General features: G+C 31.9%; 7 protein-coding genes across 24 annotated transcripts; 5 read left to right on the forward strand and 2 right to left on the reverse strand.

Annotated features, from left to right (window-relative positions):
• Positions 1–3,860: 3,860 nt before the first annotated feature.
• LOC143049231 (uncharacterized) lies at positions 3,861–5,246 on the reverse strand. Its single transcript, XM_076222939.1, has one exon. The coding sequence runs from the start codon at positions 4,851–4,853 to the stop codon at positions 4,128–4,130; it is 726 nt and encodes a 241-aa protein (XP_076079054.1). The 5' UTR covers positions 4,854–5,246; the 3' UTR covers positions 3,861–4,127.
• Positions 5,247–18,038: 12,792 nt separating this feature from the next.
• LOC143047830 (cytoplasmic tRNA 2-thiolation protein 1-like) lies at positions 18,039–52,231 on the forward strand. Its single transcript, XM_076221109.1, has 15 exons — positions 18,039–18,191; positions 29,241–29,364; positions 30,032–30,150; positions 34,586–34,642; positions 35,243–35,300; positions 36,060–36,137; positions 37,460–37,501; positions 38,264–38,313; positions 39,236–39,300; positions 39,929–39,994; positions 48,520–48,578; positions 49,139–49,198; positions 49,901–49,988; positions 51,351–51,387; positions 52,009–52,231. The coding sequence occupies exons 1-15, from the start codon at positions 18,135–18,137 to the stop codon at positions 52,189–52,191; spliced, it is 1,143 nt and encodes a 380-aa protein (XP_076077224.1). The 5' UTR covers positions 18,039–18,134; the 3' UTR covers positions 52,192–52,231.
• A 2,651-nt stretch (positions 52,232–54,882) lies between these two features.
• LOC143047831 (tRNA (uracil-5-)-methyltransferase homolog B-like) lies at positions 54,883–77,784 on the forward strand. 2 transcript variants are annotated; one of them, XM_076221111.1, is made up of 13 exons: positions 54,883–55,037; positions 57,323–57,424; positions 58,718–58,772; positions 59,052–59,204; positions 60,243–60,342; positions 62,619–62,689; positions 64,989–65,135; positions 66,080–66,174; positions 67,561–67,775; positions 68,424–68,525; positions 69,269–69,388; positions 76,402–76,501; positions 77,352–77,784. In XM_076221111.1, exons 1-13 carry the CDS (start codon positions 54,988–54,990, stop codon positions 77,470–77,472), a joined length of 1,431 nt encoding a protein of 476 aa, XP_076077226.1. In that variant the 5' UTR covers positions 54,883–54,987; the 3' UTR covers positions 77,473–77,784. The 2 variants fall into 2 exon arrangements, with proteins under 2 accessions (XP_076077226.1, XP_076077227.1); XM_076221112.1 differs by having other exon boundaries at positions 77,272–77,398.
• Positions 77,785–81,264: 3,480 nt separating this feature from the next.
• On the reverse strand, positions 81,265–151,105 carry LOC143047832 (uncharacterized). The gene is made up of 20 exons (XM_076221113.1): positions 150,996–151,105; positions 146,920–147,044; positions 143,266–143,325; positions 140,936–142,474; positions 138,350–139,099; positions 129,961–130,074; positions 128,795–128,978; positions 128,322–128,370; positions 126,817–126,942; positions 125,321–125,458; positions 124,378–124,975; positions 105,186–105,254; positions 104,446–104,478; positions 102,798–102,944; positions 102,230–102,378; positions 100,799–100,867; positions 100,182–100,196; positions 94,353–94,438; positions 92,566–92,700; positions 81,265–91,376 (listed from the first exon to the last, which is right to left on the reverse strand). Exons 1-20 carry the CDS (start codon positions 151,075–151,077, stop codon positions 89,485–89,487), a joined length of 6,360 nt encoding a protein of 2,119 aa, XP_076077228.1. The 5' UTR covers positions 151,078–151,105; the 3' UTR covers positions 81,265–89,484.
• LOC143047833 (tryptophan--tRNA ligase, mitochondrial-like) lies at positions 111,136–137,089 on the forward strand. Its single transcript, XM_076221114.1, has 7 exons — positions 111,136–111,252; positions 116,831–116,997; positions 117,902–117,983; positions 121,896–121,976; positions 130,551–130,633; positions 133,870–133,988; positions 134,564–137,089. The coding sequence occupies exons 1-7, from the start codon at positions 111,151–111,153 to the stop codon at positions 135,010–135,012; spliced, it is 1,083 nt and encodes a 360-aa protein (XP_076077229.1). The 5' UTR covers positions 111,136–111,150; the 3' UTR covers positions 135,013–137,089.
• Positions 151,106–182,299: 31,194 nt separating the features above from the next.
• LOC143047834 (CUGBP Elav-like family member 1) lies at positions 182,300–247,588 on the forward strand. 16 transcript variants are annotated; one of them, XM_076221115.1, is made up of 18 exons: positions 182,300–182,451; positions 189,930–190,112; positions 197,785–197,867; positions 208,384–208,477; positions 213,010–213,138; positions 217,029–217,108; positions 218,491–218,628; positions 222,769–222,826; positions 224,396–224,467; positions 226,245–226,346; positions 229,268–229,330; positions 230,403–230,471; positions 232,699–232,728; positions 234,102–234,314; positions 236,237–236,311; positions 237,161–237,304; positions 238,270–238,410; positions 241,250–247,588. In XM_076221115.1, exons 2-17 carry the CDS (start codon positions 189,935–189,937, stop codon positions 238,395–238,397), a joined length of 1,656 nt encoding a protein of 551 aa, XP_076077230.1. In that variant the 5' UTR covers positions 182,300–182,451; positions 189,930–189,934; the 3' UTR covers positions 238,398–238,410; positions 241,250–247,588. The 16 variants fall into 16 exon arrangements, with proteins under 16 accessions (XP_076077230.1, XP_076077233.1, XP_076077235.1 ...); XM_076221118.1 differs by having other exon boundaries at positions 236,237–236,296; XM_076221120.1 differs by having other exon boundaries at positions 234,102–234,284.
• Positions 247,589–277,949: 30,361 nt separating this feature from the next.
• LOC143047837 (serine/arginine-rich splicing factor 2-like) lies at positions 277,950–280,846 on the forward strand. 2 transcript variants are annotated; one of them, XM_076221133.1, is made up of 2 exons: positions 277,950–278,509; positions 279,263–279,760. In XM_076221133.1, the coding sequence occupies exons 1-2, from the start codon at positions 278,076–278,078 to the stop codon at positions 279,264–279,266; spliced, it is 438 nt and encodes a 145-aa protein (XP_076077248.1). In that variant the 5' UTR covers positions 277,950–278,075; the 3' UTR covers positions 279,267–279,760. The 2 variants fall into 2 exon arrangements, with proteins under 2 accessions (XP_076077248.1, XP_076077247.1); XM_076221132.1 differs by lacking the exon at positions 279,263–279,760 and adding an exon at positions 280,289–280,846 and having other exon boundaries at positions 277,956–278,509.
• Positions 280,847–281,950: the final 1,104 nt, after the last annotated feature.

Here is a 281,950-nt window from a genome sequence, read left to right on the forward strand (position 1 = left end):
TATAATCATATGAATAAAGCTTACAATAGCTAAAAGCGAGGTAAACGATCTTGACAAAGCGGCCAATAATATCAGATTGAAGATCTTTGACAGATATAAAATGTCTAGTAAGTTGAAATATAAAGTATTGTACCAATTGTAAATAGTCCAGTAAATTGTAAATATTAAGACAATAGCTAGAGTCGACAAGTTAATCATGCCCCTTTGGCTTTATATTGCATCATCTCTCAAATGGTTCTTATGCATATCCAGTGGTAAATGTTATAAGTCGGTAACTTACAAATTACTGCTAGAGAAGTTTATACATTTTAATGTTGTGTCGTTGTTCTCTTATAACATTTTAATGTCGTGTCGTTGTTCTCTGATAACATTTTAAAGTCGTGTCGTTGTTCTCTTATATTTAATGCGATTCCCTCAGTTTTAGTTTGTTACCCCGATTTTGTTTTTTGTCCATGGATTTATGAGTTTTGAACAGCGGTATACTACTGTTGCCTTTATTTACTGCTGTTTAAAACATGGAAATTATGGCATATGGACCATCCATAGAGAAACTATGGGGAATATAACGAAATGTTGCTAAACTTCATGACTGGTAGTTGTAGACTTTGTTAAGTAGTATTCCAATAATAACAGGTTTTATTTTGTTTTCCTTCATAAATTCTTATTTCGTGCTGTTTAGTCTTATCTGTTGAGGTCAATATTTTTTTATTTTTGTTTTTACTTTAGTTACCTCAGAAAACTTCTACTATCATGTTTTGCATATCAAAATTGAAGTGATTTTATGTTATACCGGCTATGTTCCTCCCCCATTTGTGATCAAATTGTTTGTCCTTTCGCTCAGATCTCTAAGATTGTTTTCTTTTTTTTCTTCAGGCTTGTGTTGACCTTTTCAAATTTTATATTTTCATTTTATTGCTAGAGAAGTTTATACATTTTAATGTTGTTAAAAGCTAAAAGCGAGGTAAACGATCTTGACAAAGCGGGTAATAATATCAGATTGAGGATCTTTGACAGATATAAAATGTCTAGTAAGTTGAAATATAAAGTATTGTACCAATTGTCAATAGTCCAGTAAATTGTAAATATTAAGACAATAGCTAGAGTCGACAAGTTAATCATGCCCCTTTGGCTTTATATTGCATCATCTCTCAAATGGTTCTGATGCATATCCAGTGGTAAATGTTATAAGTCGGTAACTTACAAATTACTGCTAGAGAAGTTTATACATTTTAATGTTGTGTCGTTGTTCTCTTATAACATTTTAATGTCGTGTCGTTGTTCTCTTATAACATTTTAATGTCGTGACTTATTTTTACGTTTTCTATCTAATGATTTTTGAGAATTTGTGTTAATTCGTACTTTGTTTATGTTTGTGTTCTCATTTTGTCTTTTCCAATATGGCGCACTCGTTCATTTTTCCTTGAGTTAACTTAACTAGAGTATCACTTCCTTTTTTTCAAATTTGTATCAAATATATATAGGTCTCCAAAATTTATATGACGGCCTCACGTATCTAGTTTCAAATATGTTTCTCTGTATTGTGTTATTTGATCTTATGTATCTATATTTATTTATTATGGAAATAATAAAGAATCTTTCAAACTATCTTATCAACTCAAAAACAAATTCACAGATATTGTTTTAAGTTCCTGATACAGTACATAATTTCCCGACGGAAAGTGTTTAATTCAAGTAAACAGCAAATATGTATTTCTGTAATTATATTGTGTATAAGTCGTTCTCTTCCAGATTTTGAGATGCCAAATGTCTTCTTCAGTTGAGAGTTATAACGTCGTAAGTGTTAGTACCTATTGTGTGTTTATGTTGAATGTATTTTACTTTTTAGTTTATGATACTTTCAATACATACAAGTGAGAGGTTAAGCTAGCTATTAAACCATGATTAACCTACCATTTTCTAGAAAAGAGAATGCTTGTACTAAGTCAGGAATATGACAGTTGTTATCCATCCGTTGTTTAAACTTGATTTTGCCAATTGGATACGGACTTTCCGCTTTGAATTTTCCTCGGAGTTCGGTGCTTTTTTATTTTACCTTTTTAGAACTTAAATTTGACCACGGAAACTATTGACTAATAACGAATTTGTAAAATAAATTAAATTTAATTATGAATATCGTTAATTTCAATCAGTCCATCAGTATCCCATAATATCCAATTAACAATATCAGGAAATTACTGTTTCTTTTGCAAATTGTTGTTGATTTTTTGAAATTTTATTGATTTATTGGCCTGTATATTTTACTAATTTGATTTCATAATCTTGTTAAAATGTTTTTAACTGTTAGAATCTGCTGGTGTTTGATTGCAATTGTCTCGCCATTGTGACTTGTTGGTCATGTATAGTCACAGGAAGCACTAAAACAATTCAACGTCCGTGTAATTTATTTACCAATATCCAAACATGTTCTTGCGAATATTCTGCCTTAAGTTCGGTTGGATTCAAAACACAGAAAAAGTTCTAGTAATCAGCTTTTCAATGATATATGCAAATATATTGTACAACAATTATGTGTAAAATTGTAAGCAAACTGTTTTACATGAATCGTTTTTAAAAGCAGAAACTTGAAGCACTTTTAAAGGTGAAATTAATGTGTAAAAGAATGAAATGACCATTTAAAATGGTATTTGAACAAACGAAAAACACTGAAATATGGAAGAATAATTTATTAATTAATTTCAAAATATTATTTCAATCGTCAAATTGTACAGTGTACATAGTAGTATATAAGTAATTTCCTTTTGTAAAGAAAGGTTTTAATCAAATAAACATATCATGTAAAGAAGTTGAGAATTGTCTTTTTACAATTATAAAGAAAAACAAAGATACAAAGTCTGGCATACAGTCCGAATTATATGAGTCTTTTTTTGGAAGTCTCAGGAACAATATTACGTAAAACTAAAAATAAGATAAACTAAAGACAACTAAAACGTGCCTTAAACTAACTAAAAAGTCGATGGTCGTAACTTTTCGCCATTATTCATCTTCCCCTTATATATATATATATATATATAGAGAGAGAGAGAGAGAGAGAGATTAATAATGAAGTTGCAATTTATTGTAAGTATGCTCTAATATATACAATAACGAACAATAGTTACATCATTTTTATTTAAATGAAAAGTTTATTCATTTTTTAATTACTCTGTTCTCTATAAACAAAAATCTCAAAATTTGTGTTTAAAATTCACATTTTTAATTGTAAGTTTTGTTAAGAGAAATTAATTAAATTTCTAAGTGCATTTTTCTTTTATAAATATACATTTTTACCAGCTCTTTCATTAATTGACAATGTTAACAATCCTGAAAATGATATTAGAAAAAAGAAATTCGTTAAGTATAAAACAACCGACGTTCATTCTTATTTGAAATAATTTTAAAAGCTTATTTGATATGTAACTTATTTATTTATATTTTTACCAGCTCTTTCATTAATTGACAATGTTAACAATCCTGAAAATGATATTAGAAAAAAGAAATTTGTTAAATATAAAACAACCGACGTTCATTGTTATTTGAAATAATTTTAACAGCTTATTTAATATGTAACTTATTTATTTATTTGCAGGCCAGTTATCAATGTATAGCATATATTGTAGAGTTTGTTCATTAATAATTTTCGAAAATAAATTTTATATAATAAATAATAATATGGTAACCTTAGCCAAATCATATAGATGAGATGATTTGCCTTTACATTTTTTCTTTCATGATGAAAATATGGAAATCTAGGAAATTTGTCCTCACTTAATTATATAGATTAATACATTAAAAATCATAATACTGTTTTAGTTGCAAATACATAAGGCACTATATTACAATTAAGTTAAATCTAATGTTGTCCAGTTCAAGCTTGGTGATAACTATCCATCTGTATGTGTCTGTCCTTTGTTTTAAACTCAAAACATAGTTGATGTCTAAGTAACATAATGCTAATTTTTAAACTAGACTTAGTTTATTATTATGCCTTGAATATTATTCTAGGGTCAAATGTCTGCATAATGTCTTCCTGGTGTGTATTCTAATGACTAAATTGTGTTGTCACAGTCTTCTTGCACATGATACAGCATCGAAATACTTGAATAAAATCACAAACACAAATATATTATTCATTTATGAAAAGTTGGCGCTGTTGGCAAGGACGGTGGATATTTAGGATATGATATTCTCATCGAGTCAATCATGCAGTTACTGCACGCACAAGGGACAGGCCATCGTGACGTAAACATATGTCTTTCATGTGGAGATACTAATGAGGTCATGTGCGATGAGTTGTCCTTTGACACAACAGTGTGCATTGTTTCTAAATCACGACAATGAACGTGTGAAGGTCCTGATACTGTAGGCACATTGGAAACGGAAGGTAATGATGGAGAAAATTGTGGCGCGTGCGGAGGTTGCAGATGAGCCGGTGGTGCACGTGTCCGTATTGGATGTGTTTGGTAAACGTCGCTGACGAGTTTCTTCATTTCATCTAGGGAACTGTTTAGCATTAGAATATAGTTCTTTGCTAGCAACAATGTAGCTATTTTCGAAAGTTTTCTCACTGATGGACCATTTGCATACGGCATTACTTCTCTTAAACCATCTAAAGCAGAATTCAAATCATGCATACGGCGTCTTTCTCTTGAATTTATCTTAAGTCTTAGATCTTGCAATTCCGCTTCGTCCACACATTCTGCCATTTTCCTTTTCAGATTACTTAATCCTTTCTCGATTCCCTTTTTACATCTAGTCGAAGTTGAGTAACAAGATTCTTGTGAACTGTCACTTTCATCACCATCAACATTTACCATTTGTTCAACACAGTGTTTTAAATTTACTCTTGTTTCCATGATGCAATAATTAAAAGTCCCTCTTTTTTTTTGTTAAATATCTGTCTATTTGACAAAATCCGGAATCTACTTCTATCAATTTGCGAAAGTTTTGTTGTAGTGAGGTTGCAAGGCTGTTTTATATGGTAGAATCATCCATGCGTTATGGAGTGTGAATTAAAAGATTGGCAGTCGAGTCTCTCCACTCAGTTGACTGGGCGGGGAAGATGTCCTCTATTGTCTTGTGAAGTATCCGAAGGCGCCCAGAAACTTTGACAATATGGCTTAGTATTTTCCATATTTGTAACCACTGGCTCTATTCACGTTAAAAACTATAATTTTAATAGAATTGTTAAACACTTCAATTTTATGTAAATAATTAAATTATGTGGTTTTTCTTTTTTCCTATTTGCTTTATTTTGTAACTTTAACAAATGTCCTGTTAACAGTGATCTTACTGAGTTCAATTGTCAACCCTTCTTATATCTGAGATTAAATCAAGTTTATTTGCATATGTATGTGGTACTTCTAATTGAAAAGATGTCTAGCTTTATTTTTTTCTATTTTCTATTCTTTTGATTTTTTTATTTTTCGATTTGATTTTTTTTCTTAGTTTCAATATATTGATGTGTAACACTTGCTGCTGCAAATGCTACGCATGTTACATTAGGTAAATTAATTATCTTACTGGCATAAAAAATTACAGAAAATGATATTTTAAGAAAACACGGTTTCTTTAAAATATTTAGTTGAAATGTATGATTAAGAAGAGTCGTAATATATTCGTTGAATCACATGTATAATTTAATTTATTATTTTGACAAGGACGATGTTCGTATCAGTGCCAAGACTGAAATAAAATGATGCTGTATTAAGCAGTTGCATCAGAATTGCTTTTCTGAATTTATCTAATCCGAAACACTTAAAGCTAAAGGATGTATAAAGTTTTGAAACCGAGAGGAGCTGTATTACAAAAAGGAAATATCTATATGTCGCCTGTATCATTCTTTTGTACAATCTAACGATGATGTTATGCTCTTCTACCAAGTTATTTGAAAATAGAAAATCTATAAATGAGGGGTCGGTCAGTTATTTTTATTAAAGTTGGTCAATTCAGCAGCATTCTTTATTGTATCTGAGTTTCTCAACTATATAGACTCTGAACTATCTTTATGTCAACAGCTCTTGCGTTATAGCTAAGATGAAACTTGTTTTAGTTTCGTAAAAGCGAATTAGAAAGGCTTTCATGACATATTTAGTACAAAATCTGAATCTGAAATTATGTGGTTTTAAAAAAATTTGCTCAAATTAAATATATATTCGTATTGTTGCTTACATGAAAAAAAAGGAATTTAGTCTAAATCTTAATGGCCCTCCGTAAAAAAAAACTGAAATAGCTTTTCGAGATTTGTTTTCTGTATCTTTAATCCTATCTTTCTTTGGCTTTTATCATTATATAATATAATGAGTTTATAGCAATAATATATGAGTTAACTTTTTAATATAAAAAAAGCTGGAATAATTTTTATAATCAACAATATCAGAAGAAAGCAATAACACGAACAAAGGAAAAATATGTAAAAGTATTAGAGATTATGTAAAAAATGGTAACAAATAACGTTCTAGAACCGAAATGAAGATATATTTTTTTAGTTAGAATTCAGAGGACTGAAATCATCGTACTTTGATCTATAAGGATGAGCAGGGTTTTTTTTTTTTATTTTACTAATAGTCATATTGATATGGGTTTTTTTTTTTTTTTTTTTTTTTTTTGTTGAAAGTATATCAGAGATGTAAAAATAAGTTAGAACTTTTTTAAGAATATGAAAATGATATCAATTTTTAAATAAATGAATGAAACGGTTACTTAATATAATACGGTGCAAATAAAAGAATCCTTAAAGAAAATCAAAATACCGATTGGATTTGTTTAACATTTGTGAGTTTTGTTGTTCTCATGGAGGCGAATCCAGAAGAGGCTTCAAACGCATCAAAATTAAAAAGTTGTATTTGCAATTAGTGTACACAGCACGTTTTGTTTTGATGCTTTGATTTATTATGTTTGTCGGGTATACTCGATAACTAACACTTGAAGGTCCGTGTATATCAAAAGTTTGGAAGCAATTTTAAAAACCAAATTGGCCGTTAAAGTTATGCGCAACTTTATAGGAATAGAGGGGGATCTAGTTGTTAGTAAATTTTCTTTGTTAAAAAAAACTACAAAAAAATGAATTAAAATGTGTCAAATAATTTTCATTCATTTACTTTCTTGAAGATAGTAATTTCTTTTATTTATTAAATTCTGTATCTAATCGTTAAAATGTACGTGATCCTCTTTCTATATAAAAATAAAAGTAAAATCACAAAATCACCGAACTCGGAGGAAAACTCAAAACGGAAATTTCTTAAGCAAATGTCAAAATCAAAAGCTCTTTTGCTAATGCAGATGCGTTTATAAACTAATGTGATCTTACACCAACTTTAAAGATATACTTTAGTAAAACACGATAGTGTTCATGTTATTGATATGATATTCCTTATGTTACATTTAAACTATTGAAATACAGTAATATCTCATTATAATCGTGACTGTGGTATTTAGTAGAAAAATGTATTTTCGATACAAACTATCGTACAATTCTTTTTTTTTTTTATTTTAATCCGTGTACACCCTTTATTTAACAATATTGTTCTTCATATTCTCTCCATTTGACTCTCAAAATTAGCATAACTGTTTTAAATATAAAAAGGTAATTAAATATATTGATACTATAAAATTACTTAACAAGATTTATACCTCACATATACGCCTTTCAAAAAGGCGTTAGACCAATCGCCCTGTTTTTTTATACTTTGAGATTTTCTCAAAATGTGTGAAATTTGCTATATTGTTGAACAGCATCGCATTGCATAACATTTCAATTTTGATGAAAGATATTCATTGAACTTGATGATATATTTTTTTATCACATTTTCATACTTTGAGATTTTCTCAAAATGTGTGAAATTTGCCATCTTGTGGAACAGCATCACATTGCATAACATTTCAATTTTGATGAAAGGTATTTATTGAACTTGCTGACATATTTTTTTTTTTATCACACATCAGTTTGAATATAATAGAATTTTATGCAATGCCATACAAGTGTGAGGTTTAGCTAACTATAAAACCAGGTTTGATTCACTATTTTCTACATAAGGAAATACTTTGACAAAGTCAGGAATATAACAGTTGTTATCTTTTCTTTTGATGTAGTTGAGCTTTAAATTTGATTTTGCCTTTTGATAAAGGGCTTTCCGATTGAATTTTCCTTTGAGTTCGGTGTTTTTATTATTTTACATTTTTTAATTATACTGTAGGACTGGTTTTTTTTTTTTTTGTTGTTGTTAATTTTCCTTAACTTTCTATTTCGGTAAAACGTGAAATTGACCTTCAACAATCAATCCTTGACTCACAGCGAACAGCAAGTTATGAAGGGCCCAAAATTGACTTGTGTGAAACCATTCAAACAGAAAACCCAACGGTCTAATCTATATAAAAAAAAAGGAGAAACGAGAAACACTTATGACAGTTCAATGAAGTAGTGAAAGCAAGTATAGGCAGCAGTACGGCTTTCAACAATGAGAAAAATCCATACCGTATAGTCGACTATATAAGGGTATAAAAAAATTCAGTTAAGAAAACTAATGGCATAATTTATAGCAAACAATTTACTTAAAACAGATATGACAGACATGAACCTACGACAAAGACTGGGTTTACTATGAGTGTAAAATATAAATACACGTTTGGTCTTTTTTAACTAAAAGTGTAATTTTATGCGTCCATCTACAAACTGTTGACATATCCTTGTAGTAATACAATGAACATACCCAAAATCAGATCAGCGATCATATTAAATATTGTATTAGGCAAACAGAAACTGTTTAACATTTTAAACATAGAAAATTAGGGGGTCAAATTATGGGTAACCAAGGACTCATGTACAAAACGTATAATATTATTCCACAAATGTTAACAAAACTGCAAAGAATGATAAATGCGATCAGTTCACCACACAAGCTTAGGAAATAACACAAATACACAGTCTAAAAAATCAATGCTTTTTCGAATTCCATTATTAGACGTTTGCTATAAAACATTTTGAAATGAACACACCAATTGTATACAATTTATTATTATTTTGAAATTATAAAATTTTAGTTCCCACGTAGTGATACAAACCTTGTACTTTTGAATTGTAAAGGATGCGGCAGTTACAGGATACAATATTTTGGGGTATGCACGTTTCTTCTGAAGCATAATCAATAAAAGCGCGTAGAAAACGCTAAAGCGTTATTTGCATACTCTGCAGTTTACTCAAAGAAAAGAAAAATACTTCACAAATAAAAACAATAAAAGAAAAACTAATTATACACAAACGAAAGCCAAAGCATACAATGATAAAACAAAACAAAACAACAACAAATATATCAGCTATTATGAAACCTTTTACATATTAATTATACTACCAAAAAATATCCACAAAAAAAATAAAGCAGTAAAAAAAGCCATGTTTTGTATGTAAACGTCCAAACAGAACATTTTGTCTTTTTTCGCTCCAGAATTTCGCTTAAATATTAATATTAAAACATTATATTTAATCCTTTTAATGCATATTGATTCATATCAAATGCATAGTTTTTATAAACATGTTTTATTATAAAAAATACTATCGTCTTAACATCTTTTAGAGCTTATTGTTTTCAAATGCATGGTTCAATTTGTTTATATATTTTGATACAATAAGAACGCCTTGCATAATTACGGAAATTTCTCAGTTATGGGTTATGTGCGTTTCTATTCAAGCTAATGTTATATAACGGATATATTCCTTATTTCGTCTAATTATTACATGTACAGAAGGATTCCATATATATTCACATACTGTCAAAGCACTGTTTTCCTATATGCATATTAAAATGTTTAAATAACCAGCAAAGGTAATCTAAAAGTAATTTTACGGTAAAAAAAAAAATACCCATGTTGCAAAGTTTTCTACATTCTGTGCATTTTAGCATATCATGAGCCAGAAATATATACAAAAGTGGTAAAAGTAAATCATGTCATTGGAAACAAATAAAAAAATGAATAAAAATAAATGAAATTTGGTAAAAAAAAAAAAGTGATCTCCCCCAACGTTTTCTTTCTCAAAACTTTAAACGTTGAGCTTTTGGCATAGAGGAGAGCTAGTGAAGTGTTTTTCGATATACTCGTGCTGTGCGCACGAAAATCATATGATAAGTTATTTTAATCTGCTACATGTTTGATTGCCAACCTCTGGTATAATATCAAAATTGAAACAATTGATTCAATCGAACTTTGAAAAATAAAATTAAATGCTAAGATCGATAATTTTTGCATGAAACATTTTCAATAATCTTTGAAATAACAACCAGTAATTTGCTCAGCCCCTTCGTTTGCATATAAAGATTTTACATCTTTCAAAGCAATTAATCAACATTAAATATAAATTAATCTATCAAACATTAATATGGTCATGATGGTTGATTTGAGTATGAAATTGCCTCCTTTTTGATAACTAAAACAAAAATTACACGAGTTACAGACTTTTATACCCTTTCTTAATGCAGAGCGGCTATCGCAGACATCTGGTCTGGTTTAGCGAATAAAACCTGTTAAGATTGTTAATATCTGTCCACCAGTTGTTTTCATCTGATTTCCGGACGATTGAATAAACTGAGCATTAATTTTGTTGTTTTGTTCGTCATAAATAACAGAGAAACTATATTAATGAACAAATATATATTTTAAAATTAGTTTCCATACTTTCTTATCTGCGTTGAAAAAGACGCACAATTTAAAGACACTGTTGATATGAAACGTTTTTTATGCTATTCACATACTATAATGTTTGGATAAGGATGTTGATTCGGCGCCTCAAAACAAGTTTATTCACCCTTTACCCTTGAAAATACCTTAGAGAAAATTTTAGTTTGTTTTGCGTAGCTTTGTTAGTTTGTGTCTTCGTATTGTTTTGTAAGTCTGTGTTTTCGTATATTGTTTTATACACCGGTATTTTCGTATTGTTTTCTGGGTCTGTGTTCTCGTATTGTTTTCTGGGTCTGTGTTCTCGTATTGTTTTGCAAGTTTGTGTTTTCGTATAGTTTCATAAAACCTCTGTTTTCGATTTGTGTTGCATGTATGTGTTTTCTCATTGATTTACAAGGCAGTGTTTTTGTATTGTATTGTAAGTTATGTTTAGCATTGATTTGTAAGTCTAAATTGAACATTACAAACATCGCCTTTTGTTCATATGCACATATTGTATGCATAATTTTGCTATTTTGTATGAATGTTGTATAATTCAACCATGTTCGTCAGAGGTTGGCGGTCAAAGAGGTAGCAGATTAAAATAACTTATGATATAATGTTCGTGAGCACAGCACGGGTTTATTAAAGAACACATCACGTCAAGCCCCCTCGATGCCAAAAGCTCAACGTTCAAGGTGAGAAAATAAATCGTTGGGGAGATTTTTTTTATAAACAAATTTCATTTCTTTTTATTTATTTTTTATTTGTTTCCAATGACATGATTTATTCTTAACACTTTTGTATATATTACTGGCTCAAGATATGCTATAATGCACACAATGTAGAAAACTTTACAATATGAGTATTTTTTACCGTTTTACATTTAGATGACCTTTGCTGGATTTTTAAAACATTTTAATATGCATGGGAAAACTGTGTTAACAGCATATGTATACATGGAATCATTTTTTACATGTTATAATAAGACGATATAAGGACTTTATTCGTTATACAACATTAGCTAAAATAGAAACGAAGATAACCGAAAATTGGGAAATTCCTTAATTATGCCAGGCGTCCTTATTGTATCAAAATATATAAAATAGAACCTTGCACTTAAAAACAATTAAGCTAGACCAAAATTGTAAGACAATAATATTTTTATAATAAAACATGTGAATAAAACCTACGCATTAGTTTTGATATGCATTGATGTACATAAAAAGATTAATTAATGTTTTAATATTAATATTTAAGCGAAATTCTGGAGAGAAAAACATCAAATGAACTGTTTACTTACACATGGCCTGTTTTTCTGCTTTATTTTGTTGCTTTTTTATGTTTGTTGTTTTTGTGTATAATTAATATAAATTTCTAAAAGGTTTTATATTAGTTGATTTTTTTGTTTTTTGTTTTTGTTTTAAGCATTGTTTGTTTTTGCTTTCGTTTGTGTATAAAAAGTTTTTCTTTTATTGTTTTTATTTGTGTTGTGAATTACTTTTCTTTCAATAAACTGTAGTGCATGCATATAACGCTTAAACGTCTTCTATGCGCTTTGCTTGATTATTCTTCAGTAGAAACGCGCATACATGAACATGTAATAGCTAGTATCCTAGCTGTTACTGCCGCATCCTTCATAATTTAAAAGTACATTGTTGTATTACTACGTTTCAACTTAAATTTTATAATTTCAAAATAATATAAATTGTATACAACTGGTGTGTTAATTTCAAATAATTTTGAGAGCAAACTACTTATTATGGAATGCCATAAAAACCCTCAATATTCTATTCCTTCGTTAGTAAATTTATAAGAATTGAACATGTATCAAATTATGTTCAACCGTCTATTCTGTCCATAATACTTCCATGATTCAATAAAACAAGTATTGTATTTTTTTCAATTGCAATTTCAAAAAGGAAGGACAACTTTTTCTACATTGATTACATTGTACTAAGAAACACTGGGTTTTCCTTTCGACATGGACAATAAATCAGTCAAACGACAGAGTATCCGGATGGTCAGATTTGGGGTGGAGAACTTTAATCACCTCATAGAAAATAATCTAGATGTATGGCTAATTGATTTTTAGAAATCACACCACTTGAATTGACTGTTGACCAGCTAGACAAATAATGTCGCCGAGTGAGACCCTTTATTATGCAGGACAACTGTTCTAATGACCCTAGTGCATTGTAATGCACTCTAAAAACTCTATTTTATGAGAAAATATTAGTTCTCATGCCGAATATAAATTTAACTGATGCACAAAAGTCTTGAAATTTGCCACATAAAAGGTCATTTTCCGTTGATTAGTTCTATGGCCAAACCGGTATAGAATTACGGAATAAATACTTTAATGTGAATTAGAGAATGTTAAAGTCGTGCTGTTTTATAACATGGTCGACATATTTGTCCGCCTTGACAGGTAGCATTAGGATACGGAAAACTCTACATGTCCAAATCCTGCAGTTTCATAGCTTTACCAAGTAAAAGATTTATTTCCAATTTGAAATAATGTGTACGACGTTAAATTTTATTGTTACAAGTAGAATAAATATTTTTGTAAAGAGAAAATTGCATGGAGCTGATTTATGTTCAAGACAACAATATGCGTTCTGGCTGTCGCCCATTCAATGCACAGCGGTGCCAACCATCTTGAAATCATAGCATAGAAATGTTTGACTGGGACAATGATGAATATTAAATGTTTTATTGTCTGTATTCATTTCGGAATATATGATTTATCAATTTCAACAATGAACTATTACCATGTTTTGATATATTTTATAAAGTGGCAATAAACCTTGCTTCTGAAGTGTTGCAATTATGAAATCTTTAGTGTTAATAATACTGATCTTTTGAAACTTTCCAGTAAAGTTTTGTGGCTATTCTTTCATAGTTTTTCCATCAAAAAGAGCATTTGTCAAGTTTGTATTTTACTGCAGCAAGTTTGTAATTTATTATAATATATTTACGATAAATCACTGGTTATTCATAACATACTTCAAATTGACTTTAAATCTCTGTTGAGCATAGTTGAATTGTTCAACATACAAAATAGCGAAAAAATGCATCCAATTTGTGCATATGAATAAAAGGTGATTTTGGTATACTTCAGTGCGAAAGCAATTCAATGACAAAAATAGCGAAATACAACTATAGGATAACATCAAGTCTTAGACAATATACAATTGTCTATACAATATGCCAAGCTTTATAAAGCAGTCTACAATTTACAAAGAAACTATAAAAAATCTGCCATGAACACATAATTATCTTTAAGATCTATAAAAAAATAATTATCATTAAGCTAGCACATAAAACCAACACTGATGAGGTTAAACTATGTTTGTTTGTTTGTTGTTTTCTTTTTTAATCTCAACCCTCTCCTTTCAAATCTCGACTAGTAGTCACCACAGCGGTTAAATGTGTATAGAAATACGGTAAATAATCCGCCAATCATCCAGTCCCTAATGTAAGACCTAAATATGGTATTTATTAATGATGTGTTCTCGTCCTACACATGCACGAAAGATTTGTCACTGCACGATAAACAAAGTACTTTATTAAAATAATGTGGCTGTGTTAACTTTGGTGCAGGTACAGAATCTTCTTCTAAGGAATGAACTTAAGCCTTACTAAATCTTTATGATAGACTTATCCATCTCCTATATTTTTGTCATCAGTATTTTTGATGATTCCCATACCAAAAACACTGACTTTTCAATTTCAATTTATAAGGAACGAACATTCCCCACGCTATACTCCTCATAAACCAGTAACAGGGTTTCAATAAATGTTTCATGACATAATACTATTGTGCAGTGCACTTCTATTTTACTTTTTAGTTATAATTTCAGTCAAACTTTGCAGGTTCCTCAGGCCATATTGCCTATATGCATCTCCTATTCAGCTTTGAGATCGGAATGAATTTTGGTACTTTTTACTGAAACATAGAAGAAGGTTTTGCATTGAAAATTATTACTTATTTTACGCTTCCATATAAAACATGTTCTGAATCTTCTTTGTGGTGTCAGGTGGGTATAGGAAGCACGTGTTCTAATTTGCGAGATATTCCCTCAGTACTTATAGTTCTATTCTGGAGTTATAATTCAATTATTTTCTTTTTAATGTATACCTGCCTTTAATTTTGCTGAAAGGTATACATTTTTTTTTTTGTATTTTAGTTGCTTACTTTTTTTTTAGATATAAGAAGTGTGATTTGATATCGTTTTTTTTTTTACGATCGGTCTCTCCGTCTCATATTTCTGTTTTTGATTTTGTTTGCTGGGTTATCCATGCGTATAAGACTGTCTTGGTCTTGCATATTTTGGAAAAGACATGCATAAATATGTTGGTTTGAACTGCTTTCAATGCCTTCCTTGAATATATTTCAGGGATTGTCTAGGTGTATCTTTTCCAGGCCGTCTTTTTTTTATTTTGTTGTTGAGCAAATATATTTTGATATTGTTGTTGAGCAAATTTATATTTTCATATAATAGTTGTTGAGCGAATTTATATTTTCTTATACGTAGACCCATTTTGCTTCTCTCTGCTGTGGAGGCTGTTTTCTTTTTGTGTTTATCATTAGATTGGCGCTCATATCCCCATGTACATATCATGGTCTAAAGTTCCTAACATAAAATATGTTCCTTTTAATATTCTATTGTATAAAAATAAGGAGATATGGTATGATCGCCAATGAGGCAACTATCCACCAATGTGCAAGTGGACGAAATCATGCAATTATAATCAAATGTACAGCTTTCAATAGTGAGAAAACCACATACCGTATAGTCAACTATAAATATGAAACAATTCAACTGAAGAAACTGACGGCTTATTTATAAGAAAACAATTTATGAAAATCATATATGATAGACATGAACCAAAGACAATCAATAAACTACATGCTCCTAACTTGGGACTGGCACACAAAGAATGAGTGTGCATAGCGCAGTTAGACATGTTTGAAGGAGCCAACCTGTGACAGTATATATGTAATAAGTAGATCCCGTGCTCTTTTATTTCTAGTTGGTTCTATGATAGATAAAGTAAATTCATTTTGATCAAGAACATCTGCAAGTTGGTAGTTTTATTCTGCATGTTATAAACCATTTCGAATTTGATCCTGATGTGACTAGTATTGAATGCTGATGGTAGCTATTATAGTTACATATTCTACAGAAGTTATTAGTTAGATTTACTGTATTTTAAATAGTAAATACCGATAAGTTCAATCACCTAAACTCGTTACTAACAGTATATTTCCTTTTGGTGCCGATAACCCTGTTATTCTATTACACAAGATTCTTGTGGTGTGTGGTTGTTTTTATCAGGAAAATAGATAGTGCTAGATATAAACTGTTCCCTGTTTTTATTTAATGTTTCAACCAATAGTTGCTTTGTGATTGCAAGTATCGTCAAGCTTCCTGTGTGTGCGCAGTCTTTTAATTCGGATAAAAATGTAAACTGATTTCATGTAGTTGACTCTAGCAACTTGTCTGCTCTTGAAGAAGCATTAACTAACTTGATGAAATCGGACCACTATAAAACTATAGGTTCTGTAGAGCCTGTGTGTCACTCACTTTGGTCTATGTGCATATCAAACCAAAGGACACTCTCCAACATTGTGTGGACGAGAATAGACTTCATGACAAAAATCAATTTTTTGTTATTGACCTTTAAGTTTGTTTAGTTTTTCTCTACCTTCGTTAGTTTTTGCTCAAAACATAAAATAGGGTAAACAAAATCCTCATTTAAGGACAATCACTCGGCCTATGAAGAGTGGCAGTCTTACTAACTATATCGGCTAAATTTGACTTGCTGATCATTTGTTTTTTTTTAATTTAAAGTGCTTATTCAGCTATCATTCAAGGATAACGGGGGGGAGGGAGGTTTCACCTTAATATCATAGTTTTCATGAGGGGGGAAGGTTTCACCTTAATGTCATAGCTTTCATGGTAATAGGCAAAAATTAAAAAAATGGTATAATTTGTAATGTATGGGCAATAACACCTATAAGAATTTGTCTTACGATTTTGATGTATGAGAACGAATAATTGGTAGAGCTAATGTATCTGAATATTTTTTATCCTTTAATATTTTCTGTATAACCTTTCAAAAAATAATAGACAAAACTTGCATTTTCCCCCATGATCAGTCCTTTTTTAGCCATGTCGGCCATGTTCATTGCCGGGTCCATGTACCATTTTTGTCATGTTGTCTTATTTGTAGGTCTTACTTTGCTGAACTTTATTGTTGTTTACATTTTATCTCTATCTATAATAATATTCAAGAAATAATACCAGAAAACTAAAATTTCCTTAAAATTACCACAATCAGGGGCAGTAACCCTACCACGGGTTGTCTGATTTGTCTGCAACTTTTAGGACAGATAGATCTTAACTTGATACTCATATTTACCTTGTCACATTTGCTCTTAATGCTTTAGTTACAGAGATATTAGCCAAAATCTGCATTTTACACCTATGCTCTATTTTTAGCAATGTCGGCCATGTTTGTTGGAAGGCGGGGTCATCGGACACATTTTTACACTAGATACCCCAATGATGATTGTGGCCAAGTGTGGTTAAATTTATCTGAGTAGTTTCAGAGGAAAAGATTGCCAAAAAACGTTAAGACTTGATTGACTATAAAGAGCATTTTAAAACTCCTTAAGGGGTGATTAACAATATTGGTCATTCTGACTTATTTGAAGATCTTACTTTGCTGTACATTATTGCTGTTTAGACGTTTTATAATTTGGATAAATGGTTGTCATGGTTATAATAATTTGGATAAATGGTTGTCATGGTTATAATTAAATCAATTATGAGAATTTGACTGAGTCTAATCGGTGAACAATTTTTTGAGAATTCATATTGTTTTTATGCTTTTAGTCTGTTATATTTTATGATCTTCAAGTGATTTGCTGATTCCCCCGTTTCAATGCACATAGAGGCGCTTCCCACATGAACATAAATTGCATGTTTTTTTTTCATTTTTATTTGGTAGTATTTGTATGATGGTGCATGATTTTGTATGTCATAGTCGGTTAAAGAGCTCACTAGAGGTCATGTTTTGCTTGTTATTATGTATATATATGCCGACTCTAATTAAAACTTGCTTGCTTGCTTGCTTGCTTGCTTGCTTGCTTGCTTGATTGATTGATTGATTGATTGATTGATTGACAGCTAGTAGTGCCCTTTAAATTGAAAAAAAATAGCTATCCATCTGTTCATTATTAATTTTAATTTAGATTTTTTGACAATAACAATTAATCAATGTCTAATGTATATTGTTTCAATGCATATGTAGTACTATTTTGTATTAGCAAAAATAAAACAGCAAATCAGATTATCAGTGGGCCTCTTGTAATTTGGTGTAGAGTGCGCTCCCCTTATACCACTCTTCAAATAAAAGTGTCAACAAAGTGTTGCACAATATTTTGTTGATTTTCCAAGCTGTGAACATTGTTTACGATGCCAATATCTTGCTCCATTTGTGATGGAAAAGCTATTCTTAAAAGACCGAAGACGGTAATTTTTCCAGTACTAAATACGATCAATTATAATCATAAAATTCAATGATTACCTACACGGCTACAGGTTTCATGTCCTGATTACAACTTCGACACGTGTGTAAAATGATATCATAGTAATTTTGATATTTTTGTTTACACACAATGTGACACATTTTAACTGTACAATGCTCTGTAAAAAAATAATAATGTGGTTATGTTATGTTCAAGTATATTGGTATTTTTTTCAGAGAGTATCTAGTAAAATGTGATCACTTGCAGCATAATTTGTTTGGGAAACTTCACTTGACCAGTTGACCTGGGGAATCATTTTTGTAACTGAACCATTGTTTCCATCCCCCCCCCCCCAACATTTCGTTTTTAATTTAATAAACAGTAGAAAAATAAATTAAAAAAAATTTAAAAAAAACAACAAAAAAAACGGGAAATTTTCATTGTACTAATGAACTCAAAATCGTTCAATTTTTTTGATGTCATGTTTTGAATTCCCGCATCTGCGTAGAAATCTTCAATGTACTTCCTTTTTCCAGTCTCGTTTGTATGAAACTTTGAGTAAATTATATATTAATCAGTCTAGTATAAAATAGGAAGGAACACAATACCAATTTCGTTTTTAAAAATTCCTTGATATGAAAAAACGTTACCTGATGATAGCGTTTCTTTGTTTACATTGCATATGACGTCATAACTTAAATAACGTGACAACTAAAATCCCTAACAACAGAACCAAAATCGGAAACGTTACGGTATTTCCGTCTCTTTTTTTTAACAAATATTTAAGTTACAAAAAAGTAATTCATACAGACTTCGTCCCCATTCACTGGTAATGCCTGCCTCATATTATTTACATATATACCATTTCGTACCTACAAATGTAGTGGAATATTGTCAATTATTACTTGCATATATATATACATGTACATTGTATATACCATTTCTCACTTCTTAAGAGTGAACATTATGAATGCATTGCCATTTTGTGTACCTCATGTTAGATTTATATGAATGCCATTGTATATCTTGGAAGAGTTATATATTTTTAATTTCTCATTGATGTGCGCCATGTCACACATTTACACTAGAATGCTGTATTCTGTTGACACTGGATTGTCTCCCTTATGAAAATTAAAGTCTATCATGTACAATTTTTTAGTCTGGTAAACAACTCGCATGTACTTTAAAAATATATACTTATAGGTGGCAACTATATTTTACACATTTAGACAAAAAATTTAAAATATATACGTTTGTCAATTAACAAGAAAAGTAAAAACAACTATTGTTGAAGGCCGTACGGTGACCTATAGTTGTTAATGTCTGTGTCATTTTGGTCTTTTGTGGATAGTTGTCTCATTGGCAATAATACCACATCTTCTTTTTTATATTAATAATGTTTCTTAATCAAAACGGTGGTAGCTGTGTTTAATATTTGTAGACCTTAGAGATATTATACTATATTTTATGAAAATAAAACATTTTTGACCAATTAGAGTTGACCGGACAGATTTCACACTCGCCGATACACGCTTACCATATATATTTAACTGGTGGAAAACAAGTGAAATAGATACATATATAATTATTAAATCTATGAGATCAAGAAATATATGATATGTAAATATATAAACTTTACATATTAAAATTGCCTATATACATGTATGCTTTGAACATATTGAACTGATTGCCACAAGTGTTAATATCTCTTTTATTTTACCATATCTGCTCATGAAATTAAGGAATCTTGGAGAAAAAATAAATATATTATATGAAAATTTAAACTTTATATTAAAAAAAAATGTATTTCTTCAAAAAAAAATTACCAGATGGATTTCACATTCGCCTGATGTATGCTTTAAATACATTGAACTGATTGACACAAGTGTTAATATCTCTTCTTTTTTAATGATAATCAAACCAATCATCAGTCTTGATAAGAAAGAGAAATTGTAGGTCTATTTGGCCAATACTAGGTACAAAATGTTTTTTATTGTGGGTACGAAATGGTAATTTTGAGTATTGAATGGCAGATATGGTACAAAATGACTTGCTACCATCTAGGGTACCATTGATGCCTGAAATTTCCCTAAAGTAGTCCAAGCCTACATGTAGATAAAAGTTTTGATGCTCTAAAATTATTAATTTGTATTGTTGAAACCAGAGAAATTGATAATACATGTAAAACCTTTAATGAAGAGATATATACAACATGAATAATGTTTATTATATATTATGGAAGGAAAGTGTATTTTCTTATATGAAGTACTGTAAAGAGAATTAAAAAAATCACATTTTAAAGATATGAGAAGATGTGGTATGAGTGCCAATGAAACAGCTCTCCATCCAAGTCACAATTTGTAAAAGTAAACCATTGTAGGAAAAGTAAAGCCTTTATCATGGATCTGAAAACAGCAAGCAAGCTATGCACACTTACATGACTTATATGTATACGTTCTTGAGCACATTTAGATCAATTTTCTAACATTGCAAAATTTGTTGAATTTGATAAATAGACAATAGACAATATTTATTAGGGAGCTACCATTTGATTTTTATGGGGGGGGGGGGGGAAGGGGGGGCTAGGATGAAATTTGAAAAATATAGGCAGGACAGGAGTTTTGAGTAAAAAAAAAGGCAGGATGAGACACTTTGCAAAAAAAAAAGGCAGGATGACAATTTAGGTAAAAAAAGTCAGGATAAACTAATAAAAAAAAGGCAGGACCGAATAGAGTGAAAAATAAAAAGGCAGGACATAGATTACAACTAAAAAAAAAATGCAGGACAAAATTTTTCATCCTAGCCCCCCCATAAAAATCAAATGGTAGCTCCCTTAGCACAAACACATTTACATTAAATGATTATGGCATACAAAATTAAGACAATAAATTGACAATAGTTAAATTGATTATAATTATATTAGATTGACGGTGGTATTCACAGTGAAGAAGAAAAAGACTATAAATATCAACAGTTAACACATTATTAATGTTCATGAACAATTAAAAAAAACACAAACAAAAATTATGTTGCATATTAAAAGAAATACAAGTTATACAGATGTTCTCAATAAAAAAACAATCATTTACATACTTTATGGTGATTTTTATAATGACTGGTAGACTGCTATTTAAAAGTGCAGTCAAATGCTTCAGTGTTATAGCGGATTTAATATAATTGAAATTTAAGATTTTTATTAATATTTTGTATATAGGTATCCCTCAATGATTTATAGCATGGACAGATTGAAAAGAAATGGTATTCATCCTCGATTTCTTGTCTGTTACAGGATAAGCAAATGCGTTTACTTCTTTCAATGTTGGTATAATGCCCTCTTTCAATTGCTAGGGAATGGGCACTTAGTTTAAATTTACTGAAAACTGATCGGTGATATGGGGGCCTTTTTCTAATTCTTTTAGTATGACAAAAGAAATTTAATTTTTCACATTTATTGATAGAGCAATTCATAATTTGATAAGCCTGGTCATAGTTTCTTTGTTGGATAGTATTTGATTGAACCATTATGCAAATTTAGTTGTTCAAATAATGAAATTCAAATACAAACTGGACAGTCTTGTACATAAGCTATTTGTAAAAAATAATTTATTTTTGGCAATGTCATAATGATTATTTTATTATCATCATCCACTAGTGGTGTTACTTAGACTGCAATAATTTCTTCAATCCTATATATATATATTACATGTATTAAGGAATTATAAACAGAGAACACAAAACAAGACAATGGACCTAGTCTTGTAGAATGTATCTTTTCCAGTTTATGCATTAACATCATTAACAATTGCTTGTGTGTTTGGTAGTGGTATAGGGAGAGATGAAGGAAATTAAAGATTAACCAAAGTGAACATTATTTTAACCTATTAGGCTGTTTATGAATTTTGATTTGGAAAATCATGCAAACTTTTCAATCCAGTTTCCAACTCATCTAAAAAAAGAAAAATCTGCACTATCAATCTGTCAAAAAAAGGAATACCCGCTTGAGAAAAAAATAAAAGTTGTTCAAAAGTCCAAATCCGACAAAAATCAATTACAAAAATGGTCTTAAGTTTCATTCCCAATTTTGTGTCAGCATGTGCAATGGTGGTGTCCAGATGCCAGGATACTTCACTCAGAGTCAAACAGGACTCAATGATATTGGTTTGGTGAGAATTTCTCAGGTTAAGTGGCAATTTTCTAACTTTTTACTCCCTGGGACTTTTCAGTTTTGAATAAGGGTAAACAATGTTGAAAAGATGCTTGATCTGAACATGAAAAAATGACTTGGATAAAGAATTAAAATGATTATGATTAAGGAACTTCAGACAGATCTCTATTATGCTGTCAGTATAATTCTATGTGTCCTTATTTAAACGAGATGGTAAACAAGCTTTTCAATCTGTATCATGTTTTCTAGAATAATTGATGCAAAATCAAGTTACAGATTGTTGAAGAAATACTCAGCCATCTCTACAATTGATGGTGCATTACACAGATTTTTTTTCATAAATAGCAAAACAATTATGTGTTGGGAAATATTAAAATTTTTCTGAATATTTGTTTATTCTCAGGGGACAAATAAAAATATAGAAATCGGCCAAATTTAAAAGTAAAAATACATTGTCTCATATTGAAACATTTATATGTTAAATATGAAGCAATATTACTAGTATTCCTGCCCCTGACTCCAGTCACTTGTTCATGTTGTGTATGAATTAATTCTGGTCAGATATTTAGACTCATAACAATGTTTGATACATTGAGAAACTGAACATGATAAACTTTACATCATTCACTGTAATTATAATATTAATAAAGAATGTTTTGAAAAGATTCACTATTAAAGAAAACAAAAGGACTGCAGCTGTCAAGATGAATACAAAAAATAAAGTACTGTTTTCTGTAACATATTTCCTGCTATTTTATTGGATTTTTATCCAAGTACTTGTACACTGTTTACCCCCTCCACCTTTTAATATCCACATTTTATTTGGTTTACGTTTGAACATATTGATATTGACCACACTTAAAGAAAATCTTAATTCGGTAATTTAATTTCAAGTTCATTTTGTTGAAATCTCAATTCACAATCAGATGGAAATTTATACACAGAGAATATTCTATTTAAATTAACAATTTTCTTGTGACAACATAATCTTTATGCATTGTTTTTTCTAACTTTGGTCTCTTTTTATTTGTATGTCTGAAAGAAAAAAATCCATTATTTACCTATTGTTGAAATTGAATTTTATTTAAATGATGAATTTTCTCAAAGTTCTCTTATTTCTAGTTAAGACATTTTATTGTATTTGTCATTGTAAAACCCCCTTTTTTATCTTCTGAATTTAGATTAGGCACAGCCCATCTTGTCGCTGACTGGTCTTTTGTATATTTAAGAACATAAAATATGTCTTTTCCGTGTAAAACTAACCGCCAAACATTGTTTAAATGTGTCTTTTCTATTAAATTGATGTTTTAGACCTGTTATTAGTGACAACAGAAAGCTACTTTTTTACAGCTAATTTAATTCTTTTCTACCTATCGTTTACATTTGCCTTGTTTGGTGTCAAGAGTGATTCTCACACCTGCCCTTGTCCTGTCACCTGATAACATTACAGACGCAAGCACTTAATTAACAAAGATTCTCCTGTTTCACCCTCCAACCCTGCCCCTTGGTTATCCAATCCGAGCATCTTCATTTAGACTATTTCTTCTGACAACACTAATTTTTCTTTGAAGATTTTTAACACTGAACTAAGGGTCAGATTTAAATCTTCTTCGGTGGCAATATGTAAATGTTGACAATGTCCCATCGAGAAAATTAGCACTCATCAACAGCTATCGGTGTAAAGTTTATAAAACATCAAATAGATCGTTGAAGGAAGAGATACCTGAGGGAAACAGATTTAGTTTTTATACAATTTGACAAATTTTGTATGGACTTCATAGTCATCCGTAAAATCACAAATTAGTTAAACCCACTTGTCCAGTGGGTAATGGAAAACTTATTGAAAATTCTGTTTCTTTTTAAAATTAGCTAAACAACTTTTGTTACTTGAATTTTAATTAAGTGGTTTGTTCAGGTAACTTAAATTTCTACTTTTTTTTGTTGAGAATGTTTTTCAGAAGGACAGAATATCATCTGATCATATTGTTACATTTGACAGCTGTGCAGATGTAGTTTTAATCTGTGACTCAAATGAATTGATACATTTTACATCTATGAGGTACTTTGCTCTGGTAAAGCACTGGTCAGTCATTGTCAGTTGACTGATAAAAAGCTTAGGAAAGAAAGGAATTATTGATGTTTTTGAAGGTTTCAAATTCTGAAGCTAGATTTCACCCTAATATAAAAAAAGGATATAAGGTACAATTGCCAACAAGACAACTTTTTATATTGTCAACTGTCCAAATGATTGTGGTATTAATCATGTTAATTTGGCAACTATACATACTATAGGTCACAGTACTACAAATGATATCTATTTTAAAATCTGTACTGAACAGTGCTATATATATAGCTAGAATTCCTGCAATAATGAAAATAGTTATCAGCATCTAATAATAATCAAATAGTATTTTGAGCATGATGTGAGTGTTATGAAAACTTTTTTCATAATGTTTAGGTGTTGTTACAGCTAGTGCATATTTCTAGTTTTGAAATAAATAATTAAGAGTATAAATGTATTATACAGAGGCGGATTTAGAGTTTTTTTCAGGGTGCCTGGGTCCCCCCTTTTGTGGGAAAAGTTGGGTTGGTTATATAGGGAATCATTGAAGCATGACAAGATCGAGCCCCCACTTAGGCAGTCAGTGGGCCCCCTTTATGGAAATTTCTGGATCCGCCCCTGTTATACATTGTACTGATTTGAGTGAAATGTCTAAGTAAATGAAGTATGTGTATCTGAAATGCCTACCATCTGCTGTGTTCTATACCTTGGATGGACAGTTGTTTCATTGACACTCATACCACATCTTCTTATATCTATCTATTTGACTTGGATGGAGAGTTGTCTCATTGGCACTCATACCACATCTTCTTATATCTATCTATACCTTGGATGGAGAGTTGTCTCATTTACACTCATACCACATCTTCTTATATCTATCTATACCTTAGATGGAGAGTTGTCTCATTTACACTCATACCACATCTTCTTATATCTATCTATACCTTGGATGGAGAGTTGTCTCATTGGCACTCATACCACATCTTCTTATATCTATCTATTTGACTTGGATGGAGAGTTGTCTCATTGGCACTCATACTACATCTTCTTATATCTATCTATACCTTGGATGGAGAGTTGTCTCATTTACACTCATACCACATCTTCTTATATCTATCTATACCTTGGATGGAGAGTTGTCTGATTTACACTCATACCACATCTTCTTATATCTATCTATACCTTGGATGGAGAGTTGTCTCATTTACACTCATACCACATCTTCTTAAATCTATCTATACCTTGGATGGAGAGTTGTCTCATTGGCACTCATACCACATCTTCTTATATCTATCTATTTAACTTGGATGGAGAGTTGTCTTATTGGCACTCATACCACATCTTCTTACATCTATCTATACCTTGGATGGAGAGTTGTCTCATTGGCACTCATACCACATCTTCTTATATCTATCTATTTGACTTGGATGGAGAGTTCTCTCATTGGCACTCATACCACATCTTCTTATATCTATCTATACCTATATCACTTCCTATTATCTGTACACCTGTATTTGTAAAGTAGAAATAAAATGAATTAAAATGAGGATAAGCTGAAATATCACACATAATCCAAAGTTAAACAAATGATCATTCATCAGGATTGCAATTACATATATTAAATACATATGGGCTTGTTTGTAAAATTACATTACACATATTGATATTATTTTTTAAACATCTGGGTTAAAATTCTATCCTAACATGCCTAAGCGATCATGTTGATGAAGCGTTCGTGAATTGTAGTGTTTGACCTCTGAGTACTCTTTTACATATTTTATTTACAAATTACCTAATCTTGAAAGTTAATTCTGTTTAAAAGGAAACTATCAATTTGTGGTTTAGATTTTGTTTCAATCAGTTTTGCATATTTCATTTAAAAATAAAGAAAGATGTGTATTGTATTATAAGGTTTTGTTGAGAGTTCAACCCAGTAGTACAATGTAAGGAGGCAGTGACGAATTGACTGCAGAGAACATTGTTATAGTATACCTGGAAGCTACTGGATAACTTGCTGAGTTATTGTCCAAGTTTTAAATCACATCTCTTTGAAGTTTGAAGCGTGTTATGTTTTTACCAAGTTAACGAGTAGGGTGCTGTCGACAAAGATGAAATTCTTGCATAAAATTATAGCTACTAATGGGCAGCTATCCAAAACTTTGACATATGTTTGAAATATCTTAGGGACACGGCAAAACTCTTGTCACTAATTCTATGCACGTGTTTTGCCGTTGGTTAAAACACATGAAGGAAGAATAATTCAAAGTTAATTGGATGTGTAGTCTGAAGAAGACTTAGTTCAACAGAAAACATGGTTAACATCATCTTTTTTTACACACTTCATCTTTAAAATGTTTTTAACATGCCCTCCAGCATATTTAAGAGCAAGGATTCAAATTGACGAAGAATACTTAATATTATCCTTGCATTGCTGTAAGGGACGACATCAAAAGTTCAATGAAGGATACAAAACTTAATTCAAATAGTTTTTTCACTGACCCCCCTACCCCCCTATTAACTTAATTTGGGAAAAATTGATTGACCCATATGGATATATGTAAAAATCAATGTCGGATAACCAAATCTTGCAGCAGTTCAATCCCCCCACCCCCAAACTATTTGAATTAAGTTTTTTATCTTACATTGATCTTTTGATGTCGTCCCTAACCATGGTAACTGATTACTTTTCAATGTTTTAATATGTTTTGCATTTGCTTTTTCAACAACAAAAGAAGAATTATTCAGCATTTATATGCAAATCATTGCAAATGAAAATGAACAAAATCTGTATTTGATATTAACCACCAAAATAATGATTAAAATTCATAAAACCAGCTTCTAAAAGAACTTTTTCTGTACTGAAGTTTTGTCCCTTTATAACATTATATTCAAGCAAGGGCATCATTTGTGTCCAATTGGCACATTCTCCATTTAATTTCATTACAATGAAATAATTTTTTCTGTAGATGTTGTTTCATTCATATTTAGAAAAAAAAAAGAAAAAGGATGAACATAGTTTCCATTAGTGAGACATCAACCACACAATAATACCTGAGATATTGAGGTACTTGACAAGAGATCAATTGAGGAAACTGTTGCCCTCTTTTAAAACTAGCAAGATTTATTCATGGAATTCTAATAATTGCAAACACACGTTTTAAGTATTTGTCATGTTGGGATGCTGTCTAATTAACCTATTTTCTTTAGTCATATCCATATTCATATATACTGTAAATTTGCTGAAGAAATTATTGTGTGCAATTATTATTGTGATTTTGTCATTTTAGGCTAAAATGCGGTTGTTATGAGGGGTACATGTATTACATATTGGCAATAGATATTGATTTTTATCTCCCCAACTGTCACTGTAGAGAGCATTGATTAAGTGTTACCGTGTTTATCGATATGTAGGTCCCAAAATTGGGATTCCAACCTCTATTAGTTCATGTAGTTAATGTTGGCCTCAACCATTAATGAATACCAGTATTGACTTCAGAAGGATAACACAAGAAATTTGGAATTTAAAAATAATATAGGTTAATTTAGTATTTGGTATAAAAAGAATAAATATTAATAACACCACTGAGGATTATTTCACTTTTAAGATTGGAAGCCAAAGTACATATAACATTGATAATAAAATATTCTTGCAAAATTTCAGTCATTAGTTATGAAATATCTCTAAGAATTATTGTGACTAGGGAAATTTGTGTCTTGCTATGAAAATATAAAAAAATTACCCTAATTCCATTTGAATTCCATATTAATTTATGCAAATGACTTGTTTGTTGAAATGGTCAATTTATGACGGACAAGTGATCTATGGGTAAGATTTCCATTCAGGACAAAGTTTTACACTTGACCCATGGTCATTAGATATGACCCCTGCTTGTGGACATCTGCAATAGGGTTTGAACACAAAACACTGGTCATTTAGATAATGGTGATAATGATTGGTGAAGTTGACAATAGGATGTCCCCATTAATTTGTCTGTTATTGTCCGTTACGGCACCCGTACCGAGTCATGTGAACAAATGAAGTGGAAACGTTATTGGAAGTTAATCACAGATTTTAATAAGTTTCCTGTCCGCATTTCAATACCCCCTTGGATATGCTGTTTATAGCTTTGTAAAATTGGCATATAAGAAAATAGGATCACTAAAAGCAATAATTAGATGAATTCAGAGGAAAATCAAATAATATTAAGAGGTAGTGAGTGGTTTGTAATGGTTTATTTCAATTTCGTAGTAGGAATATTTTCTTTTCCATATGTTATGTAAATGAGAATTTGATTTTGATTTTGCTACCTTGGCTTACATGCCTTATTTCAGAAGCAGTCTGCAGTTTGATATATTTTGTTTCTGAAAGTAAATTACCCTTATATTCATGTACAGTATGTGAAGTAAAAGGAAGATATCGAAGTACACACAAAAGTCTAAAATAACAATTTTGATGTCAACTAAAAACTATTGTGGGCATCTATTGTTGTGATTGTTGATCAATGTAAAAAATTTTACCTCAGTTAATATGTATATAAAAAAAAGATGTAAAAAAAAATGCATGCATATAAATGGCTTGTATGATTAAAATGAAAGTTCTAATTATTTGACATGATTATTAAAAGTGATACATGTACTAATTCAATTTCAGTCCTCATTTTGCCATATTTATAAATACATCACAGAAAGTATAAAAAAATATTTGTAAATTGATGTTGTAAAATTTTACATCAAATCATTTTCTATCATCATTAGCATGGTATAGAAACAAAGAAGACACAGACTAATTTATGAAGAAATATTGAATGTTTGATCTTTTTTTCTAGGGAGATGCATTATGCAAAGAATGTTTTTATTATGCATTTGAAGAGGAGATTCACAAGACCATTATTGATGCTAAATTATTTACCTCAGGGGAAACTGTAGCTATTGGTGCCTCTGGAGGGAAAGGTTAGTCTCTCACATTGATTGCCAAAAATAACTATCACATCCTTTAACATGTTAAAGAGCTAGTCTGCCCAAAAAAACATTTAAAATCTGAAATATTGTCCAAATGGCCAGTAGGATCTTTGAAATATTTCACAGATTCCAGTTATTAGTCATATTTATATATAGGTTCTGACTTGAGTAAGTTACATTTATACAGGTTTCTGACTGGAGTAAGTTATATTTATATAGGTTTCTGACTCGAGTAAGTTATATTTATAGGTTTCTGACTCAAGTTAGTTATATTTATAGAGGTTTTTGACTCGAGTAAGTTACATTTATATAGGTTTCTGACTCAAGTAAGTTATATTTATATAGGTTTCTGACTCAAGTAAGTTTTGGTTTAGGCACAATTCATAATTACAGAAATTATATAATTTTGATTAAGAGAAAATATATCATTTAATTAACTTTGTCATAGAAACATTGTGAATTTGAACAACTGATACATGGATGAACATCACAAACTGTGCTCTGAAAATTTAAGGTTTTCTACACCAATAAACTGTATGAAATAAAAAAATATACAAACCAATAGCATGTATATATAGGCAATTACATACAAAAAAAAAAAAAAAAACCAACTTCTGAATAGAGCAAAAGTTATTTAATTTTTTTTTTTTTTTTTCAGATTCTACAGTATTGGCTTACACAATGAAAGAACTGAACCAGAGGTATAATTATGGTCTGGACCTAGTCCTGTTATCTGTGGATGAGGGTATAACTGGATATAGGGATGATTCACTAGAGGTAAAAAAAAAAAAAGCATCCTGTTTTATACAGGATAAAACTATACATTTTCTCAAATTTATTGAAAATTTATTTGTACAAGGCTTAGAAAAAAAATACAGAACTGCCGAGCATTACTGACCAATATCTAACCACGTACAAATAAAATTCATAAAGTCTGTAACTGTGCAACATTTGAAACTGTTCTTAATAAAATATTTTGATAAAAAATCAGCAACAAAAGTTTCATGAGGACAATGTGAAAATCTGCAAACCTGTATCCTTTTGAGATAAAACTCTACAGAAAAAAACATTATTTACATCAAAAACAAGACTATATAAAATCAGTTACTGTATGAAGCCAAAGCTTTTTTGGTCAATGCATTTTGTCTTTGAAAATTGAGGAGTTGCAGTATAAAAGTTATTCTCAGAGCGAATGCTTACTGGTAATCTTCAGTATCAATTTGGTATAAATATAACAATCCTAGAAAGAACAATACACCTACAAATCTTTCAAACAGTGCACTGCATCACCAAGTATTTTCTTACTTTTGCAATAGCTGTCTTATACTTTTAAGGGATTGGGAAATCGTATAAGAAATAAAACATTTCTAGACTTAAAATATAAATACTTGGGATTCATAATTATTCATACAATACCAATTTATCTTAAATTTGATTTTGTGAGTAATTTTAAAGTACAAAGTTCAAATTTTCTATAGGTTTGTACATGTATACAGACTCTTGATAACCCCCCAACAGGGCTCACGCTACCAGGCGACTTGGGCGAAGAAGTCGCCTTCCCGACCGTCACTTCGCTTTCCCCGACCCCCAAAAGCGAAAACAAGTCGCCCTGTTCTTGACGATAGTCGCTTTCAGTCGCTTCCGTCATCGCACATTTTCAATTTTTACCAAGTTGATAAAACATCAATTTTTTACTGATAATTAAAGAAATTCAGACATAAACGATTCATTATCTTTAGAAAAGAGGTTGAAGCATTGTCTTCGCAGTGTGTAGCAGGTTATTTGATAAAAATACAACTTTTTATCACTTCGTGCATTTCCGCACCTTGCGCAAGTTCCGGTGCTTGTTACTCAAAAAAGTAAATCAACCTAAATTTCGGCGGCAAAATAAGTTTGTTACTGTGAAAGTACTTTTATTCGTGGGGTACCAATTTTCGTGGTTTTCGTGGATGACTTTATCCACGAATTTAAGTGTCCAACGAAATAAAACAACCATTGTCCAAATCAAGACATGGAAAGATCCCCATCGGTAGATTTGACCACTGATATGATCTAGAGAATATATTGAATAACACCAAATCTGAGAATACTTTAATAGCAGTCACAGAACTACAACCGCATGCAGGATTATACCCATTTCATCTTTAATAACCTAAACTGTACAACTTTTGATCCTTTAATTCTCATAAAAAATATTTTTGATCGATGAAAGTCAGATTTCCGGTATTGATATGTTAGTATGATAAAGTGTTCATTTTATATCCTCATAGTTCTCGTACATATGGAAAATAATAATTTCATGCTGGGCTTGATTTTGATAAGAATTATTTGACAATTCAAGATACGTTAATAGCATTTGTTTATGTTACTATTTTCAATAGGTGACATGTTTATGGCCTAATTAACACCTTTGATGGTCTTTAATCTGTTGATCACTTTATCATGGGTTAATAAGTGTTATCACTACGATTTACACGGGTCAATGTTTACTTTGCAATTTCCTTCAATCCAGACTATTTGTAACCTTCGTTTCTAAAGGTTTAATTTTTCAATTTTTTTTTTAGAAAACTAAAATCCACGAATTTAAAAACCCACGAACATGTAAATACTGCTCAATCCACGAAAATTGATACCCACGAATTAAAGTACTTTCACAGTACTTCATTTAAACGTGATAAAAGTTGCATCCAGTAAATGTTTAATCCATTTATTGCATTAAAACCGTCATGTTCCTTTCCAAATAACTTGTCAAACATCGTTTATTTTTGTAAATTTTCTTGCATTCGTCCGCCATTGACCGATTTCTAAACTACGGATCTGAACCGGACCAGCTATGACCGAAATCCGTACTTTTACAATAATTACTACGGACGCACGGATGGAACAGCTGACAGATGAATATTGATCCCAAAGGGAAAAATTACGCATTCCACACGCATTAAGAGACTTTTGGTTACATCTAATAATAATAATAATAATAATAATCTTTATTTCAAGAGGGTATGCTCAATTAGTACAAACACTATTCTCCCTTGAGGCCCTCACACTCCACTCACAATGCAATTCACACAATTTCTTCATAACAAAGAAAAACATTAGAAAACATAAATCAAAGTTGATACATAGTCATTTAAATATTTCCTGGATTTTCAAGTAAAAACTTAAAGCAGTTTGTTTTAAAAGTATTTATGTTTGACATGTGTCTTAGTGCTTCTGGTAGTTTATTCCATAAAGTTGGGCCAGAATATGAAAAAGATCTTCTAAATGTGTTTGTTCTTGCCTTTGGTATATTAAGTAATTGGGTAGTATTTGATCTAAGTTGCATTCCATTTTTATTTGAAACATAGGAGATTTTGTTAGACAAATATTCTGGAACAGATCCATATAAACATCTATGAACATATAAGGCCTTGTGGTAAATCACACGATCAGTAAATCGAAGCCATGATAACTTTTTAAACATTGTATTAGATGGGGTATCATAAGGAAGTTCAAGAATAATTCTAGCTGCTCGTTTTTGAAGTTTATCTAATCTATTTGTATTTTGGTCACTGGTGTTTCCCCAAATTGTACAACAGTAATCCAAAATAGGGAGAATATAACCATTAAAGTATAACTTTCTTGTTTCAAGGGGTAGGGATTTCTTTATCCTAGACAAAAGATTTAGCCTTGTACTGATTTTTGTGCACAAAGTGTCAATTTGGGCTGTCCACTCAAGATTTTCATCAATAAAAACCCCAAGGAGCTTTTCACAATTAACATCTCTAATTTGTGAGTTACCAACACTCAAATTCAGAACATGGTCTGTTTTTGCTAGTTTCTGTCTAGAACCAATAACCATAGATGTAGTTTTTGTTGGATTTATATACATCTTATTTCCCTTGCACCATTCTTCAATTCTTTCTAAATCATTTGTAATGCTGTCCTGGATGGTATTGAGACTACGACCTGTGCAGTGAATGGTAGTATCATCTGCATAGAGGTCTGCTTGAGATGAGGTTATATGAAGGGGCAAATCATTAATGAACAATAAAAATAAAAGGGGGCCTAATATGGAGCCCTGAGGTACTCCAGTTTTTATTTCTAGTGCCCTTGACTTAATTGTCCCATTTTCCACTTGTTGGAATCTATGAGATAGATATGATTTAAACCAGTTACATGATAAATTTGAAATTTTGTAGCACTGCAGTTTTTGAAGAAGGATAACGTGATCTACCAGATCAAATGCTTTTTTAAAATCTAGGAAGATAATACCTATAATTTCTCCATCATCAATTGCTTTCAACCACTGATCAATAAGTTTTAGTAAAGCAGTATGACAAGAGTGGTGGCTTCTAAATCCAGACTGACTTGCATGAAGGAGCTTATATTTTAATAGGTATCGGTATAGGTGTTTGCAGACATGCTTTTCAAAAATCTTTGACATAGTAGGCAAAATAGATATTGGTCTATAGTTGTCGACAGTATCTTTAGGACCCTTTTTATGGCTTGGCATGACACGGGCATTTTTGTGTATCTAATTCATTGGTGTATATAATTCCCTATATTTTTTATGGATTGTTTCAAACTATTGATTAAAGTTGCTTAACTCTGAGACTATTATACTAATATCAATATATTATGGCCCAGCTAAATAACTTTTATATTTTTTTTATGAGAAACACTGAATTTCATACACAAGATATTTTTTAACTAAATTGTAATTGATATATTATAATTTCTTTACATTTTTTAAAATATTTTTTTTTTTAGTGCTAGATATTTAGTTGGTAGGTTCTCACAAGAACCTTAGTAAAACTTAAACAACTTTTAATTTCAAATGTTACTTTAATTGTAATTTTTTACTCATATGAATTGAACAACATAAAAAGAACATTATTTACATATGGCCCTTTATACTATTGTAAAATCCAAACATTGTAGCGCACCGCGCGAATGAGCACTTCTCTTTCAAATCTCACCACTTCTCCCTATCAGTTTCAAAAAGAGAAGTCACTTCTCCCTATAATTCTTAAGTAGTGTGAGCCCTGCCCCCCAAAATCAAAAATCCATGAAAATACTATTCTTCAATACACAAAACTTGTTACCGAGAAAAATTAATGAATTTGAAGTATGAGTTAATGAAATATGTTGTCACGTTATATAAATGATAAATCAGTAGATGATCAAACAAAATAGATATTAACAGACCTCCATTTCCTTATAATTTCAGACAGTAAAGAGAAACCAGATACAGTATGACCTACCATTAAAGATTGTATCATACGAGGTGAAAGTTGTTGGGAGTCAAAGTAGAATGACAAAAAGTCACAAGTTACTCACAATATGTTGCAAAAGTTATTTAAAAACATTTTAAGAGGTGATATCTAATATCATGTAAAAAAATCCTCAGATTTCCATTCTATACAGAAAAAGGAAGATGTGATATGATTGTCAATAAGATAAATACCCACTAGAGACACAAAGATTAAACAACTAAAGGTCATAATATGGCCTTCAAACAATTTACAAAACCCATTCTGTAAACGCCCTCACACGATAAAACGTAACACACAAATCAAAGAAAAGCAAATATGATAGAAAGCAACAAAATAAGACAAGCACTGAAATAATGGCTCCTGACTTTGGACAGACATATTTAAAATGTTTCATATACAAGGTTAAATATAATTATTTTTGATATTTACAAGATTCCAGATATGAATATTGAAACATAGAATCAGAATGTTTGCAAAACCAAAAGAAGAGTCCCTTACAATAATATAAAATAACTCAATCAATAAAATTCTGTGCTGAATAAATACTTATGAAGCACAACAAATCATACAATTAAAAAACAAAATTTGACAAATTCTTGATTATTTTACAGGATTTATATGGATGGTCTATGGATTCAATAGTTAAACAAATAGGACTGAAAAATAACTGTAAGTTGTCATTCATATTTTAAACAAAAATAAAAATAAAAAATGTTGGAATATTGTGAGAGGGGAGATAATCACTATCAGAAAAATACAAAGTATTGCATAAGGGAAAAGACCTTATAAATGAATTTATGTACACAACATTCTTGCCTCTCTCTAAAGTTGTAAATATATATATTCAGTATACATGTATATGAAATTGATCCAAGATTTAATTATGCATATACAATGTATAATATTATTGTATGTGTGAGTTTTTGTGAGACAATATATGAGAACATTTATGCCAATACTTGATTATAGACTATATGTTAGGCCTACATAAACAAGATTTATAGAACTATATGGATAGGCTTTCTTGTGTTTTGATGGAAAATTTCCATCCAGCAAGTGCTAAACTTTGTGTCATTTCATTCATTAAAACAAATGAAAATATGTAACTCTTTGTGTACTTTAAAGCAATTTCTGTCTGTTCAAGAAAACTCAAAACTTAGTACTGTAGATTCAGAAATTATTGCGATGTTTTTATTTTTGCGGAAAATGCGTATGGGCTATAAACACAATAATTAAAACCCATTTTGATTTTTTTATGTGAATAAAACAGGATTTTTCTAAATATCGCAAAAATTAAATTGCATTTTATGCTGAAATGACAAAATCGCAATAATAAATGCATGCAATAATTTATGAATTGACAGTATTCAGGAAATATAATAGACTAATCATAACATTAGATTATGTTTATTAATTGGATACTTGCAGGTACATTCTGTGGAGTATTTAGAAGGCAGGCATTAGACAGAGGAGCAATGATGATGAAAGTAGATAAAATTGTAACAGGTATTTATATTCAATTACAAACGAAAGTGAACCAACGCCTGGTGAGTCTGTAGTACGGTAGAGTCCATAAAGTGGATACCTCGGGTATGCAGGGTCGTTATGATAAAAAACATAAAATGTAGAAAGTCTTATAACAACAACACTTTAGGGACTGCTGCAGAAATTTATTGATCGACATGTTTCGGTGCCTAGGGCACCGTCATCAGGATAAAAACAATGCATAAAATCATACTGAAGTACAAAATCGGGTTGTAAAAATTTAAACATCACAATGTTACAATGGTAAGTAACGTTATTAATAGCAACTGAAAGTGAAAGTGAAAGTTCATTGTAAGTATGTAAGTAAACTATAAAAAGAAACTAAAATAAAATGTTTTTGTTGTGAAAATGTTTGTTAAAATTATTCTGCCAAAAAGTTGTCAGGCTGTGTATAGACAGTATAGGTTGTGTGGTCTGAATGTTCATTTAACTTTCTTCCCCAAAATAGACGACATTTTACCAGCAATTCCGTACCATTTCGACTGGCTTCCCTTGGCCAGAGGTACTGCTTCCAATCGCGTCAGGAATGCTGTAAAATGTTTTGGTCGCCGAGAGTTAAGGACAAAGTATAAATATCACTAGTCTATGCTGAATTTTAACTATGTGTTCGTTCATCAAACTATCGGGAATGGCCAGTAATCTGTAAAAGTGGTTGTATCTTGAGGGTTGTATGTTTGATTAACATATTTTTCGGGAGCATCAGATTGAATTTGAAGAATACGAAGTCGGGTGCATTTAATTTCAAATGAATTCTGTAAAAGAGAAATAATTTCCTATCACTGTTCTTTTCCTCCTTAAGACTCGTTTTTTGGTTAGAATGGTCCATTATTACGTATAATTCATTATTATTTGTGGGATACCATAATACCAATTTTCGTGGAATATGTAAATCACAAAGGAGTAGGTTCCCAAAGGGTTAAAATTGGCCCTAAATATTTTGATGTTTTAATGCGGCAACATAATACTACAAATTTTACATAGAAATAGTTATGGTATTACATTTTTTTACTATTAATACATAGCTACTGTAGATCTATAAAACCTATGATTGGTTAGGAACTGTTTTCAAGTTAATAAAAGATGTTTGGTAAATGCCAATCAGGTGTTGTGACTTTGGAATAATTATGGAATCCATAATTAGCTTAAGATACTAACAGATCTTGAGAGTTTTTGCTTTTATTTGTTGAATTGAAGGTGTTTATATTTTGTTATATTTGCAGAATCCTAATTTTCTGAAATAATACAATAATGACCTCATGTTAAAAAGCCATTTTGTTTTGTAGGACACAATGCAGATGATATAGCTGAAACTGTTATAATGAATGGTAAGTATTTAACAAGCAAATAATTATTAAAAATAGTCTCAATTAGTATTTGTCCTTGGGTGCTGTCTGTCATATTGACAAAGGACTATAGCGGAGGGGGCATACAGTTTTACTCTTTTTCTGTCTGTCTGTACATCCATCCGTACTTACAATCATATGTCCCAAAATTGGTTTCTGTTCTCTAACTTTGCCCCAACCAATTGTTATGAAACTGATACACATATCTTATTACCACAAATACAGATCAAGTTTCAAATTTGGTGGCATCACTTTTACTGTTCAAGAGTAATGCCCCTTTTCAAATGGAAAAATTGCTGAATTTTAGTTTTCTGTTCTCTAATGTTAGTTTGCCTCAACCAAATATTATGAAACTTATACACAATGCTCATTACCAAATGTTATGAAACTTATACACAATGCTTAATACAACAAAACTCTGATCCAGTTTGAATGTTGGTGCTTTACTCTTACCGTTCTAGATTACTTCCCCTTTTCAAATGGAAAAATTGCTGAAATATTTGTTTCTGATCTCATTAGTTTGCCTCAACCAAATTTTATGAAACTTATGCACATTGCTAATTACCACAAAAAAAATATCTTGAACAAATTTTTGTAGTGTTACTTTTACAGTTCATGACTTATGTCCCTTGATAACGTTATATGCATTTGCTGAAGTGAAAGTCTTCTGAATAGGTCAAACGTGTCTAATGCAAAGGCTATGTGTAAATAATCCATTCTAAACTAAACTTCTTATTATTTCAGTTTTACGAGGAGATATAGGAAGACTACGTAGATGTACAGCTATAACAACAGTAGGTTAAATAACATCTACCTCTTATATGTCACATTCATTTCCATGACCAGAAAAAGTCTTTTACTATTAACTGATTTCTGACATATAAATGTTTTATGAGTAAACTGGCTTTCTGCATCCTTAGACTGTCAAGTCATAGTGGCAGCTTGACCATTTCAAACATCCGTCTGTATTCGAATGTGCACACTTCAACACTATACATAGAAATTTATTAATTTTATCATCTATACAAAGTAATTAAGCTGTGATTTGGAAATAATTCAAACTAAGATATTCAACCTGCTGCTCAAAGTAGTGATATATTAGATAAAACACCGTAATTCCAGGTATCAATAGACAAATACATTGACGAGCATCAGAAAAGATGGAATGTTGCTTTCAATTCTTAAACAGTATACTTATATAGTAAGTAAAACTAAGAATGGAAATGGGGAATGTGTCAAAGAGACAACAACCCCACCATAGAGCAAACTACAGACGAAGGCCACCAATGTGTCTAGTCCAGAAAACATGATTATTACTGAAATGATAATATCAGCCATTTTGGAGCACAAGGATTTTGTAAGATGTTTGTTCTTCTTATTCAAAAATGTCTTTAGATAAATTCTGCTCCACATAAGTACAAAGATAAAGTGAATCTAAATTCAGATGACAATGCACAAACAAGACAATTCAAAAGCAACAAGACATACAACAAACCCTAATGTCTGAAGCTGTGACGAAACAACCATGTATTACAGTCAAATCTACACTTGTGTATAAAGAATTACTGTCTTATTTGACCATAATCCTTTCAACTGATTTTACAGTATAAATGAATCAATAATATAGGATACATTGTTATTTACCTGTCATAGAAAACAATTGTTTTATCATGTACATATTTGACATTTTCTCTAATCAACTTCTTTTCTTTACAGGGAACTGATGGAGCTCTACCAAGATGTAAACCATTTAAATATACTTATGAAAAAGAAATTGTTATGTAAGTCAAGTTTGTAATTTATACTTTAGTATACTACAAATTATTTTGCTTTGTTTATTTTGAAGTAGTAAAAATTGACAAAAAAAATGTTTAAATGTTGTTATGATAAAAATGCACAAAAGTAGTTAATTTTACACCACATATAGGAATTATATGGAAATACCCCCTTTTTGTAAATAGTCCGATACATTGTATTCTCAATGATAAAAATATGCATTAGTTCCTAAAAAAAACAAGTCCTGAATTATTTCCTTGCTTTCCTGTCATACACAAGTTGACTTATGATCTAATTTTTTTTGTCAATTCTAGCAATTAAATTATTTTGAGTTAAAAATATAAAACATTGAATGTAATCTGGTTACAATTTCTAAAATTTACCCTTGTACAAAATGTTATATTTTTTTTAGTCCCATCCTATAAAAAGTTCAAAATTTATTAAAAATTTATTACTTTTAAAGTTGATTATGAAATGTTTTATACATGAATATTTTAGTTCAAAATTCAAGATAAGTCCATTAGAAAAAAAACGTTTAGTAGCTTCTATGGTAAAATTTTCATTGTGACTCATGGGATGTAAAAAGTTGACAGCTATAGTTACCTTTTATATAAAGTAAATTTCTGTTTTCAGGTATGCATATTTCAAGAAATTAGATTATTTTTCAACAGAATGTATATACTCTCCAAATGCTTACAGGTAAAGTATTAACACGCTTTTATATTCAATCATTTCAAACTTGTAATAGTTTCCTAATCAATTATCGTGAATGGTAGTAAATTTTTCTTTAGTTGTGTTAACAAGTTCTACCTATAAGCCTTTCAAAAATATATAATTGTTGAATTAAGTTTTCCCACGAAATACAAAAGAATAAGTACCATACTCAAAAAAATAATGATGAATCAACTACAAAGATTTCCAAAATGGAAGTAACTAGCTTATTCAGAGAAGGGGGGACAACTCTATGATTCTTATTCATTTAAAAGGACAATTAAGATTGGAAATTTTGTAAGGTGATTATAGACTATAGATCAACTGAAAGGATGTTAATTCTAAAACTTACATGACAGGCGGATTTTGGTTAATCAATAAATTTACCATATGAAAAATCATGATTGTTTTCTAAGCCAATTTGATACATCAATCCAGTGAAAAATGATAATGCTCAAATACTTCTTAAAAAATTGTATAAACTCATTTGTTTTTAATGCCTTGATGTCATTTTTATACGACCGCAAAAATTGAAAATTTTTTGGTCGTATATTGGTATCACGTTGGCGTCGTCGTCCGTAGTCGTCGTCGTCTGAAGACATTTGGTTTTCGCACTCTTACTTTAGTAAAAGTAAATAGAAATCTATGAAATTTAAACACAAGGTTTATGACCATAAAAGGAAGGTTGGGATTGATTTTGGGTGTTTTGGTCCCAACAGTTTAGGAATTAGGGGCCAAAAAGGGCCCAAATAAGCATTTTTCTTGGTTTTCACACAATAACTTTAGAATAAGTAAACAGAAATCTATGAAAATTTAACATAAGGTCTATGACTACAAAAGGAAGGTTTGGATTGATTTTGGGAGTTTTGGTCCCAACGAATTAGGGGCCAAAAGGGTCCAAAATTAAACTTTGTTTGATTTCATCAAAAATTGAACTATTGGGGTTCTTTGATATACCGAATCTAACCGTGTATTTAGATTCTTAATTTTTGGTCCCGTTTTCAAATTGGTCTACATTAAGGTCCAAAGGGTCCAAAATTAAACTTAGTTTGATTTTAACAAAAATTGAATTCTTGGGGTTCTTTGATATGCTGAATCTAAACATGTACTTAGTTTTTATACGACCGCAAAATTTGAAAAATTTTTCATCGTATATTGCTATCACGTTGGCGTCGTCGTCTGCGTCGTTGTCGTCGTCCGAATACTTTGAGTTTTCGCAAAAGTGAATGGAAATCTATGAAATTTTAACACAAGGTTTATGACCACAAAAGGAAGGTTGGTATTGATTTTGGGAGTTTTGGTCCCAACATTTTAGGAATTAGGGGCCAAAAAGGGCCCAAATAAGCATTTTCTTGGTTTTCGCACTATAACTTTAGTAAAAGTAAATAGAAATCTATGAAATTTAAACACAAGGTTTATGACCATAAAAGGAAGGTTGGGATTGATTTTGGGTGTTTTGGTCCCAACAGTTTAGGAATTAGGGGCCAAAAAGGGCCCAAATAAGCATTTTTCTTGGTTTTCGCACAATAACTTTAGAATAAGTAAACAGAAATCTATGAAAATTTAACATAAGGTCTATGACTACAAAAGGAAGGTTTGGATTGATTTTGGGAGTTTTGGTCCCAACGAATTAGGGGCCAAAAGGGTCCAAAATTAAACTTTGTTTGATTTCATCAAAAATTGAACTATTGGGGTTCTTTGATATACCGAATCTAACCGTGTATTTAGATTCTTAATTTTTGGTCCCGTTTTCAAATTGGTCTACATTAAGGTCCAAAGGGTCCAAAATTAAACTTAGTTTGATTTTAACAAAAATTGAATTCTTGGGGTTCTTTGATATGCTGAATCTAAACATGTACTTAGTTTTTATACGACCGCAAAATTTGAAAAATTTTTCGTCGTATATTGCTATCACGTTGGCGTCGTCGTCTGCGTCGTCGTCTGCGTCGTCGTCGTCGTCCGAATACTTTTAGTTTTCGCAAAAGTGAATGGAAATCTATGAAATTTTAACACAAGGTTTATGACCACAAAAGGAAGGTTGGTATTGATTTTGGCAGTTTTGGTCCCAACATTTTAGGAATTAGGGGCCAAAAAGGGCCCAAATAAGCATTTTCTTGGTTTTCGCACTATAACTTTAGTTTAAGTTAATAGAAATCTATGAAATTTTGACACAAGGTTTATGACCACAAAAGAACGGTTGGGATTGATTTTGGGAGTTTTGGTTTCAACAGTTTAGGAATTAGGGGCCAAAAAAGGGCCCAAATAAGCATTATTCTTGGTTTTCGCACAATAACTTTAGTTTAAGTAAATAGAAATCAATGAAATTTAAACACAATGTTAATGACTACAAAAGGAAGGTTGGTATTGATTTTGGGAGTTTAGGTCCCAACAGTTTAGGAATTAGGGGCCAAAAAGGGACCCAAATAAGCATTTTTCTTGGTTTTCGCACCATAACGTTAGTATAAGTAAATAGAAATCTATGAAATTTAAACACAAGGTTTATGACCATAAAAGGAAGGTTGGTATTGATTTTGGGAGTTTTGGTCCCAACAGAATAAGGGGCCCAAAGGGTCCAAAATTAAACTTTGTTTGATTTCATCAAAAATTGAACTATTGGGGTTCTTTGATATGCCGAATCTAACTGTCATGACTGTGTATGTAGATTCTTAACTTTTGGTCCCGTTTTCAAATTGGTCTACATTAAGGTCCAAAGGGTCCAAAATTAAACTTAGTTTGATTTTGACAAAAAATGAATCAGTTAGGTTCTTTGATATGCTGAATCTAAAAATGTACTTAAATTCTTGATTATTGGCCCAGTTTTCAAGTTGGTCCAAATCGGGGTCCAAAATTAAACTTTGTTTGATTTCATCAAAAATTGAATAAATGGGGTTCTTTGATGTACCAAATCTAACTGTGTATGTAGATTCTTCATTTTTGGTCCTGTTTTCAAATTGGTCTACACTAAAGTCCAAAGGGTCCAAAATTAAACTTAGTCTGATTTTAACAAAAATTGAAATCTTGGGGTTCTTTGATATGCTGAATCCAAAAATGTACTTAGATTTTTTATTATGGGGCCCAGTTTTCAAGTTGGTCCAAATCAGGATCTAAAATTATTATATTAAGTATTGTGCAATAGCAAGTCTTTTCTATTGCACAGTATTGCGCAATGGCAAGAAATATCTAATTGCACAATATTGTGAAATAGCAAATTTTTTTTTAATTAGAGTTATCTTTCTTTGTCCAGAATAGTAAGCAAGAAATATCTAATTGCAAAATATTGTGCAATAGCAAGATTTTTTTTTTAATTGGAGTTATCTTTCTTTGTCCAGAATCAACTTAAATCTTTGTTATATACAATATACAATGTATATTCACTTTTTACTACCAACTGATAAATTAAAATAATCTTTACCATTCAGTGATAACAAGCAGTTTTTTTACATCTTAATATTTTATGATGTATTTAAATGAGTAGTTATTGTTGCAAACTCCATGAGAAATTTTAATTGAGATTAGTTTTGGAATAAGGGAAAGGGGGATGTGATTAAAAAAATTGGGTTCAATTTTTCTCATTTGAAATTTCATAAATAAAAAAGAAAATTTCTTCAAACATTTTTTTGAGAGGATTAATATTCAACAGCATAGTGAATTGCTCTAAGAGAAAACAAAAATTTTAAGTTCATTAGAACACATTCATTCTGTGTCAGAAACCTATGCTGTGTCAACTATTTAATCACAATCCAAATTTAGAGCTGAATCCAGCTTGAATGTTGTGTCCATACTTGCCCCAACCGTTCAGGGTTCAACCTCTGCGGTCGTATAAAGCTACGCCCTGCGGAGCATCTGGTTTGATTATGGGCCCAGTTTTCAAGTTGGTCCAAATCGGGGTCCAAAATTAAACTTTGTTTGATTTCAACAAAAATTCAATATATGGGGTTCTTCAATATGCTGAATCTAACCATGTATTTAGATTTTTAATATTTAGGACTGGTTATCAAATTGGTCCACATTGAGGTCTAAAGGGTCCAAAATTGAACTTTATTTGATTTCATCAAAAATTGAATTCTTGGGGTTCTTTGATATGATGAATCTAACCATGTATTTAGATTAAGGAATAAGGTGCAAAAAAGGGGGCAAAAGGGTTTCCAGGTTAATGGACAATTACTTAAGTACAAAACATAATTTAAAAGCAATGTAAGGTTGGTAATTGAAACTCTTTTTAATAGCTCACCTAAACTGCTCTTAAATTATGTATATTGGAAATTTGCCAAAAACTTTGCTATTAATAAATTCCATTGGAAATTTGCCAAAAACTTTAGTTTAATGAACTTCATTGGAAATTTGCCAATATAAAATCATGCATTGGAGTTATCTTTCTTTGTCCAGAATAGTAGTCAATTCAACTTAAATCATGACTGTATGACATTTTATATTTTATGATGTATTTAAATGAGTAGTAATTGTTGAAAACTCCATTAGAAATTTGAATTGAGATCATTTTTGGAATAAGGGAAATTAGTACTGCAACTGACATCGAAAAAGACGCTTAGTTAACGAGTTTAATGGTCCGGAATAACACACGGCTGCAAATTGTTTTAAATGATAGAATGATATCTATATTTTAATTTCCGTCGGGTCGTAAAAAGTTTCTATGGTCAGATTTTTGTATTTTATCCCTTTAATGGGAGTACTCCTCAATTTACGGTTTTGGGTAGTTACCTTAAAATCCAAAAATATATTTTTTGGTTAAATTTCCCGCTATTTTCGTAAATATTTTCTATGCACATATCATCAAGGATCATCGGAATGATGAAGACATAAATATTATACCATCTCCAAGTAAAACTTTCAAACTTAAAGTTGGCTGTTTTTTAGATAGAAATTTAACGCGTTTTTCTTTATAAACGAGAAAACATATGATTCAAAAACAGTATTTGACATTTGAGAGGACACAACATATTATTGCGATACTGCATGCAAATTTTGTTGGGCAAATTCCAAACAATTTTGTCAAAAACTCAAAAATAAAAACATCATTTGTACCTTTTTTAATTACGAAAATTTCCTATCCGTCAATCAGCTCCACCATTTATTTTTTCATTCACAATCAATATGATAGTTTCGATGTGATTATGTAGATTTTGTAGAAGAAGTTAATTTATTTTTGAGTGATTTGAATATATATAGTAGTTCTTTCGTGTATTTTCTGTAAATAAGTTATATTTTTGTTAATAAAATTTTGACTTTCTATAAAAGTTAACCAAATCCTTCGGATAAGAGGTTTTTCCGGATAGTGACTATAGTTGACATTGTGTGAAAATACATTGTATGTCAATATTTAACCTCAGAGCAATTAATATGCATGCAAGTGGTCGGGGGAAAAGTACTATTGAAGTTTCGCAGAGATTTGGTGTGTGACAAGGTAATGCTAAAACCAACTTCGCTTGATATTCTGCTTTCCGTGGGCGAATCATCAGTGATGTTATGAGACTTGCACCAGAAGGCAAAATTGGTGCGTCTTTAAATTAAATTGATTGATTGATTGTTGGTTGCTTAAAGTCCAGTGGCAAATATTTCATGCATGTTCAGGACGAGAACAAGCTAACAATAAAAACAATAGTTAGGTTTTGTCATAATAGAGGCCATTCGGGATGATGATCGGGAAAATTTAGACTACCACTGGAAAATGATGGGATATTGGATTGGGACAGAAATTTTCCATTGCAACATGCCACCTACGGACCCCTTAAAGAGTTGATGCAAAGGTTTTTAACGTGCAAAGAACGTGACACTCCCTGTACACGAGGCAGCGGATTTAACGTCCCCATTCTGACCGGACGTGACTGCGAACTTGATACATCCCGCACAGCCAAACGGACGCCCAACTTCGTTTTACTGCCGGTCGGGGGAAGACCAAGTGACCATATTTCGTTTCCCCAGTCACCCTTGGGGAACTTTAAATTAGAAACAACAGGTTTTTGTGTAAAAGTAAAACCTTTAAAAAAAACAGAAAACTACGCAAAACTGAGTCCTCTAAACGTGTTAACAGTCTTTTAAGTTGTGCTTATTAATGTGAGTAATCATTTATCCATGCATCACCAAGTACTTATTGAAGTCAACACCTGTGCAATTAAGTAAAACAGTCACTGAAAAAAAAGAAATTTGAACTTGCTGTCAGTTTATTAATAACGATTGTTAGTGATGTGATTTGTTTTTCCATAAGAAAAAGCCTTTCTCATGTAGCACATCCTCTATATATACCGATCAATTTTACCCAAGATTGTCTCTGATGCTTACCAAACTGCCAAACTCCAGAATTAACTAGATATTGTGACACCTTACAATTCAGACACAGTGGGGCCAAGGGATATGAATTATAGAGTTTAGCTCTGAACTCAATTTAGGGGATGCCATATCTGCTGCAGGAAAATTGAAGTCTATATTAAGATTTTCAGAATTACACCAAGGTGTGTCTGAAAATATCAAGGATACATTAAAAGAAGAACAATCACTTCATCCTGCCACCAGTGGTCTTATGAGCTATGTCCTCATTTTGGTATTTCTATGGAAATGATGCCCGCATAGCTTGTTAATAGATATAGGAAGATGTGGTATGAGTGCCAATGATACAACACACCATCCAAGTCACAATTTATAAAAGTAAACCATTATAGGTCACGGTCCGGTCTTCAACACAGAGCCTAGGCTCAAAAGTTCATTTGATAGTTAATCGATGAAAAATAACACAAAGGCGCTTCTGAACCGTATATTGTCCCTAAAGATAACAAAAATTCGTAAATGTATGGCTATTACAAAATCAATCGTTTCTGTAGCAACATTCGCCCCTTTACATTTGGGACTGGCAGTGCAGATACATCATGCATATGCATATGGGAATATGGGTCACGAACATTGATCGAAACTTTGTACTCACATTTCTTTGTGTTTCCTATGCAAAGGGAAGACTATATCTGACGAGTTTGACCAAATCATGACGGTATTTACGCTCCAGATAGCATTTGTACTAATAAAAACTGTGTTTGCTTTGAACAAACTCTGTCCTGCGCCGAACTTGTTCTTATAAAAAAGGGAAGTGTCTTGTAATGCTAATACGCGTACTGAATCCGCATATGATGACTAAGAGATTGATTCATGTCCCTATTTTATGAATACTTGAGCTATTGTGTGTCGCTTTTAAAAGTTATATAAGGATCATGACTGAATTTGAATTACAACATTAGAAAATTGGCATTGCATTGTATAATTTTTCATCCTTCCCTTAAAAAATCAATGAGTTAACTTTTTTACCAGGATTATCCTACTAAAAAAATGTTCATGCACCAAACTGACTTCGTTTTACACTCAATTTTTTTTTAAACCTCGCATTCGCCTCGGGTGACTATAGTATATTTTGTGTTATTACTGCTCTGTCCAGACTTTGCAAATACACAATATGTATTTATCTATAACTAGATACTAATTTTCACAAAATACACAACCTTTAAGATGCAAAATTAAAAACACTGTTTCAGCGCTTGAATTTTGTTTTTTTCAAAGATAGAAAAAATATTGATATAATTTGATAAACTGGTGTTTTATACTTTAGAAAATAACTTGTAATATACTATAGTGAAATACTATACACAATATGAAAGTTTATGGATGTGAAAAGGTCAAGGCCACTTCTTCTTTTGCTATGTCTTAAATGGAAAAAAATCAGAAGGTTCCAAATCAACGCCATTTTGTAATGGCAACTCTTCATATAATTAGTCAAATTTGTTGTTTTAACATCGTTTATAGCATATGCTTATGATTGAATCGTTTTTGTAGCATTCTATTGAATAAATATCAGAATATTTCTCCTTTTTGTTCTTGTGTTTGAAATATTGATATTTTTAGGTCTGACCTTTGACCTCAATTTCACAAAATTGTGACCACTCTGGATTTTTACGACCCAACTTTTCTTATTGTACACGTTGTCCTCTTTCCATCGATATATAATTTAGGTGTGTGTTCTTCCGGACCATTAAAGTTTAAAAAAATGAACTCTGGTTGCAGTACTAAATGGGGAGGTGAAAAAAAATTGGTGGGGTTCAATTTTTCTTATTTCAGATTTCAGAAATGAAAAAGAAAATTTCTTCAAATATCAAAGGATTAATATTCAACAGCATAGTGAATTGCTCAAAAGAAAAAAAAAACATTTTAAGTTCATTAGACCACATTCATTCTGTGTCAGAAACCTATGCTGTGTCAACTATTTAATCACAATCCAAATTCAGAGCTGTATCCAGTTTGATTGTTGTGTCCATACTAGCCCCAACCGTTCAGGGTTAGACTTCTGCGGTCGTATAAAGCTGCGCCCTGCGGAGCATCTGGTTGAACAAATATAAACATGTACAAAAAAATCTTATTCTTAGGAGTACAGTCAAGATATTGTTATTGATAGATATTGTCAAAAAGTTTTGTCTTATATATAAATTAATCATTTAAATCATGCTGAAATTTATTTCCAGAGGTTTTGCCAGAGCATATATTAAAGATGTTGAGAAAATACGACCCAGTGCCATAATAGGTAATGTAAATATAAAAGTCTGAAGCAGTTAGCACCCCATTTGACAGACAACAGAGATAAAAATGTGCCATTGTTGTGTTTATGTTATTTTATATTCCGTAATAAGCTCTTAAGAGCTTATGTTTTTATTGTTATATGTGAACCGAATCAAAATAAACTTTCGTATTTTTATTGGTATGATTAGCAGACACCTCTTATGTAAAAAGAAATTAGTCCTGAGTGTTAATATGAGGACTTCAGGTCAGTCAGTGCATTAAACAAGTTAGACAAACTGTTTCATTTTATATAATACAACTTACAGAGGAAGTTAGTGCTGTGTGTTACATTATTTATCTTCATGCTAAACCACAGGCCAAGAAGCCCAGGCTTGTAAAAAGATCTGGCCTGTAAAAATCATATCTACAGGCCAACAGAATCCAACTTAAATTTTCCAAAATTTGAGGGTCCGGCCTGTAAATTCAAAACTTTATTGGGAAGAATTTATATACTGTTACCAATTGTGTTTAAAATACTGTATGCACATAAGGAATATATTTTTTTTTTTTTTTGTAATTTTACAGATATAATACATTCTGGAGAAAGTTTATCAGTAAAGAAAGATGTTAGATTGCCTGTTCAAGGTAAGATACAATATATATAAGGTGAGGTAGAGTACTGTGGATTCATTTGTTTTTGTCAGTTCCATTTTTTATGGATTGAGGAAAACTTGCATTTTTGTGGATATTAAATTTCATGGTTTTGACAGTCTACATTCCTTTAGAAATCTATAATTCGTTGAACATTAATGTTTTGTGGTTCCCCTGTTCCCAAGAAATTCACAAGCATTGGTATACAACAAATACAACTGAATCCACAGTAAATTAACTTGGTGTTTTGTGAACCAGCTAAGAAATTCAATTTCTGTTCCTTTATGTTGGTGTTTTGTGAACCAGCTAAGGCATTCAATTTCTGTTTTTTTTATGTTGTGCAGTCTTGTTAATTACAACTGGACCAAGCCCGTAACTTCCAAAACAGAGGAGTTTTTCATTAGCACCAGTTCTTAACTCATTCCAAAGATCATAATTTACTGAGACTTGTACAATATGTGGAAAAGACCCAATTTCATAGTCTCATTGACTTATTTCTTGTTTGGATAATCAAAGTTGGAAATCTCTAGAAAAATCTACGAACGTGATGTAAAGAAAATGTATTTATACATAAATGTTCACATTTCTGCAAACACTTGCTGTTGCACATGTTCAACAACACTGGTCTCATTTTGCTTTTGTTTGTGCTCAAAGATAAATTGTTATGTTATTAAAATCATAAATTTGATTCCTTAGGTACATGTGAGAGATGTGGTTACATGTCTAGTAACCCTGTGTGTAAAGCATGTGTATTGTTAGAGGGATTAAACAGGGGATTACCAAGGTAAGACATTTTAGTCATATTACATCTATATTTATCGGACCACAGATAAATTATCACGCCGTCACGTGGTGACCCCCTATGAGACTGTAGGGGGTTAGTAAGTTTCATAGGGGGTTCATGACGCGCTAATGGTGACGTCATCTATTGCTGTTGTTGTGTTTCATTGTTTATTTTTCAACAAAACGCAGCAGAAAAAGTCCAGCGTCCGATAAATTCGTTATACGGTTAACTACTGACCCCCTACGGATCCATAGAGGGTGAATAAAATTCATAGGGGATTCGGCCTCCGGCCTCACCCCCTATGGATTTTACTAACCCTCTATGGATCCGTATGGGGTCAGTAGCGAACCATATAACTTATAATAGTGATTTACATTACATCATTTACTTTACCCATAATTTGAAAGACATATCCATTGGGCATCTTTTAAAGCTTAGAAAAGAGTAAAATTTATAGACTATGCAAAGGGGGCCTTTTCTGTTAAAGAGGAGCTTATACTTATAAATAAACTACCTAATATATGGATCGATTTTATCATTTAAAAAATATGTTGTATCTGATTCTTAAAGCATCAAATTGCAGTATGTAGATAGATATAAGAAGATGTGGTATGAGTGCCAATAACATAACCCCCATCAAAGTCACAATTTATAAAAGTAAACCATTATAGGTCAAAGTACCGTCTTCAACACAGAGCCTTGGTTCACAACAAAAAGCAAGCTATAAAGAGCTTCAAAAATGACTAGTGTAAAACCACACAAAAGGGGAAAACCAACAGTCTAATCTTTATAAAAAAAGAGAAATGAGAAACACGTATGAACCATATCAACAAACGACAACTACTGAACATCAGGTATCTGACTTGGGACAGTTGCTAACATTTGAAGCTGGTTGGAAGTACTAACCTTCACCTTTAACTGAAACACTGTATTTTATCTGTTTCCACCATAATTAATGTTTCAATTTTATGGTTAAACAAGCAATATATATTTATAATTACAATTTGATATTGTGTCATAGATGCCCTGTTTATTATGAAATAAGTTATATTATCACTATTTTGTGCATTTTTCTTTTGATCTTTTTTTGTGATAATTTTCATATCATGCTTCTCGCTTGAGATGGAAAAATTATCGCTAGAAACTAAGGAGGCCACATGGCATTGCTAACGAAATTGACATGAAATTGACAACGTCGTCATAGGTAAAATAGCGATAAACAGATTATCATTGGTCATCAACGATAATCTATAATTCTTCTGTCTCCATGATACAATATTTTTTGTATCATGATTTAAAAATAATGAAATGAGAATTTCTATTGCGATGTTGTTAATCTTAATGAGTTCTTCTTTTTTCCAGACTAGGTATAGGTAAAACACATAAAGAAAGAAGGAAGGTATGTAGATTTATAACTTGGTAATTGATTTTCATTTTTTCATGGCATTGAAAACAAAATTCAATAAAAGATAAGGCCATTCTTTAGGACAATCAGAAGATTGTTTAACTAACCAATGTTATGGGTGTTTACATTAACCTGTCTGTCACATTTAATTTGATTATATTTGATATCATACACTCTAATGGTTGAAGACAGCAATAACTCTGATAAACCTTCATAGGATGTTATAAAAGTTGGACATAAACAACTTCTTAATCAAGAAATAACATCTGAAGATATATATTTTTTTCTAACACATTAACTGATAAATCAACTTAGTCTTTGGAAGTAAATATTACACTTTTACTCTGATAGCACCAATTGCAGGCAAGCCATGGAGTTTCATGGAACCCTTCACAATTCTTTATGTATTACATTCAAATATCAACAGAATTTACAAAAAGCAAGGAATATGAATCTGAGAATTCTATCAAGAGGAATGAAAATTTTGAAAAACAAAAAAATGAAAGGCTTACATAAAATTTACGAAAAAACATGTCTGTATTCAGTATTCATATTTAAACATAATTAAAAAAAATTAATATAATGTTATTTTAAGGAATATTTGATCTTTTTCAGGCTGATGAAGCTGAAAAAGCAAAGAAAGCAGCAGAAAATTTGAATTCAGAAGATGAGAAATCATGTGATAATTCAAGTGACCAATCAAATAATAGAACTTGTGGTTCAAGTTGTCAGTGTTCTACAGATATTAGTAAATTAACTCTGAACTCAAAGCCTGATGTATCAAAGTTGGATTTTTGATGAAGTTTGTTTTAATCTAAAAATAAACTGTGATATTATATTTTCTTTTTATGCCTGATTAATAATACAAATTAAGTGACACACATGAAACAACATTTATATTATCTCCACATTGAAACGACAACTAATCTGGAACTCTCCTATTTATCATGAAATAAGCAAAGAAAAATATCATAAAAACTTCCCACTTTCATTCATCTCAAATAGACCCTGACCCAACATCACATCACAAAACAAACCAAAGAAATCTGGAGGTCTTCAACAGTAGTCAAGAGTACACAATGTTTAATTTTCATTTCGTATTTAACAACTATGGATTCATTGCTGGTCATTAATTTACTAATTTCTTGCCAGTTTGGGTATGAGTGTTCTGATGACATATGAAGTCTACAGCCGTACAAATATAGAAATAAGAAAATGTGCTATGACTGCCAATGAGACAACTCTCCACAAGAGAGACCAAATGATACAACATAGTAAAAGAAAAAGAAAAACTCACATAATTGAATATGCAGGCAGCTTTCACAAGCAGAAACCCTAGTATACAGGTTTACACTATACAGGCATGGAGACACATTCTACTGCATCCACACAGCATGCTACAAAATATTGTAAAGCCAAAATGGAAAGTGATTGTTGTATGACATCAATAGTTCAAGCGAGGCAGATTCTCTGGTCAACAGGGATAGATTTCAAAGTAGTAATAAGGTTTACGGTCTTCAACGAAAATGTATTGACAATTTTTATCTTATAGTATCTGAATCACTGAAAAGGATGTCTCAATAAGAAATCTTTAAAAAAAAAAAATCAAACAGTATTTGTTAGATTTATTTTAAATCTTATGAATTAAAGCATTACAATAAACAGTAAAAGCATGTCTAAATCCTCAATTTACATTATTTGAGAGCCACTGATTAGTCTTTTGTAAACAAAAAGCAGGGGTGCAAAGTTTTAATTCTGGTATCTATGATGAGTTTATTTACAACCACTGGGTCAATCCACTGCTGGTGGAGGTTTTTTCTCCTAGAGGGTATTACCAGCCCAGTAGTCAGCACTTCTGTGTTGACATGAATTATTGATAAGATAACAAAAGAACCCCAAAAGTAATTCCGGATGAATGATCAATTTCTGTAAAAAATTTAATATGTAGATATTTTTAGCTCACCTGGCCCTGGTGTACTAAATTTTAATCCTGGTATCTATGATAAGTTTATTCTGAAGCTTTTCAATTAATGCATCATGATATTTTCTTTTTATTAAACAATTGTCTTTTAAATCATCATATCCTAAATAATGACTCTTACTAATCTAACACCTGATGTTTGTAGGCTAAAAAATAAATATGTCTTTTTTATAACAAAATGCCAATCTTGATTCTCCACATAAAAGATTGGGAATACAGATGCTACAACAACCAATGGAAAACAAATAATGGTCGCAAAAATCATCTAAGGTATTGTGAAGAGGAAATAATTCCCCTAAGAGATATGAAATCAGGAATCCCTTGTAAAGGATTAAGTTTTACCCTTGTTCGTCTGAACGTACGTACTGTTAAGTCCCAAAGTTAGTTTCTGTTCTCTAACTTTAGTTTGCCTCAACCAAATGTTATGAAACTTATACACAATGCTTATTACCACTAAATACAGATCAAGTTTTAGTTTTGGTGGACTTACTTTTACCGTTCTAGACCATGTAGAGTTATGCCATTTACAAGTGGAAAAAATGCTAAAAAAAAGATCAAAAATATCTATCTAGTAATTTTTTTTTTAAATTGGAGTTATCTTTCTTTGTCCAGAATGGTAGTTAAATCAACTAAAACCAATGCTTTATACATTGCAATATTCATTTTTACTACCAACAGATAAATAAAAGCAATCTTTACCATTCATTGCTTAAAAGCACTTTGATTACTATTCAAGGGTTATGCCCTTTCACAAATGGAAAATTGCTGAATTTTTCATTTCTGTTCTCTTAACTTAAGTTTGTCTCAAGTAAAATTTAATGAAATGTATATATAATGCTAAGTACCACTAAACTCTGTTTTAGTTCAAATTATGGCAGCTTCACTTTTACAGTTCTTGAGTATATGCTAGCAGGGGCATCATCTGTGTTCCTTTGGACACATTCCCCATTTATTTTTCTCTTGTCTAGAGATAATTATTTCATTAATTTAAATTCAAGACACTTTAGTGAGCAAGCTCACATATCATTCATGCCTATATAAAGGGATACAGCTTATGTGACCTGGTGGTGGCATAGTTTTTATCCTGATTACTTTTAAGGTTTGTTACTATCCTTTATATATAAATTTAGTTTGTATTTTGGCTTTCATTAATTTAGATCTAATTATGCTGACATCCATCTTTGTTTAGTAACTTAAAAATCAACAGGGATCTTTGTCTTATTATATGTGACCCCATATCCAAGGAAGTTTGCAATCAAAAGTATTTTATTTAGTCCCCTGGATCAACTTTCGTGGATAAATTTCAGTCTAATTTTAGTATACATATAAAAAATAAGATGTGCTATGATTGCTTATAATTAACGGGGTAAACAAACAGTTTTCTGACATTAATTTGCCTTTTCTAGACTTTTGTGAGGTTCTTTATTGTGCGTTGTTATATGAAAGTAAATTTGTTGTGTAGTGATTCCTTCAAGATTCTTCTGAAGAACAATCTTATAGAACATGCGTAGGAATTATCTCCCCTACAATATGTCTGCGCCCAGTAATCAAATAATTTTACACAAAGTTTGTTGTTTGAGCAGCTTCCCTTGAATAAAAATTAAAAAAACAAGATGATACGGGATAGAAATTTGTTTTCTCATAATTTAATCAGTGGTCCCAGGTTAGTATCAAATCAGTTTTACAATCATACATATATTTTATAATTTAAAGTTTTCTGGTTTGGCTGCCTCTGTCATCTGGTCATATCTGTGGGCATAAGGTTTCATCTCATAGATTGTAGGTCAGCCAGAAAATTATGACGTCTGTTTCCAATTAAGAGTGCAAAAAAAAAAAATGCACACATATCCATGATTAGATAATTTCAGATCTGATATCTGGTGTGTTATAACCATCCAAAGACATTGAAATAGAGAGCATGCTTGCATTCAATAAAAATACAGTTAACAATGGTTAATATGAGGCAGGCATTACCTGTAAATGGGGACGAAGTCTGTATGAATTATTTTGGTTCTGTTGTTAGGGATTTAGTTGTGACGTTATTTAAATTATGACGTCATATGCAATGTAAACAAAGAAACGCTATCATCAGGTAACGTTTTTTCATATCAAGGAATTATTAAAAATGAAATTGGTATTGCGCTTTCCTTCCTATTTTATACTAGACTGATAAATATATATTTTACTCAAAGTTTCATACAAACGAGACCGGAAAAAGGAAGTACATTGTACATTTCTGCGAAGGTCCGGGATTTCAAAACACGACAAAAAAAATTTGAACGATTTTGAGTTCATTAGTATAATGAAAAATTCGGGAAATTTTCCCGTATTTTTTTTTATTGAATTTCTACTGTTATTGGGGACTCCGTCCCCATAATATAAGAAAAGAAGATGTGGTATGATTGCCCATGAGAGTATAACTCTTCACAAGAGACCAAAATGACACAGATATTAAACAACTATAGTTTACCGTACAGCCTTCAACAAGTGCAAAGCCCATTCTGCATAGTCAGCTATAAAAGGCCCCGAAATCACAATGTAAATCAATTCAAAGAGAAAACTAACTGCCTATATACTTACAAAAAATGAACAAAAAACAAATATGAAACACATCAACAAAAGCCAGGTGTCATCCCTTATGGATTTAGCAGTCAGGGGACTTACTTAAATGAATGATTTCTGAAAGATGAAACCTTGAACTTTACAGGAAAAATACTCCAACTGCTGGGAAAAATCTGTTAAGAAAGTATCAGTTCATTATGTAAAGCCATTATTATAGCATTTTTTTTTACTAAAATAGAATTTTCAGCTAAATGATAGCATCAAAGGCATAAACCTTGCTACTTAAAAGAAGCAAAAAGTTCATTTTTTTTTCAATTTTACTAATTATAAGATATTATTTAAACATATGCGTTTAAAATTTTGCAAAAACTACAAAATCCCAATTTGTGACAAAACTTTGAATTTGCTACTTAAATAAGTGATTTAAAAATCACTTATTTCAATAAGTCCCCTGACTGTTTAGCATCTTGAGCAATTTCTGATTTGGCCACCCACTGTAGAGATTAGATATCATATGATGTATTTTTTTTTCAATTTTGATTTTTGTGATCCATCAAAGCAAAAATAAAGTAACACCAATAAATAAGAGGTCAAAGAATGTTCGATCTCGGGTAAACAAATAGCTAACCTTCAAAGAAGACCAAATAAAATCCACCACTTATCATGCTTATATATATACCATGAATACCTAGTACATAAAAAGATAACTCACAAAATATGATTGCAACTAAAAATAAAATTTAACATAACGAAACATCTGCCTAAAAATTCAAAAGAAAATTTTGCACAGGCAAATTATGTACATCATGTACATATTACAAACATAACATATGAAAAAACATTGCAGAGTAAGTGAGACAGGCTTTGGATTGTTGGTATTTCATAGAAAATTGGAAACTAGACCTTACAATTGAACAACTTGGTAGCACCACCTAAAGCACACACCAACAAACCTATTTCCATATACATCAAAAGTATGAGAAAGGCTGATTCTGGTGCAGCTGCGTTTAACACAGAAGACTTGCTCAAAATGAACACCAAAGATATGGCAAACGTTCTAAATGGGCAATATGTGTAATGCATTCAGGACTAGTACTGAATCATTTGTAAAACCTATACCAGTAATAGTATATATATATATATATATATCATCATATGCACAAATAAAAGAAATTTATATCAGAAAAAGGCCACTAAAAAATTGCTCCATAGCATCAGTCTGTACAAGGCCACCTATGTGCCAAGGTATTACGTTTCAGTTAGTAATAAACTATGGGTTATACAATTATATCTGTGTCTACAAAAAAGGAATAATTACATTGTCATTTGAAAAGAAGTAACTCCAAAATTTAACAAGTTGAAATATTCTAAAATTCCTTATTTTAGGTTAAAACAGATTGTTCGACACATGACAAAGATCTTTAGATTTGCACAGAACAATCGACCAGGGTACATGAAATCATTTACATATGAAAACCAGTACCTGAGGTGAGTTTAATATATAAAGAGTAATCAGGAAGTTTATGCTAATTCGCAAACTTAAGTTGAATATTTGTAGTAATTAAACTCCGTTTGGTGAACCAATGCCTACAGGTGTGAATCATTTTGATAGAGTCCCTAAATTTGAAGACCATTTGAAGTGTTGCTGTCAATTTGGAGTATTATTTGTAGTAATTGTTGATACATTAGTTGACTCAAAAACAAATTATAAACTGTATAAGATAATTGTGTTTTCCAACTAACATCATACTTGCATTGTACATGTTTGCTATTGTAAGTGTATACTCTTAACTCTTTACAGGTAAATTATTTTTAGAAATGGGAAAATTATGTTTTGCTGCACACATACATCAGACATTGGTCATAATACATATCCTTTCCTTTCCGTGGAACAAGTTGATGTATTGCCATTGTAAGCATGGATATACACCTTTTGTAAGCAGCTCTAAATATTGGTGTATTTTGCAGCACACATACCTTTTATGTCTGTACTAAGTCAGGGATATGACAGTTGTTATCCATTTGTTTGATGAGCTTTGATCTTGCCATTTGATTATGGACTTTCTGTTTTGAATTTTCCACTGAGTTCAGTATTGTGATTTTACTTTTTATGCATTTTTATTGATGGGACATATTATGGTATACAAATGTCCGGCGTCTGTCCGTCTGCCTGTCAGGCGTAAACATGTCACACCGTAACTTGAGCTGTATATTTTTTGGTGATGATTCAAAATTTTATTTTTGAGTTATTAAGTATTTTGTAAAATAAGGATTATGGGATATTTACATGTCGCACCTTATCTCAAGAGCAATTTATGATTATTGCTTAAAACTTGACACACTTCTTAGTTACATTAATCTAAAGATCTGTATACTTTTTGGTTTTGATTCATAATTATATTTTGGAGATAATGAGTTTTATGTAAAAAAAAAATTGGGTTGGGTTGGGGGCGGGGGTGGGGGGGGGTCACATGTCACGCCGTATACTTCTTAGTTATATGAATCTAGAGATCTGTATACTTATTGTTGGAGATCCAAAATTTTCTTTAGAGTTATTGTTCTTTTTTGTTAAAAAAGGTTGGTTTTCACATGTCACACTGTATCTCAGAAGCTATTTATGATTATTGCATAAAACTACACACAAGACAAAGAGCGTATCATGCGCTCATGGCACAGATGTTTTTTCAATATGTCATTCTTGTCATGATGTATGGACTAGTATGGAAAGTTAACAGAGTGATACAGACACAATTAAGTATTATTATTTTACTTTTGTTTTAGGTTAGCAGATGTTGTGGAGCCATTATGGCAAAGGTCTTATGAAAGTCAACTATCCGTAAGTATGTTGAATGAAATGACCATGGTTAAATGAAAAGTGCTTTTATAATAGATCTTGATAGTTCTTGATGAATGGAAAGGAATATGGGGGTCAATGAGACAGTAACCCAACAACAAAATAAGCCAAAAGACATTGAGAATTTTAAACTTTTCACAAATCTAAAATCCCTAGTTGAAAGGAAACATTGTGGATATAATCTGAATCACTTCATTTCTAAATTTCTTCAATATTTTAGAATCACAAAATTTAATAATGTAGTTTTCATTTTTCATTTAGATGAAAAAACACCTAGTGGAGAAATGTATGAGGAAAGTTTTCCATATCCTTAAAGATCATAAAGGTTTGAAGATTGAAGATCACCCATTCCTACAGACAATGAAGACAGAGTATGGAGAAAAAATGTGTCCCGTAGAAGACACTATACCATCGGTAAAAATAAAATTATATACCTTTTGTACATATTGAACCAATGGCTGTAAGTTGTAAAACCTGACTTTTTTCCAAAATAGGAAAAACTTCCTGGATATGAGCCCTCACATGCAAAACCATATTGACTCTCTTGTGGTTACAGGAATTATTGAAAAGTGAGGGAAAAAACAATCAAATAAGGAACAAACAACAATATTAAAATGAAAAGTAAACTAACTGATTAAATTAATTGTCTTTATCATGTTTATTACATTATTTATTCTATTTCCTTGTTTTCATTTCATAGGCTTAATATGTGATTAATAGATCATTAAATGGTATTTTCCATATCGTCCCTAGTAACATAAATATATATCCCTTACCACATATCGGAACTTTGGACTAAAGTCCTCAGACCTTAACATGCTTATGGGAGTCTAGGGTTGACACTGATGTGGAATATGTCATGTATCAATCTATAATTATTTAAAATATTGTAGCAACTGTTTAATTTCTAAAAACAAAAGGCATACTGTAAATTCAGAAATTATTGTGTGCATTTATTGTTGCGATTTTGTCATTTTAGACAAAATGCAATTTTATTTTTTGTGATATTGAGAAAAATCCTGTCTAATTCATATAAAAATTTCAAATGCGAGATTATAATATTGTGAATATAACCCTGTCTCATTTTTCACAATTATTTAAACATCGCAATAATTTCTGAATTTACAGTAAAACAATAATAAATCAATACTTTAACCACTCAAAATGAAGCACCATGACTTTGATATGGTCTGTTTAAGATACACTTTGGTATTTTACACATGATAGAAAAGGAGTCAATAACCCCTTATAAAATAGTTTTTCCTCATAACTTTGGAAAACATTGTATACAACAATTTCTGAAATTGCAATAACAAATCTCTCATTTTTGCAACAACCCAACAATTGCAACAAATTGCAGACAAAAAATTGTTGAATTGACAATATTTAAATCATTGAATTAATGTTAACTGGCTGTAAGAAATGTTGTTGAAATTATTTTATTCATTTTAGCCAGTAATAAAGGGATATAGATATAAAAACACATGTAATCTTGGACCTGACATTAAAGGAGACAGAAGGACACTGGGATTGTATGTTGGTAGAAGTTTTGGTAAGTAACAAATGACTTACAATATTTACTATTGATGTAAATAATACTGACATCTATGTTATAACACTTTACCTTTACTTTTTAACATTTAGAATGATTTTAAGTTATAGATTATAATTATAAGTTGATTCATACACAATTCATGCAGTTTACTGTTTCAAAAACAGAATATTCGAGTGATAATTTCAGATCAAAAATGAAAATAACACAATTCATTGTATGCCAACCACATACCTGCCAACTTTTGAAAATGGCCATGGGGGTTTTTGTGCGCGGCACCATTTTTGTGGGTAGAATTTTTCGCGGCATTTTTTCGTGTGATGATTTGGCTCCTAAAAGTGGCTGACATACTTCTTTTTTGGGGGTTGATAGTTGAAGATGCTGTTATAACCCATCCTTTTTAAAATTGTTTGATTGTTGTATTCTTTCTGTTGAGATAAACACCAGTAATATGACTTTATGTTTGTCTGATACATTGTCAAGAAATAAAAAAAAGTAATAATTTTAATAATTTAATAACAAAAAAACAACAATATATTATATAGATCAATATCACAAGTTGTAATGTCAAACAGTCAAACACAAAAGGTAGATGTTCTGTGTGTTGAATGACTTCTGAAGAGCAGTACTAGATTGTTTGGAGACATCATTAAGGCCACTGTGGTCAACTTTAAAGTCTCTGTTGCAAACTTTACAAAAGGCATGTGACAATCCTAATGTTGATTTAGACAACCAGCTCCTGTAATTGACATCATTCTCCCATTTCTCTAAGTATTTTCACGAAGCAACACGCTTTTTCTTCTTAGGCGGTGACAGAACCATTTTGCAAGTGATAACTCGCCCATCATATTTCCAATTTTTATAAATTTAACACCAAGCTAAAAAAACCAACTCAAAATACCTAACAATCTTCGATTCTTTGATTGTTTACTATGCCGACATTAATCAACTGTGAAAGTTGGCAGGTATGCAACCACAACATTTTGGTGTTCACTTTTAAATCTAAAGGCAGAAACATTTTTTGTACAACCTATATGATACATGAAATGTTCTTTTGTTTATTATCTTTTGTAACTTTACTTGACTGTCTATTCTGTTTGGGTGAGTTAATTTGTCTATAGCAATGACAAACATTGTATGATTGTATGATCTATAATGTTTCAAAATAAATTTTGCATAATGATGAGGAAAAAAGCAAAAACAACTTACTGTAATGAACTGTATACATTGGTTAAGTTATTAATATAAGATAGGAGCTTCAGTGGCCAAGTTCTCAAGTAGTCCAACTACTATATCATTTGCCAGTCAACACTGAGCTTGTGAGTTCAAATCCTGCAGGGGGCAGTTGCACTCGACTTCAATTCTATTTGACTAAGTTTGTCAGTTTTTTTACCCAAGGTCTGTGGTTCTCTCTGGGCAATCTCTGCTGCCTCCATCAATTAAAACTGACACCCACGAAATAGCATAATAGTGTTGAAAGTGGCATTAAACTGACCACCACGAAATAGCATAATAGTGTTGAAAGTGGCATTAAACACCAATCAATCTATCAATAATGCAAGATATAATACACCTCTCTACAGTAAGATATAATACACCACTCTACAGTAAGATATAATACACCTCTCTACAGTAAGATATAATACACCACTCTACATACACCACTCTACAGTAAGATATAATACACCTCTCTACAGTAAGATATAATACACCACTCTACAGTAAGATATAATACACCTCTCTACAGTAAGATATAATACACCACTCTACAGTAAGATATAATACACCTCTCTACAGTAAGATATAATACACCACTCTACAGTAAGATATAATACACCACTCTACAGTAAGATATAATACACCACTCTACAGTAAGATATAATACACCTCTCTACAGTAAGATATAATACACCTCTCTACAGTAAGATATAATACACCACTCTACAGTAAGATATAATACACCACTCTACAGTAAGATATAATACACCACTCTACAGTAAGATATAATACACCACTCTACAGTAAGATATAATACACCACTCTACAGTAAGATATAATACACCTCTCTACAGTAAGATATAATACACCACTCTACAGTAAGATATAATACACCACTCTACAGTAAGATATAATACACCACTCTACAGTAAGATATAATACACCACTCTACAGTAAGATATAATACACCACTCTACAGTATCAATTGTTTTTAACCCCTGCAGGGTATGGCTTGTATCAGGGTTGGTACTTAATTATTATTTTGTTTTATTTTAAAGATAAAACACTGACCTGTGTACAGCCATACTTTCTAAGTATATTATCGGACAGACATAAAGAAATTTTCAAGGTAGTACTTTAGTTTACTTTTTCAACTTGAACTGTTCTTAAATTATTGAAATGCACAAACAAATCTTACATATGAATGGTTGTGTATCTTTTTTGTTATGTCCCAAATGTAGCGGTGGGGGCATTTAGTTTTACCTTTGTCTGTCTGTACATACATGGCGTCACTTTTACCGTCTTGAGTTATGCCCCTTTATAAACATAAAAACTGCTGATTTTTAGCTCACCTGGCCTAAAAGGCCATGTGAGCTTTTCTCATCACTTGGCGTCCGTCGTCGTCGTCGTCGTCGTTAACAATTTTTCAAACATCTTCTCCTCTGAAACTACTGAATGGATTTGAATGAAACTTAGCATGATTGTTCCTTAGTATATCCTGCACAAAATGTGCGCTTCGATTTTTGATCCGTCAAAAAACATGGCCGCCGTTACTTAAAATAGAACATAGGGGTCTAATGCAGTTTTTGGCTTCTATCTCAAAAACGAAAGCATTTAGAGCAAATCTGACATGGGGTAAAAATTTTTATTAGGTCAAGATCTATCAGCCCTGAAATTTTCAGATGAATCAAACAAACCATTGTTGGGTTGCTGCCACTTATTTGGTAATTTTAAGGAAATTTTGCAGTTTTTGGTCATTATCTTGAAAATTATTATAGATAAAGATAAACTGTACACAGCAAAAATGATCAGCAAAGTAAGATCTACAAATAAGTTAATATGACCAAAATTGTCGATTGACCCCTTAAGGGGTTATTGTCCTTTAATGACAATTTTTCACCTTTTGTTCATCATATTTGCTAACTTTAAAAAATCTTCTCCTCTGAAACTACTGAATGGATTTGGATGAAACTTAGCATGATTGTTCTTTAGATTATCCTGCACAAAGTGTGTGCTTAGATTTTAGATCCGTCAAAAAACATGGCCACCGTTACTTAAAATAGAACATAGGGGTCAAATGCAGTTTTTGGCTTATATCTCAAAAACGAAAGCATTTAGAGCAAATCTGACATGGGGTAAAAATGTTCATTAGGTCAAGATCTATCAGCCCTGAAATTTTCAGATGAATCAAACAAACCATTGTTGGGTTGCTGCCACTTAATTGGTAATTTTAAGGAAATTTTGCAGTTTTTGGTCATTATCTTGAATATTATTATAGATAAAGATAAACTGTAAACAGCAAAAATGATCAGCAAAAGTAAGATCTACAAATAAGTCAATTTGACCAAAATTGTCAATTGACCTCTTAAGGAGTTATTGCCCTTTAAAAACTTTTTTCACAATTTGTTCATCATGTTGACTTACTTTAAAAAATCTTCTCCTTTGAAACTGCTGTATCAATTTCAGCCAAACTTAGGCTAAATGAGTTTCAGAGTATCTAGTATAAATTTTATTTTTCATTTCCTTGTATGTCAAGAAACATAGCTCCTATGGCTAAAATAGAACATAGGAGAAATTGATTTTTTTTTTGGCTTTTGAAGAGAATAGGACGATTTCAAGAACATTTAAATAAATTGAAAAGCCAAAATAATCATTGATGAGAGATTAAACCAAAAAAATTCAGGTGAGCGATTCAGGCTCTTGAGAGCCTCTTGTTTTGTTTCTGCCATAACAAAATGTTATGAAACTTATACACAATGCTAATTACCACAAAATATAGATCAAGTTTGAATTTAGATAGTGTCACTCTCACCTTTCTAGAGTTATGCCTGTTTACAAATGGAAATATTGCTGAATTTTTCGTTTCTTTTTTCTAATTTAAGTTAGCCTCAACGTAATGTTATGAGACTTATACACAATACGTATTACCACAAAACTCTGATCAAGTACAAATTTGGGTAGCATCACTTTTACTGTTCTACAGCTATGTACAGGTCTATATAACTTTAAATGATATGCAAGTGGGGGTATCATTTGTGTCCCAGGGCCACACTTCTCATTTATTTGCTTTAGATTGTAGATAGAACTCTTTACTTCAGAGTTGAACAAAAATTACACTGTTTATTATTTATTACACAATATTGGTTATAATCTAATATTTTGGGTGAAAATAAATATTAGTTAGGAGTTTTGTCTGTTTATATACTTTTGATGTAGGCTATTGATTTCTGAGACAGTAGATTTGGCTTCAAACAGCGTTGAATTGTGAGAACACCTTGGGATGTTCATATCAGTCCATCATGCATCAATTACTAGGACTGCAAAGTGGATAGAAGTTGAATTTCTGAATCTGCTGTTAACATGGTAAAAAATACAAGTCATCAAGATAAAAAGATAATTTAAAATGTGTGTAAATGATTATTTTACAGGTAGCACAAGAATTCCTATATCAATCATCCTATGAACCAAAATTCAAGGTAGAACCTCACGGTAATTGGAAATCTGTTGTTGTTCGATCAACCACGACTGGTCAAGATATGGTGATATTTCTTTTTCATCCACAGAGGAATTCCAAGGTTTGTTGTAATGTTAATTAGCCATTATAAACTATCTATGTCATTCTTATATATCTTGTTTTTTCAGACTATTATGATTTTGAGAAGTGATATATCTTACTGATTAATGAATGTCTTAACTGTTTAATGTGGATTCATTTATTGTTGAGCCTTCAACTTTTGTCGAAAAAAGCGAGACATAGAGATCCTACATTTCGGCGGCCGCGTCCACAAAATTCTATCTGTAGTTAAAGTTTTTGAAATTTAATAACTTTCTTAAACTATCCTTGGTTTCTTTCAAACTTGGACAGAAGCTTGTTCATAAGATAGTATCCAGAAGGATATTTTGTAAAAAAAAAAAAGTTTTTCTGTATGTTACTTATGTATGGACTTAATTTTTTTCCAGCTAACATAACATACAGTCTAACGTTCTTAAAACATTTATTAGATTCATAAAGTAGGCAAAACACTGGGTTCCGCTGAACCCTTAATACAATTTTTTTTTGTGGATACCAATTTTGAGGAACATGGTGTCCTATGGATCATATATGCTCTTCAACTTTGTATTGTTCAGCGTCACTGATGAGTCTTATGTAGACGAAACACGCGTCTGGCGTACTAAATTATAATTCTGGTACTTTATGAAACATATATATTCTGTCTTACATATGTGACACTTTAATAAACTATTTACTTACATAAGTTTAGTATATTCTCTGATAATGTTTATGTTAATATTATACTGTAATAGAGTTGAGTTAAAAATTTGAGTCACTATGTTCATGGAATTATCAGAAGCACAAAATTTAATCTATGATAAAATCCATTTTTTTAATTTATTTATCGGGTAAAAATGCAAAATAACAAAATTTAAAAACCCAGAAAGCAAGGAATTATCTGAAAAACACAAATTCAACAGTCATGAATAAGAGTACTTCACAAATAATGATTTTACCTTTTAGTAGGAATTTATTGATGGTGCCAAAGAAGAGATTTTGCAGTATTTTGTACATGGTCCAGGAAACCAATTAAACATTGATTCAATATATTTTCAGTCTAGGTAACTATTTTGTAAACTTGTTTAAATATCTTTTACAATACAAATACATATCAAATATGTTGAAATACAATGTACATCACAACACCATTTTGAAAAAGCAGACTTAAATTTTAGCTACAAACCAAATGATTATTTTATGCCAAATTCAGTACAGACTTTCATACGTCCTTCTGAATTATGAAACTTTGTATATTGATGATGCGTTTGGAAAACAGGAGAAGTTTATCTTAAACTAAATTGAAAAAATCCAAGTTAAGACAAAACAGGAAATGGTATCAAAACTAGTTTTGGACAGGACTTTTTCTGTATATAATAATCATGATATGAAAAGTAACCTCTAGTGTATAATGTAATACTTCTCATTTAGTATATAAATGGTCCGAGTACACAGTTATCGTCCTTTGATTTTCGTTGTCCACGAATATAGTCCTTAGTGTGGACAGTGTGTTACTTGCCATTTTTTGTTATACCCCTTCCAAATTTATTTCTCCATGTTTTATGCCTCATATAGCAAGTTGGGGGGTGAAATGACACTGTAAAAAAATTTGGGTCATAAATATTAATGTAAAGTAGTGATTAGGTCCAGCTGAAAAAGGTAAAAAATTAGCACTTCGGAAGTTGTCAAAAGATTTCAAGACCCCCTTAACATAAGATTGTCCATATTTTGAGTTAGAGCTGATGAAGTTTTCTATAATTTTGATATAATTTGTCCCAAAAGTAGTACAACACACTGTAAAAATATTATTGAGAAAGCGCAGGTGGGATTTTTTTAATTTTCATTTATTGTCTAAAAGAAATGCACTACGAAATAACTGTGTACTCGGACCAAATGAGGGCAGGAATGGGGTACACAACATGATGAATGATGGTAAAATGATTGTTACAGCAGATTTCATTGAGTGTGTATCAAAAGGTAATATTGTTGGTTAGCTTGCTTGTTAGCTGAACCGTGAAGTCATTGTTAGGTCAGGTAAACTACCCTCCTTTAAGAGTAGACTAGTCCGGCAGATAACCAATCTATCTGTCTGTTAACAGGCTACCTCGAAAGAAGGGTAGTATACCTGACCTGATAATGAATTCACAGTTCAGCTAACAAGCAAGCTAACCTAAGATACTACCTTTGGCTACATACTCAATGAAATCTGCTGTAAAATAACATACACTTTAACACTTACTACATTAGACACTAACAGTAGCTACAAAATGAAATTTGACAAATAATGATAAAAATGTAAGGCTCATTTGATTTCATTTGAAAATGGATATTTGATGCTTGACAATAAAGGGCATTCCTACCCTCATATTATATGTCATGTATGTATAGACAGATCACAAAGATATTTTTTTAAATTGTACATATTATCAAACACATGTTATTTCTTTCAGCCACAGGAGGTTTCCTACTAATGATGACTTCCCTCATGAGCTGTTACATGGTATTCCTGTTCTCACAGAAGATCTTATGGGGTCAAAGTTCCAGATATCTCCCACATCCTTCTTTCAAGGAAACATACCTTGTGCAGAAGTTTTATATTCTAAAGTTTTAGATTTAGGAGAAGTTGGTCCTCAGACAACTGTTCTTGATATATGCTGTGGAACAGGTATTTATATAATTAGATTTGTGTTGGAAAGTTATATTATGATTGGTTGATTCATTAATAATTCAAATACAGTGGCGGATCCAGAAATTTTCATAAGTGGGGGCCCACTGACTGACCTAAGAGGGGGCCCGCTCCAGTCACGCTTCAGTGATTCCCTATATAAGCAACCAAATTTTATCCCAAAAAGGGGGGCCCGAGCCCCCTGGGCCCCCCCTAAATCCGCCTCTGAAATACCAGAAAAATTGTTTTACTATGCAATTTTTTTCTCAATCAAGCCATTTAAATGTTTTATGGGATAACTGGATTCCTACATCCTTAAATAGATAAGATTATTTTGACTACTAGTCATTTTCATGCATCTGTCTGTATTCTTGTTAAACTCAGTCTCTACCTACAGAAATATATATTTATATGATAATTTATCCCAGTTGTCAATTAAAATTTGCATTACGGAATTTATCACCATATTAAAAAAGCTATTCATCCTGTTTATCGTCGTAATAACATAGATTTTGTGCCAAACAAACTCACAAAAAAATGTAATACAATGTTGTATAAAAGCAAAAACATGTACTTTTAAGAAAGAATAATGATCTGAATTAAGCATAATTATTGTATAAACATTCTTTGATTATTTATTTTTAACAGGCACTATAGGTATATTAGCAGCCAGAAGAGCCAAACAAGTATATGGAGTAGACATTACATCACAGGCTGTGGAAGACGCTAAATCTAATGCTATCTACAATGGTATTTATATATTGATTACCCATGGGAAGTTGTGATATAAAATATAATATTAGTTCAATAGTTACAGTCCTGTTTTATATGAAAGTTTTTTTTTAGTATGTCATATTTTAGTTTTGTGTTCTCTATCGAGTGCTTTGGCTTTTGTTTATTTATGTCCTCAAGTTTATATATGCACAGTCAAAAGATTGAAAGCCTGTTATATAAAATTAGGAGTGATTAATTAATTCATGGTTATTTCATATATAGTTTCAATTGCAATTTTTTGATTGAGTAGCAGAATACTGTTAAGTGACTAATTTGTTATAAGCTAAAATAAGGGGTTTTATCAAAGTCAATAAATGAATTCAAAGATATAAATGAGACATGCACATACATTGACAAAAAGACAAAATATATGGGTATTTTGTATAAAAAGAGAAAATTTAATATTTAGTAAAAAATAATGAAAAATTAAATATTGATATCTTGCATCCCTGTAGAAAAGCGCAAAACTGAAATAGCAGAACATTTTCATATGTATTGTAATACTATAAATTAGGCAAAGTTAAGCTTTAAAATAAATACTTGTTATTCACTCTCTTTAAAAAAAAAGATCATCCAATTACATGATTATTTAAGATATCATTTCGTTATAGTGTCGATGGGTGCCTATAATATTATCATATTTCTTTTTATCCCTATTGCATTTTAATATCATAGGGGAAACCTTTACCATCTATAATTTTAAAAATACCTTTTTACAGGTCTTAGTAATACAGAATTTATATGTAACAAAGCACATCGAATGTTGAGAGAGTTGGTCCAAAGTAATAAACTTGGAGAAGATGTTGTTGCTATTTTAAACCCAGGAAGAGCTGGAGCTAGTTAGTATATCTAGTCAAGAAGGTTAAATTTCAATATAATGAAATAATGCCACAACAATATGTTAAAATTGAGAATGGAAATGGGGAATGTGTCAAAAAGACAACAACCCGACCATAGAACAGACAGCAGCAGAAGGTTACCAATAGGTCTTCAGTGCAGCGAGAAACTCCCGCACCCAGAGGCATCCTTAAGGGCATACGATACAGTTTTGATCCCGAATTTAAATTTTGATGAAAATTTGCATGTAGGCCATTTTTTACCCGATTGAAATATATATGTAATCAAAAAATATACCTTCATGTACTACTTTTTGAGCAAATTGAGGTTCAAATTTCAGATATTTCTTCAAAATACGGATTTGTGGACGTATTTTTCCTTTCGATAGAATTATATAACTTTTTTGTTTTAAAAGATAAACACAATCTGTTTTTTGTTAAATTATTTGTTATATTGATTGTTGAGAATATTATGCAAACGTTAACGTTATGTTTCCCGTATTTACGTCTTATGTTTATGACGTTACTTTTGTACCTTTGTGTGGGCGCCTTCGATATAGAGTTTGAGCATAAAAAGTAACACAACGCAAAGTATCGAGTTTTATTCGTTTATTACAATACATTTTGGTGCCGTGACGCCATGGAAAGTAAACTGAAAGCGGTGAGAGCAGGCCATAAAAGTGCTGTAACAAGACTTTTGAGAAAAACGGAAGAAGAGCAGGATTTGGAGATAGAAGAAAGTACAGAATTATTAGAAACACTTTCGCAAAAACAGAAGATTATTAGTGCTTTGGATGAAGAAATTCTTAATTTAACAAAGGATGAGGATGTTGAAGATGAAATACTACAGACAGATGAGTATAAATTCTTTCTGAATACTAAAATTAGACACATACGTAAAAAATACTCAAATTCACCAACTTCGAATATAACCACCTTGCCTAATCAATCAACGGAAAATACGAATCAGCATAGTTCAGTAGAAAATACGTTTAGCTCTGTTCAACAACAAATGTACCATGTTCCGCCCAACGTTACACAAAATCACCAACTTCCGAAACTCACCTTACCTACATTTACAGGAGAAACACTCATGTGGCAAACTTTTTGGGACTCGTTCGAATCATCTGTACACTATAATCCCTCACTCACTGACATACAGAAGTTCACATATTTGAAATCGCAACTTGGTAATGAAGCCGCTCGATGTATTAATGGACTACCGCTCACAAATAATAATTATACGGAAGCTATAAAATTGTTAAAAGAACGTTTTGGTCAGCCACACAAAATCACGAATGCCTACATGCAAGCCCTGTTAGACCTTCCCGCACCACAATACAACCTTATTAGCCTCCGTAATTATTACGACAAACAAGAAGCATATATAAGAGGCCTAGAATCGTTAGGCAGATCGGGAGATTCATATGGCGCACTGCTCATCCCAATCATCTTGAATAAGCTACCGTCATCTGTAAGACAAAACTTAGCCAGAGAAAACGGGACCGATAATTGGGAATTAAAAGGATTAAGATATGGGATATTGAAAGAAATCACAATTTTAGAAGCCGGAGAGAAACGCACCGATGTATTTATTGACACCTTACCGTCTACAGCGTCATTTTTTACTATCGCCAATAATAGAGACTACACGCAAATACAAGATAGATTTGAAACCGAAGAAGTAAATGCAAATTTACCGTCTATAGCGTCATTATTGACAAGCGCCGATACGAGAGATTACCCGCGAACACAAGATAGATTAGATTACCGCCAAAACACAAACATTCGTCAGAAACCTTGTATTTATTGCAACGATATGCACGACCCCGCAAAATGCTTAAAGGTTCCAGATTATGAACACCGGATAACAATTATTAAACACAAGCACTTATGCTTTAATTGCTTGGGATCGCACCGCGCATGTGAATGTAGATCTCAATTTCGTTGCAGATTCTGTAACAAGAATCACCATACTAGTATATGTACCCAAAATACCGACAGATCGTACTTTGATAAAACCGCTAATGTAAGTAGATATGATACGTCAGTTAACGCCGTAGTCAACAATGAAAGTGTTGCCACTGCCACAAGTTTTCATTCGTCCACGATGCAATCCCGTTCTAGCATATTATTGAAAACCGCCGTAGCACCCGTTTGGAGTGAACATCAAGGAATGAACACGAATATATTGTTCGATGAAGGAGCACAGCGTTCTTTCGTGACCGAGGAATTAGCTTCAAAACTAGACATAAAGGCAGAAGGTACCGAATTGATCAATCTTTCTACATTTGGAAATACAAGCACTAGAGTCCAACACTTACCGAAAGCAATTATATACGTTGAGCCAATAGAAGGAGAGAAAATACCCATTGAAGTTTTAGTAGTTCCAACTATAGCAAATCCGATCACAAATTATAGTGCAAATAAAACCCGAGATTGCAAACATTTAAAAGGATTAAGATTAGCGCACCGGATCACGAACGACAACAATTTTAGAATATCTTTACTGATAGGAGCTGATTTTTACTGGGATTTTGTAGAGGATACCGTTATTAGAGGAATAGGTCCGACAGCTGTTAAGTCTAAACTTGGTTACCTGTTGTCTGGTCCGACATCACCAGATGTGAATCGTAAATCGGGACTAGTAGGAATGTTCAACATTTTGACAAATCCTAAACCGGAAGAGTTTAAAATAGAGTCACTAGGAGAAGTCGACACAAAACATGAAGATGAAAATATGTACCGAAAATCGTCAGTAGAATTTCATGAAAATAAATACGTACCGAAGTTGCCATGGAAACATGACCATGAGACCTTACCAATAAATGTTATTACAAAACAGAGAACTGATCACGTTATAGAGTTTCATGAAAATAGAAGGGACAACAGAATCAACATCCGTGTCGGAGATATTGTACAAGTTTATGACGAAAAACCACGAACTCGGTGGAAAAAAGCAATTTTCCCAGATCGTCAAACTTTATCCGCTAGAGATCAACAAAGAGGACCTACCAAATACAGCAGATGAGACGAATGAAGTTGATACCAGAAGAACAGTGCCTATACCAGTATGCGAAAAACATCTTAAAACTTATACAAATTCTTAAACATTAATTTTGTGTTCGATTTGAAAATCGTTATAGAGACTGTTAATTTTCAATTTTGTCATAGTGATTTCAAGAGACAGTAATTGCCCATCATATTTTTTCGTTTCATATATGGACATTTAAAGAAATATTTGAATTTCATACAAAGATATACTTTTGCGGCCCCCCAGTATGTTGAGAATATTATGCAAACGTTAACGTTATGTTTCCCGTATTTACGTCTTATGTTTATGACGTTACTTTTGTACCTTTGTGTGGGCGCCTTCGATATAGAGTTTGAGCATAAAAAGTAACACAACGCAAAGTATCGAGTTTTATTCGTTTATTACAATACATTTTGATTGCATAAATTTTAACATTTTTGTTACAAATAACTCAAATTTATCAAATGTACATGAATGTAGGAAAAAACTGTCTTTTTTTTATGTATATTAATCAAATTAAAAAAAATTGCACTATTTACGTTTTTATGAAAATATGTACACATAATCTTCTTACGATGTCAAACCAAATGCCATTTTAAAAAAGAGGGGTCCATGAACTTGTTTTCAAGTGAAATCAGTTTGAATGATAAAAATCAGTCGAAAAATGCATCTTTTCTTGATAAGTCACTGTTTGACATCGAGAAAATAACAATTTACGTTAGCAACATCATTACCGTCCCTGTAATTGTATTGTATGCCCTTAAGCTGGCCCCTAAACAAATATTTATACTAGTTCAGTGATAATGGCCGTCATACTAAACTCCAAATTATACCCAAGAAACTAAAATTAACCAGGTGCTCCGCAGGGCGCAGCTTTATACGACCACAGAGGTCGAACCCTGAACAGTTGGGGCAAGTATGGACAAAACATTCAAGCGTGATACAGCTCTGAATTTGGATTGTGATCAAATTTTTGACATTACATGGCTTTTTTTACACAAAACAAATGTCAAGATTTTACAAATCAATTAAAGATTTCTTCTTCAAACTTCTTATTTAAATCTAAAATTAAATAGTTGACACAGCATAGGTTTCTGACACAGAATGAATGTGGTCTAATGAACTTAAAAAATTTTTTTTGCCTTTGAGCAATTCACTATGCTGTTAAATATTAATCCTCTCAAAAAAATGTTTGAAGAAATTTTCTTTTTATTTATGAAATCTGAAATGAGAAAAATTTACCCCCCCTTTTTTTTTCACATCCCCGTTTCCCTTTTTCCAAAACTGATATCAATTCAAATTTCTAATGGAGTTTGCAACAATAACTACTCTTTTAAATACATCATAAAATGTAAAATAAAGTGCTTGTTATCACTGAATGGTAAAGATTGGTTGGTAGTAAAAGTGAATATACATTGTTTATTGTATAAAACAATAAAAAAAAACTTCATCAGCAACATTTTATATTGGCAAATTTCCAATGAATTTATTTACATAAAGTTATTGGCAAATAAAAATAGAAAATGACATCATAGTCATGTCTGGCAAATGTCCAACATACATTATCTAAAAACATTTTAGATAAGATAAGGAAAAAAAGCTTCATCAGCAACATTTTATATTGGCAAATTTCCAATGAAGTTATTTACATAAAGTTATTGGCAAATAAAAATAGAAAATGACATCATAGTCATGTCTGGCAAATTTCCAACATATATTATCAACTACTATTCTATACAAAGAAAGATAACTCCAATTGAAAATTAATTGCTATTGCACAATATTGTGCAATTAGATATTTCTTGCTATTGTGCAATACTGTGCAATTGAAAATTTCTTGCTATTGCACAATACTTGATATGGAATCCTGATTTGGACCAACTTGAAAACTGGGCCCATAATCAAAAATCAAAGTACATGTTTAGATAAAGCATATCAAATAAGCCCAAGAATTTAATTTTTGTTAAAATCAAACTTAGTTTAATTTTGGACCCTTTGGACCTTAATGTAGACCAATTTGAAAACTGGACCAAAAATTAAGAATCTACATACACAGTTAGATTTGGCATATCAAAGAACCCATTTATTCAATTTTTGATGAAATCAAACAAAGTTTAATTTTGGACCCCCATTTGGACCAACTTGAAAACTAGGCCAATAATCAAAAATCTAAGTACATTTTTAAATTCAGCATATCAAAGAACCCCAAGGATTCAATTTTTGTTAAAATCAAACTAAGTTTAATTTTGGACCCTTTGGACCTTAATGTAGACCAATTTGAAAACGGGACCAAAAATTAAGAATCTACATACATAGTTAGATTCGGCATATCAAAGAACCCCAATTATTCAATTTTTGATGAAATCACACAAAGTTCAATTTTGGACCCTTTGGGCCCCTTATTCCTAAACTGTTGGGACCAAAACTCCCAAAATCAAACCCAACCTCCCTTTTATGGTCATTAACCTTTGTGTTTAAATTTCATAGATTTCTATTTACTTATACTAAAGTTATGGTGCAAAAACCAAAAATAATGCTTATTTGGGCCCCTTTTTGGCCCTTAATTCATAAACTGTTGTGACCTCAACTCCAAAAATCAATCCCAACCTTCCTTTTGTGGTCATAAACCTTGTGTTTAAATTTCATTGATTTCTATTTACTTATACTAAAGTTATTGTGCGAAAACCAAGAATAATGCTTATTTGGGCCCTTTTTTGGCCCTTAATTCCTAAACTGTTGGAACCAAAACTCCCAAAATCAATCCCAACCGTCCTTTAGTGGTCATAAACCTTGTGTCAAAATTTCATAGATTTCTATTCACTTAAACTAAAGTTATAGTGCGAAAACCAAGAAAATGCTTATTTGGACCCTTTTTGGCCCCTAATTCCTAAAATGTTGGGACCAAAACTCCCAAAATTAATCCCAACCTTCCTTTTGTGGTCATAAACCTTGTGTTAAAATTTCATTGATTTCTATTCACTTTTACTAAAGTTAGAGTGCAAAAACTAAAAGTATTCGGACGACGACGACAACGTCGACGCCAACGTGATAGCAATATACGACCAAAAAATTAAAATTTTTGCGGTCGTATAAAAATTGTTGCATATGATTGTTATAAATAGTCAGGAAGAGCTACAGTTAGAAGTTACATTTCATTTCATAGTCAATTACTGTAAATTCAGAAATTAATGAATGCATTTATTACAGTAATGCAAATCCTTGAACACCTTCAAAATGCAAAATCTAATTAATGGAGTGAAGAAAATTTATGATGGAAAAATGAAATTATTTTATTGAGAAACCTGATAATGTTGCAATATAGCATTTAGAATAAAAACAACACAATCATTTCTGAATTAACAGTAGATTATAACATGTTGCATTTGATAGTTATAATACCCCAGCTGTTTGAATTAGGGGGTGAGGGACAGAGGGAATATTTAGTGATCATGTCATCTCAAGCATCTCTCTGTCTAAAAAAAGTAAATGCATCACCTAAACCAAATGAAAAGATTTTCTAAGTCTTCCATATTTTAAGACATTATGCCCCATCCTCTATTTTATTATTGAGTTGAATGGTTTTGATTTTTCCATTGTGAAACATAGTCTTTGCCATATCTATATATTAAAAAGAAGATGTGGTATGACTACCAATGAGACAACTCTTCAAAAGAGATCAAATGACACAGAAATTAACAGCTATAGATCACCTTACAGCTTGCAACATTGAGCAAAGCCCATACAGTATAGTCAGCTATAAAAAGCCCAGAAATGACACATGTTAAACAATTAAAAAAAGGAAAACTAACGACCAAATTAATGTACAAAAAAATGAACGAAAAACAAATATGTAACAGTAACACATATGTATCTATACATATGATATCAAGCAATTAACAATTCTCATTTGTGAAACCTATAAATCTTTAATTTTTGTTTATACTGAAAAGATGACTTTTTTTTCATGTTTATGTCGTTGTAGATAAGAAACTGATAGAATCTATACGAAATTGTCAGAAGATAAACAAAGTTATTTATATATCATGTAAACCTGTTGGGAATGTCCTTTCAAATTTTATCAAGTAAGTATTTTTTATCCTGTTAAATAGATATAAGAAGATGTGGTATCAGTGCCAATGAGACAACCCTCCATCCAAGTCATGTTTTTTATTTTTATATAAAAATAAGGAGATGTGGTATGATAGCCAATGAGAAAACTATCAACCAAAGTTCAAATGAAGTGGATGTAAACAATTATAGGTAAATGTACATGCTTTTCATATTTTACCCAATAACACATGTTAAAAAAGGAATCATAATTTTGCATTAATTAATTAAGAAAGTACCTGATGCATGTGCAAAGACTTGTCAAAAACAGCCAATATTTATATGTAACAAACATATTCTTCTTTCCAATAAAATCAATAAGTAGCTTACAGTTTACATTTTTTAACACATTTTTGAAATTCTATATTTTGGGGCTAAAAAGGGTCTTGCCAGGGCTATTCTATTACACAACTTATCCTTGGAAGATCGTCTATAAACCATTTAAAAAAACATCCTGTCTACTTAGTAAATTAGTTATGTTACTGCATAACTCAACAGTTCTAATAAAACTTTCAGTAAATAATTTTAAAAACTAAAATGAACAAAAATATGAATTTATATATGTCAGATATGAAAATCAAGATTATTTTTTTTCAGTTTGATTCTTAAATGAGATATTATTTGGAAACCCATTTAGACCAATAACATTCATTGTTATATATTTTTCAGTTTGGTTGTCCCACCAAATGAGATATTCTATCTAAAGCCATTCAGACTTAAAATATTCATCTTTTATTTTTTTCAGTTTGATTGTCCCAACAAATGAGACATTCTATGGAAAGCCATTCAGACTAATACCATTGCAATCATAATTATATTTTTCAGTTTGATTGTCCCATCAAATGAGATATTCTATGGAAAGCCATTCAGACCAGTAGTGACTGTGCCAGTCGATATGTTTCCTCAGACTAACCATTGTGAAATTATTGTTTTGTTTGAAAGATAATAAACAAACAAAAAAGTGTCTTTTTTTCTTTGCCCTATATTGGTACATTTTACAGCAAATTTACTATACTGAGGGCAGCGGTTCTTGCATGTACTCAAGCTTGTCTAAAAACTGTGTACTGATATCTTTGTCTAATAATGTGAATGATTCCATGTGGTTTAGATGTAAAGGTATCATAGATTGTAATTTTGATAGCTTGGAAAATATATGACTGTTTTATCATTTTTGTAGGAAATATATGTAGGAATTATCGCAAACATCAATATATGAATAAAAGATAAGGGGAGGGGTTAACCCTCCCAGACATCTGTACCTAGACTTGAATGTTGAAATCCGCCTCCCTCATGTATTTTCTGCATTAACAAGTTTATTTTATACGAACGCAAAAATTAAAAAAAATTTGGGTTTTATATTGGTATCACGTTGTCGTCATCGTCTTCGTCGTCATAAGCGTCGTCCGAAGACGGATGATTTCCGAATAATAATTTCAGTATAAGTAAATAGAAATAAATAAAATTTTAAGACAAGGTTTATAACCACTAAAGGAAGGTTGGGATTAATTTTGGTGGTTTTGGTCCCAACAGTTTAGGAATTAGGGGCCAAAAAGGGGCACAAATAAGCATTTTTCTTGGTTTTCGCACAATAACTTCAGTAAAAGTTAATAGAAATCTATGAAATTTAAACACAAGGTTTATGACCACAAAAGGAAGGTTTACAGTTTAGGAATTGAGGGCCAAAAGGGTTCAAAATTAAACTTTGTTTGATTTCATCAAAAATTTAATTTTTTGGGTTATTTGATTTGCTGAATCTAACTCTGTATTTAGATTCTTAATTATTGGTCCCGTTTTCAAATTGGTCTACATTAAGGTTCTAAGGGTCCAAAATTAATCTAGTTACTTAGATTTTTGATTTTGAGCCTAGTTTTCAAGTTGGTCCAAATCGGGGTCCAAAATTAAGCTTTGTTCGATTTGGACAAAAATTGAATATATGGGGTTCTTTGATATGCTGGATCTAACCATGTATTTACATTTTTGATATTTGGGCCCTTTATCAAATTGGTCCACATTGAGTTCTAAAGAGTCCAAAATTGAACTTTATTTGATTTCATCAAAAATTGAATTCTTGGGGTTCTTTGATATGCTGAATCTAACCATGTATTTAGATTTTGGATATAGGACCATAATAGGTAATGTCCAATTTAAATTATTTAAGTTCTTAGACCACATTCATTCTGTATCAGAAACCTATTCTGTGTCAACTATTTAATCACAATCCAAATTCAGAGCTGTATCAAGCTTGAATGTTGTGTCCATACTTGCCCAACTGTTCAGGGTTTTGACATATGCAGTTGTATAAAGCTTGGCCCTGCGGAGCATCTGGTTAGTTCCTGTGTTTGTGACCTGAAGGATGCTTACCCCAAAATCTATTGGGATCTTCCTCTAATTATGTGAATTGTTATATTAAGTTGGATACACGTCCAAGGAAAGTTCTCAAATAGAAACTAGATATCATTGAGATGGGAGCCATCTCTGTGGGCCCAGCTGTGAATAATGTGCATTAAAAAATTGTATCTTTACCATAAGACATGGGTTTGTCAACTGAAATCAGTTTTTGACCTTGACCTTTGACCTAGGAAGTTGTAAATAAATTATGACACACCCTTTGGTGTTGGTTTATAAACATGTCAAGTATAAACTTTGAAATGATAACGGTTCTCAAGATATAGAGCGGACACGATCTTTACCATAGGACATGGGGTTGTCAACTGAAACCAAAGTTTTTGACCTTGAACTTTGCCCTAGGCAGTCGTTCATAAATTATGACACACCCTCTGGTGTTGGTTCATATACATGTCAAGTATAAACTTTGAAATCATAACGGTTCTCAAGATATAGAGCGGACACGATCTTCACCACAGGACACAGGGTTGTCAACTGAAACCAAAGTTTTTTTACCTTGACCTTTGACCTAGGAAGTTGTACATACATCATGACACGCCCTCTGGTGGTGGTTAATAAACATGTAAAGTATAAAGTATGAAATCATAATGGTTCTCTAGATATGGAGCGGACACAAAGTGTTACGGACGGACAGACGGACGGACGGACGGACGGACGGACAGACTGATCACTATAGGGCGACCCGCCTTTGGCGGGGCCCTAATTATGAAAGATGTTTTGGGACACAACAAATAATCTCAACTGATCTGTAAGTGTTAAATGTTCCACAAGCCCTGATTTATAATTTAACTCACTTATAAGTCAAACCCCAGCTCTATATCTACAGGCATAAGGTAAAAAGTGCAGACAACTTATCATGGGAATTGTCACCAGAGACAAAGTAATGTGGCTTACCTTTTACAAGACTTAAAAATAGGTACATGTGGCTAAGCAACAAAGCATTAATACTAATTAAAAGAAAAAACTTGTGGGCTTAAGATCACATCCATTATTTTATTGATTTTGTATTTACATTGTGACATAGATCAAATTTATTCATTAAGTGTATATTCACTTGTTCTTATACAACTGCAAAAAAAAATTGTGGTTTATGTCTTGAGTGAGTTCAGCCATTTCAATTGATATTTTATAGTGTGTCTCTATGTTTTGGTGTTACACTATTGTTTAAGGTAAGGTTGAAGGTTGATACCTTTTATAACATTTAATCCCCTTGCATTTTTTTGCACCTTTCCTAAGTCAGGAACCTAATGTTCAGTAGTTGTCATTTGTTGATGGGGTTTAAGTGTTTCTTGTTTTTCAGTTTTTATATCGATTAGACCATTGGTTTTCCTGTTTGAATGGTTTTACACTTGTCATTTTTGGGGCGTTTTATAATAAAGCTCCTTGTTGAAGATCGCACTTTGACCTATAATGGTTTACCTTTACAAATTGTGACTTAGATGTAGAGTTGTTTCATTGGCACTAGTACCACATCTTCATTCTATCAAGAGTCAAAACAATTTGTCCTCGGTCAATATATTTTTTACATGTCAATGTATCTCATACGCTCATAAGAAGGTAATTATACATTTGTTATTGTATAATATCAAATTTGTGCAATGCTATTATTTTTAAAGTATTTTTAAACTTCCTTTAATAAAGGTTTACCCTTAAAAAATCTTCTTACTTTAGGTGAGTACAATTGTTATGTTTCCAAATGTTAGTTCTTTCAATCCTGAGGGTGAAAAAGTGCAACTGATTTCAGAAGAGAATGTGTTTCTGAATCCCTAATATTATTTCATTGTATAATATGTTTAATGTTGATTTATCTGAATAAATATTGTTTAAACTAAGAGAATGTGTGTACATTTCATTACAAATTTTTGAGATTATAAGTGTTATATAGTCGGTGATTGTATATCATATATATTTATACAGTAAATACAGCAGTTGATAGAGGCAAATTGAAGACATTTATACCTCATTCTGTCATCATTTTTTTTTTTTGATTTAAGATTAAGTTTGGTTTCTGGTGGATAGTTGTCTCATTTGCGATCATTCAAATCCCCTATATATTTTTTTTTAATTGGGACGTGCAAATATTAATGATGCAACTATTAAATCCAATTCCTGTAAGTTCAAAAATTATTACGATGTTTTTATTATTGTGAAAAAAGCGATGGGGTTATGTTTGCAATAATTTAAACTCATATTTTGAAATTTTTATATGAATTACAGGATTTTTCTCAATACCGCAAAATTAAATTCGCATTTTAGTCCAAAATAACCAAATGCAATAATAAATGTAGGCAATTATTTCTGAATTTACAGTAGTTATTAATCAACTAAATCATGGATTGAAAATGCTTTATTATGCATATTTTTTAGGTAAAACAAATAATGCAACAAAATTTTGTTCTTGGCAACAATTCATAACTGGCTCTACAAAGAAATACTGCAGCTTATCGGTTATCAGGTGCAGTTTTATTGAAGATTAAAAGGTGGCAGTAAATTCCCTTTCAAGATACTTAAAAACTAGAGGCTCTCAAGAGCCTGTATCTCTCACCTGAATCTACCTGGGTTTTTGAATTCATATAAAAAAAGATAAAATTTGGCTACAAAGTAACAACACTTGGCCAGAACCTCATTAGGAAAGGAACATTTATGCTATGTTTGGTTTCATTCAATTCAGTGGATCTCTAAAAGAAGAAATTTGTATGTATTTCCCATAGCGTCCTATGTTAAACTAAGTCCCCCCACTGGCAACCATCTTGGATGTTGGATTGGCGAGAAAGTAACAACACTTGGACAGCATCTCATTAGGAACATTCATGCTATGTTTGGTTTCATTCCATTCAGTTTCAGTTGTTCTCTAAAAGAGGACATTTGTATGTATCTCCCATAGGGTCATATGTTAAACCAAGTCCCCTGCTGGTGGCCATCTTGGATGTTGGATCAGCTACAAAGTAACAACACTTAGTCAGCATCTCATAAGGAACATTCATGCTAGTCTGACTTCATTCCATTCAGTGGTTCTCTAAAAGAAGACATTTGTATGTATTTCCCTTAGGGCCCTATGTAAAACTAACTCCCCCGCTGGTGGCCATCTTGGATGATGGATCGGCTACAAAGTAACAACACTTGCTCAGCACCTAATAAGGCACATTCGTACTAGGTTTGGTTTCATTCCATTCAGTGGTTCTCTAAAAGAAGTCATTTGTATGCATTTCCCATAGGGTCAAATGTTAAACTAAGTCCCCTGCTGGCGGCCATCTTGGATGATGGATCGGCTACAAAGTAACAACACTTGGTCAGCACATCATAAGGAACATTCATGCCATGTTTGGTTTCATTCCATTCAGTGGTTCTCTAAAAGAAGTCATTTGTATGCATTTCCCATAGGGTCCTATGTTAAACTAAGTCCCCCGCTGGCGGCCATCTTGGATGATGGATCGGCTACAAAGTAATAACACTTGGTCAGCACCTCATAAGGAACATTCATGCCATGTTTGGTTTCATTCCATTCAGTGATCCTCTAGAAGAAGTCATTTGTATGCATTTCCCATAGGGTCCTATGTTAAACTAAGTCCCCCCGTTGGCGGCCATATTGGATGATGGATCGGCTACAAAGTAACAACACTTGGTCAGCACCCCATAAGGAACATTCATGCCATGTTTGGTTTCATTCCATTCAGTGATCCTCTAGAAGAAGTCATTTGTATGCATTTCCCATAGGGTCCTATGTTAAACTAAGTCCCCCACTGGCGGCCATCTTGGATGATGGATCGGCTACAAAGTAACAACACTTGGTCAGCACCTCATAAGGAACATTCATGCCATGTTTGGTTTTATTCCATTCAGTGGTTCTCTAGAAGAAGTTCAAAATGTAAAATGTTAACGACGACGACGATGGACGACGACGACGGATGACTACAACGGACGACAGACGACGGACGCCAAGTGATGAGAAAAGCTCACTTGGCCCTTCGGGCCAGGTGAGCTAAAAAATGTTATCATATAAAAAAATAACCTAAATTGCTTAATGCTATATTTATATCAGTGCTTTCCCCCAGATATTTCATTTAGCATCCTGGTAAACAGGGGAAATCGAAAAACCTTCTGGTTTCTAAAAATTATAGCATCACATCCAGAACATAATCTATAAGAAAACCTCTTCAGATAGCGTCACATTTAAGATTATAGCATCACATTACCATGATGCTAAAAGATCCTGGGGAGAACACTGTAAATTATATCATTAAAAACTACCTAATTGCTTAACACTATTTATATACATGTATATATATATATATTTAAAGCAAATTTACAGATCTAACATTGTTGGGTTGATGTTTAGACGAGTTGTATATTTATAATATAATATATAGAATACTGACCATTAAAATTAATCGAAGGAGTACATGTAATATGCTTATAAACATAAAAGTTCTTTAAAAACTTAAAAGTAAGAACAAAATCTATACATAAACTTTTAAAGCTGAATTAGGCCAACCTTAAAAATATGTTTGTTTGCAGTTTTCCGACTGTACCTTCAGACTGAAGGGTCGGTAGGTAGGAAAAATATTTTATTTTATCAGCCAAAATACAGTTTAAATAAGCAGTTACACTAAACCAAGTTTCTTGTGAAGAAAAAAAAACATTTTAAAACAACAAACACTGGACATGCTGAAAACCAACATCAAATGAACAGTCATTTTGCAGTTTTCCGACTGTACCTTCAGACTGAAGGGTCGGTAGGTAGGAAAAATATTTTATTTTATCAGCCAAAATACAGTTTAAACAAGCAGTTACACTAAACCAAGTTTCTGGTGAAGAAAAAAAAACATTTTAAAACAACAAACACTGGACATGCTGAAAACCAACATCAAATGAACAGTCATTTTCAGATAAAAAACTTTTTAACCAAAACTGAAACTTTAACATAGTGTCATTATCCAATTTATGACATAAAATATGGTATAATTATTAAATACTGGAACACTTATAAACAAAGAATGTCATTATGACTAGAACTGTTTTAAAGAAATATATTCAGACATGTATGCTTCTTGACTAGAATGTTTTCATGAGTAGAGTATTTTCATCAGAAAAATGTAGATATTAAAGATTTATAAGACAATGTTTTAAAGAGTGTATTTTTAATAAAAAAAAATAACCATTGAATCTTCCTCAATTGAAAAAAAGGCAACTTCAAAAAAAAGTATTAAGACATTCGACTGTTTTCATGTTTCTAACAATATTTAATTATATGTGATAAGGTTATATTTTTGCCAGGCTTTAATGAAAACCAAAGAATCTGAAGTTTGGGGTGAAATCCATAGCACCCCATTAAAAGTAAATGGTCTGTACCCAAATGTTTTTAATGCATAAAAAAAAATGGCAGCATAGCTCCTAAGTACATGTTTTAATTGAATTCACACAGGCCACACAGTTTGGGTATATTTTATATTGTAAGAAAGAGAATAATTGCAATGAGTGGGGCAGCCCCCTTATTCTAAAGGAGCATACTCATTGCAATCGAAGATAGATTTAATATAGAGAGAGTATATTTATTTTTCAAGCTAACCATTCATTTTCTCTACATCTTTGTGTAGTTAGGGTTGCTTCTTATTGATTTGGCATGATCTATATCCATTAACATTTCAAATGAGCCCATTTCTCCGTACAGGCGTGTTTACAGATATCCATGAAGATTTAGGTCACGGAGGAGTGGTTTCATCTTTGTCGTCTTCACAACGATTTGTAGAAAATATGCCATACTTCAAGCTGCTGTCGAATTATTTAACCACTGAAATTGGTTCCATAAAGTCAGGCTCCACAGATTCTGTACCCGATTTGTTTGAGACAGAATGGTTATCGTGTCAGTTATGAATATCCGCTGCATCATCGTCAATGATATCATCACACATCATTACATGTGCCTGAATCTGTATAAACAGTTTACTAATAAACTTTTTTGTTTGTTATTTGTCTTAAAATTGACATGAGACGACTGCGTAAAGTACTCCTCCGTGACTTCATGGATACCTGTAAACAATTTCCATGTGCTTTATCATTAAATGGTCACATGAACGCTTGACGGGAAGCTAAGAAAAACCGAACTTGAAATGCGTAATTGACCCAGACTTTAAATCATTTCCGGAAAGGACCCAAAGTTCCGGATCGCGTCAATAGAAGTATTAAAAAAAATTTCTCCAAATTTAAAGCAATAAAATTTTCACAGTCGGGAGGATTTTCAAGGGTCGGTCGGTAAACTGCAAACAAACAATATTTTAATTTAAGCCTTATGAATGACCATAATGGTGAAATGTGGTGCTAATCATATAAAAAAAGTATCTGTTAGAATTGAAAGATCTAAATATTAACATAATTTCAAATTTCACTCTTGGAATCATCAAATAAGTGTAAATTTTCTCTGCCAAAATTAATAATAAATGCAAGTAATTCCTGAGAACAAAACATTAACTGAGGCAAGGAAAAGAAGGTACCCAAACCTAGAACATGAAAAAATCTGATACTGTAAATTCAAAAATTATTGCGTACATTTTTGTGATTTTGTCATTTTAGACTTAAATGCGATTTTTAAATTTTTACGATTTTGAGAAAAATCCTGTTTAATTCATATGATATATTTCAAAATGCGAGTTTAAATTATTGCATTTACTACTCTGTCGCATTTTTCGCAATAATAAAAACCTCCTAATAATTTCTGAATTTACAGTTTTTTGGAAAGGAATGTTTACAAGCAAATAAGGCAATTTCTAAGAAATTGGGCAAATGCTTGAAAATATAAAGCATTTGGTTTTGGATTAGAATTAGAATATAATAAAACAAATTCTTAAAAGAGTCAAGTTAGCTCTCTTGTTCTTCACCTCTTCCCTTGAAATGACTTGAAGTGAAACAAGAAGTTTAAATGAGATTGTAAAGCTTTCATATAATATTTGATTTGAAATGAATAAAGTTATATACTGTAGTTGCTAAATTCAAAAGGCCCCACATTTTCTGCTATAGAAACACATTCAATTAATATACACACTTTACATACTTTAACAAATAAACAGCTGCGTCATGAGCGCATGATACGCCTGTCATTTAAGCAATAATCATAAATTGTTTTTAAAATACAGTGCGACATGTGAAAATCCTCCCCTTTTTTTACAAAAAACTCAATATATCTGAAATAAAATTTTGAATCAAAACCAAAAAGTATACAGATCTTTAGATTAATATAACTAAGAAGTGTGCAAAGTTTTAAGCAATAATCATAAATCGTTTATGAGAAACGGCGCGACATGTAAAAAATACTCCCCCTTTTTTTTTACAAAATACTTAATAACTCAAATATAAAATTTTGAAACATCACCAAAAAGTATACATATATTGAGATGAATATAACTGAGAAGTGTGTAAAGTTTTAATCAATTATCATAAATTGTTTTTGAGATACGACGCAACATGGAAAAAAAACACACCCCTGTTTTAGTAACAAAGTCCCATAACTCAAAAAGTTTTAATCTTATTTTCATCAAAAAGTATACAGATCATTTGACCATCATAAGAAACAACAATATTAAGTTTCATGAAATTTGGATAAGTCGTTCTCAAGTTACAGTGCGACATGTTTACGCCGGACGCCAGACATTTGTATACCATAATACATCCCGTCAAAATTTTGACAGGCGTATAAAAATTAGAACAAGGAAAGTCAGACTGAAAATACATTGGATACATAATTGTATAATGTATCCTAAAAACACAAACATTTTGACAGTTCTCAATGCTACAGTAGAGATGACATACTATAAAGTCATAAAATAATGCAAAAATACAAGATGAAAATCATTTTCAAATTGGTAGTTCAACCTCATATTTAGATTTGTGCAAACAAAAGGTACAATACAGATCAAAAGGATCTATACTGCTGAAATAATCACATAAAATTCTTAATTCACAGTTAATGTAATTTAGTACAAGAATTCAAGTAGTTACTATTTTTGTGCAAATGAGACATTCACTATTATGAAAAAAATATCCTTTAGCACATTACTTTCAATATCCACAACAATTAAAGCTCACCTAATTCAGTAATTGTAAACTACCGGTACATGGAATAATACTTTCACATAGTGCAAATCACTAAAACAATAGTCCACAAGGAATGATATTTAAAGACAAAACCAAGCCACAGAAAAATTAATGTTTCTACAATATACATGATATATGCAAAGCTCGTTTTGAACATTTTATGTTGAAGGCCTAGGTCACACCTGAAAATAAGTCCACTCAACATTTCTATCCATTAGGTCATCTATTAACAATGGATTTCAATACAAGACTCTTCTTCACTCATCTCTATTATACTTTTTTATATGTTTTACAATTAATTACTATTTTATAAAAATATATAGCAGTTCACAGTACAGTTGTAACTTTAAAATAACATCACAGGCACACATGCATTTCTCTTTATTTCAACAGAATCATTCGGACACCAGTTATGATTAAAAAAGATGAATCAAAGTTTAAAAGTACAATGTAATTTCAATATTTCAATTGTTTTCAAAACTTCAGACAAGAAATCATTCAAGGAAATAAAAAATAACATATAATATATGTGCAAAAAAAACAACAACAACTATATAACAGATGTTTTCAACATAATTTCAAAAGCACAAGAGTAGTTAAAGAAACCCTTTTTATTTAACATACCTAGAAAGAAATATACATATAGGTTTACTAACCAACTCTATCCATGTGCATGTATAACTCATCTGACAACTAGTACAATCTTAACATTAATACTGATGAAAATTAAATGTCCCTCTTATTTCTACTGGAATTGGAAAATCTTCTACCAAATGATATTCTTAATGGTTAAACCTCTTGCATTAACACGTCCAAAGGAGAAGGTGCACAAAGGGTTAAAATCGCCCCTAAATTTTTAATGTTTTTTTAATTGGGCCAAACGATAACAAATTTCAAATATAAATACTTATGATAAGACTATTAAGACTAAAATATACTTTTTTGGCCCCTTCCTTTAACTTTTTTGGAGCTTTGACCCCTTAAATATGCATTATTTGTATTTTAGGTCATTTTTGGTCAAATTTGTCAAAAGTTTTAACAGTTTTTGGCATAATTAACCTTGGCCGCCATCCACGATCCAAAAAGTTTTTATATTGATGAATTCTATATCACATTGGGAATCTTTTACAAAACATTTTGGATCGTAGGTGGCGGCCAAATTTTTCTTAAAGCTTTTAGGTCTGAAAATTGCCCAAAATCATCAAAATTTGACAAAATGTTCAAAATGGGCCTAATTTGGAATGTATTATGTACTTTTATGGAAGGAACTGATTTATTGAGCATTAAGACTTTTGAACTAGACCTATTTATGAACCCATTTGTGAACTTTTTGGTGTTTTATGATAAAGTTGATTTTTTATGCCATTTGGGCCATAAGTGAACCTCGTCCTTTGTTTCTAAGTGAACAAATACTGTGGAATATTGTTTCTTCTGGTATGCAAAATTCCAAGGACTTTGATTTGTAAAGGTTAATCATCAATGGAGCTAAACAACATACCAATGTTTTATATATATAAATTATAGGCTGGTAATAAGCAAAATTAGTTTTAAACCATGAAATAAAGTATCCCTGATTGTAATACAATGGGAGATTTGGTGTGCTGTAAAACCTGAATAAGTAACCACCATACAAAAGTGTACATTTTAAAACACTCAATTCTTTGTCTGGGAATACCTGATTAGCAATAACATATTTGTTGTATATGGAGTATTTACCTGTATATCGAACATGTGCATGTTAATACACTGGTGTTCCACCCAAGTAAAAAGGCATATAGGACCCAAGGACTGTTCTAGATAAAATGTACATGGTGTCTTTAACCACACTTTTTCAGATGCCAGTATATCGAACATGTGCATGTTAATACACTGGTGTTCCGACCAAGTAAAAAGGCATATAGGACCCAAGGACTGTTCTAGATAAAATGTACATGGTGTCTTTAAACACACTTTTTCAGATGCCAGTATATCGAACATGTGCATGTTAATACACTGGTGTTCCACCCAAGTAAAAAGGCATATAGGACCCAAGGACTGTTCTAGATAAAATGTACATGGTGTCTTTAAACACACTTTTTCAGATGCCAAACCCATGGAACTTTAACCATACATCTTTTATTTGTCTTTAGGCTAAAGTAGATTCAAGCCCCAACCACCAATACATTTCAAACATCTAAAAGACAACAGAAAACTTTTCTGTCTTATTCACCAAGTATTTGGAATTTCAATATTCCAGCACATATATCACAAACAGAAATAATACCTGATATATCAGGTAAGACTTTCTTTTAATTGATTGCATCACAGTAAATAATTAAACTATTAACAATTAAAATATTCTTTAAACAGCAACAACTTCTAAAACTTAAAAATTGGTACATGTATCATTATTTTTTATATCCTCAGTATGTAATATAAATGTGTACATTTTATATGTATAATAGTCTATATAATGTTTACAAAAAATCTAATCATCAATGACAATGATAGGATCAGCCTCCTTTTGATCATCTATATTAGTTGTATTTTTCTTTGCATTATTAGATGTGTTCGCAGCCTCATTTTCATCATCTTCGTCACTATCTAATGATATAAATACTGGTTCTTCATTCTTAACAACAACATAATCCATTGATGCTTCTTGTTTGACTGAATTTTTATTGATATCATTATCGTTTGTTGAAGAAGTAGGCTCATGTTGTCCAAAAGATGAATCGCCAAATGGTGCCATTGACTGGTTTGAAAAATTCATAGTTATGCCATCATTAATACTAAGTCCTGTCGTAATCACATTTTTTCCTGAAAATCCTGAAGTATTTTCTTCTTTTACTTTAATCCTTTCTTGAGTATTTTGAGACGTAGGTTCGTTTGAATGAGTTTTTGACATACATGTATTTGATTGAGCTGGCATTGCCTCTTGGACATTTGGATATGGCGTTGTGTCTGTAAGTTGTGAATTGTTTTGACTGTATGAATCAATCATGGTTGAAATATCTGTCGCTGGCCTAGATGAGCCTAAATTTTGTTCGAGCTGTTCTAACCTGGATGAATCTGAAGTGGCAGTGGAAGAGGAGGTATTTATTAGTGTTGCATTTTGTGGTGGCAATGTTGATGTGATTGAGTTATATGATGATGAGAATGGTACCCTGTTGTACTGAGGTGGCGGTACACGACGAACACTACTGCTAATAGTATAGGGAGGTGGAGGAGATCTCATACAACTAGTTCCCTGTGCTATATTAGAAAGGGGAAACAATGGACTCAATTGTCCAGCATTAAACTGAGGTCTCCCAGCACTAGAAGTTGGTACTTTGGTAGACTGAATATTTGAAGCACCAATTGGCATACCAAATGTTGGCATGTTCAGTTGTATGCCTAAAGCACTAGTACTCAAATGACCTGGTATGATATCAACATTTAAACCAGTAGTTTGTAATGATTCATTCAGTAGTCTTTGCTCCTCCTCTGCCTTTTGCACAAACCTGTCTTCATAGGGAACACATACACCATTTTCAACATTGTCAATTTCAACAACTGGTGACGACAAGTTTTCGTTTTCATCAGCTCGATATAAACAAACTGGTATAGGCACTTCTGGATCAGTTGATTGTCTATGTTTTTTATGTGGAATGAGTTCATCCTCATCATCTTCATCACTTGTTCTAGATTTCACACTTTTCCCCTCCTTATGAGACAGATGTCGTCTGCGAGATTGCCCTCTACCTGAGTAATGAGATTTTGGATCTTGAGGTTTGTGTTTATCTTTGATTCTTTTATCAAGTACTGATATTTCTTTTTTATCAAGTACAGACATAACATCGACTATGGGTATAGAACAAGGTGAAATTGAATCCTTCTTTTTGTCAATGCTTTTTTTCTTTTCTGATTCTTTTTTGCACAAAGTCTTTCCTTTTAGTTCATACGTGCTAAATTTCCAAGTTTTATTACTTGCTGGAGGTGAACTTAATGCTTTCTTACTACCTGCTAGCGATACTGATGGAGATTTTATTAGTGATGTGTATTGAACTTGCTCAGGGGTTTGGCACATTTTTTTCTGAACCTTCTGTTCTTGCACCAGTTCTGGTGATTGGCTGCGTCTTTGAGGAGTGTTCTGCCTCAATGCTACTTTCCAATTTCTAACACTACCGGTAGGTGTGTTTCCTTTATCTCCCGAACGTGGTGATCTATTTTTATTATTTGTTCCTCTTCTTCCACCTCTACCTTTCCCGACACCTCCCCTTCTGACCTGTTTTACACGTCCTCCATCAGATTTGGACGGCTTTTCCTCACCTTCACTATCTGAGCTACTGTATCTGTATGCATCTGTAGAATCTAAGGTTGTGTCTTTTACATAAACTTCTACAATGAATAAATAAATTATATAATTTTTTTTATCAATTAACATTTATCAATTAACAAATTTTCCTGAAAATTGATCTTTTTGTAGATCTGTATGACTTTATACTTATAATTAAAATATCATTCTGATAATGAACGACTCCTTTACTGGTAAATTTAGCTCATGTTCCAAAAATAGTGTCACTCATCTTGGTCTATTACTCTATGTGCATATTAAACAAAGGAAACACAGATGGATTCATGCAGAGATGCAAACAGTTTTTTTTCCCTGTCAGACATAATGAAATGTGGCCTACAGGGTACCAAGTTTTGCCAGACCCATCACATTTCTGCCAGACCTATATTTTCACTCAAAATAATCCAAGGTTGTAATATTATGGGGGCAGCAACCCAACAACCAGTTGTCAAATTCATCTGAAAATTTCAGGGCAGATAGATATTGACTAGATGAACAATTTAACCCCTTAGATTTGCTCTAAATGCTTTGGTTTCAGAGTTATAAGCCAAAATCTACATTTAACTCCTATGTTCTATTTTTAGCCATGGCAGCCATCTTGGTTGGTTGCTCGGTCACCGCACACACTTTTTAAACTAGATACCCTTATAATGATTGTGGCTAAGTTTGGTTAAATTGGGCCCAGTAGTTTCAGAGGAGAAGATTTTTGTAAAAGTTAATGACGACGGACCCTGACAGACGCTGACCGCCAAGTGATGAAAAAAGCTCACTTGGGCCCGGTGAGCTAAAAATGAATAAAAATTAAAATCTATCATGTATTTCTGGTAAGTTGGGAGTAAATTTCTTACTGTTTGTGCATTTTCCCCCCAATACTAACAGATGACAGTTAGAACTCAAGACTTTAATTAGTTTATTCCTGTTTTGACTTCTATATATGTTTATAGATGAGATGAAATCAATCCGACTTGTTCAGGTCAGTTTATGTTTTTCATTACTTTTCCATGATCTGGTATATTTTATTCAAATTGCCACCTTTGGTCTATGATCTTGCAATTTTGACTGTCTGACATGACAATCAGAAATCATTGAAGCAAAACAGTAACCGATTACGTTAACTTATTGATTGTTCACAGGTTTTGACCAGAACCTCGCCCTTCCCCAGTTTCTCAGCCTCATACAAAAAAGTTTATATTTTTCTGACATTGACATAATATTGTATATTTATTGACTTACCACCCCATCTCCCATGTCCTTCCTTGCCACACAGTTTTAACTTTTGTATCCATACTAACAATTTGGCAAAATCTTGTCTTTTTAAAGATGCTCTTGCTAATAATTTTAAAACCTCAGTCTTTGCATCTGTGAGATCTGCAGGAGAAAGAAAACTTACCTATACATGAGTTATGAACCAGTTTCTGGTACTGTACTAATTCATAAATTTTAAGTGCATACTGTGGATTACTTATTTTCGTGGATACCAATTTTTGAGGATTGAGGAAAATTTGCATATTCGGCAAAATTTAATTTAGTGAATTTGGCAATGTCTGCATACATACCATTAGGAAATTTGGAAAATTTCACCTGTACCCAAGAAATCCACAACCAGGTGCTCCGCAGGGCGCAGCTTTATACAACCGCAGTGGTTGAACCCTGAACAGTTTGGGCAAATTTGGTCACAATATTCAAGCTTGATACTGTCTGCATTTGGATGGTGATCAAATTTTTGACATAATATAGGTTTTGGTCACATTATAAATGTGGTCAAAGATCTAACAAAGCTATTGCACAATACTGTGCAATTGAACATTTCTTCTTTAAACTTTTGAAAACCAGCAGTATAAGTAGGTAACCAAGTAATCAAACATATATTATATAACAGTATTCCTTAAATTTTAATTGCATTATCTCCCTTACACTGCTTTTAAATTGTCTAAATTGTCCTTTAAACAGAAAAACCCTTGTTTTCCGCCTTTTTTGCCCCTAATGGCTTAATGATTTGAGCCATAACCCCCCATAACCATCCCTTTGCAGTATGGAAACTTGTGGTATAATTTCAAGTTATTGATTGAAAACAAGAAAATTGCTTATTTGGGCCCCTTTTTTGACCCTCCACTAATTGAAACCCCCCTATACACTATAATTCAATATATGTGACTGTTTATATTAACATTAAAAAGCTTATGGATAAAAGAACTAAATGTACATCATCCAAATGGCATCAATAAGAAATACTAAAATTTTTGTTTTTCACTCATTTTTTAGGAGTGATATCTCTAAGAAGCCACTTCTCCCACTTTCTCAGCATTTCAGACAGTTGGGTTACAAACTTGATGACTTTAATCGCATGAAAATGCTAGTGATTGAACAGAACATTCACTGGAGTGATGCCCAGCGACAGGTTTGGGAAAGCTTTTGGATAAAGGAACTAAATGTACATCATCCAAACGGCATCAATAAAAAATACTAGCAGTTTTGTTTTCAATCATTTTTTAATGTTAATATATACAGTCACTTATATTGAATTATAGTGTTTTGTTTATATTATGAGATTCAGGATTTTGGATTTAAATCAATAGACCAAAACTTACCTGTATTATTACTGATCTAATTTTACACCTAATATCAGTATTGTTAAAACTTTTGACACTGACGAAGGCCATTTGTTGAGCCGAAATATTTGTCAACACAATTTAATAACAACATTTTCGTATAATAACATCTTATATCAGTACCGTTGTGCAAATTTTTAGACTGATATAATTTTTTCCTTATCTGCATAGTATTGTCTATTCTAGACGATACGGTACATAGTTAATTTGCTGGTTGGTCCTTTTTATAGACTTATATATATATATATATATATATATATATATATATATATCCTTCTATGTAGAGTTAGTTTCTGCTTTACATTTGCATGACTTTGGATGTATCATGACACAAAGATGACAACTATGTACTATCTTTTTTTGCTTGGTTGCTCTCAGTAATGTTTGCCCTGGAACTCATTTTATTCTAACCTGTGATTGATGATGCTACTGCTGCTGAAGTAAATGTTTTACGTAGTTTCATAGGTGAATCTGGTCTTTGCTCTACACCTAATGACCTAGAAATGTAAATAAAATATTAGTATAACATTGTTCAAAGTCATTTTATACTTATAAATTATAATATAAATTTTTTAGTACAGGTATAAGCATGTCAAAAGTCTTGTAAGAGTTGTCTCCCATTTGGTCCCTTTTCAGACACTCTTGAAAATAAACTGTTATCACAGAGATATGTCTCGCCTTTTTGTAATTTTGATTATGCAATTGTTGAAATCAAAATAGCAATACTTTATCATCTTACACAAGTTATGTAAATATTCAAAGTCAATGAACCATGACTGAGTTACATGGCTAAACAATCTCCATGTAAATGAGATGTGCCAATGCTAATACAAATGCATACCAAACACCATTGACTTTTTATAAGTCTTTCCCAAACCTAAATAAAAACATTAACTTGTAAACTATGTAAAAGTTTTAAAATCAATGAACCATGAAAAGGGGGTGGGGCTTTATAATCTCCATGGAAACAATACTTGCAAATGCAAATAAATTTGCACACCAAATATCATTGACTTAACATTAGCAGTTCATCTTAAACTGATCTAATCACAAACTAATACATGTAAACTAAGATAAGTTCCAAAGTCATTAGACCATGACTTAGGGGCGAGGCCAAATATTCTCCATGGAAATGAGATGCGCCAATGCTTATACAACTGAATACTAATTAGCATTGGCCTATTACCAATGGTTCACCTTGAACTGACCTACTCAAAAACTAATACATGATTACTTAGCAAAATTTTCAAAGTCAATAGACCATGACTAAAGGGGCGGAGCCAAATTATTTCTATGGAAATGAGATATGTCAATGCTTTTTAACCCCGCCACATTATTTATGTATGTGCCTGTCCCAAGTCAGGAGCCTGTAATTCAGTGGTTGTCGTTTCTTTATGTGTTATATATTTGTTTTTCGTTCAATTTTTTTTTTTTTTTTTATATAAATAAGGCCGTTAGTTTTCTCGTTTGAATTGTTTTACATTGTCTTATCAGGGCCTTTTATAGCTGACTATGCAGTATGGGCTTTGTTCATTTTTGAAGGCCATACGGTGACCTATAGTTGTTAATGTCTGTGTTATTTTGGTTTCTTGTGGACAGTTGTCTCATTGGCAATCATACCACATCTTCTTTTTTATATTATACAACTGCATACCAAATATCAATGCCCTACCACTTGTGTTCCCCATAAACTGACATAATCACAAACTAATACATGTAAAATAAGCAAAAGTTTCAAAGTCAATAGACCATGACTGAGGGGGCAGGGCCAAATAATCTCCCATGGAAATGAGATGTGCCAATGCTTATACAACTGCATACCAAATATGATTGACCTACCACTTGTGGTTCACCATAAACTAGACCTAATAACAAACTAAAACATTGTTGACGCTGTCGCCAACGCAGGAAACAGCATACATATGCCTCCCTTTTTGACTCCATCAAGGCAAGACAAAAACTAAATATAAATTTATAATTGGACACCAGTTGTGTCTCTTTCCAGTCATTATAGTACTGGTTTACATGCAAAAAGAATAGGGTGCTTTAAAATTTGTATTGAACAGTATGAATTCAGAACATTTTTTTCTCATTTAAACCTTTTAATACAAATCTGAAAAGGTTTGTTTTATTCACATAATCAAAACAACTGTTACCTTACACCTAAAGATTGGCAATATGATCTATTTTCTTCAACATAGCTGAAATAATTGGAGGTTTATAAAGAATACATTTTAAAAGTATTATTCAATTTCAATGTGTCATATTAAAGTTTAAATACCATAAAAATGAACAGAAAATATTGAGGTTTGAGGTTTTTCTTAAATAATTTTTTTTTCACTCACACAAGATTTTTCTTGAAGGATGATAAAAATATGACCACAATAAATTTTAATTTCTATTGATTAAACTTTCACTCAATATTTATCAAAATTTAAAACAAAGTTATTAATTTAAATTGTGAAAAAATAATATCTATGACCAGAGAAAATCGTTACTACACTACACACACCATGTATATATGTGATTAGCATCATTTAAGCAATAGACGATTAGATGTTATTTGATATCTGTAATAAAACCGTGAGTATGAAATATTCAAGTGTTAGAAACTATCTGTAGAATAAATATACTAGTATTTGTCACTTGTAACCTTGAAGTACATCTCATAACATTTTGGTTGAATGAGTTTGAAGAAAAAAATGTTTTAGACTTTTTTTTTTTACCAGAAAAAATTATCCCTAATTTCGAATTAATTTTATATTTTAGAGAACCTGATCTCAACATACAATAAGCCTGAAGCTGTAAAGCAAGCTTTACATATCACAACTGGATTCAAATGCAAATTTTAGTTTAATTTACCCCAGTGACCACCATTTTCCTATACATTACACATCTATTGTTAAAATTATTATAAACTGTGAAGTATTGTTTAAAAGTTTATTTTAATCAAAGCCTAACAATGTACATTGTACATATGGGTCATAGAAACAAATCTATTTTTAGAACAGTTTATTTTCGTATCCCAGGTAAAGGAAAGTCTGAATGCAAATAAACTAAAACTAAATGTGTTTATAATCTTTATTTAAAGAAACAAAATAAAATAACGCATATGACACTAGAGTAGACATAAAATTTTTATTAGAATAAATCAACATTCAGTATATTGTATGTGGATTACAGACGTTCATCTTTCTTCAGGGATTTCTTTTTTTACTGATCTGTTCTATGATAGTATCGATGTTAAATTTTGACTCTGTCATTTGGCATTTCGGATATAAGCATACTCCGCTTTATTGCATAATTTTGTCTGACAAATAGGCTATGCAAATAACCGGAATCTACTGTATATATAATGTATAAGAGAAGTGATGTGACAAGCATAAGCCTTTCAAAAAGGGCTAGTCCACTCTTAGCTGATGAAAATGGAAAGTGCTCTCGCTTTGTAGATCAATTCATTTACTAGAATAGCCACGTGCATCAATCAATAAATTTTACCACACACGTGAGGTCACACATTATGAAGTAGTATATATCGTTTAACGTTGTTGTTTACGAAACTCCAAAAGATTCGACTATTTATAGATAAAAGTTACCTGTGTACCAATATCATGAACATGCATGATTAATGACCAGGCAAAATCTAATTGCTAAAATAGAGAGGACAAATCTGATACTCTACAGGATTGAAGGACATTAACTAGGTTTGGATTGTCCTAACCAATCAATAAACTTTGATTATTCACGTCTCGTAATATCTTCCAATCAGGTAGCAAGAAAAATTCACGCACTGATTGTCCATTGTTCAATTCTTAATATGAACTCCTAGGAGTCGATAATGAAAGATCACTAGTATATAAAGAAACATAGATCCCTAAAAGAAAACTGCAGTGCTGAAATAGTGTTATATATTCTGTAGATGTATTCAAACTTTTACAGCCAATTTCTAATATAGAACATATAGGAATAGTTGAAACCGAAAAATAGATTGCAGAATTGATGTATATCAGAAATTTTATTTTAGTGGAGGATGCCGGAGTGCCTTGAGAAAACCAGTGACCTTTGATAGAACTGACAATCCTAGTCAATTAAGGTTGTAGTCAAGTGCACCTCCACGAGCAGGGTTCAATCACAACTCACAACTTCAGTTCATTTTTTTTTATTTCTAATTTTCCAATTATTCTCACATAAAGTTACAATATTTTTAATCTAGAGGGTGGACACTGAAAGTTTTTTTGTGTGTAAAAGAAAATTAATTTGTCCATTTCAAAAGAAATCAAGAGTAAAATTATTTTTATTAAATTTCAATATGTTTAAATTTCTTTCTTGTACATAACAAGCCAACAAGCAATTTATTTTTGTGAGAAAAAAAAACAATTAGAAAATAAATCACAGTGAGTGAATATCATGAATATGTAAAACTTTGATCTTTCCTATTCAAATAGATCAAATATTTTTGAAATTAAATAACCGTGAAGTGGACTAGCAAGGACAAACAAGCTAGAAAAAAAGAATCGGCGAAGATAAATAGAGAATATCATATGGCTTTTTCAATATCGCATCCGTATCAACCCGAGACACCAATATAATCCCAAAAGCTCTGCTCGAGGGATTATATTGGTTGAGGGTTGATACGGTGTGTGATATTGAAAAAGTCATATCATATACACTTTATTATATACATATACCTCAAGTAGATGTTTTTTTATGCAACATGACGTCATACAGATAAGGAGATTTGAAATGAAGTCATACAGATTATAGGGTTGACATGACGTCATACAGCTTAGGGATTTGATAACATAAAGCCTTTGCAACAGTGACTGCAATCGATGACGTGACGTCATACAGATTAAAGGTGTGATAAAGCTTTTGCAACCATGCTGATATCGATATCATCACGGGTGGCTGATACAGCACGCTTGCCATTGATTGTATTACACATACAATTTATCTGTATTTACTTCTAAGTATATAATAAGTTGGTTTATAGCAGGGCTTCCAAAAAATATTTGAGCCAGCTGGACATTTTATATCTGATCCCGATTTTAATCCCTAAGACTAAGTCACAAAAGGCAATTTAAATAAATTATAGTAATCAGATGGCCATCCCAATGATTGACATTTAGATTAAAAAAAAACGTTATTAAACTTTACTTTGATATGAATTTGATGTTCTGATGTAAACTGTTAAATTGACAGTGCATCATTCAAAGTGTGCACATCAGCGTGCTCATATCTGCCTTAGACTCTTTATTTGTGCAAAATGATGTTGTCAAAAACTTTACTTTCCTTTTTAAACCGGATGTTGACATGACAATGGTAAAACATGGACCATATACGCATACGTAAAATCTGTGTACGTTTTGTTTCAAAGCATGACTGAGTGAAGAAGCTCTTTCCACGTTATTTCTTGAACAAAATACTTCAAATGAATTTTAGATACAGGTTTCAATGATAATTTTAGCATTTTTTAAGAAATGTAGGATGCATAATTAAACTTCCCACCTGTGCACATGCGCACATGTGTTCTAGTTCATACTACGTAGTTCTGACGATTTTTCATTTAAAACCTTTTTAAATTTTTCATCAAATCATGTTTATAAATGTATTTCTTATAATTTTAATCTGTTAGACTAAATCAATTAGATACGAACCGCTGAAATGTTAAAAAATGATTCTTAACAGACTGATCAATTTATACGATGTCCGGTACTGAAAATAGTTTACCTGTCACCTGAACAGGTAGATTTCAGGGTTCACCGATTTCAGCTGTCCAACAACTAATTAGCCTTGATAAAAATTAGAAAGTATTGAAGTAGGGGTTGTTTTGATAGTAATTAATCATCATGTCACTTTTATGACCGGAAATGTGTGGCTGTTAAAGGCAAAATATTGGGTCAAAAAGATCGTGAATTATGTAAAAATGACCGAAAAAGCCTTGATATATAAAAAGTAAAAGACCGTTTCATGCTTTTCCCAGCCGGACTTTTACCGGACATTATACAGTTGTCCGGAATATATGACCGTTTTGGAAGCCTTGGTTTATAGTATCAACAATCCTTATCACTCAAGTTTGGATAAAATATTTTGGTTATTAGCAGATTTTAATTCCCTCAAGGAATCAAATAAGCATAAATGTTGATGCCTAGTGATAGACTAATATATGTGCTAAACAGTACAACAATGATATACTTCAAGCATACAATTAGAACATTTATTCTACAACATTTAACTTACCACTTCTTAGAATCACTGTAGATTCAACCATGCATAGAAGAACAGAAAGAAAAAATTAGCATAGAAAAATACTTACTGAGATCATAATTAAATATCACATTCCTTTTACCCTGTAGAGCCTTATATCAAAAGAAATTTCTAACAATTTGATGTTTTGAATAGAATTTTTAGGCATCTGACACAAAAAAAAAGTCTTATTATACACCTGGAAAAAAAACATGCATTCTTTATAGTAAGAGAACTATGATGTCCTCTTCAGGTTATTTCTTTGAACCCTTACTGATTACTTTATTTCATTCATATTTTATTTTTGTACCTTAAAAGCCCAAAACTAATTTCACTCCTTTAAGAGACTTATATCTTTTTTTAATAATCAGGAATGGTTTTCATTTTAGTGGTTTTAACAAAATTACCTCAATACATGCAATTATGCTGTGTAAAAACAGATATATGCTACATCACAATTTTAATAAACTTGCAAACAACTTAATTAAAGCTATATATGTTCATCTATTTCAACATTTGCATTTGTGTTACCTGTGGCATCTCCCGTACCGTAGCCAGGTTGTAGAAATATTTATGAAATATTCTAAATAATATGTCTCAATATATATTACCTGATTTCCTTCTGTGATATCAAATGCCTTGTTCTGTTCCTGTCCTTGCTTCTCTCATCTTGTTCAACTCTAAAGATAAAACAAAACATATATATCTCTAATAGAATATGTGTATCTACTATGCATGTAGAAAGAAACCTTTTAATTACTAGCTAAAATACAACATGCCTCTTACTGAACGGTCGATATAACAACAGGATATCTTACAAGTCAATGTGTTAATTGTTTCCCTTAATGATAACGGATGTTAACTTTGACTCAAGTTGTAATCATGACCTACATTTAACAGATGATAGTAACGTTCATTCAAGTTGTAATCATGACCTACATTTTAACAGAGGATGGTTACTTTGATTAAAGCTGTAATCATGACCTACATTCGATCAGAGGTTCTCAACTTTGATTCAAGTTGTAATCATGACCTACATTTTAACTGAGGATGCACACTTTGATTCAAATTGTAGTAGTGACCTACATCTTAACAGAGGATGCTGACTTTAATTCAAGTTTTTGTCATGACCTACATTTTATCAAAGGATGATAAATTTAATTCAAGTTGTAATCATGCATGACCTACATTTTATCTGAGAATGGTAACGTTGACTGAAGTTGTAATCATGACCTACATTTTATCAAAGGATGGTAACTTTGATTCAAGTTGTAATCATGACCTACATTTGATCAGAGGTTGTTAACTTTGATACAAGTTGTAATCATGGCCTACATTTTAACTGAGGATGCACACTTTGATTCAAATTGTAGTAGTGACCTACATCTTAACAGAGGATGCTGACTTTAATTCAAGTTGTTGTCATGACCTACATTTTATCAAAGGATGATAAATTTGATTCAAGTTGTAATTATGACCTACATTTTAACTGAGAATGCTAAATTTGATTCAAGTTGTAATCATGACCTACATTTTAACAGAGAATGCTGACTTTGATTCAAGTTGTAATCATGACCTACATTTTAACAGAGAATGCTAACTTTGATTCAAGTTGTAATCATGACCTACATTTTAACAGAGAATGCTGACTTTGATTCAAGTTGTAATCATGACCTACATTTTAACAAAGAATGCTAACTTTGATTCAAGTTGTAATCATGACCTTCATTTTAACAGAGGATGCCAACTTCAATTAAAGTTGTAATGAAGACCTACATTTTAACAGAGGATGTTCACTTTGATTCAAGTTGTAGTAGTGACCTATATTTATCAGAAGATGTTAAGTTTGATTCAAGTTATAATCATGACCTATATTTTATCAGAAGATGGTTACTTTGATCCAAGTTGTAGTCAAGGCCTACATTTTATCAGAAAATGCAAATTTTGATTCAAGTTGTAGTCATGGCCTACATTTTTACAGAGCTAATCTTTAATTCAAGTTGTAATCATGACCTACATTTTATCAGAGGATGGTAACTTACCTTGCTTTTACATAAGACAGGAGTACTTTTGATCTACATATATTGTTGGACATCTGACGAGGATCTGCTCTAGTCATGTGATAAAGAAGTGGATAAAATTCCTTCTTCACCGATCGTATCTCTTTCGCTGCGTCATAATTTACTGTAACCTGAAGTAAAGTTATAAATAAGTATTGTAAGATATGCAAATCATTACAACAATAATATTTACATAGGGCCTTCATACGTTTGGCCTGTTGACAAATTCAATTCAATTTTTTTTAATCAAATATTTGTCAATATAAACATAACCAATGGTGCTATTGCACACAAATTTCAAAGAAAAAGTTAGATCAAATTATGCAGATCACAATTTTTTACCAGGAATGGGTAATTACTGACTATTTTTAAATTTAAAGTTATCCAAAAAAATAATTATTAATTCTGTCTACCTTAAAGTGTTTTCCTCTTACTTAATTTTCGTTAAAAACAATATTTCAGCCAATCTAATCTAAAATAACTAAGTTATTTATCAGGATTTTTTTTTGTCAATTGAGCAAAAAAGAGACTAATCTTTAAGAAACCCAACCTCTACACTAGTATCTAGAGGCCATGTTGTTCCTTTAATAAACTTTGGTATCCCAGAGTCCCTCTTATCCATTTTAGAAAACATCTCATCTTCTGATTCTGAGGAGTCTTGCTTGCTTCCATCGCTGCTGTTCGTATCTTTTCCCTGCTGCAAAATATAAAATTAAATATTTTTAAATCAATTTAAGCATAAGGGTGACATGGTATTCTTTTATAAACACCAACCCAGCATTTTTATTTACTTTGTACAGGGGTTAAAAAATTAAGTTACAGCTCACTAGCCCAGGACTTAGTTGGTAGCAGGATTTACTAGTCCTGTTGATAGAACTGCTAGCCCAGCAAATCAAACCTGGTAGCCCGAACTTCCAACAAATGTTTGAGTCAGCTTGCTATTTTCTTCTGATTCAAATTTCAATCATGTAAGACTTAGTCACAAAGGCAATCATCGTTAAAATGTTGGCATCATCACAATGCCTGAATAATCGACACTGAAACGTAAATTGTTAAATTGACAGTCCACATACGAAATGTTAAAAATAAGTGAACTAAAATCTGCCTTTAACTCTTTATTAATACAATATCACGCTGTCAGAACTGTTCTTTCTTTTTTGCAAAAAGCATTTTTCCTATAACCGGATGTTGACTTGTCAAAGGTAAAACACGGACCAAAGATGGACACAAAACTCTGTGTACGCTGTCAAAGTTGTCTATTCAGTTTATGTAGTTCTTTCCACATTATTCTTCTTGAAAATACTTGAAATAAAAGTTTAGATAAAGGTATCTATGATAATGTTCACATTTTTGAAGAAATGGGATGCAAAATTAAATCTCGCACCTGCGCTCATGCTCACATGTGTATCAGTTTCAACAACGTGGTTCTATCAAATTTTCATTTCTCTTTTTTTTTTACTTTTTTTTAATTGATCATTAATTTAGAATTTTATGTTAATATGTATTTCTGAAAGACTAAATCATTCTTACAAGTAACAGTTCACACCAACCAATGCATCATACCCCGAGTAATGTACAATACGCTAAGTACGGATAAATCGATAATGATAGTACAGGAATTGCAATCAATACATGATACCGGTCCACCCAGAGTCATTTGTTCTTTTTTTAAAAACATACAAAATCAGTTCGAATTCTTGGAATCCAGGATGACGTAATTGAATTTGATTGGCTAAGATAGAATAGAGATGAAGGGATTTTCCATTTTTTATTTTGGAAACCCCAAGATGTTTTTGTTACTAGTCCGTCGGGCATATTTGGTTAGAAGTTTTGATTGCCCGAGGTGCAAATGCTCTAGTCCCGGGCGTCGGGCTAGTGGATTTCTTAACCCCTGTTTGTATTGTAATTTAGTTAGATTTGTCAGTAAAGCGAATTCTTAACATGTTTCAATCAGATGTTGTTTTTTAGTTTTTGGTTAATTGTCAAATGATTGTAAGTGTTTCATGGAATGGGATATATATTTTTTGTGTAACATTGTCAGTAGTTGTTTATGACATATCCTTGATAGCTTTGTCCTTTGGTTGATAGTTGTTTCATTGGCACTCATACTATATATATCTCCTTAGTTTTGTATTATACAACAATGTGACCACCTCTTCTATCTTGTGCTAGAGAAGGTTAAGATCATTTTTACATACTGTTTTCTTTGCTTCATCTGTTTTCTTTACTTCCTAAAATAGAAAGATACAAAAAAAAAAAATCAAAACTAGTTAATTTTGATTTAAAAACAATTAGATTAGGACATTACAAAAGGCCTACTTACATTTTTTGTCAAGAAAAAAATTAGTTTAGAATTCCTGGCCTCCTTACTCTAAGAATTGGACTTTCTGTTAATTTAACGAACAAATTCCAAAATACTCTGTCTATAGTCCAAAGCATCTTTTAAATCTTTCTATAAAAACTACTGTATGTTTTGTTTTTTTTTCTTTTATTTCGTTACCATTTTAACATCCTTAATTCCTAATAAGGATTTTGAGTATAATAAAAGTTGATTGATAAATTTTTTTTTACATTCTCTCAAGTATTTATTTTAAAGCTAAAAACAATTGGCTTTTCTGAAATGGTATTTTGGAATAACTATAAAAAAAATATTGTTATAAGTAATGAAATATCATCCTGTAATATAATCTAATAATAAATAAATACTATCACATTTTCTTTTTTCATTTTACTTTGTCATGATTCATTAACTTGTTGATTAGTTGTTAATATGCAGATTGAAGAACAGAAGAGATTACAATAGGTGTCAAAGAAAGGCAAAAAAAGATCTACATAAAATAGTAAAGATCATAAAGATATTTGACACTGTTTTTCAAGTCAGTTCTTAATAAATTAATCAAGTAACTAGTACATAAAGAAAGAAAATAAAATAGTGTACCTTTTTCTTTTTGTCATCTTCTCTGTTGATAACCGATGTTTTTGTTCTTGCCATCACTTCTGTCTTTCCCTGGAAACAAGGTCAATCTATAATTATTTTCAAGATAATAGGTAAATAAATATAATTAGATTTTTTTTAAAGGGCAATAACTCCAATAAGGACTTGTCAACAGTCATGTTGATTTCTTGATAGATCATGTCATATATATCATTAGGTCATTTAAATTTATGGTTAACAAGTATTGAAAATTCTTCCTTCCTTTAATTACATTTTTCAGGATAAATGGCAAAAAATGAGAAAAAATATTCTCCATTTAAGTCAATGTAAAAAGTCTCAATCTTGATGTAAATGAGCAGTTGGTAGATCTTGTCATTTCAAATATTTCTGCAGTCAATTTTCTGTTATTTCAATTTTCAAAATATTGGACAAAACTTTCTCTCCTTCAGTCATTGTCAGTTCATTTTTAGTCATGTTGGTTGGTAGGCATGGCCATTGGACATATGTACAGCTCAAACTTAACTAGACACCCCATGATGATATTGGCAAAGATAGTTCCAACAAGCTCAGGTATGCAGGTGTTTTAGGATTGAGGATTTTTGTCCAATTGAACAGACAATGTACATTTACATTTGTAGGAGGACTAGTGACATTGGACACCAAGTGATGAGGAAGGCGTAATTGACCTTTTAGGTCAGGTGGGCTAAGAAAATATTCAAACATTTTAATACTACTTAGAAAATCAAAGTACAGATTAAGTTGTAAGAATTAGAAAAGATGTAGTACAAATGTACAGAATGTATCATGTACTTGACTTTATTCAGACAATAACTTAAATATGCATGTGTAGATTTGAATATTCTGGAAGTGGGTAATTATTGAAGCAAATTACAAGAATGTATCCATGGTATACAGATGCCCCACTTGCACTATCATGTTCTACTATATGTATGTTCAGTGGACTATGAAATTGGGGTAGAAAATCTTATTTGGCATTTAAATTAGAAAGATCTTATCATAAAGAACATGTGTAATGTACTAAGCTGCAAGTCGATTGGACTTCAACTTCATCAAAAACTAGCTTGACCAAAAACTTAAACCTGAAGCGGGACAGACAGATAAACCGACAAACAGATGCATAGACCAGAAAACATAATGCCCCTCTACTATTGTAGGTAGGACAAAAAATAAATGGGAAACATTCATGGGACACTGATAATGCCCCAGCTTGCATATAATGTTACAAAGGTACATACATGCAACTCTAGAAGGGTAAAAGTGAGGCTACCCAAATTTGTACTTGATCTAAGTTTATTAATATTGGTAATGATCGTTGTGTATAATATTCATTACATTTCGTTACGCCTCACTAAAGCTAGAGAATGGAAACCAATTTTGAGAAGACGTTCATATAGACAGACAGACAAGGGTGAACCTTAATTATGAATTCAAATTTTTTGCTTTCCTCTGAAATTCCTTTTGTGACGACATAAAAAAAGGCAACCATGTCTGATGACATCATGTAGAAAGAACATATCTTTTTGCAAGTTGTTTGAAAAGAAGGATTAAAATCATCTGCATATCATGTAGAAATCATTAGAGAAACAGATTCCGTCATCAAATCTTGACAGTTCATATCAAACATTTAAAACACTTGGCAAGCCTCGCACGTTTTAAATTTGAAAATTTAACTGTCCTGAATGGATAAATATTGTATCACAGTGGTAGAATCTATATACATGTACATGTACATCACAGCTGGGCTCATATCAAAGATGTTGAGGGCGGATATATATTGCCAGTGGTATGTGTTCTAAATAGTGATTGTCCACTAGTCACCTTGTATGTACATTACTTCCACCCCAAAAACATCTAAGATAGTACATGAGCTAGCTCATGTGATTCAATAATGTTTTTCTATTTGTCAATTAATCTGTTTCTGTATGTGTACTTTGAAGATACCAATTCTGGACTTCATGTGCCAATTCTGCTTACATACATGTACATGTATGTGTACATGTATATACATTTTGTACTAGATAAATTATATTTTCCTGCATAAAGATTGAGGAATTATTATAATTATATGATTTTTTTTTATTAATTTGTTGATTAATTGTTTATTATGTATGATTACTGCTAATTGGACCTAATTGGTATTTACACACAGCTAAATCTGGTATTATTGTTTTCAGTTGGACAATCATGATTGTTGTTTTAACTTACTTTTATGTACATGTAAATACTGCATGTGCTTAGCTTGGTATGAGTAAAAACAATGCACTAACAAAAATATGATTAAGATTTATGAAGGGGGAGGGGGTAGGACCTTTATCAGGACTCTGGGATCGTCGGGTTGTTTTAAGCTCACGATTTAGCGATTGATCCTTTCAGGATCTATGCACTCTTTTTTTTTTGAATTTCGGGATGTCAGGATTTAAATTTCTTTAACCGGATTGATCCTTCAGGATCCGGGACCTCTTTTTTTTTCGAATTTGGAATGCTGGGATTTAAATTTCTTTAAATTCAGGACCTGGGGATTTCATGTTTTTAAGCCCGCGGGTTTCAGGGATCAGGACCCCTCATGCCCCCCCCCCCCCCCTCTTAATTTATTCAACACAAAAAAAATTGTCAGAATGTCACTTTATTTCAAAGAAAACAAATTAAATATTTATAGCATTACACTTTCAGTACCAAAACAGGATTAGGATTTATTTAACAAAAAGTCAGAATCTTACTTTATTTTGAAACAATGAAAAAAAATTATAGCAATACGTTCACTAACCGAAAAATGATTAAGATTTCTTAAAAACTAGATAACAATATTGTTAAAGACAAGTTTTAATATACAAATCCTTGACAAAACCAATAAAAAGGGGTGTGAACGTGTAGGGTGTGAATAGACTTTGGGAGCGAACCTGTAGGGTGTGAAAGGGAAAGGAGGCGAATGAGAATGGGTGAGAACATGTTTTAGCGAGAAGGTGTTTTAGAGCGAACGGACCCCGGCGGGCCTGGATTCTACTTGGCCTTTAGCTGCGAAAAACGTTGCTCTTTAGGTCCTTTTGGTGATTGGCAAAAAAAATTCAAAGGACAATAGAGCTACGTTATCGCAGCTGCATGTACTTGGCCTTTGGTTTAGTGCTGAAACAACTTGGATCTCAATGACTCAGCCTAGAGTAAATATATATACTGCAAGGTGCTCCTACGCTGAACACTTATATAATGCTATATTCATTATACAAATTATTTGACATGTCTGAGCTGAGGACAACTTTTTGTAAAAATTATAGTGTTCACAAGAGACAGTAGTCCTAATAATTATGACGTCTGCCAAGTCTATTTTATTTTTTTTTCTGGGACGTCCTAGAAAAAAAATTAAAATAGCCTTGCCAGACGTCATAATTATTTGGACTAAAGAGACAGCTAATTTCAGCCATTTGGGGATAAAGACAACGCAAAATTATTAGAAAGATTACCTGAGCTTTTATGCTTCTGCAAACATAGTCAAAATAATATTCTAGCGTACTTGTTGAAAGTTTGTGGTTTTTGCAAGTTTACAAAACGGTGAATGCCGGGAGGGTCTAAAACGCGGAAATGGAAAACGCGGAAATGAAAAATGAGTGTATTATAACTAATATCTTTAGAACCGCTAAAGCTAAATTAATAAATAAAACTGATTTTGAAAGCTAATATAATAGTCTATAAGACAAAATTAAAAAAATATATATTTGTTTATGCCTTTTTACCGAAAAGTTGACCGGAAGGCTTTCTTAGTGCGACTCTGGCAACACACTTTTGAACATTAAAACTTAAATTCACGAAAAAGCATATAACCCGGTCAAAGTCTGTAAATTGACTCTTAAAGACATTTAAATGACAAATAATATGATATAAAGCAAAAAATAAATATATTACTATAAAAGGACAAAAAGTTGACCGGAAGAACCCCTTGTACACAAATATTGAAATGAAATTTTCAACTTTGAATTAAAATTCACAAAAATATAAAAAGCCCGGTCAAAGTCCGTAAATTGACTCTTAAAGACATTTAAATGACAAATAATATGATATAAAGCAAAAGATAAATATATTACTATAAAAGGACAAAAAGTTGACCGGAAGAACCCCTTGTACACAAATATTGAAATGAAATTTTCAACTTTGAATTAAAATTCACAAAAATATAAAAAGCCCGGTCAAAGTCCGTAAATTGACTCTTAGAGACATTTAAATGACAAATAATATTATATAAAGAAAAAAATAAATGTATTACTATAAAAGGGCAAAAAGTTGACCGGAAGACCCCCTTGTACACAAATATTGAAGTGAAATTTTCAACTTTGTATTAAAATTCACAAAAATATAAAAAGCCCGGTCAAAGTCCGTAAATTGACTCTAAAAGACATTTAAATGACAAATAATATTATATAAAGAAAAAAATAAATGTATTACTATAAAAGGACAAAAAGTTGACCGGAAGACCCCCTTGTACACAAATATTGAAGTGAAATTTTCAACTTTGAATTAAATTCACAAAAATATAAAAAGCCCGGTCAAAGTCTGTTAATTGATTCTTAAAGAAATTTAAATGTCAAACAATATGATATAAAGAACAAAATAAATATATTACTATAAAAGGGCAAAAAGTTGACCGGAAGTCACCCTTGTATACAAATGATGAAGTGAAATTTTCATAAAATTCATAAAAATATCTAAAGCCCGGTCAAAATTCTGAAAATGATTCTGAAAGACAATTCATTGACAAATAAAATGATATAGAAATATAAATACATACCTCAAATTAGCAAAAAAAAAATGTTTCTCGGAAGCCTATCTTGTGTGTAAAATAATAAATAAAAAATTCAAATTCAAACTAAAATTTACGTAAAAATACATAAAGGGGGCTGAACTAATGCTAGAATTTATAAAAAAAAAAAGTAAATAATAAATAATATGTAATACAATTAATGAGCAAAACATTCAAATAAGATAGGAAAGTCTAGACCGACATTCTCTTTAATGCTTTTAATGCTAATTTAAATATTAAATTTTATAAAGATTTTCAACCTTATACACTATATCATATAAGGTAATGATTATTAATTATTCTATTTTATTGCATTATTAAAGTATGAATTATTATATTAATTGATTAATAATTAGTTTTTTTCGCTCGCTTAATAGTATATAAGGAATGTCGGCGTGTGGACTAATTATGTTGTCACAAGTGAGCACGTGTCACCTTTACTGAATATTTTTTAGTGCTTTTTTAAAATTATTTTCTAACTTTTTCATATATTTCTTAGTGCTTAATTTGTCAACGTCATGGCTAAACATGTTTTGATTGCAGGTCATTCTCAAGTTAAATATTTTGATCAGTATTTAAAGTTGTCTAATGTAGATGTTGTTTCTTTTTCAGGATACCGCATAGAACAGATGTGGGGTGTCATAGGGCATATTTTTTATCCTTGAACGTTTAAATGTCTTTAAGAGACAATTTACAGACTTTGACCGGGCTTTTTATATTTTTGTGAATTTTAATTCAAAGTTGAAAATTTCACTTCAATATTTGTGTAAAAGGGGGTCTTCCGGTCAACTTTTTGTCCTTTTATAGTAATATATTTATTTTTTTCTTTATTTGTCATTTAAATGTCTATAAGAGTCAATTTACAGACTTTGACCGGGTTATATGCCTTTTTCGTGAATTTAAGTTTTAATGTTCAAAAATGAGTTGCCAGAGTCGCACTAAGAAAGCCTTCCGGTCAACTTTTCGGTAAAAAAGCATGATCAAATATATATTTTTTTAATTTTATCTTATAGACTATTGTATTAGCTTTCAAAATCAGTTTTATTTATTAATTTAGCTTTAGCAGTTCCAAAGATATTAGTTATAATACACTCATTTTTCATTTCCGCGTTTTCCATTTCCGCGTTTTAGACCTTCCCGTGAATGCCCGAGAACTTCCGAATGGAAACCAAGATGTCTGCCCACATCAGAAATAGAAAGTTGATGCACTTAGCTAAACGCCTTTATAGTTCTCCAGCAGTTTCAGAAACATCTGTAAATTTGGTAAATTGATGGAAACTAATTTGTTTATAGTTCAAAGTTTAAAAAGTGACAATTTTTGCGTCTACATTTCTTTGGTTATAAAAAACTTATTAAATCCTGGGAAGGGAGATAACTATTTCTTGCTCACTTTTGTAGCTCATCTGGCCCGAATGTCCAGTATGAGCTTTTGCCTTCACTTGGCGTCCGTCGTCTGTAGTTTTGTTAAATTTTGCAAAGATTATCTCCTCTGTAACTACAATCAAACAGAAAAAAAATGTTCAAAAACAAATTGTATATTGACATCCAATCTGTCAGTGTCAAAAGACTTCTTATTGAGGAGTTGTTGCCTATGTAGTGGGTCTCATTGGGGTCTTAGCATGACGTGGGATTGCTGATTTTTTCGTAAGCGTGACACATGAAAGTCATTGTGCCGTGAAAACAGGAAATCAAGTCTAGCGGGACACAGGAAATATCATTAAAAACATAATCAAAACTGTCAGACAACACCTTCATGACCTTATTGAACTTGTTGCCCATTAAAAAGGATAAATGACAGTTTTTCCTAATTATTTTTAAAGTTTAATTTATAATCTCGAAAAACTATGATAGATTGATAGTAACTCAAAATAGCAACAATGGTTTACAAGACCAGATTTTTGTACAAAACATGTTTTAAGTCATAACATGATCAAAATTGTTAGTTCAACTCTTTATAACAATTTAAAAATAATGTGTGGTTCCAGTTACCGTACCTGCCCTACTTTTAAGGCTTAGTAACTTATAGCCATCCCTAAAGATATTTTGGTAATTTTTATACGACCCCAAAAAAATTTGCGGTTCGTATAATGGTATGATGTCGTCGTCTGCGTCGTCGTCGTCCGAAGACACTTTGGTTTCCGGATAATGACTAGTTTAAGTGAATAGATCTTAATGAAATTTTTTCAGAAGGTTCAATACCACAAAAGGAAGGTTGGGATTTATTTTGGGGATGATGGTCCGAACCGTTTAGGAATTAGGGTCCCAAAAGGGGCCAAAACAAGCATTTTTTTCTAGTTTCAGGATAACAACTTGTTTACCAGTATTTCAATTGCTCTGAAAGTATACTGCAATATTTAAAATCACAAGTAGAAGGTTTGGATTCATTTAAGGGGTTATGGGGCCAAAGTTAAGGAATTGAGGGCCAAAAAGGGGCCAAAACAAGCATTTTTCTAGTTTCCAGACAATACCTTGTGTGTAATTACATGGATCTCTCTGAAATTGTACCACAATGTACCATATAACAAAGGGGAGGCTGGGATTAAGTTTTGGGTTAATTGCCCAAAATATGTAGGAATTAAGGGCCAAAAAAGGGCCAAAAAGAAGCATGTTTCTAGTTTCCAAACAATCATGACAATAACCTGTGTTTAAGTGTATGGATCTCTCTGAAATCGTACTACAATGTACCATATAACAAAGGGGAGGCTGGGATTAAGTTTTGGGTTAATTGCCCAAAATATGTAGGAATTAAGGGCCAAAAAAGGGCCAAAAAGAAGCATGTTTCTAGTTTCCAAACAATCATGACAATAACTTGTGTTTAAGTGTATGGATCTCTCTGAAATCGTACTACAAGGTTCAATATTACAAAGGAAAGCATGGGATTGAGTTGAAGGGTTATTGCTCCAAGGCGGGGTTTCAATAAATTGGGGGTGGGGGGGATCTCAGTTTACCATTTTTTTAAGGGATTTTTTTTTTTTTTTTCCAACATTTTTCAAATTTCAAATTTTGAAAAGTTTCAATAAGAAATATTCAATTGCACAGTATTGTGCAATAGATGTGTTAGATCTTGAACCACATTAATTTTGTGGCAAAAACCTATATTTTTTCATAAATTTGATCACAATCAAAATTCAGACGGTATCAAGCTTGATTATTGTGACCAAATTTGCCCCAACTGTTCAGGGTTCGACCACTGGGGTCTTATAAAGCTGAGCCCTACGGAGCACCTGGTTCATTAAGCACTACAGGAAAATATATATTGACGGGACTTGACACTTCCTAATTAAAGCCAATTTATCGTTATCTCATTGTTACTTGTATGTAATAATTGACATGAGTGGAAAAAGACTCTTTATGTCCAGTGTAAATATGTACTCGCTATATAATATCTGAATAATTTTTGATAATATCAATAACATGTCATTCAAAGTAAATAGTAAGTAATAAGTGAGCCAGTGTTTAGAACTTGTAATCTGTTACTTCAAACTTGTCTCCTTCACAGAATTGACTTTGTTTCAACAAAAAGGTGGGGAACACTTTAAAATAACACGCTACATGGGTTATTCAGTGTGCCCCACATTTTTTATGGTATTTCTTCAAAGATAAAAAAAATATTACATTCATGCCTTAAATATCTGAAAACAGTTGACAGTCTGAATCAAGGGATCCAATACCACAGTGTAGATACTATTCTGTACGCTTTCCGGAAGTCGCGATTTTCGAAGCGAGAACTTTTTGGATCACATTTTAAATTTGTCGGATATACTATATTAAACGGTAAGATGTTCATCTGTACATTGCTTAATGATTCATTCAGCTGACATCGATACTCACAAATGGTTTATAATTAAATTTAGCACATTCATTATTCGTATCTTTGCCTTAATTAGGAGATTTTCAAGTGCATCACTAAGGAAAATCAGTTGGTGAACCTAAAAACAATCTTTTTGCACTCTTACTGTACAAATTAACGTAAAATCCAGACTTAATTTACTAGATAAAGTGTATTTTAAGTGGTGGTAAAAGTTTCAGCCAGATCTTTGAAGCCAGAAATAAGAAAATTACACTTGTTTGAATTTCTCACTGTACGATCAGTCTCGCTTGTATATTTTGAAACTGTATGATCAGTCGTTATTTCACTGTATTCTAGTAGTGATTTCAAAGTTATTTACGATACATTAGAAGATGGCATTTTTCTAAATAATACAAATATATTTTTATAAATTCACATCCTGTAAACTTTTCAAACATGTTTTAGCTTGATAGGGTGTACTCGACTTACTACATTAAGTATAAGGATGTTTGAATGTGGCTGAAATAAGAAAAAGGTTTGTTTGTTTATAGAAATTTCAGAAATGTCCTCCGTTTTACTTAAAATTGTACAAACACACAGATTTAATAGTTACTATATAAAAATGCATGAATTTACAAACATTCGAGGCCGTACTGTAGCCTATAATTGATCACAGTTCCTTCACTTTGTTTTGGATGTAGATCTGTCTCTTTCACACTCAATTGTACACCACTTTGTGAGGCGATGGTTTATAGTAATAATGAAGTCCGTCTTTCCGTTCGTCCGTTGGACCGGTACAACATGTTTCGCCGGTTTTGCAAGCGCATCTCCACATACACCACTTAATATACATTGGTGTTTCCAGACATTTTTAAATGGAGAGGGGGTCCAATCCAGGAGAAAAGAGGATTCCAAATATATGTTCCCATACAAATGCATTGAAAGTTAAAAAAAAGAGTTTCAAACCGCCGGATCCCAATTTTCTTGAATCCGTCACTGGTATAACTATTAATTATTTTTTTCTCGGATTCCGTATCATAAATATAAAAAATATAAAAAAGAAGATGCGGTATGATTGCCAATGAGACAACCGTTCACAAGAGATCAAAATGACACAGATATTTACAAATGTAGGTCACCGTATGGCCTTCAACAATAAGCAAAGCCAATACCACAGAGTCGGCTATAAAAAGGCCCGAAATGACAATGTAAAACAATTCAAACGAGAAAATTAACGGCCTTATTTATATAAAAAAAGGAATGTATTTCTGATTTTATTAAGAATATTTTATGGGGTCTCTTTATACAAGATACGGACTTGAATATTGCATTATATGGGGGCTCCCATCAGATATTTCCAACCGTGACCTCCAAAACCAATTGTTAAACTTTTCTAAAATTGCTCCATTTGTAATCTATTAATGTATGTATGGACCTTCTATTTCGAATATTTTGTAAAAATATTTTTGATGTTTCTCTATCGTAAATACGGACTTTGTCATAACCTTATATTGGGCGTACCTATTTTATATCCACAACTTCCTTCAGACACTTGTCATAACTTAATGAATCTTTTTTTTTCAGATTCCTTATCATTTAATTCAATTGTGTACCTCTTATTTTGGTTTTTCGAAAAATCATTAGTTTTTTATTTCCATGATATGGACTTTTCCATTACCTTATTGGGTGGTACTCGCTTACTATACGCAACTTTCAAAAACTTACCATATACTAGTATTAATAAAACTTTCTCATATTCGTTCTTAAATGATGCCCCTGTGCACCTATAATTAAGTTTTTCTGGTGGTTTATTTTTTTCCAAAACATGGACTATAGAAGTGGCGGGGTATAATTTCGTTAATTCTTTCCTCAATACCTAAAGTTTTTTAACAAAGCTTTCTCTATCTATTTTTTGTCATTTTAAAAGAGACAGGCTTGATGTATGTAATCACCAACTGATAAACGGTAGACGGTGTAAATAGTCTTTAAAAATGTAATAGTTAAACAGATGACTGCAACGACACACTAATACAGTCCACAAGCGAATCATGTATTGCTTTTTAGGCATTTGATTTTAAGTAAGACTGACGGAACAAAAATTAATTTGCCGTCTACAAAAATCATCAGAAATATATTTGTATTGTCTGATGAAAGAAATTACACGTTATAGTTCCATGGACACAATCATAATATCACATAGACACGTATATACCTTCAAATTGCCGTTGTTTTTCAGTCAAGGTCGTTAAAAACTTCCATTTGTTGCTGTTTTTTTCTTCAAAATCACGACTGGTCATACAGACAAAAAATCTGAAATCGCTACTAGAATACAGTCAGTTTTAGACTGATCGTACAGTAATTTATTTTGGGTTCCTCAAGGAAAGCATATTTTTTTATTTGAAATACGAACATTCTACTTAAATACGGTAGGAATATTGAAACAGTATATATTTTACTGTAAACTGATGCAAATATTCGCAATAAAAGATTATCTGCTTTGTACTACGAGAGCAAAATTGTCAATCGATTTCACTTTTTTCTATGAAGTTGGTGTGATGCACGCGAATATTTTATATTCTACTGCATGTTTTTGTTACAGTTACTCATATTTATGATGTTATACATACATTTAAGATGTGCAAAGCACTTTATAGATATAGGAGTAAACAAATGATGAGAAAAAGCACCAAAACAAAACCGTTCTGTTAGCCAGTTTGAAATCCTCGCTTCGAAAATCGCGACTTCCGGATAGCGTACAGAATAGTATCTACACTGTGAATACAAATTAAAACGTTTATGTAAATAAAAACATGGATCATATTTTTTATTTTTTTCATTATTTTACATGATTCAGGTCGTTAGATTTCTCGTTTGAATTGTTTCACATTTGTCATTTTGGAGCTTTTATAGCTGACTATCGGTATGAGTATTGCTTATTTCTGATGCCATTTAATGACTTATAGTTGTTTATTTCTGTGTCATTTTGTCTGTTTTTATAATTGTTATATGGACAATACATTCAAATTTTGACATTTTTTTTCTATTTTACAGAAGGCAAGAGTTTTATCTGGAATTCAACCAACAGGGATACCTCATATTGGAAACTATCTTGGAGCCATTAAAAACTGGGTCCAATTGCAGGACCAATTTGATGATGTTTTATATACTATTGTAGATCTGCATGCACTCACAGTGCCAAATGATCCAAAGACATTAAGGTAATTGCATGTTGTTGTCATGGATAAATAATAAGTGACAATCATAAAAATAAACAAAACACTACAAACAGCATCATTTGTTTTTGTATCCAATATATATTTCAAAGTATTCATGGTATTTAGATATCATAATTTTGATTATTTGGCAATTTTTTTATAATGTCATGTCCTTTATAGTGATATTTTATGATATTTAATTTAACATATATCTATCAGATGTAATCAATAAATCACTTTGGTTTCATCTTAACAGGGTCAAAAAGTGAGGGATAGGTTGGTGGCTTCAAAAATGTATTACTTTGCAATGAGGTCAGTTTATGGGGAATTGCTAGTGGTAGGTTAATGATATTTGATATTCAGTTGTATTTGTACTGGCATATCTCATTTCAATGGAATTTGGTTCGACCCTGTACCTTCAATCATTGGTCATTGACTTGAAATATTTTGCATAACTTACATGTAAGGGTATTTTTATTTTAATTTCAACATATGCACTTTACTATAGATCAAAATGATAAAAAGGTGAGACATGTCTCTGTGTCAACATTTTATTTATAAAAAGTTATAGCCAGATAGCTATAGGGGAATGGGAATGCTACATACCAGTATTTATATGTATGATTATATTGCAGTTGTGATGAGGAATTCTATCAATAAATAATTTTAGCATGTTAGAGAAGAAAACTTTCTTGTTTTCCAATATTTTTAGCAATGATTGGGGAGGGGAGTAGTTTTTGCATGTAACAATTCATGCATTTTTGAATTGATTTGATTGGCTTTCTGATATGTGTTCAGTGAGTGATGAGTATTTTTCCTTCAGCAGTACCACTTTTGATCTCATTTAAATACAGACATCATAGTTAATAGATATTCACTCAACAATTGTATTTATTTCAAATTTTAGAGAAAACATCTACAAGATGGCAGCTTCTTTACTGGCTTGTGGTATTGACACTAATAAAAGTATATTATTTCAACAATCACAGGTAAGAGAAACTTATTGGTCTTCCCTCAACCCATATCACTCTTACTGGATCAGCTCTTCATAAAATACCATATCAAGACATTTCTTTAAGCCAAATATGTTGAACTGGCCTTAATATCTACAACTCAGACTTATCCCTTACATTATTATTATATATATAAAACTGACTTTAAAATAATAAGTTTGACCAGAACTTATCAAGTTCTCTTTTAATTTGTCATTGAAACAAAGAAAAAGTACTGTTCTAATATTGTTTAGAGAAAACACACACATGAAACATATACATTCAATAAATCAATATTCAGTATATTGCTATTGTAAAAATATTAGCTGCAGCTTTTTATAACTTGTTTGAAAAAAAAGTTTCTGGCAAAACCTAAACCCCACAGTTTTTTCAACAGACTTGGTTTTGTATTCTTCATGTGACATGTTATAAAGGTGTAATACCACCATTGATTTTCCCCTATTAGTCTTTGTTAAATTTGCACTTTTCAAAAAATTGTGCAGAATTTATCTTTGTTTCAAATAAAGAAATACTTGGCATGAGTAAAGTTTTATCCTGTCCAGTTCTATAGAAAAAGTTTCACATAACATTTCATTGCATATAAGAAAATAACCATCATTGTAAGTTAACCAATCAAATTTCTCCCCTTATTCTATCTATGTACAAGGTTTAGTCACCATGTAACCTCAAGATTACAAAATTTTCTATAGAAATCACAAATAAAAAATAATGGTGTTTTGAAATACCCAAGACATATGTTTATGACACAGAAATAGTTTTACTGCAATAAAATGTAGGATTAATTACCTACAATGGTCAAATTCAAGGGAATATTTTTTTAGACCTACTTTCGTATGCAACCGGATGTGACGTACCATGATTTGGTGGTATTACACCTAAAGAAGACCTTTTTGTTCAATAAACTGAATGTGACTTTTTCCCTTTGTAATACTGGTTATTTCAAGCATTTCTGTCAAGTTTTGTCATAATCAGTTCAATAGTTTGAGAAAAATCTAGTATATTGAAAGACGACATCTACAGCGATTCAAGCAAATTTTTTTCGACAAATCCAAACCAAGCCGCATCAAGATAGAATAGACTGTGGACCAATAAATGATCAAATATCTATCTTATCTGCCTACAAACAGTTGAAAATGATACACAAGATGATTTTAGGAACATAAAATACCACTAATAAACCTCTTTGTCTTCTTTATAAGGTCTCTTTGGGTCAATTTATACCTCTCATTTCCTCAAAATTTCAACTTTTCAGGCCAATAAATAAAAATATTGGGGTAACTTTCAATCATTTATGGTGGAAATGTTATAAGAAATGAGTAATTGAAGCATTTTAGCAGAATAAACAATCCATATAAAAGTTTACTGTCTCCATGAAGGTTTCAATAAGTCCTTACGTAAAAATTAAATTTACGCCGCGTTCCAAAGAGGGACATAAAAGGCTTCTCTTTTAGTGAATAACTTGTCGTTACAACATTAAAAATAATTTCATCTACTTATAACTATATATTTATTTAAGTATTACCTAGGAAAATGTTATATCATAGCAAAATATAAGAAATAAGGAGAAAAAGCCCACCCCCCCTCCAAAAAAATAAATATATGCACTTAGTATGGCTTGTTCTGTCAACTGAATATTCATGGTACAGTCCTATTTCAAGACAATTTTCTCATAAAATGTGTTTTGGAGACTCAATCCACTCAGAATATTTCATTTTTTGTATTATTTCACTTATATAGCAAGAAATTTTAACACATGAGATTACTCACAAGGCCATAGGTGCATGTACAGCTTCCCATATTAGGTGTAATACCACCATTGATTTTCCCCTATTAGTCTTTGTTAAATTTGCACTTTTCAAAAAATTGTGCAGAATTTATCTTTGTTTCAAATAAAGAAATACTTGGCATGAGTAAAGTTTTATCCTGTCCAGTTCTATAGAAAAAGTTTCACATAACATTTCATTGCATATAAGAAAATAACCATCATTGTAAGTTAACCAATCAAATTTCTCCCCTTATTCTATCTATGTACAAGGTTTAGTCACCATGTAACCTCAAGATTACAAAATTTTCTATAGAAATCACAAATAAAAAATAATGGTGTTTTGAAATACCCAAGACATATGTTTATGACACAGAAATAGTTTTACTGCAATAAAATGTAGGATTAATTACCTACAATGGTCAAATTCAAGGGAATATTTTTTTAGACCTACTTTCGTATGCAACCGGATGTGACGTACCATGATTTGGTGGTATTACACCTAAAGAAGACCTTTTTGTTCAATAAACTGAATGTGACTTTTTCCCTTTGTAATACTGGTTATTTCAAGCATTTCTGTCAAGTTTTGTCATAATCAGTTCAATAGTTTGAGAAAAATCTAGTATATTGAAAGACGACATCTACAGCGATTCAAGCAAATTTTTTTCGACAAATCCAAACCAAGCCGCATCAAGATAGAATAGACTGTGGACCAATAAATGATCAAATATCTATCTTATCTGCCTACAAACAGTTGAAAATGATACACAAGATGATTTTAGGAACATAAAATACCACTAATAAACCTCTTTGTCTTCTTTATAAGGTCTCTTTGGGTCAATTTATACCTCTCATTTCCTCAAAATTTCAACTTTTCAGGCCAATAAATAAAAATATTGGGGTAACTTTCAATCATTTATGGTGGAAATGTTATAAGAAATGAGTAATTGAAGCATTTTAGCAGAATAAACAATCCATATAAAAGTTTACTGTCTCCATGAAGGTTTCAATAAGTCCTTACGTAAAAATTAAATTTACGCCGCGTTCCAAAGAGGGACATAAAAGGCTTCTCTTTTAGTGAATAACTTGTCGTTACAACATTAAAAATAATTTCATCTACTTATAACTATATATTTATTTAAGTATTACCTAGGAAAATGTTATATCATAGCAAAATATAAGAAATAAGGAGAAAAAGCCCACCCCCCCTCCAAAAAAATAAATATATGCACTTAGTATGGCTTGTTCTGTCAACTGAATATTCATGGTACAGTCCTATTTCAAGACAATTTTCTCATAAAATGTGTTTTGGAGACTCAATCCACTCAGAATATTTCATTTTTTGTATTATTTCACTTATATAGCAAGAAATTTTAACACATGAGATTACTCACAAGGCCATAGGTGCATGTACAGCTTCCCATATTAGGTGTAATACCACCATTGATTTTCCCCTATTAGTCTTTGTTAAATTTGCACTTTTCAAAAAATTGTGCAGAATTTATCTTTGTTTCAAATAAAGAAATACTTGGCATGAGTAAAGTTTTATCCTGTCCAGTTCTATAGAAAAAGTTTCACATAACATTTCATTGCATATAAGAAAATAACCATCATTGTAAGTTAACCAATCAAATTTCTCCCCTTATTCTATCTATGTACAAGGTTTAGTCACCATGTAACCTCAAGATTACAAAATTTTCTATAGAAATCACAAATAAAAAATAATGGTGTTTTGAAATACCCAAGACATATGTTTATGACACAGAAATAGTTTTACTGCAATAAAATGTAGGATTAATTACCTACAATGGTCAAATTCAAGGGAATATTTTTTTAGACCTACTTTCGTATGCAACCGGATGTGACGTACCATGATTTGGTGGTATTACACCTAAATTTAAATTTAACTAAACTTTGATTTTTACTGTTTGCCTTTTACATGTTTAACAAGAAATAATATTTTGCTCAAAATACAAATGTATGTTGGGAAGATTTCAAGGTTTACGGAATATACCATTAATATTCAACATGTTCAATGTCATATTCTACCAGAGAGAAAATAGCACATGAATTGCCAGATTATCAACTTGTTATGGTTTGAATAACTTTTATATTTTCCCTTAAAGGTACCTCATCACACAGATTTAGCATGGTTGCTAGGGTGTATATGTACATTACCAAGGCTACAGCATCTACCACAATGGAAGGTAATTAGAAACTCATCATAGATACCAGGCTTGAAATTATATATTTACGCCAGACTCGCGTTTTGTCTACAAAAGACTCAGTGACGCTAGAATAATAAAATGTTAAAAAGTCCAAACATAGTACGAAGTTGAAGAGCATTGAGGACCAAAAATTCCTAACAGTTTTGCCAAATACAGAAACTTATTGATATTCTTCCTTTCTTTCAAGAAAGTGATATATATATATATATATATATATAATTTGTCTAAACATCAGCCCAACAATGTTAGATGTGTAAATTTGCTTTCTCAAATTTTTTGGTTCTCCCCTTGCCAGGATTCAAAATTCATGCTACTGAGATATCTTGGCACCAGATTTTGATTGATTGGTTGGAAGCCAGCATATTTTTTTTACATATTCTAACATTTTTTTCTCATTTCAAATGAATGTGCCTGTTTTTCACCACTGCCGGTGAATATGCCTCAAATACCATGGTATTTACCATTTTGAATATTCCTTTTTTAACCTCACAATTATCTTCCCGTCACAATTTTGCAGATATGACATTACATTAAGAAAGAGAGCTAACATGTATTAGTACATTTATTATAAATTCCCGTGGTTCTATGATAATGTCAACTTATCTCAAAATTATGCATAAGCAGGTTTATGAATTACAGCTTACAAGTAAAAATAAAGGTTTAATTTCACCTGTACAGAGAGCTTCAATCCAAATCCATTCGGTGTTATTAAACAGATATATCATATTATGGAGTGGTATTTTTGAAAAACAACAATCTTGGAATCGCCTGTCAGCTCAGGAAATTTCACAGTCTCTTGACTGGTATATTTTGTAAATACCCCTCCATAACATGATATATCTGTTCAAAAACGACAAAATCGCAATAATTTCTGAATTTACAGTACCATGAGTACTGTGAACACACAGCAGTCTTATCTTTATAAAATGAAATTAGTAATTTTGAAGTCTCATCAAGTTAAAAGTTATTACTTCATATTTCAATATAAATAAACATCACTGTTTTGTTATGCTTACTGATAAAGTTTGGAAGACTTAATTTTCAATGGTCAATGATCATGATGATGTGCAGGGGAAATTGATTCAGACAGTGTTATATATAGATTCTACCATCATCGAGTGTAATACAATATTTATCTACTCGAGACAGTTTAATTTTTAAATATAAAACGCGAGGCTGGCCGAGCATTTTAAATATTTAAAATTTAACTGTTTAGAGTGGATAAATATCAAATTACACAAGATTTGGTGGTGGAATCTGTTTGTCTAATGATTTTCAAACAATACGCAGGCAAACTTATTGCTTCTTTGCAACTGATCTGCAAAAAGATGCGTTCTTTCTATGTGATGTCATCAGGAATGGTCGCCTTTTTTCATGCCGTCACAATAGGAAATTCAGAAGAAAAAAAAATCGACATCATAATCGGATTTTAACCAATGAAGAACTGAGATCAAACGAACCACACGTTTATTAAATTTGTTTATACAATGGGTTCAGAAAGGGATAAACTGACGAAGAATTAGAGAAACATCATTTATCTAATATGCATTAACTGATAAATTGATGAACTGACTTAAAATAAGAGTGCATTTATAAAAATAAAAATGAGAATGGAAATGGGGAATTTGTCAAAGAGACAACAACCCAACCCAAGAGCAGAAAAAGCCTCCAATGGGTTTTCAACACAGCGAGAAATCCCGCTGCTGGAGGCATGCTTCAGCTGGCCCCTTAACAAAAATGTGTACTAGTTCAGTGATCATGGTTATAAAGTGACAGGGCTAAATATGACATAATGTTTTGTGAGATCTCGACCCTCCCTCTATACCTTTAGCCAATGTAGCAAAAAGTGTGTCACAGTTGATAATAAATTGCTACGACGAGTGCAGCTGGATACCATTGCAGAGAGGTAACCTTGAACTGTTCAAGCAAAAATGGACATAATATTCACACTTGATACATGTCCAGATTTGGATTGTAATTAAATATTTGACACATAATAGGTTTCTGACTCAAAATAACTGTAGAATTGGTTATATGATTTGAATTTATACTTTATAATTTTTTGCGGTTGTATAAAAAGGTACAATGTAGATGAGTTTTGCTGTGACAACTTTTTAAAGTCCCTGGTTTGCATGAAAAAAAGCTTTTTACTCTACAATTTTGGCTGAGCAATTTTCAGTCAATTATAAAGCTATTTAGCTATTGACTAATAAGGATTTTTGGTAAAATGTCACTTTTTAAATAAGTCAGCTTTTTAAACATTTAGGGATAACCTTTATCATGTAAGAAAACTAGAAATGAAGTTTTCTGACAATTTGAAATATTCTAATGCTGTGATTTGACTTGAAACCATTTTAATTCTAATTATACCATGGCATACCTTTTGAGAACGCAATGACATTTTGATGTTGGATGTTATCTCCTTCTCACAAGTCTTAGTACAGTCAATAGCAACAAGTTTTTTGTCAGCAGCAATGGTTTTGACAGCAATGTTAGTTTTGTAAACATCATTGGTTTTGTCAGCAACTTTGATTTTGTCAGCAACTTTGGTTTTGTCAGCAACTTTGGTTTTGTCAGCAACAAGTGTTTTGTCACCAACAAGTGTTTTGCAAGCAACAACGTTTTTGTCAGCAACAAGTGTTTTGTCAGTGACAAGTGTTTTAACAGCAACAATGGTTTGATCAGCAATAAGTGTTTTGTCAGCAACTTTGGTTTTGCCAGCAACAAGTGTTTTGACAGCAACAATGTTTTTGTCAGCAATAAGTGTTTTGTCAGCAACACTGGTTTTGTCAGCAATAAGTGTTTTGTCAGCAACAATGGTTTTGTCAGCAACACTGGTTTTGTCAGCAATAAGTGTTTTGTCAGCAACAATGGTTTTGTCAGCAACACTGGTTTTGTCAGCAATAAGTGTTTTGTCAGCAACAACGGTTTTGTCAGCAACATTGAATTGGAATGTACCTTCTTTTGACAATGCTTCTCTGAAAAATAATCATAAATTAATAATTTGGATTTTCATTTAAAAATCATTCCAGCTAACAAACGCATGTTTTAATAGAGGTCTTAGTTTTTTGGTCTGTGGGATGGTTCTATAATTAAGCTTCAAATACTGCTAAATTATGTTTGTTTTGAATATGTTTGTTTGTGCATGTGCAACAAACTATGCATTTCGTAACCACATCATTGGCTTTCAGACTTTTTACCTCTAAGGTTTTCTTTACCAATATTAACACAGAGCTTTGAAATTAACAATTTTTATGTGAGACTTTAAAGTTGTGAATAAGTGTTCTTGGGTTGTTAATGTCCACCTACTCTATTTTACTTACCTGAAGCTTAGATAGGTCCCTCCTACATTGAGGAGTATATTACTTATGATATATCCTCCTGCTTGTTGTCCTTGTAATAATTGATATTCTTCACCTAACACTGTTGATCCTCCAAGTTTGTTTGTGTCAAATGGTCCACTTAAATATATCAAGTAAAATTGGACCTTCAGGTTTGAGAAATATTATATTCAATGTTTGTTTGTGTCAAATGGTCCACTAAAATATATCAATTAAAGTAAAATTGGACCTTGGTTTAAGAAATATTATATTCAATGTTTGTTTGTGTCAAATGGTGCACTAAAATATATCAATTAAAGTAAAACTGGACCTTGGTTTAAGAAATATTATATTCAACGTTTGTTTGTGTCAAATGGTGCACTAAAATATATCAATTAAAATAAAACTGGACCTTGGTTCGAGAAATATTATATTCAATGTTTGTTTGTGTCAAATGGTCCACTAAAATATATCAATTAAAGTAAAATTGGACCTTGGTTCGAGAAATAATATATTCAATGTTTGTTTGTGTCAAATGGTGTACTAAAATATATCAATTAAAGTAAAATTGGACCTTGGTTCGAGAAATATTATATTCAATGTTTGTTTGTGTCAAATGGTCCACTAAAATATATCAATTAAAGTAAAATTGGACCTTGGTTTGAGAAATAATATATTCAATGTTTGTTTGTGTCAAATGGTGTACTAAAATATATTAATTAAAGTAAAACTGGACCTTGGTTTAAGAAATATTATATTCAATGTTTGTTTGTGTCAAATGGTGCACTAAAATATATCAATTAAAGTAAAACTGGACCTTGGTTCGAGAAATATTATATTCAATGTTCAAAATAAGTCTGATAACTTGGTGGCCATTTTAATCATAGTTACCACAGTAACCAAATTTTAAGAGTCTTCCTAGTGCTATATGGAAATTTGTATGATAATAAGATTTACTTTGGACCAAGTCAGGTTGTAACAAATATTTAGCATTGAATTATATTCTAAACTTACAATTTCCTTGATGTATACCCACAAACTTCTTTTGCAGTGTAAAAGTATTACGGGTTTCTATCAACCATGACAAATATGTCTAGAGCCAAAAATCAGTTTCACAAATAAACTTATGACTAAGATTGATCATAAGTCATGAACAATTCATTATATTAATGATCAATCTTGAAATTTTTTATGAAACTGACTCCAGATCCTGTAAACCAGTGGTTGTGGTTAGCTTCTGTCTGCCATAACTGTGTGATGAAGTTTTTTGTTGTTTTTTTTTTGTAGCATTAAACAAATGTTATTTTTTTCTTTTACATTATCATTATGCTAGGACCTGTTATAACTTACTATATGTTACTACTAAAGGCCACACAGTACCATATAGTGGTTTACAATCTTGTCCTACAGTTTATGGTTGATAGTTGTCTAATTGGCAATCCAATACCATCTTCTTATATTTATATTTATACATAAGTCAAATTAATTTAAATTCTTACATAAAATTCAACTCTGCACACAAATCCTTTACTTTCTTAATCACAGCATTTGACTGTTCTTCCTTGCAATGGCCACCAAGGTCAGAGAGTAAAATAATTCTTCTTTTTATAATCTCAGACCGGTTTCTGCAATGTGTATTTAATACAATAAGTTCAGTAGAATTTACAAAAAAAAAAAAGCTTACAAAATTAGAAACCATAAAATTTTCTACTCTGCAAATAATACTTAATCATTTTTTGTAAATAAGTCTTGAAAAGAACTATATTTCAACTTTGACAAGTAACACTTTATTTGGGTGACAAGTATCACTTTATTTGGGTGACAAGTATCACTTTATAAGGGTAATTAGGATTTGATTTTTACTAATAAAAAATTGTGGTATTCAAGATACCAGATGTTATTGTCTACCCTGTTTAAATATGAAATGGTACATGTCCTGAGCTGTTAAAACTAGAGGCTCTAAAGAGCCTGTGTCACTCAATCACCTGTATTTACTGATGATTTGGAAATCATGTAAAATAAGGTTAAAATCATAATTTATAGTATAAGATATATATCTAAGATAATAGCAAAAAACTGCAAAATTTTCATAAAATTACTAAATCTGATGAACATTTTTGCCACAAGTCAGATTTGCTCTAAATGCTTCTTTTTCAGAGACATAAACCTAAAACTGCATTTTACCCTATGTACTATTTTTAGCCATGTCTGCCATCTTGTTTCGTGGGCAGGGTTATTAGACACATTTTTCAAACTACATACTCATATGATGATTGTGGACAAGTTTGGTTACATTTGTCTTAGTAGTTTCAGAGAAGATTTTTGTAAAAGATTACAAAAATTAAAGAAAAATTGGTAAAACTGACTATAAAGGGCAATAACTCCTGAAGGGGTCAACTGACCTTTTTGTCATGTTGACTTATTTGTAGATCTTACTTTGCTGAACATTATTGCTGGTTACAGTTTATCTCTATCTATAATAATATTTAATATTTTATGGAAGATACTGACATACATATGCACATGTACAGCACTAACAGTTAGGTTTATGTATTAGAAATCCAGGAATAGGAGATGATAAAACATTTTGTGGCCAATTTTTAATTTTATTTTCTAACTGTTGAGTGCTACCAAAGAACGTCTCGTCCTTTTTCTAAAAAAAGTTCAACGGAAGGTACCAAGAACTTGTTGATAAATATTCTGTATCAACTTCACAAATAATACATGATGGTCTTGATGTATAGATTCTGCGTACTTATAAAGTGTTATATTGTTCTTTCATTAAATTTTGTCTTTGTTTTATTATTAATTTTACTTTTACTGTTGGATTGTTCAATGTGTTTGTATTTTTTTAAATTTTTGCTGGTGTGTTTTGTATATGCAACTTTTTTGTGTTTCTTTGGTTCTTATAACATGACTCTGTACTTTAAAAGATCTTGTCAGTATTTTATTGCTCTATTATATGTCATTATGTTATATTTCTATTATAAATCAGAATACTTACTTTGTGGCATCCTTCAGATGATTCAATGCCACTATTAAAGCATCTAAAACTGTTTTCTGTTAAGTTTTTTTTTAAAGTCAAACACAGTTGTAAGCTTATGAATTATATTTTTGAATATCATGACAAACACCTTTTATTGTAACATTCATATTTTTTATAAAAATTTAATCAAAATCTTTAAAACACTGCCATATTGAAAATCATTGCAATATTTAATCAAATGTCTTAAATGTAGAACATCACTATAATCTTGCTTATGCTTATTCCCATAAACACAACATGAGTCTCTTTAATCGTTAGATTCATGACAAAAAGTTTTGAAATACAAATTAAATTGTCGCACAGTTTGACTGAAAAGTGTTAATGCTTAAATATACACCACCTATAGTGATTTGTTTGCCTTTAAAGTCTTTAAGAAGTTACTGACATGGTCAAATAAATGCATTCATATGATAAACATGGTATAAGGATACAGTCAGCAGAAATTGATGTAGGCTCTATGGAGTTCTGCACTAAATCCAAAAGTTCAAGGTTCACTGCATTTAAGCGGTTAATAATTGTGACATTCTGGTAATGTACATCATCTGCAAATGGGTGGACTGTTGCAGGGGTACCAAATAATATCAAACTTATTTCAGAATTACACCTGGATATTCTCTGTAAAGAATTAAGAATCTATTTACATTAATTTTGGATAACTTTGCTTTTATTTATTTCACACCAAAACATCAAGAGAAAGGTACCTGGATACATATATGTTGTTTAGAACAAATTTAAGTGTTGGTATGCAATTGACCTACATCTATATATTGTGTATATAATAAACAGAACACCTTACCAGTATTTTAATGAATACAAAGCAAACAAGTTATCAAGATAAGTTTACTGTCTTATTTTTATGCCCTGCCTATGGTCCAGCTATGATGGTAGAGGGACATTTTTTTTTCTGTTTGTTTGTTCATGCATGCTTTCATTCCTCCGTTTGTCCCGCTTCAGATTAAAGTTTTTGGTCAAGGTAGTTTTTGATGAAGTTGAAGTCCAATCAATTTGAAACTTAGTACACATGTTCCCTATGCAAATAAGAGTTTTCACCCCAATTTTACGGTCCACTGAACATAGAAAATGATAGTGCGAGTTGGGCATCCATGTACTAGAAACACATTCTTGTTATGTTCTTTCTTGCATTTAGCACATTGGTATTAATGTAATATACTAGATTGTATATGTTGTATAGTTGATGTTATTCTATAGTTTCCAGTAAATAGATGGTACTGTTGTTTATCATAGTTGCTTTTATTAAATTCCTCACAAGAACTAATCATTACAAATTTAAGTTTTGTAAATGATTTAAAAGTGTGCAGTTTTAAACACCATTTGTCAAATCAAACCTTGATCATGCATTAAGGCTATGGATTTACACTATTGAGTTTTGTGACTGAAAATTAACTGTTAGTGACAGCTCTTGGGATGTCATAAACTGCTGTGTAAATTTAAGTGATAAAGTTATGACTGTTGCAGTTGTCCAAAGCTCTTTGATGACACAAATAAAAGACACTTTGTCAATGTCTATTATTTTTTAACCCTCCATTCCTTCCCTTCTCCTATTTTATAGTTGATATAAGTATTTAATGTAACTTACCTTTTGCTGAAGTAATTTTGAAACAATGTCTTTTGAGATCTGCAGAAATGTGTGACCACTTTTTAAGTGTGTCTTCATTGATGGTCCAATGTCCATCACTATTGCTATGGCTTCCTAAAATTTCAAATTTCACTGAAATTAATCTGGTTTAGTATGAATTTGAATTCAAATGCTCCCATAACAAATTCCTAGAGTTGGTAAATATATTATGATTTGTTCATAGATGTCTTATAATTAGAAGTTTACACCTGGCATATTGCAATTTTCAATGACCTTACATCCATCCTTAAAGTTTTCAAAATAGATCAGTTTCTCTAAGAAATCATTGAGAATATAATTACAATATTTGCCACTGAATGATAAACAACAACAACTATTCGATTAATCAGAGGATAAAAAAGAATCAGCATCACAAAACAATACAATAGGTCAACACAGCTTAAATATATGTAGGGATTATTGCCCTCTTTTGACAATGTTTAGGATTTTTTGCTTTTATAGAAGATACAGAGAAACTGATGTATGTGCCACTAACACAATGTAATTATGTAATTGAATCATGTACGACTGATTGATACTATTTTTTACAGGAGAAGTCTAAAACATCAGAAAATCCTGGTATTGGTTTGTTTACATATCCCATTCTACAAGCAGCTGATATACTTATATACAGGTAAGTAAGTTTGCTATTCATTAAGATGTAGCACTCTTAACTGGAGGAGGGTAATAATCAAAGTCTTGGATAGCACCTGTGGAAAGATTGGAAGAGTAGTTTGAATAATTTCAAATTAAGGTATGGTGGGGACAAAAGAGCATTAATAAAACAGTATTGCTGAAAATTGTATTAACATCAGGTCTCTAGCAGGAATAAAAGCGCTTTTCCAGTATGAAGATAAAATGAGCTCAAATTAAATAATATGGGCCTCTGAATTTGCACAATTTCATTTAAACTGCAGTTTATTTCTTATCCAAATAATGTTGCCTGTTTTAAACATGTTTGAAAAAAATTGCATATATATCAAAAATTGTTGCAGTAAATGTTACCAATTTCTTGTATTAAGACATAAGTTCTAGACCAACAACTAAGGACTTTAAAGTGTCAACAAAAATAATCTTAAAATGTTGTTCTGGGCATTTTGTTAGTTGAAACATAGGTATATGACATTGAAGATTAAAAGTTATAGAGTGCCTTTTGATCAATTTATAAAGTATTTTTTTTCAGCATTTTTTTAATCATTTATCTTTCAGACATAATTTACAGAATCACTTTAAGTAATGTAGATCAAAAGTAATAGGCAATAAATAAATCTATCATCCTTATATCAAACATCTAATATATACATTTGTGTATTCAATTATGAGGTCAAATATTTATGAAATCAGATGTATATTGGGTCTGTATAATTATGTAACACTGAGGTTGTTAAGTAATGTGGTCAATTTGATTGACAGTTTAGGAGGTGGGGCATTGTAATTCAAGGTCCACCTTGTCCCTGATTGTTTAGTGATAATGACAGTTGTCAATCATACTAGTAGTGTATCAATACTCAATTACCTACAGAGATGGGTCTGATTATACTTTCAATGTAATTGATTAAATTACAATTACTTTGGCATTTGTACAATTAAATTAAATTAACGATTACATCATTTCTGAAAGTATCTGATTAAATTACTGATTACATTGGCAAAGTAATCATGATTACATCTGATTACAATTAACTTTAAAAAAAAAACCCACATTTTAAATGATGTGAATGAATAAACGTTTAATATAACAAAATTAGCATTTTTGCAAAAGAATTTTATGTTATGTTATAAAATAATAACATTAAACGTTTCTGTTTAATAAACTACAAAAATTTGCAGAATATTTACATGTCATTGGTTATGACCCATTACACTTAATCATTATTGATCTCTGAATTATTTTTACTTAAAGATTTATAAAGAGTTTGGTGTTTGTCATCAAACCTCTCCATGTATCATGTGTATTTCAAGGTTCAGTTTCTGTAAGTGAAAATATGGATGAAATAAAATTACCAATTAAAAACTATGTAAAATGTTACTAGAATTGCTTTATCAAATTGTTAACAAAATATAAGTACCAAAAATCATTGCATTTTACATGTCCAGTCCAAAAACATACAATTTTTTTTTAATTTGAACTACATATGTGGCCCCTTTCAATTAGTTTGTGCTAATTAGATAACTTTTCACATGTCTGATTTATCATTTATCATATATATTACCATGATTTCCCTACAGCTATACACAATTGGTAATTGCAATAGAAACAAACCTTAATTGGTCACCTACCTGTCATTTCAAAGTGGACAAAGATCACAATATTAACAAAAGATTATAATTCAGGGGTTAAAGAAAAGTATTACTTGAAATTAACAGTTATTATCAAATATATAATAATAATAATTTATATATATGTATATACATCTTTGAATTGTGATTTTTTTACTTAGGCTAATAATGATGACTTTTCAATACTGTAACAGTTTTTTTACTGATATTTACAATTAAATATGAATAACAAAAAGGTTAATTTATTGATTTTGTTCATTGTAATCAGAATCAAAAAGTTATCAGGATTACAGCGTATTTTGAAAAGTAATTGATTAAATTAAATTACATGTAATCAGATTTTTGGCTGATTAATGATTACAATGATAACTTGAAAAATTGTAATCAATTACAGCTGATTAACGATTACAATTACAATTACCCCATGTCTGATTACCTAATCAAAATGTTTTAAAAAAAGCCTGCACATCAACACACCTTAATTACATACATTCTTGAATAAACTACTCCAAAAATATACCCATTTTTCACAGTTTATATGTGTATTATGTGCTCATACATGAGAACTATAGGGAACTGTATTTCAGTGTGAGTTAATACATGCAGTAATAGTAGCTTTCCTGTTGTTAGGGAGGCCAGTGCCTAAGGAAAGATTTAGAACAAGTTCCAATCTTTCCAAAAACACATTTTAAGTCATAAGGAAGACCACTCATTTATTTGAATTTCTACCCATATTTGGGCTGTAAATATACCTGTAGTGTATATTACGGATTACAAATGTGTCGAGGTCTTTGATTGGATAACAACTCAGAGATGTCAGTGTATATTCTGGAAACTGCTGGGGTATATATTCCGTTTTTTTATCCCTATTTGTACCTCAATAATGTAATTGCAATTGCTTTTTTCTGTGACGTAATGCATCATAGAAAAACATGTCAGAGGCTCATTAAGGGTTAAAAATTATGAGTTGCCTTAAATTCCACGTTTTTAATGTAAAAACACTTCAAGTAAACAACAAGTATTGATAAATGTTTTGATGCGTTGTTATAAAATATTGACCACACAAAAAAAATATATTACAAAATGCTTCACATATTCGTACGCCTATGCAGGAAATGTATGATTTGGCTATGTTAATTGCATGGTCGAATGTTCTGAAAACACATCAAGTCACGGGTAATCTGTAATGTAATCGTAATTCAAGTTTCAGACAGGGTATATGATGTGACATTCCCGGCTTTGGGCTTATATATCACCTTTGCCTCCAGCTCAGGGGATATAGACCCAAAGCCAGGAATGTCGCATCATATACCCTGTCTGAAACCCGAATAACATATAATATATACACTTGTAACTCATGTTTCTATATGTAAAATGTTTTAAAAACTTATGTAATTAGCAAATAGACAAATAGTAGAATTTTAGTCATGTTAATTTTTTGATTTTCTGTGGTGGCTATAAAATTAATTATAGAAACAAGTCATATTCCTATTTTATAATAACTTTGAATGCAGCTACACTGAAATATAAAAATAAAAATTTAAATGACATCTATGAAAAAATAAATGAATCCACTTTGTCTTATTCCAGGGCAACACATGTTCCAGTAGGAGAAGATCAGATTCATCATTTAGAGCTAACACGTGATCTAGCAAAGATATTCAACAATAAATTCAATTTTAACTTTCCTCGTCCAAAGGATATCATGGGTAAGAATGAAAAGATGGAAAATGTTTATTCAAAACAGTAAACATAGACATTAGTTGGACTTAAAATCCTACCAATTATATCAGCAGTTCTGGTGGGTAGTGGCATGATTGGCAGTTATACCACATCTCTCTATTCTTGTACATTATAATCATATAAGGTATCCTTTAAAATGTATGAAGCCATCTTAAATGTTTTAGGTTTGCTAATTTCTCCCAAGATCTTGAAGAAGATGATAGGATAAACTCTTCATTATACCCATGTTAATTATAAACAGATGGTTACTACAATGTGATTAAAAAGAACCTTTAAGTTCCAATTATTAGTGTAAGAAATTAACAAAAGAGATTTTTCATGAACTTATGTAAATCTGAATGATAAGTATTGTTTCTCTTAAAATATAAAACCAAAATTACCCTTGGTATACACACGAGAACTAAAACTAGGGAATTTATATACATTCTCGGATAGGTGAACACGAAAAGGGATATAATCAATTTATAAGTCAAATGATTGTTAAGACATCAGTATCATTGGTTATCATAATAATTAGTTAAAATGTTGAATGTCATTTCAGGTGAAGGCCCAAGAATAAAAAGTCTTAGAAATCCATCAGCAAAAATGAGCAAATCAGATATCAATCCTAAAAGTAGAATTGATATTACTGACACACCAGATCAAATAGTGGATAAAATAGGAAAATCGCATACAGATTCAATGCCAGGAATATCATATGATCCAGAGAGTAGACCAGGAATTTCTAATTTGTTACAAATACATGCTGCTTTTACTAATGAAACAGTTGAAAATGTGTGTGAACAGTGCAAGTCATTAAATAAAGTACAGTATAAAACAAAGTTATCTGACATTATAGTGGAGAGTTTAGGACCAATAAGACAAGAAACAGAAAGATTACTAAGTGACAGACATTACTTAGATACAATACTAGGAAAAGGGAAAGAAAAAGCTGCTATAATAACAGAAAACACTTGGAAGGAAGTACAAAAAAGTGTAGGATTGTTATAGCATTAAATATATATACTTAAGTTTTGATATCTACCATTGTCTTAGTACATCAGGATTTTGTTTTCAATTCTAAAATGCATATATAAATGTCTTTAAGGTAGCACTACAGTCAGATTTTTCTCACTCCAACCAACGGTCTTTAAAGATTAATTTATCCAAAACTACTCAATGAATTTTTAAAATCTTGAACCCATTTTAAAAATGAAATATATCTCCTTCTTAATCTGTAGATAAATTTATTTTTGGTATGATTAATCTCAAAATATAGCTCATTAATTTCCAAAAAAGTGGTTTTCCAACTTGGATGAAAATGGCACATTCATGCAGGTCAAATGGCAGTAACAATTTGTTTTCATCACTTTTATCAACCATTCACAAACTACGAAACTGTGTCTCAGATTTTTCAAATATGCCCCCAGTAAGAAGACATATTGATTTAACTGCTGGGTGCCAAACCTTTCATCTCTGGACACCTATACATTCATTTAGAAACAAATTATCCAAAAACTGGGATACAGAGTTGTAGATAATACTCCCTTTAATCACATATATCAAGTCAAACGAAAAGGGGTACCCATAAAGTTTCTATTTAATTTTTTGTTAACAATTCTCATGAAAAATTGTTCTGAGAAATGATCTAAAAACTGAATTTCCCCCTTAAAACCCCTATAAATGCTACATAAATACAAAAATTCCACTGAGAACACCCCAGACTATTAATTTATCAATAGAACCACACACTTTGTGTCTTTGATTCTCTTATACTGTAAATTTTGCATTATGTGTAAAATTTACCAATACTTACTTGGAATTTGGCGGTAGTTTGATGTCACAGATTTGACCAACATCTGTGATGTAGTGATTAAATAAAGACAAAGCTCCGCCTTTGTCCAGACAATCTAAGATAAGAGTATAACACGAATGGCCAGCTGCATATAATCAATATTTAACATTATTATTATTATCACTATAAAGAATAATTTCTTTTGTATTTTAAAAAGAAATATTATATGAAATTAGCTAGAACATTAAAATTATGCAATAAAAGACATTTTCAGAAAAAATATCAAGACCATACCCTTCCTGAAAATAGACTGTTTCACATGATTTTTGAGTTTTATGAAATCAATAAATTTCACATAAACTTAAAATTGGTTAAAATGCCTAAAATTCTAACAGATGATTCAGAGACATAGTCTTCTTGTTTGTAGTAAAAACATTAAAAGTTTGTCAGAGGCTTTCAGAAAAAAGTAAACAAGAAATACTGAACTCAGAGGAAAATCATTCGGAAAGTTCATAATCACATGGCAAAATCAAATAACAAAACACATCAAAAACGAATGGACAAGAACTGCCATATTCCTGACTTGGTACAGGCATTTTCAAATGTAGAAAATGGTGGATTGAACTTGGTTTTATAGCTAGCTAAACCTCTCACTTTCAAAGATACTTTCACAGTCTTAATCATATATATAGTTTATAATCCTGGTACTTTTGATAACTATTTTTTCATTTTGGTTAAATTTTTTCCCTTTAGATTTTCTCCTTTTCATATCTTTCCCTTTTCTCTGTTTACTTCCATGTAATATAAATTACTTTTGTTACAACACACATGATACAATGAGATAAGACCACACTATCTATCTTGTGGTCAGAGATTAACATCTGGACACTGGTATCAACAGATGATTGACATATTAGCCCCTCCTAAATGGCTATATTTTTAGATTAATTACCATGTGCTTTCATTTACATAAGTTCATTATCAAATTACTCACTGTTGTGTTGTGATAATGACTGGGATTTCTTTAAATTGTGCAGAATAATATTTACTTAAAAATTATGTGATAAAAAAAAACTACTTCAAATATCACTGTTAGACTTTCACTTACATAGTGCTATCTTAAATGATACAATTTTTTCATTGAACTGGTTTACATATTATTATGCCATGTGTGTGTTGTAGTTTGTTATTGCATTAACTTGTTTCAATTGAAGAAATCATGAATGCTTTAGGTATAAACTGTTATATATGTATGTGTTTGGTTCATTATTTACTGCTTGTGACAAATCAAGGGATACTTTTGTGCTTTTTTATATATGATTGTTTGTTTTGAAATTGTTACTCAGTGATGACTGCTGTACCCATATTTTTACTATTATTTATTATGTCTGTTTTGTCCATGCATCGTTGTTAATTTAACGGAATTTGATGCAACTGTCATAAAGGTGAGAGGTTTAGCGCTATAAAACCAGGTTCAATTCACCATTTTCTACATTTGAAAATGCCTGTACCAAGTCAGGAATATGACAGTTGTTGTGCATTCGTTTGATGTGTTTGGTCATTTGATTTTGCCATTTGATTAGGGACTATACGATTGAATTTTCCTCAGAGTTCAGTATTTTTTGTGATTTTACTTTTTTCTTTACTATTATTCTGCCATTAATAAATAAGTTTCCTTTTTCACTTAACTACTGACACCTGTACACCTTACAATCATTTCATACACTTAACACAATTGACCTGATGCCTACAGTACTTAAAAAACGGACCAAAACAAAAAAAAATAAAATTGATCAATTAACCGTTCTGCATATATAGTATTTGAAAAATGGACATTATCATGTAACACGAACCTTGATCACTGATCCATAAAATCATGCAGAGGCCAGGTAACCCATGTCTCACGGACACGCAGCCATTGCAAAGAACCCCTAACTGGTTATCTGATTACTCATAAAAAGTGAGACATTCACGTGACAAAATTTTTAAGCAGTCGCTGAACCATAAAAATAAGTCCAGGACATTTCACATATATCAGACAGAAACTTCGTAACATAAGTTATCTGCAGACAAGGAATAAAGCATCCAGGTCTTCTACTTTTTTAAATAAAAACTTAACACTAATCGTATATGCCCAGCCGCCTGATAATAACTGTCTCAAAGGCAAGACAAATTCATCATCATTAGCACGTAAAATAAACATACATCACTAAACAATAAGTGTTGATATTTCAGTCAATTCTCACACTCGTGTATTGTAGTCAATTCAGCACTGATCACTTATTTTTCAGACAATTCAGCATGTTGGTGAATTATACAGGTTTATAACTACTGAAAAGTCTGAAATTAGACTGAACAGATCTTAAGTGATCTGATCAGTACGGAATTTACTGCAGTGCATACGTCTTGGTAATTTATTGTTGGGTCTATTAAGATTTACTCACATCAAAACGACCGTTTCAATTTAAAATTCGTTTACTATTAAAATTTATGAATCCTTTTTCTTTGATACATTTTGATGCAGATTTTAAACGTGAATTTGGATAATCTTACCTTTTGATGATTTTGGTTAATTATTGATAAACTTTGATCCATTTGAAAACTTCTAACCATTGGTTGCTTCGATGGCTGTTGGGTTAATTTGTTTTGCGGGATATCTGTTGATTTGCTGTATTTCTGAACTGAATTTGGAGACTCACGTGAATGGTTTGTATTGTTTTGCGTGAGCATAGTCCTTATTGTACTTTTGGTTAATTTCTTTGGGCCTAATAAACTATCAGAGTGTTTTTCTTGATTAGAAGAAAAACATAACGAACTTGACAACACTTCTTTCATGCGATCACGTTGGTGCCGACTTAATATCCACGTTTTTAAATCCTGTTTAACATTGGTCATTGAAGTAGTCTCTATATTTTTTACTTGTGACGGTACTCCATCATTGGAATGATCCAGGACCATAATATTTTGAATTTGTAGAGAATCTTTTGAAGTGTTCGATGAAGCGCTGGTAAATAACTGTCTATTGCCATCTCCAGTTGATGTTTCTAGTTGTGATAGAGGTTCTTTAGTTAATTGTTCTTGAGGTTGATTCGTTTTTGTAATCATATTTTCTGCAGAAGATGATGGTATTTCTGAACTCAACTCTTTTTGTGGTCTGATGAACGAATATATTGTTTCTGTTAATGATAGTGGCGATTTATAATTCAGATTCGTTGAAGCTTGTGACACTGGGAGAGATGGTCTTCCAAACATTTCGTGATATCTTTGGTTTCCTACTGCAACATAATTTGGATTTTGATGCATCTGAAAAAATCAAATGAATTCTTACTTGCAATCCAAAATAAGATGTTCAAAATAAAGTTAAGTATGCAGTTTTCATAAAGTTTTATAATTGTTTTTTGTTTGTGTCATTTTAACTCAAGAACCAAATGTCTAAATTCTGTTTATATATGACAATCATCTGAACAATATTTTCAACTTATGTAAGTTCTGAAGAGTAGATCAGAAGAGAAAACAGGTGCAATAATTGGACTGTGACCTGATAGGTAACAGATAAAACTTAGTAGTGCAATAGAACGCCTACGTACCCCTAAGTAGTTTCTCCTAATTAATCTTAGGCAGACCCTGGTCTTTTTCTATTCAGACTATACATACTAGACACCCCTATATCTTGATAGGCATGACGGCATAGTTATAAATCATGCATTACATACCAAAACGAACACCCCGGCCGACTGGACTACTTTTATCCTAGGCGAGAGACGTTCAATTGGACATTTCTATTCCACAGATAGCCATTAAAGTCGGCCGTTGGACCAAGAAATAGATACTGAGTGGTTTAAAACTAACCAAGTACTCGAAAAATTGTTCATTCCAGTGTGTTCATCTTCATGGGCACCTGAGATCACCCCCAGTTTTTGGTGGGGTTTGTGTTGATTAGTCTTCTATGTGTACTATTATTTGTCTGTTTATCATTTGTTCATTTTTAGCCATGGCGTTGTTACTTTATATTCGATCTATGAGTTTGAATATCTCTCTGGGATCTTTTTCCGCTCCTTTTTTCAACTTAAAGGGATCTTTCTTTTAGGATCCAATAAACTCATCACTGATACCAGGATTGAAATTTTGTATTTACACCAGACTCATCAGTGACACTCGAATCAAAAAAGGTAAAAGACGAAGTGGAAGAGCATTGAGGACCAAAAATTCATAAACGTTTGGCCAAATACAGCTAGGGTACTCTATTCCTGAGGTAGAAAAGCAGTAATATTTAAAAAATTCTAAGTTTTGTAAACAGTTAATTTATAACAATGACCATATCAATGATAACTAAAGTCAACAAAAAGTGCTTACTAACGCGCTGGTGATATCCTCGGGTAATGAACACTCCACCAGCAGTGGCATCGACCCAGTGGTTGCAAATAAACTCATCATATATACCAGGATTGATATTTTTTTTTACACCAGACGCGCGTTTCGTCTACAATAGACTCATCAGTGACGATCGAATCAAAAAAGTTAAAATGGCCAAATAAAGTACGAAAATGAAGAGCATTGAGGACCAAAAATTCCTAAAAGTTTTGCCAAATACAATTAAAGTACTCTTATCTTGAGGTAAAAAAGCCTTATCATTTCAAAACGAAAATTCTAAGATTTGTAAACAGTTAATTTATAATAATAACCATATCAATGACAATTCAAGTAGTTGGTCCGCTTTCTTTAAAGGGACACTAGCTGTTAAATTCATGTTCACCGATTTGACTAATATTCTCATATGTTGACATTCTTTTTCTTTAAATTGAAGTTCACATGAATACGAATTCAATGAGGTCGAATTATTCACTTGCAAGTGAATAATTCATCATCAATGTACGTTTCTTAGCTTATTTTGACAAAATTGAAAAATACTCCCTTATTATTTCCGCATTCTTTAAAGGGACACTAGCTGTTAAATTCATGTTCACTAATTTGACTCAAATTCTCACATGTAGACATTATATTTCTTGAAATTGAAGTTCACATGAAAACGGATTCAATGAGGTCGAATAATTCATCATCAATTTTTCTTAGCTTATTTTGACAAAATTGAAAAATACTCCCTTATCATTTCTTTAATTAGTTGTTTAGATTTAGACATACCTGATGCGTTGCTCCTACTGGTGAAGTCAACTGTGTTTCTTTGATTGACGGTTGTTTACTTAGCCTTTCTTTTGTGATAACACTACCTAACAACTGTTGCAACACAGACTGATGGTGGGCTTCCGGTTCTGTAGACTTATGATAAGTGGATGGAATCAACAATTGGAAGTTCGGAATGGACATAATTGGTGTTGACAGTGTAGGAATCGATGTTGTCCCCGATGACTTTTGAAGTTTTGGTTTTGAAAATAACGGCGAGGTTATCGTAGTAGAAACTGACTCAAGGGAAAAGGATGTTGTTTTTACTTTTGTTTCTTGTTTTTGCTTTGACGCTGTTACTTTAAAATAACGGTCTCCTACCTGTATAGTAGTCGAAACTGCTGTATTAGCACTTGCACTGTTTGGAAAAGATGGTACTGGGAATATCTTTTCTAATATTTTTATTTCGTTCGAACGCACATTTAGTGACGTTTGAGAATTGAAATTGTTTCCTGAAGAAGATTCTGTCATCCTTTCCTGTTTTACAGTTACGTTTTGATAAATTGATGAGATACAGTCATCCAGTTTTGACTGAGTTTTCTGTTTTCGAGTGTGAATTCTCTCTGTTGAGTCAGTAATATGCAAACAATTCGAACTTCTAGGTAAGGCTTTGTTAGGTTCGACGGTAGATTTGATATTGTTTGTTACAGCCTGTTGGTATAATAATCTTTCACCGGATGTGGTGTTACTGTGTGTTATTGGGACATTTAAAGTTTCTTTATCAGAAGTCTTTACAATACAAAACCTCGAAGATGTGGATGGAATTACTGTTGGATCAGGTTCTGAGCAAAATGGGGATATCACAGTGTTAGGAAATTGTAAATTAGAATTGCTTTTACTTTTTACCGAAGATTCATTTCCTGAAGCTGGAAATTCGGTTGCTATAAAAGATGTCATCGAATTAAGTAAACTACGTACATTTAGTCTTGTAAGTGCATCTAAACATCGATTATCTAATTGGGAATCGTGGTTGGATAACGGTAGAGAATGTGTCATTAATGGAGTAAGTTGGTAAGTAGACTCTTGTGGTGATGTCACCTTCTGATTGCTTGTTTGTTGGTGTAATTTTACAATTTCCTGGGATACCAGTTGTTTGGATGTTCTTTTTGGTTTCGATTTACAATTTACTGAATAATCAGGAAATAGTTTTTCTTGGGTTTTTGAAGGTTCACATAAATTTATAGCTTTAGACACTGGATATGCATCTTTTGGACCGTGACTGGAAAACTCATATGTTAGATTCAATTTATCTGTACAATTTAATGACAATGTGTTTGAAGTCGCTAGGGTTTCTTCATGCAATGGCTGTCCTGAAAATTCATATGTAGATTGTGAGTCATTTTGGTCATCTTTAGATGATGAATCCTTCGTCTGTGTCAAGGAAAGTGAACTGATTGCGATCGGAACTGCAGTATTGGTGCATTCGTCTTCACCCGACTCCAAGGACTCAGTCGATTCAGTCGGGAAAGGAGATATAGAACCATTTGAATGAGGTGAATACTGTTAAAAACGAAATGAAAGAATGCATAAGTTATGTTGTAAGTATGTCCATATTACATAATTTCTAACTAAATCTGTAATGTATTTTAGTTTCTTTGTCTCCAAAGTTTAAGCTTTATGCAGAATAAAATTATATGACTTTCATCCAAGTTAGATGATCATAGCCATACATTGAAGGCAAGTGATATTGATATTCAAATCTGATACATCCAGAAAAAAGAAGATACTATGGATCAGGTAAACAAAATAAAATTCGGGAATTCGATTAACGTTTTAAAAAAAGTAACTACACCAGATGCGTCTTCTACTATGCTAAAGCCTTTAGTATTGTTTGACAATATTATAAGCCATTTGATATTATTTGCAAACAATATCAGACGCAAATAATTAACAAAAATAATTGTAAAATTAATCCTTGATTCTATTGATCAGAGATAAACAAAACAATAGTGAATTGCCGGTCATTTCCTAAAGTAAAAGGGGAAAGGAAATAAGGAGTTACAGGCAGAAAAAGAAGTTATATAAAAAGAAATTTCGTCCAGTTTCTAAATTTATATTTTGACTTCTTACACGATTTATGCATATAACAATAGAAGGACAGTACCGTGTAATAAATATACAATTCATCAATTGATAAACTAATGTGACAGTTGTTGCCCTTGCTTTTGGTGTACATGTATTTGAGCTTTTGATTTTGACATTTGATTAGGGATTTTCCGTTTTGAATTTCTTAGAGTTTAGTATTTTTGTGATTTTACTTTCTACAATAAGAATATTTCAAAACAACTTACAGGATTTTCATGTTCTGTGACCTCTAGATCTAAATCAACAGCTACTTCTCTTTCTGGTAACTAGAAATAAATTAATGAGTTTAAGAAAAAATAAACAATCTTATCTTATCGGATTGTTTTGCTTCATAGATATTTTGATCTGAGCGTCACTGATGAGTCTTATGTAGACGAAACACGCGTCTGGAGTATTAAATTATAATCCTGGTACCTTTGATAACTATTTTAACCACTGGGTCGATGCCACTACTGGTGGACGTGTCTTGTCCCTGAAGGTATCGCCAGCCCAGTAGTCAGCACTTCGGTGTTGACATGAATATCAATTATATGAAAATTTTAATGAATTTCCTGTTTACAATGTAAAATTATGAATTTTTCGAAATGCTAAGGATATTTTTATTCCAGGCATGGATTACCATTTGGCATTTCTTTATGGAATTTTGGGTCCTTAATGCTCTTTTACTTTGTACTTGTTTGACTTCATAACTATTTTGATTTTCACATCACTGATGAGTCTTATGTAGACGAAACCACAGGCACTTGTCTCAGAAAAAAATTCCTATATACCTTAATATAACACATAGGTATATAGGAATTTTTTCTGAGACAAGTGACTGTGGACGAAACGCGCGTCTGGCATATTGAATTATAAGCCTGGTACCTAAAATAAAAGAGGGACGAAAGATACCAAAGGGACAGTCAAAACTCATAAATCGAAAATAAACTGACAACGCCATGGCTAAAAATGAAAAATACAAACGGAAAAAATAGTTATTATCATTATCATAATATCGTCATTTCGAATTGATGTTTTGAAACCAATTTCACGAAATGGGGCTTTTGAGTTGATTCTCATCGCAAATCATGATAAAGCTTATGCCAATTGTTTTCCTCTAGCCTTGTTCATCGAATCTACTAGTTGAAAATAATGTGTCATCAAGATGCGAATCTAGATACCAGACCAAATGCTTCACTTTTATTTGGACAAATATAGGAACACGTATACAATTACAAAAGGGCAATTAAAATCAGAAGAAAGACAAATGTTAAATAATCAAAGATATACTGCACAGGAATCTAAAGCTTGCACCTACTGACCAAAAAACAGGGTATGAACTCATGCACTTCTAAAGGTAACGACTTTTTCAGGTCGTGTGGAAGTATGGTGATGAGTCACAATTAATAATAGCCATAAAAGACGAAATTAGAACTGGATTGCGTCAACTAAAAGTTGACCACGTCTAAGTTAGTTGTAACAAAGGTATTAAGCACCTACCCCCTACCAACGGCATCCCGAAAGGAATCGTAATTCCACAAATTGTGTATCTACAAGGAGACCCATTCTTTATATGTGTTGATTCTGCTGGAATGTTGCTTCATAAATATACAAGTTTACAATGTGAAAAATAAAGACATCTCTTTCGTCTGAAAAAAAACATGCTCTCAACTAACTTCACAATATCTTATTTGGTGTTGTTTAATTGTTTCTAACTGAACGATGGCATTACAATGGGGCTAAACTTAACACTCTTTTTAGTGACTTGAACTTTTGTTCGTTTGAACGAACGTAAAGTAAAACTAAATTCCTCATTATCATGCTTTCTGTAATTCATTGGAAAACGCTCTGACAAGATAGATGAGTTAAAATTTTCAATTTTGAACTTTCATTGATAAATTAAAATTGCAAGACTAGCATGATCATGTCTATGTCACTGAAACTAGAGCTAAGTATAACACAAATATAGCTTGGCCTTTCCTAGACCCATAGCCTACTTCTAAAATAGTGTCCATTGATACGTTCATGTACACGAAGGAGCTGAATCAGATAAAAGAGTCGACAATTCTCTGTTGCTACGATATTCAAGATCTTGCGAATGACATTGGAACTTACATGACCGTGTGTTGCTGCACACCAGTGTGCTATACAAATAGTTTCCAAGATAGCAAAACTCAACTACAGGTGAAACAACACCTCTGTCATCTTTTCATCAATTGGGATATTTCTATTAATCCCAATATATAATTTTATTATCACTGAGTTCTTCAAATGCATTTAATGTCGGATTTGTGTGTATATTTATTTCCTTTATGTTCTGTTATCTTCTTTTTTGTTGAATATAAACTCATCATAGATACCAGGATTAAATTTTGTATATACGCCAGACAGGCGTTTCGTCTACAAAAGACTCATAAGTGACGCTCGAACCCAAAAACGTTAAAAAGGCCAAATAACGTATGAATTTGAAGAGCATTGAGGACCAAAATTCCTAAAAGTTTTGTCAAATACATCTAAGGTAATCTATTCCTGAGGTAGAAAAGTCTAAGTATTTAAATGATCGTCAACGTTTTATGTCTTAATGACTATAAAATTGAGAATGGAAATGGGGAATGTGTCAAAGAGACAACAACCCGACCAAATAAAAAACAACAGCAGAAGGTCACCAACAGGTCTTCAATGTAGCGAGAATTCCCGCACCCGGAGGCGTCCTTCAGCTGGCCCCTAAACAAATATATACTAGTTCAGTGATAATGAACGCCATACTAATTTCCAAATTGTACACAAGAAACTAAAATTAAAATAATACAAGACTAACAAAGGCCAGAGGCTCCTGACTTGGGACAGGCGCAAAAATGCGGCGGGGTTAAACATGTTTGTGAGATCTCAACCCTCCCCCTATACCTCTAACCAATGTAGAAAAGTAAACGCATAACAATACGTACATTAAAATTCAGTTCAAGAGAAGTCCGAGTCTGATGTCAGAAGATGTAACCAAAGAAAATAAACAAAATGACAATAATACATAAATAACAACAGACTACTAGCAGTTAACTGACATGCCAGCTCCAGACTTCAATTAAACTGACTGAAAGATTATGATTTCATCATATGTACATCAGGCACAATCCTTCCCGTTAGGGGTTTAGTATCATACCATCATAACATATATGAGAAGAACATAACCCGTGTCATGCCAACAACTGTTTTTAAAAATAAATGTGTTTAGTTCCGACGCAAAGACCTTATCAGTGACTCAATATTAACGCCAAAATATGCAATCTTTAATGACTTGACAACAGTATCGTAATTATATCCCTTCTTAATAAGTCTATTCAAAGGTTTTTTAAGTTTCTGAGGTGAATACTGACACCTTTGTGCTTTATAAAGAATATTTCCATAAAAAATTGGATGTGAAATACCTGAACGTATAAGAAGTCTGCATGTTGAGCTATATTTACGAATGATGTATGTCTATATGACATCCATTCAAAGCATTTATTTAATGTATTTTTGCATCTAATCTTGTAATGTGCTACTCAAATTGGTACCATACGCTTATTAATATTATCCTTTATCCTAACTTTCGTATTTAGAATAATAAATTAGTACGTTTTAGCTTTATACATTTAACATTGTGTAGTAGTAGTCAAACCAAAAAATCCTTTTTTGACACAGTGATTTTCAGATTTTCATGGGAATGATTATGTAAGGCAATGACAGTGACATAAAATGATTGATAATGGAAAAACTATCTTCAGAAATCTAGGCTGTACAAGAAATGTTATATGACCTTATTTTTAACTTTTATAACTGATATGCAATTTGGGTTTTTCGGCCAAGTGCCCAAAAAAAGTTAATGTCTGTGTTCTTTTTTTTACCTTCTTAATAATCCTTTTGTTTTCAGTAGCTTTTTCTTTTACGTCTGCATTGCCTGATTTCTTAAAGTCACCAGTTTTAAAGTCTATAGCGTAAGAACACTTTACCTTCTCATGCTTCTTGGGTCCTGTAGAATACAATATAACCTACTGCAATACAATGATGGATTACAATATAAAAAAGTTTTACATAGAATGCTGAGTCAATACCCCTAAAGCGCTTCAAAGTGAGGAACTAAAAGGTAGTACGTTTAAGAACATCTATGTACAGTGAAATTGGGCATGTTTCCATTCTTTTTAACTTTTTAATGTTTTGATTCACTGAGTTTGTCATTTGTGCTGATTTGGAAAGCAGAGAATAATAGAAGAAAGGTGAACAAATTATGAAGTTAAAAATGTATGCTATTACCTATCGTGTATTGACATCTATTATCCAAATTTGTATTGTGTTTTTTTTTATGATTTTCATTTTGTATCAGAATATTGTGCTTAACATTTTAATATAATATCTTTACATTTAAAGATGTTTTTCTTCTAGTTTTTACACAAATTACAGAAATGGGTAAAGATAGTTATTCAAGTGCAAACGAGTTCATACCAGCTCGGTTTCAAAGAAGGGGACTTTCAAGTTCGGCTTCAAAATGAGAATTCACAACTCCTGCGGCTTTCAAAGAAGAGGACCTGCAAGCTTGGCTTTAAAAGTAGGAGACTTATAAGCTCGACTTTAAAAGAAGGAGACTTACAAGCTCGGCTTTAAAAGAAAGAGACTTCTAAGCCCGGCTTTAAAAGAAAGAGACTTACAAGCTCGGCTTTTAAAGAAGGGGAATTACAAACTCGACTTTGAAAGAAGAGGACTTACAAGCTCGGCTTAAAAAGAGGAGGACTTACAAGCTCGGCTTTAATAGTAGAGGACTTAAAAGCTCGGCTTTAAAAGAAGGAGACTTACAAGCTCGGCTTTAAAAAGAAGAGGACCGACAAGTTCGGCTTTAAAGAAAAGCCATCACAAGCTCGACTTTAAAAGAAGAGGACTTACAAGCTCGACTTTAAAAGAAGAGGACTTACGACCTCGGCTTTAAAAGAAGGAGACTTACAAGCTCGACTTTCAAAGAAGAAGTCTTCCAAGCTCGACTTTAAAAGAAGGATACTTACAAGCTCGGCTTTAAAAGAAGAGGACGTCCAAGCTCGGTTTTAAAACAATATGACTTACAAGCTTGGCTTTAAAAGAAGGATACTTACAAGCTCGGCTTTAAAAGAAGAGGACTTACAAGCTCGACTTTAAAAGAAGGAGACTTACAAGCTCGACTTTAAAAGAAGAGGACCTGCAAGCTCGGCTTTCACAGAAGGAGACGTGCAAGCTCGCCTTTAAAAGAAGAGGACTTCCAAGCTCGGCTCTAGAAGATGGAGACTTACCAGCTCTACTTTAAAAGAAGAGGACTTACAAGCTCGGCTTTAAAAGAAGGAGACTTACAATCTCGGCTTGAAAAGAAGAGGACTTACAAGCTCAGCTTTAAAAGAAGGAGACTTACAAGCTCGTCTTTAAAGGAAGAGGACTTACAAGCTCGGCTTTAAAAAAGGAGACTAACAAGCTCGGCTTTAAAACAATATGACTTACAAGCTTGACTTTAAAAGAAGGATACTTACAAGCTCGGCTTTAAAATAAGAGGACTTACAAGCTCGACTTTAAAAGAAGGAGACTTACAAGCTCGACTTTAAAAGAAGATGACCTGCAAGCTCGGCTTTTACAGAAGGAGACTTACAAGCTCGCCTTTAAAAGAAGAGGACTTCCAAGCTCGGCTTTAAAAGAAGGAGACTTACAAGTTCTAAATTAAAAGAAGAGGATTTACAAGCTCGGCTTTAAAAGAAGGAGACTTACAATCTCGGCTTGAAAAGAAGAGGACTTACAAGCTCAGCTTTAAAAAAGGAGACTTCCAAGCTCGACTTTAAAAGAAGAGGACTTACAAGCTCGGCTTTAAAAAAGGAGACTAACAAGCTCGGCTTCAAAAGAAAAGGACTTACAAGCTCGGATTTAAAAGAAAGAGACTTACAAGCTCAACTTTGAAATAAGAGCACTCACAAGCCCAACTTTCAAATAAAAGGACTAACAAGCTCGCGCTTCATAATATACAAAATGTACTTTGGTCAACGTTTTTAAACCCGAATAAATTTACCAAAGAAGCATTCAATCCTTAAATAATTACACTGCATTTATGTTTCATTATGGTGTGTTATTTTGATTGGCTAACAGCAATTTCACGTCATTTTGTAATTAACCTTCATTTTAAAATGAAATATAACATTCAAGATGACACGAGCTCCCACAATAAAATGCACAGGTAAATAAAAGAAAAACTGGATGGAAACAGTGTTTCATAAACCTACCTAATAAATGTAATTATAAGTATTGAATGCTGCTTTTAGTAAATTTATAGGTTTGTAAAATTGTTGACCGTGCGCACATTTTTATCAAATCAAAAAAACGTATAAAAATGAAACATACATGTAATGCATAATAATATATATATTTGACTACACAAGGTTGTATAAGAAAAAAAATTTGTAAGGGTTCCGCGGAACCCAGTGTCTCGCCTATTTTTGCTGTAAATCTCAGGCTCAACAACAATGAGAAAAAAAATCAATAAAATATTCCTTTTGTTACTATTATATGATTGTAAGAAAATCTAAGTCCATTTAAAAGTAAATTACAGAAAAAACGGAGTAATCTTTTTACAAACTTTACTTCTGGATACAATCTTATGATCATAAATAAGCTTTTGTCCAAGTTTGGTACAAACCAAGGATAGTTTAAGAAGGTTATTAAAATTTTAAAAACTTTAACCACAGAGTGAATGTAATGGTTCCCTGCAGAAAAACTAAGTCCATTTAAAAGTAAAATATGGAAAAAATGGATTTATTTATTTACAAAATTTACTTCTGGATACTATCTTATGATCATAAACAAGCTTCTGTCCAAGTTTGGTACAAACCCAGGATAGTTTAAGAAAGTTATTAAAATTCTAAAAACTTTAACCACAGAGTGAATGTAATGGTTCCCCGCAGAAAAACTAAGTCCATTTATAAGTAAAATACAGAAAAAATGAAATTTTATTTTTACAAAATTTACTTCTGGATATCATCTTATGATCATAAACAAGCTTCTGTCCAAGTTTGGTACAAACCCAGGATAGTTGGAGAAAGTTATTAAAATTCTAAAAACTTTAACCACAGAGTGAATGTTCTGTTTCCCCGCAGAAAAAACTAAGTCCATTTATAGTAAAATATGGAAAAAATGGAATTTTATTTTTACAAAATTTACTTCTGGATACTATCTTATGATCATAAACAAGCTTCTGTCAAAGTTTGGTAGAAATCCAGTACAGTTTAAGAAAGTTATTAAATTTTCAAAAACTTTAACCACAGAGTGAATATTTGTTGACGCCGCCGACGACGCCGACGCCGACGGAATGTAGGATCGCTTAGTCTCGCTTTTTCGACTAAAGTCGAAGGCTCGACAACCAGGAGACGAAACAAAAAAAGAAATATATACAGTCATATTTATTCGTTCATAGTGTGTTAATTTACGTTTTTTGATTGAGTTAAGCCTGACAATTGATATTTTATCGTGTGTTTTTCTATGTTGTGATGTTATGCTATTGTTTCAGAAAAAGGAGAATGTTTGGTACCATTAAAACGTTTAATCCCGCTGCAAATGTTTGCACCTGTCCTACGTCAGGAATCTGATGTACAGCAGTTGTCGTTTGTTTATGTAATTTATACGTGTTTCTCGCTTTTTATATAGATTAGACCGTTGGTTTTCCCGTTTTAATGGTTTTACACTAGTAATTTTGGGGCCCTTTATAGCTTGTTGTTCGGTGTGAGCCAAGGCTCCGTGTTGAAGGCCGTACATTGAACTATGATGGTTTACTTTTATAAATTGTTATTTGGATGAAGAGTTGTTTCATTGGCACTAACACCACATCTTCCTATATCTATGACAGTTTTAAAGGTATGATGCAAATTGTTCGTTCATCATTTCGTTTAAATGTCAGATTTAAATTCATGATTATAATGTTTATATCTACCCGCTTTTCTATGGACTCTGGTATGGTTATTAACTCCACACTGTGTTTTAAAGTATTCCCCGCATACCTTACACCATGGCATGGTAATGTATAGCTACTTGATCTGCAAAATAAAATCAGAGGCATTCAGTATTTTGATATCCTGTAATGAACAGAAAACGAAAAAAAAATGTTATCAAGTTTTTCTTTTATTTATCTCTGCACGTTTTTGTGGAAGCACGTGTCATCACGAATGTAACATTTCATTTTGATATGAAGCTTGCAGCCGATTGCATTGAGTGTGTAGGTATAGGTAATATCTTTGGTTAGCTTGCTTGCTAGCTGAACCGTAAAGTCATTATTAGGTTTGGTATACTAGTCTGCCCTCTTTCGAAGTAGTCTATACCTACATACAGATTGGTTATCTGTCAGACTAGTCTACTTTTAAAGGAAACATCATTACCGGAAACCATTCCAAAAGTAAACTATATATAGTTGTATTAATTTCTATGTAATTTGGTCTCTTGTGGAGAGTTGTCTCATTGGCAACCATACCACATTTTCGTTTCCTAAATGTAGCTACAACTATGAAATAAAACCGGTTCTATAAAGAATATAAATGTAAAGTAAAATTTTGCAAAACATTTATAGTCAGAGAATAAAACGGCATTTATTCATAGATCAATCTAAAAAAAAATATACCAAGTATATGAATCCCCATATAGACTTCTTTCACGAAACTTAAGTAATGTTTTACGTTAATTATTTCGGTGGTGGGCATACCAAAAATATTTTATGCTACAATGAGGGTGGTATGGGAGTTTAAATTGTCGCGCCTTCTGCGGAGTATGTTGCGCAATGAAATCGAATTGGTTATTTAAAATATCAATTTAGGACAAGGTTGCATCGGCACTTGTCTCAGAAATTGTTTTTCCCTTATACCTTAATATAACATTAGAGCCGTGGTGAAGTGGGTATGGCATCGGACTACTAACATAAAGGTTGTCAACGTATATTTGTTCCAATGGAAACTTTGTTATAAACATTGTCATAATATCTATTCCTGTTGGAACAAATATTCTATCATACCATTTATTCCGTTAGGAACATATACTGTAATATTTATTCCTGTGGGAATAATATTCCAGAATATATTTTCCTTCTGGTACATATATTATGAAGGAACTTTTATTCCGCGACAGGTTGCTGGGTCGATCCCCGCTCCGGGGAGAAAATTTCAGGGACTGAATTGTCGGCTCTCCCTTGACACCATTTGCTGGTATGGTCTTGAGAAAACGATTATGATCCGTATCTCTTGCACGTAAAAGACACCCTTGTAGATTTCGAAAAAGAGCAGGCTAATGCCGCTACAGGACAGCACTCGCACCCGCAAAGTGGAAAGAGATTAATATAAGTTGCAATTACTTTTTTCCCAATCCACTATAAATAAATACGTTTCAACTTATATAATCTTCAACTCCTTTATAGGAGATTTGCAATCGTTCTTGAGAAAAACTTTCAAATACAGTTTGTTTAATGTTTTTTAGACAAACTTTGTTACGAGACAGCTAACGAGTTAATCATTTCTGGTATCCAATAATAACGTCGTCTTTCGTTAGAGCCGGAGTATGTTTCTTTTCTTGAACAATATTCTTTTTATTTTTATTATACTAATATACAGAAACAGCTAGGAGATGAGGTTTATAATTTACAATAAATATTCAATAGAAACAATATTTTGTTTTAATTGCTTCTGGAAAAGGTCGGGTTTTTTTTTAATTAATTAAGCATCAAATAATTTATGAACCCTCCAGAAAATAGATAGAAATGAGGGACGAAATATACCAGAGGGACAGCACGGTCAAACTCATAGATCGAAAATAAACTGACAACGCAATGGCTAAAAAATAATAAAAAATAATACTAGCTAGTTGCCGGTACTTTAAATCTTTCTAGCTATTATTACCTCAGAAGTATTACTGAAGCTGACTATGTCGGTTCTTGGATATTTTTTAATATATATATATATATATATATATTGTAACGCCATTATATACATCTTCTCGCTATTTGTCCGCCATTACTCACGGAATATCACACAGGTTCCCGTAAAATGTTGACGTCATAAAACAAATTATCTTACCTCTTATACATTTCTAGGAATATGATTGGTTAAAAGCGTCCGCGTGGAGACGGTGTATATTTGATATTGGGTTAGCAGGGAGGCGGTTAGTAGTGGTGTTGCGTCCCTTTATAAAAACAAAACGGTACTGAGAAAAATCTTAAAGGTTTCAACAGACGAAGAAATTGATGATTAAGATTGAAATAAATTCATAAAACACATTTAAACCTATTAAGTATTTATTGCTGGCATCTGTCTTTGTAGGATCAATGAAAGTAGTTTATTAATGCCAATAGTATTGAAGACTTGCTTATTTTGATAGGTCACTAGACTAGTCTAAATTGCACACTAAAGATAGTCGGTAAGATGAATTCGTTACATAGTGTGCTAGTGACCTAACAGTGGCGTAGTCAAGGTTGAAATGATGTGGATGTCTGTTTTTTCAGACATTGTTCCTGTAAGAACATGTACTCCCTAGAATCCAACACTGGTTAGATTTTTGTTTAATTTCAAAATACCCACCAATTCATATAATTATGTTTCAAACAAAATTTTAATGTTTTCTCGAAATTCCATGTAATTCATAATTTATTTATTTGATGTAAATGTTTCCCCGGGCCAATCTTATACATGTATTTGACTGAAGTGATCCACTTTCCTAGAATTTCTAAAAAAAAAAAAGGCCTTATCACAGCGGCACTTCGGACTATAAGAACTGAAGTGACCCCATTAACGCGTCGTAGGGGACATCATCGAAATACCTGGTGTCCGTCCATCCGGTCTTGTTTGCACTCTCACGTGTACAATTCTTGCCAGATTTTTATATCATAAGCAATGACAATTTCGGAAATAAGTCATAAGCTTTGAAGTTTTGAAATATAAATTATACGGAACTCCCATTGCATTTTCTGAAGCTTTTATTTCTCCATTAAAAATAAAAGGAAAAGGAAAAACATTATTTTTTATTAGTTATTGCCCTTAATTGTTCCTTTGGATACCTCCGAGTTTAACTGCTGCGAGCATATCTTTATTTAGCATCTGAGCCACTGGTAACTAATAATATCTGACGCCACAATGGAAAAGTCATTTCTAAGTAGTATAAAATTGAGAATGGAAATGGGGAATGTGTCAAAGAGACAACAACCCGACCAAATAAAAAACACAACAGTAGAGGGTCACCAACAGGTCTTCAATGTAGCGAGAAATTCCCGCACCCGGAGGCGTTCTTCAGCTGGCCCCTAAACAAATATATACTAGTCCAGTGATAATGAACGCCATACTAATTTCCAAATTGTACACAAGAAACTAAAATTAAAATAATACAAGACTAACAAAGGCCAGAGGCTCCTGACTTGGGACAGGCGCAAAAATGCGGCGGGGTTAAACATGTTTGTGAGATCTCAACCCTCCCCCTATACCTCTAACCAATGTAGAAAAGTAAACGCATAACAATACCAACATTCCAGCAGCGCCTGTATACGGGGTATATATCTCCCAATTGAAACGATATTCCCGTGCTTGCATTTCCTATCATGATTTTCTTGATAGAGGGTTGCTGCTCACAAAAAGGAAGCTATTAATCCAAGAGTTCCAAATGGTGAAGTTGAAATCATCCCTTCGTAAATTTTACGGACGCCATCACGAGTTGGTTGACCGTTATGGAATAACCGTTTCACAAATGATATCGGATATGTTCCTTACGTCGTAACTACAATCCCCTTCCCTTTCATGAATGTGACCTACCGAATTAGACTATTTACCGGATTTGTTATCACATAAGCAACACGACGGGTGCCACATGTGGAGCAGGATCTGTGTACCCTTCCGGAGCACCTGAGATCACCCCTAGTTTTTTTGGGGAGTTCGTATTGTTTATTCTTTAGTTTTCTATGTTGTGTCATGTGTGCTGTTGTTTGTTTGTCTTTTTCATTTTTAGCCATGGCGTTGTCAGTTTGTTTTACATTTATGAGTTTGACTGTCCCTTTGGTATCTTTCGTCCCCTCTTTTTTGACGTCAAAAGTTCAAGCGGCCGGGTCAGCCGTGATTAGCGATAAGGTGTATTGGACGGCATAAAGGGGTTCGTGCTTTTAAACTTTTTATCATTTAAAAGTGTGGACAAAAAGTCATATATGATATAGAACTCACGTTTTTAGCGAAACAATAGTACGTAAAACTATAAATAAACATTTAACTGAAATATTTAAGAAAAATATGTGAGAATTAACAGACAAAAGATAATTAATAAATCAAAGACGAATTCAAATATACCGTGTTTCTATACTTACATATAAATAGTCAATGCAACAATCTTCCACGCGCCGACAGAAAAATACACAAAAATATCATTAATCGATATACTCACTATCGTACACGTACTTTTCTAAAAATAGAATCGAGTGCAGACGACAGAAATCAATGAAAATTCCAATGGATAACAAATGCCTACAGAACGCGTGTTTCTCAAAATTGCACCCCAAATAGAAATTAATTGTTTTATAAGAAATGAGCATATAATACCCTCTCGACTTTTGCAATACAGGTGGATATTTATTTACAGGAGCCTGTTTCAAGAACAGATAATATAATATGTGTGATTAAATGCCCGTTTTCACTTCCAAAATTTGCTTGTACAAGTTTTCTTACATTTTGACAGATTTATTTTATAGTGACAATCATCTAAGTCATCTAGAAAAACTTATATCAAAATCTTTGGCGGACTTGGATTAAATAGATTATAATCCGATCCTATTTTTACTTGAAACTTGGATTAACTTATTAATTGCGGTCGAATTATCCAATCACAGGTATATAGCTTTTCCTTTGACTAAGTTTTTTTCATAAAAAAACTTCGAAAGTTAACTTGGACCAAGTTTACAACTATACCGATTAACGTTGAAAGTGACAATCGTGCTTAAAGGGACATTACGGAGCAACAAATGTAACTTCAAGAGGGATATGACTTTTCGTCTGAGTCACAAATTATTTTCTTTTTCTTTCAAAATTTAACACTAGTAAGTAAAGGGATTACCTGGATTCAGAATATTTTTGTTTGTCAAATGCTTCAACACAATATGTTTGTTTGTCATCTGCTTCAACACAATATTATTTTTTTCTCACCAAAGTATCATAGTATATTTTTAGGAAAAAGGCATAACCCCCGCCCCTCCCTTTCTTAAGTTAAATCGTTCATTTAGCTGTCAAATTCATGTTCACCTCCTACGACTGCCGTCAAATAACCCGATTTGAAAACAAACAGGAATTATTAAAAGATAACGACCTCGTACAATTGGACTTTTCTAAGTGTGTTTGATTTCATAATATAGATAACAAAAATAAATAACTTATCGTTGTTACTTGATATATTTGAATTTCTGTGTTTTAACGCAAATTTTAAGCACCGTTTTAGGGGTGTTTCGTAGCGCCTATTTTTTATTGGTGAAGCCGGGAAGCCACTGTGCCCGGAGAAAACCATCGACATTCGATAAGAAAATTGATACTCCTAGTCAATTAAGATTGGAGTCGAGTGCACCTGTGCGAGTAGGGTATGACCTCATAACCTCAGTGTTGACTGGTTCATGATTACAGTAGTAACTACATGTACTTGGACCACTCGACCACTGAAGCCCCCTTTACCTTGTATAAGAATTATCAATACATGCGTAACCAGTATTTAACTAATGAATTAAATTGAAGGTCACATGAATACGAATTCAATGAGGTCGAATCATTCACTTGCAAGTGAATAATTTTTCAGGAATACTTCTTAGCTTTTTTTGACAAAATTGAACTAAATTGGCTACTCAAAGCGAATTATCATTTCACTTTTCATTTTTATTAATGATTGAAGTAAAAATTATATTTTATTTGTTTTATATGGCTAATGGCCCGTTAAGATTCGTTTTTGTTAGTGTTGTCAAATCGTACACTTTTTCCTAACCGGTTACTCGGATAATCGTTCGACCGATTAACCGGTTAACCGGTAGTTTAAGTTGGTGTTTGAAAGCCTTATCAATAGTACCCTACAAATAGATCAGATGTGGTATGAGTGTCAATTTGACAACCTTTCATCCAAGTACCAACTTCAAATTGAAAAATAAAAAACAAATCTTGATCTCGTAGTATTAAATATGTCTGAAACCGCTTATTCTTTCCTTTTCTCTTGTTGTCTCCGAAAATGATGTGGAGTGTTTCAATTTGAAATGATTAATTATTAAAAAGAAGATGTGGTATGATTGCCAATGAGACAATTCTCCACAAGAGACCAAAATGACACAGAAATGAACACCTATAGGTCACCGTACGACATGTTTCTTTACTTTGTTTGCTTGTTTCTTTAACCCTATTACTCGTACTATCACGTCTACATATGAGTACATTCACATTGGTTTGCATTTCACAATTTTTGAGATAGTATTTCGTTTAAAGTAAAACTAAGCCTTGCACTGCGGAGGTTGCACATTTAGATGTAAGTTTACACAATATTAGATCAAAAACGAAAAAATGAAGTAATTAGTAAAATTTAATCGCATTACTGATTTAAAGTTACTGTTAAAAAACAAGTATACTGATTATGTTTCTTTTAGATCCTGCCCCGAGCTCTAATTAATTTTATGTTTTGAGGATTATCAATAGCAATCAATATACTGGACAATTGATCTGTCAAATTAATTACCACGACGACATTTTTTAAATAAAACATTACTATTTATTGATTTCAATATACATTTATATCAAATCTATCAGAATTGAAAAAAAGTCCGGTTAACCGGTTATCGTTTTTGGTATTCGGTGTTTGGTCGTTCGACCGGTTAACCGTTGACAACACTAGTTTTTGTTCATCCGAATATAACACTTTTATGATTACTTCAAATTCAACAACTAAAAATGTGTTAAATAGGCATAATAATATATAAGTTAAAATGTAAAACTCGCTTTGGTGTTTTCTTCCTATAATTATAGAAAAGGTGCTAAACGAATAATAAAAAAGTCTGGAAACCAAGTGACTTCCTCAAGTATTGCGCAAAGAAAATTGAAAAATAATTATTTTAATGAACAAGAATTGTTAATAGTTAGACCTTATTCTGTATTTCGAAAACAACAACTTCCACTTATAAAAGTAAATGTAACTACATTATTAATACAAACACTGGTCCGGTTGGAGATTTAACTGCAAATTAGTCATAAGAATTTTAATTACATCAAGTGCAGCTTCGAATTAGATATGTAGCCCTCCTCATATAAAACACTTATTCAGCTATTACACCGCGAAAATCTACCTACGGCTTTGCATAACAGCAAAATTAAGTGACAACTTATTAATCCACCAGATAATGTATCAGAGATATTTTTTCAAAGGATACAAAACAACACGCAGACTCCAATGACACAAAATTATGAATATTCTATTAAGTGTAGGCCACAGTAAAATTCAAAATGATTTTCTTTTAATTCGTATGCTTAATTTTATCAATATTTGCGACTTTAACCAGCTCGATTGGTTCAGAGTCAGGATCCTTATCGGCCTGTTCAAAATTTGATTTTGAAGAAAAGGTGAAAAAACTGCTGGAAAAACTTCGCTTGGAACATAAAATGGAAGTATACACTAAGAAGATGAAGCTATGGGAAGAATCTGTTTCTTCTAGTTTGGATAAAGTGGTCGAGGCGAAGAAAAAAACAGAAACATTTATTGAATCAATGCGAGAAACACAACTTCAGGGCCAAACGCGTTTTAATGAGTCTTTACATGAAACCATTGACCATTTTAAACTGCAGTCTGAAAATAAAACTGCGATGTACAAAATAAAAATGAACACGCTGTTGGATTCGTTTTCTTTAAAAATACAAGAATTAAGTGGAGCTGAACGTAAAAGGGAGAGTGCAATGCAGGTATCTCTTCACAAGGAGCAGAACAGATTTAATGCGTCATTTGATAAAATTGTGAAAAACTTTCACAATCGCTTCAATAACTCTTTGAAAGAAAATTCTATAAACCAGCAGAAAGGTAGGAAATTCTATATAATTGTAACCTATACTACATGCTAATTTGTTATTAGGGGGCAATAGGGGGGGGGGGTCTGTTAACATGTTAAAAACACCTCGATTTTGGCAAAAACAGTTAACAAAAAATGCAAAAAAGCTGATAACAGTTAACAAAGTGGGTTGAAAACAGTTAACAGCTTTATTTGATCTCAGATAACAATTAACAACACCTTGAAAAGTGCCACAACAGTTTAACACTAAAAGGTATCCCCCCCCCCCCCCCCTAATTACACGCACATCTTTGCTTCTTTAACCATAAGCCCAAATAATAAACATCTATATATTTATCGTTTGAATTGTTTTACATTTGTCATTTCCGGGGCCTTTACAGCTGTCTTTGTGGTATGGGATTTGCTCATTGTTGAAGGCCGTACCAACCATATGAATATTGTAGTCGTAATGTTTTTATTTCTAGTGAGCCACAGCAATTAGTTTTGCGCTACAAAAAAAATCGAAGATTATAATTATTTTCTCTCTCGATTATTTCATGATGCTTCAAATTACTTCAAGCTATAATAAAGTCAAATAAAACTTTCAATAAATATATTTGTAATATAGATTCTAAATGTATATAGAATTATCATTTCCACTCAAAGACGCCCGACAGGCTGTAATTGCTTAAAATCATTATCATTGACATGCAATCACTGCAATGGTGTGGATGAGGGTCCTTCATTTCGGTATATTCTTTTTTTTAAAGGTCAGTTTATATGTGAAACAATTGCTCAGATTGTGGTAAAAGCATAAAATTTGGCAGAGTGTTAGTTGATGTCATAACTAACATTTATAGCTATGAACCCAATTCAGAAAATCAAAATGGCGGCTCTGGGCGGCCATTTTGAAATCATGTCCAAAAAATTAATAAAAATTATTAAAAAAAATTATGAAAAATATATTACTTTACCAATTTTGATAAACTTTCGTATATCTGATGACAAAGGATATCAACTGAGGACTATTGAAGTATAAGGTGGCCATCTTGAATGGTGGCCATTTTGGAAACGTAAATTTCAAATATATCATTATTCGCTATCCTGAATTGTTTTTGGAATTAATACTAAGTTTTATATGCATTTACAACTAGTTTTTCTTATCATTTATTTATATGACTGCTGCTATTCATATAGGATATATTCAACAAGTGCTGAAGTAAGGCATGCATATGTTAACTAATAAATGTATTTAAAAGATATGCGTAAATTCTTTTAATTGCAGTTTAGCATGTAGGGCTTAATTACTTTTTTACCACCAAAAAATGTGTATATATACAATATAAGTTATGACCACTGTATGTTGAAATGGAATAATACGTAGGTATTAAGTCAAAGGAGCTGAAAAAATAATAAATAGACTGGAAAGAATTCCGTAACGCCAAGAGAGGACACATAAGGATTTACAATGTCAATCAAATACAAAAAGAGCAGACATAGACATTTGAGCTGGTAATCAGTCATGTTCTGTAAACATACAACTGTTCCAAGTTGATGAAGGCAATGTAATTGGAGAATCACAAGGCAAAAGGTACTTATCCTGTCAAAGCAAATCTTAAGATCAAAATATATTTTGTCAGGAAAAACGAAAAAAGTCTAAGATGAGTCAGGGATTGAAAATAACAGTAAAAAAACATCCACGGTTGTAATGAATTAACAAGAACAATATGATTGCAGGAATTTTTTTCTTTCATTGTGATGAGGTATCTGACTATCATCATGAAACCTCGACAATTATGATCGACAATAGAGTATGTGACTGTCACTTGAACTACTAATCATTTTTCATTTAGCAAGACTCAGTGCTGGAGATTAATATTTCAGGACGGATATCATGCTAAATGTTTGTTAAAACTGCACGACAGGGCAATTAGACAGAATTCGAGACACAGAAAAAAGTCAAGAATCTGTTATCCATGGAATGGGGCTCGCCTGATTGATAGAAAACAGTGACGGCTCACACTATGGAACAGATATTGTTTTAATATTTGAAATTGATGATATCGGTAACTTGTACAGTAAACGTTCTTAGTAAATATGAGTTGTCATGGAAGGAATGATTAATACAACACTTCTGAAAAATTGAATACTAGCTGCCATAGATGATATGCAAGCACACATGAAAGGTTGCGTCTTTCTCCGGAATCTCAACGAATATGTTGGGGAAGTTCTGAAACAGGCCACGTCTTTTAGTCGTGATGATGAAGGCCTCTTCATAGTCAAAGTAACTAGAAAAGTTTGAAGAGTTAAGTTTGTTACTATAAAAAGGTTTACAGGGACATTCAATGTAGGCTTTCCAAATGAATCAGTTCCACAATCTTTGAGACATCTTACTCTCTATCTGAGGACTGATAAGTTGCAGTTGTATCCTTTTAACGACGAGTTGCACAATTGAACTATTATAGCTGAGAAATGGTAAGTCTTGTCTGCCACTCAACGGTATTTCTGGACTCAGTCTTGATGTTTGGCCATCCTGTATCATTCTTACTAAGGAAACTTATGTCTGTTGAACTGATTCGTGTCAACAGCTGTTATTGAGTTTCCCTGTAAAGTTATTCTTAGTATCAAGCATATATATTTTGCCTGCTATGGCTATAGGGGTGCCTTCATTTTTACTTTTATTAGGTCTGTTTCAGAGCTTCAGGATTACATTTGTTGAAAATCAACTTGTATGCTTATAGATATCCTATAGCAGCTACATTCCAATTTGGTTAACTGCGTTGTATCAGTTCTTCCTTCCATGATAACTCAAAGATCTTCCAGGCGTTTACTGTACAATTTAGCCTGATCTACAAGCTTGGAGATTGGTAAAATACTTCTTCCAGACCGTGTGCCATCAATGTATTTCATTATTTAGGAAAGCACAAATCCAAGGATAAAAGATTCCCGGCTTTCTTTCTGTGTCTTTTATTCTGCCTATTTCTATGTATCAATCATCAAGCATGATACTAGTGATTTGACTTCTCCAGCTCTTACTTTGGCTAAGGGAATATGTCTTGTAGTACAATCGCACAGTCATGCCCTATTTTTGTCGATTTGAAAATGCCGATGTATCATGGAGATCTTCAGATACATCACCACAGAAAAAATACATTGCAGTCATTGTTCTTTTTGATCCAGTTCCACTTTACAGTGTCTGGTTACTTATTGTTTCCTTTCAATTGGCAACTTATCTTCAACATCAGAAGTATGTTTTCCCTTTAGCTGATGAAATATTTTGAGGTCTGAAAATTTGTTTGACATGGTTTGTGCCATTTTGCCTTATGGTTCTGGAGTGCTTCTGCAGTTCCATAGCCCTCATTCAACTGTTTCGAATTGATCGAAAGGAAAACCAATTCAAGACCCAACATCTTCGTATGCTTGCATCAAAAGAGTGATTGCCAGCTCAAATGTCTATGACTGTTCTGTTTGTATCTGCTTGGCATTGCAAACCCTTACATGTCCTCTCTTGCCGTTTCACACATTCCTTCCAGTCTAATTGCCCATTATGTTTTTCTTATATCTAGTTCCAGTGTTTTCGAAATCTACAATTTTGATCTTTTCCAAAAAAAAACATTCGGTCATAAATTATATTATATATACGTAATTTCTGTTTTAAAAAGTTACTTAGACAAACGTGCAAGTAACAGAAATTTTAATACTGATATCTTAATTTTGTAACATATGCATGCCTAATCTGACCTCTTTGTGAATATCCAATATAAATTAGTAAAAAAAAGTATGAATGCAAACAGTGAATTAATAAGATTAGCGAATAATGATATATTGGAAATTCACGTTTTCAAAATGGCCATCATTTAAGATGGCTACCAAAAAATCAATATATATGAAGTCCTCAGATGACAAACCTTGTCAATTGTGATGAATATACCATATGACTATATAATAATTTCCTGCAGCAAGCGCTTAACTTATAAGTCAAAGTGAACACGGTTACTAAGGAATTGCAAATGTGTAAAGGCAGTATTAAGTTGTACTACTCTATGTTAATGTGGAGGACAATGTGATAGAATATGATAAACAGAGTGTGCTTTGACAAAACATGTACATGTACATTTCATTTATTGTTAGATATTGTTAACGTCAATTGAGAACATTTGAGCAGTTGAAGTTCTTATAACATTACTTGTATGATATAAAATTCATTATGTCTGCAATCAAAGTTTTTGAAAGTTGTTTCAAATGAATAATATCAACAAAACGAATTATCCAGTAATCAGCCAACTATTATAAATGGCAGGTATACAATTCTTTTCTTGCTTTATTTCTACGTATGAAATAAAATTCTCCTGTTATTCTATGTTGAACAAGCGGTTACACGAACATTGCTTTCAGAGTAATAGTTCATTTTATGATCCTCTTCGTGTCCGCGTTTTAATGCTTTTGTACCCACTACAAAACAAAAGTATAACTTGGGGAGGGGGATAGGCTAGCTTTTTGTCCTGTTTATATAGGTCAAACATATACATTTGTATATATCTTCCACAATGCCTTTTTTTTTTATTATATATAATGAAGACTACATATTTTGGCTTAAAAAAATAATTTCAAGATGGCCGCCATTCAATATGGGTAAATTTCCAAAACTTTTGTTCTACAAGACAATTGGAATCAGCACTGTTATTCTATCAACCAGATTTTATGTCAATATCTTCTCTAATATCATTTTCATGATTTTCTATTATTAATCTATTGAGATCAAACGGCCGCCATTTTAAAATGGCCGCCTCTTCCGCCAATTTCGATTTTCAGATTGGGTCCATAGCTTAAAATGTTGTCCATGACATATATACTACTACTATGCACAATTTCATGCTTTTACAACAATCTGAATAATTTTGTCAAAAATCTGCACAAATCGACTGGACTATTTTTGTCTATTCTTTAATATACTGGTTGCCCATTATTCTCTATTCTCAAAAAATAAATATATACATAACGCAGTAGGCCCTTTTGCAGGTTTAGTTTCTAATGCATTAACCTGGTTCATTGGTTCATTCGTATCTTTTGGAGATGAGTGTTGCGTTAATTTCGTTACACCAGACAAATTGAAAATGGAAATAGAGAATGTGTCAAAGAGACAAAAACCAAACAAAAAACCTGACCAAAAACAAAAAACAGCCAAAAGCCACCAAATGTATACATAAGTTAGTCTTTTATGAGTATTAATTTTTGATCATTTTATAAATGTTTGAGTTAAGTAAGACGGCCATTATCACTGCACTGACATGTAGCACACTTTTTTGTTTTGGGGCAAGCTGAAACACGCTTCCGAGTGCGGGAATTTTTTTCTCGTTGGTGGCCTTCGGCTGTTTTCTGCTCTTTGGTCGGGTTGTTGTCTCTTTGACAAATTCCCCATTTCCATTCTCAATTTTATTATTATTGAGTGGCTGGTTGAAGTCCGCCTGTGGTTGTGAGATTTCCACACTGCCTTAAAATCCCGTTTAAACGTTTGGGTTATTTTCTACTCTTTGGTCGGGTTGTCTCATTGACATATTCCTTATTTATGTATTCATTCTATATACCAAACTAGTACTTTTAAGTAAATTACACCACGATCGAAGTCTTGTTGGTGTTTTTCGGTCAATTTTCCAGTGTGTGTGCGTGTGTGTGTGTGTGTGTGTGTGTGTGTGTGTGTCATTTTTTATATTTAATCTGACGTTTTCAATTTTTATACGAAAAATTTACGAAAATACAGGTTTTTCCCCGACAATACGTTTTTTTTTCCTTATCATATAATGCAGCTATCTATATGCGTAAAAAACGGTTGATTTCAAAACACAAACTAAAAAAAAAACAACAAGAGAGTTTGTAACATATACCAATAACGCATTAGTAAAATTAAGGAAAAGTAAAAATACACAATAATATGACAACGGTCCAGTGAAATAGTCTGAAGTAAACAAATCCAAGAGGAATGATAGTGTACGGTTTTCCTTATTTGTAAAATCACAAATTGATCTTAAATGAATTTAAGTCCCAAACGCTCTTAAAATATATGCCTATATATCCAATCAGGGAGCGTGTAATTCAGTGCCGGTTGCCATTGCTTACTGTTTGTCATAAATGCCGCTATTACGACTATTCTCATAGTAGTGTTCCAGTTAAATGTTGCCTAAAACGTATCATAATATGACGAAATCAATGTAACGTATGTTCAAGCATTGTTCCACATCCAGCGTGTTATATTCACTTAAACCAAACCTTTCTTCGAGTACGCCTATTTCCTATCTCAATAGTTGGTAACGCAACAGGCTCGTGTTGGTGATGGAAATCCTCTCGGATTGGAAAACTATCCAAAACCTCATTCATAGGTTTAACTTGACATGCTCGTCTTTGGTTTAGTAGAGCCAAAAATAGTGCTATCTGACCTTGAACTCTGTGTAACCGTCTCCGCTCTTCAGAGGTTAGCTGAGAAATTGGATCTGATTTTTTCATTTTCTCAAGTTCTTTTTTTATGAATGTTTTAGTAAATCTGACGTCTTTTCTACCTCCGTCTTTAGGTCTCGAAAGTTCTGTTATTCTGGCTTTACTTATGACCTTTCTTGTCGTATTTTTTCTAATTTCTAAACACTCGGCAACAAAACTTGCAATGTCCCTGCTTTCCTTTTCGTTAGAAATATTTAAGTCAGGAAGATAATTTTCAGTTTTTGTACACTGAGCCACGATATCACCGTTATCAATTGTGCTTTCTACAGTCTCTGCGTTTTCATATATTTTATTCCTGTTTTTCGAAGTTTTTCTTTTCGTCTTGCCTTCGTTGCTGTCCTCCACATTTTCTACGATGTTAAAGTGATCATGGCTTATATTTATTCCTGGTACTAGAAAACATGGCGTTTTCTTCTTTCTCGACAGACAGGTAGAACAGTTCGGTCTACACATAGGTCGGTAACAGTCTTTAATATGCGGAATTTCTAATGGGTCAATTGTCTTACCGGATCGATTATGCACTTTCCATGGACTGTGAAAAACTGACAAGTTATTTGCAGTTTCCTTTGATTTTTCTTCTGTTTCGTTAGAGCACTCTTTGCTACCTTGTTCTTGTTCTTTGTTCGAACGTGTTGACAATTTATGATTTTGATTATGTGTGTGCGTTTCAGCATTTTCTAAATGTTCCACACACTGTAACACCGGACTGGAGCCAGAAACGATTTTGTTTGAATCATCAAATACATCGTCTTCAATAAACGAGGATGTTAATCCTGATGAACAATCAACTTGATTTACATCTATTGGTAATTGGTCGATTGAAAGCAGCTGTTTCGTTATACCACCTTGAGATTTAATTTTCCTGCGTCTTGCTGCCCTTAGTACACTTTCTAATTCATTGTAACTACGAACCGTTCCAGTTATTGCTCGTACTTTCTTCGAGCTTCTCTTCTTATTTTCTGTCACGCTGCTACTAAAGTTCAGATTTCGTCCATAATCCGAATGGATTATCTGATCAAGAATAATCTGGGGAACACTAGGAGTCGGAAACGACTCCGATATAGAACTCACGTAAGAAGCTGATCTGATAACCGGTATCCCATCTTGACTTCGACCAGTTGACCGACGTATCTCTTTTAAATCATGACGAACGGTTTTAATGTTATTTTGTAAAGAGTCTTTCGTTAGATTAAACTGTAACGACAAACTTCCGACTTTCCCTCGGAGTTTTGTATCCTCACACACATTTTTCTTTAGTGCAAATAGTTCATTGTCAGAATAATATCCTAAGAGCTGAAACTTAAGCATTATGAAGGATGTTCAAATAAAATGGTATATCCTCAGAAATATGAACCCTGAAATCAAACTATTAAATGAGAGATTCTAATACACTCATAAATATAGTGGTTATGTTACGTCTTATTGACGATCGAGAAAAGATGTAAACAATTCACATCATGAAAATAAGACCATTTTTACGTCATGTCCAACAGCTCTATAAAGGCCAGCAAAACATGAACTTTCATTTGCTGGGTAAAACAAACACTGTCTTTATAATACAGACAAAGATCGTCAAAAGAGACCGTCTAGTTTTTCACGTCTAAATTTCAAAAGAAAACAAACACACAATGATTTGTTACATAGAAAAGAAATTCAGGAAATCATATAATAATAGTCAGTGGGAAAGTTAATGAAAGTTATTTACCATTTGATAAAGTTGCAAATGCTGTGGTTCGGAAAATATTTGTTTAGGGAACTTTGATAATATATGAAGAACGCATTAAAAAAGGTGTCAATCATTTGATAATTTCAATTTTTCCATTTATCAAATTGTTTTTTAATTTGAATTTGAATGTATGGGAAAATATTTCATAAGATACACATAATGTTGAAATATTTCTGTCTAGTTTGTTCGCACTAGAGTCTTCATATCCAATAACTTCGGAGAATATAATAAATTAAGTATAGAGAGCGCTAAACCCTCCCCTTATCTGGGCCAGTGGTGTAACAACACAAATATAAGAAACAAACTGTAAAATTCAGTTGCAATTGGCTTAACTCAAAAGAAATGTACAAGTCACAAAGATTAATCTTGGTGTATACATTCTGTTTACTGAAGCTGTATATCATCTTAATAACGTGTTATATTGTTCTTTTATTTGTCTTTGTATTATTAATATTACTTTTACTGTTTGGTCTGTTTTCAGTAACACCTTTTGACGTGGCTCAGTACTTATATATCCCGTCAATGTGATTGTATTCGCTGGTGTGCTTTGTATATGTGACTTTTCGTGTTTTTTGGTACATATGACGTGGGCCGGCTCTGTATTCTTAAACATTCCGTCATTATTTTTTTGTTCTATTAAAATGCAATTATCTTACTGTGCTTTATGATTTTAAATTCTTTGAACTACAAAATTATTTTAAATCAATATGTTGTTTGTAATATCTTTCATTTTTGTTGGTGTGCTTTGTACGGGCTACTTTTTAGATTGTTTTGGTACATATGTCGTAGTTTTGTACTTTTAACATCCCACCATATATGTCATTGTTCCATTATAATGTCTTTATGTTATTTTTTTATTATAAAATTGAAAATACTTTGAACGACAAAATTAGTTTATATCTCTTCCTGTGTGATGTAACATTCAGTATCATCAAACACGCGACTCTCTACTCGAGTTGATGTGAACCTCGCCATGCAGTCATTTGGGTTGAATTTCAATACGTTACATTGGAATAACCGACTTATCTGCTTATAAATCAACTGGAAAATTCGTTTGTACTGTTGCTGTATCATGTTTCTGCAGCTATGATGTCAAACAAACAAGATGGGTATTACAGTATTTATAAAATTGCATGCCTATTACGGCGATGTTGCCTCCCTTTACGAGACTAGAACCAGTGTTTTTGTCACGATGTTGGATTCCGTCGATGAAATAACAGTTAGGACTGGTGATTCTCAGAACATTATATGTTATTCAGGTCTCAGACAGGGTATATACTGTGACATTCCCGGCTTAGAGTTTATATCCCCTGAGCCGAAGGCGAATTCAGGTCTCAGACAGGGTATATACTGTGACATTCCCGGCTTGGGGCTTATATCCCCTTCGCCGAGACAGGGTATATACTGTGACATTCCCGGCTTAGAGTTTATATCCCCTGAGCCGAAGGCGAAGGGGATATAAGCCCTAAGCCGGGAATGTCACAGTATATACCCTGTCTGAGACCTGAATAACATATATATTACGGATTACCCCTGACTTAATGTTATTTTCCAGTGCAGGTATTTGTTGACAACACATATATATTGAAAAAACCCAACCTGATATGTTCGGCATACGTGAAGGATTTTCTAATTTGCTGTGAACATAATTTTATCGTGTATGTAATGATTTATAATAACACTTTTAACATCAAATTAAAGTATTAAAAGTGTTAATTGCGTGATTTTGTATCAAAAATGTATTATTGACTGAAGCACGTCATTATTTTCCCTCTGTGAACCTCTGACAGTCTGATAGCTTATGACTACGTCACATAGTAACCGGTGTTATGATGACGTTTTTGAGGTTCCAATTGGGGTTAAAAACGTCGTATATACCCCGCCAGTTTCCTGAATATATACATTGAAAAACCCAACCTGATATGTTCGGCATACGTGAAGGATTTTCTAATTTGCTGTGAACATAATTTTATCGTGTATGTAATAATTTATAATAACACTTTTAACATTAAATTTAAGTATTAAAAGTGTAAAATGTGTGATTTTGTATCAAAAATGTATTATTGACTGAAGCACGTCATTATTTTCCCTCTGTGAGCCTCTGACAGTCTGATAGCTTTTGACTACGTCACATAGTAACCGGTGTTATGATGACGTTTTTGAGGTTCCAATTGGGGATAAAAACGTCGTATATACCCCGGCAGTTTCCTGAATATATACTGACATCTCTGTGTTGTTATCCAATCACAAACTTCGACACATTTGTAATCCGTAATATATACAACTCTTCTTGTTTCACAATAGTTAAAATAAATTGAAAGAAATGTAATCTTATATGTACATGTATATATGATGGGGCTCTAATTACATGTTACATACGTTGTTTAACCCATTTCTAATTTACTTTATATGTTTAAAAAAATAGAGCAATTATTCTGCTCATTTTAGGTGCCATGATTTAGAAATAAAGGTTTTGTTTGTTTGATTGTTTGTTTGTGAGCAGACCGAAAGTTGAAAATATCAGTTTTTTTCAAAAAGGATATGTTGATTGTTTCTATACAACTGTTATATTACGGGTGAATTGAGGTGACATAATAATGTAAAACATTGTTTTATACCATCGGATTTTCTTATTGTTTTATGAAAACTAAATGTCCAATTCCGTCCATAGACATGGCTTAAAATAGAACATAGAGGTAAAATATAGTTTTTAGCTTATATCTCGGAAACTAAAGCAATAAAAGCACATACGCACGGCAAAAATGTTCAACAGGTTCAGATTGTTTTGCCCATAAAATTTCAGACGTGTCAGACAACCCTTTGTTTGGTTGCTTTAAACAGGAATAATGGTCAGCAAAGTATGATCTAAAAGTAAATCAACTTGACTAAATTTGTCATTGACTCCTGAATGAGTTATTGCCCTTTATAGTAATTATAATTCTTTCCTCGATCTTGATATATATATATATATATATATATATATATATATATAAGAAAATTATTAAAAGATAATAACGGTTTCAATGCATCACTTTTTTACTAGTACTTTCACTGCTTCCGCAGATCTTCAGGTAATGTGACTTGTATATAAATAAAACAATTGATTGACGTTAACAATAGTATGACGTTAACAAATACAAGGGAGACTACTAATTAATGTCATTTTAAGACTTTAAAATGTTACGTTAAAATTAGAATATCATTTATCATTTAATTCCGGGTTGAGAATGTTTATGAATAATTCTTCTTTCTTCCTCCGGAGAAAATCATTTTGACGATTGACCATATACAATGGAAATATTTTAAATCGTCCATTAGAACAACGATGGAAATGGTCGTTTGCCCTGATGAGTGTTAAATCTTCATGGTTGGTTTGCTGTCTATGTAAAGTCATTCTAGTCCTCAGTTCATTTTTTGTCTCTCCAACATAGAATTCCTCACAATTTGCACATATGACAGTAAAATGTTTTCCATTTTTGAAATAAATTGAACTTCCTTCTATTAAATTTGGACAAGTCATACAACGTTTATCGGTACATTTTTTTACATTTGGCACAGTTTCATTAAAGTCAAATTTTGAAGATGTTAAATATCGTTTCAGACTTTTCGACTGTCTTTTGCTGTTGATAATCTTCTTTTTTTGTAAGACTTTGTCCATTCTTTCACTTTTGTGTAAATTTGTTTCAATTTGTCGCATGAAACTAAATATGTCATAATCTCGCGGATTATAAGTTGTGACAAACGGAATAATTTTGTTTAAATTGTTCGATGATTCCTCGGTAGTTTCGGATCGCCGTGATTCTGTAATAATTGGTCCTTTTGTTAGTGCCTTTTGAATTCCGTAATTAATTACTTGTTCCGGGTAGTGTTGCTTCTTTAAATACTTTTTGAATTCTTCCAGTCTTTTATTGCGTAATATGTCTGTACTTGTAATAGTGATTATTCTTGACGCTAGATTAAAAGGTATATTTAATTTTACATGTTTTGGATGGTTTGAGTAAAAATTTAAATACATATGTGTATCGGTGTCTTTAGAGAAGATATCTGTGACAATCTTATTTTCCTCCGTTATATATATATATCATTAACTGAAAGCTTAATACTAAAATTTATGATAAAAGAGATGATTTCTCATTTCCTATCGTTAATTATCCATTTTTAGATGGTGACGTTCCCTTGTCACCATCTTACGGTGTTTATATATCGCAACTTGTACGATTCGCTCGTATATGCAACAATGTTTTAGATTTTAACGAGAGACATTTATGTATTACTGAAAAATTATTACACCAGGGTTTTCGATATCACAAACTAGTCAAAACATTTACTAAATTTTATCATCGGTATAAGGACATCATTGGTAAATATAGCTCAACATGCAGACTTCTTATACGTTCAGGTATTTCACATCCAATATTTTATGGAAATATTCTTTATAAAGCACAAAAATGTCAGTATTCGCCTCAGAAGCTAACAAAACCTTTAAATAGACTTATTAAGAAGGGATATAGTTACGATACTGTTGTCAGGTCATTAAAGATTGCATATTTTGGCGTTAATATTGATTCACTTATAGGGTCTTTGCATCGGAACTAAACACATTTATTATTAATAAACCAGTTGTTGGCATGACACGGGTTATGTTCTTCTCATATATGTTATGATGGTATGATACTAAACCCCTCACGGGGAGGATTGTGCCTGATATTCATATGATGAAGACATAATTTTCCAATCAGTTTAATTGAGGTCCGGAGCTGGCATGTCAGTTAACTGCTAGTAGTCTGATGTTATTTATGTATTATTGTCATTTTTGTTTATTTTCTTTGGTTACATCTCTTGACATCAGACTCGGACTTCTCTTGAACTGAATTTTAATTTGCGTATTGTTATGCGTTTACTTTTCTGCATTGGCTAGAGGTATAGGGGGAGGGTTGAGATCTCACAAACATGTTTAACCCCGCCGCATTTTTGCGACTGTCCCAAGTCAGGAGCCTCTGGCCTTTGTTAGTCTTGTATTATTTTAACTTTTAGTATGGTGTTCATTATCACTGAACCAGTATATATTTGTTTAGGGGCCAGCTGAAAGACGCCTCCGGGTGCGAGAATTTCTCGTTGCATTGAAGACCTGTTGGTGACCTTCTGCTGTTGTCTGCTCTATGGTCGGATTGTTGTCTCTTTGGCACATTCCCCATTTCCATTCTCAATTTTATTTGTCAGTTTTTGTATAATCTTTTAAAATAAAATCTTCTCTGAAACAAGTATATAAAAAATATATGTAAAAATGTATGTTCATGAAACGACAGCACGACATGCTAGAAATGTGTGTTTAAACCTTGAAATGAGTTGAAAAGTAGTTAAAATCAAACGAAAGATTAGATTTAAATCCACACAGATTCCTTTAAAAAAAATCATTTGTTGCATTGTGTCACGCATCAATTGTAAAAAAAATAATATATCAGATGAGCGACACAGGGTCCTTTCAGTCACTAGCTCTAAAATTTATAGGTGATCATGAGTGACACCTGCTACTTGGAGCCTCTAGTTTTACAATTTTGAACCTAGACATTTTGTCACCTTTATGATTAAGTTCATAAATCAAAAAAAAAAAAAAAAAAAAAAATATGGCTTGAAATATTAATCTTGAATTTAACAAAAAGTGATTTTATTCTTTAGATAATAAGTAGTATAGTGCCGAGATCGTAAAAAGCAAAGGACGTACAATATGTAAACATTAATCACATGTAAGCTACTTTACATGCTGATTATCAAATTATGAAACATTGTTATTAAGGATCAGTATTTAATTTCAATAAATAACTGCAAAGACTTCAGCGGCAAACAAATTTTAACTAATATTAATTGAGTTGACCACTGGTTAGGTAGTCGAAACAAGAATTTCTAGAATTGCACAATGAAAATAAACTGGATATTCAAAACTTTACAAAAATATCACATCCATGTGTTTGTGAATTATTATACATAATTCAGATCAAGGACACCCGTTTGAGTATCTATCAAACACGTGCACGTTAGTTAAACGCTAAAAGTGTTATGTTAAATATTTGTTTCTTTTAATCGGAAATCCATTGAAAACGATTGAACTTAATTAAACTCATACATGACCTTGTAGTCCTGCCGATTGGTGCAGTTATAGAGCAAAATTGCTCACTTGATGAGGAAAGCATTAAACTTTGCACAGTAGTTGGTTATATACCCTTTGATTTCAGCTATGGACCCACTCTGAAAAATCCAATATGGCTGCCATTTTCAACATGGCGGAAAAACGTTATAAATATCAAGATTGTCCGCAAAGTATTCTATATAATTTCGGAAATTAAAGTAATGATTCTTTAAAAATGGTCTTCATGTTCTTGAATTAATTTTAAAATACAAAAAAAAATAATTTGGTTACATCTATAACACATAAATTTGCAAATATGGCTGCATATACAAAAACAAATAGTGAAATTCAAAATGTTAATCAATATGTTACATGTTATTGTAATCGTTCTTTAAACGCTTTTAGTTTTAATGGTTGGAATGAAATAGGTTGAAGCGAGTCGATTGAACGTTGATATAGGTCACTTAAATGTGGTGGAATATTACAATGTAGGTAACTTATCTGAACTTTGAGGCAGTGCCGAGGGCACCTTGTCTCGTGTCTCTTCAATGCCACATCTTACGTCAATTATCACATTTTCATCTGCCGTACCCCCTACATCTTCAAATTATTCTATGCACGGTAATCAATAGGTGTACCTTTCTGCGGGCGGATTAGACGATTGTCATTTAAAATGGTTAAGGGGCAACTATTTCCTTTTTCGACTACATTCATGGTCCTAAAATACACTCCTTGTCAGCACTTTTATTAGTTTTAATGGTAACAGTGATTTCTGAGTTTGGCGGAACTGGGATGGTTCGTTTTATGCAAACATGCTGAGTTGAAATCTCGTTTCGACTGTTAACAAATGCCGCATTTATCACTTAATTGTTGATGGTAAGTGTGGGAGTACTCAGATTTATCACTGCTCTCAGAGTGTCCAAAATATCTAGCCTAAGTATAACATCGTTTGTTAATGGCTCTTTACACACATCCCATCGTAAGTTTACTCTATCAATGTCGAGAGTCGTTCATTATAATCTTCCCAAAAACAAACTGTTCATCCAAACCACGTAGCGTTACGGTCTTAAAACTCCATTATCTGCCGGAATTAATTTCTCATTTACTAATATTATAATTGCAGCAGTGTCCACAATCATGCTCACATTCTGGTCATGTATAGTACCTCGTACTGCTAAGCTCTTTCAAATGGTTTGTCTGATGAAAATATCGGACACCCTTTGCTGTTTAAAGACTCCATTGTTGGGGTTGCAGCTTGATTTGCTCGTGTATCCTGTGAAGGTGACCGTTGTCTGAAATAACCGGGATTTCTGGAGATTGTCCGTGAAGATGCTAACCGTTGTCCTTAGTGGCTATATGATACCTGGCTTAGTGGGGGTGTTGCTGGTCGATAGGCATTAAACGTGGTTGTATTTCTATCTGGCGATCTACCGCGATTTTATTTATCAGGAGATCTTCCACGTGTATATTGATCAGGTGATCTTCCATTGAACTGGTGATCTTCCATGATTATTTGATCAGAAGGACTAATGTTATATTGATCGGCCAATCCACGGTTATGCTGATTAGTTGATAGCATAACATCAGCTAGTTTTGTGACAATTTGTGTGAGGTTATGCACCTCATTTTCCAAAGGACTGCTCATATTTCCTTTATCGGTCGGTGATATTGCGCCATCAGCAAAGTAGACTTGCCAATGTGCATAATTGGCACTTTTTAATCCATATATCGCCATCTGATTGGCTATTGAGGTTTTCAGTTGTTTTAACGCCTTGTTGAATGTTTCTGGGTTCTTCTCTATTACATCAATTTACATGCCTTGCAGAATCTTTTTCTTTACATCCTGGAATGAATTCTTTGGTTCCAATCTGGTTTGATCGTATTTCTTTCTTGCTGAAGCGCTGCTCAAATGCTTCTCTGAAGGCCTTTGAATCCTCATCTGTCATTACCTTGCGAGCGTACTCAAGGCCAACATCGGCCTTGCAATCTGGGAGCGTACACAAATTTTTCCTGTTTTCCCATTGTCATCTACCGGCAGTTCGTTCAAATTGGTAAATGAACGCCTCCCAATTCAAGGATCCTCTTCAATTGAGTATTTGCATTTTGGGAGCTGTGGGCTTAGTCTCCGTTCCCTTGCACCAAGATTTTATTGCCATCGGGTATATTATCTCTCCAATGAGGAGTCTGAAGAAGAGCTATTGCCACACTCTTTTAGTTTCCTCTGCCCGTTCCTTGATCGTTCAGTAGAGTCAGCTTGCTGTTATGGGAAGCGGCCTGTTAGAGCTACAGGAGCTGACGAGGTTGTCATAATTGTTGTGATAAATGTGGGAGAAGGATTTGCCATTGACTCGACGGGAACATACCGTAAGTAGGCACTGCAGTCAGCATTGGACAAACTTGATAGGATCCACTTGCAGCCAATTGTATGTTCTTAAATGGAGGTTGTTGTTGAATAATTTGAACTGTCTCATGCAGGGCCCTGACATATGACTTTCGACTTTAGGTGAAGACACCTTCAACGGAATTGGCACGGTTGATGGTTCATGCGAACTATAATTGGGGAAAGACCAAAGGCTTTGTTGTTTACTTTTGGTAAACTTGCGTTGTACTGACTAAGGTCAAATTTTGGCTTAGATGATATGTCCATTGCTGGAATTTTAACTTCTTTATTTCGATTGTCCACTAATTCACTTACAACAGGCAACAGATGCCAGTTGTTGGAAGGTACCCTGCTGTACAAATGCACTTTTAAATTGAACTGTGTCTCCTTCCTCATTTGTTGTCAGCTTGTCCATCCATTTCACCACAACATTGAATATCTTATTGGTCTGACCATCAATTCTGCCAAGCAATTAACACTAGCCTTGTGATCTATTCTGTCTTCAGACTGCTGAATTTGCTGGGATATTGCTCCCATCTGTTCGTTATTAATATCCCTTGCCTCATTCTGTTCATGCAGCTTGCATCGTAATTAGACCGACACATATTTGATCAATTCGCGCTTCGCTCTGTTTTATATTGCGGTAAATCTCACCTGTTTTTTTAGCGTTAGATTTCCTATCTGCTAAAAATTCTTGGTACAATTGTTTAATAGTCATTTCTGAAAGGGTCTTTAGCTGTGGGTTTCTCCAGATCCCCAAATGATTCAGTTTCTGCCATTTCAATGTCCTTGTCCTTGTTGTCCTCTATTCCTGCCATTTCACTGATATGTGTTTAAATGATTCTCAATTCACAGTATAATATCTCAAATTGCAAAATATTGCAACCAAGATATAAGATAGGCACTGAATAATATCTTAGGGCAAAAAAATCCCAAATCACAGCTTTTCAAGGTCTGACCCAAGACAACTAATAGTGCAGCTTTTAATGAAAGCTACTACTGCAGCTTTTTATGAAAGCTACTTCTTTGTGGTTGAAATGACAAGCCAGGCAAAATCAAAAAGGTCAGAACTGCGACAGAGACTAAATGACACTATAAACCAATAAAATGCTTAAATTCAGGTTTTATCTCAATAATGAATATTTGCTTTTTTTTCAAGGCGGCCATTTTGAATTTCAAAGATATATCGAAACAAAATCTTGCTAAGTACACCAATTTATTCAAATATGTTGATTTTTGTACTTTCAGCATCAAATCCACTGTGGTTTGTTCAATACTGGAAAATATTTTAAAATGTATGGCAGCCATCTTGAATGTTGAGGGTGGGTCCATAGCTAGTATTTCTCAATATACAAAAATGTACCATCATGCAAAATTTGGTGCTTTCCTCATTTTTTGAGCAATTTTTTCACCGATCGGCCGGACTATTGTTAAAAATCGAGAGAAAGATGTTTAATGAAATAACAAAAATATACTACACATTATTTAGCAAAGTAAATAAAAGTTGTTTACTTTTGTCACACTTGAATATTAGATTTCATTTTCCAACTATGATCCTATATCATGATCTATTCGTTAACTTATGGGAAAATGAAGACAATGCCTAAAAGGGCTATAAAAATCCATAAGTCATAGAATGACAGACACAAAAGGTATAGAAAACAAGAATGTGTCCCCAGTACACGGATGCCCCATCCGCACTATCATTTTCTATGTTTAGTGGACCGTGAAAATGGGGGGGGGGGTTCTCTAATATGTCATCAAAATTAGAAATATCATATCATAGGGAACATGTGTACTAAGTTTCAAGTTGTTTGGACTTCAACTTCATCAAAAACTATACCTCGACCAAAAACTTAAACCTGAAGCGGGACAGACGGTCGAACGGACGGACGAACGGATGAACGAACGAACGGACGGACGGAAGTACAGACCAGAAAGCATTATGCTCATAAATGGGGCATAATGAAGATAAACAGAAAAACTAATAAATAGGCGATGTAAGTGGTGAACAAACCAGTTTTATCAATAAATAAACGAAAGGAGGCTGTTTTCTGTGTTCATGTAGATAGCATTCCTAGCGAAAAGTACCAAATGAATATCTGTTGTTCAATCGAACTTTAGGGGAACATATGTGTCATGTTCGTCAAACAGTCAAATGTGAAACTATGCACATTGCAAAATGTATAATTTTCTCTATTTGATACGCAATAAGAAAAAAATACTTAACTTCCCATGTTAATGCACCAACATACTTGTTTAGGTTTCGTCGTTTTGGTTGTCATCAGACTACCTGGTCAATTCAACCAGAATGGAAACGAATATCTGTCGAATGATATTTTTCATTTACTTCCAATCATGAAGATGAAAACTATTACAACCTTAATGCAATCTTTGACAGTTTTCAAAAGACTCAACTGAAACGTTACAACGAAAAGAAATAATTTGAAACTTTAAGCAGTTCATGATCGGCACATCCTCTATAAATACAATCGACGCTCATTTAATGATAATCCGGTTGTAAATTGTAAATAAGGCGGCATTTGTGGCACGTATATAGTTCCCCTTGAAACCATAGAAAAATATCTTTTTATCGGAAACTATATGGCTATTTTAGACGAACATTTCTAGTAATGATAACGACAATCTCTGATTCAGGTCAGAAAAATAAGAGAGTTTGCCTTGTAGTATCAAAAACTAATAGGCAATATTTTCCGATTCATGAGCAATTCAGTAATGGGCACATTCGCCAGGAGTGGGATGAATGCTCATATGAACCTCTAGTTTTGTTAATAATTTCTTTACCGACGACTTTTACCTTTCGTAAAATCGATATAAGTGATCTCTAAGAACTAATATTAAAAAAGTGAATTTAATTTATCTTTGAGATCATATATTACAAAAGTGTTTAGTGATCTATATGTGATCAAATATTAAAAAAGTTAAGATCCGAATTAGAGTTATCCTTCTTAGCTTATAACCGACTAGCCAGACTGAGAGACAAATACAATACAGGTTGATCAAAATTAGAATGAAGGTATTTCTCACGAGAGCAATTTCTACAAAATTTACGGTATCACAAGCTTTTGTTCATACCTCAAGATTCTGATAACTTTATGTCGTATTTTGAATATGTAATAAATTTGTAAATCACTTATAAACAAGGAAGATGTGGTTGGATTGCCCAGGTGACAACTCTCCACAATAGACCAAGTGACACAGAAATTAACAACTATAGGTCACCGTACGACCTTCAACCAAGACCCGAAATGACAAAAAGTCAAACAATTCAAACGAGAAAACTAACGGACTAATTTACATACAAAAAATAACGAAAAACAAATATGTAACACATAAACAAACGACAACAACTAAATAACAGTTTCCTGACTTGGGACAGGCAAATACATACATAATGTGGCGGGGTTAAACATGTTAGCGGGATCCCAACCCTCCCCTAACTTCGAATAGTGGTGTACCGGTACAACATAAGAACAAACTATAAAAATCAGTTGACTGCCTTGAAGGCTTAACTCATCAGATGGATTCAAATAGATATACTACACAGAGAGGACGTAGCCGGCTACTTGTATATCCCAACCACAAAAAGATATCTGAGAGTACTCGCAGTTACTGACAGCTAGTTTATAACCACATCAACCAACAACAAAAATCATTCATATAAGACTAAATTATCAATCAGTACACAACCAACATCAAATTGATTTAGTTTAAAGTCGTCATAAACAGTCAGAGAAATACATGACATTGTGCAATGCGAAGATACAGGTATCGACATATTGTAGATCCGTGTATGGACATGTATATGTATTTAACAATAATATTTAGTTTGCTTTTAATTTACTGATAACAAATCAATATTAATACCAATAAAAACAATATTTAATCATTATGTCTTCTTTTCTTTTAAAGAGAGTTCAAGGCTTCGACATATTTATACCATTCCAAAACTCTACAGAAAATTAAATTTCAGTACAAGATTTGCGAAATATGCAAAAAATGTATCGATTGTAAAATTATTTCTATTTTTTGTAAAATTGCACAGCCTATAATTTTCAAAGTTTTCCCCTTAACCTTATTTTAAGTTAGATGTTTAAATATTTTTTTTATTTCATTGAATTTGCCAACTTATGATTGATTAAATCACTAGCAACAAAAATGACCATTAGGAAAATAATCTTTATGGGTTGAAAATTTTATATTTTTATCATGTGATGTATCACAATTCAGTGTGATTACAAAAGGAATGTTTAATATGTGACAAGAAGGCAACTACTAAGGCAAACAACGAGGGTTGCCAGTTATCTAATTAATCATAAGTTGGTAAAATTCAATGAAATAAAAAAAAGTCGCCTCTAGATTTCTTTAAGACCAATTTCAAATAAATTTGTATCGCTGAAATTTACTTTCTAGTTCTAGTTCGTCCCAGAGCATGTGTTTGATTGTGCAAAATACGTATATATACCTCCATTTTGTAAATTCTAAATATTCATTACTCTATAGATACTCAATAAGGACCCCACAAAATGAAATCCTTCCCACAGAGTATAGCTATAGTAAAACAGATTCTATCAATAATAAAGAACATTCCACCGCTAATATCGAAAACCATAAATCGAAGAAGAATAGACATCGCCAAAGCCAAAAGAGAAGAGAAACAAATTTAAAGTTCACAAACCATTATAAGAAAACTTACGACTGAGCAACAGTAAGAAAACGTCTGACATATAAAAGTAGGAAGATATGCCATTATTGCCATTCATAGAGTGACCAAAGGACATAGACGATATCAGCTATTATTTCCGTATGGCCTTCAACAATGAGCAACAGACTCTACATGCAGGGAGCACAAATAGATGATAAACCAACTCTGCAGGGAGTAGTGTATAAACTTAGAGATCAAGATATTTACACTCTTTTAATGTGATGTTGTGCATGGTGCTGTCACATATAGATGAAAGTTCAAAATGATGAAAACTCGAAGATACCTCTTTTAGTAAAGTTTTCTTTTTATATTACAACTTATCGATTACTAACAATAGTTCAAGGGATATCAAACAGAGGGTGCAGAGCTGAATATTTTTTTTCTCAAATTCAATGAGATATAGTATCAAAAAACGTAATCAATCTCTATATTGTTCAGTGAAAGGACCTCATTCATATAGTCCCAATCTTAAGTTGTCTATATTGTGTTTTGTAATCAGTTGTTTGTCTGCACGTCCGAATACATAGATAAGACCCTTGGTTTTCCTGATTGGATGGTTTTACACTGTCACTTCTCATAAGCCCTTTATAGCTTACTGTTCGGTGTGAGCCAAGGCTCTGTGTTAAAGGCCGTGCTTTGATCTATAATAGTTTACTTATACAACTTGCGACTTGAATGGACAGTTGTATCATTGCTACTCATGATACCACATCTTCGTATATATCTATTTTAAATATCATTATAGAATCAAATATTCCTATTATGCAAATGGCAGTTTTGGTAAAGAACTATATTTTATCTACATTAATTTTTTTTCCCTAGAAGACCTTCATTTACAATAAAAAAAAGTTGCAAATGTAAACTTGAAGGATCAATTTTGTTTTAGAAGTTGTTTGTTTCCAATGGCAAATGTTTGCCATGATCACTTTTTGTATTGCTATTTATTATTAACAATCTGATCCATCAGTAAAACATATTTATTTAGTTCTAAAGGATGCAGTTAATTGTCTCAAATCTGATGTTAACGTACATATTTGACACCTATTTGGAAAACCATGGTGATAATGTATACACATAGTGTTTTACTTATATAGTGTGGGTTCTTTATAGTTTTAATTGCTGATGTAGGACTATGTCCGGCATAACTTCACAGCTTACCCTTAAACGTCCGGATACCATTGCAATCCAGATGTTAACAAGATATCCTAACTATTGTAAGTTATGTACCAAGCACCAATAGATAAGATATTATAAATCCTTTTTTTATAACTAGACTCTACATAAGGGGGTTTTCTTTGACGTCCGTGTCGCCTAGAAATGTGACATCTTTTAAATATAAAGAAATATGGGTAACGTTAGCACCATTTGTTTTACCGTTTCGAAGTTCTCAAAAAAAAATATTTAGAAAATAATCATAGTTTAGTCAGGGAATTTCCTTTTAAAAGACTTTTGATCTGCAGTATTAATCGAACACGCCTTGCACTGATTTTTTTTTAAAGTTCCTGGAATTCTTAATATATTTTTTTTTCGTTTTAAGCATAGAAAAATGAAGATACAGATCTCAAAAATATTAATTCTAATTAAATTCAATAATCTGCTTCCGTAGCGTGCATTCGCTATCTTTTCACCTATTATTAATGTATAGATTTTGGATCATTTAATAGCTCCAGATAATTGCAGGGATTTCTTGATCGTCAAGAAACAATGAAATCGATGCCGTTAGCCAATAAAGATATTAGGAGTGCCTTTGTATATTAACAATCGTTTTTGACAATCAATAATATCCGCTACCGTAACAGAAAAGGTGATTAGTCGCAAGGTAAAATCTCCCCCACGTGTTCGCTACTGTTTATAGGATTAGTTGGATTGTGGGTATTGCAGTCCGCCATTTTGTTGTGTGTTTGTACTGTCTTGTCTGTGTGTGTTTTCACGTGGAAATAGGTAAGCTTATTGTTTATTTATCACATAATTGACACTATTAATCAAGGGTATTTTAATTTTTAAGTCCGATCGAATTTTGCAATTTAACTGACAGTGGCTTTCTTTTCCACATTGATTTTCTGAAGTGAATGTCATCGCGCTTTCACTATTTAGAAATTTTCCCGCAGTTTTTCGTCACGATTTTATGAATTGAAACCAATGTGTAGTAGCAAAATGAAACGAATAATTTTTGCTAAAACCAAAATTTTATTATTTAAATAAAATATTTGTATGAGCGTAAAATTTCATAAGAAGGAAAGTTATTTTTTTTTATAAATTCGTCTGCACACCTTTCTAGATAGAATGAAAACAATGAGGTTTAAAACCACGTGCTTTCATCTATTTTTTTCTAGTATTTTTTCTTCTTCAATGAACTGCTATAAGATGGCCAAATTCATCAATTTCGAAGTTATTTAGAACTTGACACATGTAGTATTCCCTGGTGTATTGCATTTTTGTGTATTGCCTTCCCAGGTGAGAGACAATCAATTTGACATTTATTTCTGCCAGGTTATGACATATATAATGGGTTGTTCTCACTCATTGTCACAAATTATTGTTGTTTTATTCATATCACAGATATTAAGAATAACTATTACTATACTTAGTAATTTATTTTATGTTAATTAGAGAGGTCTATAATATGCAAATGTTTTTCCTTATATATATAAACAATTTATACTGTACTTCCAATGCTTTTTTTATTTACAACATGCAGCATGTATTCAGAATATATATAATGTGATTTATAGAAATTGACATTGACATACCTTGGGGTAAATCTACATTGGTATATTTAGCATACCTACATGTGTGCATTAATAAATATTAATTATAAATTAATTCAATTACTTAGGTTGAAGTGTGAACAAAAAGTTTACTAAGCACTTTCATAATATATGAGTACTCTTATTACAGTAGCATGAGTAGTGAAAGTGTTACACAATCCTGTGTGAATGAGCTACTTCTGAAGTTCTACAACTGAAAACCTTGCAAATTTTATTGCACAGCTTTTAGTACCCTTGCATGTAAAGTTTGGATTTATTAGTAAATTTCAAAAGAATTAAGCCTATAAAATTATTATTGGTTCTAAATCAGTATATTTTTACCTAAAATTTCATCTTGTTTTGAACCTTGTGAATTATTTCAACTTATGAATATAAGCAATAAATTTCATGCAATAATCAAGTGTAAATTATCCATTATAATGACAACTTCAGCAGGTCAAAGGCAGTTTGGAATATTAATTTACTTGATTCAATTAATAAATATACATGTACATTTTTGTATAGCATTTAAAAAACTGATATAAAGTCCTAAAATAAATATATAAAAAACAAAATATATTTGAACTCTAGAAAGACCTAGTTACTTGTAAACAGACAGATAACTAAATGAAAATTATATAATTTTAAATAGATATTTTTTGTCAAGTACAAAATTTGGTTATCTAGTTGCAAATTTTGGAACATAAACCTGTGAAACCACTGTTGTGATTTAATAGATTGTATGAGAGCCTTCTACACATAGAATAGTAGGGTAACTCCGTTAAATCTTTTAGGTTCATTGATCATGAGTAATTCATTTGTGGTATGGGTTTAGCTTTTCAGTCAGTTAATTTGATAAAACATTTGTTAAAGATACAAAGAATTAAGATATATTAAAGAATACCAATTTGTACAATGAATATTTATCGTTATATCGAACTTTAAATACACAGAACATTGAAAAGACGCATAGGGGGATATTATATATTATTGTGTAGAAATATGAGAATTTGTTAGATATAACACTGTGGGATAAACAAATATTCTTCATACAACGGTTCTTTCTTATTATATTGCCCTAAGGCCTTTTAAATCCAATGGCTAGGTCCATTCTTATCTGGTTACATGGATTGAAAATCAATGATTTGCACCATTCACTCTTTTTAAAAAAATCGTCTTTTTATTCATCAGATTTACAGTAAGGTTACAGTGGCCTGGCCATATCCATGATATCACACTTTCTGTATTTTTGTCTATAGATTTCAGATGGTTTCATTGAAGCTTGAAATGATATAGATATGTTTCCTAATTGACCTTTAGTCTTGCTTTCTACGATATTTTCTTTTAAGAATAAATCAGTGGCAGCATTATTTCTTTTTGGCCAAAATAAAATATACTGTAGTCCTATTTACCAAAATAAATTATGGTCATATTTAGCATGTTTATAATAGCAGTTAAGTGGTGATCCTGGTATTTGGGTTTGATACCATAAACCAGGAGTCTATTTTCAGGCGAGGGAGGGGGGGGGGGGTCTTTTTTTTTTATCATCATCTGTGTCTGTCAACCATTATCTTTGAATTCAAACTTAAAATTTTGATACGTTAATTACCATACCTGCTCCATTTTTGGAAATATCAAACCTGTAATTGTTTTGCCTTGTTAAAGTGAAAAATAACATAACTTAGCTTTTGGATTGTGCCCTTCTCCCCATATCTACAGTATAAATCAAACTAAAACAGTAATTTGCCTTTTCTGCTTTTAGGCCCTAAAAATGTCTGTTTACTGTTACATTGCACTTTCTGAAAAAAATAAGGTCTGGTATTTTATAGGCAAAATCATAAAAAAGCCTTCTCTGATCCTGTATTGCTTTTACCATGTTTACTGGTTTAATAGCAGCTATTTGTAGAAGTTGTTTTTGTCAATCAGATATACGACACAATGTTATTCTCAGATTTAATTGTTGGCGATCTTCTGCATTCAGCAGTTGATCAGAAAGAATATCACTGTCAAGTACAATACTGGTGAAAATATCAACTGCATAATTTTCAGTACAAAAAAGTTATTAGGCCACCCTTAAAAAATTGTTTGTTTGGCATTGCCGACCCACACTATCAGCAGGTGGGTAGGTAGGTAGGGATTTTTTTTTTTTTTTTTACATTTAAAAACCTTATACATGTAAATCATGAAGTCTCCAGATCAATGTTGTCTAAAGCATTGCAGCATTGTTGTGTGTACATGCTGGTGGTTTCTTTGAAAGGGGTCAACCATCAATGTCACATTCTACATCATATGGATAATTTCACGTAAGACAGTCAGTTTTATTGGCAAAGTTAACCAACGTACCCAGAAAAAAACACAGAACTGAGGCAGGAAACTGACAAATTAACCATATAAAATGTATGATGTGAAAATTGAACTTTTATTGTGGGACTGCCCATTGAACAGAGCCCTGATGTCACATCTTGAAGTTGTGGTCACAGTTTGGTAAAATTCCCATAAGTTAAATGGCTCAACCACTACGGCTCCTTGTACAAATGGACAAAGATTTAAAACTTTGCTTTCGTTTTATAAACATCACTTTCTACACCATATGGGTAACTTCATGGCAGTCAGTTTTAGTGCCGTACTTAACCGTAGTACTTGAAGGAAAATGCCAACCTGTGGGAGGAAACTGACTAACCTTATCACATCTGATATGAAAATCAAACCTTAATTTTGCAACTGCCAAACTAGGGCTCAAACCAATACCATGAATACCTGGAGGCTAGTAATCATACATGTAAGGTGTGACAAACTACCATACAAACATGCCTACTTCCTGATAAGTTTTGAGGATAAAGGATCTGTTCCAAATTAGGATAGCAAAATATTAAAAATTTGGAAGGTTGGCACAAATAGACATGGTGTTTATACTAATATTATCCAAGTGCAAGTGCAAGGTTTTTCAGGGAAAGGTTTAAAACGTATGATAAATTCAAAATGGAAATATGCATCAGGACAGACAATTTTTGCAGATAAATAAATTATGGGTTGTAATGCTTGTTTGATTAACAGAAATCTGGAAATGCATTACATGAATACAGATAAATTAATGAGCCCTTAGAATTGTGGAAAAGGAGGGGATTTTATTCATCACTAGTACACTGGATACATTTATAAATATGTTTCTGTCAGTATCTTTTATGTTTTAAGAATTATCTTATTCATGTTAAGAAGAAAGGCAAGAAAAGGGGGAAGTACTTCAATTGACACAAGATGCTAGTCTTTAAAATATGTATGTTTTGTACCAGGCTAGCATCATGAGCATCTACTGGTACAAAACTACTATAAACCTGTAAATCATTATGGTCTTTAAGCTTTGGTGCTTACAGCCATAATTATCTTGAATGCATCATTGTGGTTCTGACTATAGTAGATACGTTGTTCTCTGGTTCAAGGGAAAATTTGTCAATGATAAATTTCAAATATTTAATAAGTTCATCAAAAGGTAAGAGCCACGCATATTTGTTCTGTGATGTCCCGGTGAAAAACTTCTAACTTATGAAGCGACAAAGTCAAGCAGAAATCATCTGTTTCTGCTTTACAAAAGATAAAATTGAGTCCTCTACAAGGTCTCTCAGAACGTTTCTTTCAAAGAATAGCTGAAATTTGATTTTTGATAAAATCCATCTCCCTTAACCAATGCATTGCAGCATGGGGAGATGCCTTCCCCTGCCGCCTCTTTGACATTACTTTTGGCAGACTTTTTCTATTCCATGTCATTTAAATGTTTGCTCCCAATACAGTGTAAGGCAAGCGCTTTTAAGATCATGATTTGCGATAAGTAAATCCAGGAACAAACTCGGCGGATACGATCAATTTCCGGCACAATTTCGATTTTTTTAAATAAAAAAAAATAAATTTCTGAAACGCAAATAAAATTATTTGGGCGGCAAGTTTTTCAGTGGGTCGGGCGGCAATGCCAAACAAATGAAATTTTATTTTAGGCCTTACATGTACTTCAAAATGAGTACTTTGAAGCACTCATTTTTATCTCCCTTATTTACAGTCTTACTAGACTTAGCTAGATAATGTTTGCAGAATTATTTTTTTTTCAGTTTCATTTAGTATATTAAAAAACTTAATTGCTATACTTTTTTCAAGCAGTGTATTTTTCTGGGTAGAAGGGATTACATAATGACTTCATCTAACATCAGGATTACCATGATAAAATCTTGTATGTTAGCAAATATCTTGTTAAGCAGGAAGTCACTGAGAGCACCCACATGTTCATAATAAAAACCTCTAGTTTCTAGGATAAATACAACTGTTTTATCAGAAATTGTGAGAGTTTCAATTAGGTCCTTCCTTATTCTACTTGTGTACCATATTAAGTTTCAGTGAAGTCAATATTACCATAGTGAATTTCAAAAGCTCATTTCAAATCAGAATGCTTTGGTTTATCTGAGAAATGAGGAAAGATAGAATCTTACATAGATCTTCAGTATCAAGTTCAAACATAGTCATTATCAGAAGACTTTATTTTTTGCATTATATATGGAGCTGATAAAAAAAGAAGCATTTTGCACATATTATTTTGTAACTTATATAATAATTGTCCAGGACATCCTAATTTAAAAAAAAGTTTTAAATCCAGAGTTAAAATTAGGGGAATTCTTCTAATGGAAATTGCATTTTATGATTATTTACTGATTTGGTAATTTAGTGTTATTAACACAACTAATTAAACTTTTTTTTAAGGACTAAAAAAATTGATACATGTATCATTAGAGTAAAGACATTTTACCATTGAGATACATTTTGTATATTTATTAACAAACAAGTTGAACATGAAAGCATTGGAAGCTAGATTCAGTGATAATAGATACTGTTGAAGTGCTAATCAGACAGGAATCCTCCAAGTAGATAAAAATATCAAAAATATTAAAAACAGTTGAAGCCAACACAAGTTGTAGACAACTGTTCTTGTCACATTGATCTAAAAGAATTTTTTTCTCTGGTTTCACATTTTGGCCAAATACTACTTTGAAAGCCATTGATTTATAAATACTTTAGGAGTATATGACCAAAAGGGACATACATTTTAAGCAGAAAAGCCAAAACCCTCACAGACTACGGTCAAGTTATATGATATAAAAATAAGTAAAAGATTTTTTTTCATGTTATAACAGTTTGTCTGCACTTAGTTAGTGACTGGGAAATACACTAGATCTATAACAGTGTAATGGCTTTTAGATTCAAATTGTTATTTATAAAGAATGATGGTGTTCTAGACGAATTAATACGAGGTTGAGACATCTCTCCTCTTAACAGACTTACTAAAAAAAAATGTTATTTTACTTTAAAACAGAGAAAGGTCTTCCTGTGCAAGGTTCTGGATTAGACTTCAAACCATTAAAATTTGTAATTAGATTTGATAAGGATATAAGATAAAGGCAGATGATTGAACAGGGCTAGAAGACATGCAAGATGTATCTGTTTACCTCTTAACAAGAGTAAAAAGATAGTCATCTGTTATGGTAATTAGGCTGATCATGTAACACAAAATATACCTCGCCATGCTATGTTTTAGTTGTATCTGTTAATGTTCCATTCAAATACAGATCTACAGCATTCTCAATTCTCAAAAGCTTATTGAGGAATGGTTCCAACAGACAAAATAATTAGGTGTTAAGAGATAGATCATAAACTGATAATTGAAAACGATTTTAAAGCTGTTTTTTTATCATTGGCTATTTAATAGTTGCATACTTAAAGTTGCTTCCTAACCAAGGTGCTCTTCATAAGATTTTTAATGTTATTAATCTATCTGCTTTGGAAAATATCTATCAAAAAATCGGTTAAGATGTTAGGTTTGTATAATGTATTAATTGCTTTGGAATTTGGCTGATAGATAATTCAAGTATTTTTACTATGCAGCTAAAGTATTTGTCTAGGTGAGGGAAAAAACGTATAGAAACCCATTTCTTTTCCCTGTGTGAAGTATAATGATATAAAAAACCCATTGGAAACAGAAGTGAAACAATAGGAAATTTAAAGTTTGAACCAAAAAAATACTGTTTCATATTTCATTATAGTTGCAAGCTTATTCTAGAATTCATTTTATAAGAAAAATAATTTCCTATTGGAAAATTTGTGTTTGTTTACAATACCCTTGAAGATCATATTTGTTTTCCAGTAAATTTAAACTTCCTTCTAAACAATAGACTGAAACAGGACAGATTTTTCTAAGAAATTTTGTTTAAAATCCTTAAAAAAAATTATGAAACAAAAAATAGATGATTTGAGAGAACATATTAATCAAATCAAAACAAAATAAGAGTTGTAGTGAAAAGAGAAGAGAAGCAAACAAATCAAGGCAAAATGATAGGTACAAATTGTCAAAACATAAAATATTGGTTTCTTTTTGAGCTTGATGTCAAATGCCTAGTACTTCACAAAAGATTTTATTGCCTTTTCAAAGGAACACATCATTTTCAATTCCATATTTGAATTTCAGAAAAGAAAACACCAAGTACCTACTTTTAAATTCTTCAGTTTAGCCTAACGTCATTGGAGTAATGTTTTAAATTGGAAAGATTAGTTACATTTGTTCTGAAATATTATCCTTAGTTACATGCTCTTTATTTATATATTTGTCTACTTCATAAAACATTTAATTTTGTTTTTCAGAAATCATGAATTCACAAACTCAGAATGGCCATAGAGAAGAACCAGACCCTGATACAATTAAAATGTTTGTTGGTCAGATTCCACGGTCGATGGATGAGAATGAAATAAGGAAAATGTTTGAAGAGTTTGGACCAGTGTTTCAATTAAATGTGTTACGTGATAAATTAACAGGACAGAGTAAAGGTAATGCTAAAACTAGCTTTTCCTATTGCCTCTCATACATTTTCCGCTTAATCATAATGTGGCTAGATTTTTTCATCATTTTCTTATAAATATCTAGAAAGATTTGATAATAGGCCTCTGGAATCACCAAATTGAAATCTTCAAAGTGTCTGTAAAAAGCCAGCAATTTATACTGCGCACAGACTCTTGTTTGCAATATTTAAAATTGATATGCTGGTTTTTACATTGTTAAAACTTAAATGTATCAGACCTTGGTTTTGTATTTAAAAGACGTGTTCTAAACCAATACAATTCACTTTCAAGACTAATTTGAAGTGGTTTTTGCAGTCATGTTTCTAGATTTATTTGTGAAAGTGTTTTCTATTTCTATTTGTATTCTGTTGCAAGTATTAACTTTATATGAACAACAATATACTGCAAAATTGAATCCAGTTTGTATATTCTACACACATATGATATAACTGTCACAGTCTATCATGGCTGTCCAGTTTGTATATTCTATACACATATGATATAACTGTCACAGTCTATCATGGCTGTCCAGTTTAGTACTAAAAGATGTCATATTCTTGATGGAATCATAAAAGTTCATGGCAACACAAACATATTCATAGGGAGGTTAGTTATAGTGATGTGGATATTTACCTATGTCACTTACACCTGATTTCTATGTGATAGCTATTATCTGTAGGTGTCTCAAGGTTCCTTGTGTAGTAAGGTTAACCTATTGTTTGTCCGTAGTTTGATAATGATTATTACTAGGTGGTAAAATGTGACATCTTCATATAGGTGAATAGAGATTCAGATTTTCAGAACGAATTCTACCCTTCATGGATGTATATACTTCCTGGCTGACTGCAGTTTGTCTACACGCTATACTTTTATTGTCCAAATGTTACAACTATATCGAGAATTCACTGATCCTGGAACCAGAAGGCATATCAGGATTTCTTGCTGTAATGAAGACCCATTGGTGGCCTTAGGCTGTTTTCTGCTCTTTGGTCAGGTTGTTGTCTCTTTGATATATTCCTCATTTCCATTCTCTATTTTATCATATGCATTGTAAAATGAACAATAAGTGGCTTAAACTTTATGTTTGGGATTTTTAAAATTTTCTCAGTTTCTAGTGGTTGTAAATGTTATGAGACAATCTAATTTGAGAACACCATCTTTTCTCCTTTAGGTTTTCAGAAGGCAATTGCTTTACAATTTAAACAGCAGTCACAGCTTATCTTTTCAACCAAATTCATCATAATTTGTTTAACCCAATTATTTCAGTATGACTTTAATAATACCATACAGGACTCGTATAGTTTGGGATTGACAAGCAATTTGCCGATTTAATGGAGGAATCAATCTTACCAACCGATTATAAAACATGTCTTTCAACAAATCCATATTGTCTAGTACATTAAAAAGGTCTTATTGATCATTCTTCTATTCGATCATTGCTGAGTATACATTTTATGCTTAAAAAAATCTGATGACAATTGGCGAAAAAAACACAATTCCATTTTTTGTCTCAGATTGAAAGAAATAGTCAGACTTTTTTTTTTATTTAATTTGATTTGAATGTTTGTCTTGTTTTCAAGTACTGGGAGTGTTCTGTTGAAATCAGATTTTCACTGTGATTGGAATAAGAAATGTTGTACAATTAAATTTTAAATTGTGATTTGAAAATAGGCCTAAGCATTAAAAAAACAGTTAGATTGTCAGCAAGCAACAAAATTTAATAGTTAAGAAATTGAAAAGAATCAATATGTTCTACATTCGGTATTTAGTGAGAGACATTTTGATTTGTTATAAACTTAGTTTTCTATTCTTTTTTGCTGAAAACTGGAGGCATGACAAGTCTACTTTTAGAATTTTCAGATGTGCATTTGCTTTACTTCTATTATTTGAAAATAGTTTTGAAGTACCAAATTATAGAGATTTGAAGATTAACCATGCATACTTTGTAGACAAAGTTTATGAATTATTTCAAATTTACAAAATCTATGGGGATTACACTTGAGAACATGAAGAGGAAATTAAATTAGCCAATAAAGGACAAAATTGGTCTGAAATTTATTACGTAATCTAATCTTATTACTATTAAATGAATAAAAAGAGTCTGGAATATTTCAGCCTAGAAGTAGATGTTGTAGGAAATCTCTGTGATAATTATGTTTATTAGTAATAAATGGGAGGCCAATTTTCTTAAAATAGTGAATTGCATGCAGTGCCTATTTATCTTTACTATTCTTCTTTGATCCTAGCAATTCAACTTCACTTATGAAAGTAATGAAGTTTTTTGTAGTTTATATTGAATGATTGACAGCCAGTATAATTTTTATGTCTCAATTTTATTATTGTTGCCAAGTTTCTACGGATTGTTGACCATATGTTTAGAAATCATGCAGTGTTTGTTTCTCCATACACAAGTAACAAAACGTTAACTGTATAGAACTCTGTAATAAAGTATGTTTTACTGCTAACTGTGTAGAACGAGGTAATAAAGCATGTTTACGACTTTAAGGATCATTTGTTCTACTGTTTTCCCCCATTAATCCACATTGTGCAAATGGTTAGTAGGATTATGTGTATAATCCCCCTACAATACTGAAGTACTATTGGGTGAATCATGACATATTACGTCAGGTGATAACATTGTTGGCCTACATTTCCTTTCTAGGCCTGTATGTACTGTAGTCTTAAGTGTTCACTCGTCTTACTCTGATGACAATGCATTGCAGACTGTCATATAGCATACATGTAGTATGAATGGATGCATTTTTCTGAGTTACTCTCTGAATAATAGTTAAATACCAGAGTTCGCGAAAAGTGACAGTCCTCAGGATTTTACCACCAAAATTTTGCGTAGAACTGACACAATTTTAGTATTTTTCAATAGAATTAATAGTAAGGACCAGTAGATTTTCTTCAAGGACCACCAGGGAAAAAAAGATTTCGCGAACTCTGAAATACAGCAAGGAGGGGTGTAAAAGTACTTGGTAATATGATTTGGGATATCAAATGAAATTAACTTTCAAGTTGTGTTGAAATTTTGAAAAATAAGACACATATTTTTGAAAAATATGCATGATATGTATGGTTAAATACAGTCTTATCAATTTTGAAAAGTATCTTTTAGAGATATCGGTGATTGGCAGTCATATGGATTATTCCTGACACTTTGTACATGTATATGAAAAGTACTTTACTAATATTTGTAAACATTTGAAGGGTTGACCAAGGTTTTATTACCTCCCAAGTTATACAACATTTTCAATTGCAACTATGTACAAAATGTAGAAAAAAGATACAAGTTTGAAAAGGTGGGAACAGGTATGGATAAAGGGATGAATTTTGGAATCTGTCAACAGTTTGATCTTCCCACAAAGTCTATATAACTATAGCTATTGTATCATGGTCCCTTTTCTTGTTGAGAATAGTACATTGCAAGACAGGTGATATATTGAAATAAATCTCGACTATTTTACCTTATAGAATCAATAGGTTCTGATTGATTGCTAAATAATTTAACAGGTATCTTTTTGATGTAGAGATATATTTTACACAATCAATTAGGTGACATGGGTAGAACAAAGCCTATAGAATATTCCCAGTGGCAAGGTTTTGTCTAGAATTATTAAGATATAAGGACCTGACATGATATTTTACGATAGATAAAGCATTAAGATATTTATCTCCAAGTGTCTTAATAATTATTGTTTTTTTTATTTGACCGATTTGTAAGATTGAATAAGGACTACTTGAAAACAATTAAAAATTATGAGAGAAGTTATAGACTAGAGTGTTTTTCCCATAAGGCCAAATAAAAAAGTATGTGTGGTTCCAGCGAGTTACATATGAAAAGAAGTTAGGGTAGGTAGGTAGGGATTTTTTTTTATTTTCTGTTTTTTTTTTACATTGGGAGCAACATTCTGACTTTTTACTGTGCTTAATGAAAAAAGACAATAAAATCTTAAGGGTAGGCTATTTTTGAGGCGAAAAAGTAGGGAAGGTAGGGTTACTGGAACCACACATATATTTTAATTTGGCCTAAGGACGGGCGTATTGCATTTCCGCTAATTTTTCAAAGTCCGGCAATGCTACGTTTCCGCAAACTTAAAGTATACGTTTCCGCAATTTGTATTTATTACTTTTCCGGAAATTTACCTGGTAAATTATAAATATTTGAATAAATATTGACTTGGAAAATGTTGCTATGTCCTTATACAGAGACAGGCGAAAGCAGTTTCCAAAATTACCTAAATGTAGATTAGAAATTCACGAGACATTAAGACAAATAGATTTGAACACTAACAAAACTGAAACTTATTTTCACTTTTAATTAGTCAATGATTTTGATTCAGGAATCGTTATACTTTCATGTTTCACCAACTTGGTATGTCTATGTAATGAAATGACTGATATTTTCATAGATGGCACATTTAAATCCTGTCCGAAATTCTTCTACCAACTCAGTTTATTCGATACATGGATGTAAAAATGGTAACTACATTCGTCTTGTATTTGCGTTACTTCCACTTAAATCCGAGGAATGTTACACGAAACTGTTGGATCGGCTTATTGATGTGTGCACTACCCGAAGAATAACTCTCCAGCCCGAGGTAGTTCATAATGACTTTGAATGTGTAATGCATACTGCTGTTACGAAAACACGAATAGTGCCGATTTCATGCCCTGCAGTTTTACGCTAGCCATCCTAACATTTTTGTTTTTATCAATGTGTTATTGAAACTGCAAACGACATCTTACATAAAGATGAGAACTCTAACTGTAAAAGCACCCGTTTGGGAATGTGAAAAGGAGAAGATGGACTTCCTTCTTGAACAAAATACAAAACTTGTAAACGGTGAATGTACTACTGTGGACTTTGTACGGCGTGTTGGCTACAAATATTCTGCCAGAACTGACTTATGAACTCATATCAAGATATTTCTGATTAGTGCTAACTTTTGAACATACGTTTTCATAGATTTAAATGATGAATTTTACTTGCATGTTATGATGACCTTTGACTTACTTAATATTTATTTTATATTATGGCTTTGCTTTCGATCAACAGGTATTCCTCAATTATTTGCGGAAAAGCAATAATTTATTTTTTCAGGAATAGTTACTTTTTTTCCGGAAAAGTAAGATATTTATTTGCGGAAACGTAAACTTTTTTTTCTGGAAACGTCATCTTTTTTTTGCGGAAAAGTAATGCCAATTTGCGGAAACGTAAAACGCCGCTAAGGACAAATTAAAAACATTAATGTTTCCTGAAATTTTTACAACCTTTTTTGTTTGTCGCCTTTATTGAATTATTTTTTCTAGACAATTTTCAATACTATTTAAATTCAAGATTTTTGTTACTTTGATTTGATATGATATTAAACAAATCTTTTAAAATTGTGCAGACCTACCAATAATATTTTTTGTCATTCTGCAAGAGGAAAGTTTAAAAGTGTTTTTAAAAGAAAACCCTAGTCTATATATAGAAACTATTCTACGAGACAATTAATGAAACGAGACCAAAGGAATGGGATTAAAACAAGCATAGATCACCATATGACCTTCAATAATGTGTTTACATGTTTATGTTTTATCTGACTTTTTATCTTGAAATCACACTTAAAATTTTACACCTATCTTCATTATAATTTAAAAGATAGATAAATCATTTTGTAAGTGTCATTTGTTTACTTCTTGTTCATTTCAGACTAATATAATACTACAATTGTAAACAATTTTTTGTAGCATTTTTTTTAATTCAGATTTGTCAACAAACAACAACTTACTTACTCTCTGTTATAAAATGTTCTTCTAATCAAATCAGCCCTCTTAACCCCACCTAATTGTTTTTTAAAGTCATGGAGTAAAATTTTGACTGCCTATAGGAAAATAGTTCATCTTTGCTAGGACCAGAAAGATGGCCTAGCAATGGAATATAAAAGGTAGATTTTGCAAAGAACTATTGGTCCTTACTTTCAAGCCAGCAAGACACATCCCTTAGAATATACATGTATTATACTGCAGGAGGGTAGGAGTCCAATTAAATACACATGTATTGATAGATACCCTTGAGGTCTACTCTAGCAAATTTGTAAACTTCTTTTGGGATTCACTTCAGGAAGACTGGAAAAAGACTGTCTGTCTGTCTATTTAATTGGTTCCTTTAAGTTTTATGTTTCTGATTTTTAAAATTACATTTTTTAAAATTCTAAAATGGGTTGGTCACTGCGACCCTAATTTGAAGGTCATATTCAATTTTTGCCTTTTGAAATGAAGTGTTTTGTTTGAAAGAAAACTTTCCTTCATCTCTAGCCCTTTGTACATTAACCTTTAAGAGTTGTTTTTATTGTCATCCATTGTATCATTGCTGTCAGTTTCATTGTGTGGTAATAGGTTATATTGGTTGTATAACTATAACAGGTGAAAATAGTAGAATTTTCAACATAAGGTAACTGGTTCAATGTTACATTTCCTGCACATCTTTGTCAATGAGTGTGATGAATTGAATAATAATAGAATTGGTAAATTAGTCCCATTTAGAGTTGGAATCCAATGCCCAGTGTTTATGATCATTAGCCAAGTATATAATTTGCACTAAAATTCAGAGGACCTATACAATGATTTTGTATTTGCAACATTACAATTTGGGTTTCTTGAATATACCTTCTGACATTACTTGGATGTTATGCTGTACAATAGCAATTCCTATGCCAAATCAGTATAACTGTAGATAATTATTGTCATTTGTATCTTTGAATTATCTTCTTCATTATTCTGAAACACAAACAAACTTTTCGTAAATTTTATACCTAAATTTCTTACTAAGGTATAAAAGTCACAAATAGCATGTAAGTTGGGGCCAGGAAGGTATATTTAAAAGTCACTAAATCACAACCTGTCACACTTGTAACGTATTACTTCTTATGTTTCAAAGTTTTGACATTTTATCATCGTAATTACTGTATGTTTATCAAGATGTATTGTGGATGACAAAAATGAGCTTTTTAAATTAATATTTAAATGTCAAAACAAACCAGAAAGAAATTTCAAATTCGAAATTTGACACTTTTAGTTTCTAGATGAACTTATTGTATTATTTACTGCATACCACTGCATACATTGGTGTATTATTGGGAAATATTGGACATAATTTCTTAATTCTGACCAAAATATAGATTACTTTTGGCCCAAAGGATCTAAAAAAAATAAACTGTCCCTATTCTGCAATCAAAGGTTGTTGTTAATATTTGTCCTCATTGACATCTGAAACCTTTTCTTGTTTTCACCAACATTCTTTGAAGTGAAGAACCAATACTTTCAAAAGAACTGCTAGCCATATATGATATTTCAAAGCTCTTTAAAATTGTAATTTGTTCAGTAAAGGCAAACCCATGTAACTTCAAAGATTATGGTAGACCCTTTTCAAAGATAAGAATTATAGCAAGTTTCATGGTTTTGAGGGTGGAAATAGCACACAGGGCAATGATGCTAAACATTTTACACTTTTCATTTTTAATGGAATTTTGAATTTCACATTCAGATGATGTAGCAATTGAGATTATGAGGTGTTGCTGTTAACTAAAGAACCCATAAATATCCTTTCTCTGACACAAAATTAAAAATTTATCCAATATGATATTTAATTTTTCAATTATCTGTTTTTCAGGTTGTTGTTTTGTTACGTTTTATACAAGAAAGGCAGCATTAGATGCACAGAATGCACTACACAATATCAAAACAATGGCAGGGGTAAGTTTGGGTTTTACCTGTTACAAAATGTTTCAGCAATCATAGGCCACCTTTGTGCAGATGTCAGAGTTCTCAAAATCTTTTTGTATCTGGTGGCCCCTGAAGTAAAGATGCTGGGTCTTCACTACCATTTCTATTACAAAATATCAAAACTGTTGTCGGTCCTTTGCAAATTTTGCTGGTCAAATTCCTTGGGCCACCCATTTTCGATAACTCTTATGATGTACTTCTGTATGGTACATTAGTTTTAGGAAATTATACAAACAAATACACCAAATTTAGGCCATATGGCAATCAAAATTATTAGAGAATCAGCCTAATTTTTTTAAAATTTTGATTTTGTCTTTATTCTTTTCCCAAGCGAAGGAGTACGATCTCATTCTGAACACTGTAACTGTTTGCTAATTGATGCCTTTTAATGGATCCTGGTGAATAATAGCTGAATATATTGTATGACCTAATAGAAGAACTGCTATATATCTTTCAATAATATGCGCTGCAAAAGAAATCCCTGAACATGTTAGCAGGTGAAATGTTTTGACTGACAAGATGTGTTCGGTTGATTTTATAAATGAAAGATTTTTGTAAAAATTGATGAACTTAGTATGTTACCAATATGGTATAATGAAAGATGTGAGGCTATCATATTTGTAAAGGTATAATTGTAGTTGTGTCTTGAAATTCATAAAGTTCATTTGATGGTTATACAATGTTATAACTGTCTCCTAAGTTGTAAAAACATGAGTTTGGACTGAATCTGATTAGTTATTAGACAGCTTAGGTTGATGACTCTCCTGCATAGATAAGTTGATACTTAGCATGGAATAGTGGAAACTTAGGCATTGATTTGACTATCACAAGAAATCTGTTCTATTACAAAGCAGTTGGTATTGATCTAACTGTATCAGGTGTTAGAAGCTGCAGATGTGAGACTGTTTTTGTCAGAATTATGAACATAAATATCATAGACATAATGAAAATTTAATCAATATTTCTCTAAAGTGAGATTTTTTATCAGAGGGAATTAGACAGCATTGAGGTTTTAAAATGTATTGTTCTTTTCTTCAGTTTAATATGTCTTATAACTTGAAGACTTCTCTCTGACTGAAGTTAGGCTGTTAAAATGTAGATTGTGTGTGTGTACATATTTTGTTGTTTGGATTTCAGAATGTTTGGTTAGTAATTTAAAAAAAAGAAACTTGAGGAAAAAGCACAATTTTCATTTTAAACGACCTTCGATAAATTTGTTTTCCGATGTCTGCACTTTTGTAAATGTGCTCATTTTGAGACATATATCATGTCAATGTGGCATAAATCTTAACAGCAGAAAAATAAAATTATCTAGAGAATAACATGATGTCTTTAATATTTCATTGAGATTAATAGGTCCAGCTCCTATGTACAGTGAATTGACCGCCTACATATAGTACATAATATCAGGTTTTGTATAGATGCTTGCCAAAATTATTTAGTATATTCTATTCCTTTGAGATATTCTATGGTACATCTTTTCTCTTGTTCTGCTGTAAAATACATTGAATAGTCCATGATAAAGAGCATGTGATTTAGAATAGGTTATTTTTGATAGGGGCAGAAACTTTCATGCAACAGGCCACTCAAAGAGTTGTTCCATGGATTCTTAACATGCACAAGGCATGACTATCTACACAGGTTCTGTTGATAATTGCAAAGACATGTATCATTATATACTAACTTTCCCATAGAAAACGTGATCAGTTTCTTTACTTTGCTGAGTAAAGTTATCTGGACAGACACTAAATACAGAAGCTGCTGGTAAATGCCAGATCAATTTGTACTGATTCTTTTATAAGCTTCTTGGTTAGATAAATACTTGAATTAAGATGTCTGCAAAGGTCCTGACCATGTTCTCGTCTAATCAGTCATAGACTATTCTATTCCTGTCCTTAAATCTTCTTGTGTGTCTTACAGTTGGCATTACTTTGATCTTGGACAATTGCATTCTTTTTGTACTTTTAGTTTCCGAATATATATTCGCATTGAGTCTGATATTCACTGATTTTTATTATTCTTGGAAAGAATGATTGCAAATTATACAGATAATTCCTGTAAAGACAAAAAGCATGAAACTGTTTTGACACATTTGCAAATGAAGCACAGCAACTTTATACTCAAAAACCTTTTCAGGTTGAAAATTGGCCAGTTTATACTGAAAAGTTCATGACTTACATATATTCTCAGTCATACTTGTACCATTGTGTGTGAAATGTGTTTCTTGTCTGTTAAGATATCTATATCAGTGGTATATTTTGTTTTGATTAGGCTTTTCACTTCATGTTTTGTTGCATATATAATACTGTGGCCGATTTTTTATAAAGTCTTTAAATATCTTGTGCTGTGTCATTCAAAATCTACCTTATCTACCATCTTGTGATAGTTTAATTAAAGATTTGAAAATGTACCACCTAATTAAGTATTTAAAGGTAGAAAGATTAAATACCTGCAAACCAATCAAGACAAGAGGTACAACACAAATATTATTGTATTGATTGTCTTCTCAATAAATAGCTTGGCAAATATCACAGTTTAAAAATTTGGCTGATAACATATTGATTTGATTGTATCATATTGTTGGGTTAAACCAATACACTGTATAATAATAGTGTAAGAAATCACCAGGTCATCAAGCTACCATACCATGCATTGTTTTCAAACCGCATGTCTTTTGTGCCTGTTATCTCTCGAATCTAGCTAATTTGGAAATAAATAGACATGAATGGTCGTGACTTTGTAAATAAACTGCTAGCAATACACTAACTGTAATTAAGTCAACAATACATGATCATTTTCGTTGTTTGGTTAATGCTTGATTGATCACCTAATCGGCCCTAGTTAATCGGAATTATGTTTTAAATGGTTTCATATTTATAGCTGTTAATCTGTTCTGTTTGTTAAGTTAGTATGAAATTAAGCTTACTTAATATGTATTAAGGTAATGTAATTGATATATATTGTATTTTATAAACTATATTATAAAGTGTAGAATGACCTTTGAAAAGGAGCATGTCATTTTCACCAGGCCAAGTAAATCTAATAATATAAAAATATGGTGATGTTGTTTGATTGCCAATGAAATGATAATTATTCACCAGAGATTAAATGAGGAATAAATATAATTAATTATAGGTCACCATATTGCTTTCAACAATGAGAAAAAATATACTGTAAAGTTCACTATGAAAGATAACAACATAAAAATGTAAATCATTTCAAATGAAAAAAAAACAGCCTAATTAATAATGATAAACTTTAATAAAAACAAATATGACAGACAGGAACATTTAACTACCACTGAACCATAGGCTCTTGACCTCGGACAGGCACATTAAGAATGTATCAAAGGTTAAACTTGTTGTATAGTGTTTCTTAACTAGCTATAAATCATATTAAGATATCCATGATAAAAATTCAGTTTTCGTGGTAATGTGGTAAGTCAGTGCCAATGAGACAAATCCAAGTCACAATGTGTAAAAAGTAAACAATTATAGGCCAAAGAACGGCTATCAACACAAAGCTTGGCTCACAAAGAATAGCAAGTTATAAAGGGCCCCAATATGACTAGTGTAAAACAATACACCTTATGGCTAATCCCGGCTGACCCGGCCGCTTGAACTTTTCACGTCAACAACAATCAGTTTTCCATTGTGGTGTTAGATATTTTGTTTTATGAGTCAAAATTTTACGGGAACCTGTGTGATATCCAGTAATGGCGGACAAATAGAGATAAGGTGTATTAAAACAGGAAAACCAGCTGTCTAATTTATATAAAAAAGGAGAAAGACTAATATGAACCACACCAACAAAATACAACCATTCATGCAAGATATCAAGGCATCATTTGAAGCTCCAAGAGTCCAAGAGAAACCAAAAAAGCCATGACATAAAACAAAAGAAGATGTAAAGATAAACACAACAGTTTATAAGCACTACATCAATACCAAACAGTGAGCAATACAAACCCACCTGTTCCTGACGCAACCTGTCTCATAGACAAAAAAAGTTCCTGTTTGAGCAGTATGTCTGGTTTATAAATTACAAACCACATTGTTTTAATTATAAGTTGGAAGCTTTAATGCTGTTTGTCATGATTTTCACCTACTGATCAAGGAAAGATATTCATGATATTGGTAATTTTGCTATCTATCCATTCTGGTACAGGAGTCCTTAAAAATTCCTGGTGTTTTTATTTTTATTTAAAATAGTGATATATAAATGTAATCTTTCACAGAAAAAACTTCATTATTTTTACAAAAATACTTATTTTAGGATGTTTCTATTTATTATATAATTAGAACTCGAGGTGACAAGATTGCTAAAGATGTGATGAAAAATTCAATAATTTTTGCGTCAAACTATGGTTATCTGCCATTATAAGTGTTAGAATTTCCTGTAGATACTGGCGGATCAATAGTAGAATACCTTCATTTTAATTGCATGGTCAAATACAGGTTGGGCTTCATGGCTATCAATGCTATAGTACAAAGCTGACCTTACATAAGTGTTAAAACTATGTTACAGGGTTTTAGTAGTGATTAGTAAATTGTTACTCAAAATCTAGAGGCCACCTCTGGGATGTGCTTAAAAAGCTGACTTCTTCATATAGAAAACTTCAGTTTGCGGTTGAAAATTATAAATATTAAATAGCCAAGAGATTATGTATTTTAACTACTGTTACAACGGTCCTGGTAACCAGGTTTAAAGGCAAGGTTGATTCAACTTGACTGCCGTGTTAGGAAGGCCTAGTTACCTATCAGACCCAATCATTAAACGTTTGGTGTGAATGAGGAGCTTGAGTCTCTAGCTTGAAAGTAAAGGTCATCAACTAACTTTATACAGTTGCATCCTAGGTGCATGGCTTCTAATATAGGATCACATCTAGGTCAAATAATTTTCAGATTACTAATAAAAATACTGAAAAGAGAATTAAGCCACATGTAAGCAAGTCTTGTTAAAGTAATGGCCTTACTCTGAAAGTTGTCTAGTTCATTTAATACAATTTTTTTGTTGGCTTTATGCTGAAGTCATCTTTTTCAACAAATGTTTGAAATTTAGTTGGATACTTGTTAATTTCATGATGGTAACCTAGACTAATAATGAGCTCCGGAAAATATATATATAACTGTGCATGTACACTGTAGTTGTTCCTTTGTCCAATGTCAATTATCTGTACCTAATCTCTTTGGAGGTTCTTTGATTGATGCTTGACATAGTTGTCATGACGTTTAGTTGATCATACATTGCTGCTAATTGGAATTGACTTTTTTTGTTCACATGCTGGTGGTAATTAGATTGGCTTATTTTGGGTAAATTGGAAGAGGGGACATCTATGATTTTTTTTCTTTCTATCTAGTCTATTTTAATTTCATTTATCTAATTAGTCTGGTAGTTATGACCAGATGTTCTACGCTGTTTGGTCTTTGCTATAACCTTCAACCTCTTTTATACTTGGCTTTAAATACTCGTACTGTAAATTCAGAAATTATTGGGTACATTTATTATTGCTATTTTGTCATTTTAGACTTAAATGTGATTTTAATTTTTGTACTATTTAGAAAAGTTCTGTTTAATTCATATAAAAAATTTCAAAATGCGAGTTTAAATTATTGTGATTATAACCCTGTCGCATTTTTCATTTTTTTCAATAATATAAGAATTGCAATAATTTCTGAATTTACAGTAGACTTAAGTGGTCAACAGTTGTTTGGTCAGATCATTGGTAATGACATTTACTTCAATCAGAACAACTAATCAAATGTGTTTACACAGCCTCCCAGCCTATTGTTTTAAATAGACTCTCTGTGGTTACTTACAATGTGATAATTACATTGTCAATATTGAAAAAATTCTCATCTCCAGTTTTGTACAGATGGATAGTCCGCCTACTTTAAGCAATTATGATCACAATCAATAGCATACTAAACTTTATTACTAAACTTTATTATTGTTATCACGGAAGTTTTGACAATTTCTTGTCCACGATGATCAATTAACTACTATAAATAGTACTGTGTCACCTAAAACTCAACGTAGTAATGCACATTTGATGCAATATTCTTTACGCCTTTACTTACTAGAGTAGGGGGATGTTTGGTTCAGTGAGTTTTCAGCTTTTACTGGCCAAATAGAATATCAAGAGATATTATTGCAAAGATATTTCAATGTTCTAAGGAAAAGATGCACAGAATTATTTTCTTGCATATTATTATGCCATTATCCAATATCTGTGCTCAACATTTTCAGAACATAAAGGAACTAAATAATACATGTATACCAAATCTGGATGAGACCAAAGGGTTATAGTTAACTTTGGTGAATTGGTTTTCTGTACCAGCCATAAAGTTTACAATAAGAAGCCTTAGGTTCATATATCAAACTTGCAACTTTTCTTTCTCTATTTGATTAGAACGTTCAGACAATGGAAACTCAACTTAAACTGAATTCTTCATCTGTACAATCAAATTAAAATTTAGTAGGGCCTCCTTTAAGAATCCATTGAAACAATTTTCACAAAAGATTTTTGTCAAGATCATATGTTCAAATGAACAGATTCCCTTTCAGATTTTGCTTTAGTATGAATGCTCATAATACATTTATTAAATTTGCCATTTAAATCATATAATTTCCAATTTTTAAAAAATCGCCCTAATCTATTAAAAATAAGTCTCAAGGGAATTTCTTCCATAAGACCATTATATATTTAGTTATATATGGCTTTATTTCTATGCTTCTTTTGAAATGTCATAATGAGCATTATTACAGAAAATTCAATTATTCTTTTACTGACTGACATATTAAAGGGATTTGTTCAAAGATATTATAATGATTATATACACAAAGTATGAGAACTTAGAGGAGAACATTTCTGTTTCTAGTTGAAGAACATTGCTGGCATTTTTACATGTAGACATTTTATGATAGCAATGTGCACTAATCAATTAATTAAAATAAGTGTTTCTAAATATAATTTCTTGTGGTTTAAAGTTCGACATAAATTGGTAGTTCTTAATGTTCATGCATTTTGCGCTATAATAAGAACAAAATTTGTGTTTTTGATATTTTAGAAGCAAAATTATGGAAATAAAAAATTATACCAAATCGTTAAATATCATAAGTTATCCAACAGAAGATGATCGCTTCAAGGACATTTAGGGGTAGGCTTGAGTAAACTGACAGTCTTTCTGCTGATGATGATATTGAGACTAAATTGCAATTAAGATTTGACCATCACCTTGTCTTTTTTATGGTTTTTCATTTTTTGCCATGGGTTTGTTAAGTTAGCTTTCCACTTTTTAATATCCCTTTGGTATCTTTTGCTTATCAATAAAGGTACCACATTGTGAAGACATCTCTGACATAACTACATTACCTGTACCATTTTACTCCAACATTTGACTTTTGTCTTTGATTTTCAGTTTACTTAAATTGTTTATTAATTTAAGTCTCTTTTGTAATCTGATGCTATTGTCATATATATTACAATAGAGGCTCTTTCAAAAAAAAAAAAAAAAAAAATATGTAGCAATGTTAAATATCTATAACATTAGATATTTTGTTCAGAATACCAAAAGCTAGTTCATTAAGTTCTCCTCTGCAATGAAGCACATTCTCTGTTATTACAGTAATATTTACCCAAACTCATAAAACATTTGTTGTATATTTGTAAACCATTATAGAAATATAAAGATTTGTTTGAAGCATTAACTTGTATCTATATATACTATGTAAACAGTGATTGGAGTGTTTTCTGTTTGGATTGAAACAGCTGGTGTGTGTACATATGTCAACAAACTTGGACTTCCTGTCTTGTTTACAAGGTAGCTGATATAATCAATGTCGCTATATGACAACATTTGTCAGATGTTTACAAATAGGTTATAGTACCAGACTTAGTACCTTTACTGATAGTCTTAATAATAGACTAAGTACCTCTAGACTGTGCTATTATAAACTCTTTGTATAGAGGTTAAACGCTTATTTAAAAAATTAGAGATTCTTCAAACCAAAGATCTAGAGAACGATTGATTAAATGTGTAGTCTTCAGCTTTAAACATTAATAGGCCAACTGCAGATGGTCTAAAGGTTTCATTGGGCCTATAATTATTATATCCCACCTAGTCCTGCAAGTGATTTGCTCTATTTTGTATTCACTTTACTTCAACAAATATTTTCATCACACTTTTCTAAAAACTACTGAACAGAATGACTTCATATTTTGACAGCAGCTTGACAGTGATGAGTTGTCATATGTGACTTTGAGGATCTGTCAGGTACTTACTTCCTGTTGGCCGTTATTTTGGATTTTTCTGTATGTTGAATCAAGCTTGAAAGTTTTGTCACCTATTTCTCTGATGCTATTGAATAGAATGAGTCTTGTTTTGTCAGTCGAGGTCAAACCGAACAGTTAGGAATTGCAATTTTTTCACTTTTCTGTTCTGTTTGCTTTTTTCCTGAAGACTTTGTGTGTAAAATGCTAGATTTTGGAGGTTCAGAGGTTTGAAAAATAATTGGTCATACAAAAACTGGTTTAAATTAGTTTGTCTGAAAGGATAAGATGAAAAAAAGATCAGATTTGAGCTTGATTCTCTTGTTTCATAACAATTAGGACTGGTGATATCTATTTAAGCTTCAAGTAGTGGCCAAATCCTGTTTGCAGAAGATTTTCAATTTAAGAAACTATTCTTAAAAAAAATACAAGAAATGTGAATAGAAAAAATGTAATGTTATTTGTTAAAATTACAGTATTGGCCAGTTATAATTTAAGTTTTGTTTATCTCAGCTGGTAGAGGTTAATAATTAGGCTATCATTTCCTTAGTGTTTACTGTGTCAACAAAAATACCAGATAATCTTGTTAAAGATAGTAAGAAATGTGTGGAAAATCTTATAATGAAATGATATCCATTTGCCAGGTGATTTTTACAAGTGTAAAACATGAGATTTTTTTGTAAAAAAAATCTTAATCATACTACAAGGTCATTTTGTGTGTGTGTGAATCTTAACTTGTGCAACATTATTAAATACACCTTATGTCAAAATACTAATATATTATCACAGTATGATGCTCATTTTACTTAATCATACATTGATGAAAAAATCCAAGGTGGATTGAATTCTTGAATTTGATAATGCAAAAGTTTGCCAGCATTTACTTGATCATTGATGAAAAAACCCATGTTACTTTCATGACCCATATTGAATTCTATAAATTGATAATTCTTAAGTAGTTTACCAGCAGGAAAGATTTTTGGTCTTGAGGTAGATCTCTTCATTGATGAAATTATATGCCAAATGTTTGTCAGAACCTTTAGACATGCATAGCAATGATTTAGTTACATTCCATCCCAGTCCTCTGTCATGTCTGGTATAAGCAGCTGGTTATGATACCCCATACCTAGTCATGCTGAAATCACTTCTGATCATCATCTCTGACATTTATCTCTTCACATGACAGGGATCCTCTATCTACATGGGGAATCTCCTCTGTTCCAAGGATCTGCAAGGTCGTCCAAGGTTAGATGCTATTTGATAGTTTTAATTGAACATGATGGCTGTTTGTTCTTCTTGGACAGGTATAGCTTGGCTTTGGATACATTGATATGGGAATTGATAATTTAAGTGGGTGCCAATCAGTCAATTATTGTTCAATGCTGCAGTGTACTACAATTGATATTTTTGAAATTAGATATATGTTCCATTTCCATTTATACACCTACAGTCTGTGCCAAACTGTTTGAGTTTGTCTGACTGAAGAGAAATTTTACCTTTTCTGCTATATTTTCAACTAAAAAATCTAAAAAATTCTGTTTGTACGAATGAAATTTTGTCTGACATTGTGTCGGTCAGACAGAGTTTGTGTAATATGTTTTAGGTGCACTTTTATATCTTTCTAAATATATCCATATGAACTATGGTGCTAGTAAAAAATCTTTTAAAATTTATTATCTATGGTCATTGAATTTCTCTGAAAAGTAAATGATTGAAGAACTGTGCCAGTTACATAAAAAGTTACTATGATATACAAGACACCGTTTTAATAAAAGACAAACTGGCTGATGAATGTAAGAGAAAGCTACATGGTTATGTACCACAATATGTAGTTCTGTATCTGATGTATCTGATGCAAAGGTTGCATTGTAATGTACAAGTCTTGGCATTACAACACTGAGAAATGGTTACTGTCACAAAAGATTAACCAGAGCAGGTCAGGCAGGATCATCATAAGATCATGCTACATTTCTTACTATATATATTTGATGGGGGCATTTTACATTAATTATCCGTCTCTACAAAAGAAAATACCTGAACAAAAAATATGGTATGATGCACACAGCCTCACAGGTGTAACTCATTCAATTGACTATTCTCAAATTAATGTTATGATTACTGTTTTCTTTATAGAAGGTAATTTTAGCTACAGTTCCAATGATTACAGTTCATATTGTCTTAACCCTAATTTTGTAATTTCTTTTCAATTTTTAGATGCATCATCCCATACAGATGAAACCCGCAGACAGCGAGAAACGAAGCGGTGAGACAAATTGTGGTGGATATCAAGTCTCAAGAATAATTTCCTGTAACCAAACAAACCTATTAATCTCAAAACACAAATTTCACTTTAAAATGTCTTATCATTCATATATATTAGTCCAAATAAAAATATATGTGTGGTTCCAGTGACCCTACCTTCCCTACTTTTTCGTCTTGAAATTAGCCTACCCTAAAGATTTTATTGTCATTTTTCATTAAGCACTGTTAAAGTCAGAAGGATGCTCCCATAGACTCAATGTAGAAAAAAACATAAAATAAAAAAAAATCCCTACTTACCTACCCTAACTTTTTTTCAGATTAACTGGAACCACACATACTATTTTATTTGGCCTTATCATCTCCATATTTGTCGGAAAAATCTATGAATATTAAATCCCTATTAAATTTGGTGGGTTCAAGGATTGATTGCCTGATTAGAATATATTAAATTTTCTTGTCTTTTCTCTCCCCCTTCTCAGCTACTTTTTGTTTTAAAATGGACTTAATCAATCTGTAACGAGGGAGGGCTATAAACTGCATACAGATTTCTCGAAAAGTCCGTTCCCAAGATGCATCGGTATACAATGTTAATATGTACCCTATGTATAAACTCATTCAGAAATGTTAAATCTCTTTAGAAAGACTTGCCCATCACTTGACATGAAGGGAAAAGGGGGTTTATAAATTAATATGCTTTGATCCCTGAAAAAAGTACCTAAAATAGAATTTTGAAAATAGTAAAGCTCGAAGCTCTTATTTTAACAGAATATTAGTTAATTTTACACAAAAACATTCAGATAAAATTAAAGTCTAAAATGCTATTTAATACACATCTTTAATTTTATTAACACAAATTTCACACTTAGAAATGAATTTATCTGAAAAATTGTGTTTGAAATTATTTTTTCTGGAAAAATGTGTCAGGAATTCTTTGATAGACAACAGGTAAATTGAAAATGAAGCTAATGGAAAATCTACTAGTTAAGTTAAGAAAATGTTTTTTATTTAAATTCTGTAAAATTCAATATGAATCAGGAAATAGAATCGTTTAAATGATGGTTTGGCATACTCTTTCAGGTTTATTTCCTAGAAATGTAATATTAACTGGAATGATACAGTTCTGAAGAATATTTCCTCCTACTAAATGGTTAATAAAGCAAAGTACTTGAGTCTTTTACAATATAAAATGGCGAATAAAGAATTTTAAAGTTTTATGACATCTAATTTTCTGGTCTCTTTGTTAAATGTCTCATTGTATATTAATCATAAATGGAATCAGGATTTGCAAGGGGAAAATAAAGATTGTCAGTCAATTAGTTTTGAATCGGAAATTCACTTGACTCTTCATTTCATGTATAAAAAAACAATTATATTTGTAATTCTCCTGTAGACATTAAGTTGTTTATAACAGTTATCGTCAAATTGGGAATTCGTCAGATGTACAAAGTTATTTACTTCAAATAGAAATCTAGCTAAACAATGGACTTCTGACATTTAGAAACCAAATTTGCCAGGAGAAGAATGCATATTACTGTAGATCTTTGTAATTTAGATCTATAAGCATGTGGAAATTTGATTCAAATTATTGATTATATGTACAAAATAGATTAATACAAAGAATCCACAAAGTTTTGGCTTTCTGATTTATAAAAGGGAAAATTACAGGAAAAGTGTAATTAAATCAGAGTTTGTTTAAAAATTGAGTTATTTTGAATAATTGTTTTAATCTGTACTTGCTGAAGAAGTCAATAAAAAGCACAAGGTTACCATGTAAATTTTTCTATTACATTTTCTAAGTTTTTAAAATTTTTCAATTACATTTTCTAATTTTTCTTTCTTTCATATAAAATAAATGTTTTAGTGGTCAGACTTCACTTTAGAATAGTTAGTTTAATTGCTGGAAAAACAGAACTAAGTAATGATATTGTCTGCTCAGGGAAAAGAATGACTGTTTAACAAAAAAGAAAATTATGAAAAAAATAAGTGTTTCAACTTTAAGTCTAAGGATTCATATCACAAGTGCTGGCGTACTTTGATGAATTTTAGAAAGGAAAATTATGAAAAATTGAAATGTTTTATGAAGAAAAATAACCTTTTTCTTCAATTATGTATATTAAAAGTCTTGGTCTTGTATTGATTTTCTAAATGGGATATTGGCATATTTTTGAACTTTGAAACAAAGATTTTTGCACTCTCATTTATTCATGAGACAAAAAGAATATCAGTACTTCATAAAGAACTAGAAATTACTTTTGTTTCAGTTTAAAAGGTCGAAGGAATCATTTTCATTTTTAGGTGTTTAGAAAATCATGTAAAATCCATTAGCATTTTAAAGTGAAATTTGAGTATACCATATAATGTCTTAAGATGTAAGACAGAAATAGATAATATGAATATCAAAAAGTTGATTGTTTAATATAGAAGTCATGTAAATATCATATTATTAATTGCATAAAAATGTGACGTGACGTAGGCTCTTGAATAATTCATAAAATATATGAAATTTTTGACAAGTTGCAGTTGAACAAAGTAGATGTCGTTACAGGAAAGATTCTTGTGAATGATTTCTGCTTGTTTGCAATACAGTTGATGTATTAATAGTGTTTTATGTTGTTTTTTTGTTTTTCTTGTATATATTAATTGTCATCATTTTATCAAGTGCTACAAGTACAAGTTATCAAGGTTTATGTAAGTTTTTCTCAAGGTTACAGAACTTTTACAAATTGTGACTTGGATGAGAGAGTTGCCTCATTGGCATGCATACCACATCTTCTTATATAAATAGATTGGGAATACAGTTTTTGAAAGATTTTTCAAACAGTTTTGAGATGTTTGACAGATTTAGTGAAAATCCCCCCCCCCCCCCCCCCCCAAAAAAAGGTTGACTCTTCCCGTTTGTAAGTGCACAATTCATGTTTTCCTAATGAAAAAAAAAAGCAAAATAAAAAACTACCGTTAATTGATTATCAAATTAAATATGAGAATTATTTGAAAATTTAAAATCAACTAAAAAAAACTGAACAGTAGAAATTGGATGTATATATTCCCTTCATTAATATTTATATAACTCCAAATCATGCTTTTAATTTGATAAAAACAAAAGAAATATGATCAGAATTTAATTTAAATTTCATTGCTATTTTAGGTTATTGTTAATATTGAAAGTATAATTGATCATTGAGGTCTAACTGAAATAAGCGTTACAACATTGTGCACTTTAATATTGAAGGTATATCTGATAAAATATTCTCAAAATTACCAAATACTCCTTGTACCTTAAAAATTCTGGATCCACATTTAAAGAAATATCTGAAAACATGAAACAAGGGTAAAACCAAATTTTTTAGCATTGTTAACCAGAAATTAACAAAGTGGTTATTTAGTCAGCAATGAAGTTCACACCATTAATATCATTTAATGTCAATGAAATGGAGTTTCATAAAGCATCTAGGAATTAGTTTTCTGATATGATTTTAAGGCAATATATATGTGAAAACTGTTTACTGTTTTTAATTTGTATGCAAAATCTTTAAATTGTGCGAATTGGAGATTTGTTGTAACTTGATTCAAATTGCTGTCAAAATCAAATCCCACTGTGGTCTATGTGAGTCTAGAAATCAAACCAACATGAATGTAGAATTTATAGAGAAGTCACATTTTACAGAGAAGTTTATAAATGACAACAAAGTCGGTGCATTGTTTACATTAAGACAAAATTTCAAAGAGGAAACTGTTTCAAGCTGTGTTAATAATTTGAAAAAAAAACCCCAATAACCGAATAAAAGTTTTGCTTGTTTTAAGGTTATGAAAAGAGATATATATCAAATCTTGAAAACTTGTACTTGTTTTTTTTGCATAATATATGCTGATACATTGACTAATGATCAAGTAGTCGCTCATATATCATAGTGTACACATTTAAGAATTGATCATTTATAAAGTTCATTGTTGTTTACCATTTAAAAAGAAGAAAAAAGATTTATAAACAAAAATTGTTTTGTATGATGCACTTAACACAGAAATTGATTTATTTTTCATATTTCTTTTCATGCAACTATTTTGACGAAAAAATTTATATTTTTACTTAAATTGGTCATTAATAAATGACAAACATTTTCCAAATCATGCTATGCCTATGCAATTGTTGAAAAATTTCTATATTCTGTATAACTTATGATTTCAAAATAATATTCATATTTTATTTTACTATCAAAAATGATAATAGATAAGGTTATCAAGGGAGGATACCCTGATTTTAAAATTGATTAAATTTGGCATCAAGAGATTTCAAAATGCAGTAAATCACATTTATCTCTAATTGAAATCACTTATCACAAGAGGAATTCAAATTTTTAGTATATTTATTCAGAATAAAGTTGTCTAGGGAATGAAAGTGTCTATCCGCATTGTTACATTCAAATGAGGAAAGTAATTCAGTCTTTTACTGTTGTGTGAATTTCTGATTATTTTATGCCTTTAAAACAGAAATCCTGCTAACTTTATCTAATTTCCACTGTTGTAAGATTTCTGTAAGGTTGTAATGTCTATTTATAAATATAGTGAATGTTATTATTTCAGATGAGAGAAAATTATTTGTTGGTATGATCTCTAAGAAGTGTTCAGAAAATGACATTCGCATGATATTTTCACCGTTTGGTAGCATAGAAGATTGTACAGTTTTACGAGACCAGAATGGCCAAAGTAGAGGTAAACTAAAATTAGAAATACAATGAAACCTGTCTAAATTAAACCCAGACTAAACTGGCAACCTACCTGCCTTTTCTGAACTCTTAAAAGATCATAAAAGATTATTCTGATATAACATGTGTGTACCAAACTTCTGTTGATTCTTAGAATTTTTTTTGTACAGGTACTTCCATTTGGATCATCCCAATCGTCTGGTGCACCCACTGTAACCACCAGTTTTTTTAACAGGATTGTTTTCTATATTGTGGTTTGTGGACTTGTTTTTCTTCTGTTTGTTTTTTGCCATGGCATCATCAGTTATTTTTCGACTTGCGAGTTAGTCTGATTCTTTGATATTTGCCACTTCTCTTTTCCAAAGAAGTTATAGGTTAGTTGTGCTATAATTTGTGTACATTTTAAATCTGTGCCTAAATTGAATCCTCTTGAAATCTTTCTTTGTATATATTTATTCACTAGTAATATTATGGGGTACAACTGTTATTTATCCAAGTTTAGATACATGCATAAAAATCAACTCTTAATAGCCTCCTAATGTTATCATTTTCATTATTATAAATTCATGAAAGTAAATTCTTCAGTGCTGATTTTGTAGAAAAAATCTTCTAGGTTCTCTCACTTTTACCAATATTTGACTGGTTGTCATTCTGTATGTCATATTCAATTTATAAATATTACAGACACATTAAAACCATAACCACCTGTTTAAAAACAGTAGCAATTATTCTCCTTATCTGCTACAAACATCATCAATGTTATATAACATCCTAAATTGCACACAAAGGCAGACTTCTGTTTATAATGTACAGGTTCGAAGATAACCTCTCTTTTCAAAGGATGGGTGAAATTTGTAAGATATTATGTACAGTAGCTGATTTGAGTGAAGTTTTATGGAACATCTGGAGTGTATTATCTTTTAAGGGGAGATAATGCTGTGATAACCTTAAGTATGTGTATAACCCTCAATTGACAGACTTAATACAACATTTATTATCTCAACGGAAGCTAAAACATACAAATTATTTATTACTCGGATTTAATTCTAAAATAAGGACTTTATACAAATTATTCCCCTTTATGATAATAGATAAAAAAAAAAGAGATGTTTAATATACATTATTGTCAGTTGGATATTGATTGGCTTGTTGGAACGAAATTGACCTTAGGTTCAGAGATTTATTTACTGAAATCAAACCTATATGGAAATTTAAACAAAATCTGCTTCTCAACATTGCTCTTTGCCTCAGTGAACCAGGTCTATTTCTTAGACAGGGAATGATTTTGGGCCTGTGCAAGTTGGGCCATTGTTTGTCTTTGGTTGTTTCTCTGTTTGTTCAGAGGAGTGTTGATTTGTATATATATCTATTGTACAGTCCAGCGTTTTTTTTATATATCTATTGTACAGTCTAGCGTTTTTTTTAATATATCTATTGTACAGTCTGGAGTTTTTTTTGCCATTTCTGATATCCTCTTTATGTATTATTGATATTAAGCGATATAAAAATAAGAAGATGTGGAATCATTTTCAATGAGGCAACTCTCCACAAGTGACCAAATGACTAAGAAATTAACAACTATAGGTCACCATATGGCCTTCAACAATGAGTATAACCCATATCAGCTATAAAAGGCCCCTAAATACATATTTGTTGATGAGTTATCCTTGAATGTTTCTTTGTCCTCAATCTGCATATAATGTTTGACCTTGAACTTAAGGTAAATTACAATCAATCATTGAATCATTTTTCACTTGTATAAATGATGTATTTTGGCTTTTTGACATCTTTCATATCAAGGTGCTTCAGTTAAGCATCTGTTTCTGATTGTGTTAAGTTTTAAATATATATATATAAAAAAATAGCCATTGCAGGCAAATGTTGGGTTTCAAACTAATGTAATGACTTATGCCAAAATTTTTATAAAAAAAAGATGGCTTAAAAGTCAGCACTGATCTTATAATTTTATTTTAGGAATTTCATCTTTACATCTATTTACTTTATGTGTTTCATCTTTTTGTCTAAATTAATTTTAAAGAGTTGCACATTTGAGAACAAGGAATTAAATTCATTCAAATATTGGAAAAAAATTAATCTTGCAATGAAAAAATCTCTTATTATCTAAGAAGAGTAATTATCGCTGCATGGCAAAAGGATGCAATGCTGAGATTTATGTTTGTAGAGGGATGTTTTTAAAAACAGGTGTTTCTCTAAAATGAAGATGGAATGCTGAGATAACTTATTAACACTGATATTGTTAAATTAGGTCATTGCAGTATGTCATACTGACGTGTTTCTTGCTAATAGATATAAGAAGATGTGGTATGAGTGCTAATGTGACAACTCTCCATCCAGGTCACAAATTGTATAAGTAAATCATTATAGGTCAAGGTAGGGTCTTCAACACAGAGCCTTGGCTCACACAGAACTATAAAGGGCCCCAAAAATGACTTGTGTAAAAACTATTCAACCAGGAAAACCAACAGTCTTATCTATATAAAAAACTAGAAACGAGAAACATTTATAAACCACACCAACAAATAACAATTACTGAACATCATATTCCTTAATAGTTTTGTTTGTAGGTTTAGTAAATGACTTTTTAAAAAGCTGCATTTAAGAAAGATTATAACAATCTGCAGTTAGAAGGCTATTGAAACTCTTTGATGCCAATACATTTAAAAATACATTTATAGGGCCTTATCAAGCTCATCTTCCTAATTGTTGTTGAATTAATGGTTTTGTTTGAATACACATTTGTAACACATCAGCAGCACATGTTTAAGTACACATGAGTTGTTAGAATTGTCATTAACAACAGTACAGACAGGTGTCACCAATCAAACATGTGTTTTAACATAAAAACTGATGGATTACATTTATCTTTATGGTGGTATTGAGTGTGAAAATGTACATACTCAAGATATATGGGGGTATTTTTCTTTTGTATTTTTTTAAGGACTTTGGACAAATTTTTTTGAGTCAAAAAGGGCTTATAGTTGTAAACCTTTAAACAACCAGGGTGAACTGTTTAGGGATAGTAGGTAAACATATATGAACATGATACGTCCATTGACCTGGTAGTTAATGAAGATGTATCTGTCTCATTTATTTAATAATTATGACTAAAGGAATAGTATTTATCGTATTGTAATTGTCCTTTCTCTTCTCTTTTAACTGTCTAGTTATAAATATTTGAAATATTGGCACTTTTTTTTGGTTTGCAAAAATGTTTATTTGATGGTAGAAGATCAAAAGAAAAACATGAGAATATTCTACACATTAATTACTCCTTGCAAGCTTGGATGTGGTCAATTTGAATTGAAGGAAGGCCTGTTGATTTGAAGTAACATGTTTGTATGCCCTACTTAGGGGCATTATATTTTGCTGTCTGTGCATTCTTCATACTTTCTGTCACTCTTCAGGTTAAAGTTTTTGGTCAAGATACTTTTTGATAAAAGTGAAGTCCACCAAACTTGAAACTTAGTACACATGTGCCCTATGATATGATCTTTCTAATTTTGGTGCCAAGTTAGAGTGTTAACCCTAATTTCACGGTCCACTGAACATAGAAAATAATAGTGTATGTGAGCCATCTATGTACTAAGGACACATTCTTGTTTTTTGTCAATTTATACACCAACTAGATAAAAAATAAAGATAAGTTTTTATGTGCAGAAAGCAATGACACATTTTTTTTTGTAATTTTGTATCTAATTAACCAAATATGTTTTTTTTTTCTATTGAAGCTAACACTAAGACTGTCAAGCTAAAATAATGATGTAACTACTTAAAAAACTCTTGATGCACTGACAAGTATAAGTTGCTATACATGAACAGTAAATTATGTACTAATTACCGTCATTAGATGTCATAAGATTGTTATCTTTTTTGCAGGCTGTGCTTTTGTTACATATGTAAATAGACAGTCAGCTCAAAATGCAATAAAAAGTCTTCATCATTCCCAAACAATGGAGGTATGTAAATGAACGTTAGCATTCCGCACTAATTATATAATTCACTCATCATCATTACGATAGAATTCATTCGCTGACGTTTTTGTCCTATACTTTTTGTTGCACTATATCACGTAATTGTATCTTGTTCCAAATATAATGAAGTACTTGCATGTTTCAATGTTCAATATGTTTTGTGGCACATAGTTATCTTAAAAAAAGTCATTTAGATAATGTAGATCTGAGTGTCTAGTATTAATAGTATTTATTGTACACTTATTTTAAAAAGTAATTATCACATCTATTGCTCTTGACGAAGGTTAACAGTTAATTCTACGCAATATATTTCTATTATAAAGGAGTCTTTATGTATAAGCAGTGAATGTATATGAGTAATTAAACACACACAAACATGCATATATTTATAATGTGGAGTTTCAATATGAACAACAACAATATAAGTGCCATTCTTTTTATACATAGTTATTTCGTAGTGCATCATGAAAAGTTGTCTTTTGTCCATCCATTCTTCAATCAGTACATAAATCTTGATGACTGTATGTTATAATGCAACATGAGAGTTCAGTGGAATCTGTAAAGGAAGTTAATTTCATCCTGTATATATTGTTGAAGGCAATTTAGAGTCGTTATTCAATTAAAAATATGTAAATATGAAAAAGAAGATGTAGTATGGAATGCCAATGAGACAACCCATTACAAGAGACCTAATGACACAGAAATTAACAACTATAGATCACTGTACAGCCTTCAACATTGAGTTAAGCCCATACCGTATATTCTGTTTTATAAAAAGACTAATTAAGAACAATTCATACGAGAAAAATTACAGCCCTATTAAAGTACAAAATAAAGAAGAAAAGAAAAAATATGAAACACAGCATCAAAGAACCACTGAATTACAGGTTCCTGACTTGAAAGCCATTTCTCCAGCTTTCTTGTATGAAAATAGAAATAAAAAATGCTGCAAGCCATGTTATAGAGTGAGTCTACATCTTGAAGAGAATGTCAACAACACATACTTAAATCTAATATACTGTTAAATCAGATATATTCTGTATTCAATTATTATTGAGAATCTTGAACAATGTGAGAAACTAATTGCAATTTCAGGACAGGCTATATACAAATAATCCTATCTGAACTGGAAATCAAAGTTTTTATTTGCAAAACCTATCTTTATTTCAATTCTTCCAAATAATTAAAACATTGTAAACATTAGTTTATTTACAGTAATGTTTTGACTTCTGTGTGAAATACATTTTCTAAGGAGATATTTATTGATATGTCATTGTAAATGCACAGATTTGCAAGAACAGGGATCTGATTTTGGAGAAAAAAAAACTGCAATGAATAAAAAAGAAATTAATTGATCAATTTTATAGGGCTGTAATGCACCGATAGTTGTAAAGTTTGCAGACACACAGAAAGAAAAAGAACAGAAAAAGTTAAACAACATGACAGCTAATTTATGGAGTCTTTCAGTGGGAGGTTTAAATGCTCTTGGTCCACAATACTTAGCAGTAAGTTTTACTATTTTATTATTTTTTTCTCACAAACAACTACTGTGGGTTCTTTTTTTTCATTGGATACCAATTTTTCGTGGATTTAGTGGGTACAAGTGAACCACAAAGTTAAATGTTCAAAGAATGACATTTTATATAGTCTTGTACGCAGACTTCTCCATAACCAAGAAATTAAATATCCACGAACATGCAAGCCATTGAAAAATTGGACCCATGAAAATAAATGAGTCCACAGTACTGTGATTGAGATTGATGAACAAAGATGATTTTAAGTTGGTTTGCTTGTCATTTGTTAAGTGCCAGTTGAAATTTATAGATATAAAATGTAATTTGGTCAAAAATAGGTTAACCAGAAGGATACTCATGTGATCAGTAAGTCTTTATGCAGTTAAAAGTTCCAAATAATGTTACCTAGAAACATGTAAATATTTGTTTTCCAAGCCTTGGTCATGTTGGCTGTGCCAATTGGAAAGACGTCAATCATTTATAACACACTATGAAATCTAATGCACTGTGGAACCAGTTTTAGACTGAAACCCTTTATGACTGAAATTTTGTTTGTGATTAAACAAGGGGTTGATTCATACAGGGTAATACATTGATTGTCCTGAAACAAGAGTTCCATTTAGACAGGTGTTACTATATTTAGGTTATCATTTATATTAAAATATATCTTAAGGATGTTCTGCCCCAGGAACAGATTACCTTTATCGTCGCTGGGCTTCTAAAATGTCGTATATGAATTTTTTGGCTAAAAATACTTTTTGACACCAATGGTCTCGGCGGGAGGAAATCTTGGGTATCACAAAATAGCATACAGTTAGACCCATCAAAATGTTTGAAATAAGACATATTACAAAATTGCCAATGTCAGTTGTTTGTAAAGTTTGCTTCCAAAATGTTGTATGAAAACTTGAAAATCGTTGTAGAATGGCTTTGGGAAAAAAATCATTGTACATTTCTTTATTTCTGTGAAAATAATTTAAGTTCTTGGATAATCCAGAAATGTCAAAGTTTTTTTTATTTCACTGCTATTTACAAAAATGTTCAAGTTCATATACGACATTTTGGAAGCATGCATTTTGCCAAATTTTTCAAAGCCTGTTTGTGAGATATTTTTTTTTTTTTGAAAAATTTGTAATATACAACATTTTAGAAGCCCAGCGACGTTATAGCTGTATTTGACAAAACCTTGCAGAATTTTGGGTCCTCAAGTCTCTTAAATTCATACCTACTTGATATATTTTTGATTCAAGCATCACTGGTGAGTATTTTTTAGACAAAACCTGTGTTGGGCATTTAAAATCATAAACCTGGTATCTTTGATAAGGCCAAAATAAAGTAATATGTGTGTTTCCTATTACATCTTTGAAAAAAAAAATAGGGTAAATAGGTAATCTTGTTTTATTTAGCCTAAGTTTTTTTTTACAGACATTGTATATCTTATTCTTACTGAAAAACATACTGTGTATAAAACAAATTTTGAAATATCTTTCAATTACATCATTATCCTGAACGCATATCTTTTTTCTCTCTTTTATTTCATCTATGACCTTCTGTCTTTGTAATGTGATAAAAGAATAATGTCCAAAGTTTCCAGTTCTGGATAAACAGGTTATAAATTTCATATTTGTTAAAATAAAAAAAGTTTGTCTGATGTCTTTATAAAATATTCATGGTAAATTTGATCTTTTTGAAAAAACAATCTAAATGAAACCTGATGTTTTGAGTTATCTTGAGCTATTTCAATAAACTGTTCTTTAATCAATAAATGAAGAAAAAACAACTTACTGAAAATACATAAACTATCTTCACCTATTGAAGCTGAATTACGCTACTTATAAAAACTTGATACTAGCTCTAATCCTGATATATTATCAAAAAAATTCCTATTTATTTTATGTAAAGACGGCTGGCAAATTGCTATAAATCTTCTACGTATTACATAATTTGTTAGGGAAACTAGTTTCTCGCACACCTTAAAATCATTTTATTTGCAATAAAATCGTCTTCTTTCACTCCTTTCCTTGTTTTTTTTCTGCCAATTTATGCAAGATTTATTCCATAAGTTTAACAAGTTCAAATGTAAAACCACAACCACAGTGAATCATAAAAGATTCTTATGAGCTTTGAGTCGCTGCCACCAAATATGTTGATGAATAAATCGGAGATAAAATGTTAAGAATGATGTTTTTCTTAGTAATAATTAGCCGTTTCTTTCAAACTGACAGAGTAAGAGTCCTTTGATGTTCAAAGGGAAAAAATGGAGTTTCGTGTTTAATGGGCACCAATTACTTAAATTGGGTAGGCTTTACAAGTGGATTATGCAATGAAAGCTAATAAAATGATGATATGTTTCTTGGCATGTTTTTGATTTCTGGAGCATTGAATGTAACTGACAAAAGTTTTTGAAGATGAGTTCAAAGGAAGCAAAGGGGTTGCCATAAATTTACTGTATCACTCTGAAATTATGAAAACGATGGCACTGATGTAAATAAAATGACTTCTACAAAAAAGTGATATTTTTAGCAATCCAGGCAAAATTTGCAATCATTGCCTATCTGTCTATTTGGAGTTGTTGCTTACACATTTTAAGTAGTGAGGTTTTGGAGATTTCAGATTTAGATGAATTCTAATTATAATTGACTACCTATTTAAAATACTAAATTTACAAACGTCTACTTCAAACCATAAGTTCAAATTCCCAAATGAAAAGAAATACTTCTGCTGATTAAGAAACCTCAACTTAAGTGTTTTCATTGTCCCTTGTATTATCAAGAAAATTGTTGAATTGGAAGTTCATTGGTACTTACCTGGAGTCTTGTGTCCTAATTTGTTTATGGACAAGAAAGGGTTTAAGTTTTACTGTAGCTTCACTGTAAAGAACTACTTTCCTGTCGATATGTGCTTTGAAATCATTCATAAACGAATTCAATGCATATCTGTATTAAATGTGGGATATTCTTTAAATTATTTTTAAACATCTGATTCCTCAGTACAGCTGTTAGTTTAATAGTTAAAGATGTTTATTTTATTGGATAAATACATTGTAACTGAAATAAAGATAATAAAATAGACAATTATTGCTGTTTCTCTAATTTACATGTTGTAACCTTGATAGTTCAGTCAGTTTAATAGTAAATAGAAGGAAGAAAAAGAGATAGGCAGAACTCATTAAGTTATCAAGAGTATTTTAATAGATTTTTTTTTCAAACCTCAAACAAATGCTCATGGCAATTTTGTAGAAGAATGTCTGATATTCCATTTGTCTATTAATTTGACAAACCATTCAGCTAATACTGGGCAGCTATTTAGGCTTAGGACAGACCAACTTATTCAATATCAAGAGTACACAGGAATGGTTGATAATTAAAGAAAACAAAACCTAATAGCATTCAACATCTAAATAAGTAGGTGAAAATCTATGTTCTTGCTAGGGTGCATATATAAGATGTGATGACCTAAGGGGTTAAGTTTTCTAACAAAAGACCAATTTGGCAAAACATACAGTGATTGGGTATAAATTAACAATGTCAAGGCCAAAAGTTAAAATAAATTCAAGCAATTTCATAATTAGTTGCAGATGGTTAATAATAATTTAAAAATCGTAAGAAATTTATGGTAATGTTTTTATATTTTGTGATAATTAACTATTTGTTTACTCTTGGTAATAAATAAAGTATTACTTGCAATACTTGAGAATTATACAGCTGCTGTAAAATGGTAGGAACTCCTGGATCTAATGATGATATATCATTCACCCTTGTGTACATCAGTAAACAACTAACAACCAATAACAAAAAATTACTTTAGAAAAAAACAAAACTTTATTTAATTTCAAAGAATTATCGATTTTCTAGTATTATATAACAGCTAGCAGATGCAAGATTCTAAATTTAAACTTTATCATTTCAAAGCATTTTTATGACAGACTTTTTTTTTCACCACAGAAATCATAACAGAAATATAGAAAACTGGTTTGTTTCAAAACTTCAATAATAATATAATTATGTCATTGCTTAGAATAAAATGATGAATTATGTCCACAATGTAGCAAGATGATTAAACTTGCTTTGATGGGGCAGAATTTTGATCTAATAAACATGTAATTACAACTGATTTGATTGTTCTTTTCAGTTATTACAACAGGCAGCCGCAGCAGGGAACCTGGGAATGTTTAATTTAGGTAATATGGGTACGTAGACAATGCTAATTACCTTATTATCTTGTCTGTCTGTTTACAACCATGCCTTGTTGTGTTGACAAGGGTCAGTTAACTTCCGCCTAATGTTATGTAATATTTACACAACAGATACGGCAACAGGAAACACTGGTTACAAGTTAATAAGACAAATTTTAAGGAATTTTTATGATAATTTTAAGCAGAACTTGTATGTAAATAAATATAACTGGCACCTGTGAAAAGGAATTCTTTCAGAATCTTATTAACATTTTTCATCACGAAATAGTAGACCATATACACAGGAGAAATCTTTGATTTGCTGAAAAAACGGATGCACATATTGGAAGCGTCTTAAATGCATGAGCCTGTGCAATATTTTATGGTGGTATTTTTAGAGATTTCCATGTCTAGACTCTTAAAAAAGTAGTTCAATACTTATAGGTTAAAGTTATATTAGCTACATGTTCTGTGATTCACAACTTTATCATGTGACCTATCTTATGGCATCGTTAGTCGTTAAATTCTCATTTATATAACTACTAGAATGTGTCTCTTGTAATGTCAAAAGAATAGCAGCTATTTGAAGCTCATGTTGTCCTAATTTTAGCATGGCATACAACCAATTAATAACAGTGATTTAGACTTAACACTAGTTCTCTTTTTGAAACATCAAAGCATGATGATTTGTTTGTGTACAAATAATCACTAAATTCCAATTAACATTATTAAATGGCGTTTTTGTTTACAGCTAATTTCCTAATGCATGTTAAGCAAGACTTTGGTTAGCTTGCTTGCTTTGTTTGTATATATTGTACAATTGTAATTGGGATAACATTAAATCAAACTTAAATATAATATATACAGGTTAAAATATACCTATATATATTGTTTGAAGATGAAGATGTTAATTACAAAGCTTGAATTAAATCCATACAAACAGAGCAAGCAAACCTACCAAAGCTTTACTTTACAAGCATTAGGAAATAAGCTCTAAATCTTTTTTTATACGTACTGTAAGTTTCATTTTAAAACAATGGAAAACCATTATTTTGAACAAAATGTTAAAATGTAAACTATAACCGAAGGATCAACTGAATGAGATGATTTTTATATCAGAGAAGTCCAAAAATGCCACAAAATTAGCTTAAAAACGGCCAATTGCTGATCATTAGTACAAATGAATTAACTTGGACTTGTAATTTTATCACCTGTCTTTCATGAAGGTCAGCGTCATTATTACATTACCCTTGCATCTATATGTTATTCTTGTGACTGATCTGCACCGAAAACTGTCAGATCATTTAGGTTCAAAGATTTTTTATGGGGAGCTGATATACTTCGAAATAAGTTTCTGCACATTTGTTCCATTTTCAAAATTTTATGTACAGGATTATGAATGAGTCGAGTTGTTAAATGACTACTGTAAAATTTCTCTACCTTATTTATTTACCTATCAAAGGTGACACAGGGTTAAAATAAATTAGAAAAATGACTACTGTAAAAATTCTCTACCGTATTTGTTTACCTTTCAAAAGTCACACAGGGTTAAAAGAAAATATTTTTGTTTTCTCCTATTTACAGCAGGTGGTAATAATGGTCTGCAGCATCTATTACTGGCTCTTGCTGCAGCCGCGGCAGGAAATAACCAAGGAGGTATAATCTCCCCTTTCACATGCTCTTTTGCTTTTGTGTTTTGCCAGACAATAGTCTGTTTTTGTAGTGAACACTTATTTTTCAATGTATTTTTGTTGGGTATTTGTGATATTATATATCTTTACATTTCAACTTCAATATTGTAGTACGTTTTGGTTCTTTTTCTCTCTATAAACACCTTATGTTTTACTATTTTTTTCTCTTTGTGTTATTTTAATTCAATTATTGGTGTTATGTATCAGATAAAATTTAATCAGAAGGAAAGATGATTGTTGTCAAGTCATGTGTATGAAATGATAATTAAAGGTCCAGGTATATTACAGAACCTTTTTAGAATAAATTTCAGATCTACACAAGGCCAGAATAACAATAAGTTCTTTAAGTTTAGCCACACATCAAGGTCTCGGTCATTTCAGCTTCTAAAGGACCATTGTCCATCTGCTGTGACAAAAATTTTGTGCAATTTAATTTATAAGTTGTCCTAGCCACACAGTACTTCTAGCAATAATTGACGTCACTCAAAATAATATTTAATCATAACACTTTGTGTTGAAGACAGAAGTTTTTGTGAAATTTATACTTGTCCAAACAGTTATTATTGTGAAACATTTGAAGTTTGAATGACTGCTTTTAAAATTTTGAGTGTTTATTATTTATTTAACTAAATTTCTTTTAAGTGTGAACAATTCAATTTGTTCTATTAGATATATACATATTGTTATTAATAAGGACCTTTAAATTTTACTGTTGAAGTGAGCAAACACTTAGGTATTTAAACAAATATAGAAACATATCCAGGTAATAAAATTTACCATGGCCTAAGGGAAGTAACTCAATAGAAATCTGGAAAAATTTTGTGATATTTTTTTGAGCAATTTGAACAGGGTGTAAATTATAAGGTTCATAATTTTTCCATCCACCTTTAGGAAAACATGGTGGTTAAAATAGGCTTATGAATTCTAGAATAATGGTGCTACCATTTCTTGATATCTACATTTAGTCTATATTTTGCAAGAAGAGTCTAAAATTTTGTTCTATAAAAATAGGAAGTAAATTGAGGGATATTTGAAGGCACCCAAACCATTCAGACCATATTGTTAATGCATTCAATTGATCTTGAATTAACCACACAATACAATTTATGTGTTGTGCCTTCAAAGTTCCAATGATGTCCTTTTTCAAGAAAAAAAAGGTCTTAATGAAATATGTGCAAGGATCTCCAAATTTACAGCATGCAAGATGGAAACAGTTTTGATAATTTTGACTGAATTATACATGTATTAATTCAGACATTTTCTAGTTTTTCTTGAAAACTTCAATATAAATCTCTTAAACTATGGTGGTTTGGCACCCTGTCATTTATGAATAGATTTCAATCTTAGCTAATTGCAGAACTTGTAAAATTATATGGGATTAAATAAATACATATTTGATGTTTACCTATGTTAATGGAATCCAGCTAAATTGATACCACACAAATAAGAATGTATCAACGGTCTAACATGACTATTTTGAGCATTGTGAAGTAATTGTTAAATTGGAATGATAGTTGGATTTTGCATAAGCGAGTTATGAAAATAATCTTTTTTCTTAACTTAAAACAGCATGTTGAGTTATGGAAATTAATTTAATTAATTTTAAGTCAGTATTGCTGTTTTTTATACCCAGTTTTTTGCCATTTGAGTTTTTTGAAAAATATTTATTATATAATTGATATATATTTGACTAGAACTATAGAGCAAATTTTGATAGAGTTTACATTTTTTGGTTAATACAGGACTATTAGCTGCCCTTGCAGGGCTCCAGTTTAATGGTGGAAATTTATCCACCCCAAATTCACCCAGCGGATCAAATTGCTCCAATAACAACAGCAGTACAGGTACACCAGCATCTGTGTCGATTTTCAGCCGACTCTTTTAACATGAATTGCTCTTCAATGTACAATGCAGGGAAATTTGGATTTTGTTTGGATCTAATGTAATTTCTTTTTTTTAATATATCACATTCCTGCATTATCTAAAGGAAATGTCATGGATTTCATAGTATTAGAAATTCCCATCAACACGAGTATTGAACTGACCTGATAAAGTTATAAGGGGTCCATTAACATAGTGATGATATCAAAAGAAGTTTAAATGACGTGGAAATAATCTTGCATCCAGGGGACTGGAAGCTCCTGAACACAAAAATGAAACTTTGGTTGGTGTTTAGGGCTCTTCATGCCAGCATTACAGTCTACTATCTTGTCACGATAAAAGAACGAAAAAGGTTTTAATGTTAAAATCAATCAATTGGAAACATGGTAAATCGACCTTCACCAATATGCATGTTTGGCTGTGTCCAGCTTGTTTGTGAAATAGCAGCATACAATTCATTCAGTATTTCAATATTATGGTAGATTCTATACCTTTTATTCTAAATTCTCTTTAAAAGTAGGTCAAATTTTATGTAGTAAAGCTTTACCAAGATACCATATTTACTTCTCCTGTAAAATTTAAACCTTCACATTATCAGATTTTGTAAAGATGTGTCTATTATTGAAGACTTGTTGTTGATCTTTAGATGTCTTACGGTTATTTGCACTCTTGGACTGCTGACTGATTGTAAAATATCCAATTTATTTTATTTGTTTAATCTATACTAAAACAATTCATGCTTTGAGCTGAAGAGATTTTTTTTTTACTTGCATGCATCAAGCATTTTAAATGGATTGAAGAAGTAAAAGGTCAACATCTAATGACACCTGAGATTATAATTAGATAGAGAGAAAACTTAACTACACCGCCTTAGACTATAATAAGATAGAGAGAAAATTTAACTTCACCTGTCACTTAACAAAATTGAAGGAAACTTGCTGTGATGGTCATTAGATCACTTGGTTTATCTTTAAGTTGCTTTCCCTCTGAACTAATTGCTGATCAGATAAAGCCTATTGGAGAGACTACAGCTGATATTAAAACTGCTAGTATAACGAATAATTGATTTGAAATAAGCATACTATTTTGTATGCACAATATTTAGTTTTCATATTGCCAAAACCTAAGAAATTTTGTACTAGAATACAGTTGAAGAGCAGTTAATGTTATTTTTGACTTTCCTGTTTATGTGGCAAGCCTGGCTGTTTATTTTCCTCTTGAAGTTTTTATTATTGCAGCATGTTTATCATATTGTATTCATTTTTATATCTTTGTCTCATTCATTTGCAAACAAGGGTTATCATAACCAGAACAAAATTCTCTTTTCTAACATTTTTTGTAATGGCTTTGCTTTCTTGTGTTAAAACTTGAAGGTTTTTATACTGTATTATATATAAATTTAGTTATTTCTCACAAAATTAACTACTGTATGTATATATATCATACTCTTGAATGTCATTAAAAGCCATAATCCATCTTTTTTCCCTGCACTAATAGATGCTATCTCTCAAATTTTCAAAGATATCATACTTATACTTATCTTCCAGAGAAGCCATTTGATTCAGTAAATATACCTTGCATTATTTTAGAAGCATTTCTGAGAAAGCCCATATCTAAAATAGCCCATATCTAAAATGTCATGGAAATTATGACGGATCATGGTTACTCTAAATATATTTTCTACAGAATATATTGATTTTAACTTTAAAAGTATTTATTAAAAATGTTTGCAGATGAATTTTATTTCACAAAATGTTTATATTTACTATAGGCCAAGAACACTTTCATCATAGTAAAGAGCCCTGTTTAATAGTTCAGTATAAGATTACAGGGGGTAATTCAGTTCCAAGAAATATTAAGGCTGGTTACATTTTACTTTTGATGCTTATGATATTGGGAAAAGAACAAAAATGTCTGGATACATGTACTACTTTTTACACAATCATAGGAACTAAATTTACCCTGTTTTCTTGGAAATTGGACAGATGTTTCTCATGGTTTTAGAAAGTTGAAACCATGCCATTTGATGTGATTAGAGTAAATGAAACAATGTACAGATAAATCTTCTATTCATGATTGACCTGTTTTTAAAATGTTTGAAAACAGGCATTCCCTGAATTACATTGTGTATCAGCAAAAATATTTTTCATAGTCAAAATTTGTCATTTAATTATTAAAACTTTTAAACAGGGCTCTTAGCAGTATTTTCAGCAGTTTTTTGAATGTATGAATGCAGCATGAATTTTTTATTTGCATCATGTTTTTGGCTTTGTTTTATTCTTGACGTTTTATTTTGAATGCATATAACAGAAGCAAATGGCCACATTTGTTTTAGAGCTACAGAGATTTGCTTTTGTTGTTGTTTATTATTTTTTGTTTACACCAGTTATAATTTGCATGTCCAGTTCAGCCTATTTTTATATTGTCAGATTATCACAGCTTCTTTTCACTAATATGCGTATATTACACTTTGTTTTGTACTGTTTATGTTAAATAATTGGTGTCTTCATATTTACACCCAATGTTTTCTTTACTTTTGAATTTCTTGTTATCTTCTTTTTATTTTACTTGGTTTCCTTCTTTTTCCTAGTGGAACTGCCTTAATTTTGTAAATTTTGGGAAACTTTGGATTTTTTCTAATTAGGCTCCAACAATATTTATGACTAGCCAATAATAGCATGTGAATATTTTTTTTAAAACAAAGGACTAAAAAATTGGAATTGTTTTCAAATTTTATGATTCTTGGAATTTTATTTAAAATCTTTATAACTAATTTTTGTGATTTTTTAATGGACATTTTTTTCTCCTCAATGTTTTGCGTAGATCTATAAAAAAAGAATAAAAGAATAAGAATAATTAAACAATTTGTTGCTTTATTTTACAGGAGAAGTTGCCAGTCTACAGAACTTGCAGGGTCTGATGGCTTTAGCCAATGCTAACAATCCAGGTACATATTTATAAGATGGGGTCCTCGGTAGCTGAGTGCTTTTAAGTATTTTATCTACTGTATCACTAAAATTTATAATGGAAATAGGCAATATGTCAAAGAAACAACAACCCAACCAAAGAGCTGACAACAGTTGAATGCCACCAATGCGTCTTCCACACAGCGAGAAAATCCTACTCCTGAAGGTGGTCCTCAGCTGGCCCCTAAATAATATTGTGTACTAGTTCAGTGGAAACCTATGTCACTCTAAACACAATAAACTCTAAAACATATAATAAATGAACTCATACTAAAAAAACATACAAGAGTAACAATGGCCAGAGGCTCCTGACTAGGGACAGACACAACTAGCCTCTCGATACTTGAGTTTGTAAACTTAAACCTTACATGTACTGGTACAAGTAGTAGGTGAAAAGGTTTGATTTCAATCTTAATTTACTATAATTACTCATTTTCCTGCTGATAGTTGGTGGTTCTCTATGGTCACTCCTTCCACTAATAACAGCTGGCCTCCATGATGTAGGCAATAGTGATAGAAGTGGTGTCTAACACAACAATCAATCAATGTATTATAAGATGTACCTTCAAATGGTATCAATGATATGACACTAAAAAAAACATTTAAGCCTTCCTAATGCGTCATCTTCTACAAAAGAAAATTACAGAGGTGCTGGAAAATATTTTTTCAAATGAATTATACCTACTGTAACACATTAATCTTTATTATACAGGTACACAAATTATTTTGCTTGTGCACCTCTGTAATTTTCTTCCATAGAATAGGAAGCATTATGAAGACTGAGCATCAATTAGGCATTACCAAGTAACATTGCGTCAAAACTAGATTCAAATGTTACCATAAGGTATACAAATACAAGCAGGTACACAAACTAGATATGAAGTTTAGCATTATCAGAATATAACTTATTTTCAATGTTTTGTGGCTTAAAATGTTTAACATAATTTACAAGGTCATAGTTGAATTTCTGAATTATTCCATAGAATAATCAAATCTTTAAAGGCTTTATAACTAAGACAAGTTATATTAATTTTTAATTTTGTACAATTTCAGGTGCTTTGAATGCATTAGGTATACAGAGCCTGTCAGGATTGAGTGGTAATGGTATGTCTAATAGCACAGGTGAGTTTATGCTCTTTATGTTTATACAAGAGATGTGTCAACTTATCTGTTTTTCTGTCCTTTTCAAGTGTCATGCATTTATAAAGTTGTTGTAGCATAGGGCAGCCTTTCATTTTTTCGCTCGCCTGGCCCAAAATGATTATATATACCACTTCTTTAATGTTGGATCTTCCTGAATATGCATGAAATACTTGCCACTGAATGTTGAGCTACCAACAACCAGCCAGATTAATGATGCAGAGTGGCATAAGTTGAAAAGGCAATACGAATCAGTTAGGCATCACAGGATATTTACAGCCTTTAGTTTATAAGGTATTCTCCAAATTTGGAAGATGGCCTTAGATGCAAAGTGGTCTAAGTAGTTCTACTACTGTAATCTCTAGCCAGTCAACACTGAGGTTGCGAGTTAGAACCCAGCTTGTGCAAGTGCACTCGACTCCAATGTTAATTGTCAGGATTGTCAGTTTTCCTATCAAAGGTCAGTGATTTTCTCTGGCCTTCCTGCTTACTCCACCAATAAAAACTTACTACCACTTAATAGCCCAAAAGGGGTGCTTAAACGTGGCATTAAAACAAAAAAAAAAATCAAATTTATAACAAATGAATACAGATTGTTTAATCAGAATGATAAAAAATGGGGGCCATTATTTGGACGTTGACTTACTTATTAAGTGGCAGTGTTGGGTATATAACTTTACTCTCCAAAGGTTCTTTATTTTCATTTACTGTCATCCGGTATCAGTTGGAGCAGGCAGCACACTAAGATTTAGCAAGACTTAGTCTTGCCAACAACGAAGTCATTAAGTAGAAAGGCTGGTATGCTGTTAATGATAATTAAGTCCTCTGAAAGAGAGGCACAAATAAGAATTCATACTTTCAAAATAACCTACAGGCGAGATAAATCTCATCAGTTTGATAAACTGGTCGCTTCAAAAAGGTCTTATAAGGATATTTTTGTCTCAGAAGGTAAACTAGTGCAAAAGGGAAAAAACTAAAATTGATCATCTTAATAATTGGAGTTGGATAATGGTTTTATAATCAGTGTAATATATTTCATTTTAACTTTGAACTTGCATATTTGTCATGAATGACCTAAAAAAGATACTTTTATTTATCACTAACACAAGATTTACTTTTAAAGATGAACAAATAAAATATATAAGAGCATATTAACTAACTCATGACTCAATACAGTGATTATCTAAAACAAAATTATTAGCATCATTTAGCTTTAAAAGAGAGATCATTGATCATCTAAGATAATCCTTACAACGGAAGCCATAAATTGTATAATATGTCAAATTTAACAAAAACGGTATTGATTGAAAAGTATTGTTCTTTAATGTTAGGTATTAACAATAGAGGAAACAACTTAGGTGAGATAGCTAAATATAGTAGCTCCGTAGTCTATATTGTAATATGTTGTCATGGTAACATAAAAAGAGATTTTGCTGAAAGTAAGGATTTTAAGTGCAAAGTTATTAGATATGATCTAATATGTTATAGAATAAACTGGTATTTCATGTAAAACATAGAACTTGTGATTGCTGGATAATTAAAATCAAGTAGTATAAAAAAAAAAAAATGACTAAGCTATGTTCCAAATTTTGAAAATGTTTGTTTGTTTGGCATTGTGCATTGTTTTGGTGTAGTTCCGTGTAGTTATCTTAATCCAGGTATTTGATTTTGCATCAACTTTAAGGATTTTTACCAAAGATTTTCTACTGAAAAGGAATAAAGCATGCTTTTGTAATGGGATTATTTTTTGACCCACAAGTGGGGAAAGGACACCAGATTATAATGAACACTATTTCTAATAAGTGTGTCATGATAAACATTAGCTACATTTTTTCAAGCTTTTTACTTTAGAAGAATTATAATTGAATTATAAACAAAAATATTTTGGTGAAATTTCTATGGCTGTAAATGAAATATGAAACAATTAAAAGAAGTGGTTAATTTTACATACAAGATTGTTGGATTTAGAAATAATGCCAATTATAATATTCCTGAATGTGTGAAGTCTGAAAGATGAGATCAACTACAAAAAAATTAAAAAAAAATGTAAAGAAGGTCAAAATTCACTTATGTATTGAAAGGTTGGGTTCTATGGACTTCTGCTCCCTTCTATAGATAGATTTTGAGGCCATTAAATTATTCTTAAATTGTACTTGAGAGAGCAAGTACAGTTAATTTGATTATGATAAACATTCACTTTCCTATCTAGCTTTTGGACACAGACCAAATGGAAATATAGGTGAGACTTGGCTTGAGGTTTAATTAAATAATAAAAACCAGCACTTAACATTGGTATTTTACACTCCTGTTTTGACAATTTCACTTGTTTCATACACTGCATATTGCTTTTAACTGGTACCTAATGGATCGCCCATTGCAACAGTGCAATAACTTGACTGGTTTCCAGTTAACTGCACCACAGGTTAAATTGAAACTGGATCCTTGTTGCATTATTTTGTTGTTGGAGTGAATGATACAAAAAGATGCCAGTTAGCTGCAGTATTTAATTACATTGTTCTTCTTGAAACGTTGTTATTTGTAAAATTTGAAAACTGAAATCACAAGTAGTTTAATTACTTTCGTATGTAATTTAAGAATAGAAAAGTGTATTACAATTTGCAGTGACACATTTGGGTAGAGATATTATTGCTTGATTTTATTTATTTTTTGGCTGTTGTCTGCTCTTTGGTCCGGTTGATACCAACACTGTTTACCGAACACTTGTATGATTTTACACATGATAGCCAAGTTGAAAATTTTCGTCACATTTTTCTCAGGAACTACAATACAAGGATTTCTGAAATTTGGTTTCAGGGTTTATATAAGTCAGCTATACCGTGTGATGCGTTTTCAGATTCATCACTTGACAACTTCCTGTTTACCGAACACTTGTATGATTTTACACATGATAGCCAAGTTGAAAATTTTCGTCACAATTTTCTCAGGAACGACAATACAAGGATTTCTGAAATTGGGTTTCAGGGTTTATATAAGTCAGCTATACCGTGTGATGCGTTTTCAGATTCATCACTTGACAACTTCCTGTTTACCGAACACTTGTATGATTTTACCCAAAATAACCAAGTTAAAAATTTTGTCACAATTTTCTCAGGAACAACAATACAAGGATTTCTGAAATTTGGTTTCAAGGTTTATATAAGTCAGCTATACCGTGTGATGTGTTTTCAGAGTCATCACTCAATAACTTCCTGTTTACCGAACACGTGCATATTTTTACACTATTAATATTATCCACTTGCGGCGGGGGTATCATCAGTGAGCAGTAGCTCGCAGTTTCACTTGTTTATATATATTTTTTTGTTACAAAGATTTAAATTTTTGAAGAGGTACAATTATGACTTAAAATTGAATCAAATTTTCTTAACTCCTTTAAATTATGGGCATTATTTCATGATTTTTATAATAATTTTGCTGTACCGAAATTTCAGGAATTAGATTAAAAACTTCATGTTTGATACTGTATTATTTAGTTTGAAATGCCATAGATTGATTGGAAAAGAAATGTTGGGATTGAACTCGGTGAAAATGTGAACATCAATATGTAAATTTCATTAAAAATTATTATTATTTTCTAATTTTTTTTTTTTGCAGGATCATTGACAGGTACTACTACAACATCATCATTGCCTGGCCTTGCCGCTAATTTACAGAGTCTGGGCAACAACAACATTAGTGCTACACATTTACAGAATGCTGTTAATGGCCTTGGTTCCACAAACCATTCAGGGATGGATACCATTAGCCAGGCTTACACAGGGATACAACAATATGCAGGTTTGTGTGGTTTACTCAGCCCAGGTAAAGGTTCGTTCATTTTACCGTCAATTTCTCAGGTGTGACGGCTATAGGTGTTGCTTATCATATAGTAACTATGCTACCATTCTGCACATGAGTCTAACCAATTATTTTTTTGTCAGCTATTGCTGTTTGAAGTAAGTGGCATGATTAAATCTATTCTACTTTTTAATAGACCATAGGAACAAAGGATTTTACAATTCTGATATAAAAATAATTGGTTACTCATCAAATATTTTGTTTTGTCACTTTCAAGGTGAGAGATGTTATTGTTTGCTAGGAAGATATACAGTTTGCACTAACATTGAATTTAGAGAAGGAGTCATATTGAGATGCAACACTTACACTGAATTTAAAATAAAGGTCATATATATTGAGATACAACACTTACACTGAATTTAAAATAAAGGTCATATATATTGAGATACAACACTTACACTGAATTTAAAATAAAGGTCATATATATTGAGATACAACACTTACACTGAATTTAAAATAAAGGTCATATATATTGAGATACAACACTTACACTGAATTTAAAATAAAGGTCATATATATTGAGATACAACACTTACACGGAATTTAAAATAAAGGTCATATATATTGAGATGCAACACTTACACTGAATTTAAAATAAAGGTCATATATATTGAGATACAACACTTACACTGAATTTAATATAAAGGTCATATATATTGAGATGCAACACTTACACTGAATTTAAAATAAAGGTCATATATATTGAGATACAACACTTACACTGAATTTAAAATAAAGGTCATATATATTGAGATACAACACTTACACTGAATTTAAAATAAAGGTCATATATATTGAGATACAACACTTACACTGAATTTAAAATAAAGGTCATATATATTGAGATACAACACTTACACTGAATTTAAAATAAAGGTCATATATATTGAGATACAACACTAACACTGAATTAGAATTAGAGGTCACAGATGTGAAACTCAAGGTTGAAAGAAATAATTCTGTTTTCTCAAGAAAATCATGAGCTGCATCAGATAGACCTTATGCAAGTGCACATAAACATGTACATGCACAAGACTTTGATTGAATTTGGAACTTTCAAATACGAAATTAAAGATGAATTTTGGTCTGTTTGTAGGATTTTTATAACAACTTTATTTTCAAACTGATACTATTTTTGAGATTTTTTCAACATGATTTTGGTTTACAGATGTATTAATATTTATATTTTTACAGTCAATTTGTATCACACCCAGCTAATATTAAACACACATCTTTCTGAACATCCTTAGAAGAGATGATGTTTTAAGGCATTGTAAACCAGGTTTAATCCACTATATTCTTCAAAAGGAAATGCCTGTACAAATTGAGGAATGTGGCAGTTTGTTTTGTTTGATGTGTTTTAGCTTTAGATTTTGCCTCTGACAAAGGTCTTTCTGTTTTAAACTTTCTTTGTCCTTGGAAATGATAAAGATAAGTTATAATGTATAGCTTTTAACACCAGTCATTATTAAACTTAAACAGAAGATATTTATATATTTGTATTTATCACTATAAATATTTATGTATGCTTTATATTCTTAATCATAATAATGAGCAGTATGAATATCATGTGATCATAACAGGTAAAATCTATATATTGTCTGTGTACAGTGTTTCTCATATAAATGTCTAAACAAGACTTGCATCCAAAATCTTTAGAATTGAAAAAAAAAAGGTATAGATTAAATAGAAGAGACTAAAACATGTGTAAAATTTAAAAAGAAACATTCTCCTAAATTCTGTTTTATGTTTAGGTACTGAATAAAACTGTTTTCTGCTCTATGTTTGGGTTGTTGTCTCTTTGACACATTCCCCATTTCCTTTCTCTATTTTATGCAGTTATATCAAAGTGTGATCAGATGTATTAACAGACTTATTTTCTCTTTTTACAGCAGCTTTCCCAAATTCATTTAATACAACAACAGCACAGATCCAACAGAATTCTGCAGCTGGTAAACAATCAGAGGGTAAGGGCTGTTCCATTAAAACATACATTGGGGTTATGGGCTGTTCCATTGAAACATATGTATGAGACCTATGTAGGCAACTTTCATTGTCCCCATAGGTTGGGTGCGAAATATGTTACATCTAAGTGTATGCTGTTTTTCAAGGCTTCTGTGGGTGGTTACTATTAATTTGAAAGGACCATGTATGTTTTAATGGAACAGCCCTAAGTGAAATACTGTAAAAGCAAACATTTGCTGTTGGCTTGCATTTTTATTTCTCAGACTTATACTTCATACAAAACTGGTGTATCTGTCTCATATTTGGTCAGCATCGTCAGGTCTGTCACCACCTGTTTTCCAAACACTACCAAATCTATTTCAAACGTAAATCCAAATGTTTTTAACCCTACAGAAATTATAATTTCTAGAGTAGGTGCTTATTAGTAGTTGCTTTCTTCTACCTCATTTGGTCTCTGGAAGAGAGTTGTCTCGTTGGCAATCATGCTATATTACTTATTTTTATAAAGCCTGTAATTTTGAGATTTGTTTGGATAGCAATCCACAGTAGTAGCTATACATATTTAATGATAAAATGACACCCCCAAAAGTTCTATTGGAACAGCATATTTTACTATAGACAGATGATGAATCTATCAATCAAGGGCCTATGAAGGGCATTGCTGTATTTATAGAATTATAATTGCTTTTAAAAAACAATAAGTCATGAAAACATTAATTTTAAGTTGACTTATTGACAAAAAAAAACAACATAGAAAAATCTTGTATTATATGGTACCAAATGTTTAGATGGTAGAATTTTAAGTAAAAATTGTGTTTAAACTGGTATTTAAGTTTGTGTTATATTTGCAGGACCTGAAGGAGCCAACTTATTCATCTATCATTTACCACAAGAATTTACAGACAGTGATTTAATACAAACATTTTCTCCTTTTGGGAGTGTAATCTCTGCTAAAGTGTTTATTGATAAACAGACAAATCTCAGCAAATGTTTTGGTAAAGATTTATTTATAAACCATATTTCATGGAGTATTCTATGACATTGGATAAAAAAACGAAAACAATGCTTTATTCTTTTGTCCTAGCACTTTTTCTGGATTAAACTTTATAAGGAACCTTCAAATCAAAGCATTTGAAGTGCTATATAACCCTTATAGGAAATAGAAGTAAAAGTCAAATCCATCTGATGTCAACTTTGCCTGAGGGAGTTTCTGAATTTATTACTGTAACTGAGAAATATGACCAAATTCTGCAGTGCAAAATTTGTCGTGTTGAGTGGTCTCAAAATACAAATTTTAGTTTTGATACCAGGCCATTTTGATGTGTACAGAATGATGAGATAAGTGGGATGTCTTATTTTTATGCCCCACCTACAATAGTAGAAGGTCATTATGTTTTCTGGTCTTTGCCTCCGTTCATCTGTCTGTCTGTCCTTATGTCCCGCTTCAGGTTAAAGTTTTTGGTCAAGGAAGTTTTTAATGAAATAGAAGTCCAATCAACTTGAAACTTAGTACACATGTGCCCTATAATATGATCTTTCTAATTTTAATGCCAAATTAGAGTTTTGACCCCAATTTCATGGTTATCTGAGCATAGAAAATAATAGTTCAAATTTCAGGTTAAAGTTTTTGGTGAAGTTGAAGTCCAATCAACTTGAAACTTAATATACATGTTCCCAATGATATGATCTTTCTAATTAAAGTGCCAAATTAGAGTTTTTACCCTGATTTCACAGTCTACTAAAAATAGAAAATGATAGTGTGAGTTGGGCATCGGTGTACTATGGACACATTCTTGTTGATTACTGAGCTTTATAGCTGGTATTGAGGCACTTGTGTATAACATCTACATGTTTTCTGAATTAATATGATTAACAAAATATCTGATAAAATTTGATCTGTAATAATTTACATGAAGATGCAAAAACTTTTGACCTGCTATAAGAACCTTTATTTTTTTAGGATTTGTTAGTTATGATAACGCAGTCTCAGCTCAGGCTGCCATACAAGCCATGAATGGTTTCCAGATTGGAATGAAAAGGCTGAAGGTTCAGTTAAAACGCCCAAAAAATGATGGCAAGCCTTACTGATATAGGCAACAATGTAAGTGTTCAAACATACACACAAGACTGCATCTCAGGTTGGCATGATCAATTTCATATAACCTGCTTTTGAAGACGAAAATATGGTTTTGAAATAGTCATTATGTAAGGCATGGACCTATTACAAGGTTAAGCCAATTTAATCTTTGGATAATACTCTTTCAAGGGCAATAGTGTTGAAAACAAGGTAAAAAGAAAGACAAAATATACCAAAGGGACATTGAAGGGAACATTTCACTAAAGTGAATAGCTAGTTTACAGTTCTAATAATGCATTTAGGCATGAATGATGGAGAATAAAAGTTCATCACCAAAAAGAAAGATTTTTTTCTTCAAAATTACAGCATATTGTAATAAATTTTGCATACAGTGAAGTAATGTTTTGGCCTTTTATATCAAAATTCTAAATCCAATAATAAAAAATCAAATTGGCTTAGCCTTAGCAGGTAAGTTGCTGGAAGTAGCATTTCTGAATGACAAAAATATATGACCTTTAAATTGTACTGTGTTTATGCTTTTACAAGAAGAACAAGAAGATTGTATTCCAGCTCAAACAAGGAATAGACCGAATGTTATATGTTGTTGATTTGTCTTTACATTCATTGTTGTTTCTTGGATTTTTCTGTTAAAACAGTCAAGAAATTAAAAGAAAAGATGTTAGAAAAATTATATTATAAGAAGAAAATCACAGATGCAACATTAAGCAACAACATTCAATTGATATAATCAATTATAATTTAAAGGATTAAACTGCAGGATATATTCCTTGATTTTTCCTTGTTTTGTAAGAGGGCTGATCCATTATAACTTTATAGCACCCAGAAAAGGCACTTTAAAAAGGGTTTACCATTGGTAGAGGCAATTTATAATTTTTCTTGCATTTTCAATGTTACAAAAAAGTCCTGAAAGAAGTTGAGATTTCTAAGTGAATTCTCAAGGTTCTATGTATGTTATATATGGATCTGCCTTAAAAGTTCTCGGCATAGTTGTGTATTTTTCTCAATGATTTTCATTTTAATTTCTTAGGAGATTTATTATGCGAAATATTTTGTCCAGTAGATTTTTTTCGTTATCAGAAATTTTTATATCTGTCTGTTTCACAGTATTTTTATTTTGAGGGAATATTTCACTTTATCCTGAAAGCCACGGATTTGCAATTGGTGAAATTAATTAAGAATGGAAATCGTTGAATAATTTATTACAGGCGTACATAAGGAATGCATTGAATATGAGTTTGACAAACTATTATATTATTTAGTACACAAAATAAACTATTCACAATCGTTATCCTTATGTTATGTGGAATTTGATAAATCGTGTGCATTTAGGCAATGAAGATGCATGAAATATTCGTGTATTCATGTGTACATGTTGTGGTGTGAATTATATGTTTATGTGTCAGCTAGGAATGATTTCTGCTTTACGTTTCTCAAGCATTCTGTTTAATGTCAGCACTCAGCATCTGCACTGTCACTTTGCTTTTAAGCTCACCTGGACCAAGGTCCAGGAAAAGCTATTTCTATCATTTAGCATAGATTCTCTCTTGTAAACTTCTTACATCTTTATATCTTTTACTGACAAGATCAATTTAAACTAAACTGGGAATGAATAACAAAGTTAAGGACCTTGATGAAAAGACATTATTACAAAATGGTAAGGGTGATAGACCAGTTAGAGACAAAATAAATGATATTGCTGGGGCCTAGGAATTTGAAAATCACCCTGTACAAATGCAGCAAATAAAATTTGGTATAAAATAGTAGTCTGTCAGAATAGTAATGATACATTTCGATTTAAATCTATATTTCTCACATAAAAGGCAAAACTGCAAAAGCTGTCTTATTCCAAGATCTGATCACTAAATATGTGTATTAGTCAATCTGAAACAAATGAATTAATAGAGATTTTTGGGTGATGTCAATTAGACAGCAACCCAAGAAAGAATCTAATAAATTCCTATCAAAAAGACATAGATGTCAAAAGTAAAATCTGCAACAAGTGATAATTCCTCAGACAGATTACTATTAAATGTGATAGAACCAACTTAAACTGAAAGGTCAAAAATGAGGTCTGTCATACCTTCTCTTTATAGTAGATAGATAATAAGATGTAACACGAAGTTGTAGTTCTAGTTGTGACAAATGCAATTATGTTGTACAATTTTTTAAGGGAATTCAGTTGTCATACCATTTTGTTTCTATTTACTTTGCATTGTGAACTAGTATTCTGTGAGAATTGTTCCTGCTGAAATTGAGAAGAATTTTAAAAGTGTATTTATTCATGCCACAACTAGAAACTTTTGACAAGACCCAAACCAAATAAAGAGAACTTTTATTGCTGTTGTTCATTCTTGTACTGGAACCTTTTACTTGTGGCTAAAGCTCACACCCCATAGCAAGATAAAAAAAATTAAAAAAAGCTCATATTATCAATTTTAGTAGACTGTTAATTAAAAACATTTTATGTTTTTTAACTTTATAACTATGATGCAATCATGAAACCTTTGAAACAGGAAAAAAAATCAAAAAAACTAGAACTACACCTTGTGTGATAGAAATATTTATATATATATGTGGGAATGCTTGGAAACTGTATTTTGAGTAAGCCTAGTCAATTAAGTGCTGTTGGTTGCACAAGAACACAAAAAAGGGAGACTTTTTATTCCACTAAAAAAAATTAATAATGTGTGCATCTTATAAAATTTCAAATATAATTTTTTTACAATTGACGAACAGTAGTATATAAAAATTTGAAATACAGTTTTGAGTATTGTTAAAGATTTTTTCATAAATCACAATTGATTGTGCTACAATAAGTTAATATGTCTGCTTCTCTCTGTAGATGACACAGTGGTGTTTCCTTTGTCAGTGACGTGATGTCTTCATTTGTCCTTCACATCCTGTCTGAAAGTGTTTGCGTCATACAGAAATAACTTAAAATCAAGACAATTAGATTTTGTATTTGTTTTGTATAAAGGGTTCCTTCATATACCACTTAAAGTTTTAAAGTTTTCTTGTATCAAGTTTTAAAAGTTTGTGTACTGTTTAAGTATTGTTTTAACGTTTACATAATTTTATTTTTTTGTTAGTGATAAGCTTTACTGTCGTTTAATAAATTTAAATTCATGAAATTTTAAGTGGTATATGAAAGTTGTTACAGCATTTATGAAATTATATGAGTGTACAAAAATTTTCAACCATATGGCTAAAATACTTATGTGTAATCAAGAAAATAAATGTATGTGTTATTTTATATACCAAAGATTATGTTATAATCAAACGATTGTTTTTATTTTTTTTTTTAATCGATATATTAAGTTATATCATGTGACCATTAGGTCATAAATTTATCGGTGCCATTTAATTTTTCACAATTTTAAGCAATTTGATACCAAAGTTATATTTTTTTATGTTACATACTCAGTTTGTGTTAGAAGCAAGTCGATTCTTTTAGAAGTCTGATTCTATTTAAAAAAAAAATGAAGCAAGAGGGCAGATTAAGATAGTGTTTTACTTTTAATGTTTCTCTACAAGTATGAAAAGGTAAAACGTCTGTATTTGTTTCTTGTGCTTGTTATTAAGCATTTTTAAAATTAGAAAAACTTTTTACAGTTGTGATACTTATGTAAATATTTGTTTTTATCCTTCATTTCAAATAGTGCAGCTAACTTCAGTTTTTAGAAATGTCTTTGTGAAATCGTGTACCTGCGTAGTCCTTCATAGAAAAGTGAGAAAGGCAGTGATTATCATTTCACAACTTTTCAAATTTATTCATTCAGAATGAACATAACAAGGTATTTAGCTTCAAACATATTGTGCTTTTTTCTTCATTTATCTTATAGATAATTCCTCAGCAATAATTGGAAAATTCTTTAGTGTTTAACAACTGTTGTAGATTTTTTTTTGGGGGGGGGGGGGGGCTTTATTAACATGCATTTTTTTTTTAGAATTGACTGAAAATGGGAATTGAATTTTCAATTAATTTTAAATTAACCTTTTGTTTAAATTCTGGAAGGATCGTGAATGTCAAAGTTTACAAGATACAAGAACTGAAATTATGTGTATATTTTGTCAGGATTGTTCATAATGGTTATAGCCATATTATTTATTTTTCATCCGATTCACTTGTATTTATATCATTCTGTATCAGTTCAGAGGTTGTGGTCCATGTTTATAAAAGCCATATGGTTGTTAATTTTAGATCCTTCATTGAATAATCAAAAAGTTCTATTGAACTTTAATATTTTTTATCAGAGTCATTGGAACTCTTTTCATATCAATCAGGTTCTTTTTCAGAACCCATATCATAATTTATCAAGTTCATAATGCGTCAATGTTTTGTGACACTTGATCAAAATTGCTAACATGTTTGTCAGTTATATATATATCTTGTAAGTATATATATATATGTGTGTAAATAAATATGGTATCTGTTTGCAGTGTGAAACATTTATCATTTAAAAAATGGAGTTGTAATGTTAAATTTTGTTGATATTGTGTGAGTTAAAATCAAAAGATGTTGTTTATTATATATAATCTTGTTTTTTTTGTGACTAATTACATGCACATGATAAAAAAAATGGTTGTTTTGACACTTTTTGTTTTAGGAAATATTTAGTCTCTTTATATATATCGTGAGTGTTGTGTTTGAAATTTCAAACTAAAAATACAATTATGGAATCTTGTAACATATGGATAGTAGCTGTAATGATCTTTGATTCATGAATTTAATTTTAAATGCATAGGAGCATCCTCTACCAGGGGAAACAGAGACTAATTAAAGACCAGACTAATAGATTTTAAAATCATTTAATGTTAAATAATTTTAGAATGCAATCAAAATACAATTATGCAAATTTTATGTTAATATTTATATAACAAAGTTCAAAATGGTGACAATCTTGTTTTGAATACAATTTTTGTTTAAGTGCCTTAGTGTGTTTTTCAATGTGATATATATTTACTGGGTTAAGTTGAATGAGAAAAATGTGATATATTTTTACTTTCTATTTGGATATGTTCTTTAAACATTCCAGAATCTTGTTTTAAAGAAATGTTTAAAGTAAGATTATTAGAATAATTCAGCATGAAACAGATTTAATTTTATGTGATAGCTCTGGGGTTTTCTTTCTGAAAAGCTTGATACATAATAACCCTCACAATTATAGTTCTGTGCTCTTTTCTATTTCAAGTGTAACGTTGTTTTTTATCATAAAAGTAAAGCCTACATCATTTTAAAAATGTTCATGAATCAAAGAGCATGATAGCTGCTGGAATTTCTCAGGAATACATGTGGGATGTATTGTTGACCGTGTCGTTTGTAGTCTGTCCCAGACAGAGCTAGTTTTACCAGGGAGGAACCAATCAAAACAAAGTCTTATTTTTGTTCAAGGTCAGTAGTTAGGATGCTAAAAGTGTGTCATTTCAAGTCTATTTTTAGCTTTAATTGAAAAGAAGAAACATTTAGTAACTTTTTTTGTTAGCTTTAATTAAATGCACAGGCATATTTGTTCTTTTACATAATCAGTTATTTGTCTAACAGGGACCACTTTGCAATAAATGTTATCCTGAGTGCCAAACATTTACATAGTAGAATAGAATGGCAAATCATATCAAAAGTCTTTTTTTCTTTTTTTTTCCCTAATGAAAAATATCAATTTTACTCAAAACAAGTACCTCTTCTTTTAGTTAAACATAAATGCGCATCCCTTGTAAATGAATTCAAGTAATCACTCCTGGTTTTTAAATCAGTTTAGGCCCCAACGTAACACATGTTAATGGGATAGAATAGGAAATCACAAAAATGTAGCATTCCCAAACTAACACAAAATCTTTCTTCTCTCCTTTGTTATATCATAAATGTTTTTATGAATTGTTCTATTAGTGATATCTGCCTTCTGGTTTGTAATCTTAAAACATTTGTATATTATCATATGCCATTTAAGAATTATCTGTTAGTCAGTTTGTTTGTGTTCCCTGGACTTGAAGTGGCACATTTGACCATATATATTAGTAATATTTTAAGTTTATCAAGAGTCTCAAGTTTTTTTTTGGTGTTTTTTTTTAACTTGGTTAGTTTTTGGTTGATTTTGTTGTATATTAATGTTTTTTTGTTTGCTCAGTTAATCAGTAAGATTGTATATGTATAATGCAAATTCAGTCCCTTACAAGTTTAAATTAGGTTGCCAGTTCCAACATTTTTCTCAATTCTATACATTTCACAAGTTACATATTTAAGTCAAGCCATCAGGTACAGGAATCGGTTTCACGAATCAACTTTAGACTTATTTAGATTTATTGTAAGTATACTTAATTGTTCATGACTTGCAATCAATCTTAACTGTAAGTTTTTTTTTTTGTGAAACAGACTCCTGGTCTGTAAGATTTTCTATCAAATTTAATATAATACTTGATAAATTAAAACTAGCATGATGTTGATCAATCAATTTGTATAATTGACATTTGTTGTGTAATACAGTTGCAAATTTGAAAAAAAAAAATTGAAATCTGTATACTTAGGAAGGACAACTCAATATTCCAGCCAACTTCAGTGAAACATAAGGTGAAGAAATGAGGAAAATGATGGATCTGGTAGTTAGATGTGATTTGGTAAATATTTTTTTAATGCACAACTTTATTATGTGATAAGCTGTTTTATTTAGGGTTGTTTAAAGAAATAGATAAAATTATTGTTTTTATCAAAACTACATATCAAATGAGTCTTGTTAAATGTGTATATATAGATACTATTGTGCTTTAACTTTCTAATAAAAGAAAAACAAGACCAGCATCAAAAAGTGCTTTATTGTGCTGAAATTGAATTTTAGTTCTATTTTGTCCATAATCTTTTGCTGCTAGCTACCACTAATTACGTTTTTAAACAGATAATCAACAAGTTCAGTATTTTAAGTCCATCATTCATAATATAGTTAGAGAAAATTTTTTTGCTGACAGCTTTTACAGTATTTTTTTTAAGTTGTAAATTTGAATTGAATCGCTTTAATTTCATCACCTAACAAAATGATAAAACAGTTACCCTGAAACCAAAATGGATTCTACATTATATTAACGGTTAATTCTCAATATATATTATTTGGATCTAGTCTTAATTAACCATTTTAACTCAGATAAAAAATGATCGATTTTAATTCCCTATTTAATTTACTTTTAACTCTTTCTACTAAGAAAGTTTATACAGTCATTTGAACAGGGTAATAATGTAGTTTATTAGGCACTCATATGTTTATAATGTTATTAAAATAATTTTAAATGGTTGAAAGGAAACCAAATTATTTTATTTTTTATCATAACTCAAAAGTACTGTTTCATGGCATTTTTTGATGATCTCAGATATAGAAGATGAAATGAAATTAAATATGGCAGTACATTGTCTTTGATCTTTTTAAATATAACATCATTCTATTTTATGATCAGTTACAGTGCATGTGACTTTTATTATATATTTTTTGATGAAGCGTCTTCATTTTATTATAGGGTAAACTTTTAGCATAGTTTCAAAGACCATAGAGTGCATTGTTGTTCAGTGTTAACTGTTGTTAAATGTGAAAAATGCTTAACACGAATATGCCTTGTTCCTTATGTCGTGTAACAACAATTGTTTTAAACTGTTGAAAAGTTTGATGTACAATCATCTAATAGTCTATAGCATGTTTAAGTAAGAATAGGAAGGACTTCAAGCGGATGATAGTGACAAGTGATGAAAATGGATTGTGTTTAGAAATTTAAGAATACCACTTGACTACCTTTTTGAGAACAAAATTTAGTGCTCTTTCAGTTTAGTCCTGCTTCACTAGGACATACATTTCAGTACAATTAAGGCATTTGGTCGCCCATGACTATAGATGGTTGTACATAAGACTTGTAGATATTTAAGAGGTGCACAAATTTATAAGCAATATATGTTACTTTTTGTAACTTGGGTAACAATTTTTCCGGTGTTTCAATAAGATACCAATTGACATCTAAGAATTTTATAGGTATACAGTATTTACAAACTTTCATCTACATTATGACAACATATCCATTTTTATGCAATATGTTATATGGTGTATGTTAAAAGTAAACAAAACAGTATTTCTTATGCTTGGTATTCATTTGTTCTGTAAGAAATTAAATTATATAAAATCAAAAAATAAATACAAACAATCAATTATAATATTCCTAAATTTTGGAGTTTTAATGGCGATGGGTAATGAAGCATGAAATCAAATATATGTGAATGTTTTAGTTCATTTAATAGTAAAGCAGGGTGCTGTAGTTGAATCGTAAATACAAAAACAATCTATAATTAAAAAAGTTTTAAAAAATTTGATAGTCTACAAAGTCGTGATGCCATGATTGAATTTTGTTTGATTCAGGAAAGTATAATTGTATATTAAATTACCATTGAAATTCCATGATAATTATTTGTTTAATAAAATAATGCAATTTTAAACACTGAAAACTTATCAGGGACACTTAAGCATTTTATATTCTAGTTGAAAAAATCACAAAAAAACATAACAATGTGTTGTTTGAGCATTTTAAAAGTTATCTCAATGTTATCAACTATTTTTTCATCAATTTATACTTAAGGCAGCACATATTCTTTGCATAGCAGAAAAATTAGGCTACTTTAAATATTATATCTTTAATATTGTTAGAAATATTTTGAACTTTTATCTTTTTCAAATCAATGTGTATTACAAACAACAAATGGTTAACTGCTTTCAAGAATTTTGTACCAATATATTGAAGAATAATGAGAGATAAATGTCATATCTTAGCACCAGTAAAGTTCTTAAAGTGAATGACAATCTGTCCGTTGGGTATAAGGTTACCTGAAAGACATTACTGGCTATCTTTTTTAAATGGCCATTCTTTTCATCTTTTAGCAATAATTGAAATTGAAATCTCTATATATTAACATGGGAGGTGTGATTGCCAACACAAATTCAAACTGATTGTATGTCACTCTGATTAGCCTTTTTTTTTTAAATAAGGCATTCAAATAGTTCTTGAATAGACTGTTATTTGACACTATTTGATTCTGTTTTTATGGGGTGGGACAAGCATTATATGTTGAGGTTGTTTTACAAACCACTATTTGGTATAGTTCAGCATTTTGTTGTGGTTTGGCATTGTACAGAATCAGTATGCCAATAAACAGTTGAAAATTTAAGTTTTGTTGTTATTTACATGTTTATAAAAAAATAATAAAATGAGCAAAAGGAGAGGCAAACATATACCAAACAGATATTCAAACTCAAAAGTCGAAAAACAAACTGAAAACAAACCTCATAAACACTTATACCACATCCTCTAAATCTTATACTATGACAATGGCGTGGCAAAATAAGAACAACAGTGCACAAGGCACATCATAGAGAACTAAAGCCCAAGAAACACAAACACCACCAAAAGTATTGTCAAGAAGTATTTAAAAACAATCATACACATTGAAATGGACCTCAATCTGTCAAATGTGATCGGGCTTTTAGAAGAATATAAATTTCCATGTCAACAATAGCAGGTATACACTATGACAACTTAGGGACGACATAAAAAACTTAATTCAAATGGTTTGGGGAGGGTTGTCAAAATTGCTACAAGTTTTCTTTAATTGACGTCAATTTTATATTTATCTAATTGGTCTATCAATTTTCCCCAAATAAAGTTAAGAAGGGTAGTGGATAAGATCAGTAAAAAAAAAAACTATATGAATTAAGTTTTTTATCCTACATTGAACTTTTGAACATTTTCGTCTTTTAAAAGCTGTCTGAGTAGCTATGGTGATGCTCACCTGTAGTGTTCAATGAGAGGTGGGTTTGATACCCTGCGATGTCAAAGAAAACAAAATTCTGATTGAAAATTTTCTGGTCGTCTCCCAAGCATGATAAATGCAAAGACTGGTTGTCTGGGAACCAGAATATTGGTAAATATTTAATTAGGATGATCTTTGTTGACTATTGCTTTTGGAAGTTAACTTGTTAAAGTCTTGCTCAGTTGATCGGTTTTGTATCAAAGGTATGTGTTAACATGCCATCATCTTGAATACGGGTATAATCTGAGACTACTATAACTTTATAGTAGTCTCGGGTATAATATTTGCCATGGCCCATAGAAGTATAATATACTGCTCATTCTTACGATTTTCTTTGAAATACAGACCTAGTTATCTAGGATATATATATATATATCTGGTAGCAAAGACTATTCTGGATTTGTAAGTAGGTGCTATGTAATAGTATGATTATTCAGATAAGAATGGTAGCAGATTGGATTACTTTGTGTTTTATTGTTCATCTATTCGTTTTCTATCCTCCGTCAACCTCGCTCTCACAATCTTCTTTGAAACTGCACAATGGATTGAAACCAAAGTTGTTGTTTCGTCTGTGTTATGTTTGTGATTTTAGTCAAGGTTGATTAACCAACGTTATCCTGTCGAAAAGTAACATGGGGTCAAACTAGTTTTGGATTTTATCTTGACACATATAGTCCGGCCGATTGGTGCAGATATAGAGCAGAATTGCTCACTTGATGAGGAAAGCATGAAACTTTGCATAGTAGTCAAGGCCGTAACTACCATTGAGGCAAGTGAGGCAATTGCCTCACTAAAATTTCGACACTGATTTTTTTATGGTAATTAAATACGAAATATAATACTAGTACACTACCAATAATTTACCCACACTTTTTTGGTACATTTCTACCCTCGTGCATATCAGTACTGTTAGGAAAGACTGAAAACTTATAATGTTATACTTTCAATGAAATCAGTACTGATTTTGTCAGTACTGTTTCAGTACTGATTTTGACAGTACTGTTTTAGTACTGATTTTGACAGTACTGTTTTAGTACTGATTTTGACAGTACTGTTTCAGTACTGATTTTGACAGTACTGTTTCAGTACTGATTTTGCCAGTACTGTTTCAGTTCTGATTTTGACAGTACTGTTTTAGTACTGATTTTGACAGTACTGTTTCAGTACTGATTTTGTCAGTACTGTTTCAGTACTGTTTCAGTACCGATTTCGTCAGTAATGATTCAGTACTGATTTCGTAAGTAGTGTTTCGTTACAGATTTCTTCAGTACTGTTTCATTATAACACTTTTTAAATCAGACTGTATCTGTATAGTGATGCCTAGTTGTTTTGTATATTTGGGGTGGGTTAATTCTTCTCTTTGACACTAACCCCATTTCCATTCATTTTCTATATCGTGACATGTTAATGTTTTCGTTATGTTTTTTTTTATTTCTCTGATTTTTGCTGTCCTGAAGTGGTTTTGCTTTAGATCCAGCTCTTCGACAGTTACTTTAGCCTTTTTTTTTTTTTAAATATTCTGGCTTTATGTCATATTTATTGTCAGAATTGCATCTTGTGTGGTCTATAAGGTTTATGTTTTTAATACATATTAATACTTCTATTTGACAATACCATATTACATGTATTTATATCTTGCTTGAGTCAAATCAGAACATATTGAACATTGGAACTCGGTATATTACTTTTGAGAAGATGGGTGGATGGATTGATGTTATGTGATCCAGTGGCAAGTTAAGTGCAGGAAGAGGACATGATACTCAGATATAAATACAATGTAATTAACATACTTTGTACAGAACTAGACCAATAATGCAATGAGCTTCTTTTTAACATGCTAGTTCACCACAAGGAGAGAATCTGCTATAAGACATGTCCCCCTACATGAACAAGTACCTTCAGACTGAACAGTGTATGTTTTTTCTCCTTTTACTGTGAGCTGAGCGAATATTCAGAATACGACCACTTTTTTAGTCTAATTTCTCATAAATAAATTTCCAATCATATGCTCATTGTAAGATTTTTAATGGTTAGATACATTTATTGACAGATTTCTTTTTTTTTTGTATACATTAATCATGCTGCAATTTCATTCACTTGTCATGAGTGTATTGTGAATAGTTACTGTAACTCAAAGACATGTATGCATAACTCTTGTACTCTTTCCTATAAAACTGCAGAGCGTATTTTACGAAAAGAATATATGAAATTTGGTGTTACAATATTTAGGCATCCCGTTAACGGGGAGTTGAAAGGGTGAGAACTACATTACTCAGTATAGCATGTTCACATGAGGACTGATGACTTTCAGAAACTCTTGGTTTGTAGTTCCTCAGAAATCTCTGATGGATTTGAATCTTACAGACATACAAACAGAGGTACATTTTGTAAAATAAGTATAAAAATTTAAAGAAAGATTTCCAACAGACTGATTAATGTCTGACTGAGGTCATTTGGTACATAATTAACCTTTTTGATTTTTGAACATATATGGTTTGCTTTTCAAAATTGATTTTTATTGACTGAATAAAAACAAGCTGAAGAACTCAAATTTTTAGTTCTATCTTCTTATCAACTGCAATAACTTCCATTGCAAATACAATAAACGGTAATCTTAAGAATGAACAGCATTAAAAAGTAATAAAATGTGTTTTTCTCTCTCTCAATTTAATGTTTTTTAAAATAACTGTTTCATAATTCTGCTTCAATGTTATTTTCCACTGCTCTTCCTATGCATGTGATATATATCTTTGCCAACTTGTTTCTGGAAAGGAAAAAGTGGATTATAACATTTATCATTTTGTTAAAGTCCAATAATAAGATTAAACATAGGTCAACCATGACATAATGTGAATCAGTGTACATGCATTGCTAAAGGTGGTATAACGTTAATTATACAAGGTTTATATTATACAGGGAGAAAAATGAAAGAAAAAAAATGGAACAATGTTTGATTTACCTACTTGAAAACTGGCCTTGAAGTCATTAAACTTTCGAGTCAGTTATTTACTCAAACTCCAAAATCAACAAATCAACCAATCAAAATGCTGGATTTCAATTTTCGACCACGATTTTTTTTCTCCGGGCACTGAGAATTTTTTTTATGACTTCAGGGCCTGATCTTATACGATTTGGAGAAGAATTTTAGCGTCCCAAGTCTGAGTTCATGGCAAATCTACATGTTTTCAATACGGGCATTATATAAGCAATAAGTCAACTATATTTGTAATATTGAAGAATTGTTAGCTGTACATGTCTGCCTGGCATGGTTTATCTGACCTTGACCTCATTTCCATGGTTCATTGATCAATGTTTTAATTTTTCTTGGTTAATGTTGAGTTTATGTGACAGTTGTAATAAAGCTTTATATTAAGGTCTATCAAGATAGTATCAAGGATTAGTTAAGAGGGCGAGACATTTCAGTGTGTGCACTCTTGTTGTTATTAGTTGTTAGTGGCTTTGAACTAGCTGTCAGTAACTGCAAGTACTCTCAGATCTGTATTTAGTGACTTTTTTTGTTGGGTAACGGTAACGTCCAGTCCATTATGTTTTTGTTACTGAGATGTATTTCTATTTGCATTCATCTGTTATTTAAAGTTAAATAAGCCTTTTCAACTGAATTTTATAGTTTGTTGTTATGTAGTACGGTTACAACTCTGTTCCAGGTTTAGGGGGGAAGACCCTAGCATGTTTAACCTCACCACATTCTGTATATATGTTCCTGTCCGAAGTCAGGAGCCTGTAATTCAGTGGTTGTTGTTTGTTGGTGTGTTACATATTCATTGTTCGTTCATTTTTGTACATAAATAAGAACGTTAGTTTTCTTGTTTAAATTCGTTGACATTTGTCATTTTGGTGCCTTTTTTAGCTGACTATGCGATATGGCTTTGCTCATTATTGATGGCCGTATGGTGACCTATATTTGTTAATTTCTGGTCATCTGATCTGTGATCTGTTGTGGAGAGTTGTGATTATTCCACTCATTTTGGGTGCCATGATTGGCAAATAAAATATATGTTGTTGCTGTTGTTGTTGTGTCGTTGGCAATAATACGGCATCTTTTTTTATAAACAAATATATATATATATATATATATTAGAGCCCAGGTGGTCGTGTGGTATAGCGGGACGGCTGCAGTGCAGGCGATTTGGTGTCACGATATCACAGTAGCATGGGTTCGAATCCCGGCGAGGGAAGAACCAAAAATTTGCGAAAGCAAATTTACAGATCTAACATTGTTGGGTTGATGTTTAGACGAGTTGTATATATATATATATATATATATATGTGTAAATCGAATGTTCTGTTTTCCCTTATGAACCACATTTGAACTAAATTCTTGAAGGGAAAGACATTGTTTTTGTATAAATGTCAACAGAATACAGAATGTTGTGTCAACAAAATACAGAATCAACATTCTGTATTCTGTTGACACAGTATACAGAATGTTGATTCCGGCAAAATATATGATCTGACAGGATGCTCACGGAATAAAACTTGTGATGGAAGAAGACATACATTTGTAAAACATACATGAACAATAGCAATCCGTAGATGATTCGAAAAGGATCCGCCATCTCTGACTTGTCGTAACAATCGTCTCTTTCTGTAACTTTAAGACTTTCTGCAAGTGGCTGGTAAACCGATATTTTCTCTGCTGTATTTCTGTATCCTATCCTTCCCGGCTGATCTGCTGTTGTCTCAAATTTTGCCGTTGATGTTATTATCGTAATCACAAAAGCGCGTCAATATGGAACATACAATTGCCTATTGTAAAACGTTTATGTGATTGGATTTACACATGACGTCATTCATTGTTTACAAACGTTATTTTTGCACTCGCACTGACATTTCAACAGTTCAACAGTTCAAACTTCTTCTGGATTGAATACTGAAATACCACAATGGGATTGAAGGTAGATCAAGGTATAGAAGTACATTGAATATTTTAAAACTGAGAAAAGTGTAGAATAGCTAATTCAAAACATATTACGTTAGTTAAAGGAGGTGAATACGCGTTACACAGTGGCGGACCCCTGGGGTTCCGTGGGTTTGAACACCAAATTATTTTGGACGTTCAATACATTATTCTATATAATACTACTTAAAATATTTTATTTCCCCCATTTTTTCGCTATAATTATGAAATCTGTAGGCGACTGTGTTGGGACATATAGATGGAACCCCTTTTTTTCCTTTTATCCTGAGTGTTTGGAACCCACTTTTAAATCAATGGGTGGATCCGCCTCTGGTTACAGAACTTTCTGTAAATGTCAAAATAGGTATAAAATCGCGGGTTGTTTTGGATATACATATTAATATGAAGAAGGCGCTACCTTAAATGCCAGCTTTATAATGTCCTAGATATTGATTGTGTGTGGAATAAACTAAATAAGTCGTATATGTACTTTGCGTTGTGTTTACTTTGCGTATAATATTTACAATGGCGAAGCCCATACAAGGTGTAAGCAACGTCACAAACATGTGAACGTAAATACGGGAAACGTAACGTTACAACTTCGAACTATTCTCAACATACTGGGGCCCGCAAAGTGTATTTATGTACAAAACAATAGAATATTACTTTAAATGTTCATCAATAAAGAAAAGAAATTTTTTTTACACTTGCAGGAATTACTGTCTCTTCAAAACACATAAATAGGAATTTGAATTAAACTTTAACGAGTCCATGATTTTATTCTTTCCTTTGCACGAATTGATGCCTTCTGCATGGGCAATGTTCTTGTCGGTATTTCTTCGTTGTTTGGTTTTTCCATATATTCGTCAGATGGTTTTACTTCGTTTATTTCTAGAGGATAGAGTTTGACGATCGGACGTGAAGTTCGGCCACTGTTCGTTCTGATTATCGCCGAACGCACTAAACCATCGTTACCAGTAACAACTTCCTCAACTACTGCTGTTTTCCATTTAATTCGCGGTTTATCGTCATGCACTTGAACTACATCTCCTACTTTAATGTTAATCTTATTGTCTCCAGTCTTTTTATGAAATTCTTGAAGTGAGGTTAAGTACTCAAATTTCCAACGGTTCCAAAAATGTTCGATAAGTGTAGATAATCTTTGAGCACGTTTTGAAATATCTGAAGCAGTCAATGTATAGGTTTCGTTAATGTTGTCCATTTCGGTACGTGGATACGTTAATGTTGTAACTCGGCGTCCATACAACAGGTGCGCGGGTGTTAACGGTTCACTATCAATAATGTCTGTAGAAACATATGTTAGTGGTCGGTCGTTAAAAATTTTCTCTATTTCTGTGACAAATGTCTGTAACATATCCAAATTGATTAACGCACGTCCTAGTGTCTTTTTCAAATTTGTTTTTGTAAGTGCAATTAATCTCTCCCACCATCCTCCGAACCAGGGTGCACGCTTCGGAATGAATCTCCATTCGACTCCAAAAGAAGATAAAGCTTCTTCAATTTTCTTTGACTCACATAGCCGTTTTACCTCCTGTGACGCTGAAATAAAAGAAAGCGCATTGTCCGACATAACGATCTGCGGTAATGATTTTCTACTTGTAAATCGTCTAAATCCAAGTAAAAAAGATTCTTCGTTCATAGTTGGTATTATCTCCAAATGCACGGCTCTTGTCGACGCACACGTAAATAAACATATGTAAACTTTTTTCAATGTACCATCATTTTCCTTGACTTGAAGCGCTGCTGTAAAGTCTATACCTGTAACTGTGAAAGGCGGTGCTTCTTGAAGTCTTATTTTCTGTAATGGTGGAGGGTCTGGTGCCCTGTACGGTTTTCCGTTGACCTTTTTGCAAGTTGTACATCTGTGAAGTAATTTTCGGATGAATTGGCGCAAAGACGGTATCCAGAATGTTTGACGGATTTGTGTAACGGTGGCATTACCTCCAGAATGCATAACTAGTTCGTGTGAGTTCAACACTATAAGCTCTGATAATCGGTGATTTGCTGGTAAAATATAAGGATGTTTTGCTGATTCTGATAATGGCGCATTATGAATTCTACCTTTACATCTCATTAAATTGTTTTCATCTAAATATAGTTGAAGTTGTCGAAGTCGTGGAAGTTTAGTTTTCTGCGCATTTTTTAATGTGAGTGCGCGTACTTCACCGGGGTATGCTGTCGCTTGGCAACATCGTATCCATAATATAGTTGAATGCTGTAATTCATCTGGTTGTAATTCCCCAGTGTTTCTCATAGACTTAGTTGTCTTACAATTTTGAATAAAACGTTGGACATAAGTTGTCACTCGCAAAAGTTTCTCGTAAGATCCATACCTATAAGCATTTATAATTTTGTCAATTCGAAAATGAAGATCATCATTTTTGTCAGTGTTGCTTTCTTCATCTAATGTCTCTTCATTGTCGTCTGCTAATACGGATAAAGCTGTGTTAATAGGTATATTTGTTTCCAAGTTGGTTGAATTTTGAATTAGGCAAGTCGGTCCTGTTTTCCATAATACGCTCTCCATAAACTGTTTTGCGGTTATACCACGAGTGAGCAAATCAGCAGGGTTACAATTTGTCGGGCAGTATTTCCATTTGCATTCTTCTGCTAATTCATTTATCTCTTTAATTCGATTCGATACGAAGCGTTTCAACGGTTTTGACGTATTTAACCATTGAAGTACAATTTGGCTGTCCGACCAAAGTGTCACATCTGTACATTCCAAAGTAGATTTAAGATGTTGTGTCAGGCGAGCTCCTATTACGGCGGCCATTAATTCCAATATAGGCAATGTGAGCTTTTTAACGGGTGCAACTCGTGTTTTTGCCATCACTAATGCGGCATTATGTCCTTTCGATAGATACATGTATGCTACCGCTCCATACGCTTTCATGCTTGCGTCGACAAATACATGTAGTGATCTTGAGTTTATATTTCCGGTAAAGTATTGTCTAGGCAATTTCATACTTGTAACGATTCCTATGTCTTTTGCCAGATCCTTCCATTGTGACTGTAGATTTTCGGGTAGGGGTTCGTCCCAAGCATAGCGTTCTTTCCACAGATCTTGCATCAAAATCTTTGCTCGGATACTAACTGGGCTTAAAAATCCTAGTGGGTCAAATAACTTTGAAGATTCTTTCAGAATTTCTCGTTTTGTAATATTTGACGATACAGACGGTAAAACTCGTTTTGCGTAAGATAATTCATCCGTTTCGACATTCCAACGCATTCCCAATATTTTTGCTTCTTTTTCGGTATCTAACACGTCCTCCTTGATAGCTAAATTTCTCACATTTTCGTTGTTTGAGGTCCATGAGCGAAGATTAAATCCTGCATTTAACATCAATTGTCGCGCTTCTTTGAAATAAGTTACGGCTTGAGTTTCATTGCAAATGCTAGATAAAATGTTGTCAACATATAAATCCCTTGTCAGTATTTTAGTAGTTTCATTTTCTGTTTGCTGTAAGTGTTTTAGCAGGACAGCGTTTAAGATAAACGGCGAACACGTCGCTCCAAATAGTACAGACTTGAACCTGTATGTCGCTAAATCGCTTTGTGGATCAACAGGGTTATCTAACCATAAAAATCGTGTGACATCACGGTCCTGTTCATGCAGTCCGACATGTAAAAATGCCTTCTCAATGTCAGTTACTATGGCAACCGGGTTCAATCGAAATCTGATTAAAATCTTTGTAAGGTCGTTTAAAATCGGGGGTGTGTTCATTAAGCAACCATTAAGACTCGGAAACTTGGATGACTGTCGGCAGCTACAATCGTAAACTATCCTTATTGGTGTAGTTGTTGAATCTTTTTTAACGGGATGGTGTGGGATATAATGTACAATACCTTTACTAATATCGGGATCCTTAACCTTCTCAATAAATCCTCTGCGTTCTTGGTCATTGATTATCTGTCCATATACCTTAAGCATTTTGGGATCTTGACTTAATTTTCGAATGACGTTTTCAGTTCTTCGTTTCGTAACGAAGAAGTTGGTAGGCAAGGGTTCATGATCTGGTTTCCATGGCAACTTTGCTATGTACTTATTTTCTCGAAATTCGATTGCTGACTTTTGATATGTTCCCATATAGTCTACCGTTTCAACATCTGTCGTGTTGCTATCTATTCCTAACGACTCTAATTTCCAAAATCTTTCTAAATTGAACTCCTCTGGTTTGTGCGATGTCAATATGTTGTACATACCTACATTACTCTGTTGACGATAAGACGTCGGAATTGGACCAGACAACAAATAACCAAGTTTGGATTTTACGGCGGTTGGACCATTTCCTCTTAATATTGTATCCTCTACGAAATCCCAATAGAAATCAGCTCCGATGAGCAAGGAAATTTCAAAAGAAGAGTTGTCTTCTGTAAACGGATGAGCTAAACGTAATCCTTTCAGGTACTTGAATTCTCGTATGCCATTACCGATGTAATTGCTTAACGGGCTGGCGATGTTCGGTACTACTAGAACCTCAACTGGAATTTTCGTTCTATTTATCGACTCTACGTATACGCGTGCTCTTGACAAATGACGGACTTTGTTGTCGGTACTTCCAAATGCCGATAAATGTATGGTTTCTGTTCCTAGTATTTCTAAATCTATTTTCGACGCTAACTCCTCGGTAACAAAAGAGCGCTGTGCTCCTTCATCAAACAAAATGTGCGTATCAACATATCGATTTCCCCCAACTGGTGCAACGGCAGTTTTTAGAAGCACGTTCGAACGGAATTTTTCTTCAGACGAATGAAAACTTGCGGCGATCAATGTATTTTCGCTATCATCAACGACGGCATTTACTGACGTTTGCTTATCATTAGTACATGTATTTTCATGGCAGAGACTTGTGTGGTGCTTTTTATGGCACTGGGGGCAGCGAAATTTCGATTTACAATCTACGGAACGATGTGATCCTAAGCAGTTAAAACATAACTTCTTTTCTTTGACGATCGATAGGCGTGTGTCGTTATCTGTAACATTTGGGCATTTTGCAGGGTCATGTAAATTCTGGCAGAATATGCAAGGTTTTTGTCGAATATTTTGTGTTTGTCTCTCACGGTTATCGACTGTAACTTCTTTACTTGGTGTACCTTTTCTATTAGCGCTTGTCAAAAACGATGCGGTCATTGCAGTAGGCTGCATTGAATCCATAAACGACGACGAGCGTTGTCCAGCTTCAATTATAGTGATTTCTTTCAAAATTCCACGTCTCAAATCAATCAATTCCCAATTATCGGAACCGTTTTCACGAGCTAAGTGTTGTCGTATTTCTGACGGAAGCTTGTTCAGTATTATCGGAATAAGTAATGCACCATACGATTCTCCGGAGCGGCCTAACGATTCAAGACCTCTTATGTATGCCTCTAACTTGTCGTAATAACCCCTTAGACTGAGTAGGTTGTTTTGTGGTGCTCTAAGTTCTAGCATAGCTTGCATATAAGCATTTGTAATCTTATGCGATTGTCCGAAACGCTCCTTTAAAAGTTTAATAGCTTCCATGTAATTTGAGTTTGTGAGCGGTAACCCGTCAATAGTTCTTGCAGCATCATTAACAAGCTGGGATTTTAAATAACTAAATTTCTGTACGTCTGTGAGTGTTACATTGTAATGGACGGAAGATTTAAAAGAGTCCCAAAATGTTTGCCAAGTCAGAATTTCTCCGTTAAACATGGGTAGTGTAAGTTTCGGCAAATGGTGATTTTGGTTGCTAGGTTGCTGAACGGGATACATTTGTGTTGTGTACGGAACAGAACTGTGTTGATTAATGTTTTCAAAAGTGTGAGAAGGTAATGCGTGATCATGCGGTGGGATATCATTATCAGTACATAATTTGTTTGCGAATGTTTTCCGTAAATGTCGTATTTTGGTGTTCAAAAAGAATTTGTACTCATCTGCATTTAGAATTTCTTCCTCGATGTCCTCCTCCTTTAAAGAATTCATAATATCTTCGTCCAATGCACTAATAATTTTCTGTTTTTGAATTAATGTTTCTAAAAGTTCAGCACTTTCTTCATTGTCCAAGTTTGAATCATCTTCCGTTTTCCGTAAAAGTCTCTTTACTGCATTTTTGTGACCAGCTCTGACTGCTTTTGGCTTGCTGTCCATCTTATCCTGGTCACGGCACCATAAATGTGTGGAATAAACTAAATAAGTCGTATATGTACTTTGCGTTGTGTTTACTTTGCGTATAATATTTACAATGGCGAAGCCCATACAAGGTGTAAGCAACGTCACAAACATGTGAACGTAAATACGGGAAACGTAACGTTACAACTTCGAACTATTCTCAACAGATTGGTTGTTGGTTGTTTAACATTCAGTGGCAAATATTTCATGCATGTTCAGAACGAATGTCCAAGGCTACAGTAACGTTTTGTTTATGTCTAAAATAAAATTATAAGTTCAGATGGAAAATGCTATTTTTCTTGAAAAAAAATATTCTGATTCCCAAATTGATGAATAAAAAAGCATAGGACAAAAAAATATTTTGAATCCAGATCTTTGCCAAAAATGATTTTATCTTTCAGATATGCAAATTAAATTTAACTTTTATATTATCTAAAAATATAAAAACTTCCCAAACCGCACATGTCAGTCTGTACACAGTATTTTTTAGGTGATAATAAGACTGTATTTGCCAATTTGTTATGATAAACCTTAATACTAGTGTTAAATTTTGACTAAAAAATTTTAAATGATAGTGCTGAATGGCTTCGGTAAAAAAAAATCTGACTCGAATAAAAACATTTGTATTTCTGATCATCTTCAGTTTGTGAGTTCTACATCAATATCTGACATGTACTATTAAATTCAGTCAGTTTTATGTCATTTCTTGCATTTATTTTTTTTGTTACATGTACATAATGTAGCTTACTTTTCAAGTTCTTATATGATAGCAAAAAAAAATTGAGAATGGAAATGGGAAATACAAGCATGTTAAAAAAAACACATTTGGTTTCAGACAATAACTTGAGTTAAGTAAATGGATTTCCATGAAATTTTACCAGGAGGTTCATACACAAAACTCAAAAGGAAGATAAGAATTGATTTTGGGGTTATACTACATTATTGGGGGTATTTTTATTTTTTTATTTTGGGTTTTTCTTCCAAAAATTACCTTATTTACATCAATTATACTCATCTAGTACAGATTTGGCAGGAGATGCACTCAAAATATGGTTTTTTAAACATTTTATCTGTAGTCTGTGCATTTTTCCTATGATGTACATGTACTTCTTGATAATGTTGATGTGAGTATCATGATAAAGAAAATATATTTGGTAACCGTAAGTATATATTCACAATTGACATGCACCAGAGCGAGAAAAGGATCTTCTTTCCCTTTAATTCCAAAAATTGCACATGATTTTTTTTCTCTCACAGAAACAAAAGTTATTTGGTAAATTAAACATTTGTCAATGTTTGAAACTTTCAGTAATAAAAATTCAGTTTAGCTTGTTTGAATGTTTCACTGATTGTGTGAAAATTTTAACAGCAATGTACAAAACACTTGAATAAATTGCATTATCTGCAGAATTATTGATAACTTTCCTCACAATAAATTCACAAGGACATAGAACTAACACATTGTCCATGCTATTCTGATCTGAGTTTTATACATACATATACTGGCATGGCTGTGCTGTTTCAAGTTGTCTTCTTTTTCTGTTTCCTAAGAAGTATTTGTTTAACCTGTTCAGTCACTATAAAGTGTTACAATTCTTATTTAGATGCAACACATAAATGGTGACCAAAAAGGTTCTGCTTTCACACGAGAGGAGCTAGAAAAAAATTAAATGTACACATTTTCAATAGTTAGTAGGACTTACTATCAAATGGAATTAAGGAGATATGTACATGTAGTTTGAGACTTCTGCTGAATAGAAATATGTGGGTCTACCTGTGCCTGTTTTCAAATTAGTCCATATTGAAGTTTAAAGGATCCAAAATTAAAAATATGTTTGATTTCAACTGACATAAAAAAAATTTGGTGTTATTTATATGCTCAATATACATCTGCGGTCGTATCAGGCTGTGCATGGCAAAGCATTTTATTGCCTTTAGGTTTGTACTTTTTTTTTGGGGGTCATGAAAATAAATTTGCTAACATGAGAATACCCTAATTTTACCTAAATTGTCAGTTTTTTTTACCAAACTTTTTTTTATGTACCAGACAAAAGTTTATTCTGTGCTTATTTTGTAGACTTCCCTTGTTTACAATAGAGTAATACCAATTTAATTTTGAGTCCATGTAGAGTCATTGAAAAATTAGTTTGAAATAACATCCAAACAAAGAAAAGGATGTTCATGGTAACACATTTAATTTGCTCATTTTATTGGAACCCAATTGAACCTTTCCATAGATTCACCTGATAGTTACCTGTCCATTTAAACTGTTTGCAGTTCTATTGTCCCATTGAACAAATACAACAGGTATTGTTCTCTATATAGTTTATAGTCACTCAGACCTTTAAATTTCTTCTAAGAGAAATCTATCACTTATTAATTAATGTACCAGAGTAAAAAGATGATAATAAGATAATTTCACATGGTGAAACAAAACTTGTAAGTTTTTTGCAGGTATTTTTTGTTGAATAGGTGCAATTTGGTTACTGAGTACAATTTTTGTACTGTGATGTTATATCATAAGTGTGTATTGCTAAATAGGTTGAAATGTGAACCTGATAGTGATATAGTGATAAAATACTTGGTAGAGTGAAAATGTTTTGATCAGGGATAAACTGATGCATAAAATATGCAGGCGACTGCTGCAGCTTGAATTTTAAAGGATGTAGCCCACATGCTTCCAAGTAACATGCCCTATAAACACATCATGGTTTATTCTCATGGGTTATCATAATAACTCCATCTTCCCATAAAATCCAATTTTGGACAATATTGAAGCATACAATATATACAGTAGTCAGTTCTAAATGTACTACTTAGACTCAAGTCTCCTTTTATGATTCAACTTAGAGAGAGAAAACAAAACAGTTTCCATTTCCTTGGACTGTATAAGGTGTGACATAATCAATGAAAAGATGTCTTGAGAGTTTGCCATTTTAATAGAAAGTACAGAATAAGAAGATTGTGAATTATTTGAATGTTTTAACTTTTGTTAAGTTTTGAATTAGTCTGTGGTCTACCAAAAGATCCAGAGGGAGACCCTTTTCTTGGGGGGAAAAATGATGATTATATAGGGAATAACTGAATCATGACTGGAGCGCCCCGTCAGCCCCCCCCCCCCCCTTTTTATGAAAAATGCTGGATTCGCCATTGACTACATGAATAACCGTGATCACATTCAACTGTATAATTATGACTGTTCCTTGGTGTGGGGAATAATGATATGTGGCAGATGAACATAAGGAGTCATGGTCAACCAGTGCACCGGAGTTTACCCCGCATGTCCGACATGGTCAATTTGTAAAAAGAAATGCGAAGTATATTGCTTGCAGAGTTTTTTTCTGTGTTCCCATGGCTGGACGGAACTTTTACGCTAAATATGTTCTCGTTAACTATGATTTTGTGACTTTTGAATAAAGTACCTGTGATTATTTAGGACATTTGCTTTGACCTCACTGATAATGGAATGTTGAAGCAGACGAAACATGGCGTCGGATGTTGTTGTCATAACTTCGGTAATTTCCGTGGTACAATAAAATTTAAATAAGCTACACAAGTAGCTAACATTTCTGAATTCTTGTTTTTGCAAACAAATAAAAATTCATGTCGTATTTAACATCGAATTTGTTCCGTTCTGCCTGTTTTTACAAGATCGCGATTGAACGAGAATTTTGGCAGCCATTAATAAAAAATAATCGTACGAGATTTAACGAGAGTGACGAAACTTTTCAGATGGGTCGTCTAGCAAGAGTTATCGTTCTTTGTCCCAAAACGATGCTTCTACCATAAGTGCCAGCATAGCTGGCATATTACTTCTTTACCAAACCTTATTAAATAGATTATAGTATTAATATTTGTCAAATTCATATTTGAGAAATGATCAGCCTGACTTTCTAAAAATACGATTGGATAAAGGGAGGTGCGGTACACCCCTCGGCGTAAGAAGGGGGAGGGGTCCGAAGGTTGGACCCCCTTTTTAACGATAAATGCATAAATTTGAAAAGGGAAATCTATTTGGAAACCCTATCTCCAGATTTGGAACCCCCTTTTAAAAATATGTTTTCTATTTTGATTGGATTTTTTTTTATACCAATGCTTCATTTAGTTTGGGAAACATTTTAATATATAAGTCCTAGATGCCTACAAAATTATTTCATCTCGCCACATTGACTGCTGTGTTTGTTGCTGTTCATTTGTTGCTGCATATATATATATATTTTTATATATAAGTGATATCGTTTGAAATGTTTTACAACAACATTTCTGTTACTTCGGGTTTTTTTAAATATTTTTTTAACATGCTATGCGATCTGGGCAATGCGATATATGGGTTTGCTCATTGGGCATTTGATGTGGTAAAAATCATCCAACAGTCTTCCTATTTTTATATTGTAAGGGAGCTACCATTTGATTTTTATGGGGGGGGCTAGGATGAAAATTTTTGTCCTGCATTTTTTTTTATTTGTAATCTCTGTCCTGCCTTTTTATTTTTCACTCTATTCTGTCCTGCCTTTATTTTTTTAGTTTATCCTGACTTCTTTTTACCTAAATTGTCATCCTGACTTTTTGTTTTTGCAAGTGTCTCATCCTGCCTTTTTTTTTTACTCAAAATTCCTGTCCTGCCTATTTTTTTCAAATTTCAGTGGCGGATCCAGAAATTTACATAAGTGGGGGCCCACTGACTGACCTAAGAGGGGGCCGGCTCCAGTCACGCTTCAATGATTCCCCTATATAAGCATCCAATTTTTTTCCCAAAAAGTGGGGGGGGGGGCGGGTCCCCTGCCTCCCCTAAATCCACCTCCGACTCTAGGCAGCCCTCACAAACGAGTAATTGGGGTGGATGGGTTGGGTGGCTCAGTGTTGTATTAATATATAAGAAGATGTGGTATAACTGCCAATGAGAAAAGTCTCCTGTTCATATAAGTCGTAATTTGTAGAAGTAAACCATTATAGGTCAAAGTACGGTCTTCAACACCATGCCTGCATGGGCTCTCACCGAACAGCAAGCTATAATGGGCCCCAAAAGTGACTAGTGTAAAACCATTCAAACTGGAAAACCAATGGTCTATAGATATAGGAAAATGTGGTATGAGTGCCAATGAGACAACTCTCCATCCAAGTGACAATTTTAAAAGTAAACAGTTATGGTCAAGGTACGGCAATTCAACACGGAGCCTTGGCTCACACCTAACAGCAAGCTGTAAAGGGCTCCAAAAATTATTAGTGCCACGGTAAACTATTCAAACGGCAAAACCAACGGTCTAATCTATACAAAAACGAGAAACGAGAAACACTTATAAACCACATAAACAGACGACAACCATTGAAGGCTCTCAATAAAATTTACTAGTGTAAAACCATTCAAGCGGGAAAACCAACTACTGAATACCAAACTCCTGACTTACAATCTCAAAAACGTGTCCGATAATTTAAGAATGTGTCCGGTTAAAAACGCCAGAATATTTCAAAACTCATATACCCCCAATGATACTCTAGATCTGTAAAGTAAAAACGCAATTCAATATTAATGGTGTGGGATACGATAGAACCCGTCTTGTTCGGTTGGATTATAAATGATTAGAAAAAAAAGTCGAAGCAGGTGCCAAAAAAAATCTGGAGGAAAGGTTTAGTAATCCGTACAGACAAATGTCCAAGGTATGCTACACTGTGCACTCTTTCTTCTGCTTGCAGACACAGACTTATAGGTCTGGTTTAAAAAATAAAATTGCACAATAAAAAGTTATTTTTATTTGAAGCGCTTTAATTTATGATTTTCTTTATCAATATGATTATTATTATAATAAAGTTCACAATTTAGAAAACTAATACATCATGTACATTTTATATTGTATTTTTTTCCCGGTGCTTGACCATGTTTACTGTATGTCATTGATAAGCATTAGCTTGTTCAGCATAGGTAATTCATAACAAGCATAACTGCAGGCTAAGTTTACAACACATAATTAACTATTGATTACTTAATGTCCAGTGGCAAATATGTCATGCGTATTTAGAAAAAAAAACCATTAACATTTCATTTAATACGTTTTGTAAAGTTTAAATCATCGTTTAATAGTAAGTAAATTCTATTGTTTTAATATTATCCGGTGATGCCTAAATGTCTTTTTACAAAATGTATGTCTATGAGGGTACTGCTCGACCGGCTTCCCGCAGAAGTGGTTTCGCCAATGCAATTTGACATGTTTATCAAATTTTTGACGTCACATTGACGCGTTTTGGAGGAATCGGACACGTTTCTGTGTGCTACCATAGATAGATGTATAACATCTCTGGTGCTACATATATGACTATGTACGATAAATTTTCAATTAAATTGAATTTCCACTTCAATCTATTAAACATTAATGTACTTTTGTATAAAGTAGTTAGTATATATTTAAATGTCTTTTGTCGTTGTTTAACGGATCTCATTATAAAGAGCACATAAATAGACCGATGGTTAAAGCTACACGTGTATGAAATACTTGCCACTGGCAAACACCAATACTTTGATGATGATGAATTAAATTATCATATTTTCCCCTTTTTTTTATTTAGAAACAAATTTCAACTTTGATTGATTATAATATATACATGTAGTATCAGAAGTCCAGTCCATTACTCTGGTAGTATATAAAGTAATAAGTAAATTTTGATGTCAGACCATTCCCTTCCATAATTGTGCATTCTTTTTATTTTTACATAACACAGAAATGAGGAAAGTTTTAACATAAGAAATTTATAGTAGCCTTTATAAATTCATTACGTTTTCTTTCCTCAGAATGATAAACAGCAATGGAGACAGGAGCAGACATGGGAATGTTCAATGTGAAAATTGAAGACCTATAAACAAAATGATGTATCAATATGACACTCATCGGAAAGAAAACCCAACATTTAATCATGAACCATTGAATCCTAAGTTTCGTACAAGTACCAAAACATTAAAGGTGGATGCTTAAAATGAGCTCATATTAGAACTAAAGTGTCCTCTTGAATTACCACTGTACATGTAAAAAGACACATCATATCCGAGACTGAATTGAGGAAAAGAGCCAGGAAACTGACATTCAACAAAGCATTCCAAAGAAAAGATGGCATAGGGGGAGAGCAATGAAACATGATACATGCAAAATTAATTGTTTCTTTGATTGTTTTTTTTATGAGCTTTAAAGGGTCATAAAATAACCAAGGGGCATGAAAATGACAGAGATTTTTGCCACAAACTTTACATGTTGGTATGACATTGAATGTTTTATTATATATTAAAAAATGGTTATGATAAATAAAAGAAATTCCAGTTATGATTAAAAATAAGGGAATCGAGACATTGTTTTGTGTTGATTATAATGCATTGCCTAACATAGTAACATATGACTTCATTAATTACAACATATTTTAAGCAATAGCAAAATACCAAAAAATGAACAGTATTGAAGCTTCTAATCTTGTTTGATATATATATAAATTATGCGCTATTATACACATTGATACTGTAAAATATCAGCCTCGAACCACAGTGTGAATCTCCCTGATGTCGAGTGCGTATTATTTTTATAAACACTGAAAGACAGTCACAATCAAAATCAAGAAGTAAGCAAAGAATCACAAAACGAAAGGGCATTTACAACAACACTTTGAAAAATACATATATAAAAACAACACGAACTCCATTAAAAACCGGGAGTGAATTCAGGTGCTCCTAATGGGTAAAATCCGATAAACTGCTTATCTTGCTTCATTTCTGTTGTTTTCTCCTTCGCTTCAATAGTTTTTCGATAGACGAGAGTAAGCTTGATAATTTTCCTTGGTCATGTTCACGTCGCTAAAAAAAATCTGCGCAGCAGGGTGATATAGTCAAAGAGAAAAACGTAACCAGCTATATATATATAAAAAAGGATAATAATAATATTGTCACAGAATTATCAAACCTATATTTGGATACCAATTGTACTGAGATGCACATTGTAAAAACTCATCTAATGATAAACACTTAATCAGAGATATCTACAAAAGATACAAAATATGCCACAATTATTATATAGCATACTATACTTACCTAGTTTAAAAGTTTTCAGTTCCAAATATTTTTTGAAACAATACACCTTCAAGTTAAAAAGATTAACAACACCAAATCTACTGAAACAGTACTGAAAATAACAACACCGAAATAGTACTGACAAAATCAGTACTGAAATAGTACTGACAAAATCAGTACTGAAATAGTACTGACAAAATCAGTACTAAAACAGTACAGAAAAATCAGTACTGAAATAGTACTGACAAAATCAGTACTGAAACAGTACTGTTAAAATCAGTACTGAAACAGTACTGAAAAAATCAGTACTGAAAAAATCAGAACTGAAACAGTACTGACAAAATCAGTACTGAAACAGTACTGAAAAAATCAGTACTGAAATAGTACTGACAAAATCAGTACTGATTTCATTGAAAGTATAACATTATAAGTTTTCAGTCTTTCCTAACAGTACTGATATGTACGAGGGTAGAAATGTACCAAAAAAGTGTGGGTGAATTATTGGTAGTGTAGTCAGTTGTTGTTCTGTCTCAATCTTAATTTCTATAACTGGTCAGCATTCCTTTTAAATTATTCTTCCTGTAAATAACTCAGCATCCCAACGGGTGATGTTTCTCGATTTCATTAACCTAGTAGCGATAATCAGCATGGATATCTGGTTAAAAACAGGCTCTTGCAAAAAAAGAATAGCGATACTGAAGGTAAAGAAGGAATTATTCTAGTAAACTAATGTTGTTTGTGAGCAAAGTCTGAATATTGAATATAACTTCATTGGAACTAGTCCTGTCTGCGTATTCATTTCTCCGTTTCACCACATTTACTAGTTCTCTTTACAGATAAACAAAATATACATAATATAAAACATGCATAAATTAGTTTTTATCCATGTTTCTTTAACCTTAAAAATGAAAGAACATGCCGTATTCCAATTTGACATTATTGAGGAACGGTAGGAAACGGGATTTTGTCTTTACTTATATTCAGGAATACGGAACTTCATGTCTTTATATTCGGGATTTCGAAATCGGACACCCCAACCCCTAATCCCTAAATTTATAGATTCTAAAATATCTTACCACCGACTATTTCCAGAATTAATTTGAAATAAAAACCTCCATGTAAACGGCGAAAACTCCTTTCCAATTCCAAAAACTGTTGTCTATGCAGTATGGGCTTTGCTCATTGTTGAAGGCTGTACGGTGACCTATAGTTGTTAATGTCTGTGTCCTTTTGGTCTCTTGTGGACAGTTGTCTCATTGGCAATCATACCACATCTTCTTTTTATAATTCTAGATAGAATCATATACATGTATCTTATTTCTTTCTATCCAAAGTGTGTTTACTCTTTATCACCATAAAAGCGAGTTTAATATTTTGTAACAGCGACTGGTAGATGGTGCTTACAGGAAAGCTTAATTCCCTTTTGCAAACATAACTGTTACTACCGATGCTGCTACCGAATTACTGATGGAGAAGGAATTGGAAGAAGACATCGATCATTGTGTTGATGATAGTGTGCTACCACTAAAACACAGACTGCTCTGAAACGACTAAAAACTTCGAAAATGGCATGCATGAGTGGCGAGAGATTGTGCTGTCTTGTCATGCTCAATGTTCATAGCGATAAGGATATCAGCAGACGAAATATTCTGGAACGATTTGACAAAACCGGCCAAAGAAAAATTGGCAAAATCTACTGAATCGATGTTTGTTCTATGCTCTGGCGACAGACTCACATTGATATTTATTTATCTGACATATAAATTTGAATAAAGTTGTTAATAATTTGGTGTTAGTAAATGTCTTTTAAAATGAAAAATTTATATAAAACGTGTCCAAATATAAAACATTGTCAAACTCTCTAGAAATGCATAGAATGCAGAATTTTGCACCATTCATTCCATACCCTCCCAAAAAAAATCGCCTCGCTCCGCTCGGCTCAATCGTTTTGTATCACTAAAATATTATGTTTAGTTACGGCCTTGGTAGTTCTTGGTTATATACCCTTGGATTTCAGCTATGTACCCACTCTGAAAAATCCAATATGTCTGCCATTTTCAAGATTGCGGAAAAACGGTATAAATATCAAGATTGTCCTAAAGGTATACTATATAATTTCGGAAATTAGAGGAATGATTCTTTAAAAATGGACTTAAATGTTCTTGGATTTGTTATCAATTAATTTTAAAATATAAAAAAAATAATTTGGGTATTTCTATAACACATACATTTGCAAATATGGCTGCATATACAAAAACAAATAGTGAAATTCAAAATGTTAATCAATATTTTACATGTTATTGTAATTGTTCTTGAAACGCTCTCAGTTTTAATGGTTGGAATGAAATAGGTTGAAACGAGTCGATTGAACGTTAATATAGGTCGGTTAAATGTGGTGGAATAGTAGGTAACTCATCTGAACTTCAGTCAAGCAGTGTCAAGGGCACCTTGTCTCGTGTCTCTTCAATGCCACGTCTTGCGTCACTTTCGCGTTTTCATCTGCTGTACCCACATCATCGTCAAATTATTCTATGTAATCAATAGGTATACCTTTCTTCAGGCGGATTAGACGATTGCCATCATTTAAAATGGTTAAGGGGCAACTATTTCCTTTTCCAACTTTGTGCGAAACGAATTCGGAACTATTCAGCGAGCATGGTTTTAAAATACACTTCTGGTCAGCACTTATATTAGTTTTAATGGTAACAGTCATTTCTGAGTTTGGCGGAACTGTGATGGTTCGTTTTATGCAAACTTGCTGAGTTGAAATCTCGTTTCCATTGTTAACAAATGTCGCATTTATCACTTTATTGTTGATGGTAATTGTGGGAGTACTCAGGTTTATCACTGCGCTCAGTGTGTCCAAAATATCTAGCCCAAGTATAACCTAGTCTGTTAATGGCTCTTTGCACATGCACATCCCATTGTATGTTTACTCTATTAATGTCGAGAGTCGTTCTTTATAATCTTCCCAATAACAAGCTGTTAACCCAAACAACGTAGCGTTACGTTCTCCAAATCTCCATTTTCTGCCGGAATTAATTTCTCATATACTAATGTTATCATTGCAGCAGTGTCCACCATCATGCTCACATCATTGCTGGTCATGTATAGTACCTCGTACTGCTAAGCTCTTTCAAATGGTTCGTATGATGACAATATCAGACGAGGCCGTGGGCCTCTGTTCGATTTTGTGATTAGTTGATGTTTCATGGCCAATAGACATTGGATTCGTGCGTTGGCCTACTGGCCCGACCCTTTGCTGTTTAAAGACTCCTTTGTTGGGGTTGCACTTTGATTTGCTCCGTATCCTGGTTGTCTGAAATAACCGGGATTTCTGGAGTTTGTCCGAGGAGATGCTAACGTTGTCTTTAGGGACTATATGATCTCTAGCTTAGTGGTGATGTTGCTTATCGATAGGCACTAAGCTTGGGTGTATTTCTATCTGGCGATATATCACGATTGTATTGCCAGGGATCTCCATGGCCTGTTCAGAGATGGCGCCCCACCATCGTTCAAATGTCTTGCGCCCTCGTCAAATGACCCGCGCAATCGTTAAATTGTCTTCCGCCATCGTTCAAAACTGATATCATTTTTATAGCCCGACGCCATTTTTTTAGCAATTATAATCAAATGCATGTAATTGCATTACCCTCAGGCTTTTTTTATATTATAATCCAATATACAGTTCTAACGCCTGAAGGATATCCGGATTAAGGTCGCTAATCACTCGTACCTGAGCTTGTACAGGAAGATCAACAACGTCTCCAATCTTTTCAAAAACAATTTCCCAGAAAACCATCTTCATGTTTCTTTTGGGTAGTACCGCTTATATACAAAAGGACAAATTCAAGTTACGAAACACCTATTAGCAGCGTATACGAATAGAATGAAGGTGAGGGATCAAGGCTTTGTCATTGGAAATCAAACAAAACTTGAATTAAAAAGTCTTCTATATATAGTCCAATATATATTCTATAGTATAATAGTCTATTGTTTTGTCAATGTCCTCTTTTATTTTTATTTTATGTTTTTTTTTTATTATTTGTCATTAATTTTCTTTTGCAAAAAAGTGGATGATACTTATTCCCCCAACCTGTTTCCTACCCTTTTAAGCGTGTAATACACGTCTATACAAAAGTGGGAAAATGCAGGCATCAGCAGACATCCCGGCAAAACAAAATATAAAAACGAGTGTTAAAATAAAAAGAATAAAATTCAAGCCGGGAAAATGCAGGCATCAACAGACGTCCCGGCAACCAAGGGGCGAGAATAATGGACACAAATTCTAGAAACCAGATATGAAGATCATAATCAAGATCCTATCAAAGTTTTTTTTTTTACATATAAAACAAATTATTTTTTTTTCTTATTTCCGTTCTGAAACAAATTATTATATTCTAGAAATTTTGATTTTAACAATTCTTAAAAAAAAAAAAATGCCCTCCCTAATAAAAAAAAAGGTCGGTGCCTAACATCATTTATTGCGTAAAATCTTTAATTTCTCCTGATTATATTATTACATACATGTAGGACATGATTCCCTCGTCGTGTATGCAAGATGTCATGCACATCTCTTTTCATTTTCTGTGATATGTTATATTGTTTTAATATTCCAAAACATAGCTTGAAATCAATTTGGTTTATCAGATTTGTCCTAATTTTTTTCAGCTACTGACAAACATTGGAATTTCAATTGCGGTAGATCAATTTTAAGAGACAACGAACCACTTCTAAGCGACCAAGAGTTGTCTCCATTGAAATGTGGTTTGGAATCGATACACATGTTTATTTAAAGATTTTTCGACGTAATACTAGCAGTCAAAGCACAACACGTAAAACGTTTCTGTTAGGAGAAAATGTAATTCTTTCACAGGAAATTAGTTTTAAGATTGTAGGAATGAACAGTTTGTCCAAACTTTAGTTGTTAGTTAGGAAATTTCAGAGGAAAATCATTAATTTTGTAAACATTTTTTTTCGGCTTTAAAACAAAATTTTCTGCATATGTAATGATTACCGTATTTATTTCTTTTAGAAAGGCTACTTGGTGTCATGTTAAGACACGTCTAAAATTTACGAAACAGTCATTTAATCGTATATTACAATTATTTGTAATATAGAAAAACTATCATAGATATTCGTAATATTGATTATTACGCTTTTTTGTAATAAAGGCATTATATTACACAAAGCTGTAATGTTACTATTTGTCGTAATATTACAAGTTTGAGGAATATTACGAATAACAATAATCGCCTGGACTGTCAACGATTCGACTTTCCCAAATATTTTCTGCATGCTGTCTGTTTTATTATATATTAATGTATTAATGTAAATACTAATTGTATAGGTTATACAGATCTTCCCAATTTGTAGAGTTTTACAAAGTGACACCATCTTCAGATCCTTATGATGGAAGGTGGTTCATATATTTGACTTTTTTCTGTTCTTGATAATTTATTCTACTTGTATTATTTATCTCCAGCTTTATTTTCAAAGCATGAAATGTACTCCACACCTCAAGCTCGGGTATCAATTCTGACAGTCATTTTTTCAAATTTCTTCAGCATCGACAAGCCATTCATGAAAGCACATGTATTACATTGACAGTATAATACTTCAATGATCAAATCAAGTTCCTATATAATATTTCAGTTATCATGGCCTGTGCATTAAGTCAAGTTCATGCCGCTGGTACAAAATGCTCTTATCCAGAGCATCAAGACCATCTCATCATGGCATATAATGCTTTTTATCCTGCCAACAACAAAATGAAAATAAGTCACTAGCTAAGGCCAGGGCTGGACCATCTCTTACTCTGATCATCATGTCAAGCTCATGTGGTCCATAATGCTTTCATCCTGCGCACCAAGCAAGCTTGTGGCACATACTGTTCTTATCCTGCACATCAAGCAAGCTTGTGCCACATAATGCTCTTATCCTGCGCATCAAGAAAGCTTGTGGCATATAATGCTATTAAAACTAAGTATGCATCTAGTCAAGCTCATGAGGCACATAATGCTTTTGTGAACATCAAGTTACGTTCATGCGGCATATAATTTTCTGATCTCCCGAGCTCTAGCATGAAGTCAAGATCATGCGGCACAGTTTTTTCCTATCCGACCTAAGCATCAAGTCAATCTCATGTTGACAATAATGCTCTTATCCTGCGCAACAAGTCAAGCTCGTGGCACATAATGCTATTAACCTAAGCATCAAGTCAATCTCATATTGACAATAATGCTCTTATCCTGCGCGACAAGTCAAGCTCGTGCCACATAATGCTATAAACCTAAGCATCTAGTCAAGCTCATGTTGACAATAATGCTCTTATCCTGCGCAACAAGTCAAGCTTGTGGCACATAATGCTATTAACCTAAGCATCAAGTCAATTAACCTCATGTTGACAATAATGTTCTTATCCTGCGCAACAAGTCAAGCTTATCCTGCGCGACAAGTCAAGCTCGTGCCACATAATGCTATAAACCTAAGCATCTAGTCAAGCTCATGTTGACAATAATGCTCTTATCCTGCGCAACAAGTCAAGCTTGTGGCACATAATGCTATTAACCTAAGCATCAAGTCAATTAAGCTCATGTTGACAATAATGTTCTTATCCTGCGCAACAAGTCAAGCTTGTGGCACATAATGCTATTAACCTAAGCATCTAGTCAAGCTCATGTTGACAATAATGCTCTTATCCTGCGCAAAAAGTCAAGCTCGTGACACATAATGCTATTAACCTAAGCATCTAGTCTAACTCATGTTGTACATACTGCTCTTATCCTGCGCAATAAGTCAAGCTCGTGGCACATAATGCTATTAACCTAAGCATCTAGTCAAGCTCATGTTGTACATACTGCTCTTATTCTGAGCATTTATTTACGTCAAGCTAGTCATGTAGCAAAAAATTTTGTTATCCCGATCAAGCATCAAGTCAAATTTATGCGGCACATAATGCACTTATCCTGAACACCATTGCAAGCTCATGTATTAAGATCTAGATCACCGTCACCTGCAGATATAGCACTATCAGCTGGCGATATGGCACCTCTTTGGAAAATTTGTTTTGCCTCCCTTTGCACAGTATCTTTAAAGTTTTCAAGGAAAAACTAAAATATAAGTTTACCAAACACACTATAACCGTCCAACACACTATCTCTGACACTCACATACATATATGTATATATACAACTTTTAAATCATTTACACTAACTTACAATTATGATAAAAAAAAATGTCTTATAATCATTTAATAAAGTGTTATGAACTTGCTGTTTCTGTATTGGCACTGGTATAGATTCAAGGTTTCTTGTATTGGCCTCGAGACTCGTACCTTTTATAATGCTCTTTTATTAAATAATACGATTAAAACCGCCCTAATACTATTAAAACGGCATGTGTCATACTGGTGACATCGTCCTGGTCATAGTAATCACGTGATCTATATTGCTTTTCGGCCCGGTCCAATACTTAAAATCATTGGCCCTGTAAACATATATTGTGCATGTAATTCAGGATTCACTGCCAGTCCGTATTGGAAATATTGGCCCTTTATTCACATCATTGCCAGTCCGTATTGAAAATATTGGTCCTATATATTCAAATTTGATGTAGAGTTGTAATACAGCATTCAGAACAAGTCTGTATTGAAAAAGTTGGATTATTTAATAAATTATTAACTGTTTACAAAACTTTGAATTTTAGAAATACTTAGACATTTCTCAAGTTTTGGATTAACTATAACTGAACTCTTCAAGTGCATGAAAAAAGTAAGCAACACGGCTTTATTCAGCATTATCTTATGTAATTATTCAATAGTTATCGACCAAGCAAGTCGGTATATAGGATTTAATGTGCACGCCTCTGATGACCCTTATTAACTCGAACGACATATCTACACCTTCATCTACAAACATTAACATAAATTTCTTAACTTCAATATTAAGGTTACAAGAAGGCACTACTTGGGAAAAATAATAAAATCATTTAAATATTGACAAAAACTTCAAAACCGTGATGTTTTAATAGTTTTGTACCGAATTCTTGTAAATTTTTATCTAGTTGTTCCATACGTGAATGCGTGACTCAGTTTCAAACACTCAGTTTTGAAGCAGCAGTGGCGGATCCAGGTTTGGGTTGGTGCCAGCAATTTTTCACGATCAATGCAAGCCATTTGAATTGAGAGGTATGGTTGAACCTCCCCCCCTCGCCCCCCCCCCCCCCCCACACACACACTTTATACTTTTAGAAATGGCTGGATCCGCCTCTGAGTCGTCAGATCACTCCTTTCACACTGCTATACATTAATAACTTTTTTTTTTATAAAACATATTATAAAATCTTCACCTTTTGGCTGCAATTTGTCGCAAATGATTTTCGGTGTGAGACAACTCGGCCCGGAGACACCTCGGACTGTCTATTTAGTCAACTCGGACCGTCTATAAATCAATTCAAACTGTATTTAATTAACTACTCAAAAGTTATATAAGAATAAAGAAAAACATATCTGAAGACTATAAGTGACGAAAAAGGCGGATTGGGCCTTCTTTGAAGACACGTCTATATACTTAGCTGCGAAACCGTAACTATGATGGTACTTTTTGTACTTTTATTTTATTTTGCGTAACTCTATGATCTGCAAAAAGTCAAAAAAATAACATAAGGACATATATAGCTAAGAGCTACGGTTCTACAGCTAGTCTAAACTTACACATATATATAAACATTGCAAGATCACAACTTTAAGACCGTCTGGACATTTTTTCACATGCATTTGTCTTATTTTGAATGACACTTCCTAAATTTATTTGTATTTCTGTTGGTTGAAAGCTGTATGAGTTAATAACGGTTGAAATGTTTTGGTTGATTCTTTTTTGTTTACAGTTTGATTGTTGTAGACTGTTGCATTGGTTACAGCATACAACCTATTAGTGACTAGGTCTAACTAGTTTTCTCGTCCGGGTCAGACTTTTCCAACCCTGATTTTGCCAATCCTAATTATTGCACGATGCCTCATTTGTAAACGCAGCAAGGTACAAAGAAACTTTCATGTGAGTCCTGAAAAAAATCCTATAAATATCCCAAACCTTAACTTGAAGACAGTGCTTTTAAAGTCTACACTCTGTTGAAATTGGCATTAAAGACCGGATTCAGATTGCATTTATAAAAGACGGTCAAAGTAGAGCATATGCTTTTTGACAGAATTCGAGTTAAGAAAATACAGATAAAGAATACAAAATATAAATAAACCAGGTTTTATTTTAAAAAATAAAAAAAAAAATGATAACGATATAATTATTTTAGTATTCAAATTCTCTTTTAATATTTTGACTGAGTTGTCATTATATACAGTCTGAGTTGAATTTATAGCCGGTTAGATTTGTCTTTTTAGAAGGTCTGAGCTGAATTATTAGTCAGTCCCCCATTCAACTAAGTATACAGTAATATTTTTTTCATTGTTGAAGGTCGGTCCTGACTGTGTGTTTTTTTTTAAATTGCTACAAAGGGAACTTTCATTTGCACTTTTACGGTGGATAGTTGTCTCATTGGCAATCATACCACATCTCCTGTTATGTTTATCTTTTTAATACTGGTTAATGAAATCATTACAGTGTGTATTGCCTGGTCATTATCGTTATATTAAACAAAAGACGTGTTAAATATCTAAAAACAAACATTATAAAATATCAGGGGCGGATGCAGGAATTTTCGAAAGGGGGGGTGCTAACCCAGGGCACCCAGGGCAAAGGGGGGGGGGGTGCAAAACATATGTCCCGATACAAATGCATTGATCGGCAAAAATAAAGGGGGGGTGCGCACCCCCGGAACCCCCCCCCCCCCTGGATCCGCCACTGAATATCATGAATGAAGAGGATGTTACTAATAATTAGGCACTCTTAAGGCCTTCAACAATGAGAAAACCCGTTACGGTATGATGAGTTGGTTATACATGTATATCCGAAACAGTAAGAATTAACCTTCAGCATGCATAGTAATTGCAATGCTTTAAAAATTGGACAAATAGAGTGGGTGATGTTGGAATAAAAACTGTACGTAAGTTTATTTATAAATCTAGCAGAAACTACTATCTATTCTCAGAATATTAAGAAAAAAAAAGAGGGAATATATATATTTGTGAAATGTTAAACATCCCGAAATATATCAAGCTGGGCAAGGTATTAAAAAAAGCTTATGATATCATATAGTAACCCGAATAATTCAGTCGTTATATATTCCGCTGATCTACGAAGGCTCGTGTGGGAGAAAATCGGACACGGAAAGGGCTTGAATTATTCGAGTTAATGATATAGCTAAAGTAATTTAATTTGTTTATTTGCGTTTTTAATTAGACACTGTTCTTAATCCCGTAGGCATAAATTACTTATTGTTTAAGTGTACGGCACTCGTTTGATGTAAATGATTTTATCCAGCGGCTAATAAGATTAAGTTACATAGCTAAGATTTAATTAGTTAGAATAGTATTGTCTCAATTTGAATGACACGTGTCATGCCTTTTTAGGGATTATTTAATGTAAAACTCTTCAGCATAAAATACAGTATGATCAAATAGTGCATTTAAGATTTAATGTTGCTTTATGTCTTGCATGAAATCAACACGATATACAACAACGACTCACCTGTCACGTGGCAATATCCAAAACGAGATTAAGGAAGGAAGCGGACAAAGAGATCGATTTGGTGAGCGCGGTTGACAAATTTCTACAGAATCAACATGAGTTACGACAGGAGGCCAACGGATACAGAGCGTATGTCATCTTTAAAAGTTGACAATCTATCTTACAGAACAACACCAGACGATTTGAGAAGAGCATTTGACAAGTATGGCGACATTGGAGACATTTACATTCCACGAGACAGGTTCACGCGGAAAAGTAGGGGGTTTGCCTTTGTAAGGTTCTATGACAAACGGGATGCCGAAGATGCAATGGATGCTATGGATATGCAGATGTTAGATGGCAGAGAACTAAGAGTGCAGATGGCAAGATACGCCCGACCCCCAGACAGGAGTCGAGGAGGTGGTGGTGGTGGAGGTAGAAGAGGCGGTTATGGCGGCGGTGGTGGAGGTGGCTATCGTGATGGCGGTGGAAGAGACCGAGATAGCAGGGATAGTTACAGAGACAGAGACTATTCCAGAAGATCACGCAGGTATAAAAATATTCTTAAAACATTTAAGGACTTTATTCAGTTAAAATCCACTATAAAACAGTCTATTTTGCTTGGACTGACTGACAAAAATAACCGTCCACCTGTCTGTGAAGTAAATCTGGAAATTGATTGGAATAGATTTGGGTAACGTTAATACTAATTTAATCACCAAAATGCTAAAAGTACATGCTAGGTTATTTTTAAAAACTGGACAACGTTTGGTAAATTTATAGAGTTTTGAAAGTATAATTGCATATAGAGAGACCTCATGCTTGCATTGGTATGATTGAAAGTTTGCATAAATGCAAAAGTTAAGTATAAGAAGAAACTAAGGAGATCAATGACATATGTCGTTTAAACCTAGCTGCAGTTTCAGGATTTAGTTTCATTATAATAACATACATACATTTAGGAATCTTAATGTGTTAATTTTTGCAGAATATCAATTAAAAATCAAGTTTATATTCTCGCAATAAATTGTACATTTATTACATACTCATAAAGAGTATTCTTCTGACAAAGAAAAGTACTGCTACAAGTACAATGTGAGTAAATACTAAAATAGTTCACCCTTTTTTTGTTATAAATAATTTTAACTATAGCAGGTGCACATGCCTCATTTAGGCTTTATAGACATTTAAAATTTTATTTTATGTTGACAGATTTGGAACATTTGGTATTTGTGAATTATTTTTGAAATATATTAAAAAAAAATTAAATAATTCAATGAAACTGTCATTTTCTTTTGACTAGTTGAAATCAGTAAATGTGAGCAGAAATTGTTCTCAGTCTCAAAATGCTGCATTAAAGTGTAACCTGTCCTGAATCAGCAGGCAGTCAGTCAGTTTGCGGTCCTGTTAAACATAGAGCTAGCAGGCAGGCAGTTGATCTCCAGTCCTGTTAAACTTAAGACCTGGCAGGCAGTTGTATTCAGTTTTTAAAAGTTAGCTGTCCTGTAATCAGTCCTGAATCAGCAGGCAGTCAGTTGGCCGTCCTGTTAAACATAGAGCTAGCAGGCAGGCAGTTGTATTCAGTTTTAAAAGTTAGCTGTCCTGAATCCTGTTAAAAGTTTCAACCTGTTCTAATCCTGTTAAAGCATTCAGTCACATGTGTCCTGCATTTATTATTTGAGTAGCAGTGTTTGCTTGTAAATGAGGACTAAAAAGCAGCAGTTTTTACAATGCTGAGGCAGTGAAGGGGTTGTTAGATTACTGTACTGTTTCAAAATTACTGCATTTAGTGTGAATATAGGTAAGTTGTGAACAAAAGTTCAACTAATATTGAGAGAGATCCCCAATGTTGTGGTAAACATATTCACGTGACGTATGTACAACTCCTGGAGTGTTTATTTTATTATAATTGTATTTACCTAGCTGAAATTATTAAAAAAATGAAAACCTTGAGAAACCTGATCTTATTCCAAAAAATGCAGAGTTCAGGACCCATGCATCAATTTTGACATTTAACATTGCCTTATTCTAATCTATACATAAAATATAACCATATCCCAATCCTTATAAACAGTTCAAGGGAAAAAGTCTTAAAAGCCCAAACTGAGAGAATTGCAACAAGATTGTTGGTTAAGCATGGTTCATATTACACAACTGACTTTTTTTCAGAGAAAATTCTGCTTGGTATAGAGGATTTGTATATGCAGCCAAAGTGAATAAAAATCCCAAGTTATTTTGAAAAGTTGAAACATAAATCTTACCTTTTATTAAACAGCTTTGTGAAGTACAAGAAAATTATGTAAACTAAACATACTCTTTATTTTTACAGATCTAGGTCAAGGTCCAGATCCCGTTCAAGGAGTCGTTCCAGGGGACGTTATTCCAAATCTAGAAGTCGATCAGAGAGCCATAGTCGTAGCAGGAGTCGCAGCAGGAGCAACAACAAAAGTATCTCTAAATCAAGATCAAGATCTCCTGAGTAAAATAACACACTGGAATTGTGTATTTGAGTCATTGTTAAACATTTTAAATAATTTGTTGACACCTAAAGGCTTCGTTAGCTTGTGTGATTTCATGTTACCAAGAACAATGATTAGTTGGTAGAGATAGCATCAGTAGAGTATATTTGATGACATTTTAAGATATCATGAACTTAACATTGTTCAGTGCTGATAAACAATTGATGTGAATAATTCATCAAAAATTTCAAGCCAAAAATGTATCAATTTTAATTTGGTGTCATGAAAATATATTTAAAACAAACACTTCACATCTTTCATTCATTTTTAAATGTACATTTCATTTTTTAACAACTTTCATAATCATATTGTGTATGTGCATTGTTTGTATTAATGTTATATTGTTATAATACATTTATAAAGTGGAAGTCTTTTTTAACAGCTTTATATTAGTAGTCTATAGTACATGTATAAGTAAGTAGATGTTGTATGAGTGCCAATGAGACGACTCTCCATCCAATTTACGATTTGTAAAAAGTAGACTGTCATAGGTATAGTAGCATTCTCATCCTGAGTGCAGATTGTCATGAGAAACATGCTTTAACAGGTCAAACCTAAGACTTGTATTAGCTGCTACTCTGTCATGAGAAACATGCTTTAACAGGTCAAACCTAAGACTTGTATTAGCTGCTACTCTGTCATGAGAAACATGCTTTAACAGGTCAAACATAAGACTTGTATTAGCTGCTACTGTCATGAGAAACATGCTTTAACAGGTCAAACCTAAGACTTGTATTAGCTGCTACTCTGCTCAACATCGTTACATGCAGAATTTAGAAGAATAGTTTTGAATAAAGATGTTTCAAATTGGATTCTGAATATTAATGTGTCCAGGTTAGGGTGACATGACTTCATATTAAAAAATACTGTTCAGTTTGTTTATCCATTACAAAGTATAAGAACATTTATATCATATGGCAGTTTTCTGTCCTGAATATGTATTTACTTTGGTACTACCGTCAATATGATCATCTTTATTATTCTACCAGACGTTAAAATAGCAAACAGGAAGGCATGGAATATTCTTCCACAACAGATGATAACATGTTTCTACACTATTCACTCACAAGCCCAGGGTTCAAATCCTAGTGTGCAATTATAGGTGACTGGATGGCTTTCAACATTACGAAAACCTACTGTAAACCGACCAGAGTGCACATACTGAAATGTCTCACCTCCTTTACTAACTTGATTTATGTTGATAGTATTAATTATAAGCTTTACTACAACTATCATAAACTTAACAGGATCAAAGAAAATGAGTTCAAGGTCAGATGGACCAAATTTGAAATTCAAATACACCTTACAATCATTCCATACACATTATATTTTTGAAATATTGTCGACCTTTTGCACATCTGAGAAACAAACTTTACCAGGAAAACTGCATTGAATCAATTAACCAAGAAAATGAGGCCAAATTCACGTGTACACCTTACAATAAATACCTTAAATATAGTTGACATTTTGGA

Source organism: Mytilus galloprovincialis, chromosome 10 (assembly GCF_965363235.1).
Source record: "Mytilus galloprovincialis chromosome 10, xbMytGall1.hap1.1, whole genome shotgun sequence".
Taxonomy (NCBI): domain Eukaryota; kingdom Metazoa; phylum Mollusca; class Bivalvia; order Mytilida; family Mytilidae; genus Mytilus; species Mytilus galloprovincialis.

What these genes read in the sequence shown, in the direction of transcription:
- LOC143049231 (XM_076222939.1), bottom strand. Translation starts at nt 4,853, where the DNA reads ATGGAAACAAGAGTAAATTTAAAACACTGTGTTGAACAAATGGTAAAT.
- LOC143047830 (XM_076221109.1), top strand. Translation starts at nt 18,135, where the DNA reads ATGCCAATATCTTGCTCCATTTGTGATGGAAAAGCTATTCTTAAAAGA. An exon ending in GATGTACAGCTATAACAACA is followed by an intron (nt 38,314 to 39,235) that starts GTAGGTTAAATA and finishes TTTTCTTTACAG; the next exon opens with GGAACTGATGGAGCTCTACC. An exon ending in TTAAACAGGGGATTACCAAG is followed by an intron (nt 49,989 to 51,350) that starts GTAAGACATTTT and finishes TCTTTTTTCCAG; the next exon opens with ACTAGGTATAGGTAAAACAC.
- LOC143047831 (XM_076221111.1), top strand. Translation starts at nt 54,988, where the DNA reads ATGATACGGGATAGAAATTTGTTTTCTCATAATTTAATCAGTGGTCCC. An exon ending in CTTATGAAAGTCAACTATCC is followed by an intron (nt 58,773 to 59,051) that starts GTAAGTATGTTG and finishes TTTTTCATTTAG; the next exon opens with ATGAAAAAACACCTAGTGGA. An exon ending in ATCCACAGAGGAATTCCAAG is followed by an intron (nt 65,136 to 66,079) that starts GTTTGTTGTAAT and finishes ACCTTTTAGTAG; the next exon opens with GAATTTATTGATGGTGCCAA.
- LOC143047833 (XM_076221114.1), top strand. Translation starts at nt 111,151, where the DNA reads ATGGAAACCAAGATGTCTGCCCACATCAGAAATAGAAAGTTGATGCAC. An exon ending in CAGAAACATCTGTAAATTTG is followed by an intron (nt 111,253 to 116,830) that starts GTAAATTGATGG and finishes TCTATTTTACAG; the next exon opens with AAGGCAAGAGTTTTATCTGG. An exon ending in AGCATCTACCACAATGGAAG is followed by an intron (nt 121,977 to 130,550) that starts GTAATTAGAAAC and finishes TATTTTTTACAG; the next exon opens with GAGAAGTCTAAAACATCAGA.
- LOC143047832 (XM_076221113.1), bottom strand. Translation starts at nt 151,077, where the DNA reads ATGCCATGGTGTAAGGTATGCGGGGAATACTTTAAAACACAGTGTGGA. An exon ending in AAGATGACAAAAAGAAAAAG is followed by an intron (nt 104,479 to 105,185) that starts GTACACTATTTT and finishes TTTCTATTTTAG; the next exon opens with GAAGTAAAGAAAACAGATGA. An exon ending in AGGACATGGGAGATGGGGTG is followed by an intron (nt 91,377 to 92,565) that starts GTAAGTCAATAA and finishes TATTCATTGTAG; the next exon opens with AAGTTTATGTAAAAGACACA.
- LOC143047834 (XM_076221115.1), top strand. Translation starts at nt 189,935, where the DNA reads ATGAATTCACAAACTCAGAATGGCCATAGAGAAGAACCAGACCCTGAT. An exon ending in ATATCAAAACAATGGCAGGG is followed by an intron (nt 197,868 to 208,383) that starts GTAAGTTTGGGT and finishes TTCAATTTTTAG; the next exon opens with ATGCATCATCCCATACAGAT. An exon ending in GTTTAATTTAGGTAATATGG is followed by an intron (nt 222,827 to 224,395) that starts GTACGTAGACAA and finishes TCCTATTTACAG; the next exon opens with CAGGTGGTAATAATGGTCTG.
- LOC143047837 (XM_076221132.1), top strand. Translation starts at nt 278,076, where the DNA reads ATGAGTTACGACAGGAGGCCAACGGATACAGAGCGTATGTCATCTTTA. An exon ending in TATTCCAGAAGATCACGCAG is followed by an intron (nt 278,510 to 280,288) that starts GTATAAAAATAT and finishes TTATTTTTACAG; the next exon opens with ATCTAGGTCAAGGTCCAGAT.